Source organism: Heterodontus francisci, unplaced genomic scaffold (genome assembly GCF_036365525.1).
Source record: "Heterodontus francisci isolate sHetFra1 unplaced genomic scaffold, sHetFra1.hap1 HAP1_SCAFFOLD_146, whole genome shotgun sequence".
NCBI classification, from domain to species: Eukaryota; Metazoa; Chordata; class Chondrichthyes; order Heterodontiformes; family Heterodontidae; genus Heterodontus; species Heterodontus francisci.
The window spans coordinates 4,250,831-4,539,188 of record NW_027140336.1 but is presented as its reverse complement, the minus strand read 5'-3'; positions in this window follow the sequence as shown (position 1 = coordinate 4,539,188).

Here is a 288,358-nt window from a genome sequence, read left to right as displayed (position 1 = left end):
CAGATCTAATATCCTGCCTTACTATTGCGTTCATTTACTCTTTAACCAGCAATGCAACTCCACGGGGGTTGGAGATAGGCCGTTTTAGTGATGGTGTGAATATTTGGTAGGAAGCTCATCTCAAGGCATCTCAGGGTTAACTGTATAACCAAGTATGGGAACAGTTTGGCTTCGTCTCAAACATTTACAAAGGAGAGGGATGGAGTGTGTAACTAGGAAATGTTTGGAGCAGAGACAGAAAACAATGGCTTCAATCTTCTCAATATTTAATTGACATTGCAAATGTGTGAGGTAATACATTTTGAAAGGATGAATGAAGGGAGGCAATACAAGTTAAATGGTCCAACTATAAAGGTGGTGAAATAACAGAGACACCTGGGATTTGTACACAAATCTTTGAAGGTGGCAGGAAAGGTTATCTTGACAGTTAGTAAATGTATGGGATCCTAGGGGTTATAAATAGAGGCAAAAAGAACAAAAGCAAGGACATTATGTGAAACATATATAAAATACTAGTTCAGCTGCACCTGGAGTCTTGTGTCGAATACTGGGAACCACACTTCAGGGAGGACATGAAGCCTTCGGAGAGGGTACAGAACTGTTTTACTAGTATTTGTCCAGGCATGAGGGATTACAGTTATGTAGCTGGGGTTGTTCTGCTTAGAGCAGAGAACTTTCAGAGGAGATTTCATTGAGGTGTTTAACATTAGGAAGGATTTAGATAAATTAAATAAAGAGAATCTGTTTCCAATGTCCAAGGGGTCACTAACCAGAGACGCAGATTTAAGGCGATTGGTAAAAGAAGCAGACATGAGGATTTTTGTTTCTGAGTCGTTTGGATTTGGAATGCACTGTCTGATAGGCTGATGGATACAGATTCAATAGTAGATCCCAAAAGGGAATTGGATAAATATCTGAAGGAGAAAAAATGCAAGGATATAGTGAAAGAGCCAGGGAGTGGGACTAATTGGATTGCTCTTTGAAAGGGCCAGCACAGACATGATGGCCGAATGGCCTCATTCAGTTTGTGCTATTCTATGATTCTATGATGGTTCCCACCTGGACTTTCACAATATTCCAATCCTTTCACAAGGCGTTTGAGAAAGTACCACATAAAAGCCGTGTTACCGAATTAGAAACACACGGGATAAAAGGACCAATGTCAGCTGTGGCTCAGTTTGTAGCTCTCTCCCCTTTCAGTGGCAAGCTTCCAGGATCAAGTGTCACTGCAGGACTTGATTACAAGAATCAATGCTGACGTTGCAGTGCAGTAATGAGGGTGTGCTGCACTGTCAGAGGTGCAGTCTATCGAATGAAACTTTAAACCAAGTTGCAGTCTGCCCTCTCAGGTGGATGTTAAAGATCCCATCGCACTATGCAGAAGCAGAGCAGGGGAATTATTCCCGGTGTCCTGGTCAATATTTTTTCCTTCAATCAACATCACAAAAACAGATCTGATCATTCTCACATTACTGCTTGTGGGATCTTGCTGTGCAGAAATTGTCTGCCTGTTTCCTACATTACAAGAATGACTTCGCTTTCAGAAGTATTCATTGGTTGTAAATCACTTTGGGACATGCAGTGGTCATGAAAGGCGTTTCAGAAATGGAAGACTGTTTTTTATTTTCAATGTCAGCATGCGGGAAATTAGCGCAGTGACAGAAAGCAGTGAGTATTGGAGAATGGTTGTTGTTCAGTCTGGAGGGAAGTAGTCAGTGGGGCTCCCCAGGGTCACTGTTGGGATCACAGCTGCTGTATGTTAATACAATGGGCTTGTGTACAGAGGGGATAATGTCAAAGTTTTCAGATGGCAGGAAACTCAGATATGTTAATAAACGGTGAGAAGGATAGTAACAGACTTCAGGAGGACAGAGACTGACCAGTGAAATGAGCAGGAACATGGCAAATATAAATTAACACAGTGAAGTGTGAAGTGAGACATTTGTGTAGGAAGTGTAAGGGAAGGCAACAGAAACAAATGGGTATTGTTTAAATGAGGAGACAGGAACAGAGAGACTTGGTGTGTATTCAGACAGATCTTTGAAGGCCGCACGAAAGGTTGACAAGTTTATGTCTGATATAACAGACATCAGGTAGAAAATACTATTGAGAAGCAGGCTGAATACAGAAGGTCCAGAGGGGAAGTGAAAAAGCAAATAAGAGAAGCAAAGAGTGAGCATGAAAAGAGGCGAGCATTAAAGGAAATCCCAAAGTTTTCTATCGGCATCTAAATAGTAATATGGGAAGTAAAAGGAACAATGCGGCCGACTCAGGACCATAAAAGGGATTTGCACATGGAGGCAGAGGATATAGCTGAGGTTCTGAATGAATAATTTCCACCTGTCTTTACCAAGGAAGAAGATATGGAATCCTTTCCTTTATTAGCTGAGGTATAGAATATACGAGCAGGGAGGTTATGCTGGAATTGTATAACTCATTGGTTAGGACACAACTTGAGTACTGTGTGCAGTTCTGGTCACCTCATTACAGAAAAGATGTAATTGCACAAGAGAGGGTTCACAGGAGATTTATGAGGATGTGGCGAGGACTGGAAAAATGCAGCTATGAGGAAAGATTGGACAGGCTGGGATTGTTCTCCTTGAAATAGAGAAGGCTGAGGGTAAATCTGATTGAAATGTACAAAACTGAGAGTAGAGTGGAGCTGAAGGGTCCAGTCACCTTCGCAAATATGTCAGTGGCGAGGGGGCATGGACTTAAAGTGATTGGTAGAAAGACTAAAAGGGAGCTGCGAATTTTATTTTTCACCCAGCGAGTGGTCAGAGTCTGGAACTCACTGTCCGAAAGGGCAGTTGAGGCAGAAACCAACAACTCATTCAAAAGGTGTCTGGATGTTCACCTCAAGTGCTGTAATCTATCAAATGCTGGAAGTAGGATTAGAATGGATGGATCGTTTTTTGGACAGCATAGACACGATGGGCCAAGTGGTCTCTCTGTGTGCCATAAACTGTCTATGATTCTAAGATGCAACCCAGGCAATGTTGAAAGAGGAGATAAGTCAGACACTAGTGGGGTTTAAAATTGATAAAGAGGAAGTATTAGACAGGCTGTCCGGAATTAAATTGAATAAAGCACCAGGACCAGATGAGATGAATCCAAAGATACTGAGGGAAGTGAGGGTGGAAATCGCAGAGGCACTGGACATAATTGTTCAGTCTTCCTTAGACTCGGGGTGATGCCAGAGGACTGGAGAATTTTAAACGTTACACCCTTGTTCAAAAAAGGGTGTGAAGATCAACCCAGCAACAACAGGCCTGTCAGTTAAACTTCGGTGGTGGGAAAACTTCTGGAAAGAAATAATCTTGGACAAAGCTAATAGTCACATGGACAAATGCGAGTTAATTAAACAAGCCAGCATGGATTTCTTGAGAGAACATCATGTTTAACTAATTTTCTGGAGATGTTTGAGGTGGTATCAGAGAGAGTTGATGAGGGCAATTCTGTTGATGTGGTGTACATTGATTTTCATATAACGGTCTATTCAGTTTCAAATGAACCTGCCTCCACCATTCTCAATCAGTGCATTCCAGACATTTAACTATTCCCTGCATGCAAAAACCTTTTGATACAATGCCACACAACAGACCTGAGCAAACTTGTAGCTCATAGAATAAAAGGGACATTGGCAACATGGATACGAAATTAGCTGAGTGACAGGAAACAAAGAGTAGTGGTTAATGGATGTTTTACAGGCTGGAGGAAGGTTTGTGGTGGAGTTCCCCAGAGATCAGTGTTGGGATCCTTGCTTTTCCTGATATATATTAAGGATCTAAACCTGGGTGTACAGGGCACAATTTCAAAGTTTGCAGCTGATACGAACGTTGGAAGCATTGTGAACTGTGAGGAGGATAGTGTAGAACTTCAAAAGGACACACACAAGTTGCTGGAATGGGCAGACAGGTGGCAGATGAAGTTCAATACAGAGAAATGTGAAGTGATTCATGTTGGTAGGAAGAACATGGGGTGAAAATATACAATTCTATAGGGTGTTCAGGAGCAGAGGGACCTGTGTGTATATGTGCAGAAGTCATTGAAGGCGGCAGAACAGGTTGAGAAAGTGTTTAATAAAGCATGCAGTATCCTGGGCTTTATTAAAATGGGCATAGAGTACAAGAGCAAGGAAGTTATGTTGAACTTATATAAGACACTATTTCAGCTTCAGCTGTGGTATTGCGTCCAGTTCTGGGTGCCACACTTGAGGAAAGACGTGAGGGCATTGGAGAGAGTGCAGAAAAGATTGACCAGAATCATTCCCAGTTTGAGGAATTTTAGTTATGAAGATAGATTGGAGAAGTTAGGACTGTTTTCCTTGGAGACGGCTGAGAGGTGGTTTATTAGAGGTGTCAAAAATCATGAGGTGTCTGCATAGAGTACATAGAGAGAAACATTTCCCACTCGTGAAAGGATCGAGAAAGAGAGGGCACAGATTTAAAGTCATGGGTAAAAGAAGCAAAGACGACCTGAGGAAAATATTTTTTCACACAGTGAGTGGTTAGAGTCTGGAATGCACTGCCTGAGAGTATGGTGGAGGCAGGTTCAATTGAAGCTGAATAGATTGTTATATGAGAAGGAAGAATGTGCAGGGTTACAGGGAGAATGCAGGGAACGGCACTGGGTGAATTGCTCATTCGGAGAGCCTGTGCAGACACGAAAGGCTGAATTGGTCCTTCTGTGCTGTAATAATTCTCTGATGTTTTTATTACAGGATGCTGACCAAGGGGACACTGTGATGGGGCGTCTCAGATGGGTGTAATGGTGGAGAATGGGGAATTCATGGCTGGAAAGGGAAGTTGTCCTATGGGAACTGGAATCTTAGCAGGGACTCTCCGACAGCCTGTCCGGGTCGAAGGCATCCAGGAAATATCTTCCCTCCCACCTCCTCCTGAGGTGGCCTCTGGATTCCTGGTGCCAATGCCTGTGTCCTCATGATGGTGATGATATGAAGGGTGCAGCAGAACACCATGAACTCAGACACCTGCTCCAGTGTGTACTGGAGGGCTCTCCCCGAGTGGTACAGACATCGGAAGCATTGCTTCATCACACCGATGGTCTGTTCCACCATGTTCCTGGCGACTCCATTGCTCACATTATACACATGCTAATTGCGTAACTAACTGTTGATGGTGGGAGGTGGATTGAGGGTGTAGAAGCATGGACTGTGTCTAGAGGGGGTTTCTTTGTCTCCAAGGAGCTACATTCTGGTTCTTCATGGAGCCCCGATGTGTTGGGACCGGCTGACTGCTTCAGAATGAAGGTATGGTGGCTGCTGCAAGGATGGTGGACATTCACCAACATGACGTACTGGCCATGCTCAGACACCAACTGTACATTGATGGAGTGAGAGTTATTTCAGTCCCTGTACGTCAACCCATGGGTTGACATGGGGGCCCCGCAGAGCCACCTACACCATCAGGAATCCCGCTATCCTAACAAAGCCACGGGATCTCTCATCCTGCTTCTCCCTGCTGACGGAGATATTGATGACATAGATGGTCACCCTCACCTCCCAGAATTATCAATGGACAACACACAGGCCTAGTAACTACTGGCCAGTTAGTTTAACATCAGTTGTGAGGAAAGTTTTAGAAACAATAATCAGGGGAAAAGGACAACACACACTTGGAGAGGTTGAGTTAATTAAGGATTGTCAGCACGGATTTCTAAAAGGCAAATCATGCTTGATGAAGTAATTGAATTTATTTAGAAAATCAGAGAAGGTTGATGAAGGGACTGTGGTGGATGTTGTCTACGTGGATTGTATGAAATTATTTGACGAAGAAACACACAGAAGCTTGGCTAACAAAATTGAACCTCATGGAATAGCATCTAATTGGATCAAAAATTGTCCATGGGACAGAAAAAAGAGAAATGTTTTAAATGGTTGTTTTTCAGACTGGAGGATGGTAGACAGTGATGTTCCCCAAGGGTCAATGCTTAGGTCCACTGTTTGTTTTTTTGCTATATATAAGTTACATGGATCTTGGAATACAGAGTAGAATTTCAACATTTTCCGATGATTCCAATCTTGGAGGTGTGGTAAACAGTGATGATGTTGCAAACCACCTGTAGCAGGATATAGATAGGCAAGCAGAATGGACAGAGGAGTGGCAGGTGGAATTTCATACAACGGAGTGTGAGATGATGTATTTTGTCAGAAGGAATAGGAAGGTAATATAGACTTAATGACACAGTTCTAAAGATTGTGCAGGGACAGAGCGACCTGGGGCTGCATATGCATTGATATTTGAAATTGGCAGGACATATTAGGAGAGTGTTTAGCGAAGCATATCAGATCTTGGACTTCATCACTAGAGACAATGAATTCAAAAGGATACTGGATGGACACCCGAAGGAGATGATCTTGCAGGGATACGGGGACTGACTGGGAGAGTGGGACAGACTGGATTGTTCCACAGGGAGCGGGCACCGAGGGGCTGAATGGCCTTCTTCTCTGCCACAAATGTATCTATCACTCTCTATGACTCTTTGTTTGATATGTCTCCTGCTCCTGCCTGGAAATATTCAGATACATGGAACTTCAATGAAACTGTGACCTGAACAGCTACTGACAAATCCGTCCTGACCCTGGTGTGAGGCTCCAGGTCACGTTGCAGGAGGTGACACAGCTCAGTGACCACCTCCTAATTGAATCAGATTTACCTCCCACACTGCTCCTGGGTTAGGAGTGCATAGGAAAAGTGCTCTTGGAAAACGCAGGGTGGGTAAGGCAGAACCCACTCCTCCTCTCACTTTACAGAGCTTCCCCTCTCTGCAGCCTGTGCTCCATTTGTTGGTCGTGTTACAGACCCAGGGACATTGTAACTACAGTCAAGAACAAATAACAAAGAACAGTACAGCACAGGAACAGACCATTCGGCCCTCCAAGCCTGCGCAGATCTTGATGCCTGCCTAAACTAACACCTTCTGCACTTCCGGGGCCCATATCCTTCTATTCCCTTCCTATTCATGTATTTGTCAAGATGTCTCTTAAACGTCGCTGTCGTATCTGCTTCCACCACCTCCCCTGTCAGCAAGTTCCAGGCACTCACCACTCTCTGTGTAAAAGACCTGCCTCGCACATCCCCTCTAAACTTTGCCCCTTGCACCTTAAACCTATGTCCCCTAGTAACTGACTCTTCCACCCAGTTAAAAAACTTCTGACTATCCACTCTGTCCATGCTGCTCATAACTTTGTAAGCCTCTATCATGTCGCCCGTTCCACCTCCGTCGTTCCAGTGAAAACAATCCGAGTTTTTCCAACCTCTCCTGATAGTTAATGCCCTCCAGACCAGACAACATCCCGGTAAACCTCCTCTGTACCCTCTCCAAAGCCTCCACGTCCTTCTGGTAGTTTGGCGACCAGAATTGCACGCAAAATTCGAAGTGTGGCCGAACTGAGGTTCCGTACAGCTGCAACATGACTTGCCAATTTTTATACTCTGTGCCTCGACCGATGAAGGCAAGCATGCTGTATGCCTTCTTGACTAACTTATCCACCTGCGATGCCACTTTCAGTGACCTGTGGACCTGTACGCCCAGATCTCTCTGCCTGTCAATACTCCTAAGGGTTCTGCCATTTACTGTATACCTCCCACCTGCATTAGACCTTCCAAAATGCATTACCTCAAATTTGTCCGGATTAAACTCCATCTGCCATTTCTCCGCCCAAGTCTCCAACCGATCTATATCCTGCTGTATCTTCTGACAATCCTCATCATTATCTGCAACTCCGCCAACCTTTGTGTTGTCCGAAAACTTACTAATCAGACCAGCTACATTTCCCTCCAAATCATTTACATATACTACAAACAGCAAACGTCCCAGCACTGATCCCTGCGGAACACAACTAGTCACATCCCTCCATTCAGAAAAACACCCATCCACTGATACCCTCTGTCTTCTATGACCGAGCCAGTTCTGTATCCATCTTGCCAGCTCACCTCTGATCCCGTGTGACTTCACCTCTTGTACCAGTCTGCCATGCGGGACCTTGTCAGAGGCCTTAATAAAGTCCATATAGATAACATCCACTGCCCTTCCTTCATCATTCATCTTCGTCACTTCCTCAAAAAACTCAATCAAATTAGTAAGACACGGCCTCCCCTTCACAAAACCATGCTGTCTCTCGCTAATAAGTTCATTTGTTTACAAATGGGAGTAAATCCTGTCCTGAAGAATCCTCTCTAATAATTTCCCTACCACTGACGTAAGGCTCACCGGCCTATAATATCCTGGATTATCCTTGCCACCCTTCTTAAACAAAGGAACAACATTGGCTTTTCTCCAGTCCTCTGGGACCTCACCTGTAGACAATGAGGATGCAAAGATTTCTGTCAAGGCCCCAGCAATTTCTTCCCTTCCCTCCCTCAGTATTCTAGGGTAAATCCCATCAGGCCCTGGAGACTTATCTATCTTATTGCTTTGCGAGACACCCAACACCGTCTCCTTATTGATAATGAGATGACTGAGACTATCTGCACTCCCTTCCCTCGGCTCATCATCCACCAAGTCCTTCGCTTTGGTGAATACTGATGCAAAGTACTCATTTAGCACCTCGCCCATTTCCTTTGGCTCCACGCACAGATTCCCATCTCTGTCCTTGAGTGGGCCAACCCTTTCCGTGGTTACCTTCTTGCTCGTTATAAATGCATAAAAGGCCTTGGGATTTTCCTTAATCCTGTTTGCCAATGACTTCTCATCGCCCCTTTTAGCCCTCCTGACTCCTTGCTTAAGTTCCTTCCTACTGTCTTTATATTCCTCAAGTGCTTCGTCTGATCATAGCCATCCAGCCCTTACAAATGCTTCCTTTTTCTTTTTGACGAGGCTCACAATATCCCGTGTTATCCAGACTTCCCGAAACCTGCCAAACTTGTCTTTCTTCCTCACAGGAACATGCTGGTCCTGGATTCTAATCAGCTGACATTTGAAAGACACCCACATGTCAGATGTTGATTTACCCTTAAACAGCCTCCCCCATTCTAAATTCTTCAGATCCTGCCTAATATTGTTATAATTAGCCTTCTCCCAATTTAATACCTTCACCAGAGGAGTACTCTTATCCTTAACCACAAGTACCTTAAAACTTATGGAATTATGGTCACTGTTCCGGGAATGCTCCCCCACTGAAACTTCGACCACCTGGCCGAGCTCATTCCCCAACAACAGGTCCAGAATGGCCCCATCCCTAGTTGGACTATATACATACTGTTTCAAGAAGCCCTCCTGGATGTTACTCACAAATTCTGCCCCATCCAAGCCCCGAGCATTAAGCGAGTCCCAGTCAATATTGTGGAAGTTAAAATCACCCACCACTGCAACCCTGTTACCTTTACATCTTTCCAAAATCTGTCCACATATCAGCTTCTCTACCTCCCGCTGGCTGTTGGCAGGCCTGTAGTAAACACCCAACATCGTGACTGCACCCTTCCTATTCCTGAGCTCCACCCAAATTGCCTCGCTGCATGACCCCTCTGATTTGTCCCCCTGCAGTACAGCTGCGATATTCTCCTTAACCAGTTATGCAACTCCGTCACCCCTTTTACATCCGCCTCAATCCCGCCTGAAGCTTCTAAAGCCTGGAACATTTAGCTGCCAATCCTTCCCTTCCCTCAACCAAGTCTCTGCAATAGCAACAACATCATAATTCCAAGTACTAATCCAAGCTCTAAGTTCATCTGCCTTACCTGTTATACTTCTCGCTTTGAAACAAATGCACTTCAGAACACCAGTCCCGCTGTGCTCAGCAACATCTCCCTGCCTGCTCTTCCTCTTAGTCCTGCTGGCCTTCTTTACTATGTCCTCCTCATTTATTTCACTAGCTCTCCTACTGCTCTGGTTCCCACCCGCCTGCCACACTAGTTTAAACCCTGCCGAGTGATGCTAGCAAATCTTACAGCAAGGATATTTTTGCCCCTCCAGTTCAGATGCAACCCGTCCTTCTTGTACAGGTCCCATCTGTCCCTGAAGAGAGTCCAATGGTCCAGATATCTGAAACCCTCCCTTCTACACCAGCTGCTCAGCCACGTGTATAGCTGCAGTATCTTCCTACTTCTAGCCTCACTGGCACGTAGCACAGGGAGTAATCCAGAGATTACAATCCTCGAAGTCCTGTTTCTTATCTTTCTACCTAACTCCCTAAACTCACCCTGCAGGACCTCATCACTCTTCCTGCCTATGTCATTGGTACCGATGTGTACCACAACCTCTGGCTGTTCACCTTCCCCCCTTCAGAATGCCCCCTGTCCGTTCAGAGACATCCTTGACCCTGGCACCAGGGAGGCAACATACCATCCTGTAGTCTCTTTCACGTCCACAGAAGCGCCTATCTGTGCCCATGACTATAGAGTCCCCTATAACTATTACTCTTCTGCGCTTTGTCCCTCCCTGATGAGCAACAGTGCCAGCCGTGGTGCCACTGCTCTGGCTGCTGCTGTTTTCCCCTGATAGGCCATACCTCGTCCAGAGTTGGGTCACCAAATCCTCTGTCCTCCCTGAATGTCTGCAGCAGCTCGCAACACAACCTCCAACAAACCATCCACAGCACCTCCACTAACGTTACAATAATAGAAGTAAGTCAAACGCCCCTCACCTGTAAGTTGGATGCCTGGTCCTTTTAAATAATACTAGATGGGCTTCCTCATGCTGCTGAATATGTGTTCAAATGAGAGTGACTAACACAGGCAGTCAGTGGACATGTACGGACCAAGTTTCAAAGACGTGCATCAAGGCTGACGGTATGGTACATTGACAACACATTCAAAACCATCCTCAGAGCAACAACACATACATGGTACGATTGAGCTGGAGCCCTGCGCAGCTTGGGGCATTGTGCAGGCCGCAGTAGAAGTGCCTGGCTGTGCAGTTCACATCTCTCTATGGATCCCAGCTTCTGTACCGTCAGCACCAGTAGTGTGTAGAGTCTAAAATAGTGGCTCGGGACAGATACAGTGTGAAAGGAATTCACTTCAGAAGGACTAATGAGAAAAGATTGAAGTCAAAACATTTTCAGGAATATGAGAATGGGCAGGACAATGGGACTAATTGGAGGGGTGAGGCCATGGAGGGATTCAAACACAAGAATGACTATATTAAAATTAAGGTGCTGCCAGACATGGAGCCAATGTAGATCAGTGAGCACAGGGGTGATGGGTGATCGGGATTTGGTGTGAGTTAGAATACAGGCAGCAGAGTTCTGCATGGTCTGTGGTTTATGGAGGTTTATAACTGGGAGGGTGACCAGGATAGAATTGGAATAGTTAAGTGTGGATTTCACAAAGGTACAGGTGAGGGTTGATGCAGCAGATTGGCTGAGACAGAGGTGGAGATGGGGGATATTACAGAGGTTGTCGTAGGCAGGGTTGGCAATGGAGAGATTATGGAGATGGACTCAGCTCAGGTTTAAATAGAACACACCGATTGCAAACAGTCTGGTTCAGCCTCAGATATTGGGCAGGGTGGTGTATTTGTTTCGCAGATAGGGGATGGAGTTTGTGATGGAGACCAATGACACTGGCTTCAGTATTCCCAAAATTTACATAACAGAACAGTATTTCAGTGAAACGGGGTTTTCAATGCACTACCGGGAAATAGAGACAGCAACAGTAGTAAAGATGAGAGAGCAAATGTCAAGACATCCAATAAAGTTGGCAATGGTTTATAGAGCTGATAGCTGGACATATTCACCAGGAATACAACGGCAGTAAAAAGTGCAGAGTAAATTACAGGAGCAGTAATGCTGTGAAACGTGGTTTATAGAATTAATAGCTAGATAGAGAGACTTACCAGGGACACCAATAATAGCCAGGCTGGGATAGTAAATGTATTGAATAATCTTCAGTGCGAGACACATACGAGTGTTTAATGAGTACCGATCATAATATGTAGAAAGGGAGTAAAGATCCGAGGATAAACTCCTGTCCATTGTTGTAACATTCCAATCTATTGTTCTCAGATTCTGACCCATTGTTGTAACATTCCAATCTGTTGTTCTCAGATTCTGACCCATTGTTGTAACATTCCAATCTATTGTTCTCAGATTCTGACCCATTGTTGTAACATTCCAATCTGTTGTTCTCAGATTCTGACCCATTGTTGTAACATTCCAATCTATTGTTCTCAGATTCCGACCAAGTGTTGTTACATTCCAGTCATTTGTTCTCAGATTCTGATCTATCCTTTCTCTCTCTCTGGAGCCGCTGATCTCTGTTTTGCCGGGTTTGATGTTCTGGCTGAAACTGTGGGACAACACATGGGAGCCCCTTATTAATAGAAGATGGAAAACTTCCAGTGACACAATTAGGGTCCATGGAGACTGACATTATTTGCAGTCACTGAACAAACAGATTCAGTTAACCCTTTTCAATACAGCACTTTTTGTACCACAATAAAGGAGATCATTTACCCAGTCTGGATGGGATGCATGTGGGTTGCTGAGGGATGGAATGGTGGAAGTAGCAGAGGCACTGGCCAGCATATTCCAATCACTCTTGGACATGGGAGTGATGACGTAATTTTACTGGCTCACCACTCTCTGGGTGAAGAAATTTCTCCTCATTTCAGTCCTGAAAAGTTTACCCCATATCCTTCGACTATGACCCCTGGTTCTGGACTCCCCCACCATCGGGAGCATCCTTCCTGTTAGAATTTTATAGGTTTCTATGAGATCCCTCTTCACTCTTCCGAACTCCAGCGAATATAATCCTAACTCTCCTCATACATCAGTCCCGCCATCCCAGGAATCAGTCTGATAAACCTTTGTTGCACTCTCTCTAAAGCAGGAACATCCTTTCTCGGAGAAGGAGACCACAACTGCACAAAATATTCCAGGTGCGGCCTCACCAAAGCCCTGTATAATTGCAGCAAGACATCCCTGCTCCTGTACTCGAATCCTGTCTCTATGAAGGCCAACATAACATTCGCCTTTTTCTACCGCCTGTTGCACCTGCATGCTTACCTTCAGTGACTGGTGTACGAGAACACCCAGGTCTCGTTGCATACTCCCCTCTCTCAGTTTATAGCAGTTCACATAATAATCTGCCTTCCTGTTTTTGCTACCAAAGTGGATAACCTCACATTTATTCACATTATACTGCTTCTGCCATGCAATAGCCCACTCACTCAACTTGTCCAAATCACCCTGAAGCCTCTCTGCATCCTCCTCACAACTGACCCTCCCACCCAGTTTTGTGTCTTCTGAAAATTTGGAGATATTACATTTCGTTCCCGCATCTAAATCATTAATATAGAGTTTGAATAGCTGGGGTCCTAGCGCCGGTCCCTGGGGTACGCCACTAATCACTGCCTGCCTTTTGGAAAAAGATCCGTTTATCACTACTCTTTTTTACCATCTGCCAACCAATTTTCTATCTCTCGTAATACACTACCACGAATCCCATGCGCTTTAATTTTACACACTAATCTCTTATGTGGGACTTTGTCGAAAGCCTTCTTAAAGTCCAAATAAACCACATTCTCTGACTTCCCCTCATCCACTCTATTAGTTACATACTCGAATATTCTGATAGATTTATCAAGCATGATTTCCCTTTCGTAAATCCATGCTGACGCTATCCGATTCTAACACTGTTCTCCAAATGCTCTGTCATAAAAACTTTGATAATGGACTCTAGAACTTTCCCCACTACCGACGTCAGGCTGACTTGTCTATAATGCCCTGCTTTATTTCTACCTCCCTTTTTAAATGGTGGGGTTAAATTAGCTGCCCTCCAATCAGCTGGAACTGTTCCAAAGTCTATAGAATCTTGAAAGATGACCACAAAAGCATCCAGTATTTCTAGGTCACTTCTTTAAGTAATCTGGGATGTAGATTTTCAGGCCCTGAGGATTTATCGGCCTTCAATACCATCAACTTCCCCAACACAATTTCTCTTCCAATACTGATTTCCTTCGGTTCCTTCCTCTCACTAAACCCTGTGTTCCCCAACATTTCTGGTAAGATATTTGTGCCATCCTTTGTGAAGACAGAATCAAAGTCTGCATTTAGTTGGTTAGCCATTTCTTTGTTTCCCATAATAAATTCCCATGTTTCTAACTGTAAGGACCTACATTTGTCTTAACCAATCCTTTCCTCTTTACATACCTACATAAACCTTTACAGTCAGGTTGTATGTTCCCCGCAAGCTTACTCGTGTACTTTATTTTCCCCTTCTTAATAAATCCCTTGGTCCTCCTTTGCTGAATTCTAAATTGCTCCCAATCCTCAGGCCTTTCATTGCAGCAGCTTTTTCGGGAGCAGAGTGTGAGCGAGTGAGCAACTGGGAAGGTCAATTTGAAAGTAAATTTAATTTCCTTTTGTTTTTCGGTGGAGGCCGGGGGCTGCTGGGTAAGTAAAACACTATATATTTGGGCGGTTTAAAATAACTTTCCTTTCATTGCAGCAGCTTTTTCGGGAGCAGAGTGTGAGCGAGTGAGCAGCTGGGAAGGTCAGTTTGAAAGTAAATTTAATTTCCTTTTGTTTTTCGGCGGAGGCCAGGGGGCTGCTGGGTAAGTAAAACACTATATATTTGGGCGGTTTAAAATAACTTTCCTTTCATTGCAGCAGCTTTTTCGGGAGCAGAGTGTGAGCGAGTGAGCAGCTGGGAAGGTCAGTTTGAAAGTAAATTTAATTTCCTTTTGTTTTTCGGCGGAGGCCAGGGGGCTGCTGGGTAAGTAAAACACTATATATTTGGGCGGTTTAAAATAACTTTCCTTTCATTGCAGCAGCTTTTTCGGGAGCAGAGTGTGAGCGAGTGAGCAGCTGGGAAGGTCAGTTTGAAAGTAAATTTAATTTCCTTTTGTTTTTCGGCGGAGGCCAGGGGGCTGCTGGGTAAGTAAAACACTATATATTTGGGCGGTTTAAAATAACTATCCTTTCATTGCAGCAGCTTTTTTGGGAGCAGAGTGTGAGCGAGTGAGCAGCTGGGAAGGTCAGTTTGAAAGTAAATTTAATTTCCTTTTGTTTTTCGGCGGAGGCCAGGGGGCTGCTGGGTAAGTGAAACACTATATATTTGGGCGGTTTAAAATAACTTTCCTTTCATTGCAGCAGCTGTTTCGGGAGCAGAGTGTGAGCGAGTGAGCAGCTGGGAAGGTCAGTTTGAAAGTAAATTTAATTTCCTTTTGTTTTTCGGCGGAGGCCAGGGGGCTGCTGGGTAAGTAAAACACTATATATTTGGGCGGTTTCTGAACCCGAGACACCACACTTGTCGTGTCTCCCACCCGCCCTCCTCCTCGAACCAAAAAAAAAGGACTCGGTGGGGTGTTTATAAGGTAAGGCTTTTTCGATTTCTCTGGTTTTATTGTGATTGTTAAAAACTTTACGTTCCTTTTTCATTTAACTAAGTTTAAACTTAAGATTAAAAATGGCAGGAGATCTCAGACCCGTGTCATGCTCCTCTTGCTCAATGTGGGAGCTCAGGGACATGGCTGATGTCCCTGACTCTTTCACGTGCAGGAAGTGTGTCCAGCTGCAGCTCTTGTTGGACCGCATGACGGCTATCGAGCTGCGGATGGACTCACTTTGGAGCATGCGCGATGCTGAGGAGGTCGTGGATAGCACGTTTCGTGAATTGGTCACACCGCAGATTAGGATTGCTGAGGGAGAAAGGGAATGGGTGACCAAAAGGCAGAGAAAGAGCAGGAAGGCAGAGCAGGAGTCCCCTGCGGTCATCTCCCCCCAAAACAAGTATACCGTTTTGGATACTGTTGAGGGAGATGGCTCACCAGGGGAAGGCAGCAGTAGCCAGGTCCATGGCACCGTGGCTGGCTCTGCTGTTCAGAAGGGCGGGAAAAAGAGTGGAAGGGCTATAGTCGTAGGGGATTCGATTGTAAGGGGAGTAGATAGGCGGTTCTGTGGTCGAAAGCGAGGCTCCCGAATGGTATGTTGCCTTCCAGGTGCACGGGTCAGGGATGTCTCAGATCGGCTGCAGAACATTCTAAAGGGGGAGGGTGAACAGCCAGTTGTCATTGTGCACATAGGCACTAATGATATAGGTAAAAAACGGGATGAGGTCCTACAAGCAGAGTTTAGGGAGTTAGGAGCCAAGTTAAAAAGTAGGACCTCAGAGGTAGTAATCTCAGGATTACTACCAGTGCCACGTGATAGTCAGAGTAAAAATGAAAGAATAATCAGGATGAATGCGTGGCTTGAGAGATGGTGCAGGAAGGAGGAGTTCAGATTTTTGGGACATTGGGACCGGTTCTGGGGGAGGTGGGACTATTACAAATTGGACGGTCTACACCTGGGCCGGACTGGAACCAATGTCCTTGGAGGTGCATTTGCTAACGCTGTTGGGGAGGGTTTAAACTAATGTGGCAGGGGGATGGGAACCAATTGAGGTCAGTTGACAGTAAGGAGGTAGTAACAAAAGCCTGTAAGGAACTAGATAATGAAGTCAGTGTGACTAAGGGGAAGAGCAGGAAGGGAGCAGATGATGAATATAAAGGGACTGGTGGTCTGAGGTGCATTTGTTTTAATGCAAGAAGTGTAGTAGGTAAGGCAGATGAACTTAGGGCTTGGATTAGTACCTGGGAGTATGATGTTATTGCTATTACTGAGATTTGGTTGAGGGAAAGGCATGATTGGCAACTAAATATCCCAGGATATCGATGCTTCAGACGGGATAGAGAGGGAGGTAAAAGGGGTGGAGGAGTTGCATTACTGGTCAAAGAGGATATCACAGCTGTGCTGAAGGAGGGCACTATGGAAGACTCGAGCAGTGAGGCAATATGGACAGAACTCAGAAATAGGAAGGGTGCGGTAACAATGCTGAGGCTGTACTACAGGCCTCCCAACAGCGAGCGTGAGATAGAGGTACAAATATGTAAACAGATTATGGAAAGATGTAGGAGCAACAGGGTGGTGGTGATAGGAGATTTTAATTTTCCCAACATTGACTGGGATTCGCTTAGTGTTAGAGGTCCAGATGGAGCAGAATTTGTAAGGAGCATCCAGGAGGGTTTTATAGAGCAGTATGTAAATAGTCCAACTCGGGAAGGGGCCAGATGTTGAAGGATCTGGTGTTGGGGAATTAGCCCGGCCAGGTTGTTGAAGTTTCAGTAGGGGACTACTTTGGGAATAGTGATCACAATTCCGTAAGCTTTAAAATACTCATGGACAAAGACGAGAGTGGTCCTAAAGGAAGAGTGCTAAATTGGGGGAAGGCCAACTATACCAAAATTCGGCAGGAGCTGGGAAATGTAGATTGGGAGCAGCTGTTTGAAGGTAAATCCACATGTGATATGTGGGAGGCTTTTAAAGAGAGGTTGATTAGCGTGCAGGAGAGACATGTTCCTGTGAAAATGAGGGATAGAAATGGCAAGATTAGGGAACCATGGATGACAGGTGAAATTGTGAGACTAGCTAAGAGGAAAAAGGAAGCATACATAAGGTCCAGGCGGCTGATGAAAGACGAAGCTTTGAAAGAATATCGGGAATGTAGGACCAATCTGAAATGAGGAATTAAGAGGGCTAAAAGGGGTCATGAAATATCTTTAGCAAACAGGGTTAAGGAAAATCCCAAAGCCTTTTATTCATATATAAGGAGAAAGAGGGTAACTAGAGAAAGGATTGGCCCACTAAAGGACAAAGGAGGAATGTTATGCTTGGACTCAGAGAAAATGGGTGAGATTCTAAACGAGTACTTTGCATCGGTATTCACCGAGGAGAGGGACATGACGGATGTTTGATTACTCTAGGTCAAGTCGGCATAAGGAGGGAGGAAGTGTTGGGTATTCTAAAGGGCATTAAGGTGGACAAGTCCCCAGGTCCGGATGGGATCTATCCCAGGTTACTGAGGGAAGCGAGAGAGGAAATAGCTGGGGCCTTAACAGATATCTTTGCAGCATCCTTAAACACGGGTGAGGTCCCGGAGGACTGGAGAATTGCTAATGTTGTCCCCTTGTTTAAGAAGGGTAGCAGGGATAATCCAGGTAATTATAGACCGGTGAGCCTGACGTCAGTGGTAGGGAAGCTGCTGGAGAAGATACTGAGGGATAGGATCTATTCCCATTTGGAAGAAAATGGGCTTATCAGTGATAGGCAACATGGTTTTGTGCAGGGAAGGTCATGTCTTACCAACTTAATAGAATTCTTTGAGGAAGTGACAAAGTTGATTGATGAGGGAAGGGCTGTCGATGTCATATACATGGACTTCAGTAAGGCGTTTGATAAGGTTCCCCATGGCAGGCTGATGGAGAAAGTGAAGGCGCTTGGGGTCCAAGGTGTACTAGCTAGATGGATAAAGAACTGGCTGGGCAACAGGAGACAGAGAGTAGCAGTAGAAGGGAGTTTCTCAAAATGGAGACGTGTGACCAGTGGTGTTCCACAGGGATCCGTGCTGGGACCACTGTTGTTTGTGATATACATTAATGATTTGGAGGAAAGTATAGGTGGACTGATTAGCAAGTTTGCAGACGACACTAAGATTGGTGGAGTAGCAGATAGTGAAGGGAACTGTCAGAGAATACAACAGAATATAGATAGATTGGAGAGTTGGGCAGAGAAATTGCAGATGGAGTTCAATCAGGGCAAATGCGAGGTGATGCATTTTGGAAGATCCAATTCAAGAGTGAACTATACAGTAAATGGAAAAGTCCTGGGGAAAATTGATGTCCAGAGAGATTTGGGTGTTCAGGTCCACTGTTCCCTGAAGGTGGCAGCGCAGGTAAATAGAGTGGTCAAGAAGGCATACGGCATGCTTTCCTTCATCGGACGGGGCATTGAGTACATCAGTTGGCAGGTCATGTTACAGTTGTATAGGACTTTGGTTCGGCCACATTTGGAATACTGCGTACAGTTCTGGTCGCCACATTATCAAAAGGATGTGGATGCTTTGGAGAGGGTGCAGAGGATGTTCACAAGGATGTTGCCTGGTATGGAGGGCGCTAGCTATGAAGAGAGGTTGAGTAGATTAGGATTATTTTCATTAGAAAGACGGAGGTTGAGGGGGGACCTGATTGAGGTGTACAAAATCATGAGCGGTATAGACAGGGTGGATAGCAAGAGGCTTTTTCCCGGAGTGGGGGTTTCAATTACTAGAGGACACGAGTTCAAAGTGAAAGGGGAAAAGTTTAGGGGGGATATGCGTGGAAAGTTCTTTACGCAGAGGGTGGTGGGCACCTGGAACGCATTGCCAGCGGAGGTGGTAGATGCGGGCACGTTGGAGTCTTTTAAGATGTATCTAGACAGATACATGAATGGGCAGGAAGAAAAGAGATACAGAACCTTAGAAAACAGGCGACATGTTTAGAGAGAGGATCTGGATCGGCGCAGGCTTGGAGGGCCGAAGGGCCTGTTCCTGTGCTGTAATTATCTTTGTTCTTTGTTCTTTGTTCTCAGTATCTTCTCCAGCAGCTTCCCTACCACTGACGTCAGGCTCACCGGTCGATAATTACCTGGATTTTCCCTGCTACCCTTCTTAAACAAGGGGACAATATTAGCAATTCTCCAGTGCTCCGGGACATCACCCGTTTTTAAGGATTCTAATTGAATGATGGAGTAGGGTCGATGGGCTGAATGGCCTACTCCTGCTCCTATGTTCCTTCAAACACGTGATTGTTTTCCTTCATTAACTCAAACCTCTCCAAGTTTCTGTTGATTTCTTCTCTAATTATTGTTTGTAAAACATTACTGATGTTCAACTAACTGGTCTGTAATTGCTAGGACTGTGCTCACATCATCATGAAGAAGATGCAGGTTTAAGGTAATTGGCAAAGAACCAGAGGCAAAATGAAGAGAATTTTCTTACACAGTGAGTTGCCAAATTTAGAGCCCCCAGTTATCTAGAAACATACATATATCAGATAGAAGAAAACTTATGACAGGCACAAACAAATAATACTTCAGAAAGCTGAGAGGAGTAAAGAAAGTGCAGGGGTGAAGTAAAAAAACGAAAGCAAAGAGAGGGCATGAAAAAATATTGGCAGGTAAAATCAAGGAAAACCCAAAGTTGTTTTATCAGTACATTAAGAATAAAGGGATAACTAAGGAAAGGGGAGGGCCTATCAGAGATGTAAAAGGTAGTTTGTGCGTGGATGCAGAAGATGTTGGCAGGGTCCTTAGTGGATTTTATGTCTCCGTTTTCATAAAAGAGACGGATGATGCAGACATTGTAGTTAAAGAGGAGGAGTGTGAAATATTAGATACAATAAGCATAATGAGAGAGGAAGTACTCGAGGGTTTGAAATCCTTGAACGTGGATAAGTCGCCAGGACCGGATGGATCGTAGCTCAGGCTGTTAAAGGAAGCGAGGGGGGAAATAGCAGATACTCTGAGGATCATCTTCACATTCTCACTAGATACAGGCGAGGCAGTGGACGATTGGAGGTCTGTGAACATAGTGCCAGTGTTTAAAAATGGTGCGAAGGATAGGCCAAATAATTAGAGGCTGGTCAGTCTGACCTAAAGGCCTGTTATCCGACCCAAACCCGACGAGACCCGACGTCATATGTCGGGTTCGGGTCGCTCTTCCGGATCCGGCTTTCGGGCTCGGGTTGGGTCAGACACACACAGTACTACCTTTTGATCGGCTGGGAGGAAAAGGGAAGTTGAGAAAGTAAGCATTATAGTTTGAAAAGTCATCCTCAGCTGAGAGTCCGAGATGTCAAGGAGGGAAACGTGCATCTGGACTCCACAGACTCTGAGTCTGCGCAGTGAGAAAGTGAGTGTTTCTATGATGTCACCACGCTCATGCTGCAGCTTCCTCCCATTCCATCCAAAAGTGCTAAGTCCAGTGAGTGCAATATGGTAGGGTCAGGCTCGGGTCCGATGTTGTTCTGTCAGGATCGGTCGGGTTTTATTTCCAGACCCGAGCAGGCCTTTAGTTGGACATCGGTGGGCAAATTATTGGAATCAATTCTCAGAGCAACGATAAACTGTCACTTACAAAGGCAAAGATTAATCAGGGATAGTCAGCATGGATTTGCTAAGGGAGGGTCTTGTCTTACTAACACAATTAAGTTTTTTGAGGAAGGAGCAAGAAGGATTGATAAAGGTAGTGCAGTGGATGTGGTCCACATGTATTTTAGTAAGGCGTTTGAAAAGGTCCCACATGGCAGACTGATCAGAACAGTGAAAGCTCATGAGATACAGGGGAATGTGGCAAGTTGCTTCCAAAATTGGATCAATGTCAGGAAACAAAGGGTAATGGTCGACAGATGTTTCTTGTGAATGGAAAGCGGTGTCTAGTGGCGTTCCCAGGGTCCCTTGCAATTTGTGATGTATATTAATGCTTTGGACTTAAATGTGGGAGGCATGAGTGGAAATTTGCTGATGGCACAAAAATTGGTCATGTAGTTGATAGTGAAGAGGATAGCTGTGGACTCCAGAATGATATCAATGGTTAAATGGTTTGGTTGAGTGGGCGGAAAAGTGGCAAATGGAAGTCAATCTGGGGAACTGTGAGGTAATGCTGTTGGGAACGGCAAATAAAGTGAAGGAATACACAACAGACAGGAGGATATTGAAAGGGGTAGAAGAAGTTAGAGACCTTGGAGTGTTTGTCCACAGGTCCCGGAAGGTGGCAAGACAGGTAGACAGAGAGGTGAAGAAGGCATATGGAATGCTTTCCTTTACTGGTGGATATATAAAATACAAAAGGAGGGATGTAATGCTGGAATTGTATAAAACACTGGTTAGGCCACAGCTGGAGTATTGTGTACAGTTCTGGTCACCACATTACAGGAAGGACATAATTGCTTTGGAGAGAGTACAGAGAATATTTTCAAGAATGTTACCAGTGATGGAAAATTGCATCCATGATGAAAGATTGGATAGGCTAAGATTGTTTTCTTTAGAACAGAGGAGACTTAGGGGTGACTTGATTGAGGTGTACAATATTATGAGGGGGCCCAGATAGAGTAACCAGGGAGGACCTGTTTCCCCTAGCGGGTAGGTTAATTACCAGAGGGCACAGATTTAATTGATTGGTAGATGGATCAGAGGGGACATGAGGAAAAACCTTTTCACCCAGAGGGTGGTGGGTGTCTGGAATTCACTGCCAGGACGGAGGTGGAGGCAAAAACCATCAATTATTTTAAAAGGTACCTGGATCTACACCTGAAGTGCTGCAACTGGCAAGGCCATGGACCAGCGGCTGGAAGATGGGATGAGATTGGGCGGCTAGTTTTTTCAGCCAGCAGAGACACATTGGGCTGAATAGCCTCCTTTTGAGCGTTAACCCTTCCATGGATATTTGGTCCAATCTGTCTGTGGGTAGGATCTGGAATTCACTGCCTGAAAACATGGTGGAAGCAGATTCAATAATATCTTTCAGAAGGGAATATAACAAAAACTTGACAAGGAAAAAAAAACATTCGGAGTCTGGGGAAAGAGAAGGGAGTGGAACTAATTAGATATCTCTTTCAAAGAGACAGCACTGACCGAATAGCCTCTTTATGTGCTGCATCAATCTCTAATTATATGAACAAGAGACACAGAGAGAGATGGAGAAAGGGTGAAAGAAGGGAAGAAAAATAGAGACAGAGTGAAAGTGAAGCTTGTACCAGTTTTCAGGGGTAGGGATTGTGATTCGTGATCTGCCCGTGCCCATTCCTGTTGAGGCAGGTGACACACAAACTTCCTGCTGCCTCCTCATTTGCATGAATTCTACGTGCTGCCCAGGGTGACACGCACTGCTGTCTGTCTGCAGGCTTAACAGGGACCTAACTGTGTGTGAGACTGGCACGTGCTTCAGCCAGGATTCAGCTCTTAAAGGTAGTCTGTCCCTCTTAAAGGGAAGCTTTACTGAATCACAGGAGGCTGCTGCTGCTGACTGTGAATGCTGCAATTGGAGACAAGGCAAATGGAATACTAGGACAGAGAGAGGTCTCTGCTGTTCACGGATGTGGTGTTGGAGGCCTTAGTCATGGAGGTTGACCAGAGGAGAGTGGCCATGTTTCTGTGGGTTGGGGCGGAGACCCTTAAGGAACGTCTTCCGAAGGGAATGGGAGCAGGTGGTCAGGGAGGTCAAATGCAAGAATCTGGCCCCAAGGACCTGGCAGCACAGCCAGAAGAAGTTTAATGAGCTCACACGGGTCGTCAATGTCAGTGAATTCATCGCCACATGGCATCTCCTACCCCCAACATCACCAACCTCTCACACAGCTCAATGTACCACACCCCCATCACTTAGTTTAAAAGACGTATCGCAAAGCTGCTGGAATGGCTGATTGGTGTCAGATCAGATCCCTCTGCACACTACCAGCACGTACTTGGTGAACAGGGACTAGAGCCCTGTTTAGCATGCAGCACTGAAAGTGACCGGCAGCTCAGCCCATACCATTTTATGGATCCACACTTCCATGGCATTGGGCCCAGTGACACTGCAGAGCTGAGAATACCTGCCATAGACAGAAACAGAGGGAAAGAAGCCTTTTTTAAATGGGAATTGAAGAAAAGACTTGAAGGCAGGAATATGGGAATGGACAGGGGAATGGGACTAATTGAGGGTGAGATTCAAACACATGAATGAAAATATTAAATTTAAGGTGCTGCCGGTCCCGGAGCTAATGTAGATCAGTGAGCACAGGGGTGATGGGTGATCAGGATTTGGGGTGATGGGTGATCAGGATTTGGTGCGAATTAGTTTACAGGCAGCAGAGTTCTGGATGGGCTGTGCTTTATCGAGGTTTATAACTGGGAGGGTGACCAGGATATAATTGGAATAGTCAAGTGTGGATTTAAAAGATTTAAAGATTGATGAAGACAAATGTAGGTCCCTTACCGTCAGAAACAGTGGAATTAATTATGGGGAACAAAGAAATGGCTGACCAACTAAATGCATACTTTGGTTCTGTCTTCACAAAGGAGAACACAATTATCATACCAGGAATGTTGGGGAACATGGGGTTTAGTGAGAGAGAGGAACTTAAGGAAATCAGTATTAGTAGAGAAATGGTGTTGGGGAAATTGATGGTATTGAAGGCCGATAAATTCCCAGGGCCTGTTAATCTACATCTCAGAGTAGTGAAGGAAGTGGTCTGATAAATAATGGATGTATTGGTGGTCATCTTCCAAGATTCTATAGATTCTGGTACATTTCCTACAGATTGGAATGTAGCTAATGCAACTTCAGGGAGGTTGAGAGAAAGCAGGGAATAATAGACCAGTCAGCCTGTCGTCGGTAGTGGGGAAAGTTCTAGAGTCCATTATCAAAGATTTTATAGCAGAGCACTTGTAGAAAAGTGGTAGAATCGGACAGAGTCAGCATGGATTTACGAAAGGGATATCACGCTTGACAAATCTACAAGAATTCTTCGAGGATGTAACTAGTAGAGTTGATGAGGGACAGCCAGTGGATGTGGTTTATTTGGACTTTCTGAAGGCTTTCGACAAAGTCCCACATAACAGATTAGCGTATAAAATTAAAGCGCATGAGATTGGTGCTAGTGTATTGTGATAGATAGAAAATTGGTTGGCAGACAGGAAACTCAAGAGTAGGAATAAATGGGTATTTTATTCCGAATGGCAGGCAGTCACTAGTGGGGTACCATAGGGATTGGTGATAGGACCCCAGCTATTCACAATATATCTTACTGATTTCGATGAGGGAACTAAATGTAATATCTCCAAATTTGCAGATGACACAAAACAGGGTGGGAGGGTGAGTTGTGAGGAGGATGCAGAGAGGGTTCAGGGTGATTTTGACAAATTGAGTGAGTGGGCTAATGCATGGCAGATGCAGCACAATGTGGATAAATGTGAGGTTAATCACTTTGGTAGCAAAAGCAGGAAGGCAGATTATTATCTGAATGGCTATAAACTGAGAGAGGGGAATATACAAGGAGAGCTGGGTGTTCTCGTACACCAGTCACTGAAGGTAAGAATGCAGGTGCAAAGGACAGTAAAGAAGGTAAATGGTATGTTGGCCTTCACAGCGAGCTGATTCGAGTACAGGAGCAGGGATGTCTTGTTGCAATTATACAGGGCCTTGGTGAGGCCACACCTGGAATATTGCGTGCAGTTTTGGTCTCCTTATTTAAGGAAGGATGTTCTTGCTGTAGGTTTACCAGACTGATGCCCTAGATGGCGGGACTGACGTATGAGGAGAGATTGAGTCGGTTAGGATTATGTTCGCTGGAATTCAGAAGAATGATGGGGGATCTCATAGGAACCTATAAAATTCTAACAGGACTTGACAGAACAGATACAGGAACGATGTCCCCGATGGTGGTGGAGTCCAGAACCAGTGGTCATAGTCTAATGATACAGGGTAAAACTTTCAGGACTGAGATGCGAAATCTCTACACCCAGAGAGTGATGAGTCAGTGGAATTCGCTGCCACAGGAAGCAGTTGAGGCCAAAACATTGCATGTTTTCAAGAAGGAGCTAGATATAGTTCTTAGGATGAAAGAGATCAAAGGATCTGGGGGGGAAAGCGGAAACAGGTTGCTGAGTTGGACGATCAGCCATGATCATAATGAATGGCGGGGTAGGCTCGAAGGGCCGAATGGCCTACTCCTGCTCCTATTTTATATGTTTCTATGTTAACAAGGGCACAGATGAGGGTTTATGTCGCAGATGAGCTGAGGCAGACGGATGATATTACAGAGCTGGTAATAGGCAGTGCAGGTGATGGAGAGAATAAGGGGTCAGAACTCAGCACAGGGTTAAATAGAACGCAGAGGATGCAAACTGTCTGGTTCAACCTCAGACATTAGCCAGTTAGGGGTACGTGGTTCATGGATATGGACAGAATTTCTGAAGGAGACCGATTGCACGAGCTCCACTCTTCCCAAAATTAAAATTGTAATAACATTATTTCAGTGAAACGCGGTTTACAGATCACATCGCGGGAAATAGGGACTTAGCAGGGGAAGCAACAGCAGAAAACACGGTAGAGTAAATTACATGAACTCTAATACAAGTAGCAATGGCTTATAGAGCTCATAGCTGGAGATAGAGTTTTGCCAGGGATAACAAAAGTAACAAGGAGGGCAGAGTAAATGACAAGAACAGTAATGTTGCTAAACTTGGTTTATAACATTCATAGCTAGATAGAGAGACTTACCAGGGACACTGATAATAGCAAGGATGGGATAGTAAATGTGTTGCATAATCTTCAATGCGAGATAGATCCGATACTCTAATGGGATCCGATCATAATTGGCAGAAAGACGGTCAAACTCCCAAATGAAACTCCTCCCATTCCAGTCTATTGTTCTCAGATTCTGAACCATTGTTGTAACATTCCAATCTATTGTTCTCAGTGTATGACACATTGTTGTAACATTCCAATCTATTGTCCTCATATTCTGACCCATTGTTGTAACATTCCGATCTATTGTCCTCATATTCTGACCCATTGTTGTAACATTCCAGTCAATTGTTCTCAGATTCTGATCCATTGTTGGAACATTTCAAACTATTGCTCTCAGATTCTGATCTATCCTCTCCCTCTCTCTGGAGCTGCTGATCCCTGTTGGTGCCAGGTCTGATGCTCCCGCCAACACTATGTGATAACGCATTGAAAGCAGTCCCTTATTAATAGCAGCGGGAAACCCTCCAGTGACACAATTAGAGTCCTAGGAGACTGACATTAATTACAGTCTCTAAACAAACAGGTTCAGTTAACCCCTTTCAATCCAACTCTTTTTGTACCACAATAAAATAGAAGATTTACCCAGTAGGGATGGGATGTATAAGGATTGCTGAGGGAAGGAATGGTGGAAATAGTAGAGGCACTTGACAGAATCTTTCATTTCTCCTTGGATATGGGAGTGTGACAGAGGACTGGAGGGTTGTAAATGTTGCACCCTGGTTACAAATGGAGAGATGGAGCAAACCCTGTACTGTCCAGTCCATCTGACGTCAGTGGTGGGGAAATTTCACAACCCAGGACAGAAATATTCGTTGGTTGGAAAAACATAGCATAATAAATTTCAAGCAGCACGGATATGCTAATGACAAATCATGTCTGGAAAACTTCAACAAGAACTTATCCCAAGGTACTTCACAGCAGCATTATGAAACAAAGTATAACACTGAACCACAAATGTAGATATTAGGTTAGGAGACCAAAAGCTTGGTCAAAGAGGTAAGATTTAAAGGACTGTCTTAAAGGATAAAAGTGAGGGGGAGAGGTAGAGCTGTGTAGGGAGGATATTCCCGAGCTCGGGACCAAGGCAACTTAAGGTGCGGCCAGCAATGGGGGAGTAATTAATATCAGGAATGCACAAGAGGCCAGAATTAGTGGAGTAGAGATATCTCAGAGGGTTGTCGGGCAGGAGGAGATTGCAGAGATAGTGAGGGGTGAGACCATGGACGGATTTGAAAATATGATTGAGAATTTTAAAATAAAGGCATTGTTTGACAGTGAGCTGATGTAGGTCAGTGATCGGGGAATGGGACTTGTTGTGAGTTAAGACACAGGCAGCAGAGTTTTAGATTACCTCAAGTTTACAGAGTGTAGAATGTGGGAGAATGACTTGGAATAGTCTAGTTTACAGGTAATGAAAACATGAATGAGAGCTTCATCAGCAGATGAGTTGAGACAGGAGTGAAGTTGGGCGATCTTATTGAGGTGGGAATAGGTGGTCATAGTGATGGCACGAATATGAGGTTGGAAACTCATTTTGTGGTCGAATGCCACAGAGTCACAGAATTGTTACAGCACAGAAGGTGGCCATTCTGTCCATCGTGTCTGCACTGGCTCTCCGAAAGAGCAATTTATCTAGTGCTACTCCCCTGCCTTCTCTCTGTAACTCTGTCCAATCTTCCTTTTCAGATAACTATCCAATTTCCTCCTGAATGCCTCGATTGAATCTGCCTCCACCACACTCTCAGGCAGTGCATTCCAGACCTTAACACTCGCTGTATGAAAATGTTTTCCTCATGTCACTTCTGCTGCTTTTACCAATTACTTTAATTCTTTGTCCTCTCGCTTTCGATCCTTTCAGGAATGGGAACAGTTTTTCCCTTTCCACTCTGTCCAGACACCTCATAATTTTGCAGACCTTTTTCAAATTTCCTCTCAGCCTTCTCCTCTGCAAGGAAAATGTTCCAACTTCTCCAGTCTATCTTCAATACTGATATTCGTCATCTCTGGAACCATTCTTGTGAATGTTTTTTCACACTCTCCAATGTTTCCATGTTATCTAATGTGCCCAGAACTAGACGTAATGCTGCAGCTGAGGCCGAACTAGTGTCTTATACAAGTTCAAAATACCTCCTTGCTCTTGTATTCCATGCTACAGGATACTGTAGGCTTTATTAACTGCTCTCTGATCCTGTCATGCCACCTTCAATGACCGATGCACATATACATCCAGGTCCCTCTGCTCCAGAACCCCTTTTAGAATTGTAACCTTTATTCTATATTATCTCTCCATGTCCTTCCGACGAAATGAATCACTTCACATTTCCCCACATTGAACTTCATCTGTCTGCCCATTCCACCAACTTGTCTGTGTCCTTTTGAAGTTTTACACTATCCTGCCAACAGTTCATAATGCTTCCAAGTTTTGTATCATCTACAAACTTTGAAATTGTGCCCTGTACACCAAGGTCCAGGTCATTAATATATGTCAGGAAGAGAAAGGGTCCAAACACTGATCCCTGTGGACCTCCACTACAAATCTTAAATAAAAAACGAAAAGTGCTGGAAATACTCAGCAGGTCTGGCACCATCTGAGTAGAGAGAGAAGCAGAGTTAATGTTCCAGGTCAGTGACCCTTCATCAGAACTGGAAAAGGTTAGAAATGTAAAAGGTTTTAAGCAAATAAAGCAGGAATGGGGCAAACTGGATCAGAAGGGGTGTTGATAGAACAGAGGGTCAGAGAGATTCACTGACCAGGAGGTCGTGGGGCAAAGGCAAAGAGAGTGTCCTCATGGTGTGGTGAAAGACAAAGCATTAGTGCACAGCAGGTGTTAAATGACAGAATAATGAACAGCCCGAGCTAAAAGCACCAATATAAAAATCCCAGTTTAAGTCTGGCACATGGTAACAAACTGATAAAACAAATAATAAAAATGGACCATTCATGCTCTGAAATTATTGAACTCAATGTTCAGTCTTGAAGTCTGTGGAGTGCCTATTCGGACAATGAGGTGCTGTTCCTCGAGTTGGCATTGATGTTTACTGGAACACCACAGCAGGTCAAACACAGATTGGGTGACTGCTTTGTGGAACACCTCCGCTCAGTCCAAAAGCATGACCCTGAGCTTCCACTCGCTTGTCATTTCAACACACTCTATCCCACACCCCCGCTCTCATGACTACATTTCTGTTCTTGTTTATACACCCTCCACTCCCGCTTCACTTGCTTAAAACCTATTACATTTCTAACCTATTCCAGTTCTGATGAAAGGTCACAAGCCTGGAACATTAACTCTGTTTCTCTCTCCACAAACACTGCTGAGTATTTCCAGCACTTTCTGTTTATATTTCAGATTTCCAGCATCTGCAGTATTTTGTTTTGATTCCACTACAAACTTTTCTCCAACCCGAAAAGCATCCATTAATCACTACTCTCTGTTTCCTGTCACTCAACCAGTTTAGTTTCATGTTGCTACTGTCCTTTATTATTCGATGAACTATAACTTTGCTCACAAGTCTGTTGTGTGACACTTTATCAAATGCTTTTTGGAATTCCATTTAAACCACATCAACAGCATTGTCCTCATCAAGCTTCCTTTTTACCTCTTCAAAAAACTCCAGCCAGGTTGTTAAACACCATTTTCCCTTAACAAATCCGTGCTGGTTTTCCTTAATTAACCCACATTTGTCCATATGCCGATTAATGTTGTCCCGAATATTACACCAAGGTTGCAAACAGACTGTCTGAATCTGAGACTGTTACCAGGGAGAGGGATGGAATCAATAAGAAGGGAACAGATTTGGACTGGGCAGGGAAAACAATGGCCTCAATCTTCACAATATTTAATTGGAGGAAATTTCTGCTCATCCAGTGCTGGATGTCGGATAAGCAGTTGGATAATTTAACAACAGTGGAGGAGAGGAGAGAGGTGGTGGTGAGGTAAACATGATGGAGTTCTTTGATAACACAATGGAGAGGGTTGATGAGGGTGGTGTGATTTAAGTTATATTTATAGACTTTCAAAAGGTGTTTGATAAAGTTACATTCAATAGACTGATTCGGAAAACTGAACCCGATGCAGTGATTGATAAAACAATGGAGACAGTTGCTGAGGGAAGGAATGGTGGAAATAGCAGAGGCACTGGTCAGAATCTTCCAATCCTCCATGGATAGGGGAGTCATGACAGAGGACTGGAGGGCTGTAAATGTTACTCCCTGTTACAAAAGGAGTGATTAGATAAATCCTGTAACTACTGACCAGTCAGTCTAATGTCAGTGGTTGGAAATTACTAGAGGCCAGAACCCAGCACAAAAATATATCTTTCTTGGAAAAACATGGGATAATAAATAACAAACAGCACGGATAGGTTAATGGAAAATCATGTCTGATAATCCTGATCAAGTTCGTTGATGACAGAACTGTGAGTGTTGATGAGGACAACATGTTTTGTGTTATGTGCACAGAATTTCAAAAGGCCGGTGATCAAATGACATTTCATAGACTTGTTATGAAAAATGGAACATATGGACTAATGTGACAGTGATAGTGTGGATATGATACTGACTCAGGGACAGAAAGCAGAGAGAAGTGGTGAACAGACATTGTTCAGACTGGGGGAGGGGGCGTATGCAGTGCTGTTTTGCAGGTTTCAGTATTAGAACCAGTGCCGTTCCTGGCATATAGATAGATATATAAATGACACAAACGTATACTTAAAAAAAAAACATAATTTCAGCTCTTGCAGATGACATGAAACGCATAACTAAAGGTGGGAAAATGCAGACCAGAGGATTATCCAACTTCACAGACGTTTTTCTTTAAAATTTATTTATTCTGGACACTAATCCATCCCTCATTTATTTCTCACTCTAATTTATTTGTGTGTGATTCTCGTGTGAGTGTGTGCGTGAATGTGTTGCGTATATTTTTATTATTTTATTTAGATACAGCTCAGATTGTTAAGTACAATAAACTCATCTCTTGTTTAAACTCAAGAAAACCTGTCCTATTGGCTCTTTCACGATCACAATAAAGATAGAAGGTAAAAAACTCACAGAGGTGGTCAGCACGTCCACTGCTAAAAAGGAATAAACTCTGTTGTGGTGAAATAAGATGTAAGACAAGAGGGGAAACTGGGACCCCTCCTCACCTGGCTGTCACAGAAATCTGGAGGTTCTAGTGATCGTAAACCAACAACAAATGAGAAATTGGAAGTAGGGAAAACAATTGATCCTGAGAAAAAACTTTTTTTTTCAGAATTAGAATTAGAACATTACAGCGCAGTACAGGCCCTTCGGCCCTCGATGTGGCGCCGACCTGTGAAATCATCTGACCTACACTATTCGATTTTCATCCATATGTCTATCCAATGACCATTTAAATGCCCTTGAAGTTGGCGAGTCTACTACTGTTTCAGGCAGGGCGTTCCACGCCCCTACTACACTCTGAGTAAAGAAACTACCTCTAACATCTGTCCTGTATCTATCACCCCTCAACTTGAAGCTATGTCCCCTCGTGTTTGCCATCACCATCCGAGGAAAAAGACTCTCACTATCCACCCTATCTAACCCTCTGATTATCTTATATGTCTCTATTAAGTCACTCTCCTCCTCCTTCTCTCCAACGAAAACAACCACAAGTCCCTCAGCCTTTCCTCGTAAGACCTACCCTCCATACCAGGCAACATCCTAGTAAATCTCCTCTGCACCCTTTCCAAAGCTGCCACATCCTTCCGATAATGCGGTGACCAGAACTGCACGCAATACTCCAGGTGCGGTCTCACCAGAGTTTTGTACAGCTGCAGCATGACCTCGTGGCTCCGAAACACGATCCCCCTACTAATAAAAGCTAACACACCATATGCCTTCTTAACAGCCCTATTAACCTGGGTACCAACTTTCAGGGATTTATGTACCTGGACACCAAGATCTCCCTGCTCATCTACACTACCAAGAATCTTCCCATTAGCCCAGTACTCTGCATTCCTGTTACTCCTTCCAAAGTGAATCACCTCACACTTTTCCGCATTAAACGCCATTTGCCATCTGTCAGCCCAGCTCTGCAGCCTATCTATGTCCCTCTGTACCTTACAACATCCTTCGGCACTATCCACAACTCCACCGACCTTCGTGTCATCCGCAAATTTACGAACCCACCCTTCTACACCCTCTTCCAGGTCATTTATAAAAATGACAAAGAGCAGTGGCCCCAAAACAGATCCTTGCGGTACACCACTAGTAACTGAACTCCAGGATGAACATTTGCCATCCACCACCCTCTGTCTTCTTTCAGCTAGCCAATGTCTGATCCAAAGCTCTAAATCACCTTCAACCCCATACTTCCGTATTTTCTGCAATAGCCTACCGTGGGGAACCTTATCAAGCGCCTTACTGAAATCCATATACACCACATCCACTGCTTTACCCTCATCCACTTGTTTGGTCACCTTCTCGAAAAACTCAATAAGGTTTGTGAGGCACGACCTACCCTTCACAAAACCGTGCTGACTATCGCTAATGAACTTATTCTTTTCAAGATGATTATAAATCCTGTCTCTTATAACCTTTTCCAACATTTTACCCACAACCGAAGTAAGGCTCACAGGTCTATAATTACCAGGGCTGTCTCTACTCCCTTCTTGAACAAGGGGACAACATTTGCTATCCTCCAGTCTTCCGGCACTATTCCTGTCGACAATGACGACATAAAGATCAAGGACAAAGGCTCTGCAATCTCCTCCCTGGCTTCCCAGAGAATCCAAGGATAAATCCCATCTGGCCCAGGGGATTTACCTATTTTCACACATTCCAAAATTGCGAACACCTCCTCCTTGTGAACCTCAATCCCATCTAGCCTAGTAGTCTGAATCTCAGTATTCTCCACGACAACATTTTCTTTCTTTACTGTAAATACTGACGAAAAATATTCATTTTACGCTTCCCCTATCTCCTCTGATTCAACACACAACTTCCCACTACTATCCTTGATTGGCCCTAATCTAACTCTAGTCATTCTTTTATTCCTGATATACCTATAGAAAGCCTTAGGGTTTTCTTTGATCCTATCCGCCAATGACTTCTCGTGTCCTCTCCTTGCTCTTCTTAGCTCTCCCATTAGATCCTTCCTGGCTCGCTTGTAACTCTCAAGCGCCCTAACTGAGCCTTCACGTCTCATCCTAACATAAGCCTTCTTCTTCCTTTTGACAAGCGCTTCAACTTCTTTAGTAAACCACGGCTCCCTCGCTCGACAACTTCCTCCCTGCCTGACAGGTACATACTTATCAAAGACACGCAGTAGCTGCTCCATGAATAAGCGCCACATTTCGATTGTGCCCATCCCCTGCAGTTTCCTTCCCCATCCTACGCATCCTAAATCTTGCCTAATCGCATCATAATTTCCTTTCCCCCAGCTATAATTCTTGCCCTGCGGTATATACCTGTCCCTGCCCATCTCTAAGGTAAACCTAACCGAATTGTGATCACTATCGCCAAAGTGCTCACCTACATCTAAATCTAACACCTGGCCGGGTTCATTACCCAGTACCAAATCCAATGTGGCATCGCCCCTGGTTGGCCTGTCTACATACTGTGTCAGAAAACCCTCCTGTACACACTGGACAAAAACTGACCCATCTAAAGTACTCGAACTATAGTATTTCCAGTCAATATTTGGAAAGTTAAAGTCCCCCATAACAACTACCCTGTTACTCTCGCTCCTGTCAAGAATCATCTTCGCTATCCTTTCCTCTACATCTCTGGCACTATTCGGAGGTCTATAGAAGACTCCCAACAAGGTGACCTCTCCTCTCCTGTTTCTAACCTCGGCCCATACTACCTCAGTAGACGAGTCCTCAAACGTCCTTTCTGCCGCTGTAATACTTTCCTTGATTAACAATGCCACACCCCCTCCTCTTTTACCATCTTCTCTGTTCGTACTGAAACATCTAAATCCCGGAACCTGCAACATCCATTCCTGCCCCTGCTCTACCCATGTCTCCGGAATGGCCACTACATCGAGATCCCAGGTACCAACCCAAGCTGCAAGTTCACCCACCTTATTCCGGATACTCCTGGCGTTGAAGTAGACTAAACTTAAAATGTCAATGCAGGCTTTATTGTTGTTTTCACTGCTGGAACACTGAAATGCCCACTTTCGAAGACAGAGCATACGAACATATGAACATATGAATTAGGAGCAGGTGTAGGCAACTCGGTCCCTCAAGACTGCTCTGCCATTCAGTAAGATCATGACCAATCTGATTGAAACCTCAACTCCACATTACCACCTACCCTCGATAATCTTTCACCCCCTTGCTTATCAAGAATCTATCTATCTCTGCCTTACACGCACTTAAAGAGTCTCTTCCACTGCCTTTTGAGGAAGGGAATTCCAAAGGCTCACAACCCACAGAGAAAAAAAGAAATCTCCTCATCTCTGTTTTAAATGGGCGATCCCTCATTTTTAAATAGTGACCCCAAGTTCTAGATACACCCTGATACACACATCTTTCCACATGCACCCAGTCAAGACCGCTCATGATCTCAGATGTTCAAATCAAGTCGCCACTTACCCTTCTAAATTCCAGTGGATATAAGCCGAGCCTGTCCAATATTCCCTCATAAGACAGCTCACCCATTCCAGGTATTAGTCTGGTAAACCTTTTATGAATTGCTTCCAATGCATTTACGTCCTTCCTTAAATAAGGAGACCAGTAATGTACACAGTACTCCAGATGTGCTCTCACCAATGCCCTCTATAGCTGAAGCATAACATCCCTTCTTTTGTATTCACTTACCCTTACGATAAACGATAACATTCTATTAGCTTTCCTAATTACTTTCTGAACATGCATACTAACCTTTTGTGATTCATGCAAACGGACACCCAGATCCCTCTGCATCTCAGAGCTCTGCAATCTCTCACCATTAGATAATATGCTTCTTTTTAGTATAATTCCTGCCAAAATGGACAATTTCCCAATTTCCCACATTGTACTCCATTTCCCAGGTCTTTATGCACACATTTAACCTATCTATATTCATTTACAGCCTCCTTATGTCCCCGTCACATGTTACTTTCTTACTCATATTTGTGTCATCAGCAAATTTAGCAACCATGCCTTCACTCTCTTCATCCATGTCATTTATATAAACTGTAAAAAGTTGAGGTCCCAGCACTGATCCCTGTGGCACACCACTCGTTACATCTTGCCAACCACAAAATGACCCATTTACGCCTACTGCCTGTTGTCTGTTAGCTAACCAATCTTCTATCCATGCCAACATGTTACCCCTTTCACCATGAGCTTTTATTTTCACAAAACCTTTGATGTGGCACCTTATCTATTGCATCCTGGAAATCTATGTACAGTACATCCACCGGTTCCCCTTTCTCCACAGCACATGTTACCTCTTCAAAGAACTCCAACAAATTGATTAAACATGATTTCCTTTTCATAAAACGATTTTGATTCTGCCTGATTACGTTGAATTTTTCTAAGTGCCAGCCACACTGTCTTTAATAATAGCTTCTAACATTTTACCTCAGACAGATGTGATGCTAACTTGCCTGTAGTTTCTTGTTTCCCTCCCTTTCTTACTAAAGGAGTTACATTCCGAAGAAAGGAGTTGTTTACAGAGTTATGTAACTCGGTACAGGTCAAAACGCCTGTCTGTTGAAAAGTTGAGTAATGTAGCTGGACAGTTAGGGATTACTCTCTGTCCAAAAGGTAGGAAACCCGAAATCCTAAGACTTTTGGCCAACCATATTTCACTTGAAGCTGAAGACTCAAACAGGGTTAGAATCACTAACAGATAGAGTAATGTTAGCTAAGGTAAAACTGGAACAGAATAGACTAGAATTAGAATTCCAGAGAGAGCGAGAAAGAACAGAGTGAGTGTCACGAAAGGGAAAAAGTCAGAGTGTTCCAGAAGGAGAAGGAGGAAAGGGAGTTAAGGCGGCTCAAACAACTAGAGGAAGACCCATACACCCAGTGAAGGCACAGCTAGTGAGGGAGCTACCCCTAGCTCAGGACCATGTAATGAGCTCTTAAAGTTCTCCCAGTTCATGACAAAGTTCAATGAGGAGGATGTGGCAGAATCTTTCGTCACTTTTGAAAAGCTTGTAAAGCAACCAAAATGGCCAGCAGAGAGCTGGACACTGTTTTTACAAAACAAAGTAACAGGAAAATCCCATGAGATTTATTCACTATTGCCAGATGAAAGTTTATCAGATTATGAGATGACTAAAATTGCTATCCTGGGTGTACATGAGATAGTACCAGAAGTGTACCGTCAAACATTCCAAACCCTCCGAAAGCAGCCTGACTAAACTGACACAAAAACAAGAAATGCTGGATTCACTCAGCAGGTCTGGCAGCATCTGTGGAAAGAGAAGCAGAGTTAACGTTTCGGGTCAGTGACCCTTCTTCGGAACTGAAAAATATTAGAAAAGTCACAGATTATAAACAAGTGAGGTGGGGGTTGGGCAAGAGATAACAAAGGAGAAGGTGCAGATTGGACCAGGCCACATAGCTGACCAAAAGTTCACGGAGCAAAGGCAAACAATATGTTAATGGTGTGTTGAAAGACAAAGCATTAGTACCGATTAGGTGTGAATATACTGAATATTGAACATCAGCAAGTGCAAACCTGAAGAAAAACAACCTGAAAAAAACAGTGGGTAAGCAAACTGAACAAACTAAGATGAAATGAAATAAATGCAAAAAAAAGATTGTAAAAAATGTAAAAAGGAATGCAAAAAAAAGGAAGAAAAAATAACTAAAAATGAAAGTAAAGTGGGGGGCTGTCATGCTCTGAAATTATTGAACTCAATGTTCAGTCCGGCAGGCTGTAGTGTGCCTAATCGGTAGATGAGATGCTGTTCCTCGAGCTTGCGTTGATGTTCACTGGAACACTGCAGCAATCCCAGGACAGAGATGTGAGCATGAGAGCAGGGGGGAGTGTTGAAATGGCAAGCAACCGGAAGCTCAGGATCCTGCTTGCGGACTGAGCGGAGATGTTCCGCAAAGCGGTCACCCAGTCTGCGCTTGGTCTCCCCAATGTAGAGGAGACCACACTGTGAGCAGCGAATACAGTATACTACATTGAAAGAAGTACAAGTAAATCGCTGCTTCACCTGAAAGGAGTGTTTGGGGCCTGGGATAGTGAGGAGAGAGGAGGTAAATGGGCAGGTATTACACCTCCTGCGATTGCAAGGGAAGGTGCCCTGGGACGGAGACGAGGTGGTGGGGGTAATGGAGGACTGGACCAGGGTGTCGCGGAGGGAACGATCCCTTCGGAATGCTGACAGGGGAAGGGAGGGGAAGATGCGACTGGTAGTGGCATCACGCTGGAGGTGGCGAAAATGGCGGAGGATGATCCTTTGGATATGGAGGCTGGTGGGATGAAAAGTGAGGACAAGGGGAACCCTGTCACGGTTCTGGGAGGGAGGGGAAGGGGTGAGGGTAGAGGTGCGGGGAATGGGTCGGACACGGTTGAGGGCCCTGTCAACCACAGTGGGGGGAAATCCTCGGTTGAGGAAAAAGGAGGTCATATCAGAAGCACCGTCATGGAAGGTAGCATCATCAGAGCAGATGCGTCGGAGACGGAGAAACTGGGAGAATGGAATGGAGTCCTTACAGGAGGTAGGGTGTGAAGAAGTGTAGTCGAGGTAGCTGTGGGAGTCAGTGGGCTTATAATGGATATTGGTAGACAACCTATCCCCAGAGATGGAGACAGAGAAGTCGAGGAAGGGAAGGGAAGTGTCAGAGATGGACCATGTAAAGGTGAGAGAAGGGTGGAAATTGGAAGCAAAGTTGATAAAGTTTCTAGTTCGGGGCGGGAGCAGGAAACGGCACCGATACAGTCATCAATGTACCGGAAAAAGAGTTGGGGGAGGGGGCCTGAGTAGGACTGGAACAAAGAATGCTCGACATATCCCACAAAAAGACAGGCATAACTGGGACCCATGCGGGTACCCATAGCGACACCTTTTACTTGAAGGAAATGCTTGGAGTTGAAGGAGAAGTTGTTCAATGTGAGAACAAGTTCAGCCAGGCGGAGGAGGGTGTTGGTGGATGGGGACTGGTTGGGCCTCCGTTCCAGGAAGAAGCGGAGAGCCCTCAAACCATCCTGGTGGGGGATGGAGGTGTAGAGCGATTGGACGTCCATAGTGAAGAGGAGGCGGTTGGGACCAGGAAACTGGAAATTGTCAAAATGACGTAGGGCGTCAGAAGAGTCACGGATGTAGGTGGGAAGAGACTGGACCAGCGGAGAAAAGATAGAGTCTAGATAGGAAGAAATAAGTTCAGATGGGCAGGAGCAGGCTGACACAATGGGTCTGCCGGGACAGTCCCGTTTGTGGATTTTGGGAAGGAGGTAGAAGCGGGCTGTCCGGGGTTGCGGGACTATGAGGTTGGAAGCTGTAGAGGGAAGATCTCCAGAGGAGATGAGGTCAGTGACAGTCCTTTGGACGGTGGCTTGATGTTCGGTGGTGGGGTCATGGTCCAGAGGGAGGTAGGAAGAGGTGTCTGTGAGTTGGCGTTGAGCTTCTGCAAGGTAGAGGTCGGTACGCCATACAACAAGAGCACCACCCTTGTCTGCAGGTTTGATGACCATGTCGGGGTTAGACCTGAGAGAACGGAGTGCCTCAAGTTCAGAGGGGGACAGGTTAGAGTGAGTGAGGGGGGCAGAGAAATTGAGACGACCAATGTCTCGCCGACAGTTTTCAATGAAGAGATCAAGAGCGGGTAAGAGGCCAGGGTGAGGGGTCCAGGTAGAGGGAGAATGCTGGAGGCGGGTGGATGGGTCTGCTGGTCGGGGGGAGGACTCCTGGTCGAAGAAGTGAGCCCGGAGGCGGAGGCGACGGAAGAAGAGCTCAACGTCATGCCGAGAGCGAAATTCATTGAGGTGGGGGCGTAAGGGGATAAAACTGAGACCTTTGCTGAGTACAGAACGCTCAGCATCAGAGAGGGGGAGGTCAGAGGGTATAGTGAATACACGGCAAGGGGTCAGATCAGAAGGGGTGGGGTCAGAGGGAAGTGAAGCGGAAGGAGGATCTGGAGGGGCATTAGTCCCCATCAGCTGCTGGAGCTTGCGTTCCTTAACACCTGAAAGGAAGAAAAATTTTTTTTTGTTAATGCGTCGGATGAGACGTAAGATGAGATGAAACTGCGGAGTAGAACAGATTTGAGATAAGGTGAGACGGTGCTGCTGGAGAGAGAGGTCCAGTGTGTGCATATGGCGGCGCATAGCACTGAGTGTGGATCTCAGGATGCGGCGAGAGTAGCAGTCCGAGGAACGTTGTATTTCTCGGAGATACCTGTGATCCTGGGTGGTTTCAAAGCATGATGGGTGAAACTGCAGTTGGAATCCACGTGGAATCAGTCGGAGCCGGAGACAGTCACTGAGGAAGGAGATGTGGCTGTGAAAACGAGTTTTGGTAGATACCTTATCAAACACCAGGAGGGAAATAGAAAGCAATGAAGGTGAACAATGTAAAAGAGACAAACGAAAATCCCGTCGGAGAGAAGAGCAGAACTTCTTCAAGGTAGGCATTCCTGGAAGAGAAGTGGCAGTGAATTAAACACTAAAATAAAAGCAAAATACTGCGGATGCTGGAAATCTGAAGTGGCAGTGAATTAAACTGACCTCGAGTTTGAAAGAGTTAAGCAGCTTCCGAACATAGGGGCATAGGAGCAGGAGTAGGCCATTCAGCCCATCGAGGCTGCTCCACCATTCAATATGACCATGGCTGATCATCCACTTCAATGCCTTTTTCACACATTATCTCCATTTCCCCTTTTTTGTCATTTGCAGTTAGAAATCTGTCAATCTCTACTTTAAATATACTCAACGACTGAGATTCCACATCCGCCTGGGATGCAGAATTCCAAAGATTCAGAAACTTCTGAGTCAAAGTTTTCTCCTCATCTCTGTCCTAAGTGGCTTCCCCCTTATTTTGAAATTGTATCCATTAGTTCTGGACTCCGCAACCAGGGGAATTTTCGTACATGCATCTACGCTGTCTATCCCTTTAATTATTTCGTACGTTTCAATGAGATCACGACACATTCTTTGAAACTCTAGAGAATACCGGCCCAGTTTCCCCAATCTCTCTTCATAGAACAGTCCCGCCATCCCGGGAACAAGTCTGGTGAACCTTCATTGCACTCCCTCTATGGCAATAATATCCTTCCTAAGGTAAGGGGACCCAAACTGCACACAATATTCCAGGTGTGGTCTAAGCAAGGTTCTATACACATGAAGTAAGACTTCACTACTCCTGTACTCAAATCATCTTGTGATCAAGGCTAACAGAACATTAGCCTTCCTAATTGCTTGCTGCACCTGCATGTTAGTTTTCAGAGATTTACTGACACCCGGGTCCGTTTGTACATCTACACTTTCTAATTTTTCACTATTTAAGAAATACTCTGCACATCTGTTCCTCTTACCAAAGTGGATAGCTCATATTTGCCCATATTACATTCCATTTGCCATGTTCTTGCTCAGTCACTATGTCTGTCCAAATCCCCTTGAAGACGCATTGCATCTACCTCACAACATGCATTCCCACCTAGTTTTGTGTCATCTGCGAAATTGGAAATACTACATTTGGTCCCCACATCCAAATCATTGACATATATTGTTAACAGCTGGGGCCCAAGAACTGATCCTTGCGGTACCCAACCAGTCACAGCCTGCCAAAGTGAGAATGACCCGTTTCTTCCTACTCGCTGTTTTCTGCCTGTTAACCAATCTTTAATCCATGCCAGTTTTTACCTCCTATCCCTTGTACTTCAATGTTGCTAACCAACCTCCTGTGGGGGACTTGATCAAAAACCTTCTGAAAATCCAAGTATAACACGTCCACCAACTCCCCTTTATCAATTTTGTTAGTAACCATCCTCAATGTGAGCGAGTGAGCAGCTGGGAAGGTCAGTTTGAAAGTAGACTTAGTTTCCTTTTGTTTTCGGAGGCCAGGGGGCTGCTGGGTAAGTAAAACACTATATATTTGGGCGATTTAAAATAACTTTCCTCTCATTGCAGCAGCTTTGTTGGGAGCAGAGTGTGAGTGAGTGAGCAGCTGGGAAGGTCAGTTTGAAAGTAAACTTAGTTTCCTTTTGTTTTCGGCGGAGGCCAGGGGGCTGCTGGGTAAGTAAAACACTATATATTTGGGCGGTTTAAAATAACTTTCCTTTCATTGCAGCAGCTTTTTCGGGCGCAGAGTGTGAGCGAGTGAGCAGCTGGGAAGGTCAGTTTGAAAGTAAACTTAATTTCCTTTTGTTTTCGGCGGAGGCCAGGGGGCTGCTGGGTAAGTAAAACACTATATATTTGGGCGGTTTAAAATAACTTTCCTTTCATTGCAGCAGCTTTATCGGGAGCAGAGTGTGAGCGAGTGAGCAGCTGGGAAGGTCAGTTTGAAAGTAAACTTAGTTTCCTTTTGTTTTCGGCGGAGGCCAGGGGGCTGCTGGGTAAGTAAAACACTATATATTTGGGCGGTTTAAAATAACTTTCCTTTCATTGCAGCAGCTTTTTCGGGCGCAGAGTGTGAGCGAGTGAGCAGCTGGGAAGGTCAGTTTGAAAGTAAACTTAATTTCCTTTTGTTTTCGGCGGAGGCCAGGGGGCTGCTGGGTAAGTAAAACACTATATATTTGGGCGGTTTAAAATAACTTTCCTTTCATTGCAGCAGCTTTATCGGGAGCAGAGTGTGAGCGAGTGAGCAGCTGGGAAGGTCAGTTTGAAAGTAAACTTAGTTTCCTTTTGTTTTCGGCGGAGGCCAGGGGGCTGCTGGGTAAGTAAAACACTATATATTTGGGCGGTTTCTGAACCCGAGACACCATACTTGTAGTGTCTCCCACCCGCCCTCCTCCTCTAACCAAAAAAAAAGGACTCGGTGGGGTGTTTATAAGGTAAGGCTTTTTCTGTTTCTCTGGTTTTATCGTGATTGGTAAAAACTTTTCGTTCCTTTTTCATTTAACTAAGTTAAGCTTAAGATTAAAAATGGCAGGAGATCTCAGACCCGTGTCATGCTCCTCTTGCTCAATGTGGGAGCTCAGGGACATGGCTGATGTCCCTGACTCCTTCACGTGCAGGAAGTGTGTCCAACTGCAGCTCTTGTTAGACCGCATGACGGCTCTCGAGCTGCGGATGGACTCACTTTGGAGCATGCGCGATGCTGAGGAGGTCGTGGATAGCACGTTTCGTGAATTGGTCACACCGCAGATTAGGATTGCTGAGGGAGAAAGGGAATGGGTGACCAAAAGGCAGAGAAAGAGCAGGAAGGCAGCGCAGGAGTCCCCTGCGGTCATCTCCCTCCAAAACAAGTATACCGTTTTGGATACTGTTGAGGGAGATGGCTCACCAGGGGAAGGCAGCAGTAGCCAGGTCCATGGCACCGTGGCTGGCTCTGCTGTTCAGAAGGGCGGGAAAAAGAGTGGAAGGGCAATAGTCGTAGGGGATTCGATTGTAAGGGGAGTAGATAGGCGGTTCTGTGGTCGAAAACGAGGCTCCCGAATGGTATGTTGCCTCCCAGGTGCATGGGTCAGGGATGTCTCAGATCGGCTGCAGACCATTCTAAAGGGGGAGGGTGAACAGCCAATTGTCATTGTGCACATAGGCACCAATGATATAGGTAAAAAACGGGTTGAGGTCCTACAAGCAGAGTTTAGGGAGTTAGGAGCAAAGTTAAAAAGCAGGACCTCAGAGGTAGTAATCTCAGGATTGCTACCAGTGCCACGTGATAGTCAGAGTAAAAATGAAAGAATAGTCAGGATGAATGCGTGGCTTGAGAGATGGTGCAGGAAGGAGGGGTTCAGATTTTTGGGACATTGGGACCGGTTCTGGGGGAGGTGGGACTATTACAAATTGGACGGTCTACACCTGGGCAGGACTGGAACCAATGTCCTTGGGGGTGCTTTTGCTAACGCTGTTGGGGAGGGTTTAAACTAATGTGGTAGGGGGATGGGAACCAATTGAGGTCAGTTGACAGTAAGGAGGTAGTAACAAAAGCCTGTAAGGAACTAGATAATGAAGTCAGTGTGACTAAGGGGAAGAGCAGGCAGGGAGCAGATGATGAATATAAAGGGACTGGTGGTCTGAGGTGCATTTGTTTTAATGCAAGAAGTGTAGTAGGTAAGGCAGATGAACTTAGGGCTTGGATTAGTACCTGGGAGTATGACGTTATTGCTATTACTGAGACTTGGCTAAGGGAAGGGCATGATTGGCAACTAAATATCCCAGAATATCGATGCTTCAGGCGGGATAGAGAGGGAGGTAAAAGGGGTGGTGGAGTTGCATTACTGGTCAAAGAGGATATCACAGCTGTGCTGAAGGAGGGCACTATGGAGGACTCGAGCAGTGAGGCAATATGGACAGAACTCAGAAATAGGAAGGGTGCGGTAACAATGTTGGGGCTGTACTACAGGCCTCCCAACAGCGAGCGTGAGATAGAGGTACAAATATGTAAACAGATTATGGAAAGATGTAGGAGCAACAGGGTGGTGGTGATAGGAGATTTTAATTTTCCCAACATTGACTGGGATTCACTTAGTGTTAGAGGTCTAGATGGAGCAGAATTTGTAAGGAGCATCCAGGAGGGTTTTCTAGAGCAGTATGTAAATAGTCCAACTCGGGAAGGGGCCATACTGGACCTGGTGTTTGGGAATGAGCCCGGCCAGGTGGTTGACGTTTCAGTAGGGGACTACTTTGGGAATAGTGATCACAATTCCGTAAGCTTTAAAATACTCATGGACAAAGACGAAAGTGGTCCTAAAGGAAGAGTGCTACATTGGGGGAAGGCCAACAATGCCAAAATTCGGCAGGAGCTGGAGAATGTAGATTGGGAGCAGCTGTTTGAAGGTAAATCCACATTTGATATGTGGGAGGCTTTTAAAGAGAGGTTGATTAGCGTGCAGGAGAGACATGTTCCTGTGAAAATGAAGGATAGAAATGGCAAGATTAGGGAACCATGGATGACAGGTGAAATTGTGAGACTAGCTAAGAGGAAAAAGGAAGCATACATAAGGTCTCGGCGGCTGATGAAAGACGAAGCTTTGAAAGAATATCGGGAATGTAGGACCAATCTGAAACGAGGAATTAAGAGGGCTAAAAGGGGTCATGAAATATCTTTAGCAAACAGGGTTAAAGAAAATCCCAAAGCCTTTTATTCATATATAAGGAGAAAGAGGGTAACTAGAGAAAGGATTGGCCCACTAAAGGACAAAGGAGGAATGTTATGCTTGGACTCAGAGAAAATGGGTGAGATTCTAAATGAGTACTTTGCATCGGTATTCACCGAGGAGAGGGACATGACGGATGTTGAGGTTAGGAACAGATGTTTGATTACACTAGGTCAAGTCGGCATAAGGAGGGAGGAAGTGTTGGGTATTCTAAAGGGCATTAAGGTGGACATGTCCCCAGGTCCGGATGGGATCTATCCCAGGTTACTGAGGGAAGCGAGAGAGGAAATAGCTGGAGCCTTAACAGATATCTTTGCAGCATCCTTAAACAGGGGTGAGGTCCCGGAGGATTGGAGAATTGCTAATGTTGTCCCCTTGTTTAAGAAGGGTAGCAGGGATAATCCAGGTAATTATAGACCGGTGAGCCTGACGTCAGTGGTAGGGAAGCTGCTGGAGAAGATACTGAGGGATAGGATCTATTCCCATTTGGAAGAAAATAGGCTTATCAGTGATAGGCAACATGGTTTTGTGCAGGGAAGGTCATGTCTTACCAACTTAATAGAATTCTTTGAGGAAGTGACAAAGTTGATTGATGAGGGAAGGGCTGTCGTTGTCATATACATGGACTTCAGTAAGGCGTTTGATAAGGTTCCCCATGGCAGGCTGATGGAGAAAGTGAAGGCGCATGGGGTCCAAGGTGTACTAGCTAGATGGATAAAGAACTGGCTGGGCAACAGGAGACAGAGAGTAGCAGTAGAAGGGAGTTTCTCAAAATGGAGACGTGTGACCAGTGGTGTTCCACAGGGATCCGTGCTGGGACCACTGTTGTTTGTGATATACATTAATGATTTGGAGGAAAGTATAGGTGGACTGATTAGCAAGTTTGCAGACGACACTAAGATTGGTGGAGTAGCAGATAGTGAAGGGGATTGTCAGAGAATACAGCAGAATATAGATAGATTGAAGAGTTGGGCAGAGAAATGGCAGATGGAGTTCAATCAGGGCAAATGCGAGGTGATGAATTTTGGAAGATCCAATTCAAGAGTGAACTATACAGTAAATGGAAAAGTCCTGGGGAAAATTGATGTCCAGAGAGATTTGGGTGTTCAGGTCCACTGTTCCCTGAAGGTGGCAACGCAGGTAAATAGAGTGGTCAAGAAGGCATACGGCATGCTTTCCTTCATCGGACGGGGTATTGAGTACATGAGTTGGCAGGTCATGTCACAGTTGTATAGGACTTTGGTTCGGACACATTTGGAATACTGCGTACAGTTCTGGTCGCCACATTACCAAAAGGATGTGGATGCTTTGGAGAGGGTGCAGAGGAGGTTCACCAGGATGTTGCCTGGTATGGAGGGCGCTAGCTATGAAGAGAGGTTGAGTAGATTAGGATTATTTTCATTGGAAAGACGGAGGTTGAGGGGGGACCTGATTGAGGTGTACAAAATCATGAGAGGTATAGACAGGGTGGATAGCAAGAGGCTTTTTCCCAGAGTGGGGGATTCAATTACTAGAGGACACGAGTTCAAAGTGAAAGGGGAAAAGTTTAGGGGGGATATGCGTGGTAAGTTCTTTACGCAGAGGGTGGTGGGTGCCTGGAACGCGTTGCCAGCGGAGGTGGTAGATGCGGGCACGATGGTGTCTTTTAAGATGTATCTAGACAGATACGTGAATGGGCAGGAAGAAAAGTGATACAGAACCTTAGAAAATAGGCGACATGTTTAGAGAGAGGATATGGATCGGCGCAGGCTTGGAGGGCCGAAGGGCCTGTTCCTGTGCTGTAATTATCTTCGTTCTTTGTTCTTAATAAAAGTCCAACAGGTTCGTCAATGATGATTTCTCATTCATAAATCCATGTTTACGATGCCCAAACAGATTATTATCCAACTGTCCATTTATCACATCCTCTAGAATAGAGTCCCAGCATTTTGCCAACAACTGGTGGCAATCTGGATCGTGGATGTATTGGTTGGCATCTTTCAATCTTCTATAGATTCTGGGAGAGATCCTAAAGACTGGAAAGTAGCAAATGTAACCTCACTATTTAAGAAGGGTGGGAGATGGTGAATGAGAACTACACACCTGTTAGTTTAACGTCGGTAATAGGAAAAGTCTCAGAATCTATTGTAAAGGATGTGATAACTAGAACTTAGAACATAATGATAAAATTGGCGGAGTCAAAGGGGATTTATGAAAGGGGTATCATGTGTAACAAATCTGTTGAAGTTTTTTGAGGATATTACTTGCAGCATTACTAAAGGAGAACCAGCGGATGTGGTGTATTTGGATTTACAGAAGACTTTTGATAAGATCCCACACAGGAGGTTAGTAAACAAAATTACAGCACATGTGATTGGGGTAATATGCTGGCATGGATTGATTGGTTAACATGCAGAAAAGAGAGAATGGGAATAAACGGGTCATTCTTAGGATGGCAGACTGTTACGAGTGGGGATACCACAAGGATCAGTACTAGGGCCACAGCTGTTCACAATCTATATAGATGATTTGGATGTGGGGACCAAATGTAATATTTACAAATTTGCCGATGATACAAAACTAAGTGGGAAAGTTAGTTGTGAGGAGGATGCAAGGAGGCTTCAAGCGGATTTGGCTGGTGAAGAGAATGGGCAAGAATATGGCAGCTGGAATATAATATGAATAAGTATCAAGTGATCCACTACGGTAAAACAAAAACAGAAAGACAGTATATTTTTTGACCGGTGAGAAGTTGGGAAGTGTTGATTTCCAAAGGGACGTGGGTCTCCTTGTTCATGAGTCACTAAAGGCCAGTGTGCAGGTGCACCAATCAGTTTGGAAGGCAAATGGTATGTTGGCTTCCATCTCAAGCGGTTTTGAGTGCAGGAGTAAAGATGTCTGGCTGCAATTGTATACAACTTTGGTGAGACTGCACCCGGAGTATTGTGTACAGTCTTGGTCTCCTTGTCTCAAGAAGGATATATTTGCCATGCAGGTAGTGAAACTGAGGTTCAGCAGGCAATCCCTGGGATGGCAGCATTGTCGGATGAGAAGAGATTGAGAAAACTGGGCCTGTATTCTCCCGGTTTTCAAAAAATGAGAAGTGATCTCATACAACATTTTTACAGGGGGGGACGGGGTGGATGCAGATCGGATGTTTCCCCTGGGTGGTGAGTCTTGAACCAGGGGACATAATCTCAGAATAAGGGGTAAGCAATTTAAGACTGAGATGAAGAAGAATTTCTTCACTCAGAGGGTGGTAAATCTTTGGAATTCACCACCACAGAGGCTGTGGAAGATCAACACTGAGCATGTTCAAGACTGAAATCAATGGATTTCAGGAGACAAATGGCATCAAGGGATAGCATGGGAAAGTGACATTGTGGTAGATGATCAGACATGATCTAATTGAATGACGGAGCAGGGTCGATGGGCTGAATGGTCTACTCCTGCTCTTATGTTCCTACAAATACGTGCTTGCCATCCATCATTAACTCAAACCCCTCCAAGTTTCTGTTGATTTCTTCTCCAATTATTGTTTGTAAAACATGACCCACGACTGATGTTAAACTAACTGGTCTGTATTTGCTCGGACTGTGCTCACAACATCATGAAAATTATGCAGATTTAAGGTAATTGGCAAAGAATTAGAGGCAAAATGAAAAGAATTGTCTTGCACAGTGTGTTGTCAAATTTAGAGCCCCCGGTTATCTGGAAACATACAGGGTAAGATAAATCAGAATACAGGAAGCTTATGACAGTCACAAACAAACACTACTTTAGAAAGCCGAGAGGAGTAAAGAAAGTGCAGGGGTGAAGTAAAAAAGGTAATTAGAAAAGCAAAGAGAGGACTTCAAAAAATATTGGCAGGTAGAATCAAGGAAAACCCAAAGATGGTTTATCAGTACATTAGGAATAAAAGGATAACTAAGGAAAGGAGAGGGCATATCAGAGATGTACAAGGTAGTTTATGCGTGGATGCAGAAGATGTGGACAGGGTCCTTACTTAGTCTCTGTCTTCACAAAGGAGAGAGATGATGCAGACATTATAGTTAAAGAGGAGGTCTGTGAAATATTAGATATGATAAGCACAATGAGAGAGGAAGTACTAGAGGGTCTGACATCCTTGAAAGTGGATAAATCGCCAGGACCAGATGAATTGTATCCCAGGCAATTAAAGGAAGCCAGGGAGGAAATAGCAGATGCTCCGAGGATCATCTTCAGATTCTCACTAGATACAGGAGCGGTACCAGACCATTGGAGGTCTGTGAACGTAGTACCAATGTTTAAAAATGGTGCCAAGGATAAGCCAAATAATTATAGGCGTTTCAGTCTGAGCTCAAGGCCAGCTACCCGACCCAAACCGGACAAGACCCGACGACATATGTCGGGTTCGGGACGGATCGGATCGCTCTTCCGGATCCGGCTTTCGGACTCGGGTTGGGTCGGACACACACAGTACTACATTTGGATCGGCTGTGAGGAAAAGGGAAGTAGAGTAAGTAAGCAACAAAATTTGAAAAGCCTGCCTGAGCTGGGAGTCTGGGACGTCAAGGAGGGAAACGTGCATCTGGACTCAACAGACTCTGAGTCTGCGCAGTGAGCAAGTGAGTACCTCTATGATGTCACCGCGCTCATGATGCAGCTTCCTTCCATTCCATCCAAAAGTGCTAAGTACAGTGAGTGCAATATGGTCGGGTCAGGCTCGGGCCGGCTCGGACTCGGGTCCGATGTTGTTCTGTCGGGTTCGGTCGGGTTTTATTTCCAGACCCGAGCAGGCCTTTAGTCGGATATAGGTGGGCGAATTATTAGAATCAATTCTCAGAGCTACGATAAACTGTCACTTAGAAAGGCAAAGATTAATCTGGGATAGTCAGCATGGATTTGTTAATGGAAGGTCTTGCCTTACTCACATAATTAAGTTTTGTGAGGAAGTAGCAAGAAGGATTGATAAAGGTAGTGCAATGGATGTGGTCTACATGGATTTTAGTAAAGTCCCACGTGGCAGACTCTTCAGAAAAGTAAAAGCTTACGAGATACAGGGGAATGTGTCAAGTTGGATCCAAAATTGGATCAATGTCAGGAAACAAAAGGTAATGGTCGACAGATGTTTTTTGCGAATGGAAAGCGGTCTCCAGTGGCGTTCCACAGGTCTCAGTGTTGGGTCCATTGCAATTTGTGATGTATATTAATGATTTGGACTTAAATCCGGGAGGTATGATTGGAAAATTTGCTGATGACACAAAAATTGGTCATGTAGTTGATAGTGAAGAAGATAGCTGTAGACTCCAAAATGATATCAATGGTTTAAATGGTTTGGTTGAGTGGATGGAAAAGTGGCAAATGGAAGTCAATCTGGGGAACTGTGAGGTAATGCATTTGGGAAGGGCAAATAAAGCGAGGGAATACACAACAGACAGGAGGATAGTGAAAGGGGTAGAAGAAGTTAGAGACCTTGGAATTTATGTCCACAGGTCCTGGAAGGTGGCAGGACAGGTAGACAGAGAGGTGAAGAAGGCATATGGAATGCTTTCCTTTACTGGCCGATATATAGAATACAAAAGTAGGGATGTAATGCTGGAATTGTATAAAACACTGGTTAGGCCACAGCTGGAGTATTGTGTATTGTTCTGGTCAGCACATTACAGGAAGGACATAATTGCTTTGGAGAGAGTACAGAGAATATTTTCAAGAATGTTGCCAGTGATGGAAAATTGCATCCATGATGAAAGATTGGATAGGCTAAGATTGTTTTCTTTAGAACAAAGGAGACTGAGGGGTGACTTGATTAAGGTGTACAAAATTATGAGGCGCCCAGGTAGAGTAGCCAGAAAGGACCTGTTTCCACTAGCAGAGAGGTCAATTACCAGGGGGCACAGTTTTAAAGTGATTGGTAGACGGATCAGAGGGGACATGAGGTAAAACCTTTTCACCCAGAGGGTGGTGGGTGTCTGAAATTCAATGCCAGGAACGGTGATGGAGCCAGAAGCCATCAAGTATTTTAAAAGGTACCTGGACCTACACCTGAGGTGCTGTAACTGGTAAGGCCATGGACCAGCGGCTGGAAGATGGGATTAGATTGGGCGACTAGTTTTTTCAGCCAGCAGAGACACGATGGGCTGAATAACCTTATTCTGTGCCGTAACTTTTCCATGGATATTTGGGCCTATCGTTCTATGGTTGTGATCTGGATTTGACTGCCTGAAATCATGGTAGAAGCAGATTCAATAATATCTTTCAAAAATGAATTTAACAAAAACTTGACAAGGAAAAAAAACAATCGGAGTCTGGGGAAAGAGGAGGGAGTGGATACTAATTAGATATCTCTTTCAAAGAGACAGCACTGACACAATGGACCGAATAGCCTCCTTCTGTGCTGCATCAATCTCTGATTATATGAACAAGAGACACAGAGAGAGAGGGAGAAAGGGTGAAAGAGGGGAAGGAAAATAGAGACAGAGTGGAAGAGACGTTTGTACCAGTTTTCAGGGGTAGGGATTGTGATTCGTGATCTGCCCGTGCCCGTTCCTGTTCAGGCAGGTGACACACAAGCTTCCTGCTGTCTCCTCATTTTCATGAATTCTACGTGGTGCCCAGGGTGACCCGCACTGCTGTCTATCTGCAAGCTTAACAGGGACCTAACTGTATGTGAGGCTGGCACGTGCTTCAGCCAGGATTCAGCTCTTAAAGGTAGTCTGTCCCTCTTAAAGGGAAGCTGTACTGAATCGCAGAAGGCTGCTGCTGCTGACTGTGAATGCTGCAATTGGAGACGAGGTAAATGGAATACAAGGACAGAAAGAGGGCTCTGCTGTTCACAGCTGTGGTGCTGGAGGCCTTAGTCATGGAGGGTGACCGTAGGAGAGAGGCCCTGTTTCTGTGGGGTGGGGCGGAGACCCTTAAGGAACGTCTTCCGAAGGGAATGGGAGCAGGTGGCCAGGGAGGTCAATGCAAGAGGTCTGGCCCCGAGGACCTGGCAGCAGTGCCAGAAGAAGTTTAATGAGCTCACACTGTTAGTCAATGTCAGTGAAGTCGCCTCCACATGGCATCTCATACACTCAACGCCACCAACCTCTCACACTGCTCAATGTACCCCCCCCCCCCTCCCGCCCCCCCCCCACATCACTTCGTTTCAAAGACGTAGAGCAAAGCTGCTGGAATGGCTGATTGGTGTCAGATCAGATCCCTCTGCACACTACCAGCACATACTTGGTGAACAGGGACAAGAGCCCTGTCCAGCCTGGAGCACTGGAAGTTACCGGCAGCTCAGCTTATACCATTTCATGGATCCAAACGTCCATGGCATTGGGCCCAGTGACACTGCAGAGCTGAGAATACCTGCCATAGACAGAAACAGAGGGAAAGAAGCCTTCTTTTAAATGGGAATTGAAGAAAAGACTTGAAGGCAGGAATATGAGAATGGACAGGGCAATGGGACTAATTGAGGGTGAGATTCAAACACAAGAATGAAAATATTAAATTTAAGGTGCTGCCGGTCCCGGAGCCAAAGTAGATCAGTGAGCACAGGGGTGATGGGTGATCAGGATTTGGGGTGATGGGTGATCAAGATTTGATGTGAATTAGTTTACAGGCAGCAGGTTCTAGATGGGCTGTGCTTTATCAAGGTTTATAACTGGGAGGGTGATCAGGATATAATTGGAATAGTCTAGAGTGCATTTAATAGATTTAAAGATTGGTCAAGACAAATGTAGGTCCCTTACCGTCAGAAACAGGGGAATTAATTATGGGGAACAAAGAAGTGGCTGACCAACTAAATGCATACTTTGGTTCTGTCTTCACAAATAAGTACACAAATATCATATCAGAAATGTTGGGGAACACGGGGTTTAGTGAGAGAGAGTAACTTAAGGAAATCTGTATTAGTAGAGAAATGGTGTTGGAGAAATTGATGGTATTGAAGGCCGATAAATTCTCAGGGCCTGATAATCTACATCCCAGAGTACTGAAGGAAGCGGTCCCAGAAATAATGGATGTATTGGTGGTCATCTTCCAAGATTCTATAGATTCTGGAACATTTCCTACAGATTGGAGGGTAGCTAAAGTAACCCCAGGGAGGTTGAGAGAAAGCAGGGAATTATAGACCAGTCAGCCTGACGTCGGTAGCAGGGAAAGTTCTAGAGTCCATTATCAACGATGTTAGAGCAGAGCACTTGTAGAAAAGTGGTAGAATCGGACAGGGTCAGCATGGATTTACGAAACGGAAATCATGCTTGGCAAATCTACAAGAATTCTTCGAGGATGTAGCCAGTAGAGTTGATGAGGGGGAGCCAGTGGATGTGGTTTATTTGGACTTTCAGAAGGCTTTCGTCAAAGTCCCACATAAGAGATTAGCGTGTAAAATTAAAGCGCATGAGATTGGTGCTAGTGTATTGTGATAGATAGAAAATTGATTGGCAGTCAGGAAACCCGAGAGGAGGAATAAATGGGTCTTTTTTTCCCGAATGGCAGGCAGTGACGAGTTGGGTACCACAGGGATCGGTGCTAGGACCCCAGTTATTCACAATATATATTACTGATTTCGATGAGGGAAATAAATGTAATACCTTCAAATTTGCAGAAGACACAAAACTGGGTGGGATGGTAAGTTGTGAGGAGGATGAAGAGAGGCTTCAGGGCGATTTGGACAAGTTGAGTGAGTGGGCTAATGCATGGCAGATGCAGTACAATGTGGATAAATGTGAGGTTATCCACTTTGGTAGCAAAAACAGGAAGGCAGATTATTATCTGAATGGCTATAAACTGAGAGAGGGGAATATGCAAGGAGAGCTGGGTGTACTTGTACACCAGTCACTGAAGGTAAGCATGCAGGTGCAAAGGACAGTAAAGAAGGCAAATGGTATGTTGGCCTTCACAGCGAGAGGATTCGAGTACAGGAGCAGGGATGCAATTATACAGGGCTTTGGTGAGGCCACACGTGGAATATTGTGTGCAGCTTTGGTCTCCTTATCTAAGGAAGGATGTTCTTGCTGTCGGTTTACCAGATTGATTCCCTGGATGGCGGGACTGACGTATGAGTAGAGATTGAGTCGGTTTGGATTATGTTCGCTGGAGTTCAGAAGAATGATGGGGGGATCTCATAGGAACCTATAAAATTCTAACTGGACTTGACAAAGCAGATACAGGAAGGATGTCCCCGATGGTGGCGGAGTCCAGAACCAGGGGTCATAGTCTAAGGATATGAAGTAAACATTTCAGGGCTGAGATGCGAAATTTCTACACCCAGAGAGTGATGAGCTACCGCAGGAAGCAGTTGAGGACAAAACATTGCATGTTTTCAAGAAGCAGTTAGATATAGCTCTTAGGATGAAAGGGATCAAAGGATATGGGGGGCAAGCGGGAACAAGTCATTGAGTTGGATGATCAGCCATGATCATAATGAATGGCTGGGTAGGCTCGAAGGGCCGAATGGCTTATTCCTGCTCCTATTTTCTACGTGTGTTTCTATGTGTTTCTATCTGTGTTAACAAGGGCACAGATGAGGATTTATGTATCAGATGAGCTGAGGCAGATGGGTGATATTACAGAGCTGGTAGTCGGCAGAGTTTGTTCCTGGAGAGATTAAGGGGTCAGAACTCAGCTCAGGGTTACATAGAACGCAGAGGATGCAAACTGTCTGTTTGAACCTCAGATATTAGCCAGTTAGGGGAACGTGTTAAAGGATATGGACAGAATTTCCTATGGAGACTGATGGCACGAGCTCCACTCTTCCCAAAATTTAAATTGAAAGAACATTATTTCAGTGAAACAGAGTTAACAGATCACTTAGCGGGAAATAGGGACTTAGCAGGGGCAGCAACAGCAGAAAAGATGGTAGAGTAACTTACATGAACTCTAATACAAGTAGCAATGGTTTATAGATCTCATAGCCGGAGATAGAGTTTTTTCAGGGATTACAAATGCAGCAAGGTGGGCAGAGTAAATGACAAGAACATTAATGTTGCTAAACTTAGTTTATAACATTCATAGCTGGATGGAGAGACTTACCAGGGACACCGATAATAGCAAGGATAGGATAGTAAAAGTGTTGCATAATCTTCAATGCGAGAAAAATCCGATAGTCTAATGAGAACCGACCGTAATTTGCAGAAAGAGAGTCAAACTCCCAGATGAAACTCCTTCCCATTGTTGTAACATTCCAGTCAATTGTTCTGAGATTCTGAACCATTGTTGTAACATTCCAGTCAATTGTTCTCAGATTCTGATCCATTGTTGTAACATTTCAATCTATTGTTCTCAGATTCTGATCTATCATCTCCCTCTCTCTAGAGCTATTGATCCCTGTTAGTGCCGGGGCTGATGCTCCCGCTAACACTATGGAATAACACATTGAAAGCAGTCCCTTATTAATAGAAGAGGGAAACCCTCCAGTGGCACAATTAGATTCCATGGAGACTGAGATTAATTACAGTCACTAAACAAACAGTTTCAGTTAATCCCTTTCAATCCAACACCTTTTGTACCAGAATAAAGTAGAACATTTACCCAGTAGGGATGGGATGTATAAGGATTGCTGAAGGAAGGAATGGTGGAACTGGTAGAGGCACATGACATAATCTTTCAATTCTCCTTGGATATGGGAGTGGTGACAGAGGGTTGTAAATGTTACACCCTGATTACAAATGGAGAGATGGAGTAGACCCTGTAGTGTCCAGTCCATCTGACGTCAGTGGTGGGGAAATTTCACAACCCAGAACAGAAATATTCGTTGGTTGGAAAAACATAGCATAATAGATTTCAAGCAGCACGGATATGCTAATGACAAATCATGTCTGGAAAACTTCAAGAACTTATCCCAAGGTACTTCACAGCAGCATTATGAAACAAAGTATAACACTGAACCACAAATGTAGATGTTAGGTTAGGAGACCAAAATCTTGGTCAAAGAGGCAACTTTTAAAGGAGTGTCTGAAAGGATAAAAGTGAGGTGGAGAGGTAGAGCTGTGTAGGGAGGATATTCCCGAGCTCGGGTCCGAGACAACTGAAGGTGCGGCCAGCGATGGTGGAGTAATTAAAATCAGGAATGCACAAGAGGCCAGAATTAGAGGAGCAGAGATATATCAGAGGGTTGTCGGGCAGGAGGAGATTACAGAGATAGTGAGGGATGAGGCAATGGAGGGATTTGAAAACGTGTTGAGAATTTTAAAATAAAGACATTGTTTGACTGTGAGCTCATGTAGGTCAGTGATCGGGGAATGAGACTTGTTGTAAGTTAACACACAGGCAGCAGAGTTTTAGATGACCTCGAGTTTACATATAGTAGAATGTGGGAGAGTGAGTTTGAATTGTCTAGTCTCCAAGTAATGAAAGCATGAATGAGAGCTTCAGAAGCAGATGAGATGAGACAGGAGCGAGGTTGGGCGATGTTATTGAGGTGGGAATAGGTGGTCATAGTGATGGCACAAATATAAGGTTGGAAGCTCATTTTGTGGTCAAATGCCACAGAGTCACAGAATTGTTACAGCACAGAAGTTGGCCATTCTGTCCATCGTGTCTGCACTGGCTCTCCAAAAGAGCAATTCATCACGTGTCACTCCCCTGCCTTCTTCCTGTAACTCTGGACAATCTTCCTTTACAGATAGCTATCCAATTTCCTCCTGAATGCCTCGATTTAATCTGCCTACACCACATTCTCAGGCAGTGCATTCCAGACCTTAACACTGGCTGTATGAAAATGTTTTCCTCATGTCACTTCTGCTGCTTTTACCAATTACTTTAGTTCTTTGTCCTCTCGTTTTCGATCCTTTCAGGTGTGGGAACAGTTTTTCCCTTTCCACTCTGCCCAGACGCATCATAATTTTGCAGACGTTTTTCAAATCTCCTCTCAGCCTTCTCTTCTCCAAGGAAAATGTTCCAACTTCTCCAGTCTATCTTCATAACTGGTATTCTTCATCCCTGGAACTATTCTTGTGAATGTTTTTTCACACTCTCCAATGTCTTCACGTTATCTAATGTGCCCAGAACTATACGCAACGCTGCAGCCGAGGCCGAACTAGTGTCTTATACAAGTTCAAAACAACCCCCTTGCTCTTGTATTCCATGCTACAGGATACTGTAGGCTTTATGAAAAACTCTCTCAACCTGTCCTGCCACCTGCAATGACCGATGCACATATACACCCAGGTCCCTCTGCTCCTGAACCCCCTTTAGAATTGTAACCTTTATTCTATATTTTCCCTCCATGTCCTTCCTACGAAATGAATCACTTCACATTTCTCCACATTGAACTTCATCTGCCACCTGTCTGCCCATTCCACCAATTTGTCTATGTCCTTTTTAAGTTTTATAGTATCCTCCTAACAGTTCACAATGTTTCCAAGTTTTGCATCATCTACAAACTTTGAAATTGTGCCCTGTGCACCAAGGTCCAGGTCATTAATATATGTCAGGAAGAAAAAGGGTCCTAACACTGATCCCCGGGGACCTCCACCACATATCTTAAATAAAAAAACTTAACGTGCTGGAAATACGCAACAGGTCTGGCACCATCTGAGTTGAGAGAGAGAAACAGAGTTAATGTTTCAGATCTGTGATCTTTCATCAGAACTGGAAAAGGTTAGAAATATCAAGTTTGAAGCAGATAAAGCAGGGATGGGGCAAAATGGAGCAAAAGGGGTGTTGATAGAACAGAGGGTCAGAGAGATGAACTGACCAGGAGGTCATGGGGCAAAGGCAAAAAAAGTGTGCTCATGGTGTGGTGAAAGACAAAGCATGAGTGCAGAGCAGGTGCTAAATGACAGAATAATGAACAGCCCGAGCTAAAAGCACCAACATAAAAATCCCAGTTTAAGTCTGGCACATGGTAAAAAAAAAACTGATGAAACAAAATAATAATAAAAATGGACCAGTCATTCTCTGAAATTATTGAACTTAATGTTTACTCCAGAAGTCTGTAGAATGGACAATGAGGTGCTGTTCCTCAAGCTGGCGTTGATGTTCACTGGAACACCACAGCAGGTCAAACGCAGATTGGGTGACCGCTTTGTGGATCAAATCCGCTCAGTCCAAAAGCATGACCCCGAGCTTCCGCTCGCTTGTCATTTCAACACACTCCATCCCCCACCCCCGCTCTCATGACTACATTTGTGTCCTTGTGTTTACACCCTCCACTCCCGCTTCACTTGCTTAAAACCTATTACATTTCTAACCTAAGCCAGTTCTGATGAAAGCTCACAAGCCTGGAACATTAACTCTGCTTCTCTCTCCACAGACACTGCTGAGCATTTCCAGCACTTTCTGATTCTATTTCAGATTTCCAGCATCTGCAGTATTTTGTTTTGATTCCACTACAAACTTTTCTCCAGGCCGAAAAGCATCCATTAATCACTAATCTCTGTTTCCTGTCACTCAACCAGTTTAGTTTCATGTTGCTACTGTCCTTTTTATTAGATGAGCTGTAACTTTGCTCACAAGTCTGTTGTGTGACACTTTATCAAATGCTTTTTGGAATTCCATTTACACCACATCACAGCATTGCCCTCATCAGGCTTTCTTTTTACCTCTTCAAAAAACGCCAGTAAGTTTGTTAAACACCATTTTCCCTTTACAAATCCGTGCTGGTTTTCCTTAATTAACCCACATTTGTCCATGTGCCTATTAATGTTGTCCCGAATATGACACCAAGGTTGCAAACAGACTGTCTGAATCTCAGACGGTTACCAGGGAGAGGGATGGAATCAATAGCAAGGGAACAGAGTTGGAGTAGGCAGTGAAAACAATGGCTTCAATCTTCCAAATATTTAATTGGAGGATATTTCTGCTCATCCAGTACTGGATATCAGATAAGCAGTTTGATAATTTAACAACAGTGGAGGAGAGGAGAGAGGTGGTGGTGAGTTAAACTTGATGGAGTTCTTTGATGAAACAATGGAGAGGGTTGATGAGGGTGGTGTGATTGAAGTTATATTTATAGACTTTCAAAATGTGTTTGATCAAGTGTCATTCAATAGACAGATTAGGAAAACTGAACTTTATGCATTACTTTGATAAAACAATGGAGACGGTTGATGAGGGTGGTGTGATTTAAGCTATATTTATAGACTTTCAAAATGTGTTTGATAAAGTGTCATTCAATAGACAGATTAGGAAAACTGAACTTTATGCAGTTCTTTGATAAAACAATGGAGACGGTTCCTGAGGGAAGGAATGGTGGAAATAGCAGAGGCACTGGTCAGAATCTTCCAATGCTCCTTGGATATGGGAGTCATGACAGAGGACTGGAGGGCTGTAACTGTTGCTCCCTGTTACAAAAAGAGATTAGATAAATCCTGTAACTACTGACCAGTCAGTCTAATGTCGGTGGTTGGAAATTACAAGAGGCCAGAACCCAGCACAAAAATATATCTTTCTTGTGAAAACATGGGATAATAAATGACAAACAGCACGGATAGTTTAATGGAAAATCATGTCTGATAATCTTAATCAAGTTCGTTGATGACATAACTGTGACTGTTGATGAGGACAACATGTTTTGTGTTATGTGTACAGACTTTCAAAAGGCCGGTGATCAAATGCCATTTCATAGACTTGTTATGAAAAATGGAACATATGGATTAATGTGACAGTGACAGTGTGGATATGATACTGACTCAGGGACAGAAAGCAGAGAGAAGTGGTGAACAGACATTGTTCAGACTGGGGGAGGGGGAGTATGCAGTGCTGTTTCGCAGGTTTCGGTATTGGAACCAGTGCTGTTCCTGGCATATAGATAGATATATAAATGACACAAACGAATACGTAAAAAAAAACATAATTTCAACTCTTGCAGATGACATGAAACGCATAACTAAAGGTGGGAAAATGCAGACCAGAGATTTATCCAACTTCACAGACGTTTTTCTTTAAAATTTATTTATTCTGGACACTAATCCATCACAAATTTATTTCTTACTCTAATTTATTTGTGTGTGATTCTCGTGTGAGTGTGTGCGTGAATGTGAAGCGTATATTTTTATTATTTTATTTAGATACAGCTTAGATTGTTAAGTTTAATAAACTCATCTCTTGTTTAAGCTCAGGAAAACCTCTCCTATTGGCTCTTTCACGATCACAACAAAGATAAAAGGTAAAACACTCACTGAGTTGGTCAGCTGGTCCATGGCTAAAAAGGAATAAACTCTGTTGTGGTGAAATAAGATATAAGACAAGAGGGGAGCCTGGGCCCCTCCTCACCTGGCTGTCACAGAAATCTGGAGGTTCGAGAGATCGTAAACCAACAACAAATGAGAAATTGGAAGTAGGGAAAACAATTGATCCTGAGAAAAAACTTAAAATGTCAATGAAGGTTTTATTGTGGCTTTCACTGCTGGAACACTGAAATGCCCACGTTCGAAGACAGAGCATACGAACATATGAACATATGAATTAGGAGCAGGTGTAGGCCACTCGGTCCCTCAAGGCTGCTCTGCCATTCAGTAAGATCATGACCAATCTGATTAAAACCTCAACTCCACTTTACCACATACCCTCGATAATCTTTCACCCCCTTGCTTATCAAGAATCTATCTATTTCTGCCTTAGACGTACGTAAAGTCTCTCTTCCACTGCCTTTTGAGGAAGAGAATTCCAAAGGCTCACAACCCTCAGAGAAAGAAAATTCTCCTCATCTCTGTTTTAAATGGGCGGGCCCTCATTTTTAAATAGTGACCCCTAATTCTAGATACACCAAGATACACACATCTTTCCACATGCACCCTGTCAAGACCGCTCATGATCTTAGATGTTCAAATCAAGTCGCCACTTACCCTTCTAAATTCCAGTGGATATAAGCTGAGCCTGTCCAATATTCCCTCATAAGACAGCTCACCCATTCCAGGTATTAGTCTGGTAAACCTTTTCTGAATTGCTTCCAATGCATTTACGTCCTTCCTTAAATAAGGAGACCAGTAACGTACACAATACTCCAGATGTGGTCTCACCAATGCCCTCTGTAGCTGAAGCATAGCATCCTTACTTTTGTATTCAATTACCCTTGAGATAAACGATAACATTCTATTAGCTTTCCTAATTACTTTCTGAGCATGCATACTAACCTTTTGTGATTCATGCACACGGACACCCAGATCCCTCTGCATCTCAGAGCTCTGCAATCTCTCACCTATAGATAATATGCTTCCTTTTTTATAATTCCTGCCAAAATGGACAATTTCCCATTTTCCCACATTATACTCCATTTCCCAGGTCTTCACGCACACATTTAACCTATCTATATTCATTTGCAGCCTCCTTATGTCCCCGTCACGTGTTACTTTCTTACTCATCTTTGTGTCATCAGCAAATTTAGCAACCATGCCTTCGGTCTCTTCATCCAAGTCATTTATATAAATTGTAAAAAGTTGAGGTCCCAGCACTGATCCCTGTGGTGCACCACTTGTTACATCTTGCCAACCAGAAAGTGAACCATTTATGCCTACTGCCTGTTTTCAGTTCGCTAACCAATCTTCTGTCCATGCCAACATGTTACCCCTTTCACCATGAGCTTTTATTTTCACAAAACCTTTGATGTGGCACCTTATCAATTGCCTCCTGGAAATCTATGTACAGTACATCCACCAGTTCCCCTTTCTCCACAGCACATGGTACATCTTCATTTTGATTCTGCCTGATTACGTTGAATTTTTCTAAGTGCCGGATACACTGTCTTTAATAATAGCTTCTAACATTTTACCTCAGACAGATGTGATGCTAACTTGCCTGTCGTTTCCTGTTTTCTGTTTCCCTCCCTTTCTGACTAAAGGAGTTACATTCCCAACAAAGGAGTTGCATACAGAGTGAAGTAACTTGGTACAGGTTAAAACGCCTGTCTGTTGAAAAGTTGAGTAATGTAGCTGGACAGTTAGGGATTACTATCCGTTCAAAAGGTAGGAAACCCGAAATCCTAAGACTTTTGGCCAACCATATTTCACTTGAAGTTGAAGACTCAAACAGGGTTAGAATCACTAACAGATAAAGTAATGTTAGCTAAGGTAGAACTAGAACAGAATAGACTAGAATTAGAAATCCAGAGAGAGCGAGAAGGAGCTGAGTGTCAAGCAAGGGAAAAAGTAAGAGAGTTCCAGAATGAGAATGAGGAAAGGGAGTTAAGGCAGCTTAAACAACTAGAGGAAGACCCATACACCCAGTGAAGGCACAGCTAGTGTGGGAGCTGCCCCTAGCTCAGGACCATGTGCTGATCTCTTAAAGTTCTCCCAGTTCATGACAAAGTTCAATGAGGAGGATGTGGCAGAATTTTTCGTCAATTGTAAAAAGCTTGTAATGCAACTGAAATGGCCGTCAGAGAGCTGGACACTGTTTTTACAAAACAAAATAACAGGAAAATCCCATGAGATTTATTCACTATTGCCAGATGAAAGTTCATCAGATTATGAGATGACTAAAATTGCTATCCTGGGTGTACATGAAATAGTACCGGAAGTGTACCATCAACCATTCCAAACCCTCAGAAAGCAGCCTGACTAAACTGACCTCGAGTTTGAAAGAGTTAAGCAGCTTCCGAACATAGGGACATAGGAGCAGGAGTAGGCCATTCAGCCCATTGAGGCTGCTCCACCATTCAATATGACCATGGCTGATCATCCACTTCAATGCCTTTTTCACACACAATCTCCATATCCCCATTTTTGCCATTTGTAGTTAGAAATCTGTCAATCTATACTTTAAATATACACAACGACTGAGATTCCACATCCGCCTGTGATGCAGAATTCCAAAGATTCAGAAACCTCTGAGTCAAAGTTTACTCCTCGTCTCTGTCCTAAATGGCTTCCCCCTTATTTTGAAATTGTATCCATTTTTTCCAGACTCCGCATCCAGGGGAATTTTCGTACATACGTCTACGCTGTCCATTCCTTTAATTATTTCATAGGTTTCAATGAGATCCCGACACATTCTTTGAAACTCTAGAGAATACCGACCCAGTTTCCCCAATCTCTCTTCATAGAACAGTCCCGCCATCCCGGGAACAAGTCTGGTGAACCTTCATTGCGCTCCCTCTTTGGCAATAATATCTTTCCTAAAGTAAAGTGACCCAAAATGCACACAATATTCCAGGTGTGGTCGAAGCAAGGTTCTATACACATGCTGCAAGACTTCAGTACTCCTGTACTCAAATCATCTCCTGATAATGGCTAACAGACCATTAGCCTTCCTAATTGCTTGCTGCACCTGCATCTTTTTCAGTGATTAACTGACACCCGGGTCCGTTTTTACATCTACACTTTCTAATTTTTCACTATTTAAGAAATACTCTGCACATCTGTTCCCCTTACCAATGTGGATAACTCATATTTGCCCATATTACATTCCATTTGCCATGTTCTTGCTCAGTCACTATGTCTGTCCAAATCCCCTTGAAGACGCTTTGCATCTTCCTCACAACATGTATTCCCACCTAGTTTTGTGTCATCTGCGATCTTGGAAATACTACATTTGGTCCCCACATCCAAATCATTGACATATATTGTTAACAGCTGGGGCCCAAGTATTGATCCTTGCGGTACCCAAATAGTCACAGCTGCCACAGTGAGAGCGACCCGTTTCTTCCTACTCTCTGTTTTCTGCCTGTTAACCAATCTTTAATCCATGCCAGTATATTACCTCCTATCCAATGTGCTTTAATGTTGCTAACCAACCTCCTGTGGGGTACTTTATCAAAACCCTTCTGAAAATCCAAGTATAACACGTCCACCGACTCCCCTTTATCAATTCTGTTAGTAACATCCCCAATAAAACTCCAACAGGTTCGCCAAACATGATTTCTCATTCATAAATCCATGTTTACGATGCCTGAACAGATTATTATCCAACTGTCCATTTATCACATCCTTTAGAATGAAATCCCAGCATTTTCCCAACGACTGATGTATGAGAGCAGGTCTATAATTCCCTGTTTTCTCTCTCCCTCCCTTCTTAAATAGTGGGGTGACATTTCCTACCTTCCAATCGACATGAACCGGTCCAGAATCTATAGAATTTTTGAAGATGATCACCAATGCAGCCACCATCTCCATAGCTATCTCTTCCCACACCCTGGGATGCAGAATATCAGATCCTGGCGCCTTATCAAACTTCAGCCCCATTAATTTCTCCAATACAACATTCTTACTAATATTAATTTCCTTCACTTCCTCAATCTCCCTAATCCCTTGGATCTCTAATTCTGGAAATTTCCTTGTATCTTCCTCAATGAGGGCAGACACAAAGTAATCATTTAGTTTCACTGCCATTTCTCTATTCACCATTGTACATTCCCCTGACACTGCCTGTATTGGACCCACATTTGTCTTCGCCAAATGTTTCATTTTTAGGTAGCTAAAGAATATTTAAAGTCAGTTTTTGTGTTTACTTTTGACCAGTGGATAGAAACACTCATATTACAGCCCACATATCGAAACCTCAGAGTGGTGATCCATCTCAAGGAGTTCACAAACTCGCTCCCCCTCCCATTAAAACCCACAAAGAGGAACAAAGGGTTCAAAGAGCTGGACAAGTTGCAATTCTGGTGATGAATTTTTCCTTGTACACAAAGCCGTAACCCCAAAGGGAAACACTTCCCTGGTCACCACAAAGACCGGAGAATAAATGATGGGGGGGGGTTATAGAAACCCGAACAGCCAAGGGCAAGGAGGAAATGCTGGACACACGGGGGTCCATCCTCAGGTCAAATAGGACGGTACTGAGAGTAGGAGAAACGGCCGAAGACCTGTGTGTTTCCAGTGTAATAAGGTAGGTCGCCATCGAGCTGAATGATGCAAGTGACGGGGAAAACCTGGAGGATAAATCAGGGTCCACCAGATCATAGCAGGAAAAAGGGCCCTGATGGAAATCACAACAGATCAGGCTGTGCCTCCAACTGTGGAAGTCAGACCCATTAAACCTACCACAGAGAGGGCGGGAAAAATAAACAAAATCCTTGAGAGCTACCAGGAATTTGTATCCTAAGGAAAAGTGAAACCATACCCCTTGAGTGAGGGAAGTAAACCAATAGTCATACTCAAGGATGCAGGGGCCAGCCAATCCTTCTGCTGGGAAAAAGAAAGTGTAGTGAATGCTAGAGCGTTAGTGAATGGTATCGGAAGACAGTATATGTCCATACACTTATATCCGGTGCACTTAGAGTTTGACCCAGTTTCATGACCCTTTACCATGCGGATTGTCCCTAGTTTACTGATTGATGGGTCGAACTGCTCCTGGGTAATGATCTGACAGGGGATAAGGTGGCAGCTTCCCCAGTAGTTCTAGAGAGACCAAAAAAGGTCCGGGAGACAGAGTAGTTACAGCAGAAATCCCTGATTGTGTGGTGACTCGGTCCATGGCCAAACAATCCCCTGAACTGACACTGCAGACGGATGACCCAACTGTCTGGTTGTCTGAAACCTTCGTTGGGAAGTTAGAGGACCCAAAGGATGTGTTAAACAGTTCTTCCTTTTTTGAGGCTCCACAACCCGACCCAACGTTAAAAAATAGCACAGACTGTAAAAACCAAAACTGAAGCAGAGGGAGTTGCAGACTGTTACTATTTAAAGAATGAGGAGCTAATGAGGAAGTGGAGACCTCCTCACAGAACAGCGGATGAAGAGTGGACAGATGTTCACCAGATAGTGGTGCCGCTAAAGTCCCTTAAAGAAATATTAACAATGGCCCACGAACTTCTAATGGATGGACATGTCAGTATATGAAAAATCGAAGACCGCAGAAGACAGCATTTTGACTGGCCACAATTCCACAAAGATGTGGTGGAGTTCGGTAGAATTGGTCTCACGTGCCAGGTTGTGGGAACCCTTCAGCAGAATGCTGGTAGATTGTGTGGGGCCCCTGCTGAAAATATAACGGGACGACCAGTATCTTCTCACCATTATGGATGTGGTGACCCGATTCCCAGAGGCCATTCGCCCGAAGAACTATCTCTGCCAAGGAAGTGGTGAAGGGGCTAACTCAATTCTTTACCCTATATGGGCTTCCTGCTGAGATCCAGTCGGATCAGGGCACACATTTTATGTCCAGTATTTTTGAAAAGGTCATGGGTAATCTGGAGCACCGCAGCCCCACAGCTCCAGCGACCCGGGTTCGATTCTGTGTACTGCCTGTGCGAAGTTTGCGAGTTCTTCCCGTGACCGCATGAGTTTTCACCAGGTGCTCCGGTTTCCTCCCACAGCCAAAGACTTGCAGGTTGATAGGGCCCGAGTATAGGTTGGTGGTAGGGGAGTTGAGGGATGGTGGGGATGTGGTAGGAATATGGGATTAATGTAAGATTAGTATAAATGAGTGGTTGATGGTTGGCACAGACTCGGTGGGCTGAAGGGCCTATTTTAGTGCTGCATCTCTAAATAAATAAAATAAGTAAATAAATAAAGTCCTAAGCCTACTATCCACAGTCACAATGGGCTTTGGAGCAGTACCACCAGACCCTAAAGACAATGATCAGTCCATACTGCAATGAGCAACCCCATGACTGGGACAAAGGGATGGGATTTCTCCTGTTGGTTACCGAGACTTATCTAATGATTCCACTGGGTTTAATCTCTTTGAATTAGTTTATGGACACGAGGTGAGTGGTCCTCTTAAATTAATCAAGAAGACGTTTTTGGGACACAGAGAAGAGTCTTCCATGTTAGACGACATTTCCGTGCTCTGGGAGCGGCTCACGAGGGGCTGTGCAATGGCTCAGTAACAGCAAAAGATCTCACAGGCAGCTATAAAAAGGTAAGCAGCCAGAAATGCCAAGGCTAGAACATGTCATCCCAGAAACCATGTATTGTTAATACTCCCAATGCACTGCGAACCACTTAAAGCCCAGTTCAGTGGTCCATATCGAGTAGCAAAAGGAATAGTCTGGTAAATGATTTAATTGATATCCCAGACTAAAGGAAAAAAAGTAAATGCTGTGGAGGGGACAGACAAGTACAGATCTGTCAGACAGTCAGGAGGGGAGGATTGAAAAGGACAGTGAGGACAGGTTAGAGAAGGGCCAGGAGTATTCCCAACTGGAACCCCCCACTCTCCGATTTGCCAACCCTGAAATGTTAGATAAATTGGACCACACACTCTCCTCATGAAATGCAGGTCAAAGAGGCACCCTAAAAAGGCTGCTAACAGCATTTACAGAAACGTGCAAGGACAAGGAAAGGTCCCAAAAAGGCATGTCAATGGTGAGGGCGATGCCTCGCCTAGTCGAAGTGCCGCTGGAGAGTGCAGTGAAAGCTGGACAGACACCTGCTAGCAGTAATGTCGCAAAAGACATAGGGTAGATAAAAAAGTGCCTTCCCATAGTTAAGGGAAAAGTGAAGGGAAAATACCCTAAAGTAAACAGCACTTGTGCACCTCACCAGAAAGCTAAAAGTAAGGTCAGTGTGGATCTACCCACTGAAGAACCCAATGATTAGGTCCCAAACCCAAAGCGCATCAAACCCAACAATTTCAAAGCCGAACTCAGCAAGAACAAAGGCCCAGAGGAAATCTGAGACACCTCACATGGTCTAAAAAAACAATGTATTACACACTGTCGCTTCAGGGAGAAAGATTATCAAGGTGCATAGTACCTGAGTAGTTAAAACTTCATTAGAGGAGAGAAAAGGAAAACAAGCAATTGGTGATGCATTGTCCAGGGTCGAACCCGACACATAACCATCCCAGACAAAACGCCAAAAAAATTAAATCAGTACAGCTGTAACAGACAATGTCAGCTGCAGTAATTCTAAGATTAATGTGTGAATTTGAGAAGTGATTATTGAGAATGAATGTGTATTTCTTTCGTTTTCTTCCCACAATTCTCTAATGAAATGTTCCTATTATCACATTTCTTTCCATGAACTGTGCCAGTGTCAAGATAACACAATATGCCAAATGAGGATTTTTAATTCATCGATTGGAAACTTACACTAAACTTTTAATAGAAAACATCCGACAGTTAACCTTGAAAAAGCTAGCAGCCAAATGACCACCGCAATTGGTATCTGAAACATCTTTTCACATTCCAAGGCCTACGACAGGAGACACATGTCTGATGAGCCTGGATCATTGGCTTGCTCTAGTGACTGAATTACCGAAGATTACATTCATTAACACGGCATACAAGGCTACCCTGACACATTGAATTTCAAAGAGCAAACTCCTCCAAGTATAAATACTGGCATCCTGAACCCTGGGGAGATAGAAGTTTCTAACTGCTTTCATTAGAAGGGTCCAGAGAATGCACTGAGGCAGTCATGAGACCTTCTGTCCATCTCTGTGAAAGCTGGGAGATTCCCCTGGACAAAGACAGACAAGCCAGTGATTCAAACTGTGCAGAAGCAGAAGGGCTGTGACCACCCCCCCCTCCCCCCACCTCTCTCTCTCCGACTCTCTCTCCACCTAACATCACAAGTTTGAAAACCACATTCGACTGTGGGCCCCTCAAGCCTACAGATTGCTACAGACAGAGGAACCAGGGAAAGAAAGCCACCTACAAGTCTGCCTCAAAGAAAACCCTGAGCAATGTGGACCAGCCACAAACCTCACTTCGCGAAGCAAAAGACGTCAAGAATATAACTTCAGCAGGAAGACCACGGAAGCGCCCAACATCACAGAATGAGTTTTTATTTTTAAATTTAGTCTGGACTCAAATCCAATCACAAATTTATTTCTCACTCTGTAATCTATTTGTTTGTGTGTTTGATTCTCGTGTGACTGTGTGTGTAACTGTGTGTTGTGTTTTTTTAATGATTTTATTTAGATCGGGTTTATATTGTTAAGTATAATAAACTCGACTCTTCCATGTTTAAACTCAAGAGAACCTGTCCAATCAGTTCCTTCACCATCACACCAAAGGTAAAATGTAAAACACTCAATGAGACGTTACTATTGCACTGTTTATAAAGGACAAACACTGTTGCAGTCACATAAAGAAGAGCCACTCTGACCCCTCCTCACCTGTCCATAACAATTGGCCGGGCTGGGGATGGAGCGAATATGGGGATGAACTCAGCTCAGCATTAAATAGATACCAGAGGTTGTAAACTTCCTGCTTCAGCCTCAGACAATGGCCAACGAGGGGGATGCATATCATGGACAGGGAATGGTGCTTGTGACAATCGTCTTCTCACGATTTAAATGACAAGAACACTAAATTAGTGAAATATGGTTTATGGATCTAATAGTTGGATACAGAGACTTACCAGGGACACCAATAGTAGCGGGGTTAGGATAGTAAATAAATTGAATCATCTTCAGAGCATAATAGATCCGCAATTCTAGTGTTATCCAATAATAATCCGCAGTAAGATAGTAAAACCAATAGGATAAACTCCTGTCAATTGTTGTAACATTCCAATCTATTGTTCTCAGATTCTGACCCATTGCTGTAACATTCCAATCTATTGTTCTCAGATTCTGACCCATTGTTGTAACATTCCAATCTATTGTTCTCAGATTCTGACCCATTGTTGTAACATTCCAATCTATTGTTCTCAGATTCTGACCCATTGTTGTAACATTCCAATCTATTGTTCTCAGATGCTGACCCATTGCTGTAACATTCCAATCTATTGTTCTCAGATTCTGACCCATTGTTGTAACATTCCAATCTATTGTTCTCAGATTCTGACCCATTGTTGTAATATTCCAACCTATTGTTCAGATTCTGATCTCTCCTCACCATCTCTCTGCAGCCACCGTTCCCTATGAGTGCCGGAGCTGATGCTCCCGCTGACACTTTCAGAAAACACATTGAAAGGAGTCCTGTATTAATAGAAGAGGGAAACCCTCCAGTGACACCATTAGGGTCCATGGAGACTGGCATTAATTACAGTCACTGAACAAACTGGTTCAGTTAACCCCTTTCAATTCAGCACTTTTTGTACCACAATAAAGTAGAACATTTACCCAGTCTGGATGGGAATTATGAGAGTTACTGAGGGAAGAAATGGTGGAAATGACAGAGGCACTGGCCAAAATCTTTCAGTGCTCCTTGGATATGGGAGTGATGCCAGAGGTCTGGAGGATTGTAGACGTTACACCCTGTTTAAAAAGGAGAGGTTCGGTAAACCCTGTAAGTATCAGTCTAATGTTGGTGGTTGGAAACTTCTAGAGGTCATAACCCAGCACAAAAATATATCTTGCTTGTAATACAACGGTTAATACATGACAAGCAGCACGGAAAGGTTAATGAAATATCATTCCTGATAATCTTCATCAAGTTCGTTGAGGGCGTAACTGTGATTGTCTCATGTAATATAATCATAGAAAGTTTAAGATACAGAAAGAGGCCACTTGGCCATTGTGTCTGCAGCGGCCGAAAAATGATCCACCTATTCTAATCCCATCTTCCAGCATTTGATCCACAGCCCTGCAGATAATGACAGTTGAGGTGAACATCCAGTTTCCTTTTCACTGAGTGGAGGGATTCTGCTTCAACTATCCTTTCAGGCAGTAAGTTCTAGACCCTCACTATAAACAGGGGATGCAATACTGAACCCTGTGGAACGCCACTGTAAACAGTTCTCCGGTCAGTAAAATACCTGTCAACAACTACCCTTTAATAAAAAGAAGAAATGCTGGAAATACTCAGCAGGTCTGGCAGCATCTGTGGAGAGAGAAGCAGAGTTAACGTGACAGGTCCGTGACCATTCATCACTGATCTGAAAACTTAACTCTGCTTCTCCCTCTACAGATGTGGCCAGACCTGCTGAGTATTTCCAGCATTTATTGTTCTTACTTCAGATTTACAGCTTCCGCAGTATTTTGCTTTTATTATAACAATGACCCATTGTTTCCTGCCACTGAGCCAATTTTGTATTTTTGTGTGGACAAGTTTCTCCTCAACTCCCCGCTAATCCTTCTGCCGAGCACTTTAAGTCACTGCCCCCTCGTCACTGATCTCTCTGCTCAGGTGAATAGAGTCGTCACCTCCCCTCTATCCAGGCCCCACAAAATTATGTCCATTTCAATCAGATCTCCCTTCAGCCTTCTCTGTTCCAAGTAGAACAACCCCAGCCTATCTAATCTTGCTTCATAGCTGCATTTTTCCAGTCCTGGCAAATATCCTTGTAAATCTCCTCTGTACCCTCTCGAGTGCAATTACATCCTTTGTGTAATGAGGTGACCAGAACTGCACACAGTACTCAGGTTGTGACCTAACCAATGATTTATACAGTTCCAGCATAACCTATCTGCTCTTGTATTCTATACCTCAGCTAATAAGGGAAAGGATTCCGTATGCCTTCTTAATCACGTATCGACCTGACCTGCTACCTTCAGGACATCAGCGGACATTGACTCCAAGGTCCCTCACTTCCTCTACGCTTCTCAGCATTTTCCTATTAATCGTCTATCCCTTTGCCTTGTTTGACCTCAATTGCATTTTCTCATACTTAACCGGTTGAATTCCATTTGGTGCTTTTCTGCCAACAATATCTTCCTGCAGCCTACAGCTATCCTCCTTGCTATCTACCACATGGCTAATTTGTGTGCCATCTGCTCACATCTTGATCATGCCCCCTACATTTACGTTCAAATCGTTAATATATACTACAAAAAGCAGGGGACCCAGTACTGAGCCCCATGGAACGTCACTGGAAACAGACCACAAGTCAGTAAAACACCCGGCAACAATCACCCTTTGTTTCCTGCCACTGAGCCAATTTTGTATCCAGCTTGCTGCATTTCCCTGGATTCCATGGGATTTTATTTTTTTAACTAGTATGCCTCATGGGACCTTGTCAAAAGCCTTGCCAAAATCCACGGAGACCATATCATCTGCACTACCCTCATCTATCATCCTTGCTACTTCGTTGGAAAATTCAATCAAGTTGTTCAAACAATATCTTCCCTTATCAAATTCATGCTGACTGTCCTTGATTGACCTGAGCCTTTCTAAGTGACAGTTTATCCTGTCTCACAGAATAGATTCCAATAATTTACCCACTACTGAGATTACACTGACTGGCCTGCAATTATTTGGTCTATCCGTTGCTCCAATCCTCTGGCACTACACCTGCATCCAGTGAGGACTGGAAAATGATGGTCAGACCCTTTGCTATTTCCTCTCTCACTTCATTTGACAGCCTGGGATACATTTCATCAGGCCCTGGTGATTTATCAACTTTCAAGGATGCTAATCCCATTAATACTTCCTCTCTCCTATGTATATCACATCCATTAATTCACACTCCTCCTCCTTAACCACAATACCTGCATCGCCCCCACTTTTGTTAAGACAGATACAAAGTACTTATTCAGAACCTTGGCAACATCTTCCGCCCCTACTCATGTATATCCACTTATGTATATAGATTTTCAGAAGGCCTGTGATCAAATGACATTTCATAGACTTGTTATGACATGGCTTAATGTGACAGTGATGGTGTGGATATGACACTGACTCAGGGACAGAAAGCAGCGAGAAGTGGTGAACAGTCATTGTTCAGACTGGAGGTGGAGGGGAGTATACAGTACTGTTTCTTACGGTTCAATTCACTCCGCATGATATCAAGAAACTACTGAAGGCACTGGATACTGCAAAGGCTATGAGCCTTCACAATATTCCGGAATAGTACTGAATACCTGTGCTGCAGAACTTCCATTCCCCATCAAGCTGTTCCAGTACAGCTACAACATTGGCATCTAACCTGCAATGTGGAAAATTGCCCAGGTATGTCTTGTACACAAAAAGCAGGACAAGTACAACCTGGCCAATTGCAGCCCCATCAGCCTCCTCTCAATCATCAGAAAAGTGATGGAAGGTGCCATCGACACTGCCATCAAGCGGCACTTGCTTAGCAATAACCTGCTCAGTGACGCTCAGTTTGCGTTCCGCCAGGGTCACAAAGCTCCTGACCTCATTACAGCCTTGGTTCAAATTTGGACAAAGGAGCGGAACTCAAGAGGTGAGGTATGAGAGACTGCCCAAACATCAAGGCAGCATTTGACGAATCATCTCCGTTGACATTCAATGACATCACCATCGCTGAATCCCCCACTATCAACATCCCAGGGGCTACCATTGACCAGAAACTGAACAGGAATAGCCATATAAATACCATGGCTAAAAGAGCAGGTCATCTGCGAGGAACCCTGAGGCGAGTAACTCACCTCCTGAATCCCCAAAGCCAGTCCACCATCTACAAGGCACAAGTCAGGAGTGTGATGGAATTCTCTCTGCTTGCCTGGATGGCTGCAGCTCCAACAACACTCAAGAAGCTCGGCACCATCCAGGACAAGGCATCACATGATTGGCACCCCATCCACAACATTCACTCCCTCCACCAACAACGCACAGTGCCAGCAGTGTGTACCATCTGCAAGATGCACTGCAGCAACACACTAAGGCTCCTTAGACAGCACCTTCAAAACACATAACCTCTACCACATAGAAGGGCAAGGGCAGCAGATGTATGGAAACACCACCACCTGCAAGTTCCCCTCCAAGCCACACACCATGCTGATTTGAAACTATCTTGCCGTTCCTTCACTGTCGCTGGGTCAAAATACTGGAACTTCCTTCCTAACAGCACTGTGGGTGTACCTACCGCACGTGGACTGCAGTGGTTCAAGAAGGCAGCTCATCACCACCTTCTCAAGGGTAATTAGGGATGGACAACAAATGCTGGCCTGGCCAGCGATGTCCACATCCCATGAATGAATAAAAAAAATGATGCCAGAGAACTGGAGGGCTGTAAATGTTACACCCTGTTTAAAGAAGGGGAGGTTGGATAAGTCCTGTAACTATCAGTCTAATGTTGATTCTTGGAAAATTCTGGAGGCCATAACCCAGCACAAAAATATTTCTTACTTGTAAAATTATATCTTAATAAATGACAAGCAGCACGGATAGCTTCATGGAAAATCATTTCTGATAGTCTTGATAGTTTGTTGACATATTGTGAGTGTTAACGAGGATAGCGTGATTCGTGTTATAGAATCATAGAATCGTTGAAAATTTAAGGCACAGAAAGAGGCCACTTGGCCCATCGTGGCTGTGCCAGCCGAAAAGTTATCCACCTATTCTTATCCCACCTTCCAGCATTTAATCCATAGCCCTGCAGATTATGACATTTGAGGTACACATTCAGACTCTTGTTGAATCAGTAGAGGGCTTCTGCCTCAACCATCCTTTCAGGAACTGAGTTCCAGACCCTCACTAAAAGCAAGGGACCAAGTACCAAGCCCTGTGGAAAACCACGGGAAAGTCCTCCAGTCAAAACCCGTCAACAATTACCCTTTGTTTCCTGTCACTGAGACAATTTTGTATTTCTGTGTGAACATGTTTTTCCTCAACTCCCTTCTGAAAGTTCTACCAATCATTTTAAATCTATGTCCCCTAGTCACTGACCTTTCTGCTAAGGTGAATAGAGCCTTCACCTCCACTCTATCCAGGCTCCACAAAATTTTGTTCAGTTCAATCAGATCTCCCCTCAGCCTTCTCTGTTCCATGGAGAACAACCCCAGCCTATCCAATCTTTCCTCATAGCTGCATTTTTCCAGTCCGAGCAACATCCTCATACATCTCCTGTGTACCCTCTCTCGTGCAGTTACTTCCTTTCTGTAATGTGGTTACCAGAACTGCACAAAGTATTCAAGATGTGGCCCAATCAATGTTTTATACAGTTCCAGCAAAACCTCCCAGCTCTTACATTCTATACCTCAGCTAAAAAGGGAAATGATTCCATATGCATTCTTAACTGCCTTATTGACCAATCCTGCTATCTTCAGGGATACGTGGGCATTCACTCCAAAGTTCCTTACTTGCTCTACACTTCTCAGTATTGTCCTAGTAATCGTGTATTCCTTTGCTTGTTTGAGCTCCTCACACTTATCCGGGTCGAATCCCATTTTGCTGCCCATCTGACCAGACCGTCAATATCTTCCTGCAGCCTTCTCGCTATCGACCACATGGCCAATCTTTGTGTCGTCTGCAAAAGTCTTGATCATACCCCCTACATTTACGTCTAAATCTTTAATATAGACCACAGAAAGCAGGTGACCCATTACTGAGCCCTGTGGAATGACACTGGAAACAGTCCTCCAGTCGCAAAAATACTTGTCAATAATTACCTTTTGTTTCCTGCCACTGAGCCAATTTTGTATCCGACTTGCTGCATTTCCCTGGATGCCATTGGATTTTATTTTTTGAACCAGTCTCTCATGTGGGACCTTGTCAGAAGCCTTGCTCAAATCCATGTAGACCACATCAACTGCACTACCCTTATCTATATTCCTTGTAACATCTTCAAAAAATTCGATCAATTTGGTCAAACAAGAGCGTCCCTTAACAAATCCATGCTGACTATCTTTGATAAACCTGTGCCTCTCTAAGTGACAGTTTATGCCGTCTCTCAGAATGGATTCCAATAATTTGCCCACTACTGAGGTTAGACTGACTGGCGTGTAATTATTCAGACTATCCTTCGCTCCCTTTTTAAACAGAGGTACAATGTTAGCAATTCTCCAATACTCCAGCACCACAACTGTATCTAGTGAGGATTGGAAAATGATGGTGGGCAGACCCTCTGCTATTTCTTCTCTTGCTTCTTCGAACAGCCTGGGGTACATTTCATCCGGCTGTGGTTATTTTTCAACTTTCAAGGATGCTAATCCCATTAATACTCCCTCTCTCCCTATGTTTATCACACGCAATAATTCACACTCCTCCTCCTTAACGACAATATCTAAATCCCCCCTCTTTTCTGAAGACATACGCAAAGTGTTCAATAAAGAACCATACCAATATCTTCCACCCTCATACAAAGGTTACCTTTCTGATCTATTATGGGTCCTACTCTCCCCTCAGTTAGTTATCTTCTTGCTCGTAATGTGTTGAGAAAACATCTTTGGGTTCACCTTGATATTGCTTGCCAATATTCTTTCATTCCCTCTCTTTCCTTTCCTAATTTCCTTTTTGATTTGACCCCTCCATTTTCTAAACTCCTCTCAACTTTCAGTAGTACTGAGTTCTCAGTGTCGGATATATGCTTCCCTTTTATGTCTTATCGTACCCTGTCGGCACCGTGACATCCATGGGACTCGAGATTTGGCCGACTCACCCTTTTTCTTTGTGGGAACATGTTTATCCTGAACCTCTTGAATCTCCCCTTTGAATGCCTCCCACTGCTCTGAGACTGAATTACCTTCAAGCAGCTGTTTCCAGTCCACTTTCGCTCCACAGTTTAGTAATATCAGCCTTGACCCATTGAGAACTCTAACTGCTGATATATCTCTTGTCCTGGTCCATAATTATGTTAAAACTAACTGAATTATGATCATTTCCACCAAAATGCTCTCCCACTTCTACTCCTTCCACCAGCCCATCTTCATTTCCTAAAACAATGTCTAAAACGGCACCCTCTCTTGTTGGACTTGTGACATCCTTGTCAAAAACGTTCTCCTGAATGCACCCCAAGATTTCTGCTCCCTCAATTCTTTTCATACTAAAATTATCCCACTTAATATTGGGGTAATTAAAATCTCCTACTATTACTGCCCTATTGTTTTTGCACTTTTCAGAGAGGTGCCTACATATCTGCTGTTCTATCTCCCCCTGACGATTTGGCTGTCGAGATAACACTCCCAGCAGTGTGATTGTCCCTTTTTGGTTCCTCAGCTCAATCCATATGGTCTTACTTGATGAACCTTCCAACATATCATCCCTCCTCACAGCTGCAATAGATACCTTGACCAAACTTGTCACTCCCCCTCCTTTCTTATCACCTTCCCCATCGCGTCTGAAAACCCGGTAACCAGGAACGTTGAGCTGCCATTCCTGTCCATCCTTAACCAATGTTTCTGTAATAGCTATGATATCATACTACCACGTGTCTATCTGTGCCCTCAGCTCATCTGCTTTATTTGCTATACCCCTTGCATTGAAATAGATACCCTTGAGCACTGCTAAGCTCTTCATCTTTATTTTATAACCTTTGTTTCCTCTGTCTTCCAGACTCATCCATTAATTTTCCGCCTTCCATTTTCATTTCTGATTTTGTCCCAGCTGAGTCTACCCTCAGGTCCCCATCCCCCTACCAAACTATTTTAAACCCTCCCCAACAGTACTAGCAAAACGTTCCACAAGGAACCCAGTCCCGACTCTGTTCAGGTGCAAATCTTCCGGCCTATACAGGACCCATCTCGCCCAGAGCTGGTCCCAGTGTCCCAGAAATATGAAGCCCTCCTTTCTGCATCATATTTCCAGCCAAGCATCCATCTGTCTTATCTTTCTATTTCTGTGCTCAGTTGTGCTTGGCATTGGGAGTAATCCGGAGATTGCTACTTTTGACATCCTGCTTGTCAATTTCTTCCTTTGCTCCCAAATCCTGACCACAGAACAACATTCCTCTTTCTACCTATGTCGTTGGTTCCGATGTGAACCACGACTTCTGGCTGTTCCCCTTCACCTTCAGGATGCTCATTTGTCGCACAGTGACATCCTTGACCCTGGCAACAGGGAGGCAACACACCATCCTGGATTCACGTCCGTGGCCACAGAAACGCCTGTCTGTTCCACTGACTATTGAACCACCGATCACTATGGCTCTTTCAGTCATCCCTGTATCCCACTCTACAGCTGAGCCACCATTGGTGCCATGGACTTGGCTCTGGCTGTACTCCCCAGGTGAAGCATCATTTTCCTCAGTATTCAGAACTGAATACCTGTTGGAGAGTGAGATACACTCAGGGGTCTCCTGCACTACTTGCCTGATTCTTTTTGACTGTCTGGTGATCACCCATTCCCTCTCTCCCTGCATACTCCTAAGCAGAGGGGTGACCACATCTATAAACATGCTAAAGCTGAATAAACTGATATATGAGAAGAAAGAATGTGCAGGGTTACGGGAAGAAGGCAGGGAATGGGATTAGGTGAATTACTCATGCGGAGAGCCGGTGCAGACACGACGGGCTGAATAGTTCCTTTTGTGCGGTAATAACACTTTAATGTGCCGTCTCAGATGGGTGTAATGGTGGAGAATGGGGGATCCATAGTGGGAAAGGGAAGTTGTCCTATGGGAACCGAAATCTTAGCAAGAATTGTCCGGGTCGAGGGCATCCAGGAAATATGCTCTCTGCTTCCTCCAGCTCCTGAAGTGTCCTCCGGATTCCTGGTGCCAATGACTGTGTCCTCATGACGGTAATGGTATGAAGGGTGCAGCAGAACACCATGAACTTGGACACCTGATCCAGTGTGTACTGGAGGGCTCCTCCCGAGCGGTTCAGACATCGTAAGCATTGCTTCATCACACCGATGGTCCATTCCTGGTGACACCATTGCCCACGTTATACACAAGTTAATTGTGTGATGCTGGTTGGCGGTGGGAGGTGGTTTGGGGGAGTAGAAACATGAGCTGTGTCCAGAGGGGGTTTCCTTTGTCTCCGAGGAGCCACATTCTGAATCAGCATGGAGACCGAAGTGTTGGGACCGGCTGACTGCTTCAGAATGAAGGTATGGCGGCTGCATCCAGCATAGTGGACATTCACCAATATGATGTACTGGGCATGCTCTCACACCAACTGTACATTAATGGAGTGAGAGTTCTTCCAGTTCCTATGACTCTCCCTATTGAAATGGGGGCCCGGAAGAGCAACCTACACCATCAGGAATCCCGCTATCCTGACAAAGCCACGGGATCTCTCATCCTGCTTCTCCCTGCTGAGGGAGAAATGATGACATAGATGGTCACCCTCACGTCCCAGAATTATCAATGGACAACACACAGGCCTCGCAACTACTGGTCAGTTAGTGTAACATCAGTGGTGAGTAAGGTTTTAGAAACAATAATAAGGGAAAAAGGGCAACACACACCTGGAGAGGTTTGAGTTATTTAAGGATTGTCAGCACGGATTTCTAAAAGGCAGATTATGCTTGATGAACGAATTGAATTTATTTTGATGATCAGAGAAGGTTGATGAAGGGAATGTGGTGGATGTTTTCCACATGGATTTTATGAAAGTATTTGATAAAGAACCAAACAAAAGCTTGGTTAACAAAATTGAAGCTCATGGAATAGCATCCAATTGGATCAAAAATTGTCCAAAGGACAGCAAAAAGAGAAATGTGTTAAATAGTTGTTTTTCAGACTGGAGGATGGTAGACAGTGATGTTCCCCAAGGGTCAGTGCTAGGAATACTGATTTATTTAATAATTTTTGCTGTATGTAAATGACACAGATCTTGGAATACAGAGTAGAATTTCAAAATTTTCCGAAGATACCAAACTTGGAGGAGTGGTAAACAGTGAGGATGATACAAACCGCCTGCAACAGGATATAGATAGGCTAGCAGAATGGACAGAGAAGTGGCAGGAAAATTTAATAAAGAGGAGTGTGAGCTGATGCATTTGGACAGAAGGGATAGGAAGGCAATATAGACTTAATGGCACAGTTCTAACGTTTATGCAGGAACAGAAGGATCTGGGGCTCCATATGCATTGGTCGAGGCAGGACCTGTTAGGAGAGTGTTTTGCAAAACGTATCGACCACACTTGGAATATTGTGATCAGTTCTGGTCGCCTCATTATAAGAAGGATGTGGAAGCTTTAGAGAGGGTGCAGAGGAGATTTACCGGGATGCTGCCTGGACTGGAGGGCATGTCCTACGAAGAAAGATTGAGGGAGCGAGGTCTTTTCTCATTGGAGCGAAGAAGGATGAGAGGTGACCTGATAGAGGTGTACAAGATGATGAGAGGCATAGATAGAGTGGATAGCCAGAGACTTTTTCCTAGGGTGGAAAGGGCTATCACCAGGGGACATAATTTTAAGGTGATTGGAGGAAGGTTTCGGGGTGATGTCAGAGGTAGGTTTTTTACACAGAGAGTGGTGGGTGTGTGGAATGTGCTGCCAGTGGTGGTAGTAGAAGCAGAAACATTAGGGGCATTTAAGCGACTCTTGGACAGGTACATGGATGATAGTAGAATGACGGGTAGGCAGTTAGTTTGATCTTAGAGTAGGTTAAAGGTTCGGCACAACATCGTGGGCCGAAGGGCCTGTACTGTGTGTACTGTTCTATGTTCTATGTTCTATCTTGGGATTTATCATTAGAGACAAAGATACAAAATAAGTGAAGTTATGCAGAACCTTCATCAAGCTTTGGTTAGGCCCCAACTAGAGAACTGTGTCCAGTTCTGGTCACCACACTTTACGAAGGATGTGAAGGTCCTTGAGAGGGTGCAGAAGAGATTTAACAGAATGGTTCCAGGAATTGGTGGGGGGGGCGGTGGGTGGTGCGGGGTGGGTGGGGGGTGGGGGGGGTGGAGCGGGATGTTTAGTTACAAGGTTAGTTTGGAGAAGATGGAGTTGTTCTCCCTGGAGTAAAGGAGATTGAGAGAGATTTGGTAGAGGTGTTCAAGATTATGATAGGCTTAGATAAGAAAGACACGGAAAAACTGTTCCCATTAACTGATGAAACAAGGATTAGAGGACACAGATGGAAGGTTTGGGTAAGGGATGCTGGGGGAATATGAGGAAGAACTTTTTACACAGTGGATGGTAATGAGCTGGAACTCACTGCCCAGGAGGGTGGTGGAAGCCAAGACAATCAATGATTTCAAAAGGAAACTGGTTGGACACCTGAAGGAAATGAACTTGCAGGGATACGGGGATTGAGCGGGGGAATGGGACTGACTGGATTGTTCCACACAGAGCTGGCATGGAGGGACTGAATGGCCTCCTTCTGTGTTGTAAATGACTCTATGACTGTATGTTGGATATGTCTCCGTCCCCTGCCTGGAAAGATCCAGATACAAAGAGTTTCAATGAAGCTGTGACCTTAACAGCCACAGACAGCTCCGTCCTCACACTGGTGAGAGGCTCCAGGTCGTGTTACAGGAGGTGGCACAGCTCTGTGACCATCTCCTTATTGAATCATTGTCACCTCACACACTGCTCCTGGGTTAGGTGTAGGTAGGGAAATTGCTCTTGGAAAACCCGGGGTGTGTCGGGCAACGCCCCCTCCTCCTCCCTCTTTACAGAGCTTCCCCTCTCTGCAGTCTCTGCTCCATGTGTTGGTCATGTTACAGACCCAGAGACACTGTAACTGCAGTCCCCATACCTCGCCCAGAGTTGGGCCACCAAATCCTCTGCCCTCCCTGAATGTCTGCAGCAGCTCTCAACACAACCTCCAGAAAACCATCCACAGAACCTCCACCAACTTTACAATAGCAGAAGTAAGTCAAAAGCCTCTCACCTGTAAGTTGGATGCTTGGTTCTGCTGAATGAATGTTCAGCTGAGAGTGACTAACACAGGCGGTCAGTGGACATGCACAGACCAAGTTTCAAAGACGGACATCAAAGATCCCGGTATGGTACATTGACATCACTTTCAAATCCATCCTCAAAGGAACAACACATTTCCGGTACGATTGAGCTGGAGCCCCGCCCAGATTGGGACACTGTGCAGGCCACACTAGAAGTGGCCGGCAGTGAAGACCACACGAATAGAACATAGATGATACGAGTTTGCTGGAGCCCTGCCCAGCATGGGGTATTGTGCACTAGCAGTGGTCGGCTCTGCGGTTCTCATCATTTTATGGATCCCAGCTTCTGGACCGTCAGCACCAGTAGTGCTGCAGAGCCTAAAATCGTGGCTCTGGACAGATACAGAGGGAAATAAATTGACTTTAAAAGGAGAACTGAAAAAAGATTGAAGTCAAAAGAGTTGAAGGAATATGGGAAATGGACAGGGAAATGGGACTATCTGGAGGGGTGAGGCCATGGAGAGATTCAAACACAGGAAGGAGAATATTAAAATTAAGGTGCTGCCAGACTGGGAGCCAATGTAGATCAGTGAACACAGGGGTGATGGTTGATCAGGATTTGGTGTGAGTTAGGATACAGGCAGCAGAGTGCTGGATGGACTGTGGTTTATGGAGGTTTATAACTGGGAGGGTGACCAGGATAGAATTGGAATAGTCAAGTGTGGATTTAACAGTGACACTGATGAGGGTTTATGCAGCAGATGGGCTGAGGCAGAAGTGGAGATGGGTGAAATTACAGGGGTGTTAGTAGGCAGGGTTGGTGATGGACAGAATATGGAGATGAACTCAGCTCAGGTTTAAATATAACACAGAAGTTGTAAAATGTCTGGTACAAGCTCAGATATCGGGCAAAGTGGAGTCTGTGCTTCCGAGATAGGGGATGGAGTTTGTGTTGGAGACCAATGACACTCGCTTCAGTCATCCAAAAATTTTCATTACAGAACAGTATTTCATTGAAACAGGGTTTACAGATCTCCTAGCCTGAAATAGAGACAGCAACAGCAGCAACGATGAGAGAGTAAATGACAAGAACTGTAATTCAGTTGAGAATGGTTTATAGAGCTAATAGCTGGAGATATTCACCAGGCAGACAACGGCATCAAGAAGGGCAGAGTAAATTACAGGAGCAGTAATGCAGTTAAACATGGTTTAAAGAATTAATAGCTAGATAGAGAGACTTACCAGGGACACCAATAATAGCCAGGCTGGGGTAATACATATATTGAATAATCTTCAGTGCGAGATAGATACGGAAGTTTAATGACATCCAATCATAATATGTAGAAAGAGAGTAAAGATCCGAGGATAAACTCCTGTCCATTGTTGTAACATTCCAATCTATTGTTCTCAGATTCTGACCCATTGTTGTAACATTCCAGTCTTTTGTTCTCAGATTCTGATCTATCCTCTCTCTATCTCTCTGGAGCAGCTGATCTCTGTAAGTGCCGGGGCTGATGTTCCCACTGACTATGGAATAACATATTGAAAGAAGCCCCTTATTAATAGAAGATGGAAAACACAATTTGGGTCCATGGAGACTGACATTATGTACAGTCACGGAACAAACAGATTCAGTTAACTCTTTTCAATCCAACACCTTTTGCACCACAATGAAGTTGAACATTTACCCAGTCTGGATGGGATGTATGAGGGTTGCTGAGGGAAGGAATGGTGGAAATATCCGAGGCACTGGCCAGAATATTCCAATCCCCCTTGGATATTGGCGGGATGACAGATTTCCACAGGCTCGCCACTCTCTGGGTGGAGAAACGTCTCTTCATCTCAGTCCTGAAAGTTTTACCCTGTATCCTTAGACTATAAGCCCTCGTCCGGGAGTCCCCCACCATCGGGAACATCCTTCCTGCATCTACCCTGTCAAGTCCCGTTAGAATGTTATAGGTTTCGATGAGATCCCTCCTCACTCTTCTGAATTCCAGTGAATATAGTCCTAACCGACTCAATCTCTCCTCGTACGACAGTCCTACCACCCCAGGAATCAATCTGGTAAAACTCTACTGCACTCCCTCTATAGCAAGAGCATCCTTCCTCAGATAAGGAGACCAAAACTGCACACAATATTCCAAGTACAGCCTCACCAGGGCCCTGCATAATTGCAGCAAAACATCCCTGCTCTTGTACTCGAATCCTGTCTCTATGAAGGCCAACATGACATTCGCCTTTCTCTACCACCTCTTGCACCTGCATGCTTACCTTCAGTGACTGGTGTACGAAAACACCCAGGTCTCGCTGCATATTCCCCTCTCTCAGTTTATAGCCTTTAAGATAATATTTTTCCTTCCTGTTTTTGCGAGTAAAGTGGATAACTTCACATTTATCCACATTATACTGCATCTGCCATGCATTTGCCCACTCACTCAACTTGTCCAAATCACCCGGAAGCCTCTCTGCATCCCCCTCACAACTCACCCTCCCACCCAATTTTGTATCATCTGCAAATCTGGAGATATTACATTTAGTTTCCTCATCTAAATCATTAATATATATTGTGAATAACTGGGGTCCTAGCTCCGATCCCTGCGGTACCCCACTAGTCACTGCCTGCCATTCAGAAAAAGATCTGTATGTTCCAATGCTTTGTTTCCTGTCTGCCAACCAATTTTCTATCCATCGCAATACACTACCCCCAATCCCATGCGCGTTAATTTTCCACGATAAACCCTTACGTGGAACTTTGGCGAGAGCCTTCCGAAAGTGCAAATAAACCACATCCACTGGCTCCACCTCATCAACTCTACTAGTTACATCCTCGAAGAATGCTAGTAGATTTATCAAGCATGATTTTCCTTTCATAAATCCATGCTGACTCTATCCGATTCTACCACTGTTCTCCAAGTGCTCTGCTGCAAAATCTTTGATAATGGACTCCAGGATATTTCCCACGACCGATGTCAGGCTGACTGGTGTACAATTTCCTGCTTTTTCTCTACTCCCTTTTTGAATAGTGGGGTAACATTAGCTACCTTCCAATCTGTAGGAACTGTTCCGGAGTCCATGGAATCTTGGAAGATGACGACCGATGCATCCACTATTTCTAGGGCCACTTCCTGAAGTACACTGGGATGTAGATTACTAGGACCTGGGGATTTATCGGCCTTCAATACCATCAACATCACCAACACCATTTCTCTACTAATACTGACATCTTTCAGTTCTTCTCTCTCACTAAACCCTGTATTCACCAACATTTCTGGTATGATATTGGCGTCCTCCTTTGTGAAGACAGAACTAAAGTATGCATTTAGTTGGTCAGCCATTTCTTTGTTTCCCATAATACATTCCCCTGTTTCTGACTGTAACGGGCCTTCATTTGTCTTCGCCAATCTTTTCCTCTTCACATACCTAGAGATTCGTGTACAGTCAGTTTTTATGTTACCCATAAGCTTACTCTCGTACTCCATTTTCCCCTTCTCAATCAATCCCTTGGTGCTCCTTTGCTGAATTTTAAACTGCTCCCAATCCTCAGGTCTGTTGTTGTTCCTGGCAAATTTATATGCCTCTTCCTTGGATCTAATGCTGTCTCCAATCTACCTTGTAAGCCATGATTTGGCAACCTTTTCCGTTTTACTTTTGTGCCAGACAGGGATAAACAATTGTTGCAGTTTATCCATGCGCTCTTTGAATGTTTGCCTTTGCCTATCCAGGGTCATCTCTTTCAGTAACATTTCCCAATGTATCATCAACGACTCATGCCTCATACTTTCGTAGCTTACTTTATTAAGATTCACGACCCTAGTCTCAGAATCAACTAGGACACTCTCCATCGTGATGAAGGATTTTATCATATTATGGTCGCTCATCCCCAAGGGATCTCGCACAACTAGATTGTCAATTATTCCTCTCTCATTACACAATAACTAGTCTAGGATGTCCTGTTCTCCAGTTGGTTCCTCAAAGAATTGGTCCTGAAAACCATCCCGTGTATTCTACAGGAATTCCTCCACAATGTATTGTGACCAATTTGATTTTCCCAATCTATATGCAGATTCAAGAAACTCATTACAGATGTTCCTTTATCGCATGCGTCTCTAATTTCCTGTTCATTGCCATTCCCAAATTCAGTACTACAGTCTGGGGGTCTACATACAAACCCCACTAACGTTTTCTGCCCCTTCGTGTTTCTCAGCTCTACCCATACATATTCGATCTCGTCAGAGCTAATATCCTGCCTCACGATTGCGTTAATTTCCTCTTTAACCAGCAATGCAACTCTACCGGGGTTGGAGATAGGCCGTTTTACTGATAGTGTGAATATTTGGTCAGAAGCTCATCTCAAGACATCTCAGGGTTAACTATGTAACTAAGTCTGTGAACAGTTTGGCTTCGTCCCAAACATTTACAAAGGAGAGGGATGGAGTGTGTAACTAGGAAATGTTTGGAGCAGAGACAGAAAACAATGGCTTCAATCTTCTCAATATTTAATTGACATTGCAGATGTGTGAGATAATACATTTTGAAAGGATGAATGAGGAGAGACAATACAAGTTAAATGGGACAACTATAAAGGTGGCGAAATAACAGAGACACCTGGGGTGTTTGTGTACAAATCTTTGAAGGTGGCAGGAAAGGTTAACTTGACAGTTAATAAACGTACGGGATCCTTGGGTTTATAAATAGAGGCAAAAAGAACAAAAGCAAGGACATTATGTGAAAAATATATAAAAAGCTAGTTCAGCTGCACCTGGAGTCTTGTGTCGAATACTGGGAACCACACTTTCGGCAGGACATGAAGCCTTCGGAGAGGGTACAGAACTGTTTTGCTGGAATTTGTCAGGGAATGTGGGATTACAGTTATGTCGCTGGGGTTGTTCTGCTCAGAGCAAAGAACTTTCAGAGGAGATTTGATTGAGGTGTTTAACATTCGGAAGGATTTAGACAAATTAAATAAAGAGAAACTGTTTCCAATGTCCAAGAGACACAGATTTAAGGCGATTGGTAAAAGAAGCAGACATGAGGGTTTTTGTTTCTGAGTGGTTTGGATTTGGAATGCACTGTCTGATAGGCTGATGGATACAGATTCAATAGTAGATCACAAAAGAGAATTGGATAAATATCTGAAGGAGAAAAAATGCAAGGATATAGTGAAAGAGCCAGGGAGTGGGACTAACTGGATTGCTCTTTGAAAGGGCCAGCACAGACTTGATGGGCCGAATGACCTCATTATGTCTGTGCTATTCTATGAATCTATGATGGTTCCCACCTGGACTTTCACAATATTCCAATCCTTTCACAAGGAGTTTGATAAAGTACCACAAAAAAGCCATGTTACCGAATTAGAAACACATGGGATAAAAGGACCAATATCAGCTGTGACTCAGTTTGTAGCTCTCTCCCCTTTCAGTCACAAGCTTCCAGGATCAAGTGTCACTGCAGGACTTGATCACAAGAATCAATGCTGACATTGCAGTGCAGTACTGAGGGTATGCTGCACTGTCAGAGATGCAGTCTATGGAATGAAACTTTAAACCAAGTTGCAGTCTGTCCTCTCAGGTGGATGTTAAAGATCCCATCGCACTATGTAGAAGCAGGGCAGGGGAATTATTCCCGGTGTCCTGGTCAAAATGTTTCCTTCAATCAACATCACAAAAACAGATCTGATCATTATCACATTGCTGCTTGTGGGATCTTGCTGTGCAGAAATTGTCTGCCTGTTTCCTACATTACAAGAGTGACTTCGCTTTAAGAAGTATTCATTGGAAGTATACATTAAGAAGTATTCACTTTGGAACATGCAGTGGTCATGAAAGGCGTTTCATAAATGGAAGTCTGTTCTTTTATTTTCAATGTCAGCATGTGGGAAATTAGCTCAGTGACAGAAAGTAGAGAATAGTGGAGAATGGTTGTTGTTCAGTCTGGAGGGAAGTAGTCAATGAGGTTCCCCAGGGTCACTGTTGCTGTATGTTAATGCAATGGGCTTGTGTACAGAGGTGATAATGTCAAATATTTCAGATGGCAGGAAAGGCAGAAATGTTGATAAACAATGAGAAGGATAGGAACACACTTCAGGAGGACAGAGACTGACTGGTGAAATTTGCAGGCGGATGGCAAATGCTAGTCAACACAGTGAAGTGTGAAGTGAGACATTTGGGTAGGAAGTGCAAGGGAAGGCAACAGAAACAAATTGGTATTGTTTAAATGAGGAGACAGGAACAGAGAGTCTTGGTGTGTATTCAGACAGATCTTTGAAGGCCGCACGAAAAGTTGACAAGTTTATGCCTGATATAACAGACATCAGGGAGAAAACACTATTGAGAATCAGGCTGAATACAGAACGTCCAGAGGGAAAGTGAAAAAGCAAATAAGAGAAGCAAAGAGTGAGCATGAAATGAGGCGAGCACTGAAGGAAATCCCAAAGTTTTCTACAGGCATCTAAATAGTAAAAGGGTAGTAAAAGGAACAATTGGGTCGACTCAGGACCATAAAGGGGATTTGCACATGGAGGCAGAGGATATAGCTGAGGGACTAAATGAATAATTTCCACCTGTCTTTACCAAGGAAGAAGATATGGAATCCTTTCCTTTATTAGCTGAGGTATAGAATATACGAGCAGGGAGGTCATGCTAGAATTGTGTAACTCATTGGTTGGGACACAACTTGAGTACTGTGTGCAGTTCTGCTCACCTCATTACAGAAAAGATGTAATTGCACTAGAGAGGGTACACAGGAGATTTACGAGGATGTTGCCAGGACTGGAAAAATGCAGCTATGAGGAAAGATTGGATAGGCTGGGGTTGTTCTTCTTGGAACAGAGAAGGCTGAGTGGAAATCTGATTGAAATGTACAAAACCGGGAGGGGTCTGGATAGAGTGGAGGTGAAGGGTCCATTCACCTGAGCAAAGCGGTCAGTGACGAGGGGGCATGGACTTAAAGTGATTGGTAGAAAGATTAAAAGGGAGCTGCGGATTTTATTTTTCACCCAGCGGGTTGTGGGAGCCTGGAACTCACTGTCCGAAAGGGTAGTTGAGGCAGAAACCCACAACTCATTCAAAAGGTGTCTGGATATGCACCTCAAGTGCAGTAATCTATCAAATGCTGGAAGGCAGGATTAGAATGGATGGGTCGTTTTTTGGACAGCATAGACACGATGGGCCAAGTGGCCTCTCTCTGTGCCATAAACTTTCTACGATTCTAAGATGCAACCCAGGCAATGTTGAAAGAGGAGGTAAGTCAGACACTAGTGGGGTTTAAAATTGATAAAGAGGAAGTATTAGATAGGCTGTCTGGACTTAAATTGAATAAAGCACCAGGAACAGATGAGATGCATCCAAGGATACTGAGGGAAGTGAGGGTGGAAATCGCAGAGGCACTGGACATAATTTCTCAATCTTTCTTTGACTTGGGGGTGATGCAAGAGGACTGGAGAATTGCAAACGTTACACCCTTGTTCAAAAAGGGTGTAAAGATAAGGCCAGCAACTACAGGCCTGTCAGTTAAACTTCGGTGGTGGGAAAACTTCCAGAAAGAAATAATCTTGGACAAAGCTAATGGTCACATGGACAAAAGCGAGTTAAGTAAACAAGCCAGCATGGATTTCTTGAGAGAACATCATGTTTAACTAATTTGCTGGAGATGTATGAGGTGGTATCAGAGATAGTTGGTGAGGGCAATTCTGTTGATGTGGTGTACATTGACTTTCTTATAACGGTCTATTCAGTTTCAAATGAACCTGCCTCCACCATTCTCAAGCAGTGCATTCCAGACATTTAACTATTCCCTGCATGCAAAAACCTTTTGATACAATGCCACGCAACAGACCTGTGAGCAAACCTGCAGCTCATGGAATAAAAGGGACATCAGCAACATGGATACGAAATTAGCTGAGTGACAGGAAACAAAGAGTAGTGGTTAATGGATGTTTTACAGGCTGGAGGAAGGTTTGCATTGGAGTCCCCCAGACATCAGTATTGGGATCCTTGCTTTTCCTGATATATATTAAGGACCTAAACCTGGGTGTACAGGGCACAATTTCAACGTTTGCAGCTGATACGAAAGTTGGAAGCATTGTGAACTGTGAGGAGGATAGTGTAGAACTTCAAAAGAACACACACAAGTTGGTGGAATGGGCAGACAGGTGGCAGATGAAGTTCAATACAGAGAAATGTGAAGTGATTCATGTTGATAGGAAGAACACGGGGAGACAATATACAATAAAGTGTACAATTCTATAGGGTATGCAGGAGCAGAGGGACCTGTGTGTATATGTGCATCAGTCATTGAAGGCGGCAGGACAGGTTGAGAAAGTGTTTAATAAAGCATGCAGTATCCTGGGCTTTATTAATAGGGGCATAGAGTACAAGAGCAAGGAAGTTATGTTGAACTTAGATCAGACACTATTTCAGCCTCAGCTGTGGCATTGCATCCAGTTCTGAGTGCCACACTTGAGGAAAGACGTGAGGGTATTGGAGAGAGTACAGAAAATATTCACGTGAATGAGGATTTTCAGTTATGTAGATAGGCTGGAGAATTTAGGACTGTTTTCCTCGGAGAAGGCTGAGAGGTGCTTTCGTAGAGGGTTCAAAAATCATGAGGTGTCTGGATAGAGTAGATAGAGAGAAACAGTTCCCACTCGTGAAAGGATCGAGAATGAAAGGGCACAGATTTAAAGTCATGGGTAAAAGAAGCAAAGACGACCTGAGGAAAATATTTTTTCACACAGCGAGTGGTTAGAGTCTGGAATGCACTGCCTGAGAGTGTGGTGGAGGCAGGTTCAATTGAAGCTGAATAGACTATTATATGAGAAGGAAGAATGTGCAGGGTTACAGGGAGAATGCAGGGAACGGCATTAGGTGAATTGTTCATTCGGAGAGCCACTCCAGACACGAAATGCTGAATCGGTTGGTGATGGAAAGAAAATGGAGATGAACTCAGCTCAGGATTGAATATAAGCGGGCAGAACCCGGTCCTCCTTCCTCTTTACAGAGCTTCCCCTTTCTGCAGCCTCTGCTCCATTTGTTGATCACGTTACAGATCAAGGTACATTGTAACTCCAGTCAAGAACAAAGAACAAAGAACAGTACAGCACAGGAACAGGCCATTCGGCCCTCCAAGCCTGCGCCGATCTTGATGCCTGCCTATACTAACAACTTCTGCACTTACGGGGCCCATATCCCTCTATTCCCTTCCTATTCATGTATTTGTCAAGATGTCTCTTAAACGTCGCTATGGTATCTGCTTCCACCACCTCCCCCGGCAGCAAGTTCTAGGCACTCACCACCCTCTGTGTCAAAAACCTGCCTCGCACATCCCCTCTAAACTTTGTCCCCTAGTAACTGACTCTTCCACCCTGGGAAAAATCTTTTGACTATCCACTCTGTCCATGCCACTCATAACTTTGTAAACCTCTATCATGTCGCCCCACCACCTCCGTCGTTCCAGTGAAAACAATCCGAGTTTATCCAACCTCTCCTCATAGCTAATGCCCTCCAGACCAGGCAACATCCTGGTAAACCTCCTCTGTACCCTCTCCAAAGCCTCCACATCCTTCTGGTAGTGTGGCGACCAGAATTGCACACAATATTCCAAGTGTGGCCTAACTCAGGTTCTGCACAGCTGCAACATGACTTGGCAATTTTTATACTCTGTGCCTCGTCCGATGAAGGCAAGCTTGCCGTATGCCTTCTTGACTACCTTATCCACCTGTGTTGCTACTTTCAGTGACCTGTGGACCTGCACGCCCAGATCCCTCTGCCTGTGAATACTCCTCAGGGTTCTACCATTTACTGTATTCCTCCCACCTGCATTCGACCTTCCAAAATGCATTACCTCACATTTTCCCGGATTAAACTCCATCTGCCATTTCTCTGCCCAAGTCTCCAACTGATCTATATCCTGCTGTATCCTCTGACAATCCTCATCACTGTCCGCAACACCACCAACCTTTGTGTCGTTCGCAAACTTACTAATCAGACCAGCTACATTTTCCTCCAAATCATTTATATATACTACAGACAGCAAAGGTCCCAGCAGTGATCCCTGCGGAACACCACTAGTCACATCCCTCCATTCAGAAAAACGCCCATCCACTGTTGCCCTCTGTCTTCTATGACCAAGCCAGTTCTGTATCCATCTTGCCAGCTCACCTCTGATCCTGTGTGACTTCACCTTTCGTACCAGTCTGACATGCGGGACCTTGTCATAGGCTTTAGTAAAGTCCATACAGATAACATCCCCTGCCCTTCCTTCATCAATCATCTTCGTCACTTCCTCAAAAAACTCAATCAAATTAGTAAGACACGACCTCCCCTTCACAAAACCATGCTGCCTCTCGCTAACAAGTTCGTTTGTTTCCAAATGGGAGTAAATCCTGTCCCGAATAATCCTCTCTAATAGTTTCCCTACCACTGACGTAAGGCTCGCCAGCCTATAATTTCCTGGATTATCCTTGCCACCCTTCTTAAACAAAGGAACAACATTGGCTATTCTCCAGTCCTCTGGGACCTCACCTGTAGCAAATGAGGATGCAAAGATTTCAGTCAAGGCCCCAGCAATTTCTTCCCTTGCCTCCCTCAGTATTCTAGGGTAGATCCCATCAGGCCCTGGAGACTTATCTACCTTAATGCTTTGCAAGACACCCAACACCTCCTCCTTATTGTTAATGAAATGATTGAGACTATCTGCACTCCCTTCCCTCGGCTCATCATCCACCAAGTCCTTCTCCTTAGTGAATACTGATGCAAAGTACTCATTTAGCACCTCGCCCATTTCCTCTGGCTCCACACATAGATTCCCATCTCTATCCTTGAGTGGGCCAACTCTTTCCCTGGTTACACTCTTGCTTTTTATATATGTGTAAAAAGCCTTGGGATTTTCCTTAATCCTGTTTGCCAATGACTTTTCATGACTCCTTTTAGCCCTCCTAACTCCTTGCTTAAGTTCATTCCTACTGGCTTTATATTCCTCAAGTGCTTCGTCTGTTCCTAGCCTTCCAGCCCTTACAAATGCTTCCTTTTTCTTTTTGACTAGGCTCACAATATCCCGTGTTATCCAAGCTTCCCGAAACTTGCCAAACTTGTCTTTCTTCCAGAACATGCTGGCCCTGGATTCTAATCCGCTGACGTTTGAAAGACTCCCACATGTCAGATGTTGATTTACCCTCAAACAGCCGCCCCCAATCTAAATTCTTCAGTTCCTGCCTAATATTGTTATAATTAGCCTTCCCCCAATTTAGCACCTTCACCCGAGGACTACTCTTATCCTTATCCACAAGTACCTTAAAACTTATGGAATTATGGTCACTGCTCCCGAAATGCTCCCCCACGGCACCTTCGACCACCTGGCCGGGCTCATTCCTCAATACCAGGTCCAGAATGGCCCCATCCCTAGTTGGACTATCTACATACTGTTTCCAGAAGCTCGCCTGGATGCTCCTCAGAAAATTCTGCCCCATCCAAGCCGCACAAAGCGAATCCCAGTCAATATTGGGGAAGTTAAAATCACCCACCACCACAACCCTGTTACCTTTACATCTTTTCAAAATCTGTCTACATATCTGCTCCTCTCCCTCCCGCTGGCTGTTGGGAGGCCTGTAGTAAAGCCCCAACCTCGTGACTGCACCCTTCCGATTCCTGAGTTCCACCCATATTGCCTCGCTGCATGACCCCTCTGAGGTGTCCTGAGCAGTACAGCTGTGATATTCTCCTTAACCAGTAATGCAACTCCCCCACCCCTTTTACATCCCCCTCTATCCCGCCTGAAGCTTCTAAAACCTGCATCATTTAGCTGCCAATCCTGCCCTTCCCTCAACCAAGTCCCTGTAATATCATCAACATCATATTTCCAAGTACTAATCCAAGTTCTAAGTTCATCTGCCTTACCTGTTATACTTCTCGCATTGAAACAAATGCACTTCAGACCACCAGTCCCGCTGTGCTCAGAAACATCTCCCTGCCTGCTCTTCCTCTTCGTCCTACTGGCCTTATTTACTATGTCCTCCTCATTTATTTCACTAGCTGTCCTACTGCTGTGGTTCCCACCCCCCTGCCACACTAGTTTAAACCCTCCCAAGTGATGCTAGCAAACCTTGCAGCCAGGATATTAGTGCCCTTCCAGTTTCTATGCAAACCATCCTTCTTGTACAGGTCCCATCTGTCCCTGAAGAGATCCCAATGGTCCAGATATCTGAAACCCTCCCTCCTGCACCAGCTGCTCAGCCACGTGTTTCGCTGCACTATCTTCCTATTTCTCGCCTCACTGGCACGTTGCACAGGGAGGAATCCAGCGATTACAACCCTCGAGGTATTGTTTTGTAACTTACTGCCTAACTTCCTAAACTCCCCCTGCAGGACCTCATCACTCTTCCTGCCTATGCCATTGCAACCGTTGTGTACCACAACCTCTGGCTGTTCACCCTCCCCCTTCAGAATGCCCCCTGTCCGTTCAGAGATATCCTTGACCCTGAAACCAGGGAGGCAACATACCATCCTGAAGTCTCGTTCACGTCCACAGAAGGGCATATCTGTGCCCATGACTATAAAGTCCCCTATAACTATTGCTCTTCTGCGCTTTGTCCCTCCCTGCTGAACAACAGTGCCAGCCGTGGTGCCACTGCTCTGGCTGCTGGTATTTTCCCCTGATAGGCCATACCTCGTGCAGAGTTGGGTCACCAAATCCTCTATCCTCCCTGAATGTCTGCAGCAGCTCACAACACAACCTCCAACAAACCATCCACAGCACCTCCACTAACTTTATAATAATAGAAGTAAGTCAAAAGCCCCTCACCTGTAAGTTGGATGCCTGTTCCTTTTAAATAATACTAGAGAGGGTTCCTCATGTTGCTGAATGTATGTTCAGCTGAGAGTGACTAACACAGGCGGTCAGTGGACATGTACAGACCAAGTTTCAAAGACGTACATCAATGCTGCCGGTATGGTACATTGACATCACATTCAAAACAATCCTCAGAGCAACAAAACATACATGGTACGATTGAGCTGGAGCCCTGCCCAGCATGGGGCACTTTGCAGGCCGCACTAGAAGTGCCTGGCTGTGCAGTTCACATCTCTCTATGGATCCCAGCTTCTGTACCGTCAGCACCAGTAGTGCTGTACAGTCTAAAATAGTGGCTCGGGACAGATACAGTGGGAAAGGGATTCACTTCAGAAGGAGAAATGAGAAAAGATTGAAGTCAAAACATTTTCAGAAATATGAGAATGGGCAGGAGAATGGGACTAACTGGAGGGGTGAGGCCATGGAGAGATTCAAACACAAGAATGACTATATTAAAATTAAGGTGCTGCCAGACCGGGAGCCAATGTAGATCAGTGAGTACAGGGGTGATGGGTTATCGGGATTTGGTGTGAGTTAGAATACAGGCAGCAGAGTTCTGCATGGTCTGTGGTTTATGGAGGTTTATAACTGGGAGGGTGACCAGGATAGAATTGGAATAGTCAAGTGTGGATTTAACAAAGGTACAGGTGAGGGTTTATGCAGCAGATTGGCTGAGACAGAGGTGGAGATGGGGGCTTTGACAGAGGTGGTCGGAGACAGGGTTGGTAATGGAGAGAATATGGAGATGGACTCAGCTCAGGTTTAAATAGAACACACCGATTGCAAACAGTCTGGTTCAGCCTCAGATATTGGGCAGGGTGGTGTATTTGTTTCACAGATAGGTGATGGAGTTTGTGATGGAACCCAATGACACTGGCTTCAGTATTCCCAAAATTTACATAACAGAACAGTATTTCAGTGAAACGGGGTTTTCAATGCCCTACCGGGAAATAGAGACAGCAACAGTAGTAATGATGAGAGAGCAAATGTCAAGAAATCCAATAAAGTTGGCAATGGTTTATAGAGCTGATAGCTGGACATATTCACCAGGAATACAGCGGCAGCAAAAAGTGCAGAGTAAATTACAGGAGCAGTAATGCTGTTAAACGTGGTTCATAGAATTAATAGCTAGATAGAGAGACTTACAAGGGACACCAATAATAGCCAGGCTGGGATAGTAAATGTATTGAATAATCTTCAGTGTGAGACGGATCCGAGTGTTTAATGAGTACCGATCATAATATGTAGAAAGGTAGTAAAGATCCGAGGATAAACTCCTGTCCATTGCTGTAACATTCCAATCTGTTGTTCTCAGATTCTGACCCATTGTTGTAACATTCCAATCTATTGTTCTCAGATTCTGACCCATTGTTGTAACATTCCAATCTATTGTTCTCAGATTCTGACCCATTGTTGTTACATTCCAGTCATTTGTTCTCAGATCCTGATCTATCCTTTCTCTCTCTCTGGAGCCGCTGATCTCTGTTGTGCCGGGGTTGATGTTCCGGCTGAAACTGTGGGACAACACATGGCAGCCCCTTATTAAGAGAAGATGGCAAACCTCCAGTGACACAATTAGGGTCCATGGAGACTGACATTATTTGCAGTCACTGAACAAACAGATTCAGATAACCCTTTTCAATACAGCACTTTTTGTACCACAATAAAGGAGATCATTTACCCAGTCTGGATGGGATGCATGTGGGTTGCTGAGGGATGGAATGGTGGAAGTAGCAGAGGCACTGGCCAGCATATTCCAATCCTTCTTGGACATGGGAGTGATGACGTAATTTTACTGACTCATCACTCTCTGGGTGTTGAAATTTCTCCTCATTTCAGTCCTGAAAAGTTTACCCCATATTCTTCGACTATGACCCCTGGTTCTGGACTCCCCCACCATCGGGAGCATCCTTCCTGTTAGAATTTTATAGGTTTCTATGAGATCCCTCTTCACTCTTCCGAACTCCAGCGAATATAATCCTAACTCTCCTCATACATCAGTCCCGCCATCCCAGGAATCAGTCTGATAAACCTTTGTTGCACTCTCTCTAAAGCAGGAACATCCTTTCTCGGAGAAGGAGACCACAACTGCACAAAATATTCCAGGTGCGGCCTCACCAAGCCCTGTATAATTGCAGAAAGACATCCCTGCTCCTGTACTCGAATCCTGTCTCTATGAAGGCCAACATAACATTCGCCTTTTTCTACCGCCTGTTGCACCTGCATGCTTACCTTCAGTGACTGGTGTACGAGAACACCCAGGTCTCGTTGCATATTCCCCTCTCTCAGTTTATAGCAGTTCACATAATAATCTGCCTTCCTGTTTTTGCTAAGAAAGTGGATAACCTCACATTTATTCACATTATACTGCTTCTGCCATGCAATAGCCCACTCACTCAACTTGTCCAAATCACCCTGAAGCCTCTCTGCATCCTCCTCACAACTCACCCTCCCACCCAGTTTTGTGTCTTCTGAAAATTTGGAGATATTACATTTCGTTCCCGCATCTAAATCATTAATATAGAGTTTGAATAGCTGGGGTCCTAGCGCCGGTACGCCACTAATCACTGCCTGCCTTTTGGAAAAAGATCCGTTTATCCCTACTCTTTTTTCCATCTGCCAACCAATTTTCTATCTATCGTAATACACTACCACTAATCCCATGCGCTTTAATTTTACACACTAATCTCTTATGTGGGACTTTGTCGAAAGCCTTCTGAAAGTCCAAATAAACCACATTCTCTGGCTCCCCCTCATCCAGTCTATTAGTTACATATTCGAATATTCTGATAGATTTATCAAGCATGATTTCCCTTTCGTAAATCCATGCTGACTCTATCCGTTTCTAACACTGTTCTCCAAGTGCTCTGTCACACAAACTTTGATAATGGACTCTAGAACTTTCCCCACTACCGACGTCAGGCTGACTTGTCTATAATGCCCTGCTTTATTTCGACCTCCCTTTTTAAATGGTGGGGTTACATTAGCTGCCCTCCAATCAGCTGGAACTGTTCCAAAGTCGAATGAATCTTGAAAGATGACCACCAAAGCATCCACTATTTCTAGGTCACTTCTTTAAGTAATCTGGGATGGAGATTATCAGGCCCTGAGGATTTATCGGCCTTCAATACCATCAACTTCCCCAACACAATTTCTCTACCAATACTGATTTCCTTCGGTTCCTTCCTCTCACTAAACCCTGTGTTCCCCAACATTTCTGGTAAGATATTTGGGTCATCATTTGTGAAGACAGAATCAGAGTATGCATTTAGTTGGTTAGCCATTTCTTTGTTTCCCATAATAAATTCCCATGTTTCTAACTGTAAGGACCTACATTTGTCTTTACCAATCCTTTCTTCTTTACATCCCTACAGAAACCTTTACAGTCAGGTTGTATGTTCCCTGCAAGCTTACTCGTGTACTTTATTTTCCCCTTCTTAATAAATCCCTTGGTCCTCCTTTGCTGAATTCCAAACTGCTCCCAATCCTCAGGTCTGTTTTTCCTTTCTGGCGAATGTATATGCCTCTTCCGTGGATCTAATATGATCTCTAATTTTCCTTGGAAGCCATGGTTTGGCTACCTTTCCCATTTTACTTTTGCGCCAGACAGGAGTAAACAATTGTTGCAGTTCATCCATGTGCTCTTTGAATATTTGCCATTGCCAATCCACCGTCATCCCTTTAAGTAACGTTTCCCAATCCATCATAGCCAACTGGTGCCTCATACCTTCATACTTTCCTTTATTTAGATTCACGACATTAGTCTCAGAATCAACTACGTCACTCTTCATCTTAGAGTCACAGAGTCGTACAGCATAGAAACAGGCCATTCGGCCCACTGCGTCCATGCCGACCATAATGCCTATCTATACTAATTCCACGTGCTTGCATTAATTCCATATCCGTCTATGCCTTGCTCATTCAAATACCTGTCCAGATGCCTCTTAAATGTTGCTGCTGTTCCTGCCTCCACCTCCTCCTCTGGCAGCTCATTCCAGATACCCACTATTATTTCTGGAAAAATTTACCCCTTTGATCCCCTTTACACCTCCTCTATCTCACCTTTAATTTATGCCCTCCAGTTTTAGTCACCCCTACCATGGGAAACAGACTCTGGCTATCTGCCCATCTATGCCTCTCGTAATTTTATATACCTCTATAATGTCCCCTCTCAGCCGTCTTCGCTCGTGGGAAAACAGACCCAGCCTATCCAATCTCTCTTCATAACTCAAGCCCTCCAAACCAGACAACATCCTTATGAATCTTTTCTACACCCTCTCTAGCTTAATCACATCTTTCCTATAGTGCGGTGACCAGAAATGCACACAGTACTCCAAATGCGGCCTAACCAATGTTATGTACAACTGCAACATGACATCCCAACTCGTGGACACCATGCGCAGCTGATGAAGACAAGCATGCCATACACCTTCTTCACCACTCTGCCGAGCTGTGTTGCCACTTTCATGGTACTATGTACTTGCACCCCAAGGTCTCGCTGCTCAACAACACTCCCCAGGCCCTGTCATTCACTGTATATGTCCTGCCCTGGTTTAACTTCCCAAAATGCATCACTTCACACTTGTCTGCATTAAATTCCATTTGCCAATCCATTGCCCACTTTCCAAGTTTATCGATATCCTGTTGTAACCTTAGATAACCTTCTTCACTTTCTACTATTCCATCAATTTTTGTATCATCTGCAAACTTACCAATCATGCCCCCTACATTCATATCCAAGTCATTAATATATATGACAAACAAGAGAGGACCCAGAACCGATCCCTGCAGCACACCACTGGTCACCGGCCTCCAATCTAAAAAACAACCCTCCAGTTCCACCCTCTGCCTCCTCTTACCAAGCCAATGTTGTATCCAATTGGCTAGCACACCCTGGATCCCATGTGTTCGAACCTTCTGGACCAGCCGACCATGCGGGACCTTGTCAAAGGCCTTGCTAAGTTCCATGTAGACAACGTCCATCGCCCTGCCTTCGTCAATCCTCTTGGTCACCTCCTCAAAAAACTCAATCAAATTCCTGAGACATGATCCCCATGCACAAAGCCATGCTGACTATCCCGAATCAGACGTTGCCTTTCCAGATGCAAATAAATCCTGTCTGTCAGAATCCCTTCCAATAACTTTCCCATCACTCTCATGTAAGGCTCACCAGCCTGTAGTTCCCTGGCGTATCACTGCTGCCCTTCTTAAATAAAGGCACAGCATTAGCTATCCTCCAGTCTTCCGGTATCTCACCCGTGGCTAACGATAATGCAAAAATCTCTGCTCGGGCTCCAGAAATCTCCTCCCTTTCTACCCATATCATTCCAGGATACACCTGGTCAGGCCTTGGGGGATTTGTCCACCTTACTGCGCTTCAAAACCTCCAACACCTCCTCCTTTGTAATGTTGATATGCTCCAGGATATTGCTGTTCCCTCCCTTGAAATCACTAGCTTCCATGTCATCTCCATGGTAAATACAGATGCGAAGTATTCATTTAAGACCTCGCCCATTTCCCGTGGCTCCACACATAGATTACCACACTGTTCCTTCAGGGGACCTACTCTCTCCCGAGCGTTCCTTTTCCTCTCAATATACTTATAGAATATTTTAGGATTCTCCTTTAGCTTATCTGCCAGCGAAATCTTATGGCCCCTTTTCACCCTCCTAATTTCCTTCTTAAGTGTACTCCTACATCCCCTGTACTCCTCGAGGGACCCGTTTGATCCCCGCTGTCTATACCTGACATATGCCTCCTGCTTTGTCCTGACCAGACCCTCAACATCCCTTGTCAACCAAGGTTCCCTCAACTTGCCAGCCTTGCCTTTGCATCTAACAGGAATATGCCAGCCCATAACTATTCCTTTCTCACTTTTAAAAGCCTCCCACTTGCCAGACATCCCTTTACCTGCAAACCGTATCTGCCATTCAACTTTTGCGAGTTCCTGTCTGATGCCATCGAAATTAACCTTCCTCCAATTTGGGACTTCAACCTGAGGACCAGTCCTATCCTCTTCCAAAACTATCTTGAAGCTAATAGAGTTATGGTCACTGGTCCCAAAGTGCTGCCCCACTGACACATCATCTACCTGCCCATCTTCATTTCCTAAGAGGAGGTCGAGTGCAGCCTTTTCTCTCGTAGGGCCATCAACATACTGCTTCAGAAAACTATCCTGGTCACACTTAACAAATTCTTGCCCATCTGATCCCTTAGCACTAAGACAGTCCCAGTCAATATTAGGGAAGTTAAAATCACTTACTATTACAACCTTATAATTCCTAGACCTATCTGTGATTTCCCTACATATATGCTCCTCCAATTCCCTCTGACTATTGGGGGGCCTATAGTATAATCCCATCAAAGTGATCACCGCTTGCTTATTTCGAAGCTCTACTCATATGGCCTCACTGGACGTTCCCCCCGGGATATCCTCTCTAACTACTGCCGTGATGCGCTCCCTAATCAATAGTGCAACTCCCCATCCTCTCTTAACTCCACCTGAAGCATCGGTACCCCGTAACATTGAGCTGCCAGTCTTGCCTATCCCTCAACCACGTTTCTGTAATAGCTACAATATCACAATCCCATCTACTGACCCATGCTCTGAGTTCATCTGCCTTATCTGTAAGGCCTCTTCCATTAAAGTACATGCAGTTTAGCCTACCAGATCTTCCACGCTCCCTGTCCGGCCCCTGCCCGGCCTGCCTACTGGACTTTCTTGCATTAACCTCTACATTTACCTCAACTATCTCATCGGAGAGACTACTACTTTGAGTCCTATCCCCCTGCAAGACTAGTTTAAATCCTCCCGAGTAGTACTAACAAACCTCCCCGCAAGGATATTGGTCCCCTTCCAGTTTCGACGCAACCTGACCCTTTTGTACAGGTCACCTCTGCACCAGAAGAGATCCCAATCATCCAAGTAGCTGAAGCTCTCCCACCTACACCAGCTCTTCACCACACATTCATTTGCCTAATCCTCCTATTCCTACCCTCACTAGCACGTGGCACAGGGAGTAATCCTGAGATTCTTCTTCTTCTTTGGCCTCCTTGTCTCGAGAAACAATGGATAAGCGCCTGGAGGTGGTCAGTGGTGTGTGGAGCAGCGCCTGGAGTGGCGATAAGGGCGTATTCTAGAGGGACAGGCTCTTCCACAGATGCTGCAGAAAAATGTGTTTGTCGGGGCTGTTACACAGTTGGCTCTCCCTTTGTACTTCTGTCTTTTTTCCTGCCAACTGCTAAGTCTCTTCGACTCGCCACACTTTAGCCCTGCCTTAATTCCTGCCCGCCAGCTCAGGCGATCGCTGGCAACTGACTCCCGCAACTTGTGATCTCTGTCAAAGGATTCATGTCGCATTTGCAGACGTCTTTAAAGTGGAGAAATGGACGGCCGGTGGGTCTGATACCAGTGGCGAGCTCGCTGTACAATGTGTCCCTGGGGATCCTGCCAACTTCCATGCGGCTGACATGGCCAAGCCATCTCAAGCGCCATTGACTCAATAGTGTGTATAAGCTGGGGATGTTGGCCGCCTCGAGGACTTCTGTGTTGGAAATACGGTCCTGCCACCTGATACCAAGTATTCTCCGGAGGCAGCGAAGATGGAATGAATTGACACGTCGCTGTTGGCTGATATACGTTGTCCAGGCCTTGCTGCCATTGAGCAAGGTACTGAGGACACAGGCTTGATACACTCGGAGTTTTGTGTTCTTTGTCAGTGCACCTTTTTCAACACTCTCTTGGCCAGTCTGGACATAGCAGTGGCAGCTTTTCCCATGCGTTGTTGATTTTATTTTAGAGATACAGCACTGAAACAGGCCCTTCGGCCCACCGAGTCTGTGCCGACCATCAACCACCCACTGATACCAATCCGACACTAATCCCATATTCCAACCACATCCCCACCTGTCCCTATATTTCCCTACCACCTACCTCCACTAGGGGCAATTTTATAATGGCCAATTTACCTATCAACCTGCAAGTCTTTGGCATGTGGGAGGAAACTCGAGCACCCGGAGGAAACCCACGCAGACACAGGGAGAACTTGCAAACGCCAGACATCTCTGCATCTAGAGACAGGTTACTGGCGATAGTTGAGCCTAGGTTGGTGAACACTTGAACCACTTCCAGAGCGTGGTCGCCAATATTGATGGATGGAGCATTTCTGACGTCCTGTCCCATGATGTTCGTTTTCTTGAGGCTGATGATTAGGCCAAATCCTGAGATTATCCCTAGAGGTTCTACTTTTTAACCTTCTGCCTAACTCCCGATATTCACTGTGCAGGACCTTATCTCTCTTCCTGTGTATATCGTTTGCACCAATATGGGCCACGACCTCTGGCTGCTCACTCTCCCCTTTCAGAATTTTCTGCAGCCACTCCGAGACATCCTTGACCCGAGCAGCAGGGAGGCAACATACCATCCTGGTGTCTCTTTTGCGGCCACAGAAACGCCTACCTGCATCCCCTACGATAGAATCCCCTATCATGATAGCTCTTCCACCCGTTTTCCTCCCCTGCTGTGCAGCAGAGCCCTCTGTGGTCCCACGGGCCAGGCTGTTGCCGCTTTCCCCTGGGAGGTCATCCTCCCACAGTATCCAAAGTGGTCTATCTGGATGAGAGGGGGGTGGCCACAGGGGACTCCTGCACTACCTGCCTGTGCCTACTACTCCGTCTGGTGGTCACCCATCGCTTTTCTGCCTGTGCAGCTATTACCTGCGGTGTGACCACCTCGCTAAACATGTTATCCACGACTTCCTCAGCATTATGGATGCTCCACAGTGATTTCACCTGCAGCTCCATCTCCGTAATGTGGGTAGCCAGCAGCTGCAGATGGATACACTTCCTGCACACATGGTCACCAGGGACACTGGAAGCGTCCCTGATTTCCCACAAAGGGCAGGAGGAGCAGATCACGGGGCTGAGCTCTCCTGTCATGACCTACCCTTAGACTAATTAGTTACACCCTTAATTTAAAAAATACGAATTACATGAGGGGCCTTGTTCTGCCCACTTCAAACCAAGGTTCTTAATAATTAAAAAAAAGAAACACTTCAGTAGTACTCACCTTATCACCAGAGTTTCTTTCCACAAAAATAATCTTTTCACTTTTTTAAAGATATCGACATGCACTAACAGCTGCTACTCACCCAACCAATCAGCTTGCAACTCCCCCCTGCAGACACTCCCCCCAGCTCTCATGGTCATTTCTCTGTCCTGGGATTGCTGCAGTGTTCCAGTGAACATCAACGCAAGCTCGAGGAACAGCATCTCATCTACCGATTAGGCACACTACAGCCTGCCGGACTGAACATTGAGTTCAATAATTTCAGAGCATGACAGCCCCCCACTTTACTTTCATTTTTAGTTATTTTTTCTTCCTTTCTTTACATTCTTTTTTACATTTTTTACAATCTTTTTTTGCATTTATTTCATTTCATCTTAGTTTGTTCAGTTTGCTGACCCACTGTTTTTTTCCAGGTTTTTTTTCAGGTTTGCATTTGCTGCTGTTCAATATTCAGTGTATTTACACCTAATCTGTACTAATGCTTTGTCTTTCAACACACCATTAACATATTGTTTGCCTTTGCTCCGTGACCTTTTGGTCAGCTATGTGGCCTGGTCCAATCTGCACCGACTCCTTTGTTATCTCTTGCCCCACCCCCACCTCACTTGCTTTTAATTTGTGACTTTTCTAATATTTGTCAGTTCCGAAGAAGGGTCACTGACCCGAAACGTTAACTCTGCTTCTCTTTCCACAGATGCTGCCAGACCTGCTGAGTGATTCCAGCATTTCTTGTTTTTATTTCAGATTTCCAGCATCCACAGTATTTTGCTTTTGTTATGGCCTGTTCTCTGGTTGGTTCCTCAACGTATTGGTCCAGAAAACTATCCCATATACATTCCATGAATTCCTCCTTGACGTTATTGTGACAAATTTGACCAATCTATATGCAGATTAAACTCACCCATAATTACAGATGTTGCTTTATCGCATGCATCTCTAATTTCCTGTTTAAGACCATTCCCACATCACCACCACAGTTTGGGGGTCTATATATAACACCCACTAACGTTTTTTGCCCCTTAGTGTTTCTCAGCTCTTCCCATACAGACTCCACATCATCAGAGCTAATATCCTTCCTCACTATTGTGTTAATTCCGTTTTTAACCAGCAATGCAACTCCACCGCGGGTGGAAATAAACCGTTTAACTGATGGTGTGAATATTTGGTCGGAAGCCCATCGCCAGGCATCTCAAGGTTAACTATGTACCCACGTTTCTGAACATTGTGACTTCGTCTCAAGCATTTACAAAGGAGAGGGATGGAGTGTGTAGCTAGGAAATGTTTGGAGCAGAGACAGAAAACAATGGCTTCAATCTTCTCAATATTTAATTGGCATTGCAGATGTGTGAGGTAATACATTTTGAAAGGATGAATGAGGAGAGACAATACAAGTTAAATGGTACAACTATAAAGGTGGTGAAATAACAGAGACACCTGGGGTGTTTGTACACAAATATTTGAAGCTGGCACGAAAAGGCAGCGAAACAGTTAATAAATATATGGGATCCCAGGTTTTCTAAAAAGAGGCAAAATGAACAAAAGTTTTAGTTTTTTTTTTTTAGTTTTTTAGATACAGCACTGAAACAGGCCCTTCGGCCCACCGAGTCTGTGCCGACCAACAACCACCCATTTATACTAATCCTACACTAATCCCATATTCCTACCACATCCCCACCTGTCCCTATATATTTCCCTACCACCTACCTATACTAGGGGCAATTTGTAATGGCCAATTAACCTATCAACCTGCAAGTCTTTGGCGTGTGGGAGGAAACCGGAGCACCCGGAGGAAACCCACGCAGACACAGGGAAAACTTGCAAACTCCGCACAGGCAGTACCCAGAATCGAACCCGGGTCCCTGGAGCTGTGAGGCTGCGGTGCTAACCACTGCGCCACTGTGCCGCCCCAAAAGCAAGGACATCATGTGAAACATTTATAAAATACTAGTTCAGCTGCACCTGGAGTCTTGTGTCGAATACTGGGAACCACACTCTCGGAAGGACATGAAGCCTTTGGCGAGGGTACAGAACTGTTTTACTAGAACCTGTCCAGTCATGAGGGATTACAGTTATGTATTTGGGATTGTTCTGCTTCGAGCAGAGAACTTTCAGAGGAGATTTCATTGAGGTGTTTAACATTAGGAAGGGTTTAGATAAATTAAATAAAGAGAAACTGTTTCCAATGTCCAAGGGACCGCTAACCAGAGACACAGTTTTAAGGTGATTGGTAAAAGAAGCAGACATGAGGATTTTTGTTTCTGAGTGGTTTGGATTTGGAATACAATGTCTGATAGACTGATGGATCCAGATTTAATAGTAGATCCCAAATGGGAATTGGATAAATATCTGAAGCCGAAAAAATGTTAGGATATAGTGAAAGAGTCAGGGAGTGGGAGTAACTGGATTGCTCTTTGAAAGTGCCAGCACTGAATTGATGGGCAGAATAACATCATTCAGGGCTGTGCAATTCTATGATTCTATGATTGTTCCTGTCTGTACTTTCCCAATATTCCTATCCTTTCAACAGGTGTTTGAGAAAGTACCACATAACAGCAGTGTCACCGAATTGGAAACACATGGGTCAATGTCAGCAGTGACTCAGTTTGTAGCTCTCTCCCCTTTCAATCACAAGCTTCAAGGATCAAATGTCACTGCAGGACTTGATCACAAGAATCAAGGCTGACGCTGCAGTGCAGTACTGAGGTCGTGCTGCACTGTCAGAGGTGCCGCCTTATCAAAGAAAAGGTAAAGCCAGGCTCCGTCTGCCCACTCATGGGATGGAAAGATTCCATGGAATTATTTAGAAGGTCAGGGGAATTATTCCCAGTGTCCTGGTCAACATTTACCCCTCAATTCAACATCACAAAAAGAGATCTGATCATGATCACACTGCTACTTGTGGGATCTTGCTGTGCGGAAATTGGCTATGATTTCCTACATTACAAGACTGACTAAACATTAAAAGGTACGCGTTGGTTGTAAATCGCTTTGGGACATGCAGTGGTCATAAAGGCGTTACATAAATGGAAGTGCTTTTTTTTATTTTCAATGCCAGCAAGCAGGAACTTAGCTCCGTGACAGAAAACGGAGAGTATTGGAGAATGGTTGTTGTTCAGTCTGGAGGGAAGTACACAGTGGGGTTCCCCAGGGTTACTGTTGGGATTACTGTTGCTGTATGTTAATGCAATGCGCTTGTGTACAGACAGGATAATGTCAAAGTTTCCAGATGACAGGAAACTCAGAAATGTTAATAAACAGTGTGAAGGATAGTAACAGACTTCAGCAGGACAGAGACTGACTGGTGAAATGTACAGGAACATGGCAGATGTATTTTAACACAGTGAAGTGTGAAGTGAGACATTTGGGTAGGAAATATGAGGAGAAACAATATAAACTCAATGGTACCATTATAAAGTGGGTGCAGGATTAGAGAGAACTGGGGGTGTACACACACAGATCTTTGAATGTAACATGTAGTGTCCTTGGTGTTAGAGAGAGAGGCACAGAGTAATAAAACTCAGGAGGAAATGCTGATTTTTATACATCATTGGTTAGGTCCCAGCTGGAGAATTGTGTCCAATTCTGATCACCACACTTTGGTAAGGATGTCAAGGACTTAGTGAAGATACAGAGGTGATTTACTAGAATGGTACCAGGGACCTGGGAATTCAGTTACGTGGAGAGATTGGAAAAGCTGGGATTGTTCTCTTTAGAGCAGTGAAGGGTAAGGGGAGATTTAATATCGAATTCAAAATCATGAAGGGTTTTGATAGAGTAATTAATGTGAAACTGTTTCCAGTGTCAGAAAGTTCAGTATTAAGAAGACACAGATTGAAGGTAATTGACAAAGAACCAGAGGTGAAATCAGGAGAATTTTCTTACACAGCAAGTTGTTGGGATCTGGAATTCACTGCCTGAAAACATGGTGGAAGCAGATTCAATAATATCTTTCAAAAGAGAATTCAGCAAATACATGAATTGGAATTAAAAAAGCTGGAGTGTGGGGCAAGAGGAGGGGAGAGGAACTAATTTGATATCTCTTTCAAAGAGACTGCACGAACACAATGGGCCGAATATCCTCCTTCTGTGCGTCGGGTTTGTGATTCATGATCTGCCCGTGACACACAAAGCTTCTGCTGTCTCCTCATTTCCATGAATTCTACTTGCTGCCAGGGTGACCCGCACTGCTGTCTGTCTGCACTGTTAACTGGGACAGAACTGTGTGTGAGGCTGGCTCGTGTTTCAGCCAGCATTCAGCTTTTAAAGGCAGTCTGTCCCTCTTAAAGGGAAGCTGCACTGAATCACAGGAGGCTGCGTGTGCTGACTGTGAATTCTGCAATTGGAAACAAGGTAAATGGAACATTAGGGCGGCACAGTGGGGCAGCCTAACAGCTCCAGCGACCCGGGTTCAATTCTGGGTACTGCCTGTATGGAGTTTGCAAGTTCTCCCTGTGTCTGCGTGGGATTCCTCCGGGTGCTGCGGTTTCCTCTCACATGCCAAAGACTTGCAGGTTGATAGGTTAATTGCCAATTATAAATTGCCCCTAGTATAGGTAGGTGGTAGGGAAATATAGGGACAGGTAGGAATATGTGGTAGGAATATGGAATTAGTGTAGGATTAGTATAAATGGCTGGTTGATGATCGGCACAGACTCGGTGGGCCGAAGGCCTGTTTCAGTGCTGTATCTCTAACACTAAAACTAAAAAACTATAGAGGGCTCTGCAGTTCACGGATGTGGTGCTGGAGGCCTTAGTCATGTAGGGTGACATGAGGAAAGAGGCCATGTTTCCATGGCGTGCGGCCGAGGCCCTCAAGTAACGCTCTCTGAAGGGACTGGGAGAAGGTGGCCAGGGATGTCAATGCAAGAGGTGTGGGCCCGAGGACGTGGCAGCAGTGCCAGAAGAAGTTTAATGAGTTCACACAGGTGTTCGATGTTAGTGACTTCATCTCCAAATGGCATCTCCTGCCCCCAACATCACCAACATCTCACACTGCTCAATGTACCACACCCCCATCACTCACCCATCAGGAGCACCTATCACTCAGGACTCACACCGAACATTCACATACTCCACCTCACCCTTACACACCTTCCACTGATACCAGCCTCATACCCACCTCTCACTGCCACCACATACCTCCAGCTATTCAGCTATGGCAGGCACATCACCCAAATACAGTGAAACACAGTTACTGATATTCCATCCCATCTCTTACAGGACAAGGTAGCCCATAATCACAGGCGAAGAAGTGAACCGGCGGGGGCCAGGCAGACCTTCATCCCCTGAGCCTGAGGGAGGAGATGGTTCTCCACATCATGGGACCGGCTGTGACAGAGCCCGTAGCATCCGACATGACCGAGAGCATTCAGGATGATGCTATGCACCTGCCTGATGTCCCTTCGTAACTCCCACCTCCCCCTCATCCTGCTGTCTGGGATGATGTACAAGCTGGAGATGGTGGGACCATGGACCTCCTGCTTTCCATCCCACCCCCAATCCCTCAACCCAACCCTCCCCTTCTGATTTTGTACTTTCCAACGATAACTGAAAACTGCCAGCTTCCCAGTCACAGCAGCTCCAGGAGACAGAGAAAGAGCAGCAGCACAGCACTGATGGTGAAGCCCCATCACTTGCTCTGATACTCACAGCCAACAGCTCAAATACTTACACTGTGTGTGCTGTAGAGGCTGGTATAGAGTCAGAATCTGCACGTGGTGAGTCACCGAGCACGAGTGAGCTGCAGCCAGGCCACGGGGAAAGGATAGTTCATGTGCCAGATCACCGGAGGGCAAGGTCACAAACGAGTTATTATACACAGGACTCAGATGTAAACATTGGTGGAACAGCATACAGGAGAATGCTGATCGACATGTACACTGAGATACTTTGTCCATTGACAGGCCTGTCCGACAGTCTGTTATCACTGTCAAGGAACATGGAGGAGTCCGGCTTCAACATGGCACAGGACATTGCACAGAGCAAGAAGCCTATTCCTTCCCCTGTGGAAGTGGTCACTAACTCTATGACAGCATTAGGGGACCCAGCTGTGATACAGTGTTTGGTGACCATTAGATTAGATTAGAACATTACAGCGCAGTACAGGCCCTTCGGCCCTCGATGTTGCGCCGACCTGTGAAACCATCTGACCTACACAGTTCCATTTTCATCCATATGTCTATCCAATGACCATTTAAATGCCCTTACAGTTGGCGAGTCTACTACTGTTGCAGGCAGGGAGTTCCACACCCCTACTACTCTCTGAGTAAAGAAACTACCTCTAACATCTGTCCTATATCTATCACCCCTGAACTTAAAGCTATGTCCCCTCGTGTTTGCCATTACCGAGGAAAATGACTCTCACTATCCACCCTATCTAACCCTCTGATTATCTTATATGGCTCTATTAAGTCACCTCTCCTCCTCCTTCTCTCCAACGAAAACAATCTCAAGTCCCTCAGCATTTCCTCGTAAGACCTTCCCTCCATACCAGGCAACATCCTAGTAAATCTCCTCTGCACCCTTTCCAAAACTTCCACATACTTCCTAGAATGCGGTGACGCAATACTCCAGGTGCGGTCTCACCAGAATTTTGTACAGTTGCAGCATGAGCTCGTGACTCCGAAACTCGATCCCCCTACTAATAAAAGCTAACACACCATATGCCTTCTTAACAGCCCTATTAACCTGGGTAGCAACTTTCAGGCATTTATGTACCTGGACACCAAGATCACTCTGTTCATCTACACTACCAAGAATCTTCCCATTAGCCCAGTACTCTGCATTCCTGTTACTCCTTCCAAAGTGAATCACCTCACACTTTTCCGCATTAAACTCCATTTGCCATCTCTCAGCCCAGCTCTGCAGCCTATCTATGTCCCTCTGTACCCTACAACATCCTTCGGCACTATCCACAACTCCACCGACCTTCGTGTCATCCGCAAATTTACTAACCCACCCTTCTACACCCTCTTTCAGGTCATTTATAAAAATGACAAACTGCAGTGGCCCCAAAACAGATCCTTGCGGTACACCACTAGTAACTAAACTCCAGGATGAACATTTGCCATCAACCACGACCCTCTGTCTTCTTTCAGCTAGCCAATTTCTGATCCAAAGCTCTAAGTCACCTTCAACCCCATACTTCCGTATTTTCTGCAATAGCCTACCGTGGGGAACCTTATCAAACGCCTTACTGAAATCAATAAACACCACATCCACGGCTTTACCCTCATCCACCTGTTTGGTCACCTTCTCGAAAAACTCAATAAGGTTTGTGACACACGACCTACCCTTCACAAAACCGTGCTGACTATCGCTAATGAACTTATTCTTTTCAAGATGATTATAAATCTTGTCTCTTATAACCTTTTCCAACATTTTACCCACAACCGAAGTAAGGCTCACAGGTCTATAATTACCAGGGCTGTCTCTACTCCCCTTCTTGAACAAGGGGACAACATTTGCTATCCTCCAGTCTTCCAGCACCATTCCTGTCGACAATGACGACATAAAGATCAAGGACAAATGCTCTGCAATCTCCTCCCTGGCTTCCCAGAGAATCCTAGGATAAATCCCATCTGGACCAGGGGACTTACCTATTTTCACACTTTCCAAAATTGCTAACACATCCTCCTTGTGAACCTCAATCCCATCTTGCCTAGTAGTCTGAATCTCAGTATTCTAATCGACAACATTTTCTTTCTCTACTGTCAGTACTGACGAAAAATATTCATTTAACGCTTCCCCTATCTCCTCTCATTCCACACACAACTTCCCACTGCTATCCTTGAGTGGCCCTAATCTAACTCTAGTCATTCTTTTATTCCTGATATACCTATAGAAAGCCTTAGGGTTTTCCTTGATCCTATCCGCCAATGACTTCTCGTGTCCTCTCCTTGCTCTTCTTAGCTCTCCCTTTAGATCCTTCCTGGCTGGCTTGTAACTCTCAAGCGCCCTAACTGAGCCTTCACGTCTCATCCTAACATATGCCTTCTTCTTCCTTTTGACAAGTGCTTCAACTTCTTTAGTAAACCACGGCTCCCTCGCTCGACAACTTCCTCCCTGCCTCACAGGTACATACTTATCAAGGACACGCAGTAGCTGCTCCTTGAATAAGCTCCACATTTCGATTGTGCCCATCCCCTGCAGTTTCCTTCCCCATCCTACGCATCCTAAATCTTGCCTAATCGCATCATAATTTCCTTTCCCCCCAGCTATAATTCTTGCCCTGCGGTATACACCTGTCCCTGCCCATCGCTAAGGTAAACTTAACCGAATTGTGATCACTATCACCAAAGTGCTCACCTACATCTAAATCTAACACCTGGCCGGGTTCATTACCCAGTACCAAATCCAACGTGGCATCGCCCCTGGTTGGCCTGTCTACATACTGTGTCTGAAAACCCTCCTGCACACACGGGACAAAAACAGACCCATCTAAAGTACTCGAACGATAGTATTTCCAGTCAATATTTGGAAAGTTAAAGTCCCCCATAACAACTACCCTGTTCCTCTCGCTCCTGTCGAGAATCATCTTCGCTATCCTTTCCTCTACATCTCTGGAACTATTCGGAGGTCTACAGAAGACTCCCAGCAGGGTGACCTCTCCTCTCCTGTTTCTAACCTCGGTCCATACTACCTCAGTAGACGAGTCCTCAAACGTCCTTTCTGCCACTGTAATACTATCCTTGATTAACAATGCCACACCCCCTCCTATTTTACAATCTTCTCTGTTTTAACTGAAACATCTAAATCCCGGAACCTGCAACATCCATTCCTGCCTCTGCTCTACCCATGTCTCCGAAATGGCCACAACATCGAAATCCCAGGTACCAACCCATGCTGCAAGCTCACCCACCTTATTCCGGATGCTCCTGGCGTTGAAGTTGACACACTTTAAACCAAGTTCTTGCTTGCCTGTGCCCTCTTGCGTCCTTGTAACCTTATCCCTGACCTCACTACTCTCAACATCCTGTACACTGGAACTACAATTTGGGTTCCCATTCCCCTGCTGAATTAGTTTAAATTCCCCCGAAGAGCACTAGCAAATCTCCCCCCCAGAAAATTGGTACCCCTCTGGTTCAGGTGACGACCATCCTGTTTGTAGAGGTCCCACCTACCCCAGAATGAGCCCCATTGTCTCAGCGTCCACAGCAGCACAGACGGCAGACACCCAGTGTCTCAGTGATCCGGTGGATTACATGGATTGCTGAGGTGTCATCAAGTGGGATTTACAGTGGCTCCGTGGAGCATGAACCTGCTGTCCTCTCTCAGGATGACAGTATTTGTTCTCCCTTCACTGTCACTCCACCAATGTCCTTGCTGTTACTCATCAGCCAGCCCAGGCTGCTGCTGCCCATATCGAGGTGGTGCAGTCTGAATCCGAGCCCTCAGTGCCCAGAGCCGCTCGAGGACGTTCTCCAAGGCAATCTGCAGTCACCCCCCAGTGAAAGTCAGCAGCCTTTCACCAGCCATGCTGCAGTCACTAGAGAAACACTGTGTAGGAGCACAAGGCAGGTCGAGGGAACTCATAAGACAGGCACCAAGGGAATACACAAGTGTGAATAGTTCAGTTTTGTTTGTTTAATTGGTGATGGATAGAGATGTTAATGAAAATGTTTTTGTTGGTGGCTTTTATTGCAGGATGGTGACCAAGGGGACGCTGTCACGGGGCGTTCAGATGGGTGTAATGGTGGAGAATGGGGGGGATACATGGTGGGACAGGGAAGTTGTCCTGTGGGATCTGGAATCTTGGCAGGGACTCTCCAACAGCCTGTCCGGGTCGAAGGCAACCAGGAAATATCCTCCCTGCCTCCTCCGCTTCCTCCTGAGGGAGCCTCCGGATTCCTGGTGCCAATGACTGTGTCCTCATTATGGTGATGATATGAAGGGTGCAGCAGAACACCATGAACTTGGACACCTGCTCCAGTGTGTACTGGAGGGCTCCCCCCGAGCGGTTCAGACATTGTAAGAATTGCTTCATCACACCGATGGTCTGTTCCACTGTGTTCCTGCTGGAGTGTTTGTTTGACTGGCAGTGGAAAGTGGGTTTGGGGGTGTAGGAGGTATAGCCATGTCTGGGGTGGGGGGGGGGGGGGGTGTCCATTGTCTCTGAGGAACCGCATTCCGGTTTTCCATGGAGCTCCGAAATATTGGGACCAGCTGACTGTTTCAGAATGAAGGTATCCTGGCTGGTACCAGGATAGTGGACATTCACCAACATGATGTACTGGGCACGCTCACACACCAACTGCACATTAATGTAGTGAGAGTTCCACCAGTTCCTGTATCTCTCCCCGTTGTCAAGGGGACTCCGCAGAGCCACCGACACCATCACGAATCCCGATATCCTGACAAAGCCACAGGACCTTTCATCCTGCTTCTCTCTGCTGAGGATTGGACACAGGGCAGTCTTTGAGGTGGACAGGGATAGACACAGAATGAGGGTCCACTCATACCCCACAAGCCTGAGGATTGGACACCGGGCAGTCTTTATAGATCCAACAGTTGGATACAGAGACTTACCAGGTACACCAATAATAGCGAGGATGGGTTCGTAAATCGTTTCAATCATCTTCAGTGCAAAATAGATCCGCCATTTTAATGTTATCCAAAAATAATCTGCAGTAATTTCGCCAAGCCAATAGGAGAAACTCCTGCTGCCCATTGTTGTAACATTCCAATCTATTGTTCTCAGATTCTGACCCATTGTTGTAACATTCCAATCTATTGTTCTCAGATTCTGACCCATTGTTGCAACGTTCCAATCTATTGTTCTCAGATTCTGACCCATTGTTGCAACGTTCCAATCTATTGTTCTCAGATTCTGACCCATTGTTGTAACATTCCAATCTATTGTTCTCAGATTCTGATCTATCCTCTCCATCTCACTGCAGCCACGGATCCCTGTTCATGTCAGGGTTGATGCTCCAACTGAAACTATGGGATAGCACTTTGAATGGAGCCCATTATTAATAGAAGAGGGAAACCCTCCAGTGACGCAATTAGTGTCCATAGTGACTGACATTAATTACAGTCACTGAACAAACAGGTTCAGTCAACCCCTTTCAATCCAACACTTTTTGTACCACAATAAAGTAAAAGATTTACCCGGTTTAGATAGGATATATGATGTTTGTTGAGGGAAAGAATGGTGGACATAGCAGGGGCACTGGCCAGAATCGTACAATCCTCCTTAGATATGAAAGAGTTGTCAGAGGACTGGAAGGCTATAAATGTCACACCCTGTTTCCAAAAGGAGAGATTCGATAAACCCTATAACTACCGACCAGTCAGTGTATTTTGGTGTTTGGTAATTTCTAGACGCCGTAGCCCAGTGCAAATAGATATCTTGCTTGGGAAAACAGGGTATAATAAATAACACGTGCCAGTGAGGATAGAAATAGGAATATGGTGCAGTTAAACACGTGGCTGAACAGCTGGTGTCGAAGGGAGGGTTTCTGATATCGAGACGATTGGGATCTCTTCTGGGACAGATGGGACCTTTACAAGAAGGACGGGTTGCATCTAAACTGGAGGGGCACAAATATCCTGGCTGCGAGGTTTGCTAGCTTCACTCGGGAGGGTTTAAACTAGTGTGGCAGGGGTTGGGAAGCAGAGCAGAAGGACAGAAAGTGAAATAAATGAGGGGGAACAAGTAAATAAGGCCTGTAAGACGAAGAGGAAGAGCAGGCAGGAAGATGTTGCGGAGCACAGCGGGACTGGCAGTCTGAAGTACATTTGTTTCAATGCAAGAAGTATAACAGGTCAGGCAGATGAACTTCGAGCTTGGATTATTACTTGTAAATCTGATGTTGTTGCTATTACAGAGAATTGGTTGAGGGAAGGGCAGGATTGGCAGCTAAATGTTCCAGGCTTTAGAAGCGTTAGGCGGGATATACGGGGTGTAAAAGGGGTGGGTGAGTTGCATTACTGGTTAAGGAGAAAATCACAGCTGTACTGCGGGAGGACACCTCGGAGGGGGCATGCTGCGAGGCAATATGGGTGGAGCTCAGGAATAAAAAGGGTACAGTCACGATGTTGGAGGTTTACTACAGGCCTCCCAACAGCCAGTTGAAGGTAGAGGAGCAGATATGTAGACAGATTTTGGAAAGATGTAAAGGTTGCAGTGGTGGGTGATTTTAACTTCCCCAATATTGACTGGGACTCACTTAGTGCTCGGGGCTTGGATGGGGCAGAATTTGTGAGGAGCATCCAGGAGGGCTTCTTGAAACAATACGTAGATAGTCCAACTAGGGATGGGGCCGTACTGGACCTGGTATTGGGGAATGAGCCCGGCCAGGTGGTCGAAGTTTCAGTCGGGGAGCATTTCCGGAACAGTGACCATAATTCCATAAGTTTTAAGGTACTTGTGGATCAGGATAAGAGTAGTCCTCGGGTGAAGGTGCTAAATTGGGGGAAGGCTAATTATAACAATATTAGGCAGGAACTGAAGAATTTAGATTGGGGGCGGCTGTTTGAGGGTAAATCAACATCTGACATATGGGAGTCTTCAAGCTTCAGTTGATTTGAATCAAGGACCAGGATGTCCCTGTGAAGAAGAGCGATCAGTTTGGCAAGTTTCTGGAACCTTGGATAACGCGGGATATTGTGAGTCTAGTCAAAAAGTAAGGGCTGGAAGGCTAGGAACAGACGAATCATTTGAGGAATATAAAGACAGTAGGAAAGAACTTAAGCAAGGATTCAGGAGGGCGAAAAGGGTTTATATGAAGTCATTGGCAAACAGGATTAAGGAAAATCCCAAGGCTTTTTATACGTATATAAAGAGCAAGAGGGTAACCAGGGAAAGGGTTGGCCCACTCAAGGACAGAGAAGGGAATTCTACGTATGGAGCCAGAGGAAATGGGCGAGGTACGAAATCAGTACTTTGCATCAGTATTCACCAAGGAGAAGGACTTGCTGGATGATGAGCCTAGGGAAGGGAGTGCAGATAGTCTCAGTCATCTCATTATCAAAAAGGAGGAGGCGTTGGGTGTCTTGCAAAGCATTAAGGTAGATATGTCCCCAGGGCCTGATGGGATCAGGCCCATAATACTGAGGGAGGCAAGGGAAGAAATTGCTGGGGCCTTGACAGTAATCTTTGCATCCTCATTGGTGGCAGGTGAGGTCCCAGAGAACTGGAGAATAGCCACTGTTGTTCCTTTGTTTAAGAAGGGTAGCAAGGATAATCCAGGAAATTATCGGCCGGTGAGCCTTACGTCAGTGGTAGGGAAATTATTAGAGAGGGTCTTCGGGGCAGGATTTACTCCCATTTGGAAACTAATGGACGTGTTAGCGAGAGGCAGCATGGTTCTGTGAAGGGGAGGTCGGATCTCACTAATTTGATTGAGTTTTTGAGGAAGTGACGAAGATATTTGATGAAGGAAGGGCATTGGATGTTATCTATATGGACTTCAGTAAAGCCTTTGACAAGATGGCAGACTGATACAAAATGTGAAGTCACATGGGATCAGAGGGGAGCTGGCAAGATGGATACAGATCTGGCTCAGTCATAGAAGACAGAGGGTAGCAGTGGAAGGGTGCTTTTCTGAATGGAGGGATGTGACTAGTGGTGTTCCACAGGGATCAGTGCTGGGACCTTTGCTCTTTGTAGTATATATAAATGATTTGGAGGAAAATGTAGCTAGTCTGATAAGTGCGACACAAAGGTTTGTGGAGTTGCGGACAGTGATCAGGATTGTCAGAGGATACAACAGGATATAGATCGGTTGGCGACTTGGGTGGCGAAATGACAGATGGAGTTTAATCCGGAAAAATGTGAGGTAATGCATTTTGGAAGGTCTAATGCAGTTGGGAAGTTTACAGTAAATGGCAGAACGCTTAGGAGTATTGACAGGCAGAGAGATCTGGGCGTACAGATCCACAGGTGACTGAAAGTGGCAACGCAGGTGGATAAGGTAGTCAAGAAGGCATACAGCATGCTTGCCTTCATTGGTCGCGGCATAGAGTATAAAAATAGGCAAGTCATGCTGCAGCTGTACAGAAATATAGTTAGGCCACACTTACAATATTGCATGCAATTCTGGTCGCCACACTACCAGAAGCACGTGGAGGCTTTGGAGAGGGTACAGAAGAGGTTTACCAGGATGTTGCCTGGTCTGGAGGGTATTAGCTATGAGAGGAGGTTGGATAAACTTGGAATGTTTTCACTGGAACGAAGGAGGTGGAGGGGCGACATGATAGAGGTTTACAATGTTATGAGCGGCATGGACAGAGTGGATAGTTACAAGCTTTTTCCCAGGGTGGAAGAGTCAGTTTATTGGGGACATAGGTTTAAGGTGAGAGGGGCAACGTTCAGAGGGGATGTGCGAGGCAAGTTCTTTATGTAGAGGGTGGTGACTGCCTGGAACCTGTTGCCGGGGGAGGTGTTGGAAGCAGTTACCGTAGAGACGTTTAAGAGGCATCCAGACAAATACGTGAATAAGATGGGTATAGAGGGATCCGGACCCCGGAAGTGCAGAAGGTTTTAGTTTAGGCAGGCTTGGAGGGTTGAATGGCCTATTCCTGTGCTGTACTGTTATTTGTTTGTTCTTTGACATTCAGCACTGATAGGGTAATGGAAAATCATGTCTGATAATCTTAATCAAGTTAGTTGATGACATAACTGTGAGTATTGATGAGGATAATGTGTTTTGTCTTATGTATATGGACTTTCAAAAGGCCTGTGATCAAATGACATTTCGTTGACTTGTTATGAAAGATGGAAGACATGGATTAATGTGACAGTGATAGTGTGGATATGACACTGACTCATGGACAGAAAGCAGAGAGAAGTGGTGAACAGACATTGTTCAGACTGGGGGAGGGGGAGTATACAGTATTGTGTCTCAGGGGTCCGTATTGGAACTAGCGCTGTTCCTGACATACAAATAGATATATGAATGACATAGACCTTTATGTAAAGAAAAACATCATTTCATGTCTTTCAGATGACATGAAACTCATAACTAAGGGTGGCAAACGCACAGACCACAGAATCATCCAACCTCACAGACCTTGTTTTTGAAAGAATTATTCCGGATTCATATCCAACCACAATTTATTTCTCATTCTAATGTATTTGTGTGTGGTTATCGTGTCAGTGTCTGCGTGAATGCAGTATATTTTAATTATTTTATTTAGATTCAATTAGAATTTTGAAATGTAATAAACTCACTTCCAGTTTAAACTCAAGAAAACCTGTCTGATTGGTTCTTTCACGATCACAACAAACACTCACTGAGGTGTTAAGCACGTCCACTGTTAAAAATAAATAAACCTTGTTGTGATCAAATAAACACGAGGACAAATGGGGAGACTGGGACCCATCCTCATCTGCTTTCGACAGACATCTGGAAGTTCCAGTGACCATAACCCAACAACAAACGAGAAATTGGAGTCACAGGGTTACACATCATAGAAACTGTCCCATTGGCCCACCGTGTCCACGCCCGCCATCAGGCCTATCTATTCTAATCCCATTTTCCAGCACTTGGCCCGTAATCTTGTACGGTATGGCGTTTTAAATGCACATCTAAATACATCTTAAATGTTGTTGTGAGGCTTCCTGACCTTCACCCCTTCAGGCAGTGTGTTCCAGATTCCAACCACCCTCTGGGTGAAAATAATTTTTCCTCAAATTTTCTTTAAACCTCCTGCCCCTTAATTTCAGTCTTTGCCCCCCTAGTTATTGACACTTCTGATAAGGGAAAAGGTTTCTTCCTATCTCAGTCATTATAATGTTGTGCACCTCAGTCAGGTCCCCAGTCAGCCATCTCTGCTCCAAGGAAAACAACTCTAGCCTATCCAGTCTCTCTTCATAGCTGAAATTCTCCAGCCCAGGCAACATCCTGGTGAATCTCCTCTGCAGCCTCCCCAGTGCAATCACATCCTTCCTATAGTGTGGTGACCAGATGTGTACACAGTACTCCAGATGTGCCCTCACTAGCGATTTATCCAGCTCCATCATAGCCTCCCTGCTCTTACATTCTATAACTTGGCCAATCAAGGCACGTGTCCCATATGCCTTCCTAACCACCTTATCTCCTTGTACTGCTGCTTTCAGTAATCTATAGACAAGTACACCATGGTCCTTCTGACCCTCTGCACTTCCACGGGTCCTCCCTTCCATTGTATATTCCCTTGCTCTGTTATTCCTCCCAAAATACATCATCTCACATTTCTCAGGATTAAATTCCATTTGCCACTGTTTGCCCATCTTAATAGCCCATCTATTTCGTCCTGTTATCTAAGGCTTCCCTCCTCACTATTTTCAACACCGTCAATTTTCGTGTCATCTGCGAACTTACTTATCATGCCTCCTATATTCACGTCTAAATCATTGATGCATACTACAAACAGCAAGGGTCCCAGCACCGATCCCGGTGGTACACCACTGATCACAGGCTTCCACTCGCAAAAACAGCGCTCAACCATCACCCTCTGCCTCTAGCCACTAAGCCAATTTTGGATCCAATTTGCCAAATTACCCTGGATCCCATTGTCTCTTACCTTCTTAACCAATCTCCCATGCGGGACGTTATCAAAAGCCTTACTGAGGTTCGTGTAGACTACATGAACTGCTTTACCCTCATTGACACATCTAGTCACCTCCTCGAAAATTCAATCAAGTTTTTAGACACGATCTCCCCCTGACAAAGCCATGCTGACTATCCCTGATTAATCTCTGCCTCTCCAAGTGGAGATTAATCCTGTCCTTCAGATTTTTTTCCAATAGTTTCCCAACAACTGATGTTAGACTCACTGGCCAGTAATTACCTGGTATATCCCTGCTACCCTTCTTGAATATGGTACCACATTCGCTGTCCACCAGTCCTCTGGTACCCCTCCTTTGGCCAGAGAAGTGGCAAAAACAACTGATCCTGAGAAAACAATTACAAATTTCAAAGCAGTTTTATTGTGTTTTCGACTGCTAGAGCACTAAAATATCCACATTCGAAGCCAGTACCCTCCAAAGCCAGCGCAAACGAACACGTGAACATACGAATTAAGAGCAGGAGTAGGCCACTCGGCCCCTCAAGCCTGCCTTGCCATTTAATAAGATCATCGCTAATCTGATTTTAACCTCAACTTTAACTTCTCACCTACCTCCGATAACCTGTTACCCCCTTATTTATCAAAAATCTATCTACCTTGCTTTAAAATATTTAAAGACTCTGCTTCTACTGCCTTTTGAGGAAGATAATTCCAAAATCTCACAACCCTCTGACAGAAAGAAATTCTCCTCTTTCCTGTTTTAAATGGGCGACTCCTTATTTTTAAATAGTGACCCCTAGCTCTAGATTCTCTCACAATGGGTAACATCCTTTTCCACATGCACCCTGTCAAGACCCCTCATGATCGTATATGTTCCAGTCAAGTCGCCTCTTACTCTTCTAAACTGCAGCGGATACAATCCTAGCCTGTCCAATCCTTCCTCCGAAGACAATCCAATCCATTCCAAGTATTAGTCTCGTCAACCTTTTCTGAACTGCTTACAATGCAGTTACATCATTCCTTAAATAAGGAGACCAGTACTGTACACAGTACTCCAGATGTGGTCTCACCGATGCCCTGTACATCTAAAGCATAATCTCCCTACTTTTGTATTCAATTCCCCTCATGATAATCGATAACATTCTATTAGCTTTCCTAATTACGTGCTGTACCTGCATACTAACCTCTTGCGATTCATGCAGATGAACACCCAGATCCCTCTACATCTCTGAGCTCTGCAATCTCTCACCATTTAGATAATATGATTCTTTTTTATTCTTCCTGCCAAAATGGACAAGTTCACATTTTTCCGCATTGTACTCCATTTGCCAGATCTTTGCCCACTGACTTCACCTATCTATATTCCATTTTTAACCTCCTGATGTCCTCTTCACAACTTACTTTACTGCTTAACTAGGTGTCATCAGCAATTTTAGCAACTATACCTTTGGTCCATTCATCCAAGTCATTTCTATAAATTGTAAAAAGTTGAGGCCCCAACATTGATTCCTGTGTCACACCACTCATTTCACCTTGCCAACCAGAAAATGACCCATTTATGCCTACCTTCTGTTTCCTGTGAGCTAGCAAATCTTCTATCCATGCCAATATGTTACCCCCTTTACCATGAGCAATAACGTTTGATGTGACACCTTATCAAATGCATTCTTGAACTCCAAATACAGTACATCCACCTGTTTCCCTTTCTCCACAGCACATGCTACTTCTTCAAAGAAATCGAATAACTTTTGTTAAACATGATTTCCTTTTCAGAAAACCATGTTGACTCTGCCTGATTATCTGATTTTTCTAAGTGTCTGCTATTACGTCTTTAATAATAACGTCTCACATTTTCTGCAGGACAGATATAAAGCTAAATAGCCTGGAGCTTCCTGCTTTCTGTCTCCCTGTCTTTTTGAATAAAGGAGTTCCATTCGCAATAAAGGAGTTACATACAGAGTAAAGTAACTCGGTACAGGTTAACATCCTATCAGTTGAAAAGTTGAGTAACAAATTAAAAGCAAAATACTGCGGATGCTGGAAATCTGAAACAAAAACAAGAAATGCTGGATTCACTCAGCAGGTCTGGCAGCATCTGTGGAAAGTTGAGTAATGTGGCTGGACAGTTAGGGATTACTCTCCGTCCAAAAGCTCGGAAACCCGAAATCCTCAGACCCATGTGCAACCATTTTTCACTTGAAGCTGAAGACTCACACAGGGTTAGAATTACTAACAGATAGAGTAATGTTAGCTGTGGTAAAACTAGAACAGAAGAGACTAGAATTAGAATTCCAGAGAGGGCGAGAAAGAGCAAAGTGAAAGGGAAAAAGTAAGAGTATTCCAGAAGGAGAAGGAAGAAAGGGAGTTGAGGTGGCTCAAACAACTAGAGAAGACCCAATACACCCAGTGAAGGCACAGCTAGTGAGGGAGCTACCACGAGATCAGAACCATGCGCCGAGCTCTTAAAGTTCTCCCAGTTCATGAGAAAGTTCAATGAGGAGGATGGCGGAATATTTTGTCACTTTTGAAAAAACTTGCAAAGCAGCTGAAATAGCCCGCAGAGAGATGGACACTGTTTTTGCAAAATAAAATAACAGGTTTATTCACTGTTGCCAGATGAAAGTTCATCAGATTTATGATGACTAAAAATGCTATCCTGGGTACATACGAGATAGTTCCAGAGGTGTACCAGCAAAAATTCTGAACCCTTCGAAATCGGCTTGACTAAACTTACCTCGAGTTTGAAAGAGGTAAGCAGCTTCGGAACATAAGAGCTGGAGTAGGACATTCAGCCCATCGAGCCTGGCCCGCCATTCAATATCATAATTGCTGATCATCCACTTCAATGCCTTTTTCCCTCACTATCCCCATATCCTATTATGTCACTGGTATTTAGAAAACTGTCAATCTCCACTTTAAACATACACAATGACTGAGATTCCACAGCCCTCTGGGATCGAGAATTCCAAAGATCACAACCTTCTGAGTAAATAAATTTCCCCTCATCTCTGTCCGAACTGGCTTCTCTATTATTTTAAAATTGTATCTGCTGGTTCTAGACTCCCCAACCAGAGGAAACACTTTACCAGCATCTACCCGGTCTAGCCATTTCAGTATTCTGTAGGTTTCAATGAGATCATGGTGGGTGCGTGGAATGCGCTGCCAGCGGTGGTAGTAGAAGCAGATACATTAGGGGCATTTAAGCGACTCTTGGCTAGGTACATGGGCGATAGTAGAATGAAGCATAGGTAGTTACTTAGATCTTGAGTAGGTTAAAGGTTCGGCACAACACCGTGGGTCGAAGGGCCTGTACTGTGCTGTACTGTTCTATGTTCTATGACCTCTCGTTCTTTGAAACTCTGGAGAATACAGGCCCAGTTTCCCCACTCTCTCTTCAAAGGACAGTCCCGCCATCCCAGGAACAAGTCTGGTGAATCTTCGTTGCACTCCCTCTACGGCAATAATATCCTTCCTAAGGTAAGGGGACCAAAACTGCACACAGCACTCCAGGTGTGGTCAAACCAAGGTTCTATACAATTGAAGCAAGACTTCACTACTCTTGTACACAAGTCCTCTTGTGATAAAGGCTAACATACCATTAGCCTTCCTAATTGCTTGCTGCACCTGCATGTTAGCTTTCAGTGACTTATTGACAAGGATACCCAGATCCCTTTGTACATCTACACTTTCTAATCTCTTACCATTTAAGAAATGCTCTGCGCATCTGTTCCTCCTACCAAAGTGGATAACCACACATTTGTCCACTTTATATTGCCTCTGCCATGTTCTTGCCCACTCACTAAGTCTGTCCAAATTCCCTTGAAACCTCTTTGCATATTCCTCACAGCATGCATTCGCACTTATTTTGGTATCATCTGTGAACTTGGAAATATTACGTTTGTCCTCATACCCAAATCATTGATATATGTTGTGAACAGCTTGGGCCCAAGCATTGATCCATGCAGCACCCCACTAGTCGCAGCTGGCTAACGCAAGAATGCGCTATTTATTCCTACTCTCTGCTTTCTGCCTGTTAACCAATCCTTAATGCATACACATATATTATCTCCTATTCCATGTGCTTTAATTTTGTTAACCGATCTCTTGTGGGAGACTTTATCGAAAGACTTCGGAAAATCCAAGCATACCACGTCTACGGACTCCCCTTTACCAATTCGGTTAGTAACATCCTCAATAAAAACTCGAACAGGTTCGTCAAGAATGATTTCCCATTCATAAATCCATGTTGACTATGCCCAAACAGATCATTATTATCCAAGTGTCCATTTATCACATCCTTTGGAATAGATTCCAGCTCTTTGCCAACGACTGATGTAAGGCTAACAGATCCTTAATTTCCGGTTTTCTTTCGCCCTCCCTTCGTAAATAGTGGAGTGACATTTGCTACCTTCCAATCTGCAGGAACCGCTGTGGACTCTAGAATTTTGAAAGATGATCATCAATGAACCCACTATCTCCATAGTTACCTCTTTCAACACTCTGAGATGCAGGATATCAGGTCCTGGGGACTTGTCAACCTTCAGCCCCATTATTTTCTCCAATGCAACTTTCTTCCTAATACTAATTTCCTTCACGTCCTCATTCTCCCGAGTCCCTTGGATCTCTAATTCTGGGAGATTTCTTGTATCTCCCTCAGTTAGGACAGACACAAGATAATCATTTAGCTTCTCTGCCATTTCTCTGTTCCCCATTATAAATTCTCCTGACTTTGCCACAATGGACCCACATTTGTCTTAACCAAACGTTTCCTTTTTATGTATCTATAGAAGATTTTACATTCTGTTTTTATGTTTTCTTTTGACCAGTAGATATTGACAGTCAAGATAGAGCCCACATATGTAAACCTCAGATCGTTCTCGAGGAGTTCAAAAACTCGCTCTCCCTCCCATTAAAACCCACAAAGAGAGGCAAGAGGTTCAAAGAGCCAGGCTGGTTGCTTTGCAGGCTGATGAATTTTCTCTTGTACACAAGGCCTTAACACCAAAGGGAAACACTGCCCTTGTCTCCCCGAAGACCAGAGAATAAAAGGAGGATGATTGGATCCCGGCTAGCCATGGGCTAGAAGGAAAAGCTGGACACACGGGGGCCCATCCTCAAGCCAAATAGGACGATACTGAGAGCAGGAATAATGGCCGACGATCTGTATGTTTCCACTGTAATAAGGCAGATCACCATCGAGCTGAATGATGGAAATGGCGGGGAAAACCTGTAGGATTAATCAGAGTCCACTAGATCAGTGCAGGAAAACGGGCCCCGATGGAAAGCACGGCAGATCAGACTGTGCCTCTAACTGCGGCAGTCAGACCCAGTAAACCTACCACAGAGAGTGCGGGAAAGCTTAACAAAATCACCGAGAGTTACCTGGAATTTGTATCCCAAGAAAAAGTGTTCCCATACTCCTCCAATGAGGCAAGCAAGCCCGTAGTCAGACTGAGGGATAGAAGGGCCACCCAATCCCTTCTGCTGGGAAAAGTCATGACCTTCCTCCGAGCGTGCAGTGAATGCTCGAGTGTTAGTGAATGGTATCGGAAGATGGTATATGTCCATACTTTTATCTCGGGTGCAGTTGGAGTGTGACCTAGTTTCAGGACGGTAACCATGGGGATTGTACCTAGTTTACCGGTGGATGGGTCGACCTAATCCCAGGTAATAATCTGACAGGGGAAAAGGTGCAGCTTCCCCAGTAGTTCTCGAGAAATCAAAAGAGGTCAGGGAGAAAGAGCAGTTACAGGGGAAAGTCCCTGACATTCTCCCTGATTGTGTGGTGACTCGGTCCATGGCCAAACAATCCTTTGAACTGACACTGCAGATGGATGACCCTACTGGCTGGTTGTCTGAAACCTTCTTTCGGAAGGTAATGGACCCAAAGGATGTGTTAAACAGATCTTCCTTAGTTGAGGCTCAGCAACAGGACCCAGTGTTAAAAATATATCACAGACTGTCCAAACAAAAACTGAAGCAGAGGGAGTTTCAGAGTGCTACTATTTAAAGAATGAGGTGCTGATGAAGAAGTGGAGACCTCCTCACAGACCTACATATGAAGAGTGGACAGTGCTTCACCAGATAGTGGTGCCGCTGAGGTCCACTTAAAGAAATATTAAGAATGGCCCACGAACTTCCAATGGCTGGACATGTCGGTGTATGAAAAATCGAAGCCCACATAAGACAGCATTTTCACTGGCCACAACTCCACGAAGATGTGGTAGAGTTCTGTAAAACTGGTCACACGTGCCAGGTTGTGGGGAAGCCTCAATCTGCAGTTAAACCTTCACCCATAATTCCCATACCAGCTTTTGGGGAACCCTTCAGCAGAGTGTTGGTGGATTGTGCGGGACAACCGCTGAAAACAATAGAGGGATTACCAGTATCTTCTCACCATTTTGGATGTGGTGACCCGATTCCCAGAGACCATTCTCCGGAACAACTATCTCTGCCAAGGTAGTTGTGGAGGGGCTAACCCAATTCAATACCCGATATGGGCTGCCTGCTGAGATCCAGATGGACCAGGGTAAGCATTTTATGTCTAATCTTTTTGAAACGGTCATGGGTAATCTGGACATAACCCAAATAAAGTCCAAGGCTTACCAACCACAGTCACAGGGGGCTTTGGAGCGGTACCACCAGACCCTAAAACAATTATCAGGCCATACTGCTATGAGAAACCCCATGACTGGGACATAGGGCTGGGATTTATCCTGTTGCCTATCAGGGACTTAACCAATGATTCCACTGGCTCTCGTCTCTTTGAATTAGTTTTTGGACACGAGGTGAGAGGTTCTCTTTAACTAATCAAGGAGAAGATTTTGGGACAGAGGAATGAGTCTTCCGTGTTAGACTACATTTCCATGCTCTGGGAGCGGCTCAGGGGAGCCTGTGCAATGGCTCAGGAACACCTAAAGATCTCCCAGGCAGCTGTGAAAATGTAAACATAAAGAAATGTCAAGGTTAGAACATTTCAGCCCAGAGACCATGTATTGTTACTACTCCCAATGCAGGGTGAATCCCTGAAATCCCGCTTCAGTGGTCCATATCGAGTGGCAAAAGGAATAGCCCGGTGAATTATTTAATTGACACCCCAGACCAAAGGAAAAAAAAAGTAAAGGCTGTGGAGGGGACAGACAACTACAGATCTGTCAGACAGTCAGGAGGGAAGGATTGAAAAGAATCGTGAGGACAGGTTAGAGGAGGGCCAGGAGGAATACCAACTGGAATTTCCTATTCTCCGATTAGTCAACCCTGAAATGTTAGATAAATTAATCCCCACACTCTCCTCCTTAAATGCAGGTTCAAGAGGCACCCTAAATAGGCTGCAAACAGCATTTATATAAACATGCAATGGCAAGGAAAGGTCCCAAACATGCAAGCCAATGGTGAGGGTGATGCCTTACTTAGTCGAAGTGCCGCAGGAGAGTGCAGTGAAAGCTGGACAGACATCTGCGAACACTAATATCCCAGAGAATATAGGGCAGATTAGAAAAAAGATCCACCACATAGTAAAGGGAAAAGTGAAGGGAAAATACCCTCAAGTAACCAGCACTTGTGTACCTCACCAGAAAGCTAAAAGTGAGCTCAGTGTGGATCTACCCACTGAAGAACCCAATGATCAGATCCCAAACCCAAATCTAATCAAACCCAACAATTTCAAAGCAGAACTCAGTAAGAACAAAGGCCCAGAGGAAATCTCAGCCACCTCACTGGGGTTAAAGAAACAAGTTATCACTTACTGTCGGTTTAGGGAGAAAGATTATCAAGGTGCAGGAACCTGAATGGTTAAAGCTTCATTGCAGGAGAGATAAAAAAAATATATAGTAGCTGTTGATGCAATGTCCAGGGTCGAACCCGACACATAACCATCCCAGAAAAAAACTCCAACACAATTAAATCAGCACAACTGTAACAGAAAATGTCAGCTGCAGTAATTCTAAGGTTAATGTGTGAATTTGAGAAGTGATTATTGGGAATAAATGTGTGTTTCCGTCTATTTCTTCCCACAATTCTGCAATGAAATGCTCCTATTATCACATTTGCAGTGTCAAGATAACACATTATGCCAAATGATGAATTTTAATTCATAGATTGGAAACTTACACTAAATATTTAATGGAAAAATCCGACAGTTAAACTCGAAAAAACAGGCAGCCAAGATGGCCACTGCAATTGGCATCTGAAATACTTTTTCACATTCCAAGGCCTACAACAGGAGACACGTCTGATGAGCCTGGACCCAAATCACTGGCTTGTTCTAGCGATTGAATGACCTAAGCTTACAATCATTAACATGGCATACAAAGCCACCCTGACACACGGACTTTGAAGGAGCAAACTCCTCCAAGTGTAAATACTGGTATCCTGAACCCTGGGGAGATAGAAGTTTCCAACCTTGAATCTCATTATAAGGGTCTAGGGAATACAGTGAGGCTGTCATGAGACCTTCTGCCCATCTCTGTGAAAGCTGTTAGTTTCTGCTGGACAAAGACAGACAAGCCAGTGGTTCAAATTGTGCAGAAGCAGAAGGGTTGTGTCCCTTCTCTCTCTTCAGATAACATCACAAGTTTGAAAACCACATCCGACTGTGGTCCCTCCAGGTCTATAGATTACTACAGACAGAGACATCAGGGAAAGGAAGACACCTACAAGTCTGCCTCCAAGAAATCCCTGAGACATTTGGGACAGCCACAAAGGACACTTCAAATAGCCAAAGACTTCAAGAATACAACTTCAGCCAGAAGACCTCCGAATCGTCCAACCTCACAGAATGGGTATTTTATTTTCATATTTATTCTGGACTCCAATCCAACCAAGAATTTACTTCTCACTCTGTAATCTATTTCTGTGTGATTCTCGTGTGGATGTGTTTTATATTGTTAAATATAATAAACTCACCTCTTTCGTGTTTCAACTTTCTAACCTCCTCTCAACTTTCTGTAGTATTGAGTTCTCAGTGTCGGATATATGCTTTCCTTTTCTGTCTTATCTTACCATATAGGATCCTTGACATCCATGGGACTCTAGATTTGGCCGCCTCACTCTTTTCCTTTGTGGGAACATGTTTACCCTGAACCTCTTGAATCTCCACTTTGAATGCCTCCCAGTGCTCTGAGACTGATTTACCTTCAAGTCGCTGTTTCCAGTCCACTTTCGCTCCTCGGTTTAGTAAAATTGGCCTTGCCCCAATTAGAACTCTAACTCGTATTCTATGTCTGTACGTTTCCATAGTTATGTTATAACTGACTGAATTATGATCACTCCCACCAAAATGCTCTCCCCTGACATTCCATCCACCTGCCCATCGTCATTTCCTAAAACAAAGTCCAAAACTGCACCCTCTCCAGTTGGACTTTCTGCATGCTGGACAAAAATGTTGTCCTGAATGCACCTCAAGAATTCTGCTCCCTCAATTCTTTTCATACTAAAACTATCCTCGTTAACATCGGGGTGATTAAAATACCCTACTATTACTGCCCTATTGTTCTTGCACTTCTCAGAGACTTGCCTACTTATCTGCTCCTCCATCAACCTCTGACTATTTGGCTGTCGAGATCACACTCCCAGCAGTGGTTCCTTAGCTGAATCCATATGGCCTCACTTGATGAACCTTCCAACATATCATCCCTCCTCACAGCTGCAAAAGATTCCTTGACCAGAATTGCCAATCCCCTCCTTTCTTAACCCCCTCCCTATTGCGTCTGAAAACCCGGTAACCAGGAACGTTGAGTTGCCATTCCTGTCCCACCTTAAGCCATGTTTCTGTAATAACTATGATATCATACTGCCACATGTCTATCTTTGCCCTCCGCTCATCTGCTTTATTTGCAGCACTCCATACATTGAAATAGATACTCTTGAGCACTGCCAAACCTTTTTTTCATTTTCTCATCCTCATATCCTCTGTCTTCTAGACTCATCCATTAATTTGCCACCTTCCATTTTCATTTCTGATTTATTCCCAGCTGAGTCTACCCTCAGGTCCCCCACCTCCCTGCTAAACTAGTTTAAACCCTCCCCAACAGTACTCGCAAAACGTTCCGCAAGGAGCCCAGTCCTGGCTCTGTTCACGTGCAACCCATCCGGCCTGTGAAGGTCCCATCTCCCCCAGAGCCGGTCCCAGTGTCCCAGGAATATGAATCCCTCCCTCCTGCATCATCTTTCCAGCCACACATTCGTCTGCCTTATCTTTCCATTTCTATACTAAGTTGCACCTGGCACTGGGAGTAATCTGGAGAATTCTACTTTTTGACTATGTTTGAGGTCCTGCTTGCTAATTTCTTCCCTCGCTCCCTAAATTCTGACTGCAAGACCACATCCCTCTTTCTACCTCTGTCGTTGGTTCCCATGTGGACCACGACTTCTGGCTGTTCCCCTCCTCCTTCAAGATGCCCTGCAGTCGCTGAGTGTCATCCTTGACCCTGGCACCTGGGAGACAACACACCATCCTGGATTCACGTCTGTGGCCACAGAAACGCCAGTCTGTTCCCCTGACTATTGACTCACTGATCACTATGGCTCTTCCAGTCATCCCTGTATCCCGCTCTGCAGCTTAGCCACCCATGTTGACATGGACTTGCTGTGGCTGCACTCCCCAGGAGAAGCATCACTTTCCTCAGTATACAGAACTGAATACCTGTTGGAGAGTGAGATGCACTCAGGGGTCTCCCCCACTACCTGCCTGATAACTTTTGACTGCCTGCTGATCACCCATTCCCTCTCTGCCTGCATGCTCTTCAGCAGTGTGGTGACCACATCTATGAATATGCCAAAGCTGAATAAACTAGTATATGAGAAGGAAGAACGTGTAGGGTTCTGGGAAGAAGGCAGGGAATGGGATTAGGTGAATTGTGCATTCGGAGAGCCGGTGCAGACACGACTGGCTGAATAGTTCCTTCTATGCTGTAATAACATTGTGATGGGGCATCTCAGATGGGTGTAATGGTGGAGAATGGGGGATCCATGGCGGGAAAGACAAGTTGTCCTATGGGAACCGGAATCTTAGCAGGGACTCTCCGACAACCTGTCCGGCTGGAAGGCATACAGGAAATATCCTCCATGTCTCCTCCTCCTGAGGTAGCCTCCGGATTCCTGGTGCCAATGCCTGTGTCCTCATGATGGTAATGATATGAAGGATGCAGCAGAACACCATGAACTTGGACACCTGCTCCAGTGTGTACTGGAGGGCACCCCCGAGCGGTTCAGACATCGGAAGCATTGCTTCATCACACCGATGGTCTGTTCCACCATGTTCCTGGCGATTCCATTGCTCACATTATACACATGGTAATTTTGTGAGGTTGGTTGGTGTGGGATGTGATTTGGGGGTGCAGAAACATGAGCTGTGTCTAGAGGAGTTTCCTTTGCCTCCGAGAAGCCACATTCTGGTTCTGCATGGAGCCCCGGAGTATTGGGACCGGCTGACTGATTCAAGTTGAAGGTATCCTTGCTGCTGCCAGGATAGTGGACTTCACCAACATGATGTACTGGGCATGCTCACACACCAACTGTACATTAACGGAGTGAGAGTGCTTCCAGTTCCTGTACCTCTCCCTGTTGACATGGGGGCCCCGCAGAGCTACCTACACCATTAGGAATCCCGCTATCCTGACAAAGCCACGGGATCACTCATCCTGCTTCTCCCTGCTGAGGAAGAAGATGACGACATATATGGTTACCCTCACCTCCCAGAATTATCAATGGACAACACACAGGCCTCGCAACTACTGTTCAGTTAGTTTAACATCATTGGTGAGTCAGGTTTTAGAAGCAATAATCAGGGAAAAATCAACACACACTTGGAGAGGTTTGAGTTAATTAAGGATTGTCAGCACGGATTTCTAAAAAGGCAGATCATGCTTGACTGAACTAATTGAATTTATTTCGATGATCTGAGAAGGTTGATGAAGGGAATGTGTTGGATGTTGTATGCATGGATTTGATGAAATTGTTTGATGAACAACCACACAAAAGCTTGATTAACAAAATTGAAGCTCAGGAATAGCATCCATTTGGATCAAAAATTGTCCAAATGACAGAAAAAAGAGAAATGTGTTAAATGGTTGTTTTTCAGACTGGAGGATGGTAGACAGTGATGTTTCCCAATGGTCAGTGCGAGGAATACTGTGCTTTTTTTTTGCTACATATAAATGATATGGATCTTGGAAAACAGAGAAGAATTTGCATTTTTTCTGATGATTGCAATCTTGGAGGATGTCACAAACCACCTGCAACATGATATAGATCGGCTAGCAGAATGGACAGAGAAGTGGCAGGTAGAACTTAATAAAGAGGAGTGTGATGTGATGCATTTTGTCAGTTGGAAGAGGAAGGCAATATAGACTTAATGACACAGTTCCAAAGATTGTGCAGGAACAGAGGGACCTGGGGCTCCATATGTATTGATCTTTGAAGGTGCCAGGACATATTAGGAGGGTGCTTAGCAAATCATATCAGATCTTGGGATTCATCATTAGAGGCAAAGATACAAAATAAGGGAAGTTATGCGGAACCTTCATAAAGCTTTGGTTAGACACCAACTAGAGAACTGTGTACAGTTCTGGTCACCACACTGCAGGAAGGATGTGAAAGTCCCTGAAAGGGTGCAGAGGAGATTTACCAGAATAATTCCAGGGATGGGAGTTTAGTTACAAAGTGAGTTTGGAGAAGATGGAGTTGTTCTCCTGGTGTAAAGGAGATTGAGAGAGATTTGATAGAGGTGTACATGATTATGATGGACTTAGATAAGATAGACAAGGAAAAACTGTTCCCATTAACTGATGAAACACAGCCTAGGGGACACAGATGGAAGGTTTCGGGTAAGAGATACAGGGGGAATATGAGGAAGAACCTTTTTACACAGTGGATGGTAATGAGCTGGAACTCACTGCCCATGAGGGTGGTGGAAGCTGAGACAATCAATGATTTCAAAAGGAAACTGGATGGACACCTGAAGGAAATGAACTTGCAGGGATACGGAAATTGAGCGGGGAAGTGGAACTGACTGGATTGTTCCACAGTGAGCCGGCATGCAGGGGCTGAATGGCCTCCTTCTGTGTTGTAAATGACTATCGATTTCTACCACTCTCTGTTGGATATGTCTCCTGCTCCTGCCTGGAACGATCCAGATACATAGCCGTTCAATGAAACTGTGACCTTAACGGCCACTGACAGCTCCGTCCTAACCCTGGTGTGAGGCTCCAGGTTGTGTTACAGGAGGTGACACAGCTCTGTGACCACCTCCTTATTGAATCAGAGTCATCTCACACACTGCTCCTGGGTTAGGTGTAGGTAGGAAAAGTGCTCTTGGAAAACCCGGGGTGGGTAGTGCAGAGCCCCCTCCTCCTCCCTCTTTACAGAGCTTCCCCTCTCTGCAGCCTCTGCTCCATTTGTTGCTCATGTGACAGACCCAGTTTCACTGTAACTACAGTCCCCATACCTCGTCCAGAGTTGGGTCACCAAATCTTCTGTCCTCCTTGCATGTCTGCAGCAGCTCACAACACAACCTCCAGAAAACCATCCACAGCACCTCCATTAACTTTACAATAGCAGAAGTAAGTCAAAAGCCCCTCACCTGTCAGTTGGATGACTGGTCCTTTTAAATTCATCCTTTGAATGTATGTTCAACTGAGAGTGACTAACACAGGCGGTCATTGGACTGACCAAGTTTCAAAGAAGTACATCAAAGCTGCTGCTATGGTACATTGACATCACTTTCAAATCCACCCTCAAAGGAACAACACATACAAGGTACAATTGAGCTAGAGCTCTGCCCAGCTTGGGACAGTGTGCAGGCCACAGTAGAAGTGGCCGGCTGTGAAGACCACGCTAACAGCACATAGATGATACGACTGGGCTGGAGCCCCGCCCAGCATGGGATATTGTGCAGACCGCACTGGAAGTGGCCGGCTGTGCGATTCACATCTCTTTATGAATCCCAGCTTCTGTACCGTCAGCAGCAGTCTTGCTGCAGAGTCTAAAATCCTGTCTCGGGACACATACAGAGGGAAATAAATTCACTTTACAAGGAGAACAGAAAAAAGATTGAAGTCGAAAGATTTGCAGGAATATGTGAAATGGACAGGGGAAAGTGAATAAATGGAAGGGTGAGGCCATGGAGAGATTCAAACACACGAATGAGAATATTAAAATTATGGTGCTGCCAGACCGGGAGCCAATGGAGATCAGTGAGCACAGGGGTGATGGGTGATCGGGATTTGGTGTGAGTTAGGATACAGGCAGCAGAGTTCTGGATGGGCTGTGGTTTATGGAGGTTTATAACTGGGAAGGGTGACCAAGATGGAATTGGAATAGTCAACTGTGTATTTAACTATGATGTGGATGAGGGTTTACGCTGTCGAGGGGCTGAGGCACAGGTGGAGATGGGTGATATTACAGAGATGGTTTTCAGCAGGGTTTGTGATGGAAAGAATATGGAGATGAACTCAGCTCAGGTTTAAATATAACACAGAAGTTGTAAGCTGTCTGGTTGAGCCACAGAAATTGGGCAGAGTGGAGTATGTGCTTCCCAGATAGGGGGTGGAGTTTGAGATGGAGACCAATGACACTGGCTTCAGTCTTCCCAAAATTTACATTCCAGAACAGTATTTCAGTGAAACAGGGTTTGCAGATCTACTAGCCTGAAATAGAGACAGCAACAGCAGCAAAGGTGAGAGAGTAAATGACAAGAACTGTAATACAGTTGACAATGGTTTATAGAGCTAATAGCTGGAGATATTCACCAGGCATAACAACGGCAGCAAGAAGGGCAGAGTAAATTACAGGAGCAGTAATGCAGTTAAACATGGTTTAAATAATTAATAGCTAGATAGAGAGACTTACCAGGGACACCAATAATAGCCAGGATGGGACAGTAAATATATTGAATAATCTTCAGTGCGAGATAGATGCGAGAGTTTAATGAGAACCGATCATAATATGGAGAAAGAGAGTAAAGATCCGAGGATAAACTCCTGTCCATTGTTGTAACATTCCAATCTATTGTTCTCAGATTCTGACCCATTGTTGTAACATTCCAATCTATTGTTCTCAGATTCTGACCCATTGTTGTAACATTCCAATCTATTGTTCTCAGATTCTGACCCATTGTTGTAACATTCCAGTCTTTTGTTCTCAGATTCTAACCTATCCTCTCTCTATCTCTTTGGAGCAGCTGATCTCTGTAAGTGCCGGGGCTGATGTTCCCACTGACACTATGGAATAACACATTGAAAGAAGCCCCTTATTAATAGGAGATGGAAACGTCCAGTGACACAATTCGGGTCCAGTGAACATCAACGCAAGCTCGAGGAACAGCATCTCATCTACCGATTAGGCACACTACAGCCTGCCGGACTGAACATTGAGTTCAATAATTTCAGAGCATGACAGCCCCCCACTTTACTTTCATTTTTAGTCTTTTTTAGTTATTTTTTCTTCCTTTTTTTTACATTCCTTTTTACATTTTTTACAATTTTTTTTTGCATTTATTTCATTTCATCTTAGTTTGTTCAGTTTGCTTACCCACTGTTTTTTTCAGGTTGTTTTTCTTCAGGTTTGCACTTGCTGCTGTTCAATATTCAGTATATTCACACCTAATCTGTACTCATGATTTGTCTTTCAACACACCATTAACATATTGTTTGCCTTCGCTCCGTGACCTTTTGGTCAGCTATGTGGCCTAGTCCAATCTGCACCTTCTCCTTTGTTATCTCTTGCCCAACCCCCACCTCACTTGTTTATAACCTGTAACTTTTCTAATATTTGTCAGTTCCGAAGAAGGGTCGCTGACCCGAAACGTTAACTCTGCTTCTCTTTCCACAGATGCTGCCAGACCTGCTGAGTGATTCCAGCATTTCTTGTTTTTGTTTCAGATTTCCAGCATCCGCAGTATTTTGCTTTTATTTTAGCGTTTAATTCACTGCCACTTCTCTTCCAGGAATGCCTACCTTGAAGAAGTTCTGCTCTTCTCTCCGACGGGATTTTCGTTTGTCTCTTTTACCTTGTTCACCTTCATTGCTTTCTATTTCCCTCCTGGTGTTTGATAAGGTATCTACCAAAACTCGTTTTCACAGCCACATCTCCTTCCTCAGTGACTGTCTCCAGCTCCGACTGATTCCACGTGGATTCCAACTGCAGTTTCACCCATCATGCTTTGAAACCACCCAGGATCACAGGTATCTCCGAGAAATACAACGTTCCTCGGACTGCTACTCTCGCCGCATCCTGAGATCCACACTCAGTGCTATGCGCCGCCATATGCACACACTGGACCTCTCTCTCCAGCAGCACCGTCTCACCTTATCTCAAATCTGTTCTACTCCGCAGTTTCATCTCATCTTACGTCTCATCCGACGCATTAACAAAAAACTTTTTTTCTTCCTTTCAGGTGTTAAGGAACGCAAGCTCCAGCAGCTGATGGGGACTGATGCCCCTCCAGATCCTTCTTCCGCTTCACTTCCCTCTGACCCCATCCCTTCTGATCTGACACCTTGCCGTGTATTCACTATACCCTCTGACCTCCCCCTCTCTGATGCTGAACGTTCTGTACTCAGCAAAGGTCTCAGTTTTTTCCCCTTACACCCCCACCTCAATGAATTTCGCGCCCGGCATGACGTTGAGCTCTTCCTCCGTCGCCTCCGCCTCCGGGCTCACTTCTTCGACCAGGAGTCCTCCCCCCGACCAGCAGACCCATTCACCCGCCTCCAGCATTCTCCCTCTACCTGGACCCCTCCCCCTGGCCTCTTACCCGCTCTTGATCTCTTCATTGAAAACTGTCGGCGAGACATTGGTCGTCTCAATTTCTCTGCCCCCCTCACTCACTCTAACCTGTCCCCCTCTGAACTTGAGGCACTCCGTTCTCTCAGGTCTAACCCCGACATGGTCATCAAACCTGCAGACAAGGGTGGTGCTGTTGTTGGATGGCGTACCGACCTCTACCTTGCAGAAGCTCAATGCCAACTCACAGACACCTCTTCCTACCTCCCTCTGGACCATGACCCCACCACCGAACATCAAGCCACCGTCCAAAGGACTGTCACTGACCTCATCCCCTCTGGAGATCTTCCCTCTACAGCTTCCAACCTCATAGTCCCGCAACCCCGGACAGTCCGCTTCTACCTCCTTCCCAAAATCCACAAACGGGACTGTCCCGGCAGACCCATTGTGTCAGCCTGCTCCTGCCCCACTGAACTTATTTCTTCCTATCTCGACTCAATCTTTTCTCCGCTGGTCCAGTCTCTTCCCACCTACATCCGTGACTCTTTTGACGCCCTTCGTCATTTTGACAATTTCCAGTTTCCTGGTCCCAACCGCCTCCTCTTCACTATGGACGTCCACTCGCTCTACACCTCCATCCCCCACCAGGATGGTTTGAGGGCTCTCCGATTCTTCCTGGAACAGAGGCCCAACCAGTCCCCTTCCACCACCACCCTCCTCCGCCTGGCTGAACTTGTTCTCACATTGAACAACTTCTCCTTCAACTCCATGCATTTCCTTCAAGTAAAAGGTGTCGCTATGGGTACCCGCATGGGTCCTAGTTATGCCTGTCTTTTTGTGGGATATGTCGAGTATTCTTTGTTCCAGTCCTACTCAGGCCCCCTCCCCCAACTCTTTTTCCGGTACATTGATGACTGCATCGGTGCCGTTTCCTGCTCCCGCCCCGAACTAGAAAACTTTATCAACTTTGCTTCCAATTTCCACCCTTCTCTCACCTTTACATGGTCCATCTCTGACACTTCCCTTCCCTTCCTCGACTTCTCTGTCTCCATCTCTGGGGATAGGTTGTCTACCAATATCCATTATAGGCCCACTGACTCCCACAGCTACCTCGACTACACTTCTTCACACCCTACCTCTTGTAAGGACTCCATTCCATTCTCCCAGTTTCTCCGTCTCCGACGCATCTGCTCTGATCATGCTACCTTCCATGACGGTGCTTCTGATATGACCTCCTTTTTCCTCAACCGAGGATTTCCCCCCACTGTGGTTGACAGGGCCCTCAACCGTGTCCGACCCATTCCCCGCACCTCTACCCTCACCCCTTCCCCTCCCTCCCAGAACCGTGACAGGGTTCCCCTTGTCCTCACTTTTCATCCCACCAGCCTCCATATCCAAAGGATCATCCTCCGCCATTTTCGCCACCTCCAGCGTGATGCCACTACCAGTCGCATCTTCCCCTCCCTTCCCCTGTCAGCATTCCGAAGGGATCGTTCCCTCCGCGACACCCTGGTCCACTCCTCCATTACCCCCACTACCTCGTCCCCGTCCCAGGGCACCTTCCCTTGCAATCGCAGGAGATGTAATACCTGCCCATTTACCTCCTCGCTCCTCACTATCCCAGGCCCCAAACACTCCTTTCAGGTGAAGCAGCGATTTACTTGTACTTCTTTCAATGTAGTATACTGTATTCGCTGCTCACAGTGTGGTCTCCTCTTCATTGGGGAGACCAAGCGCAGACTGGGTGACCGCTTTGCGGAACATCTCCGCTCAGACCGCAAGCAGGACCCTGAGCTTCCGGTTACTTGCCATTTCAACACTCCCCCCTGCTCTCATGCTCACATCTCTGTCCTGGGATTGCTGCAGTGTTCCAGTGAACATCAACGCAAGCTCGAGGAACAGCATCTCATTTACCGATTAGGCACACTACAGCCTGCCGGACTGAACATTGAGTTCAATAATTTCAGAGCATGACAGCCCCCCACTTTACTTTCATTTTTAGTCATTTTTAGTTATTTTTTCTTCCTTTTCTTTTACATACCTTTTTACATTTTTTACAATATTTTTTTGCATTTATTTCATTTCATCTTACTTTGTTCAGTTTGCTTACCCACTGTTTTTTAAAGGTTGTTGTTCTTCAGGTTTGCACTTGCTGCTGTTCAATATTCAGTATATTCATACCTAATCTGTACTCATGCTTTGTCTTTCAACACACCATTTACATATTGTTTGCCTTTGCTCCGTGACCTTTTGGTCAGCTATGTGGCCTGGTCCAATCTGCACCTTCTCCTTTGTTATCTCTTGCCCCACCCCCACCTCACTTGTTTATAATCTGTGACTGTTCTAATATTTGTCAGTTGCGAAGAAGGGTCGCTGACCCAAAACGTTAACTCTGCTTCTCTTTCCACAGATGCTGCCAGACCTGCTGGGTGAATCCAGCATTTCTTGTTTTTGTTTCAGATTTCCAGCATCCACAGTATTTTGCTTTTATTTTAGGGTCCATGGAGACTGACATTAATTACAGTCACGGAACAAACAGATTCAATTAACCCTTTTCAATCCAACACTTTTGTACCACAATAAAGTTGAACATTTATCCAGTCTGGATGGGATGTATGGGGGTTGCTGAGGGAAGCAATGGTGGAAATAGCGGAGGCGCTGACCAGAACCTTCCAATCTCCCTTGGACATGGGCGTGATGAGAGGTTTCCACAGGCTCGCCACTCTTTGGGTGAAGAAATGTCTCCTCATCTCAGTCCTGAAGGTTTTACCCCATATCCTTAGACTATAACCGTGGTTCGGGAGTCCCCCACCATCGGGAACATCCTTCCTGCATCTACCCTGTCAAGTCATGTTGGAATTTTATAGGTTTCGATGAGATCCCTCCTCACTCTTCTGAATTCCAGTGAATACAGTCCTAACCGACCCAATCTCTCCTCATACGACAGTCCTCCCACCCCAGGAATCAGTCTGGTAAAACTCTACTGCACTCCCTCGATGGCAAGAACATCCTTCCTCAGATAAGGAGACCAAAACTGCACACAATATTCCAAGCGTGGCCTCACCAAGGCCCTGTATAATTGCAGCAAAACATCCCTGCTCCTGTACTCGAATCCTGTCTCTATGAAGGCCAACATACATTCTCCTTTTTCTACCGCCTGTTGCACCTGCATGCTCACCTTCAGTGACTGGTGTACGAGAACACCCAGGTCTCGCTGCGTATTCCCCTCTCTCAGTTTATAGCCGTTCAGATAGTAATCTGCCTTCCTGTTTTTGCTAGTAAAGTGAATAACTTCACATTTATCCGCATTGTACTGCATCTGCCGTGCATTTGCCCACTCACTCAACTTGTCCAAATCACCCTGAAGCCTCTCTGCATCCTCCTTACAATTCACCCTCACACTCAATTTTGTATCATCTGCAAATTTGGAGATATTACATTTAGTTTCCTCATCTAAATCATTAATATATATTGTGAATAGTTGGGGTCCTAGCTCCGATCCCTGCGATACCCCACTAATCACTGTCTGACATTGAGAAAAAGATCCGTATGTTCCAATGCTTTGTTTCCTGTCTGCCAACCAATTTTCTATCCATCGCAATATACTACCCCCAGTCTCGTCCACTTTAATTTTACATGCTAATCCCTTCCGTGGAACTTTGTCGAGAGCCTTCTGAAAGTGCAAATAAACCACATCCACTGGCTCCCCTTCATCAACTCTACTCGTTACATCCTCGAAGAATTCTAGTAGATTTATCAAGCATGATTTCCCTTTCATAAATCCATGCTGACTCTGTCCGATTCTACTGTTCTCTAAGTGCTCTGCTGCAAAATATTGAATAATGGACTCCAGGATTTTCCCCACGACCGATGTCAGGCTGACTGGTCTATAATTCCCTGCTTTCTCTCTCCCTCCCTTTTTTAATAGTGGGATAACATTAGCTACCTTCCAATCTGTAGGAACTGTTCCAGAGTCCATAGAATCTTGGAGGATGACCACCAATGCATCCACTATTTCTAGGGCCACTTCTTTAAGTACTCTGGGATGTAGATTATCAGGCCCTGGGGATTTATCGGCCTTCAATACCATCTCCTTCCCCAACACCATTTCTCCACTAATACTGATTTCTTTCAGTTCCTCTCTCTCACTAAACCCTGTATTTACCAACATTTCAGGGATTATATTGGTGTCCTCCTTTGTGAAGACAGAACTAAAGTATGCATTTAGTTGGTCAGCCATTTCTTTGTTTCCCAGAATACATTCCCCTGTTTCTGAATGTAACGGACCTACATTTGTCTTCGCCAATATTTTCCGCTTCACATACCATTACAGTCAGTTTTTATGTTCCCGTAAGCTTACTCTCATACTCCATTTTCCCCTTCTTAATCAATCCCTTGGTGCTCCTTTGCTGAATTTTAAACTGCTCCCAATCCTCAGGTCTGTTGTTTTTTCCTGGAAAATTTATATGCCACTTCCTTGGATCGAATGCTATCTCTACTTCTCCTTGTCAGCCATGATTTGTCTCCCTTTTTCGTTTTACTTTTTCGCCAGGCAGGAGTAAACAATTGTTGCAGTTTATCCATGCGCTCTTTGAATGTTTGCCTTTGCCTATCCAGGGTCATCTCTTTAAGTAACGTTTCCCAATGTATCATCGACAGCTCATGCCTCATACTTTCGTAGCTTACTTTATTAAGATTCACGACCCTAGTCTCAGAATCAACTAGGTCACTCTCCATCGTGATGAAGGATTTTATCATATTATGGTCGTTCATCCCCAAGGGATCTCGCACATCTAGATTGTTAATTATTCCTCTCTCATTACACAATAACCAGTCTAGGATGGCCTGTTCTCCAGTTGGTTGCTCAAAGGATTGGTCCTGAAAACCATCCCGTATATTCTCCAGCAATTCCTCCACAATGTATTGTGACCAATTTGATTTGCCCAATCTATATGCAGATTCAAGAAACCTATAATTGCAGATGTTCCTTTATCGCATGTGTCTCTAATTTCCTGTTCAATGCCATTCCCAAATTCAGCACTACAGTCTGGGGGTCTATATGGTTTTTTGCCCCTTAGTGTTTGTCAACTCCACCCATACATATTCGACATCGTCAGAGCTAATATCCTGCCTCACTATTGCATTCATTTCCTCTTTAACCAGCATGCAACTCCACCAAGGGTGGAGATAGGCCGTTTTAGTGATGGTGTGAATATTTGGTAGGAAACTCATCTCAAGGCATCTCAAGGTGAACTATGTAACCAAGTATGTGAACAGTTTCGGTTAGTCTCAAACAATTACAAAGGAGAGGAATGAAGTGTGTAACAAGAAAATGTTTGGAGCAGAGACAGAAAACAATGACTTCAATCTTCTCAATATTTAATTGGAATTGCAGATGTGTGAGGTAATACATTTTGAAAGGATGATTGAAGAGAGACAATACAAGTTAAATGGTACAACTATAAAGATGGTGAAATAACAGAGACACTTGGGGTGTGTGTACACAAATCTTTGAAGGTGGCAGGAAAGTTTAACTTGACAGTTAATAAATGTATGGGATCCTAGGGTTTATAAATAGAGGCAAAAAGAACAAAAGCAAGGACATTATGTAAAACATATATAAAATACTAGTTCAGCTGCACCTGGAGTCTTGTGTCGAATACTGGGAACCACACTTTAGGAAGGACATGAAGCCTTCGGAGAGGGTACAGAACTGTTTTACTAGAATTTGTCCAGGCATGAGGGATTACAGTTATGCAGCTGGGGTTGTTCTGCTTAGAGCAGGGAACTTTCAGAGGATATTTGACTGAGGTGTTTAACATTAGGAAGGGTTCAGATAAATTAAATAAAGAGAAACTGTTTCCACTTTCCAAGGGGCCGTTAACCAGAGACACAGAATTAAGGCGATTGGGAAAAGAAGCAGATATGAGGATTTTTGTTTCTGAGTGGTTTGGATTTGGAATGCACTGTCTGATAGGCTGATGGATACAGATTCAATAGTATATCCCAAAAGGGAATTGGATAAATATCCGAAGCAGAAACAAATTCAAGAATATAGTGAATGAGCCAGGGGGTGGGACTAATTGGAATGCTCTTTGAAAGGGTCAGCATAGACTTGATGGGCCGAATGACCTCATTCAGTCTAATCGATTCTATGATTCTATGATTGCTCCTGCCTGTACTTTCACAATATTCCGATCCTTTCAACATGCGTTTGAGAAAGTACCACATAACAACGACATAGGTAGGAAGAGAGTTGGGGATTTAAGACAGAAATTCAGGGAGCTGGGGTGGAAGCTGAGAGCGAGAACAAACAGAGTTGTTATCTCTGGGTTGTTGCCCGTGCCACGTGATAGCGAAGCGAGGAATAGGGAGAGAGAGGAGTTGAACACGTGGCTGCAGGGATGGTGTAGGAGGGATGGTTTTGGTTTCCTGGATAATTGGGGCTTTTCTGGAGTAGGTGGGACCTCTACAAACAGGATGGTCTTCACCTGAACCAGAGGGGTACCAATATCCTGGGGGGGAGATTTGCTAGTGCTCTTCGGGGGGGTTTAAACTAATTCAGCAGGGGAATGGGAACCTAAATTGTAGTTCCAGTGTGCAGGATGTTGAGAGTAGTGAGGTCAGGGATAAGGTTATAAGGACACAAGAGGGTACTGGCAAGCAAGAACCTGGTTTAACGTGTGTCTACTTCAACGCCAGGAGCATCCAGAATAAGGTGGGTGAGCTTGCAGCATGGGTTGGTACCTGGGATCTCGATGTAGTGGCCATTTCGGAGACATGGGTAGAGCAGGGGCAGGAATGGATGTTGCAGGTTCCGGGATTGTGATGTTTCAGGAAGAACAGAGAAGATGGTAAAAGAGGTGGGGGGGGGGGTGGGTGTGGCATTGTTAATCAAGGAGAGTATTACAGCGGCAGAAAGGACGTTTGAGGACTCGTCTACTGAGGTAGTATGGGCCGAGATTAGAAACAGGTGAGAGGTCACCCTGTTGGGAGTCTTCTATTGACCTCCGAATAGTTCCAGAGATGTAGAGGAAAGGATAGCGAAGATGATTCTAGACAGGAGCGAGTGTGACAGGGTAGTTGTTATGGGGGACTTTAACTTTCCAAATATTGACTGGAAATACTATAGTTCGAGTACTTTAGATGGGTCAGTTTTTGTCCAGTGTGTGCAGGAGGGTTTTCTGACACAGTATGTAGACAGGCCAACCAGGGGCGATGCCACATTGGATTTGGTACTAGGTAATGAACCCGGCCAGGTGTTAGATGTAGATGTAGGTGAGCACTTTGGTGACAGTGATCACAATTCGGTTAGGTTTACCTTAGTGATGGGCAGGGACAGGTATATACCGCAGGGCAAGAATTATAGCTGGGGGGAAAGGAAATTATGATGCGATTAGGCAAGATTTAGGATGCGTAGGATGGGGAAGGAAACTGCAGGGGATGGGCACAATAGAAATGTTGAGCTTATTCAAGGAGCAGCTACTGGGTGTCCTTGATAAGTCTGTACCTGTCAGGCAGGGAGGGAGTTGTCGAGCGAGGGAGCCGCGGTTCAATAAAGAAGTTGAAGACGCTTGTCAAAAGGAAGAAGAAGGCTTATGTGAGGATGAGGCGTGAAGGCTCAGTTCGGGCGCTTGAGAGTTACAAGCGAGCAAGGAAGGATCTAAAGGGAGGGCTAAGAAGAGCAAGCGGAGGACACGAGAAGTCATTGGCGGATAGGATCAAGGAAAACCCTAAGGCTTTCTATAGGTATATCAGGAATAAAAGAATGACTAGAGTTAGATTAGGGCCAATCAAGGATAGTAGTGGGAAGTTGTGTGTGGAATCAGAGGAGATAGGGGTAGCGTTAAATGAATATTTTTCGTCAGTATTTACAGTAGAGAAAGAAAATGTTGTCGAGGTGAATACTGAGATTCAGACTACTAGGCTAGATGGGTTTGAGGTTCACAAGGAGGAGGTGTTAGCAATTTTGGAAAGTAGGAAAATAGATAAGTCCCCTGGGCCAGATGGGATTTATTCTAGGATTCTCTGGGAAGCCAGGGAGGAGATTGCAGAGCCTTTGTCCTAAATCTGTATGTCGTCATTGTCGACAGGAACAGTGCCGGAAGACTGGAGGATAGAAAATGTTGTCCCCTTGTTCAAGACGGGGAGTAGAGACAGCCCTGGTAATTATAGACCTGTGAGCCTTACTTCGGCTGTGGGTAAAATGTTGGAGAAGGTTATAAGAGACAGGATTTATAATCATCTTGAAAAGAATAAGTACATTAGAGATAGTCAGCACGGTTTTGTGAAGGGTATTTCGTGCCTCACAAACCTTTTTGAGTTTTTCGAGATGGTGACCAAACTGGTGGATGAGGGTAAAGCCGTGGATGTGGTGTATATGGATTTCAGTAAGGCGTTCGATAAGGTTCCCCACGGTAGGCTATTGCAGAAAATACACAAGTATGGGGTTGAAGGTGATTTAGAGCTTTGGATCAGAAATTGACTAGATGAGAGAAGACAGAGGGTGGTGGTTGATGGCAAATGTTCATTCTGGAGTTTAGTTACCAGTGGTGTACCGCAAGGTTCTGTTTTGGGGCCACTGCTGTTTGTCATTTTTATAAATGACCTGGATGAGGGTGTAGAAGGGTGGGTTAGTAAATTTGCGGATGACACGAAGGTCGGTGGAGTTGTGGATAGTGCTGAAGGATGTTGTGGGGCACAGAGGGACATAGATAGGCTGCAGAGCTGGGCTGAGAGATGGCAAATTGAGTTTAATGCGGAAAAGTGTGAGGTGATTCACTTTGGAAGGAGTAACAGGAATGCAGAGTACTGGGCTAATGGGAAGATTCTTGGTAATGCAGATGAACAGAGAGATCTTGGTGTCCAGGGACATAAATCCCTGAAAGTTGCCACCCAGGTTAATAGGGCTGTTAAGAAGGCATATGGTGTGTTAGCTTTTATTAATAGGGGGATCGAGTTTCGGAGCCACGAGGTCATGCTGCAGCTTTACAAAACTCTGGTGAGACCGCACCTGAAGTATTGCGTGCTGTTCTGGTCACCACATTATAGGAAGCATGTGCAAGCTTTGGAAAGGGTGCAGAGGAGATTTACTAGGATGTTGCCTGGTATGGAGGGAAGGTCTTACGAGGAAAGGCTGAGGGACTTGAGGTTGTTTTCGTTGGAGAGAAGGAGGAGGAGAGGTGACTTAATAGAGACATATAAGATAATCAGAGGGTTAGATAGGGTGGATAGTGAGAGTCTTTTTCCTCGGATGGTGATGGCAAACACGAGGGGACATAGCTTTAAGTTGGGGGGTGATAGATAGAGGACAGATGTTCGAGGTAGTTTCTTTACTCCGAGAGTAGTAGGGGCGTGGAACGCCCTGCCTGCAACAGTAGTAGTCTCGCCAACTTTAAGGGCATTTAAGTGGTCAAAGGATCGACATATGGATGAAAATGGAATAGTTTAGGTCAGATGGTTTCACAGGTCGGCGCATCATCGAGGGCCGAAGGGCCTGTACTGCGCTGTAATATTCTATTTCTAATTCTAATAACAGCCATGTTGCCAAATTAGATTCACATGCGATTAAAGGACCAATATCAGCCGTGACTCAGTTTGTATCTCTCTCCTCTTTCAGTCACAAGCTTCCAGGATCAAGTGTCACTGCAGGACTTGATCACAAGAATCAATGCTGACATTACAGTGCAGTCCTGAGGGTGTGTTGCACTGTCAGAGGTGCAGTCTATCGAATGAAACTTTGAACAAAGTTGCAGTCTGTCCTCTCAGGTGGATGTTAAAGATCCCACCGCACTATGTAGAAGCAGAGCAAGGGAATTATTCCCGTTGTCCTGGTCAATATTTCTCCTTCAATCAACATCACAAAAACAGATCTGATCATGATCACATTGCTGCTTGTGGGATCTTGCTGAGCGGAAATTGTCTGCCCTGTTTCCTACATTACAAGTATGACTGCACTTTAGAAAGTCCTCATTTGTTGTAAATCACTTTGGGACATGCAGTCGTCATTCAAGGCGCTATATCAATGAAAGTCTTTTATTTTCAATGGCAGCATGCAGGAAATTAGCTCAGTGAGAGAAAGCAGGCAGTATTGGAGAATGGTTATTGTTCAGTCTGGAGGGAAGTACACAGTGGGGTTCCCCACGGTCAGTGTTGGGATTACTGTTGCTGTATGTTAATGCAATGGGCTTGTGTACAGAGGGGATAATGTCAAAGTTTCCAGATGACAGGAAAGTTGGAAATGTTAATACACAGTGAGAAGGATAGTAACAGACTTCAGGATGATGGAGACTGACTGGTGAAATGGGGAGGAACATGGCAGATGTAATTTCACACTGTGAAGTGTGAAGTGATATGTTTTTGCAGGAAGCGTAAGGGAAGGCAATATAAACAAATGGGTACTGTTTAAATGAGGAGACAGGAACAGAACAACTTGGAGTGTATTCACACAGATCTTTGAAGGTCGCACGAAAAGTTGAGAAAGTTATTCACCGATGTTCAAACTTATGACAGAGGCCAGGTGGAAAATTCTATTGAGAACCAGGCTGAATATAGCGGGTCCAGAGGGGAAGTGAAAAAGCAAGTAACAGAAGCAAAGAGAGAGCATGAAAAGAGACTGGCAGCTAGCATAAAAGAAAATTCCAATGTTTTATGCAAACATATAAATAGTAAAAAGGGTAGTAAAAGGAGGAATGGGGCTGACTCAGCACCAGAAATGGGATTTACACATGGAGGCAGAGGGCATAGCTGAGGTACTAAATAAATACATTGCATCTGTCTTTAACAAGGAAGAAGATACGGAATCCTTTTCTTTATTAGCCGAGGTATAGAATATAAGAGTAGGGAGGTTATGCTGGAACAGTAATACTCATTGCTTAGGCCACAACTTGAGTACTGTGTGCAGTTCTGCTCACCTCATTACAGAAAGGATGTAATTGTACTAGAGAGGGTACTGAGGAGATTTATGAGGATGTTGCCAGGACTGGAAAAGTGCAGCCATGAGGAAAGATTGGATAGGCTGAGCTTGTTCTCCTTGGAACAGAGAAGGCTGAGGGGAAATCTGATTGAAATGTACAAAATGTTGAGGGGCCTGGTGAGAGTGGAGGTGAAGGGTCTATTCCCCTTAGCAAAAAGGTCAGTGACAAGGGGGAATAGATTTAAAGTGATTGGTAGGAAGATTATAAGTGAGCTGCGGATTTTATTTTTCACCCAGCGGGTAGTGGGAGCCTGGAACTCACTGTCCGAAAGGGTAGTTGAGGCAGAAACCCACAACTCATTCAAAAGGTGTCTGGATATGCACCTCAAGTGCTGTAATCTATCAAATGCTGGAAGTTTGGATCGGAATGGATGGATCGTTTTTCAGACAGCATAGACACGATGGGCCGTGGTCTCTCTCTGTGCCATAAACTTTCTATGGTTCTAAGATGCAACCCAGGCAATGTTGAAAGAGGAGGTAAGTCAGACACGAGTGGGGTTTAAATTGATAAAGAGGAAGTATTAGATAGGCTGTCTGTACTTAAAGTGGATAAAACACCAGGACCAGTTGGGATGTATCCAAGGATACTGAGGGAGGTGAGGGTGGAAATCACAGAGGCACTGGACATAAATTTTCAGTCTTCCTTGGACTCGGGGTAATGCCAGAGGACTGGAGAATTGTAAACGTTACACCCTTGATCAAAAAAGGGTGTAAAGATCAACCCAGCAACAACAGGCCAGTCAGTTTAACTACAGTGGTGGGAAAACTTCTAGAAAGAATAATTTTGGGCAAAATCAATAATCACATGGACATATGGGCGGCACAGTGGTGTAGTGGTTAGCACCGCAGCCTCACAGCTCCAGTGACCCGGGTTCAATTCTGGGTACTGCCTGTGTGGAGTTTGCAAGTTCTCCCTGTGTCTGCGTGGGTTTTCTCCGGGTGCTCCGGTTTCCTCCCACAGCCAAAAGACTTGCAGGTTGGTAGGTAAATTGGCCATTATAAATTGCCCCTAGTATAGGTAGGTGGTAGGGAAATGTGAGGATGTGGTAGGAATATGGGATTAGTGCAGGATTGGTATAAAATGGGTGGTTGATGGTCGGCACAGACTCGGTGTGCTGAAGGGCCTGTTTCAGTGCTGTATCCCTCTAAATATGCGAGTTAATTAAGCAAGCCAGCATGGATTTCTTAAGGGAAAATCATGTTTAACTAACTTGCTGGAGATTTTTGAGGTGGTAACAGAGAGAGTTGATAAGGGTGATGCTGTTGATGTGGTAAACATGGATTTTCATATAACAGTCTACTCAGTTTCAATGGAACCTGCCTCCACCACACTCAGGCAGTGCATTCCAGACATTTAACCACTCTCTGCGTGCAAAAACATTTTAACACAGCGCCACACAACAGACCTGTGAGCAAACTTGCAGCTCATGGAATAAAAGGGACGGGGGTTGCAACATGGATCCGAAATTAGCTGAGTGACAGGAAACAAAGAGTAGTGGTTAATAGATGTGTTTCAGGCTGGAGGAACGTTTGTAGTGGAGTTCCCCAGGGATCAGTGTTCGGATCCTTTGTTTTCCTGATATATATTAATGACCTAGACCTTGGTGTACAGGCAAAGTTTACAGATGATATGAAACTGGAAGCATTGTGAACTGTGAGGAGGATAGTGAAGAACTTCAAAAGGACATTGAAATGTTGCTGGAATGGGCAGACAGGTGGCAGGTGAAGTTCAATGCAGAGAAACGTGAAGTGATTCATTTTGGTAGGAAGAACATGGAGAGACAATGTAAAATAAAGGTTACAATTCTAAAGGGGGTGAAGGAGCAGATCGACCTGGGTGTATATGTGCATAGGTCATTGAAGGTGGCAGGACAGGTTGAGTGAGCATTTAATAAATCATATAATCCCCTAGGCTTTATTAATAGGGACATAGAGTACAAGAGCAAGGATGCTATATTGAACTTGCATAAGACGCTACTTCGGCCTCAGCTGGAGTATTGCATCCAGTTCTGTACACCACACTTGAGGAAAGACGTGAGGGCATTGGAGAGAGTGCAGAAAAGATTCACGAGAATGATTCCCAGGATGAGGAATTTCAGTTATGAAGATAGATTGGAGAAGTTAGGACTGTTTTCCTTGGAGAAGGCTGAGAGTTGATTTATTAGAGGTTTCAAAAATCATGATGTGTCTGGACAGAGTAGACAGAGAGAAACTGTTCTCACTCGTGAAAGGATCAAGAACGAGAGGGCACAGAGTTAAAGTAATGGGTAAAAGGTGCAAAGACGACATGAGGAAAAGCTTTTTTCACACAGTGAAACAGGGTCTGGAATGCACTGCCTGAGAGTGTGGTGGAGGCAGGTTCAACTGAAGCGGACTAGACTTTAATCTGAGAAGGAAGAGTGTGCAGGTTACATGGAGAATGCAGGGAACGGCATTCAGTGAATTGTTCATTCAGAGAGCCAGTGCAGACACGAAAGGCTGAATTGGTCCTTCTGTAATATATTAATTCTGATTGTTTCATAGCAGGATGGTGACCAAGGGGACGCTGTGATGAGGCGTCTCAGATGGGTGTAATGGTGGAGAATGGGGGATCCATGGAGGGAAAGGGAAGTTGTCCTATGGGAGCTCGAATCTTAGCAGGGTCTCTACGACAGCCTGTCCAGCTGGAAGGCATCCAGGAAATATCCTTCCTGCCTCCTCCTCCTGCTCCTGAGGTAGCCTCCGAATTCCTGATGCCAATGCCTGTGCCCTCATGATGGTGATGATGTGAATGGTGCAGCAGAACACCATGAACTCAGACACCTGCTCCAGTGTGTACTGGAGGGCTCTCCCCGTGCGGTTCAGACATTGGAAGCATTGCTTCATCACACCGATGGCCTGTCCCACCATGTTCCTGGTGACTCCATTGCTCACATTATACACATGTTAATTGTGTGAGGATGGTTGGCGGTGGGGGTGGTTTGAGGATGTAGAAACATGAGCCGTGTCTAGAGGGGGGTTTATTTATCTCCGGTGAACCACATTCTGGTTCTGCATGGAGCCCCGAAGTGTTGGGACCGGCTGACTGCTTCAGAATGGAGTTATGGTGGCTGCTGCGAGGTTAGTGGACATGCTTACACACCAACTGTACATGAATGGAGTGAGAGTTCTTTCAGTCCCTGTACCTCTCCCTGTTGATATGGGGGCCCGGCAGAGCCACCTACACCATCAGGAATCCCGCTATCCTGACAAAGCCACTGGATCTCTCATCCAGCTTCTCCCTGATGAGGGAGAAAATGATGAGATAGATGGTCACCCTCACCTCACTGAATTATCAATGGACAACACACAGGCCTCGTAACTACTGATCAGTTAGTTTAACATCAGTGGTGAGTAAGGTTTTAGAAACAATAATCAAGGGAAGACACTATCAACACACACTTATAGAGGTTTGAGTTAATTAAGGATTGTCAGCATGGATTTTTTTAATAGGAAGATCATGCTTTACTAATCTAATAGAATTGCTGATGATTTATCAGATAACAATGATGAAGGGAATGTGGTGGATGCTGTTTATAAAGGTTTTTTAAAAAGCGTTTGATAAGGTGCCACATAAAAGGCTGGTGAACAAAACTGAGCTTCATGAAATTGAAGGGTCGGTGTCCAATTGAATCAAAAATTGGCTTCAGGACAGAAAACAGAGAATTGTTTGAAATGTTTGTTTTTCAGACTGGAGAATGGTAGATAATGGGTGTTCCCCGAGGATCAGTGCTAGGACCTCTGCTTTTTTTTGCTATACATAAATGACTTCGATCTTGGAATTCAGAGTGGAGTCTCACAATTTGCCGATTATACCAAATTTGGAGGACAGGCAAACAGTGAGGATGATACAAACTGCCTGCAACAGGACACGGATAGAAAGGCAGAATGGGCAGAGAAGTGGCAGATCGAATTTAATACACAGGAGTGTGAGGTGATGAATTTTGGCAGAAGGGATAGTGTCAGGCGATGCAGACAGAATGGTACAGTTCTTCAGTATGTGCAGGAACAGACGGACCTGTGTGTGGATGTGTATAAACCTTTGAAGGTGGCAGGACATATTGACAGAGTGATGACAAAGCATATGAGACCTCGGGATTCATAAATAGAGGCATAGGGTACAAAAGCAGGGAAGTTATGCTTAAAATGTATACAGCTCTGGTTAGGCCCCAAGTGGGGTACTGTGACCAGTTCTGTTCACCACACTTTCGGAAGGATGTGAGGGCCATTGAGAGGGTGCACTGGAGATTTACCTGAATGGTTCCAGGGATGGGGGATTTTAGCAACAAGGTTAATCTGGAAAAAACTGGGATTGTTCTCCCTGGAGCAAAGGAGATTGCGGGAATATTTACTAGAAGTGTGCAAGATTGTGACAGAATCACAGAAAATCACAGATTTATTGCAGCACAAAAGGAGGCCATTCGGCCCATCATATCTGCACCGGCTCACTGAGTGAGCAATTCACTTAGTGCCTATTTCCCATAACCCTGTACATTATTCCTTTTCAGGTCACTATATAATTCCCTTTCCAATGCCTGAAGTGAACCTGCCTCCATCGCACTCTCAGATAGTGCAATCCAGAACCTAACCACTCACTGTACAAAAATGTTTTCCTCATGTTCGCATTCTTTTCTTTAAACAAGTACATTAATTCTGTGCCCATCCATTTTTGATCCTTTGACAAGTGGGAACAGTTTCTCCCCACCTACTCTGTCCAGACCCCTCATGATTTTGACAGGTTTAGATAAGATAGACAAAGAAAAACTGTTCCCATTAACTGATGAAGCACAGACTAGGGGACACAGATGGAAGGTTTTGGGTAGGAGATACAGGGGGAATATGAGGAAGAACTTTTTTACACAGTGGATGGTAATGAGCTGGAACTTACTGCCCATGAGGGTGGTGGAAGCCGAGACAATCAATGATTTCAAAAGGAAACTGGATGGACACCTGAAGGAAATGAACTTGAAGGGATATGGGGATTGAGCGGAAGAGTGGGAATGACTGGATTGTTCCACAGAGATCTGGCATGGAGGGGGCGAATGGCCTCCTTCTGTGTTGTGAATGACTCCATCACTCTCTATGAATCTATGTTTGATATGTCTCCTGATCCTGCCTGGAAAGATCCAGGTACATAGAAGTTCAATAAAACTGTGACCTGAACAGCCACTGACAACTTCGTCCTCACACCTGGTGTGAGGCTCCAGGTCGTGTTGCAGGAGGTGAAACAGCACTGTGACCATCTCCTTATTGAATCAGAGTCACCGACACACTGCTCCTGGGTTAGGTGTAGGTCGGAAAAGTGCCTCTTGGAAAACCCGGGGAGGGTAGGGCAGAGCCCCCTCCTCCTCCCTCTTTACAGAGCTTCCCCTCTCTGCAGCCTCTGCTCCATTTGTTATTCATGTTACAGACCCAGAGACACTGTAACTACAGTCCACATTCCTCGTCCAGTGTTGGGTCACCAAATCCTCTGTCCTCCCTGAATGCCTGCAGCAGCTCACAACACAACCTCCAGAAAACCATCCACAGCACCTCCACTAACTTTACAATAGCAGAAGTAAGTCAAAAGCCCCTCACCTGTAAGTCGGATTCCTGGTCCTTTTCAATAACACTAGAGGGGTTGCTCCTGCTGCTGAATGTGTGTTCAGCTGAGAATGACTAACACAGGTGGTCAGTGGACCAAGTTTCAAAGGCGTACATCAAAGCTGCCTGAATGGCTGATTGACCTCACATTCAATTCCCTCCTCACGCGACAGACACACACATGTTACACCCACTCGAGCACCCCGGTCAGCCTGGGTGTCCTGTACAATGTGTTGGATGTGACCGGCCGTGCAGCTCACACCTTTTTATGGATCCAAACCTCCACAGCACCAGTGGAGCTGGAGAGATGAAATGTGCGGTCAGGCAGATAGACAGATAGAAAGAAACTCACTTTAAGAAGGGAATTCGAAAAAGACTTTAAGATGAACAAGATTCACGAATATTGGAAATGGAAAGGGGATTGGGATAATCAGAGGGGTGAGGACATGGAGGGATTTGATCACATGAGTGAGAATATTAAAATTGAGGTGTTACTGGACCAAGAGCCAATGTAGGTCACTGAGCACAGGGATGTTGGGTGAATTGAATTTGGTGTAAATTAGAAGATGGCACCAGAGTTTTGGATGACCACAAGGTTACAGAGAGTAGAATGTGGGAGAGCAGCCAGGAGTGTATTAGAATAGTCAAGTCTCGAGTTAACAGACAAGTCTTCCAGCCAAAATGGACAATTTCACCTCTTCTCACATTCTACTCCATTTGTTATATCTTTGCTCACACACTTAACCTATCTATATCCCTTTGTCGCCGCCTTATGTCCTCTTCAGAACTTACCATCATACCTATCTTTGAGTCATTTGCAAATTTTACAACCATACCTTCGTTCCAGTCATCAAAATCATTTATATAAATTGTAAAAAGTTCAGGCCCCAGCAATAATCCCTGTGACACACCACTCGTTGTATCTTGCCAATCAGAAAATGACCCATGTATGCCTGCTCTCTGTTCCCTGTTAGCTAGCCAATCTTCTATCTATGTCAATATGTTAACCCCCTACACCATTGGTTTTTATTTTCCACAATGACGTTTGATGTGGTACCTTATCAAATGCCTTCTGGTAATCTATGTCCAGTGCATCCATCAGTTCCACTTTATCCACACTGCATGTTACTTCTTCAAAGAACTCCAATACATTGGTTAAACATCATTTCCCTTTCACAAAACCATGTTGACTCTGCCTGATTACCTTGAATTTTTCTACGTGCCCTGCTATAGAGTCTTTAATAATAGCTTCTAACATCTGATCCATTGCCAGAAAGCCTTTCTCATCTGCCACAGGTCGTATGTCTACTATGTTTATTCTGATGTTGTGCTGTATTTGAACTGTTACTCCTCAATAGAGTCATACAGATGTAGAGAAATGCAGCAGAGAAACAGGCCCTTTGGCCTACTATGTCTGTTCTGGCCATCAAACACCTAACTATTCTAATCCCAGTTCCAGCACTGGGCCTGTAGCCTTGTATGCTGTGGCGTTTCAAGTGCTCATCTAGATACTTCTTAAATGTAGTAAGGTTTCCTGCCTCCACCACCTCTTCAGGCAGTGGGTTCCAGAAGCGAACCACCCTCTGGGTGAAAATTCGTTTCCTCAAATCCACTCTAAACCTCCTGCCCCTAACCTTAAATCAATGTCCCCTGGTTATTGACCTCTCAGCTAAGAAGAAAGAAAAGGTTTCTTCCTATATAACCTATCGAAGCCCCTCAGAATTTTGTCTATCTCAATTAAGTCCCCCTCAGCCTTCTCTGCTCTAAGGAAAATAACCCTCGCCTTTTCAGTCTCTCTTCATAGCTGAAATGCTCCAGCCCAGGCAACATCCTGGTGAATCTATTCTGCACCCTCTCAGTGCAATCGCATCCTTCCTATAGTGCGGCAAACAGAACTGTACACAGTACTCCAGATGTGGCCTAAATAGCGTTTTATACAGCTTCATAGCTTCATCATAACCTCCCTGCTCTTAAAGTCTATGCCTCAGCTGGTACAGGAAAGTATCCCACATGCCTTCCTAACCACCTTATCTGCCTGTGCTGCTGCCTTCAGTGATCTCGGGACAAGTACACCAAGGTCCCTCTGTCCCTCTGTACTTCCTCGGGTCCTACCAGCCATTGTATATTTCCTTGCCTTGTTAGTCCTCCCAAAGGAGATCACCTCAGACTTCTCAGGATTAAACTCAATTTGCCACTGCGCCACCCATCTTACTAGACCAGCTATATCATTCTGTAATCTAAGGCTTTACTCCTCACGATTTACAACCCAACCAATTTTAGTGTCATCTGCGAACTTACTGATCATACCTGCTATATTCACGTCTAAATCATTAATGCACTCTACAATCAGTAAGGGTCCCAGCACCGATCCCGGTGGTACACCAGTGATCACAGGCTTCCACTCACAAAAACATTAAACCAATTTTGGATGCAATTTGCCAAATTGCCCTGGATCTCATGGGCAATTCTTCTTAACCAATCTCCCATGCAGGACCAGATCAAAGCCTTACAAAAGTCAATGTAGACTACATCAACTGCTTTACCCTCATCTACACATCAAGTCACTGCTTCGAAAAGAATTAATCAAGTTAGTTGGACAGCATCACCCCCTGACAAAGCCCTGCTGACGATCTCTAATTAATCCGTGCCTCTCCAAGTGGACATTAATCCTGCCCCTCCGATTTGTTTTTCCAATAGTTTCCTTGCAATAAACTGCTTGCGACTGTTCGACCAACTTTTGGTTAAACTGTGACCCGAGATCAGATCTTACAGTGGTATAGGAGAGGGAACAGAGTTCATTTCAAAGTCCTGACTCCCTTTTATATGATCCTGCACAATGGACAGGGACTACTGGGCAGTAATGTGCTCAAAGATTATCAGCAGTAATTGATTATCCCTATATTTGTATATTGTAGAACATTAAAACATACCCCTACTCTGGTGTCCAGTGCACCCTCAATATTCATAAATAAAATATCAGAGGACTGGGAACCAGAAACCTCTGATCACCCCGAGGTACAGGCGATTCTCGAGTCGGTGTCGAGTGTATCCACAACCCATAAAGATGACTGTGGAAACATGAGCAGAGTTGAAGAAATTAACTGACCATTGCATGCTCCATGAAAAAGTATTCTTACCGAGTTAAGATTATATCTTATATTCCAGCCACCATCAGGTCACTGTTATACCAGGGTGTAGTTCACAAAGAGATATTTACTACTAACTGCCCGATTTGGCCGGTTAGAAAACCGGATGGCAGCTGGTGACTGACTATTGACCACCACAAACTCAACTCAGTCATCTCTGTGTGAACCTGGTTGTCTGAGAGACACCAACCCTACTCTCCCAGATTCCCAGCGGCAGGGCTGTCTTCTCCACCCTGGATGTCTCTCATGGTTATTGGAGTATCCCAGTAAAACTCGAGAAACAATTTAAATTCACATTCACTTCTGAGGACCAGAGATACCCCTGGACATGTCTGTCACAAGGGGTTCCACAATAACCCCACTATTTTCCCCAAACGTATGGCCGGGGCCCTTATGAGCCTTTCACAGTCTTTCTGCTTGCTGCAATATGTCGCTGATCTCCTCCTCATCACCACAGACCATGTCTATACATTTAACCCTTTTAAAGGAACTACTCCAGTTACTTTGTGAGCTGGACTAAAAGACCATCCACGAAGGCCCAGCTGGTGTACAAAGAACATAGAACATGACAGCGCAGTACAGGCCCTTCGGCCCTCGATGTTGCGCCGACCTGTGAAACCATCTGACCTACACTATTCCATTTTCATCCATATGTCTATCCAATGACCACTTAAATGCCCTTAAAGTTGGCGAGTCTACTACTGCTGCAGGCAGGGCGTTCCACGCCCTTACTACTCTCTGAGTAAAGAAACTACCTCTCACATCTGTCCTATATCTATCACCCCTCAACTTAAAGCTATGTCCCCTCGTGTTTGCCATCACCATCCGAGGAAAAAGGATCTCACTATCCACCCTGTCCAACCCTCTGATTATCTTATATGTCTCCATTAAGTCACCTCTTCTCCTCCTTCTCTCTAACGAAAACAACCTCAAGTCCCTCAGCCTTTCCTCATAAGACCTTCCCTCCATACCAGGCAACATCCTAGGAAATATCCTCTGCACCTTTTCCAAAGCTTCCACATCCTTCCTATAATGCGGTGACCAGAACTGCACGCAATACTCCAGGTGCGGCCGCACCAGAGTTCTGTACAGCTGCAGCATGACCTCGTGGCTCCTAAACTCGATCCCCCAACTAATAAAAGCTAACACACCATATGCCTTCTTAACAGCTCTATTAACCTGGGTGGCAACCTTCAGGGATTTATGTACCTGGACACCAAGATCTCTCTGCTCATCTACACTACCAAGTATCTTCCCATGAGCCCAGTATTCTGCAATCCTGTTACTCCTTCCGAAGTGAATCACCTCACACTTTTCCGCATTAAACTCCATTTGCCACATCTCAGCCCAGCTCTGCAGCCTATCTATGTCCCTCTGTAACCGACAACATCCTTCGGCACTATCCACAACTCCACCGACCTTCGTGTCATCCGCAAATTTACTAACCCACCCTTCTACACCCTCATCCAGGTCATTTATAAAAATGACAAACAGCAGTGGCCCCAAAACAGAACCTTGCGGTACACCACTAGATACTATACTCCAGGATGAACATTTGCCATCAACCACCACCCTCTGTCTTCTTTCAGCTAGCCAATTTCTGATCCAAAGCACTAATTCACCTTCAATCCCATACTTCTGTATTTTCTGCAATAGCCTACCGTGGGGAACTTTATCAAACGCCTTACTGAAATCCATATAGACCACATCCACGGCTTTACCCTCATCCACCTGTGTGTTCACCTTGTCAAAAAACTCAATAAGGTTTGTGAGGCACAACCTACCCTTCACAAAACCGTGCTGACTATCTCTAATGAACTTAATCTTTTCAAGATGATTATAAATCCTGTCTCTTATAACCTTTTCCAACATTTTACCCACAACCAAAGTAAGGCTCACAGGTCTATAATTACCAGGGCTGTCTCTACTCCCCTTCTTGAACAAGGGGACAACATTTGCTATCCTCCAGTCTTCCGGCACTATTCCTGTCGACAATGACGACATAAAAATCAAGGACAAAGGTTCTACAATCTCCTCCCTGGCTTCCCAGAGAATCCTAGGATAAATCCCATCTGGCCCAGGGGACTTATCTATTCTCACACTTTCCAAAATTGCTAACACCTCCTCCTTGTGAACCTCAATCCCATCTAGCCTAGTAGTCTTATCTCAGTATTCTCCTCGACAACATTTTCTTTCTCCACTGTAAATACTGACGAAAAATATTCATTTAACACTTCCCCTATCTCCTCCGATTCCACACACAACTTCCCACTACTGTCCTTGATTGGCCCTAACCTATCTCGAGTCATCCTTTTATTCCTGATATACCTATAGAAAGCCTTAGGGTTTTCCCTGATCCTATCCACCAATGACTTCTCGTGTCCTCTCCTTGCTCTTCTTATCTCTCCCTTTAGATCCTTCCTGGCTAGCTTGTAACTCTCAAGCGCCCTAACTGAGCCTTCACGTCTCATCCAAACATAAGCCTTCTTCTTCCTCTTGACAAGCTCTTCAACTTCTTTAGTAAACCACGGCTCCCTCGCTCGACAACTTCCTCCCTGCCTGACAGGTACATACTTATCAAGGACACGCAGTAGCTGCTCCTTGAATAAGCTCCACATTTCGATTGTACCCATCCCCTGCAGTTTCCTTCCCCATCCTCCGCATCCTAAATCTTGCCTAATCGCATCATAATTTCCTTTCCCCCAGCTATAATTCTTGCCCTGCTGTATATACCTGTCCCTGCCCATCGCTAAGGTAAACCTAACCGAATTGTGATCACGATCACCGAAGTGCTCACCAACTTCTAAATCTAACACCTGACCGGGTTCATTACCCAGTTCCAAATCCAATGTGGCATCGCCCCTGGTTGGCCTGTCTGCACACTGTGTCAGAAAACCCTCCTGCACACACTGGACAAAAACAGACCCATCCAAAGTACTCGAACTATAGTATTTCCAGTCAATATTTGGAAAGTTCAAGTCCCCCATAACCACTACCCTGTTGCTCTCGCTCCTGTCAAGAATCATCTTTGCTATCCTTTCCTCTGCATCTCTGGAACTATTTGGAGGTCTATAGAAAACTCCCAACAGGGTGATCTCTCCTCTCCTGTTTCCAACCTCGGCCCAGACTACCTCAGTCCTCAAACGTCCTTTCTGCCGCTGTAATTCTTTCCTTGATTAACAATGCCACACACCCCCCCCCCCCCCCACTTTTACCATCTTCTCTGTTCTTAGTGAAACATCTAAATCCCGGAACCCGCAACATCCATTCCTGTCCCTGCTCTACCCATGTCTCCGAAATGGCCACAACATCGAGATCCCAGGCACCAACCCATGCTGCAAGCTCACCCACCTTATTCTGGATACTCCTGGCGTTGAAGTAGACACATTTTAACATCGTGTTACCGTTCCAGCTGTCCAGATTGCATCATCCAGCATCAGCCCAGACCAACACCAGGTCGAGTCCATCCAGTGTCTACCCGTGTCCACCTCAAAGACTGCTCTGTGTCCTATCCTCAAGCGGGTGGGGTATCAGTGGACCCTATTCCAGTGTCTACCCCAGTACACCACAAAGACTTCCCTGTGTCCTATCTTCAGACTGGTGGGGTATCAGTGGACCCTCATCCAGTGTCTACCCCTGTCCACCTCAAAGACTGCTCAGTGTCCTATCCTCAGGCTAGTGGGTATCAATGGATCCTCATCCAGTGTCTACCCCAGTACACCACAAAGACTGCCCTGTGTCCTATCCTCAGGCTGGTGGGGTTTCAGTGGACCCTCATCCAGTGTCTACCCCTGTCCACCTCAAAGACCGCCCTGTGTCCTATCCTCAGGCTGTTGGGGTATCAGCGGACCCTCATCCAGTGTCTACCCCTGTCCACCACAAAGACTGCCCTGTGTCCTATCCTCAGGCTGGTGGGGTTTCAGTGGAACCTCATCCAGTGTCTACCCCTGTCCACCTCAAAGACTGCTCTGTGTCCTATCCTCAGGCTGGTGGGGTTTCAGTGGACCCTCATTCAGTGTCTAGCCCTGTCCACCTCAAAGACTGCTCTGTGTCCTATCCTCAGGCTGGTGGGGTTTCAGTGGACCCTCATCCAGTGTCTACCCCTGTCCACCTCAATGATTGCCCTGTGTCCTATCCTCGGGCTGGTGGGGTTTCAGTGGACCCTTATCCAGTGTCTACCCCTGTCCACCTCAAAGACAGCCCTGTGTCCTATCCTCAGGCTGGTGGGGTATCAGCGGACCCTCATCCAGGTTCTACCCCTGTCCACCTCAAAGACTGCTCTGTGTCCTATCCTCAGGCTGGTGGGGTATCAGTGGACCCTCATCCAGTGTCTACCCCTGTCCACCACAACGACTGCCCTGTGTCCTATCCTCAGGCTGGTGGGGTTTCAGTGGAACCTCATCCAGTGTCTACCCCTGTCCACCTCAAAGACTGCTCTGTGTCCTATCCTCAGGCTGGTGGGGTTTCAGTGGACCCTCATTCAGTGTCTAGCCCTGTCCACCTCAAAGACTGCTCTGTGTCCTATCCTCAGGCTGGTGGGTATCAGTGGACCCTCATCCAGTGTCTACCCCTGTCCACCTCAAAGACTGCTCTGTGTCCTTTCCTCAGGCTGGTGGGGTTTCAGTGGACCCTCATCCAGTGTCTACCCCTGTCCACCTCAAAGACTGCTCTGTGTCCTATCTTCAGACCGGTGGGGTATCAGTGGACCCTCATCCAGTGTCTACCCCTGTCCATCTCAAAGACTGCTCTGTTTCCTATCCTCAGGCTGGTGGGGTTTCAGTGGACCCTCATCCAGTGTCTACCCCTGTCCACCTCAAAGACTGCTCTGTGTCCTATCCTCAGGCTGGTGGGGTTTCAGTGGACCCTCATCCAGTGTCTAGCCCTGTCCACCTCAAAGACTGCTCTGTGTCCTAACCTCAGGCTGGTGGTGTTTCAGTGGACCCTCATCCAGTGTCTAGCCCTGTCCACCTCAAAGATTGCCCTGTGTCCTAAATTCAGGCTGGTGGGGTTTCAGTGGACCCTCATCCAGTGTCTAGCCCTGTCCACCTCAAAGACTGCCCTGTGTCCTATCCTCAGACTGATGGGGTATCAGTGGACCCTCATCCCTCGATTTGCAGAGACTGTGACTCCTCTTTATGAACCACCTAATGATGGTGATGACCAGATTTAACCCGGTTGGACTGAAGTGAGCACAGAAGCAGTAACACAATTGAAGAAATCTGTCGCCCAGGCAACGTGTCTTATCTCACCTAACCCTGACAAGCCTTTCCACATGGAGGTGGGGGACACAGTGAAAAGCCTGGATGCTGTCCTATGTAGTAAAAACCAGGAGAAACTACTCCCCATTGTGAATGACTCCAGAATTGTGAGTGGGGCTGAACTGATTTACTCTGTTTGTGAAGGACATTTGTTAACCATCTTCTGGGGCATCAAACATTTCACTTACATCACGGGGTTTAATAGGGTGATACTGCCCAGTCCTTTATAAACTTTCCCAGTATAGGAAAGTTGTTGTAATAGAATACCCATGTCATAGAGTCATCGAGGCATAATCAATTCTGGCACAGAATGGGACATTTCAACTCATCGAGTCCGTGCCAGCGGTTTGCAGATGAATCAAGTCAGTCTCATTCCCCAGCTCCATGGATGTCAAGGAGCCTACAGGGTAAGATACAGCAAGAATGGTAAGCTTATGTCCCACACCGAGAACTCAATACAACAGAAAAACAAGAGGAGTATAGAAAGTGGAAGGCTGATATCAAAAAGGAATTTACGACATAAAGGACAGATCATTAAAAAAATATTGGCAAGCAAAATCAAGGTGAACCCATGTATGTTTTTTCTTTCAATACATTAAGGCTAAGAGACAACTGAGGAGAGAGTAGAGCCCATTAATGACCGAAAAGGTAACCTATGTGTAGGGACAGTAGTTACTGATATGGTTCTTAATGAATACTTTGTACCTGTCTTCACAAAAGAGGGGAACGGTGCAGATATTTCAGTTAAGGAGGAGGTGTGTGAATTATTGGATGTGATAAACATAGGCAGAGAGGAATTACTAATGGAATTAGCCTCATTGAAAGTTGATACATCACCATGGCGTGATGAAATGTACCCCAGGTTGTTAAAAGAAGCAACAGAAGGAATAACCAAAGGTATGTCCATGATTTTCCAGTTCTCACTGGATACAGGTGTGGTGATGGAGAATTGGAGAACTGCTAACATTGAACCACTGTTTAAAAAGGGAGCGAAGGATAGACCGAATAACTACAGGCCAGTCAGTCTAACCTCAGAGTGGGAAAATTATTGTAATCTATTCTGAGAGACAGGATAAACTGTCACTTAGAAAGGCACAGGTTTATCAGGGATAATCACCATAGATGTGTTAAGGCAAGATTGTGTCTGACTAACTTGCAAGATTATTTTGATGAAGTAACAAGGACGATAGATGAGGTTAATGTAGTTGATGCGGTCTACTTGGATTTTAGCATGACTTTTAGGCAAGGGCGCACATAGCAGACTTGTTAAAAATAAAATTCTAGGGGATCCAGGAAAATGCAGCAAGGCGGATGCAAAATTAGCTCAGTGACAGGAAAGAAAGAGTTATTGTTGACAGGCGTTTTCGCGACTGGACGGATGTTTCCAGCAGCATTTAGTGGAGGCAGTGGTGTAGTGGCAATGTCACTGCACTTGTAAATCCAGCAAACCCAGGTTAACACTCTGGGGACGTGGATTCGAATCCCACCATGACACATAATGAAATTTGAAATCAATTAATAGTTCTGGAATTAAACAGCGACTCGAATGTGACCATGAAACCATTGTCGATTGTTTGAAAAGCCCATCTGGTTTACTAATGTCCTTTAGGGAAGGAGATCTGCTGTCCTTACCGGGTCTGGCCACATGTGACTCCAGACCCACAACAATGTGATGGACTATTAAATGGCCTCACAAGCCACTCAGTTCAAGGGCAATGAGGGATGTGCAATAAATACAGGCCCAGGCAGTGACGCCCAAATCCCACGAATGAATAAAAAAAAGCAAATTCCACACAGCTCAGTACTGGGATCCCTGCTTTATGTCGCATACATTAACGATTTGGAAGTAAAGGTAGGGGCATAATCAAGAAGTTTGCAGACGATACAAAGATTGACCGTGTGGTAGATTGCAAGGAGGATAGCTGTACACTGCAGGAAGTTATTGATGGACTGGTCAGATGGGCAGAGAAGTGGCAAATTGAATTCAGGCTGGATGAGTGCGATATGATGCATTTGGGGAGGTCAAATAAGGCAAAGGAATGCACGATTAATGGGAGAATACTGAGAAGTGTAGAGGAAGTGACAGACCTTAGAGTGAATGCCCACAGATAGCTGAATGTAGCAGGACAGCTCGATAAGGTGGTTAAGAGGTCATATGGAATCCTTTCCCTTATTAGCCGAGGTATTGAATATACGAGCAGGGAGGTTCTGCTGGAACTGCATAAATCATTGGTTAGGCCACAACTTGAGTAATGTGTGCAGTTCTGGTCACCTCATTACAGAAAGGATGTAACTGCACGAGAGAGGGTACAGAGGAGATTTACAAACATGTTGCTGGGACTGGGAAAATGCAGCTTTGAGGAAAGATTGGATAGGCTGGGGTTGTTCTCCTTGCAACAGAGAAGGCTGAGGGCAGATCTGATTGAAATGTACATAATTTTGAGGGGCTCTGGATAGAGTGGGGTTGAAGCGTCTGTTCACCTTAGCAAAGAGATCAGTGACAAGAGGGCATTGATTTAAATGATTGGTAGAAAAAGTAGAGGGGAGATGCGGAAAAAAATCACCCAGAGTGTGGTGGGGCGGGGTCTGGAACTCACTTTCTGAAAGGGTAGATTTTAAATGTACCTGCTACACCTCAAGTGATTTAATCTGCAGAGCAAGGGACCAAATGCTGCAAGGTGGGATTCGGCTGGGGAGGTCATTTTTTGGGCAGCAGAGACACAATGGGCTAAGTGGCCTCTTTCTGTGTTGTCAGCATTCTATGATTTTTTAAATGACTTTTCCATGATTTTCTAGGTGCAGATAGGCTGTTTTAGTGAAGGTGTGTAGATGTGGTCAGAAGGTCATCTCGGGGTCAAATATGACACCAAGGTGTGAACAGTCTGGTTTAGTGTCACACAATTGCCAGGGAGAGGGATGAAGTCGGTAGCTAGGGAATGAAGTTTGGAGCAAGGACTGAAAACAATGTCTTCAATCTTCTCAAATTTGAATTGTCACAGCAGAGATGTGAGGTAATACATTTTAGAAGGATGTATGTGGAGAGACAACACAAGTTACATGTTACAACTGTAAAGGGAGTGCAAGAACAGAGAGACCTGGGGAGTTTATGTGTAAATCCTTGAAGGTCACAGGAGGGGTTAACAAAGCAGTTAATAAAGCATATGAGATCCTGGGCGTTATAAATAGAGGCACAGAAAACAAAACTGGGAAGTTATGTTAAATATATATAAAACACTACAGCATATCCCAGTACATGACACATGGAATAGCAGAATTTGAAACATATTGTACCAGGGATCTGGGAATTCAGTTACGTGGAGAGATTGGAAAAGCTGGGATTGTACTCTTTAGAGCAGTGAAGGGTAAGGGGAGATATAATCTAGAATTCAAAATCATGAAGGGTTTTGATAGGGTAATTAATGTGAAACTGTTTCCTGTGTCAGAAAGTTCAGTATTAAGAAGACACAGGTTGAAGGTAATTGACAAAGAACCAGAGGTGAAATGAGGAGAATTTTCCTTCACAGCGAGTTGTTGGGATCTGGAATTCACTGCCTGAAAACATGATGGAAGCAGATTCAATAATATCTTTCAAAAGAGAATTTAGTCTGGGGAAAAAGGAGGAGAGTAGTAATAATTAGACAGCTCTTTCAAAGAGACAGCACTAACACAAAGGGCCGAACAGCCTCCTTCTGTGCTGCATCTGTCTCTAATTCTGTGAGCAGGAGACAGAGTAAAGGGAGAGAGAGTGAGAAAGGGGGAAAGGAAAATAGAAAGAGAGAGAAAACCGGGTTTGCATCGGTTTTTGGGCAGAAGGGTCATGAGCTGCCCATGCCCATTCCTGTTGAGGCAGGTGACGCAAAATTCCTGCGGCCTCCTCATTTCCATTAATTCTACGGGCCGCCCAGTGTGACCCGCACTGCTGTCTGTCTGCACACTGAACAGGAGACCTAACTGGGTCTGAGTCTAGCACATGTTTCAGACAGGATTGAGCCCTTAAAGGCAGTCTGTCCCCCTTAAAGGGTAGCTGCACTAAATCACAGTAGTCTGCTGCTGCTGACTGTGAATGCTGCAATTGGAGAAAAGGTAGATGGAATACTAAGACAGAGAAAGGACTCTGTGGTTCACGGATGTGGTGCTGGAGGCCTTAGTCATGGTGGGTGACAGGAGAAGAGAGGCCATGTTTCTGTGGGGTGGGGTGGAGACCCTCAAGAAACGCACTCCGCAGGGAATGGGAGCAGGTGGCCAGGGAGGTCAATGCAAGATGTCTGGCCCTGAGGACCTGGCAGCGGTGCCAGAGAAGTTTAATGAGCTCACACGGGTGGTCAACGTCAGTGAATTCATCTCCACATGGCGTCTCCTACCCCCAAAACCACCAACCTCTCACACTGCTCAATGTATCACAACCCCATCACTCACCCATCAACAGTCCCGAACACTCAGGACTCACACCTAACATTCACATACTCCACCTCACCCTCACACACCTTCCACTGATACCAGCCTCACATCCACCTCTCACTGCCTTCGCATACCACCAGCTATCCAGTTATGACAGGCACATCACCCAAACACATTGCAAAACAATCACTGACTTTCTGCCCTCTCTCTTACAGGACAAGGTGGCCGATAATCACAGGGAGCAGCATTGAACCAGCGGGGACCAGGCTTACCTTCATCCCCTGAGCCTGAGGGAGGAGATGGTTCTCCCCCTCATGGGAACAATTGTGACAGAGCTCGTAGCATCCGGCATCACCGAGAGAATTCAGGAAGGTGCTATGTTCCTGCCTTATGTCCCTGCTGAGCTCACACCTCTCCCTCATCCTGCTGTCTGTGGGGATGTACAAGCTGCAGATGGTGGGACCATGGATGTCACTGTGGAGTATACATGAGTTTGAGTGATTTGTGGAGAGCACGTTTCTAGATGTGGTCACCCCACAGCATAAGGGCATGCAGGGAGAGAGGGAATGGGTGATCACCAGACAGTCAAGACGAATCAGAGAGGGAGCACAGGAGACCCCAGAGTGCATCTCACACTCCAACCAGTATTCAATACTGAGGAAAGTGATGTTTTATCAGCGGACTTCAGCCAGAGACAAGGCCATGGTACCAGGGCTGTCTCAGCTGTAAGGGGGGTGGGGGGGGGGAGGTACAGGGAAGAGTAGAATGTACAATGTTGACAGTGACAGGAGATTCGATAGTCACGGGATCAGACCAGCGTTTCTGAGGTCGCAGACATGTATCCAGGATGATGTGTTTCCTCCCTGGTGTCAGGGTCAAGGATATCACTGAGCAGCTGCAGAGCATCCTGAACGTGGCGTGGGGGGGGGGGGGCGGGGTGGGGGGAGTGGGGAGGGGGTGTTGGTGAACAGCCAGCTGTGATCGTCCACATCGGTACGAATGAACTGGGCAGAAAGAGGGAGGTGGTCCTGCAGTCAGAATTCCGTGCGCTGGGAAAGAAGTTAGCCTCTCAAAGTAGTAATCTCCGGATTACTCCCAGTACACCGTGCGAATGAGTATAGAAATAGAAGGATAGTACAGATGGATGTGTGGCTGGGAGGTTGCTGCAGAAGTGGTGAGGTTTAGATTTCTGGACTCTGAGACCAGTTCTGGAGAATGGGGATCTGTACCGGCCGGACGGTTGCACCTGAACAGAGCTGGACTAATTTCCTTGCAGGGTGATATGTTAGTGCTATTGGAGAGGGTTAACACTAAATGGCATGGGTGTGGAAACCAGGAGTAAACATCAGAAAGGAATTCTAAAGTGCACAGAATACTGGGAGAGATGGATAACACTATAGTAGGGTTTAGAAAGTTATTAGTTGGGGTCTGAGTAGGGGAGGAAGTAATAAAGTTTACATCAGGGTTGATGTGCATGTATGTGAATATGGAGTGTGGTTAATAAGACTGGTGAGGTACAGGTGCAGATTGCCATGTGGAAATATGATGTTGTGGCTATAACAGAGATCTGGCTCAAAGAAGGGCAGAACTGGGTGTTAAATATTCCTGGATACAAGGTGTTCAGGAAAAATAAGAAAGGGAGAAAAGGAGTAAGAGTGGTGGTATTGGTTAAGGAGAACATTATAGTGCTGGAGAGAGTGAAAGTCCCGGGGACGTGTATGGGGAGGTGGGAGTGGGGGAGGGTGGGTGCGTAGGTGGGTGAAGGGCAGAATCTATTTGGATAGAGCAAAAGAACAAAAAAAGGTGCATTTACATAGCTCGGTGTTGTCTATAGGCCATCAGCTAATGGGAAGGATGTGGAGGAACAAATCTGCAAGAAAATTACTGAAAGATGCAAGAATTATAGAGTAGTTACAATGGGGGAACATTCATTATCCTAATATGGACTGGGATAGTAGCAATGTAAAGGGTGGAGCGAGGCAGGAGTTACTACAGTGTGTGCAGGAAACTTTTAAACGACAATATGTTCCTAGTCCAACGAGAAAGGAGGCACTGCTAGACCTGGTTCTTGCGAATGAGCTGGACCCAAGTGGATTAAGTATCAGTAGGAGAACATTTAGGGGACAGTGATCATTGTATCATAAGGTTTTTGTTGACTATGGGAAAGGACAAAGAGCAATCCAGAGTAAGAATAATTAACTGTGAGAATGTCAACTTCAATAAGTCATCCGGTGTAAAAATGGAGCTGCGGCGAATAAATTAGAGTCAACGTTTGGCAGGAAAACAGGAGCTGAACAATGGGCTACCTTCAAAGAAGAGATAGTTCGGGCAGAGTGCTGGTGAACGGTTATTTTTCACACTGGAGGATGGTAGACAGTGATGTTTTCCAAGGGTCAGTGCGAGGACCAACTGCTTTTTTTTTTGCTATATATATACAAGATGGATCTTGGAATTCAGATTAGAATTTCAAAATTTTCCGATGATACCATACTTGGAGATGTGTTAAACAGTGAGGATGATGCAAACTGCCTACAACAGGATATAGATAGGCTAGCAGAATGGACGGAGAAGTGGCAGGTGGAATTTAATACAGAGGAGTGTGAGATGATGCATTTTATCAGATGGAATAGGAAAGCAATATAGACTTAATGGGACAGTTCTAAAGATTGTGCAGGAGCAGAGGGACCTGGGGCTCTATATGCATTGATCATTAAAGGTGGAATGACATATCAGGAGAGTGTTAAGCAAAGCTTATAAGATCTTGGGCTTAATGATCAGAGGCAAAGATACAAAAGCAGGGAAGTTGTACTGAAATTTTATAAAGCATTGGTTAGGCCCCAACTAGAGAACTGTATCCAGTTCTGGTCAGCACATTTTAGGAAGGATGTGAAGGTCCGTGAGAGGGTGCAGAGGAGATTTACCAGAATGGTTCCAGGGATTGGGGGGAGGGGGTTGGTGGGGGGTGGGGCGGGGGAGCGGGATGGTTAGTTCCAAGGTTAGTTTGGAGAAGATGGAGTTGTTCTCCTGGAGTAAAGGAGGATGAGAGAGGTATGATAAAGGTGTACAAGATTATGATAGGCTTAGGTAAGATTAGATAAGCCAACTGTGGGACAGACCCAACAACCAATGTTATCTGCAGCACCTGTGAAAGAGTCTGTCACTCTCGAATTGGCCTTCACAAGCCACTCCAGGCACTGCTTCACAAGCCACTGACCACCTCCAGGCGCTTACCCATTGTGTGCCGAGACAAGGAGGCCAAAGAAGAAGAAGATAAAATAGACAAGGAAAAGCTGTTCCCATTAACTGATGAAACACGGACTCCGGGACAGAGATGGATGGTTTTGGGTAAGAGATGCAGTGGGAATATGAGGAAGAGCTTTTTTGCACAGTGGATGTTAATGAGCTGGAACTCACTGCCCATGAGGGTGGTGGAAGCCGAGACAATCAATGATTTCAAAAGGAAACTGGATGGGCACCTGAAGGAAATGAACTTGCAGGGATAGGGGGTTGAGTGGGAGAGTGGGACTGACTGAATGGTTCCACACAGAGATGGCACGGAGGGGCCGAATGGCCTCCTCCTGTGTCGTAGATGTCTCTATCACTCTCTGTGACTCTATGTTAGATATGTCTCCTGCTCCTGCCTGGAAAGATCCAGATGCATAGAAGTTCAATGAAACTGTGATCTTAACAGCCACTGACAGCTACGTCCTCACCCTGGTCTGAGGCTCCAGGTCGTCTTACAGGACGTGACACAGCTCTGTGACCACATCATTACTGAATCAGAGTCACCTCACACACTGCTCCTGGGTTAGGAGTAGGTAGGAAAAGTGCTCTTCGAAAACCCGGAGTGGGTAGGGCAGATTCACCTTCCTCCTTACTCTTTACAGAGCTTCCCCTATCTGCAGCCTCTGCCACATTTGTTGTTCGTGCTACAGACCAAGAGACACTCTAACTACAGTCCACATATCTCGTCCAGAGTTGAGTCACCAAATCCTTTGTCCTCCCTGAATGTCTGCAGCAGCTCACAACACAACCTCCAGAAAACCATCCACAGCACCTCCACTAACGTAACAATAGCAGAAGTAAGTCAAAAGCCCCTCACCTGTAAGCTGGATGCCTGGTCCTTTTAAATAACACAAGAGGGGGTTCCTCGTGCTGCTGAATGTATGTTCAGCGGAGAGTGACTAACACAGGTGGTCAGTGGACATGCACAGACCAAGTTTCAAAGACGTACATCAAAGCTGTCAGAATCGCTCACTGACGTCACATTCAAACCCTCCTCATATGAGCATCACATGCATGTTACAACAGGACTAGACCCTTGCCCAGCATGGGGCACTGTGCTGACCACACTAGAGCGTTGCCAGAATGGGGCACTGTACTGACCACACTAGCGCCCTGTCCATCATGGGGCACTGCGCTGCCCTCACTAGAGCCCTGTCCAGCATGGGACACTGTGCTGACCACACGAGAGCCCTGTCCAGCATGGGGCACTGTGCTGACCACGCTAGAAGTAGCCGGCTGTGCAATTCACGTCATTTTATGAAACCAGGTTACCATAGCGTTGGCACCAGCGGGGCCATAGATAGAAAATCGCAGCAGGGGAAGATAGGGATTTAAAACAACTCACTTTATGAAGGAAATTGGACATAAAGATTTTCAAGAATATGGAATATGGACAGGGGAATGGGATTAATTGGAGGGGCGAGCCATGGAGAGATTCATACACAAAAATGAGAATATTACAAATAAGGTGCTGTCAGACCGGGAGTCAATGTAGATCAGTGAGCACAGAGATGGTGGGTGATCGGGATTTGGTGTGAGTTAGGATACAGGCAGCAGAGTTCTGGATGATCTGTGGTTTATGGAGTTTTATAACTGGGAGGTGACCAGGATAGAGTTGGAATAGTCAAATGTGGATTTAACAAAGGTACAGATGAGGGTTTATGCAGCAGGTGGTCTGAGGCAGAGCTGGAGACATGTGATATTACAGAGGTGGGAGTCGGGACGGTTAATGATGGAGAGAATATGGAGATGAACTCATCTCAGGTTTATTTCGAACACAGAGGTTGTATACAGTCTGGTTCAGCCTCAGACATTAGCCAGGGTGGGGGATGAGTTTGACAGATAGGGGATGGAGTTTGTATGGAAACCAATGACACCGGCTTCCGGCTTCCCGAAGGTACATTACAGAACCGTATTTCAGAGATCTCCTGGCTGGAAATAGAAACAGCAGCAGAAGCAAAGATGAGACAGTAAATGACAAAAACTGAAAGACTATTTGCAATGGTTTATAGAGCTAATAGTTGGAGATATTCACCAAGAATAATAACAGCAGCAAGCAGGGTAGAGTAAATGACAGGAGCAGTAATGCAGTTAAAAACCATTTATAGAATTAATAGCTGGACAGAGAGAGAGAGCGAGACTTACCAGGGACACCAACAATAGCGAGAATGGGATAGTAAATGTATTGAATAATCTTAAGTGCGTGATGGAATCGCGAGTTTAATGAGAACCAATCATAATATGTAGAAAGAATGTAGATATCCCAGGATAGACCCCTGTCCATTGTTGTAGCATTCCAATCTATTGTTCCCAGATTCTGATCCATTGTTGTAACATTCCAATCTATTGTTCCCAGATTCTGATCCATCCTCTCCATCTCTCTGGAGCCGCTGACCAATGTTAGTGCCCGGGTTATGCTCCAGTTCACAGTATGGGATCACACATTGAAAGGAGTCCCATTTTAATAGAAGATGGAAACCCGCCAGTGACACAATTAGGATCCATGGAGACTGACATTAATTACAGTCACTGAACAAACAGGTTCAGTTAACCACTTTCAATCCAGGCACTTTCTGTATCACAATAAAGTTGAACATTTACCCAGTCTGGATGGGATGTATGAGGGTTGCTGAGGGAAGGAATGGTGGCAATAGCAGAGGAACTGGCCAGAATCATTCAATTCTCCTTGGATATGGGAGTGGTGACAGAGGACTTGACGGTTGCAAATGTTGCAACCTGTTTAAAAAAGGAGAGATAGCAGAAACCCTACAATTATTAACCAAACATACTAGTGTCACCACTGGGGGAAAATGTAGAGGTGACAACCCAGGAGAAAAATATTTGTTACTTGGAAAAACAGTGGATACTAACTGGCTAGCAACATGGATATGCTCATGAAAAATCATGTCTGACAAAATTCAACAACAACAACTTATATTTATATAATGCCTTTAACATTGTAAAACATCCCAAGGTGCTTCACAGGAGCATTAAGAAGCAAAGTATAACGCTGAGACACTACAGGAGATATTAGGTCAGATGACCAACAGCTTAGTCAAAGAGGTAGGGTTTAAGGAGTGTCTAAAAGGAGGAAAGCGATGTGGAGAGGTGAAGAGGTGTAGGGAAGATATTACACAGCTTAGGGCCCCGGCAGCTGAAGGCACGGCCGCCAGTGGTGCAGTGATTAAAATCAGGGATGCACAAGAGACCAGAATTAGAGGAGCACGGATATCTCAGTGGGTTGTGGTGATGGAGGAGATACCAGAGGTAGGGAGGGTTGAGGCCATTGAGGGATATGGAAACAAGGTGGAGAATTTTAAAATCAAGACATTGCTTAACCGGGAGACAATGTCAGTCAGTGATAGACGAAACTGACTTGGTGTGAACTAAGGCATGAGCAGCAGAGTTGTGGATGACCTCAGGTTTACAGAGAGTAGAATGTGGGAGATCAGCCAGGAGTGAGTAAGAATAATCACATCGAGAGGTGACGAAGGCATGAATGAGGTTTCAGCTGCAGATGGACTGAGACAGGGGTGAAGTCGGGTGATGTTACTAAGGTGGAAATAGGCGGCTGTAATGATATCCAGAAAATGAGGTTAACGATCATTTTGTGGTGAAATGTGACACCAAGGTTGCAAACAGACTGTCTTAATCTCAAACTGTTGGCAGGGAGAGGAATGGAATCAATAGCAAGGGAACAAAGTTGGAGTGGGGAGTGAAAGCAATGATTTCAGTCTTCCAAATATTTAATACTGGCTAAAGAACAGAAAACAGAGTGAAGTGGTGAAAGGTTGTTGTTCAGACTCGATGGGAGTATACAGTGGTGTTCCCCAGGGCTTTGTATTAGGACCACTGCTCTTTTTGTTCTTGGAAAACCTGGGGTGGGTAGGGCAGATACCCCTCCTTCTCCCTCTTTACAGAGCATCCCCTCTCTGCAGCCTCTGCTCCATTTGTTGATCATGTTACAGTCCCCATACCTCGTCCAGAGTTGGGTCACCAAATCCTCTGGCCTCCCTGAATGTCTGCAGCAGCTCACTACACAACCTTCAGAAAACTGTACACAGCATCTCCACTAACCTTAGAATAGCAGAAGTAAGTCAAAGGCCCCTCACCTGTAAGCTGGATGCTTGGTTCTTTTAAATAACACTAGAGGGGGTTCCTCGTGCTGCTGAATGTATGTTCAGCTGAGAGTGACTAACACAGATGGTCAGTGGACATGCACAGACCAAGTTTCAAAGACGTACATCAAAGCTGTCGGAATATCTGCTTGACACCATATTCAGACCCTCCTCACGTTACAGACACATACACGTTACACCCACGCTATCACCCCGGCCAGCCTGGGTGTCCTGTACAATGTGCTGATGTGACTGGCAGTGCAGCTCACACACTTTTATGGATCCAAACTTCCGCAGCACCTTTGGAGCTGGAGAGATGAAATGTGTGGTCAGGGAGAGACACAGAGGGGTGAGGCCATGGAGATATTGATCACACGAGTGAGAATATTAACATTGAGGCGTTGCTGGACATAGGAACATGGGACTCTGAAACACGAGTAACCAATTCGGCTCTTTGAGCCTGCTCCAACATTCGATAAGAGCATGGCTTAACATGGCTGAACTCTTATTTTTATATTGCATCCCATGGTTCCAGTCTCCCCACACGAGGAAACATCTTCCCGGTATCGGCTCGATCAAGTCCACTCAGGATCTTCCATGTTTCACTCTGATCACCTCTTGTTCTTTCATAATACAATGGCTATAGCACAACCTTTTCAACCTTTCTTCATAAAATCAGCCCTCCACTCGCTGAATGATTCGAGTGAACGTTGCCTTACCTGCCTCGAATGCAATTATATTATTTTTATCAAATAAGAAGACTAAAACTGTACACAGTACACCTGATGAATTCTCGCCAAAGCCCTGCGCAGCTGCAGTAAAACTTCCCACTTTTATACACGATTCCCTTTGAAATAAACACTAACATTCCATTTGCCTTTCTAATCACTTGCTGTCCCTGTATACTAACTCTTTCTGATTTATGTACCAGGACACTCAGATCCCTCTGTACCACCGAGCTCTGCACGCTTTCTACATTTAAATAGTATACTGCTTTTTTATTATTCCTGCCAAAGTAGACAACGTCACATTTTATCACATTATACCCCATCTGCCAGGTTTTTGCCGATCTCACTTAACCTATTTATATGCCTTTGTAAACTATTTGCCCCCTCTTGACGACTTACTTTCCTTCCCATCTTGCTGTCATCGGCACATTTAGCGACCACACATCCTATCCCTGCACCCAAGTCATTGATACGGACTGTAAATAGTTGAGGCCCCAGCACTGATCCCTGTAGTACTTCACCAGTTACTGTTTTCCAACGCAAAAAGACCCATTTATCCCTCGTCTCTGTTTCCTGTTAGCTAACCAATCCTTTATCCATGCCAATATGTTACCCCCTATCCCGTGCCTTTTGGAAATCCAAATGCACCACATCTACAGATGCCCCTTTATTCACCTTGTTTGTCACTTCCTCAAAAGCTTAAATATATTAGTTATATATGATTACCCTTTCACAAAACCATGTTGATTCTGTCTGATCCCGTGATGATTTTCTCGGTATGCTGCTATAACCTCCTTTTCAATGGATTCCAGCAATTCCCTATGACTGATTTTAGGCTAACTGGCCTATAGATTCCTGTTTTTTGTTTCCCTCCTTTCTTGAACAAATGTGTTACATTTTCTATTTTCGAATCCGCTGGGATCCATCCAGAATCTAAGGAATTTTGGAAGATTATAATCAATGCCTACACTATCTCTGCAGCTACATACTTTAAGGCCCTAGTATGCAGGCCATCTAATCCTGGGGACTTGTCATACGAACATAAAACATACCAATTAGGAGCAGGAGTAGGCCACTTGGCCCTTCGAGCCTGCTCCACCATTCAATAAGATCATAGCTGGTTTGATTGTAACCTCAATCCACATTCCCGCCTACCCCCAATAACCAGTCACCCACTTGCATATCAAGCATCTATCTACCTCTGCTTTAAAAAATATTCAAAGTCACTGTTTCCACTGCCTTTTGAGGAAAAGAGTTTCAAAGACTCACGACCCTCAGAGAAAAAAAAAATTCTCCTCATCTCTGTCTTTAATGGGCGACCCCTTATTTTTTAACAGTGACCCTTAGTTCTGGATTCTCCCACAAGGGGAAACATCCTTTCCACATCCACCCTGTTAAGAACCCTCAGTATCATATATGTTTCAATCAAGTCGCCTCTTGCTCTTATATCCAGTGGATATAAGCCGAGCCTTTCCAACCTTTTCTCCTGAGACATCCTGCCCATTCAAGGTATTAGTCTGGTCAACCTTCTCTGAATGCTTCAAATACATTTACATCCTTCCTTAAATAAGGAGACCAATACTGTACACAGTACTACAGACATGGTCTCACCAATTTCCAGTATAACTGTAGCATAAACCTCCCTACTTTTATGTTCAATTTCCCATAAATGATATCATTCTATTAGCTTTCCTAATAACTTGCTGAAACTGCATACTAACCTTTTGATATTCATGCACAAGGGTACCCAGATCCCCCTCTATCTTAGAGTTCTGCAATCTCTCACCATTTAGATGATATGCTTCTCTTCTACCTGCCAAAATGGAAAATTTCACATTTTCTCACATAATACTCCATTTGTTTCCCACTTACTTAACCTATCTATATCCCTCAGCATCCTCCTTATGTCTTCTTCACATGTCACTTTCCTATCTATCGTTGTATCATCATCAAATTTAGCAACCATACCTTCAGTCCCTTCATCCAAGTCATTTATATAAAGTGTAAAAAGTTGAGACCCCAGCACATATTACTGTGGCAGACCACTCGTCACATCTTGCCAAGCAGAAAATGGCCCATTTCTGCCTACTCTCTGTTTCCTGTTAGCTAGTCAATCCTCTATCCATGCCAATATTATTCCCCCTGCACCATGAGCTTTTATTTTGCGCAATAACCTTTGACGTGGCACCTTATTAATGGCCTTCTGAAAATCTAAGTACATTACATCCATCAATTGCCCCTTATCCACAGCACATGTTACTTCTTCAAAGACCTGCAATAAATTGTTTAAACATGATTTCCCTTTCACAAACTCATGTTGATTCTGCCGGATTACCTTGACCTTTTTAAAAGCCCTGCTACATCATCTTTAATAATTGCTTCTAACATTTTACCTAAGAGAGATGTTAAACTAACTGGCCTGTAGTTTCATGCTTTCTGTTTCCCTTACTTTTTGAATAAAGCAGTTACATTCACTATTTTCCAATCTAACTGAACCTTCCCCGAATCTAGAGAATTTTGGAAAATTAAAACTAATGCATCAACTATCTCACTAGCCACTATCTTTTAACACCCTGCAATCAAGTCTATCAGGACCTGGGAACTTGACAGCCCGCAGCTCCATCTACTTGCTCAGTACCACTTCCCTGGTTGTTGGGATTTTCTTGAGTTCCTTCCCCCCCTCTTCCATTTCCTGGCTTACTGCTAATACTGGGATGTTACTTGTATCCTCCATAGTGAAGACTGAAGCAAAATTCATGTTCAATTCACCTGTTATCTCCTTATTATTCATCATTAATTACCCAGACTTACTTTCTATAGGACCAACGCTCACGTTGTTAACTCTTCTTTAAATATTTAGAACCTCTTACTATCTGTCTTTTTTATTTCTTGTCTGTTTTCGCTCGTATTCTAATTTTTACCTCCTTATTAATCTTTAACTGTTCTTTGCTGCTGTTTATAATCTGTCAAATCTTCTGACCTGCCACTCATCTTTGCATAATTATATGCTTTTTCTTTAAGTTTAATTCTATATTTAACAATTTCAGTTCACCACTGATGGCGGATCCTGTCAGACTTTAGGTGTAATAGTTCCCTGGTGAGGGTGATTATTTGAATTTCCTCTCTCCCTTTTTGCCTCTTGATTTTGTATCTTTGGAACGTTTTCTAAATTTTCTACAGTGAAAGCAGACAAAAAATATCTGTTTAACCACTCCTCCATGTCCTTGCTTCTTATGATTAATTCCCCAAACTCACTCCCGAGAGGACTAACAATAACTTTAGTTACTCTTTTCCGTTTTAAATTTTGTAGAAACTCATACTCTCTGTTTATCTTGCCAGCTAGCTTTCTCCCACACTGTACTTTTTCACGCTTATTTTCTTTTGTCATTCATTGCTGGTTCTTAAAATCTGTCCAAGCTTTTCACCTACCATTAATCTTTGCAGATTTGTACAGTGTTTCTTACAATTTAATATTATCCTTATATTCCCTATTTAACCTTCTCCAAGAGTCTTTCTTTCTCAGAGATAAACCTTTGCTGAGAGTTGTTAAGTATCTCCTTAAAAGTCAGCCACTGCATCTCGGCTGTTCTAACTTTTAATCTAGTTTCCCAGTTTACTTTAGTTGAATATGCCTTCATATCCTTATAATTACCTTAATTTGGGTTAAAAGAAAACACACTCTTAGACCACAGTTTTCCCTTCAATCTGAACGTTGAAATTCTATCATGTTATGATCATTGTCGCCTAGAAGCTCCTTTACCATGAGGTTCTTGATTAATACTGTCTCACTGCACATTACCAGTTCCAGAACAGCCTGCTCCTGGTTGGCTCCAGAACGTGTTGCTCTGAGGAATTTTCACGAATAAACTTTATGAACTAATTTCCCAGGCGACCTTTGCCAATCTGATTTGCCCAATCTAAATGTAGATTAATGTCACCCATGATTATTGTGGTACCTTTCTTGCACACCCCATTTATTTCTTCGGGTATACTCTGTTCTACAGAAAACAATGTAGGTCACTGAGCACAGGGATGTTGGGTGAACGAGACTTTGTGCGATTTTGGATATGGATAGCAGAGTTTTGGATAGACTGTTGTTTAAGGCAGTTCGTAACAGGGATGGTAACCAGGACAGCATTGATATAGTAGATTTGACAAAGGCACAGACCAGTGTTTATGCAGCAAATGGGCTTACATGAAGGACGATATTATGTTCGTTGTTAAGAACAGTAAAACAGTTAATCATAGAAGTAATAGCTGGATAGAGAGACTTACCAGGGACACCAATAGCAGCGAGGATGGGAGAATAAATGTATTGAGTTATCCTCAGTGTGAAATAGATCCGATCCGCTAATGTCATCCAAGAATAATCCACAGTAAGATAGTCAAACCAAAAGGATAAACTCCTGCCCATTGTTGTAACATTCCAATCTATTGTTCCGAGATTCTGACCCATTGTTGTAACATTCCAATCTATTGTTCTGACCCATTGCTCTAACATTCCAATCTGTTGTTCTCAGATTCTGACCTACGGTTGTAACATTCCAATCTATTGTTCTCAGATTCTCAGATTCTCATCTATCCTCTCCCTCTCTCTCGCTGGAGCTGCTTTTCCCTGTTCCCGCCGGCAGTGATGCTGCTGCTGACACTCAGGGATTACACATTGAAAGGAACCTCTTATTAATAGAAGAGGGAAACCCTGCAGTGACACAATTAAGGTCCATAGAGAACGACATTAATTACAGTCACTGAACAAACAGGTTCAATTAACCCCTTTCAATCCAACACCTTTTGTACCACAATAAAGTAGAATATGTACCCGGTCTGGATGGGATGCATAAGACTTGCTGAGGGAAGGAATGGTGGAAACAGCAGAGGCACTGGCCAGAATCTTCCAATCCTCCTTGGATATGAGAGTGGCGACAAGGGACTAGAGGGTTGTACGTATGACACCCAGCCATATATGGAGATATTGGGTCAGATGACCAACAGCTTGGTGAAAGAGTATCTTAAATAAGGAAAGTTAGTGGAGAGGCAGAGAGGCAGAGAGGTGGAGCTCTGTTGTGCTCATCACTAAGAGTGGGGTGGCCGCGGCGGGGGTGGGGGGCGGGAGCTTTAAGAGAGTTTGAATAAGTAAAACCAGGAATACAATGTCATTAGCAGATCACAGGAAATCGTCAATTGGTAACCTGGCGGGGAACAATACAGGCACACCTGGGGAGACGGACATCCTAAGGATTATCGAGCAGTATGATGTCTCTTCAGACGACAAGAAAAGATTGGATGCCCACCAAAGCTACTAAGTATCATCACCTCGTGCCATGACAATATGAAAGGCACAATTCAACATGGTGGCTCTTCATCAGAGTCCTTTCCTATCCTGAGTGGTGTGAAACAGGGCTGTGTTCTCGCACCCACTCTTCTTGGGATTTTCTTCTCCCTGCTGCTTTCACATGCGTTCAAGTCCTCTTAAGAAGTAACTTTCCTCCACACAAGATGAGGGGGCAGGTTGTTCAACCTTGCCCGTCTAAGAGCGAAGTCCAAAGTCTGGAAAGTCCTCATCAGGGAACTGCTCTTTGCTGACGATGCTGCTTTAACATCTCACACTGAAGAGTGCCTGCAGAGTCTCATCGACAGGTTTGCGGCTGCCTGCAATGAATTTGGCCCAACCATCAGCCTCAAGAAAACGTACATCATGGGGCAGGACGTCAGAAATGTTCCATCCATCAATATTGGCGACCACGCTCTGGAAGTGGTTCAAGAGTTCACCTACCTAGGCTCAACTATCACCAGTAACCTGTCTGTCGATGCAGAAATCAACAAGCGCATGGGAAAGGCTTCCACTGCTATGTCCAAACTGGCTAAGAGATTGTGGGAAAATGGCGCACTGACACGGAACACAAAAGTCCGAGTGTATCAGGTCTGTGTCCTCAGTACCTTGCTCTGTGGCAGCGAGGCCTGGACAACGTATGTCAGCCAAGAGCGATGTCTCAATTCATTCCATCTTCGCTGCCTCCGGAGAATACTTGGCATCAGGTGGCAGGACCGTATCTCCAACACAGAAGTCCTTGAGGCGGCCAACATCCCCAGCTTGTGCACACGACTGAGTCAGCGGCGCCTGTGATGGCTTGGCCATGTGAGCCGCATGGAAGATGGCAGGATCCCCAAAGACACATTGTACAGCGAGCTCGCCACTGGTATCAGACCCACCGGCCATCCATGTCTCCGTTATAAAGACGTCTGCAAACGCGACATGAAATCCTGTGACATTGATCACAAGTCGTGGGAGTCAGTTGCCAGCACTTTTCAGAGCTGGCAGGCAGCCATAAAGACGGGGCTAAAATGTGGCGAGTCGAAGAGACTTAGTAGTTGGCAGGAAAAAAGACAGAGGCGCAAGGGGAGAGCCAACTGTGTAACAGCCCCGATAAACAAATTTCTCTGCAGCACCTGTGGAAGAGCCTGTCACTCTAGAATTGGCCTTTATAGCCACTCCACGCGCTGCTTCACAAACCACTGACCACCTCCAGGCGCGTATCCATCGTCTCTCGAGATAAGGAGACCAAAGAGAATGATGGGGATTTCGATTTAATTCTCAATAGAATATCTGAGGATGTCCAGAAATACAAATTTAAGATAAAAAAGGGTTGCGACAAGTTGGTTAATGGGGCACATCTCTGCACCTGACGGTTAAATAAAAGACACAAAAAATTGAAGGAAGCGATGGACAATTTACAGAAGGAAAATTCAGGTTGGTAGGAGAACATTGGCATCCTGTACAATCAGTTACTCTGGGATCAGGAGCCACATGATGGAGTATATTATCCACAGAGAAAATTATAACAAATACTGGACCAAAACACTGAGTTACAGGCAGACCCTCCCAGACTAGGTGAGGAGTTAGAAGAAGTGAGGAGGGGCTATGAGGGAATTAGACCCGTGTTAAAGCTCTGCCTCCCCTGAAGCTGACCATACCCTGTGTTGAGATAAAATCTGACAGCTTCAGACAAAGTCAGACATCAGTGGGCAGTGGTGGCTGCTGTCTCCAAACACAAATCCAGATATCCCGGTTCTTCTTAGGACAACATATTTGTGAGCCTCACAGTCTCTGCTCAACCTCCTCCATAAAAGGATGACAAGATAACTGGAAATTACCAGGGTGTGTGGTCACCTGGGCCTAAACTGCAGACCAGTCTAAGAACAAGAGTGATATAGATGGGGTCAGTGAGCAACTAACCACAGTCACTGACAGTGAGAGAGATGTCACCACCACAACCACACAGAGGCTCCTTACAGCCGTTGAGTCTATGGCTCTAAAGCAGGAACTGGGAATGGTGGATATGAGCAGAAGCTCCCTCGATCTGAGTGTTCTGTGTTCCAATATCCAAATTATTTATATATATCAGAAAAGTATCAGTGGTCCAATCACTGCCCCTTGGGGAAACACCACTGTCTACCTTCCTCCAGTCTGAAAAAAGCAACTGTTTACCACAACTCACTGTTTTCTCTCATTAAGCCAGTTTGTTTTTTTATCCAAACTGACACTGACACTCCTATTCCATGAGAATCAATGAACTGTCGAGCTGTCACAAACAGACTGTAAAAGAAACTACATGTTCAGCTTAAAATCAAGTGTAATGCTAAATGCAATAGTTAACTAACTTTTGGAAGGAGATCAACTCTTCGATCTCTTAAAATTCAGTCACTCATTAACTGTATTGTGTTTAGTACTCTGTACAAGTATTAGTCCCTAAAACTGGACTCTGTGCAACTTACTGTATTTAGGGTTTTGGAAGAGAATTCCAGAGCTAAGGGTAGAGAACAGAAAGTGCTGGAAATACTCAGCTGGTCTGGCAGCATCGGTGTAGAGAGAAACACTGTTAATGTTTCAGATCTGTGACCCTTCATCAGAACTGGTAAACGTCATAAATGATGATGTATAAGCTTGAGATGGTGAGACCATGGACGTCCTTCTTTCCACCACCCCCAATCCCTCACCCAATCCTCCCCTTCGTATTTTATACTTTCCAATGACACCCCAAAACTGCCAGCTTCCCAGTCACAGCAGCTCCAGGAGACTGAGAGAGAGCAGCAGCACAGCACTGATGGTGATTCCCCATCACTCCGTCTGATACTCACAGTCACCAGATCAAATACTTCCACTGTGTGTACCTTAGAGGGTGGTATAGAGTCGGAATCAGCACGGGGTGAGTCACCGAGCACGAGTGAGCTGCAGCCAGGCCACGGGTAAGGGATAGTTTATGTGTCAGGTCACCGGAGGGCGAGGTCACGAACGAGTTATAATACACAGGACTCAGATGTGAACATTGCTGGAGCTGCTGCCCATGTCGATGTTGTGCAGTCTGAATCTGAGTCCTCAAACCCAGAGCTGCTCGAGGAGGTCCTGCAAGGCCATCTACAGACTCCCTCAGTGAAAGTCAACAGCCTTCCACCAGCCATGCTGCAGCCACTGGGGAAACACTATGTAGGAGAACTAGGCAAGATGAGGTAATCCATCAGACAGGCACTAAGTGAATACACAAGGGTGAATAATTCAGTTTTGTTTGTATAATTGGATGTGTTGTTGGATGACGATGTTAATGAAAAGGTTCTTGTTGGTGTTTTTTATTGCAGGATGGTGACCGAGGGGTCACTGTGATGGGGCGTCTCAGATGGGTGTAATGGTGGAGAATAGGGGATCCATGGTGGGAAAGGGAAGTTGTCCGATGAGAGCTGGAGTCATAGCAAACACTCCCCAACAGCCTTTCCGGGTCGAAGGCATCTAGGAAATATCCTCCTTACCTCCTCCTCCTTCTGAGTTGGCCTCCATATTCCTGGTGCCAATGCCTGTGTCCTCATGATGGTGATGATCTGAAGGGTGCAGCAGAACACCATGAATTTGGACACCTGCTCCAGTGTGTACTGGAGGGCTCCCCCTGAGCGGTTCAGACATCAGAAGCATTGCTTCATCTGGTGGTTTTGTGTGGCGGAGGGGAGTGTCCAGAGTTTGGAGGTCATGAGCCACATTCTGGTTCTGCATGGAGGCCCGAAGTGTTGGCACCAGCTGACTGCTTCAGAATGAAGGTATGGTGGCTGCTGCCAGGATAGTGGACATTCACCAACCTGATGTTCTGGGCATGCTCACACACCAACTGTACATTAATAGAGTGAGAGTTATTTCAGTTCTTGTCCCTCTCCCCGTTGACATGGGGACCCCGCAGAGACATCTACACCATCAGGAATCCCGCTATCCTGACAAAGCCACGGAACCTCTCATCCTGCATCTCCCTGCTGAGGTAGCAGACAGTATAATTCAACTCACCCGACATAGATGGCCTCCGTCACACAGCAGATACATCAACAGACAACATAGAGAGAGATAATAGATATGTCACCCGCTCTTTCCTGGACAGATCCACATAAGAACATAGAAACTAGGAGCACGAGTAGGCAATTCCACCCCTCCAGCCTGCCCCACCATTCAATACGATCATTGCTGATCTCATCTCGGCCTCAACACCACTTTTCTGCCAATTCTCCATCACCCTTCAACCCATTTCTAATTAAAAATCTGTCTATCTCCTCCTTAAGGTTACTTAATGTCCCGGCATCCACCACACTCTGGAGTAGTGAATTCCACAGACTTACGACTGATTGAGAGAAGAAATTTCTCTTCATATCTGTTTTAAATCTGGTACGCCTTATCTTAAAACTATGACCTCTCGTTCTAGATTGCCCCACAAGAGGAAACATCTTCTCTCCGTCTACTTTATCAATCCCTTAATCATCGTATATACCTCTATTAGATTTCCTCTTATTGTTCTAAACTCTGGAGAGTAAATGCATAAACTGCTCAATCTCTCTCCATAAGAAAAACCCCTCATCCCTGGAATCAATCTAGTGACCCTCCTATGAACTGCCTCCAATGCAACTACATCGATCCTCAAGTAAGGAGACTAAAACTATACGCAGTACTCCAGGTGCGGTCTCATTAATGCCTTGTACAGTTGCAGCAACACTTCCCTACTTTTATATTATATTCCTTTAGCAATAAATGCCAAAATTCAATTTGCCTTCCTTTTCACCTGCTGTACCTGCAAACAGGCTTTCTGTGATTCATGCACGAGGACACCCAGATCCCTCAGCACCGAAGTACTCTGAAGTTTCTCTCCATTTAGATAATAATTTACCTTTCTATTTTTCTGACCAATATTGATAACCTCACACTTAACCACGTTAAACTCCATCTGCCAAATTTTGGCCCATTCACCTAATCTATCCATTTCAATTTGTAAATTTCTTATGTATTTATTGCAACTTACTATCCAATCTATTTTAGTGTCATCTTCAAATGTGGCTATAGTACCTTCTATCCCTTCATCCAAGTCATTAATATAGATTGTAAATAGTTGGGGCCCAAGGACGAACCTTCTGACACCCCAGTAATACATCTTGCCAACCAGAAAAAGATCCATTAATCCCGACTCTCGGTTTTCTGTTGCTTCGCCAATCCTCTATCCAAGCTAATAAATTGCCCCTAATCCCATGTGACCTTACCTTGTGTATTAACCTTTCGTGTGGCACCTTATCAAATGCCTTCTGGAAGTCCAGATATACTACATCTGCAGGATCCCTATTTTCCACATTTCTTGTCAAAGCTTCGAAGCACTCTAGCAAATTCGTCAAATAGGATTTACCCTTCATAAAACCATGCTGACTCTGATGGGTTGCGTTTTGACTTTCTTAAAGTCCTGTTATTACTTCCTTAACAGTGGATTCTAACAATTTCCCAACAATAGATGTTAAACTAATTGGACTAGTATTTCCTACTTTCTGTCTCCCTCCCTTTTTGAATAAGGGTGTTATACTGTTTTTTTTCCAATCCACTGGAACCTTTCCTGCATCCAGAGAATTTTGGAATATTGTAACCAATGGATCCACTATCTCCGCTGCCATATCCTTTAAGATCCAAGGATGTAGGCCATCAGGCTCTGGGGATTTGTCTGCCTTCAATCCCAATAGTTTGTTCAGTACTTCTTCTGTAGTGATTTTCTTTTATTCATTCATGGGATGTTGGGTCGCTGACCAGGCCAACATTTATTGCCCATCCCTAATTGCTCTTGGGAAGGTGGTGGTGAACTGCCTTCTTGAACCACGCCAGCCCATGTGGCGTAGGTACACCCACAGTGCTGTTAGGAAGGATCTTCCAGGATTTTGACCCAGCGACAGTGAAGGAACGGCGATACAGCTCTAAGTCAGGATGGTGCGTGACTTGGAGAGGAACTTGCAGGTGGTGATGTTCCCATGTATTTGCTGCCCTTGTCCTTCTAGTTGGTAGAGGTCGCGGGTTTGGAAGGTGCTGTCGAAGGAGCCTTGGTGCATTGCTGCAGTGCATCTTGTAGATGGTACACACTGCTGCCACTTGGCGTTGGTGGTGAATGGAGTGAATGTTTGTGGATGACGTGCCAGTCAAGCGGGCTACTTTGTTCTGGATGGTGTCGAACATCTTGCGTATTGTTGGAGCTGCACCCATCCAGGCAAGTGGAGAGTATTCCATCACACTCCTGACTTGTGCCTTGTAGATGGTGGACTGGCATTGGGGAGTCAGGAGGTGAGTTACTCGCCTCGGGATTCCGAGCCTTTGACCTGCTCTTGTAGCCACGGTATTTATATGGCTACTCCAGTTCAATTTCTGGTCAATGGTAACCCCTAGGACGTTGATAGTGGGGGATTCAGCGATGGTAATGCCGTTGAATGTCAAGGGGAGATGGTTAGATTCTCTCTTTTTGGAGATAGCCATTGCCTGGCACTTATGTGGCGCGAATGTGACTTGCCACTTATCAGCCCAAGCCTGGATATTGTCCAGGTCTTGCTGCATATCTACACAGACTGCTTCAGTATCTGAGGAGTCACGAATGTTGCTGAACATTATACAATCATCAGCGAACATCCCCACTTCTGACCTTATGATTGAAGGAAGGTCATTGATGAAGCAGCTGAAGATGGTTGGGCCGAGGACACTACACTGAGGAACTCCTGCAGTGATGTCTTGGAGCTCAGATGAATGACCTCCAACAACCACAACCATCTTGCTTTGCACTAGGTATGACTCCAGCCAGCAGAGAAGTTTCCCCTGATTCCCATTGACCTCAGTTTTACCAGGGCTCCTTGATGCCATACTCTGCCAAATGCTGCCCTAGAGTCACTCTCACCTCACCTCTTGAGTTCTACTCTTTTGTCCATGTTTGAACCAAAGCTGTAATGAGGTCAGGAGCTGAGTGGCCCTGGTGGAAACCAAACTGAGCGTCACTGATAAGTTGTTGCTAAGCAAGTGCTGCTTGATGGCACTGTTGATGACACCTTCCATCACTTTACTGATGATTGAGAGGAGGCTGATAGGGCGGTAATTGGCCGGGTTGGACTTGTCCTGCCTTTTGTGTACAGGACATACCTGGGCAATTTTCCACATTGCAGGGTAGATGCCAGTGTTGTTGCTGCACTGGAACAGCTTGGCTCGGGGCGTGGCAAGTTCTGGAGCACAGGTCTTCAGTACTATTGCCGGAATATTGTCAGGGCCCATAGCTTTTGCAGTATCCGCTGCCTTCAGTCGTTTCTTTACATCACGCAGTGTGAATCGAATTGGCTGAAGTTTGGCATCTGTGAGGCTGGGGAGTTCAGGAGGAGGCCGAGATGGATCATCAACTTGGCACTTCTGGCTGAACATTGTTGCAAATGCTTCAGCCTTATCTTTCACACTGATGTGCTGGGATCCCCCATCAATGAGGATGGGGATATTTGTGGAGCCACCTCCTCCAGTGAGTTGTTTAATTGTCCACCACCATTCTCGACTGGATGTGGCAGGACTGCAGAGCTTCGATCTGATCCGTTGATTATGAGATCGCTTTGCTCTGTCTATCTCATGCTGCTGATGCATTTTGGCATGCAAGTAGACCTGTGTTGTAGCTTCACCAGGTTGACACCTCATTTTGAGGTATGCCTGGTGCTGCTCCTGGCATGCCCTCCTGCACTCTTCACTGAACCAAGGTTGGTCTCCTGGCTTGACGGTAATGGTAGAGTGGGGGATATGCCGGGCCATGAGGTTACAGATTGTGGTTGAGTACAATTCTGCTGCTGCTGATGGTCCACAGCGCCTGATGTATGCCCAGTTTTGCATTGCTAGATCTGTTCGAAATCTATCCCATTCAGCACGGTGATAGTGCCACACAACACGATTGACGGTATCCTCAATGTGCAGGCGGGACTTCGTCTCCACAAGGACTGTGCGGTGGTCACTCCTACCAATACTGTCATGGACAGATGCTTCTGCGGCAGGCAGATTGGTGAGGATGAGGTCAATATGTTCTTCCCTCGTGTTGGTTCCCCCACCACCAGCCGCAGACCCAGTCTTGCAGCTATGTCCTTTAGGACTCGGAGAGCTCGGTACGTAGTGGTGCTGCCGAGCCACTCTTGGTGATGGACATTGAAGTCCCCCACCCAGAGTACATTTTGTGCCCTTGCCACCCTCAGAGTTTCCTCCAAGTGGTGTTCAACAGGCAGGACTACTGACTCATCAGCTGAGGGAGTGCGGTGGGTGATAATCAGTAGGAGGTTACCTTGCCCATGTTTGACCTGATGTCATGAGACTTCATGGAGTCTGGAGTCGAATTTGCGGATTCCCAGGGCAACTCCATCCCTACTGTATACCACTGTGCCACCACCTCTGCTGGGTCTGTCCTGCCGGTGGGACAGGACGTACCCGGGGATGGTGATGGCAGTGTCTGGGACATTGTCTGGAAGGTATGATTCCATGAGAATGACTCTGTCAGGCTCTTGCTTGACTAGTCGATAAGACAGCTCTCCCAACTTTGGCACAAGCCCCCAGATGTTAGTAAGGAGGACTTTTCAGGGTCGACAGGGCTGTGTTTGCCGTTGTCGTTTCCGGTGCCTCGGTTGATGCCGGGTGGTCTGTCTGGTTTCATTCCTTAGCATAGACTTTGTAGCGGTTAGGGATAACGGAAGGGCTTGCTGGGACATTTCAAAGCGCATCTCTTATTTTGAAATTGTGTCTGCTTGTTCTGCACTCTCCAACCAGGGGATACATGTTAGTTTCATCTACCCTGTCTATCCCTTTAAGTATTTTGTAGGATTCAATGAGATCACCTCTCATTCTTCGAAAACCGAGAGAATACATGTCCAGTTTCCACAATCTCTCTTTATAGGACAGTCCCACCAGCCCGGGAACAAGTCTGGTGACCCTTCTTTGCACTCCCTCTGTGGTCATAACATCCTGCCTCAGGTAAGGGGACCTTACTGCACACAGTACTCCAAGTGCAGTCTCACCAATGTTCTATACAATTGCAGCAAGACTTCACTACTCCTGTAAACAAATGGTCTTGTGATAAATGCTGACATACCATTAGCCTTCCTAAGTGCGTGCTGCACCTTCATGTTCGCTTTCAGCGACCTATTGATGAGGACACCCAGGTCCCTTTGTGCATCTGCACTTTCTAATCTCTCACCATTTAAAAAAAATACTCTGCACATCTATTCATTCTATCAAAGTGGCTAACCTCACATTTTTCCACATTATATTCCATCTGCCACATTCTTGCCCGCTCAGTCTGTCCAAATCCCTTGAAGCCGCTTTGCATATTCCTCACAACACACATTCCCACCTAGTTTTGTGTCATCTGCAAAGTTGAAAATATTACGTTGGTCCCCATACCCAAATCATTGATATATATTGTGAAGAGCTGGGGCCCAAGTACTCATCCCTGCGGTACTCCAGTTTTCACAGCCTGCCAATGCAAGAATATCCCGTTTATTCCTATTCTCTGTTTCCTGCCTGTTAACCAATCCTTATTGCATGTCAGTACATTACCTTCTATCCCATGTTCTTTAATTTTGCTTACCAACCTCCTGTTGGGCACTTTATCAAAAGCCTTCTAAAAGTCCACCGGCTCCCCTTTCCTATACTGATAGTAACATCCTAAAAAAAACTCCAACATGTTCATCAAGCATGAATTCCCATTCATAAATCCATATAGCCTCTGCCCAATCAGATCCATTTATCGCATACTCTAAAATAGATTCTAGCATGTTCCCTAGTACTGATGTAAGGCTAACAGGTCTGTAGTTCCCACTTTTCTCTTTCCCTCACTTCCTAAATAGTGGGATGACATTTGCTACCTTCCAATCTGCAGGAAGCGTTCCAGAATAGATAGAATTTTTCAGGATGATCACCAATGCATGAACAATCTCCATTGCTACTTCCGGCAACACTCTGGGATATAAACTTTCAGATCCTGGGTAACTGACAAACAACAGTCCTATTAATGTCTCCAATACAAACTTCTTACGAATACTAATTTCTTTCAATTCCTCATTCTCCCAATCCCTTGGATCTCTAATTCTGGGAGATTTCTTGTATCTTCCTCAGTGAAGACAGACACAAAATAATCAATTAAGTTCTCTGTCATTTCTCTATTCCCCATTATACATTCTCCTGACTCTGCCTGTAATGGACCCACATTTGTCTTAGCTAAACGTTACCTTTAAAAGTATCTATAGAAGATTGTACAGTCTGTTTTGGTGTTTACTTTTGACCTGTGGATACAAACACTCAAGATACAGCCCACATATATAAATCTCAGAGTGGTGATCCTTCTCGAGGAGTTCGGAAACTCGCTCCTCCTTCTATTAAAACCCAGATAGAGGAACAAAAGGTTCAAGGAGCCAGGCAGGTTGCAATGCTAACTGATGAATTTTCCCTTGTACATAAGGCCTTACCCCAAAGGGAAGACCTTCCCTAGTCACCCCAAAGACTCGAGGTGAAAAGACAGAAGGGTAATTGGAGTCCGAACAGACATGAGCAAGAAGGAAAAGCTGGACACAGAGGGGGCCTCCTCAGGCTAAATAGGACGGTACTGAGAGCAGGAGTAACGGCCGAAGATCTGTGTGTTTACACTAATTATACAGTTGAATGATGGAAGTGACGGGGAAAACCTGTAGGATTAATCAGGGTCCACCAGATCAGTGCAGGAAAAGGTGCCCGAATGGAAAGCACAGCAGATCAGGCTGTGCCTTTAACTGTGGTAGTCAGAGCCAGTAAATCTACCGCAAAGAGTGCAGGAAAACTTAGCAAAATCCCTGAGAGTTACCAAGAATTTGTATCCATAGGAAAAGTGACCCCATCCCCCTCGACTGAGGCAAGTAAGCCCATAGTCATACTGAGGGATACAGGGGCCACCCAATCCCTGATGCTGGGCAAAGGTATCACCTTTCTCCGAGCATGCAGTGAATGCGAGAGTGTTAGTGACTGGTTTTGGAAGACTGTAAATGTCCATACCTTTATATCGGCTGCTCTTGGTGAGTGACTCAGTTTCAGGAATGGTCACCATGGGGATTGTACCTAGTTTACCAGTTGATGGGTCGACCTGCTCCTGGGTAATGATGTGACAGGGGACAAGGTGGCAGCTTCCCTAGTAGTGCCAGAGAGACCACAATAGGTATGGGAGAGAGAGCAGTTACAGGAGAAGGTCACTGGCATTCTCCCTGGTTATATGGTAACTCGGTCCATGGCCAATCTCCTGAACTGACACTGCAGACGGATGATCCTACTGTCTGGTTGCATAAAGCCATCTTTGGGAAGTTAGAGGACCAAAAGGATTTGTTCAACAGATCTTCATTAGTTGAGACTCAACAACCTGACCCAGTATTAACTATTTCGCACAGTCTGTCCAAACCAAAACTGAAGCAGAGTGAGTTGCAGAGTGCCGAGTTGCGGAGTTCCGAAGAAGGGACACTGACCCAAAACGTTAACTCTGCTTCTCTTTCCGCAGATGCTGCCAGACCTGCTGAGTGATACCAGCATTTCTTGTTTTTGTTTCAGATTTCCAGCATCCGCAGTATTTTGCTTTTATTTGAGTTGCAGAGTGCTACTATTTAAAGGATGAGGTGCTGATGAGGAAGTGCAGACCTCCTCACAGACCTGCGGATGAAGAGTGGACATTGGTTCATCAGATAGTGGGACTGCTGAGGTCCCTTAAAGAACTATTAAGAATGCCCCACGAGATTCCAATGAATCGACATGGCAGTGTATGAAAAATCGAAGCCCGCATACGACAGCATTTTGACTGGGCACAACTCCACAAAGATGTGGTGGAGTTCTGTAAAACTGGTCACATGTGCCAGATTGTGGGGAAGCCCCAACCTGCAATACAACCTGCACCCTAATTCCCATAGCTGCTCTTTGGGAACCCTTCAGCACAGTGCTGGTGGATTGTGTGGGACACCTGCTGAAAACAAGTGAAAAACAAGTGAAAACCAGTATTTTCTCACCGTGATGGATGTGGTGACCCGATTCCCAGAGGCCATTCTCCTGAAGAACTATCTCTGCCAAGGTAGTTGTGGAGGGGCTAACCCAATTCTTTACCCGATATGGGCTGCCTGCTGAGATCAAGATGGACCAGGGCACACATTTTATGTCCAGTATTTTTGAAAAGTTCATGGGTAATCTGGACATAACCCAGCTAAAGTCATCAGCCTACCACCCACAGTCACAAGGGGCTTTGTAGCGGTCTCACCAGGCCCTCAAGACAATGATCAGGCCGTACTGCTATGAATAACTCCATGACTGGGACAAAGGGATGGGATTTCTCCTGGTGGTTACCAGGGACTTATCCAATGATTCCACTGGCTTTAGTCTCTTTGAATTATTTCATGGACATGGGGTGAGAGTTCTTCTTAAACTAATCAAGGAGCGGTTTTTGAGACACAGGGATGTGTCTTCCATGTTGGACCACATTTCCATGCTCGGGGATCGGCTCACGAGAGTCTGCGCAATGGCTCAGGAACACCTAAAGACCTCCCAGGCAGCTATGAAAATGTAATCAGGCAAACAGGCCAAGGTTAGAAAATTTCAGGACAGAGACCAGGTGTTGTTACTACTCCCAATGCAGGGTGAACCCCTGAAAGCCCGGTTCAGTGGTCCACATCGAATAGCGGGTAAATTATTTAATTGACATCCAGACAAAAGAAAAAAAGTAAAGGTTGTGGGGTGCGGGGGAGCGGGGGCGGGTGGGGAGGTTACAGACAAGTACAGATCTGTCAGACAGTCAGAATGGGAGGATTGAAAAGGACAGTGAGGACAGGTTAGAGGAGGGCCAGGAGGATTCCCAACTAGAATCCCCTACTCTCCGAATAGCCAACCCTGAAATGTTTGATAAATTAGACCACACGCCCTCCTCTTTAAATGCAGGTCAAAGAGGCACCCTAAAAAGGCTGATAATAGCATTTGCAGAAAGCTGCAAGGCCAAGGACAGTTCCCACAAATGCATGCCAATGGTGAGGAAGATGCCTCATGTAGTCGAAGTGCCGCAGGAGAGTGCAGTCAAAGCTGGACAGACAATTACGAGCAGTAATGTCCCACAGGACATAGTCCAGATTAGGGAAAATATCCTCCCCATAGTAAAGAGAAAAGTGAAGGGAACGTCCCCTAAAGTAAACAGCACTTGTGTACCTCACCACAAAGCTAAAAGTAAGGTCAATGTGGATCTACCCACTGAAGAACACAATGATCAGGTCCCAAACCCAAAGCTAATCAAACCTAACAATTTCAAAGCAGAACTCAGCAAGAACAAAGGCCCAAAGGAAATCCCAGACACCTCACAGGGGTTAAAGACACAATTTATTGCACACTGTCGGTTTAGGGAGAAAGATTATCAAGGTGCAGGAACCTGAATAGCTAAAGCTTCATTGCAGGAGAGGAAAAAAAAACAATTCAATCGCTGATGCAATGTCCAGGGTAGAACCCAACACATAATCATCCCAGACAAAACTCCAAAACATTAAATCAGTATAACTGCAACAGACAATGTCAGCTGCAGTAATTCTACGGTTATTGAGTGAATTTGAGAAGTGATTATTGAGAATGCATGTGTGTTTCCTTCTATTTCTTCCCACAATTCTGTAATGAAATGTTCCTATTATCACATGTCTTTCCCGAGTGCTGCAGCGGTGTCAAGATAACACAATATGTCAAATGAGGAATTTAATTCATCGATTAGAAACTTACACTTAACGTTTAGTGGAAAAAAATCCTACAGTTAACCTTGATAAAACTGGCAGCCAACATGGCCACCGCAATTGGGATCTGAAACACCTTTTCACATTCCAAGGCCTCCAACATGTCTGATGAGCCTGGACTCAAATCATTGGCTTGCTCCAGTGATTGAATTACCGAACATTACATTCATTAACACGGCATACAGGGCCCTCCTGACACGTTGACTTTGAAAGAGCAAACACCTCCAAGTGTGAATACTGGTTTCCTGAACCCTGGGGAGATAGAAGTTTCTAACCTTGAATCTCATTATAGGGTCCAGAGAATACAGTGAGGCAGTCATGAGACCCTCTGCCCATCTCTGTGAAAGCTGGGAGCTTCCCCTGGACAAAGACAGAAAAGTCAGTGAATCAAACTGTGGAGAAGCTGAAGGGCTGTGTCTCCATCTCCCTCTCTCCGTCTCTCTCTCCAGATAACATCACAAGTTAGAAAACCACATGCGACTGTGGGCCCTCCAAGCCTACAGATTGATACAAGCAGAGACATCAGGGAAAGGAAGGCAGCTCCAAGTCTTCCTCCCAGAAATCCCTGAGCCATGTGGGCCAGCCACAAAGGACACTTCCAACAGCCAAAGACTTCAAGAATACAACTTCGGCCAGACGACCTCCGAATCGTCCAACGTCACAGAATGAGTATTTTATTTTTATATTTATTCTGGACTCCAATCTACACAAAAATTTACTTCTCACTCTGTAATCTATTTGTGTATGATTCTTGTGTGAGTGTGTGCGTTAATGTGTGGTGTATTTTTTATGATTTTATTCAGATCGGGATTATATTGTTAAGTATAATAAACTCATCTCTTTCGTGTTTAAATTCAAGAGAACCTGTCCGATCAGTTCCTTCACCATCACACCAAAGGTAAAAGGTAAAATACTCACTGAGATGGTTAGCACATTCACTGTTTAAAAAGAACAAACAGTGTTGTGGTCAAATAAGAGGAAGGACAAGAGGAGCGAATGTTCCCCCTCCCTACCTGGCCATAACAACAGGCAGGGCTGGGGATGGAGAGAATATTGGAATGAACTCAGCTCAGGAATAAATAGATATCAGAGGTTGTAAACTTCCTGGTTCAGTCTCAGGCAACGGCCAGCGAGGGGGATGTAGATGGTGGATAGGGAATAGAGTTTGTGACAGAAACTGAAGCAAATGGCTTCTGTCTTCTCAGGATTTAAATGACAAGAACAGTAAATCAGTGAAATATGATTTATGAATCGAATAGTTGGATGCAGAGACTTACCAGGGACACCAATAATAGCGAGGATGGGATAGTACATACATTGAATCATCCTCAGAGCATAATAGATCCGCAATTCTAATGTCATCCAATAATAATCTGCAGTAACCAGGTCAAACAAAGAGGAGAAACTCCTGCTGCCCATTGTTGTAACATTCCAATCTATTGTTCTCAGATTCTGATCCATTGTTGTAACATTCCAATCTATTGTTCTCAGATTCTGACCCATTGTTGTAACATTCCAATCTATTGTTCTCGGATTCTGATCTATCCTCTCCCTCTGTCTGAAGCCGCTGATCTCTGTTAGTGCCGTAAGGTGATGCTCCCGCTGATACCATGGAATAACACATTGAAAGGAGCCCCTTATTTATAGAAGTTGGAAACACTCCAGTGACACAATTCGGGTCCATGGAGACTGACATTAATTACAGTCACTGAACAAACAGGTTTTGTTAACCCCTTTCAATTAAATACTTTTTGTACAATAGCAAAGTTGAACATTTACCTGGTCTGGAATGAATGCATGAGGCCTGTTGAGGGAAGCTATGGTGGAAAAAGCAGAGGCACTGGCCAGAATCTTTCAGGCATCCTTCGATATGGGAGTGATCGAATTTGGAAACTCTCCAGTGACCCAAAAGGCTCACGAATGTTCTTTTTGGAAGGAAATCTGTTGCCCTTACCTGGTGGCCTACATGTGACTCCAGACCAACTCAATGTGGTTGGCTTTTACATGCCTTCTGAAATGGGGTAGCAAGCCACTCAGTTGCATCAAACCACTACGAAGTCAATAAAGAGGATTAAAACCGGATGGACTACACTGCATCGACCGAAGCACCGGAAACGACACCGGCAAACACAGCCCTGTCGACACTGCAAAGTCCTTACTTACTTCTGGGGGCTTGTGCCAAAGTTGGGAGAGCTGCCCCACGGACTAGTCAAGCAACAGCCTGATATAAAAATATATCTTGCTTGTAAAATCATGGGATAATAAATGACAAGCAGCACGGATCGGTTAATGGAAAATCATTTCTGATAATCTTGATAGGGTTTGTTGATATAACTGTGAGTGTTAATGAGGATAGCGTGTTTCATGTTCTAGAATCATAGACTCGTAGAAACCTTAAGGGACAGAAAGAGGCCACTTGGCCCATAGTGTCTGTACCAGCCGAAAAATGATCCACCTATTCGAATCCCACCTTCCAGCATTTGATCCAAAGCGCTACAGATTATAACACTTGAGGTGCCCATTCAGACATCTTTTGAATGAGTAGAGGGTTTCTGCCTCAAACATCCTTTGAGGCAGTGGGTTCCAGACCGTCACTGAAAGCAGGGGACCCAGTACTGAGCCCCGTAGAACACCGCTGGAAACAGTGCTCCAGTCACTAAAATGCCCGACAACAATTACCCTTTGTTTCCCACCACTGAGCCAATTTTGTATTTTTGTTGGACAAGTTTTTCCTCATCTCCCCTCTGATCTTTCTACCAATCACTGACCTCTCTGCTTAGGTGAATAGACTCTTCACCCCCACTCTATCCAGGCCACTCACAATTTTGTACATTTCAATCAGATCTCCCCTCAGCCTTCTCTGATCCAAGGAGAACAACCCCAGCTTATCAACGCTTTACTCATAGCTGCATTATTTCAGTTCTGGCAACATCCTCGTAAATCTACTATGTACCCTCTCTAGTACAATTACATCCTTTCTGTAATGTGGTTACCAGAACTGAACACAGTACTCAAGTAGTGGTCTAACCAATGATTTATTCAGTTCCAGCATAACCTCCCTGCTCTTAGATTCTGTACCTTGGCTAATAAGGGAAAGGATTCCATATGCCTTCTTCACCACCTTATTGACTTGTCCTGCTATTTTCAGGGATCTGTGGACATTGACTCCAAGGTCCTTTACTTCCTCCACACTTCTCAGCATTTTCCCAATAATTGTGTATTCCTTTACCTTGTTTCAGCTCCCCAATTGCATCACCTCACACTTCCCCAAGTTGAATTCCATTTGCCACTTTTCTGCCCATCTGACCAGACCGCCAATATCTTCCTGCGGTCTACAGATATCCTTCTTGCTATCTACCACACGGAAAATCTTTGTGTCATCCGTGAATTTCTTGGTCATGCCCCTTACATTTACGTCGAAATCGTTAATATACACCACAAAAAGCGGGAGACCCAGTACTCAGCCCTCTGGAATACCAATGGCAACAGCACTCCAGTTGCAAAAACGCCCGTCAACAATTACCCGTCGTTTCCTGCCACTGAACCAATTTTTTATCCACCTCGCTGCATTTCCATGGATCCCATGGAATTTTATTTTTGAACCAGTCTGTCATGTGGGACCTTGTCAAAAGCCTTGCTAAAATCCATGTGGACCACATCAACTGCACTATCCTCGTCGATATTCCTTGCTACATCTTCAAAAATTTCGATCAAGTTGGTCAAACAAGCTCTTCCCTTAACAAATCCATGCTGACTATCCTTGATTAACCTGTGCCTGTCTCAGTGACAGTTTACCCCGTCTCTCAGAATAGATTCCAATAATTCGCCCACTACTGAGGTTAGACTGACTGGCCTGTAATTATTCAGACTATCCTTCACTCCCTTTTTAAACAGAGGTCCAACGTTAGCAATTCTCCAATACTCCAGCACCATTCCCCTCATTTCTTAACCGTCTCCTTATTGCGTCTGAAAACCCTGTAACCAGGAACGTTGAGCTGCCATTCCTGTCCCTCCTTAAGCCATGTTTCTGTAATAACTAAGATATCATACTACCACATGTCTATCTTTGCCCTCAGCTCATCTGCTTTATTTGCTGCACTCCTGAAATAGATACGACTGAGCACTGCCATACCTTTTTTATTTTCTCACCCTCATTTCCTCTGTCTTCCAGACTCATCCATTAATTTTCCACCTTCCATTTTCATTTCTGATTTTGTCCCAGCTGAGTCGATCCTCAGGTCCTCATCCCCACTGGTAAACTAGTTTAAACCCTTCCAACAGTACTAGCAGTGTGGCCATTACAGAGACGTGGATATCACAGGGGCAGGAATGGATGTTGGATGTCACGGGGTTTAGATGTTTGAAAAGGAATAGGGAGGGAGGTAAAAGAGGTGGGGGAGTGGCATTGCTAATCAGGGATAGTATCACAGTTGCAGAAAGGGAGGTCGTCGAGGAGGGTCTGTCTACTGAGTCATTATGGTTGGAAGTCAGAAACAGGAAAGGAGCAGTCACTTTGTTGGGAGTTTTCTGTCGACCCCCCAGTAGCAACAGACACACGGAGGAACAGATTGGGAAGCAGATTTTGGAAAGGTGCAGAAGTAACAGGGCTGTTGTCATGGGTGACTTCAACTTCCCTAATATTGATTGGAACCTACTTAGTGCAAATAGTTTGGATGGAGCAGTTTTTATCAGGTGTGTCCAGGAAGGTTTCCTGACTCAATATGTAGATAGGCCGACTAGAGGGGAGACTATGTTGGACTTGGTGCTTGGCAATGAACCAGGCCAGGTGGCGGATCTCTCGGTGGGAGAGCATTTCGGTGATAGTGATCACAACTCCCTGACCATAGTCATGGAGAGGGACAGGAGCAGACGGGATGGGAAAATATATAATTGGGGGAAGGAAAATTACAAGGCTATTAGGCAGGAACTGGGGAGCATAAACTGGGAAAAGATGTTTTCAGGCAAATGCACAACAGAAATGTGGAGGTTGTTTAGGGAGCACTTGCTGCGACTGCTGGGTAGGTTTGTCCCGATGAGGCAGGGAAGGGATGGTAGGGTGAAGAAGCCTTGGATGACGAGAGATGGGGAACAGCTAGTCAGGCGGAAGAAGAAAGCTTACTTAAGGCTGAGGAAGCAAGGATCAGACAGGGCTCTAGAGGGTTGCAAGGTAGCCAGGAAGGAACTGAACAATGGACTTAGGAGAGCTAGAAGGGGACATGAAAAAGTATTGGCGGGTAGGATTAAGGAAACTCCCAAGGCCTTCTACACTTATGTGAGGAACAAGAGGATGGCGAGAGTGAGGGTAGGGCCGATCAGGGATAGTGGAGGAAACTTGTGCCTGGAGTTGTAGGAGGTAGGGGAGGTCCTAAATGAATACTTTGCTTCAGTATTCACTCGTGAGCGGAGGATGGTCGTTTGTGAGGACAGCGTGGAACAGGCTGATATGCTAGAACAGGTTGAGGTTAAGAGGGAGGATGTACTGGAAATTCTGAATGCTATGAGGACAGATAAATCCCCGGGGCCGGACGGGATATACCCAAGGATATTACGGGAAGCGAGGGAAGAAATTGCGCGCCTTTGGCGATGATCTTTGCGTCCTCAGTGTCCACTGGAGTAGTACCGGATGATTGGAGGGTGGCAACTGTTGTTCCCTTATTCAAGAAAGGGAATAGGGATAACCCTGGGAATTTTAAACCAGTCAGTCTTACGTCGGTAGTGGACAAATTATTGGAGAGGATTCTGAGAGACAGGATTTATGATTATTTGGAAAAGCATGGTTTGATTGGAGACAGTCAGCATGGCTTTGTGAGGGGCAGGTCATGCCTCAAAAGCCTTATTGAATTCTTTGAAGATGTGACAAAACACATTGATGAAGGAGGAGCAGTGGATGTGGTGTATATGGATTTTAGCAAGGCGTTTGATAAGTTTCCCCATGGTAGGCTCATTCAGAAAGTGAGGAGGCATGGGATACAGGGGAAGTTGGCTGTCTGGATACAAAATTGGCTGGCCCATAGAAGACAGAGGGTGGTAGTATTCAGCATGGAGCTCGGTGACCAGTGTTCTTCCGCAGGGATCTGTTCTGGGACCTCTGCCATTTGTGATTTTTATAAATGACTTGGATGAAGAAGTGGAAGGCTGGGTTAGCAAGTTTGCAGATGACACGAAGGTTGCAGGAGTTGTGGATAGTGTGGAAGGTTGTTGTAGGTTGCAACTGGACATTGACAGGATGCAGAGCTGGGCTGAGAAGTGGCAGATGGAGTTCAACCTGGAAAAGTGTGAAGTGATTCATTTTGGAAGGTTGAATTTGAATGCAGAATACAGGCATAAAGGCAGGATTCTTGGTAGTGTGGAGGAACAGAGGGATCTTGGGCTCCACGTCCATAGATCGCTCAAAGTTGCCACCCAAGTTGATTGGGTTGTTAAGAAGGCGTATGGTGTGTTGGCTTTCATTAACAGGGGGATTGAGTTTAAGAGCTGCGAGGTTATGCTGCAGCTCTATAAAGCCCTGGTTCGAACACACTTGGAATATTGTGTTCAGTTCTGGTCGCCTCATTATAGGAAGGATGTGGAAGCTTTAGAGAGGGTGCAGAGGAGGTTTACCAGGATGCTGCCTGGACTGGAGGGTATGTCTTACGAAGATAGATTGAGGGAGCTAGGGCTTTTCTCATTGGAGCGAAGAAGGATGAGAGGTGAATTGATAGAGGGGTACAAGATGCTGAGAGGCATAGATAGAGTTGATAGCCAGAGACTTTTTCCCAGGGTGGAAAGGGCTATCACCAGGGGGCATAATTTTAAGATGATTGGAGGAAGGTTTCGGGGAGATGTCAGAGGTAGGTTCTTTACACAGAGAGTGGTGGGTGCGTGTAATGCGTTGCCAGCGGTGGTAGTAGAAGCAGATACATTAGGGACATTTAAGCGACTCTTGGATAGGTGCATGGATGATCGTAGAATGAAGAGTAGGTAGTTAGTTTGATCTCAGAGTCGGTTAAAGTTTCGGCACAATATCGAGGGCCGAAGGGCCTGTACTGTGCTGTACTGTTATATGTTCTATTTTCTAAAACGTTCCGCAAGGAATCCAGTCCTGGCTCTGTTCATGTGCAACCCGTTCGGCCTGTAAAAGTCCCATCTCCCCCAGAGCCTGTCCCAGTGTCCCAGGAATATGAATCCCTCCCTCCTGCAGAAACTTTCCAGCCAGGTATTCATCTGCCTTATCTTTCCATTTCTGTACTAAGTTGCACCTGGCACTGCAAGTAATCTGGAGAATTCCACTTTTTGACTATGTTTGAGGTCCTGCCTGCTAATTTCTTCCCCACCTCCCTAAATTTTGACTGCAAGATCACATCCCTCTTTCTACCTATGTCATTGGTTCCCATGTGGTCCACGACGTCTGGCTGTTCCCCTCCTGCTTCAAGATGTTCTGCCGTTGCTGACTGAGGTCCTTGACCCTGGTACCATTGAGGCAGCACACCATCCTGTATTCACGTCTGTGGCCACAGAAACGCCTGTCTGTTCCCATGACTATTGACTCACCTACCACTATGGCTCTTCCATTCATCCCTGTATCCCACTCTGCAGCTGAGCCACCCGTGGCGCCATGGGCTTGGCTCTGGCTGTACTCCCGAGGTGAAGCATCACTTTCCTCAGCATTCGGAACTGAATTCCTGTTAGAGTGAGATGTACTCAGGGGTCTCCTACACTAACTGACTGTTTTTTTTTACTGCCTGCTGATCACCCATTCCCTCTCTCCCTGCATACTCGAAAGCTGTGGGGTGACCGCATCTCTAACCATGCTGAAACTGTACAAACTGGTATATGAGAAGGAAGAATATGTAGGGTTATGGGAAAAAGGCAGAGGATGGGATTAGGTGAATTGCTCATTCAGAGAGCCACAGCAGACACGAAGGGCTGAATAGCTCCTCTTTGCTGTAATAATTCTGATTGTTTTATTGCAGGATGATGCCCACGGGGACGCTGTGATGGGGCGTCTCAGATGGGTGTAATGGTGGAGAATGGGGGATCCATGGTGGGAAAGGGAAGTCGTCCTATGGGAACCGGTATCTTAGCAAGGACTCTCCGACAGCCTATCCGGGTGGAAGGCATCCAGGAAATATCCTCCCTGCCTCCTTCTCCTCCACCTCCTGAGGTAGCCTCCGGATTTCTGATGCCAATGCCTGTGTCCTCATGATGCTGTTGATATGAAGGGTGCAGCAGAACACCATGAACTTGGACACCTGCTCCAGTGTGTACTGGAGGGCTACCGCCGAGCGGTTCAGACATCAGAAACATTGCTTCATCACACCGATGGTCTGTCCCACCATGTTCCTGGTGACTCCATTGCTCACGTTATACACATGTTAATTGTGTGAGATTGGTTGACGGTCGGAGGTGGTTTGGGGGTGTAGAAACATGAGCGGTGTCTAGAGGGGAATTGTCTTTGTTGCGATTAGCCACATTATTGTTTTCCATGGTGCCCCGAAGTGTTGGGACCGGCTGACTGCTTCAGAATGAAGGTCTGGAGGCTGCTGACAGGATAGTGGACATTCACCAACATGATGTACTGGGCATGCTCACACACCAACTGTACATTAATGGAGTGAGAGTTCTTCCAGTTCCTGTACCTCATCCCCGTTGACATGGGGGCCCCGCAGAGCCACCTACACCATCAGGAATCCCGCTATCCTGACAAAGCCACGGGATCTCTCATCCTGCTTCTCCCTGCTGAGGGAGTAAATGATGACATCGATGGTCACCCTCACCTCCCAGAATTATCAATGGACAACAGACAGGCCTAGTAACTACTGGTCAGTTCGTGTAACATCAGTGGCAGGTAAGGTTTTAGAAATAATAATCGGGGAAAAAGGACAACACACACTTGGAGAGGTTTGAGTTAATTAAGGATTGTCAGCACGGATTTCCAAAAGGCAGATTATGCTTGATGAACGAATTGAATTTATTTTGATGATCAGAGAAGGTTGATGAAGGGAATGTGGTGGATGTTGTCTACCTGGATTTTATGAAATTATTTGATGAAGAACCAAACAAAAGCTTGATTAACAAAATTGACGCTCAGGGAATAGCATCCAATTGGATCAAAAATTGTCCATAGGACAGCAAAAAGAGAAATGTGTGAAATGGTTGTTTTTCAGACTGGAGGATGGTAGACAGTGATGTTCCCCAAGGATCAGTGCTCGGAACGCTGATCTTTTTTTCCCTTGATATATAAAAATGAGTTGTACCTTGGAATGCAGAGCAGAGTTTCAAAATTTTCCGATGATACCAATGTTGTAGGTCTGGTAAACAGGGAGGATGATACAAACCTTCTGCAACAGGACATAGATAGGCTAGCAGAATGGACAGAAAAGTGGCAGGTGGAATTTAATACAGAGGAGTGTGAGGTGATGTATTTCGTCAGAAGGAATAGGAAGGCAATATAGACTCAATGACACAGTTCTGAACGTTATAGTAACAAAAGCCTGTAAGGAACTAGATAATGAAGTCAGTGTGACTAAGGGGAAGAGCAGGCAGGGAGCAGATGATGAATATAAAGGGACTGGTGGTCTGAGATGCATTTGTTTTAATGCAAGAAGTGTAGTAGGTAAGGCAGATGAACTTAGGGGTTGGATTAGTACCTGGGAGTATGATGTTATTGCTATTACTGAGACTTGGTTGAGGGAAGGGCATGATTGGCAACTAAATATCCCAGGATATCGATGCTTCCGGCGGGATAGAGAGGGAGGTAAAAGGGGTGGAGGAGTTGCATTACTGGTCAAAGAGGATATCACAGCTGTGCTGAAGGAGGGCACTATAGAGGACTCGAGCAGTGAGGCAATATGGACAGAACTCAGAAATAGGAAGGGTGCGGTAACAATGTTGGGGCTGTACTACAGGCCTCCCAACAGCGAGCGTGAGATAGAGGTACAAATATGTAAACAGATTATGGAAAGATGTAGGAGCAACAGGGTGGTGGTGATAGGAGATTTTAATTTTCCCGACATTGACTGGGATTCACTTAGTGTTAGAGGTCTAGATGGAGCAGAATTTGTAAGGAGCATCCAGGAGGGTTTTCTAGAGCAATATGTAAATAGTCCAACTCGGGAAGGGGCCATACTGGACCTGGTGTTGGGGAATGAGCCCGGCCAGGTGGTTGAAGTTTCAGTAGGGGACTACTTTGGGAATAGTGATCACAATTCCGTAAGCTTTAAAATACTCATGGACAAAGACGAGAGTGGTCCTAAAGGAAGAGTGATAAATTGGGGGAAGGCCAACTATACCAAAATTCGGCAGGAGCTGGGGAATGTAGATTGGGAGCAGCTGTTTGAAGGTAAATCCACATGTGATATGTGGGAGGCTTTTAAAGAGAGGTTGATTAGCGTGCAGGAGAGACATGTTCCTGTGAAAATGAGGGATAGAAATGGCAAGATTAGGGAACCATGGATGACAGGTGAAATTGTGAGACTGGCTAAGAGGAAAAAGGAAGCATACATAAGGTCTAGGCGGCTGATGAAAGACGAAGCTTTGAAAGAATATCGGGAATGTCGGACCAATCTGAAACGAGGAATTAAGAGGGCTAAAAGGGGTCATGAAATATCTTTAGCAAACAGGGTTAAAGAAAATCCCAAAGCCTTTTGTTCATATATAAGGAGAAAGAGGGTAACTAGAGAAAGGATTGGCCCACTAAAGGACAAAGGAGGAATGTTATGCTTGGACTCAGAGAAAATGGGTGAGATTCTAAACGAGTACTTTGCATCGGTATTCACCGAGGAGAGGGACATGACGGATGTTGAGGTTAGGAACAGATGTTTGATTACTCTAGTTCAAGTCGGCATAAGGAGGGAGGAAGTGTTGGGTATTCTAAAGGGCATTAAGGTGGACAAGTCCCCAGGTCCGGATGGGATCTATCCCAGGTTACTGAGGGAAGCGAGAGAGGAAATAGCTGGGGCCTTAACAGATATCTTTGCAGCATCCTTAAACACGGGTGAGGTCCCGGAGGACTGGAGAATTGCTAATGTTGTCCCCTTGTTTAAGAAAGCTAGCAGGGGTAATCCAGGTAATTATAGACCGGTGAGCCTGACGTCAGTGGTAGGGAAGCTGCTGGAGAAGATACTGAGGGATAGGATCTATTCCCATTTGGAAGAGAATGGGCTTATCAGTGATAGGTAACATGGTTTTGTGCAGGGAAGGTCATGTCTTACCAACTTAATAGAATTCTCTGAGGAAGTGACAAAGTTGATTGATGAGGGAAGGGCTGTCGATGTCATATACATGGACTTCAGTAAGGCGTTTGATAAGGTTCCCCATGGCAGGCTGATGGAGAAAGTGAAGGCGCTTGGGGTCCAAGGTGTACTAGCTAGATGGATAAAGAACTGGCTGGGCAACAGGAGACAGAGAGTAGCAGTAGAAGGGAGTTTCTCAAAATGGAGACGTGTGACCAGTGGTGTACCACAGGGATCCGTGCTGGGACCACTGTTGTTTGTGATATGCATTAATGTATATTAATGATTTGAAGGAAAGTATAGGTGGACTGATTAGCAAGTTTGCAGACGACACTAAGATTGGTGGAGTAGCAGATAGTGAAGTGTACTGTCAGAGAATACAGCAGAATATGGATAGATTGGAGAGTTGGGCAGAGAAATGGCAGATGGAGTTCAATCAGGGCAAATGCGAGGTGATGCATTTTGGAAGATCCAATTCAAGAGTGAACTATACAGTAAATGGAAAAGTCCTGGGGAAAATTGATGTCCAGAGAGATTTGGGTGTTCAGGTCCACTGTTCCCTGAAGGTGGCAACGCAGGTAAATAGAGTGGTCAAGAAGGCATACGGCATGCTTTCCTTCATCGGACGGGGTATTGAGTACAAGAGTTGGCAGGTCATGTTACAGTTGTATAGGACTTTGGTTCGGCCACATTTGGAATACTGCGTACAGTTCTGGTCGCCACATTATCCAAAGGATGTGGATGCTTTGGAGAGGGTGCAGAGGAGGTTCACCAGGATGTTGCCTGGTATGGAGGGCACTAGATATGAAGAGAGGTTGAGTAGATTAGGATTATTTTCATTAGAAAGACGGAGGTTGAGGGGGGATCTGATTGAGGTGTACAAAATCATGAGAGGTATAGACAGGGTGGATAGCAAGAGGCTTTTTCCCAGAGTGGGGGATTCAATTACTAGAGGACACGAGTTCAAAGTGAAAGGGGAAAAGTTTAGGGGGGATATGCGTGGAAAGTTCTTTACGCAGAGGGTGGTGGGTGCCTGGAACGCGTTGCCAGCGGAGGTGGTAAATGCGGGCACGATGGAGTCTTTTAAGATGTATCTAGACAGATACATGAATGGGCAGGAAGAAAAGAGATACAGAACCTTAGAAAATTGGCGACATGTTTAGAGAGAGGATCTGGATCGGCGCAGGCTTGGAGGGCCGAAGGGCCTGTTCCTGTGCTGTAATAATCTTTGTTCTTTGTTCTTTGTTATGCAGGAATAGAGGGACCTGGGCCTCCATATGCATTCGTCTTTGAAGGTACCAGGAAATATCAGGAGGGTGTTCAGCAAAGCATATCAGATCTTGGGCTTCATCATTAGAGGCAAAGATACAAAAGCAGGGAAGTCATGCTGAAACGTTATAAAGCTTTGGTTAGGCCCCAACTGGAGACCTTTGTCCAGTTCTGGTCACCACACGTTACGAAGGACGTGCAGGTCCCTGAGAGGGTGCAGAGGAGATTTAATAGAATGGTTCCAGGGACGGCGGGGCTTTAGCTACAAGGTTTGAGAAAGGACATTTGAGGACTCGTCTACTGAGGTAGTATGGGCCGAGGTTAGAAACATGAGAGGTGAGGTCATCCTGTTGGGAGTCTATTATAGACCTTCAAATAGTTCCAGAGATGTAGAGGAAAGGATAGCGAAGATGATTCTCGACAGGGGTGAGAGTAACAGGGTAGTTGTTATGGGGGAATTTAACTTTCCAAATATCGACTGGAAATACTATAGTTCGAGTATTTTCGATGGGTCAGTTTTTGTCCAGTTTGTACAGGAGGGTTTTCTGACACAGTATGTAGACAGGCCAACCAGGGGCGATGCCACATTGGATTTGGTACTGGGTAATGAACCCGGCCAGGTGTTAGATTTAGATGTAGGTGAGCACTTTGGTGATAGTGATCACAATTCGGTTAGGTTTACTTTCGCGAAAGGCAGGGACAGGTATATACCGTAGGGCAAAAATTATAGCTGGGGGAAAGGAAATTATGACGCGATTAGGCAAGATTTAGGATGCGTAGGATGGGGAAGGAAACTGCAGGGGATGGGAACAATCGAAATGTGGAGCTTATTCAAGGAGCAGCTACTGCGTGTCCTTGATAAGTATGTACCTGTGAGGCAGGGAGGAAGTTGTCGAGTGAGGGAGCCGTGGTTTACTAAAGAAGTTGAAGCGCTTGTCAAGAGGAAGAAGAAGGCTTATGTGAGGATGAGACGTGAAGGCTCAGTTAGGGCGCTTGAGAGTTACAAGCTAGCCAGGAAGGATCTAAAGGGAGAGCTAAGCAGAGCAAGGAGAGGACACGAGAAGTCATTGGCGGATAGGATCAGGGAAAATCCTAAGGCTTTCGCTAGCTATATCAGGAATAAAAGAATGACTAGAGTTAGATTAGGGCCAATCAAGGATAGTAGTGGGAAGTTGTGTGCGGAATCAGAGGAGGTGGGGAAGTGTTAAGTGAATATTTTGCGTCAGTATTTACAGTAGAGAAAGAAAATGTTGTCGAGGAGAATACTGAGATTCAGGCTACTAGGCTCGATGGGATTGAGGTTCACAAGGAGGAGGTGTTAGCAATTTTGGAAAGTGTGAAAATAGATAAATCCCCTGGGCCAGATGGGATTTATCCTAGGATTCTCTGGGAAGCTAGGGAGGAGATTGCAGAGCCTTTGTCCTTGATCTTTATGTCGTCATTGTCGACAGGAATAGTGCCGGAAGACTGGAGGATAGCAAATGTTGTCCCCTTGTTCAAGAAGGGGAGTAGAGACAGCCCTGGTAATTATAGACCTGTGAGCCTTATTTCGGTTGTAGGTAAAATGTTGGAAAAGGTTATAAGAGACAGGATTTATAATCATCTTGAAAAGAATAAGTTCATTAGAGATAGTCAGCACGGCTTTGTGAAGGGACGGTCGTGCCTCACAAAACTTATTGAGTTTTTCGAGAAGGTGACCAAACAGGTGGATGAGGGTAAAGCAGTGGAAGCGGTGTATATGGATTTCAGTAAAGCGTTTGATAAGGTTCCCCATGGTAGGCTATTGCAGAAAATACGGAAGTATGGGGTTGAAGGTGATTTAGAGTTTTGGATCAGAAATTGGCTAGCTGAAAGAAGACAGAGGGTGGTGGTTGATGGCAAATGTTCATCCTGGAGTTTAGTAACGAGTGGTGTACCGCAAGGATCTGTTTTGGGGCCACTGCTGTTTGTCATTTTTATAAATGACCTGGAAGAGGGTGTAGAAGGGTGGGTTAGTAAATGTGCGGATGACACGAAGGTCAGTGGAGTTGTGGATAGTGCCGAAGGATGTTGTAGGTTACAGAGGGGCATAGATAGGCTGCAGAGCTGGGCTGAGAGATGGCAAATGGAGTTTAATGCGGAAAGGTGCGAGGTGATTCACTTTGGAAGGAGTAACAGGAATGCAGAGTACTGGGCTAATGGGAAGATTCTTGGTAGTGTAGATGAACAGAGAGATCTTGGTGTCCAGGTACATAAATCCCTGAAGGTTGCTACCCAGGTTAATAGGACTGTTAAGAAGGCATATGGTATGTTAGCTTTTATTAGTAGGGGGATCGAGTTTCGGAGCCACGAGGTCATGCTGCAGCTGTACAAAACTCTGGTGAGACCGCACCTGGAGTATTGCGTGCAGTTCTGGTCACTGCATTATAGGAAGGATGTGGAAGCTATGGAAAGGGTGCAGAGGAGATCTACTAGGATGTTGCCTGGTATGGAGGGAAGGTCTTACGAGGAAAGTCTGAGGGACTTGAGGTTGTTTTCGTTGGAGAGAAGGAGGAGGAGAGGTGACTTAATAGAGACATGTAAGATAATCAGAGGGTTAGATAGTGTGGGTAGTGAGAGTCTTTTTCCTCGGATGGTGATGGCAAACACGAGGGGACATCGCTTTAAGTTGAGGGGTGATAGATATAGGACAGATGTTAGAGGTAGTTTTTTTACTCAGAGAGTAGTAGGGGCGTGGAACGCCCTGCCTGCAACAGTAGTAGACTCGCCAACTTTAAGGGCATTTAAGTGGTCATTGGATAGACATATGGATGAAAATGGAATAGTGTAGGTCAGGTGGTTTCACAGGTCGGCGCAACATCGAGGGCCGAAGTGCCTGTACTCCGCTGTAATGTTCTAATTCTAATTCTAAAGGTTAGTTTGGAGAAGATGGAGTTGGTCTCCCTGGAGTTAAGGAGACTGAGAGAGATTTGATAGAGGTGTACAAGATTTTGATAGGCTTAGATACGATTGACAAGGAAAAACAGTTCCCATTAACTGATGAAACACAGACTGGGAGACACAGATGGAAGGTTTTGGGTAAGAGATGCAGGGGGAATATGAGGAAGAACATTTTTACACAGTGGATGGTAATGAGCTGGAACTCACTGCCCATGAGGGTGGCCGAGACAATCAATGATTTCAAAAGGAATCTGGATGGACACCTGAAGGAAATGAACTTGCAGGGATACGGGGATTGAGCCGGGGATTGGGGCTGACTGGATCGTTCCAGAGAGAGCTGGCATGGTGGGGCCGACTTTCCACCTTCTGTGTCGTAAATATCTCTATCAATCTCTGTGACTCTATGTTGGATATGTCTCCTGCTACTGTCTGGAAAGATCCAGAAACATAGAAGTTCAATGAAACTGTGACCTTAACGGTCACTGACAGCTCTGTCCTCACCCAGGTGTGAGGCTCCAGGTCATGTTACAGGAGGTGACACAGCTCTCTGACCACCTCCTTATTGAATCAGAGTCACCTCATACATTGCTCCTGGGTCAGGTGTAGGTTGGAAAATTGCTCTTGGAAAACCAGGGGTGAGTAGGGCAGAGCCCCCAACTCCTCCCTTTTTACAGAGCCTCCCCTCTCTGCAGCCTCTGCTCCATTTGTTGTTCATGTTACAGACCCAGAGACACTGTAACTACAGTCCCCATTGCTTGTCAAGACCTGGGTCACCAAATCCTCTGTCCTCCCTGCATGTCTGCAGCAGCTCACAACACAATCTCCAGAAAACCATCCACAGAACCGCCACTAACATTACAATAGCAGAAGTAAGTCAAAAGCCCCTCACCTGTAAGTTGGACGCCTGGTCCTTTTAAATAACACGAGAGGGGGTTCCTCGTGCTGCTAAATGTATGTTCAGCTGAGAGTGACTAACACAGGTGGTCAGAGAACATGCACAGACCACGTTTCAAAGAAGTACATCAAAGCTGTCGGAATGGCTGATCTACGTCAATGCAAACCCTTCCTCACACTAACAGCACATGCATGGTATACCCAGGCAAGGTCCCTGCCCAGCACGGGGCACCACCAGGGAGAGATAGAGAGGGAAGGAAATTCACTTTAAAGGGGGACATGGAAACAGATTTGAAGGCAAAGGTTTTTCTAGAATATGGCAATGTACAGGGGAATTGGACTAATGGAGGGGTGAGGCCATGGAGGGAGTTCAAACACAAGAATGAGAATATTAAATTTAAGGTGCTGCCAGACCTGGAGCCAATGTAGATCAGTGAGCACAGGGGTGATTGGTGATCGGGATTTGGTGTGATTTAGAATACAGGCAGTGGAGTTCTGGATGGGCTGTGGTTTACATATATTTATAACTGGGAGGGTGACCAGGATAGAATTGGAATAGTCAAGTATGGATTTAACAATGACAGGGATGAGGGTTTATGCAGCAAATGGGCTGAGGCAGAGGTGGTGATGGGTGATATTACAGAGGTGGTAGTAGGTAGGGTTGGTGATGGAGAGAACACGGAGATGAACTCAGCTCAGGTTTAAATATAACAGATGTTGTAATCAGTCTGGTTTGCCTCAGATATTGTGCAGGCTGGGGTATGCTGTTGACAGATAGGAGATGGACTTCGTGATGGAGACCAATTACATTTCCTTCAGTATTCCCAAACTTTGCATTGCAGAACAACATTTCAGTGAAATAGGGTTTACAGATCTCCCAGCCTGAAATATAGACAGCAACAGCAGCAAAGATGAGAGAGTAAATGACAAGAACTGTAATACAGTGAGAAATGGTGTATCGAGCTCATAGCTGGAGATATTCACCAGGAATACAACGGCAGCAAGAAGGGCAGAGTAAATTACAGGAGCAGTAATGCACTTAAACAGGGCTTATAGAATTAATAGCTTGATAGAGGGACTTACCAGGGACACCAATAGCAGCCAGGATGGGATAATAAATGTATTGAATAATCCTCAGTACACGATAGATACGAGTGTTTAATGAGTACCGATCATAATTTGTAGAAAGATAGTAAAGCTCCGAGGATAAACTCCTGTCCATTGTTGTAACATTCCAATCTATTGTTCTCAGATTCTGATCCATTGTTTTAACATTCCGATCTATTCTCCTCAGATTCGAATCTATCCTCTCTCTTTCTCTCGCTCTCTGAAGCTGCTGATCTCTGTGAGTGCTAATTTTCCCGCTGACACTATGAGATAACACATTGAAAGGAGTCCTGTATTAATAGAAGATGGAAAACTTCCAGTGACACAATTAGGGTCCATGGAGACTGACATTAATTACAGTCACTGACCAAACAGATTCAGTGAACCCTTTTCAATCCAATAATTTTTGTACCACAATAAACCCGACCATTTACCCAGTCTGGATGGGAAGAATGATGGTTGCTGTGGGAAGGATTGCTGCTAATAGCAGAGGCATTGGCCAGAATCTTCCAATCCCCCTTAGATATGGGCGTGATGACAGAATTCCACAGGCTCACCACTCTCTGGGTGAAAACACTCTCCTCATCTCAGTCCTGAAAGTTTTATCCTTAGACTATGACCCTGGATCTGGACTCCCCCACCATCGGGAACATCCTTCCTTCATTTGCCCTGTCAAGCCCTGTTAGAATTTTATATATTTCGATGAGATCCCTCCTCACTCTTCTGAACTCCAGCGACTTTAATGCGAACTGACTCAATCTCTCCTCATACGTCAGTCCCGCCATCACAGGAATCAGTCTGGTTTTCCTTCGCTGCACTCCCTCAATAGCAAGAACATCCTTCCTCAGATAAGGAGACCAAAACTGCACACAATATTGCCGCTGTGGCCTCACCTTGGCCCTGTATAATTGCAGCAAGACATCCCTGCTCCTGCACTCGAATCCTCTCGCTATGAAGGCCAACATAACATTTGCCTTTTTTACTGCCTGTTGCACCTGCATACTAACTTACAGCGACTTATGTACGAGAACACCCAGGTCTCGTTGCATGTTCCCCTCTCTTTGTTTATAGCCGTTCAGATAATAATCTGCCTTCCTGCTTTTGCTACGAAAGTAGATAACCTCACATTTATCCACATTATACTGCATCTGCCATGCATTTGCCCACTCACTCAAGCTGTCCCTATCACCCTGAAGCCTCTCTGCATCCTCCTCAAAACTCACCCTCCCACACAGTTTTGTAGATTCAGGACCCTCGTCTCAGAATCAACTTGGTCACTCTCCACTTTGATGAAGAATTCTGTCATATTATGGTCGCTCAACCCCAAGGGATGTCGCACAACTAGATTGTCAATTATTCCTCTCTTATACCTAGTCGAGGATGGCCTGTTCTCTAGTTGGTTCCTCAATGTATTGGTCCAGAAAACCATCCCGTATACATTCCATGAATTCCTCCTCTACGGTATTGTGACCAATTTGATTTACCCAATCTGTCTGCAGATCATAATAACCCATAATTACAGATGTTCCTTTATCGCATGCATCTCTAATTTCCTGTTTAATGCCATTTCCAAGATCATCACTATGGTTTGGGAGGCGGTGGCACATTGGTATTGTCACTGGACTCGTAACCCACAGAACCAGGTTATTGCTCTGGGGGGCATGGGTTCAAATCCCAACACAGCAGAAGGTGGAATTTGAATTCAATTAATAAAATTCTGGAATTAAAAAGCTAGTCTAATGATGGCCATGAAACCATTGCTGATTGCTGTAAAAACCCATCTGGTTCACTCATGTCCTTCAGGGAAGGAAATCTGCTGTCCTTACCTGGTCTGGCCGACATGTGACTCCAGACTAACAGCAATGTGGTTAACTCTTACATGCCCTCTGAAATGGCCTAGCAAGCCACACAGTTGTATCTAACTGCTACGAAGTCAATAAAAAGGAATGAAAAACTCCCTTCCCAACAGCACAGTGGGTGTATTTACCCCACATGGTCTACAGCGGTTCAAGAAGGCAGCTCACCACCACCTTCTCAAGGGCAATTAGGGATGGGAAATAAATGCAGGCCGGGCCAGTGACGCCCACATCCCATGAATGAATAAAAAAACATATACTACCCCCACTAACGTTTGTTGCCCCTTAGTGTTTCTCAGCTCTTCCTATACAGATTCAGCATTGTCAGAGCTAATATCTTTCCTCACTATTGCGTTAATTTCCTCTTTAACCAGCAAGGCAACTCCACCGGGGATTGGAAATATGCCGTTTTACTGATGGTGTGAATATTTGGTAGGAAGCTCATCCCAAGACATCTCAAAGTTAACTATGTAACCAAGTGTGTGAACAGTTTGGCTTGCAGTTAAACATTTACAAAGGAGAGGGATGTAGGGTGTAGTTAGGAAATCTTTGGAACAGAGACAGAAAATAATGACTTCGGTCTTCTCAATATTTAATTGGCATTGCAGATGTGTGATGCAATACAATTTCGAAGGATAAATGAGGAGAGACAATGCAAGGTAAATGGTACAACGATAAAGGTGGTGAAAGAACAGACACCTGGGATGGTTGTACACAAATCGTTGAAGGTGGCAGGAAATTTTAACTAAATAGTTAATAAATATATGGGATCCTAGGTTTTATAAATAGAGGCAAAAAGAACAAAAGCAAGGACATTATGTGAAACATATAAAATACTAGTTCAGCTGCACCTGGAGTCTTGTGTCGAATACTGGGAACCACACTTTAGGAAGGAAATGAAGCCTTCGGAGAGGGGACAGAACTGTTTTACTAGAATTTGTCCAGGCATGAGGGATTACAGTTATGTAGCTGGGGTTGTTCTCCTTAGAACAGAGAACTTTCAGAGGAGATTTGATTGAGGTGTTTAACATTAGGAAGGATTTATATAAATTAAATAAAGATAAACTGTTTCCAATGTCCAAGGGACCGGTAATCAGAGACACAGATTTAAGGCGATTGGGAAAAGAAGCAGACATGAGGATTTTGCTTCTGAATGGTCTGGATTTGGAATGAACTGTCTGATAGGCTAATGGATACAGATTCAATAGTAGCTCCCAAAAGGGAATTGGATAAATATCTGATGCAGAAAAAATGTTAGGAGTTAGTGAAAGAGTCAGGGAGTGGGAGTAACTGGATTGCTCTTTGAAAGGGCCAGCACAGACTTGATGGGCAGAATGACATCATTCAGGTTGTGCTATTCTATCATTCTGTGATGGTTCCCACCTGGACTTTCACAATTTTCCTATCCTTTCAACAGGTGTTTGATAAAGTACCACATAACAACCGTGTTACCGAATTAGAAACACATGGGATTAAAGGACCAATGTCAGCCGTGGCTCAGTTTGTATCTCTCTCCCCTTTCAGATTCGAGGATCAAGTGTCACTGCAGGACTTGATCACAAGGATCAAGGCTGACAGTGCAGTGCAGTACTGAGTGAGTGTTTCACTGCAAGAGGTGCCGTCTTTTGAACAAAAAGTTAAGCCAACGCCCCACCTGCACTAAAATAAAAGCAAAAGGACTCTCAGGTGGAAGTTAAAGATCCCATTGGATTATTTCGGAGAAGCAGAGGGGAATTATCCCCAGTGCCCTGGTCAAGATTTACCATTCAATCAACATCACAAAAACAGATCTGATCATCATCACATTGCTACTTGTGGGATCTCACAGTGCAGAAATTGTCTGCCTGTTTCCCACATTACAAGAGTGACTACGCTTTAAAAAGTTCTCATTGTGTGTAAGGTGCTTTGTGACGTCTGACGGCCATGAAAAGCACTATATAAATGCAGCTTTTTAAAAAAATCAATGCCAGCATGCAGGAAATTATCTCAGTGACAGAAAGCATCGAGTAGTGGAGAATAGTTATTGTTCAGTCTGGAGGGAAGTACACAGTGGGGTTCCCCAGTGTCACAGTCGGGATCACTGTTGCTGTATGTTATTGCCGTTGGGTTGTGTACAGGGGGGATAATGTCAACGTTTTCAGATGGACGGAAACTCAGAAATGTTAATAAACAGTGAGAAGGAGAGTAAGAGACATCAGGAAGACAGAAACTGACCGGTGAAATGGACAGGAACATGACAGATATAATTTAACACAGTGAAATGTGAAGTGAGACATTTGGGTAGGAATTATGAGGAAAAACAATATAAACTAAATGGTACCATTATAAAGTGGGTGGAGGATTAGAGAGACTGGGGGTGTACACACACAGATCATTGAAGGTAACGTGTAGTGTCCTCGGTGTTAGAGAGAGAGATACAGAGTAATAAAATTCAGGAGGAAATGCTGATCTTTATACATCATTGATTAGGTCCCAGCTGGAGAATTGTGTCTAATCCTGATCACCATACTTTGATAAGGATGTCAAGGACTTAGTGAAGATACAGAGGTGATTTACTGGAATGGTACCAGGGATCTGGGAATTCAGTTATGTGGAGAGATTGGAAAATCTGGGATTGTTCTCTTTAGAGCAGTGAAGGGTAAGAGGAGATTTAATATAGAATTCAAAATCATGAGGGGTTTCGATAGAGTATTTAATGTGAAACTGTTTCCAGTGTCAGAAAGTTCAGTATTAAGAAGACACAGATTGAAGGTAATTGACAAAGAAGCAGAGGTGAATTGATTAGAATTTTCTTACACAGAAACTTGTTGGGATCTGGAATTCACTGCCTAAAAACATGGTGGAAGCAGATTCAATAATATTTTCAGAAAGGAATTTAACAAATACACGAAAAGAAAAAATAAACAGGAGTCTGTGGAAAGAGGATGGGAGAGGAACTAATTAAACAGCTCTCTCACAGAGACAGCACTGACACAATGGGGTGAATATCCTCCTTCTGTGCTACATAAATCTCTGATTCTGAGAGTAAGAGACAGAGAATGAAGAGAAAGGGAGAGAGAGAGTGAGAGGGAGGGTGAAAAGGGGAAAGGGAAATAGAGACAGAGTGAAAGAAAACTTTGCACCCGTTTTCGGGCGTAGGGATTGTGATTCGTGATCTTCCCATGCCCGTTCCTGTTGAGGCAGGTGACACACAAACTTCATTCTGCTGCCTCCTCATTTCCATGAATTCTACGTGACCCCAGGGTGAACTACCCTGCTCACTGTCTGCACATTTAACAGGAACCTAACTGAATGTGAGGCTGGCATGTGTTTCAGCCAGGATTCAGCTCTTAAAGGCAGTCTATCCCTCTTAAAGATAAGCTGCATAGATTCACAGGAGGCTGCTGCTGCTGACTGTGAATGCTGCAATTGGAGACAAGGTAAATGGAACACTAGGACAGAGAGAGGTCTCTGCGGTTCATGGCTGAGGTGCCAGATGCCTTAGTCATGACGGGTGACAGGAGAAGAGAGCCCATGTTTCTGTGGGGTTGGTTGGAGACCCTCAAGCAACGCCCTCATCAGGGAATGGGAGCAGGTGGCCAGGGAGGTCAATGCAATAGGTCTGGCCCCGAGGACCTGGCAGCAGAGCCAGAAGATGTTTAATGAGCTCACAAGGGTGGTCAATGTCACTGAATTCATCACCACATGACATCTCCTACCCCCAACACCACCAAGCTCTCACACTGCTCAATTTACCACACCCCCACCACTCACCCATCAGTAGTCCCTAAACTCAGTACTCACACTCAACATTCACATACTCCACCTCACTCTCACACACCTTCCACTGATACCAGCCTCACACCCACCAATCACTGTTTCCGCATACCTCCAGCTATTCAGCTATGGTAGGCACATCATCCAAACACAGAGCAACATAATCACCGACATTCTGCTCTCTCTCTCACAGGAGAAGGCGGCCCATAATCACAGGGATCAGCAGTGAACCGACAAGGGGCCTGGCATACCTTAATCCCCTGAGCCTGAGGGAGGAGATGGTTCTCCATATCATGGGACCGGCTGTGACAGAGCCCGTAGCATCCGGCATCACCGACAGCATTCAGCATGATGCTATGTTCATGCCTTATGTCCCTTCTTAACTCCCACCTCCCCTCATCCTGCTTTCTGGAATGACCTACAAGTTGTAGACATTGATAGAGTCATAAAGTCATGTAGTTATTTAGAGCACAGAAGGAGGCCATTCGGCTGATCGTGTCCATGCTAACGCACCACGGAACTGTCCAGTGGGTGCCACACCCCCCGCCCCCCCACAGCCCCCCCCCCCCGCCCCCTGCATGATCCCCGTATCTCTGCAAGTCTATTTCACTCAGATGGCCAAACACTTTCCTCTTGAATTCATTTTTTTGTCTCCTCATCCACCACCCTTGTGGGCAGCGAGTTCCAGGTGATTAATACCAACTGTGTAAAAAGGTTTTTCCTCATATTCCCCCTTCATCTTCAGACCAAAACCTTCAATTTGTATCCCCTAGTCTTTGTATCATTTGTTAATCGGAACATTCTTTCCTTGTCTAACTGATCTAAGTGAGATTAACAGCCTGAGTAACAGGAAACAGAGAGTAGTGATGAACAGTTATTTCTCAGATTGGAGGAAGGTTTATAGTGGGGTTCCCCAGGGGTCGGTGATAGGGCCACTGTTTTTCTTGATCTATATTAATGACCTGTACTTTGGTCTACAGGGCACAATTTCAAAATTTGCAGCCGACAGAATACTTGGCATTATTGTGAACAGGGAGGAGGACAGTGATGGACTTCAAGAGGACAGAGATAGGCAGGTGGAATGGGAGGACACGTGGCAAATGAAATTTAATGTAGATACGTGTGAAGTGATTCATTTTGGCGGCAAGACCGCGAAGAAGCAATAGAAGATAAAGGATACAATTCTAAAGGGTATGCAGGAGCAGAGAGACCTGGGGGCTATATATGATCCTATTGTTGGAGGTGGCAGGCAGGTTTAGAAAGCAGTCAGTAAGGCATTCAGAATCCTGGGTTTAATAAATAGAGAGAGAGAGTACAATAGCAAGGAAGCTTTGATGAAACTTTATAAAACACTGCCTCAGTCTCAACTGGAATATTGTGTCCAGTCCTGGGCATCACAGTTCAGGAAGGTTGTGAAGGCATTAGAGAAAGCGCAGCAAAGATTTATGGGAATAGATTCAGGAATGAGGAATTCTGTTCTATGGATAGATTGGGGATGCTGGGGCTGTTCTGCTTGAAGAAAAAGTGAAGAGGACATTTGACAGAAGTGTTCAAAGTTATAAGGGATCTGGAATGGGTGGAAAGGGAGAAACTGTTGCCATTGGCGGATGCATCAAGATCAGATGACACTGATTTAAGGTGATTGGTTGAAGAACTAAAGGTGACATGAGGATAAACACAATGAGTGGTTAGAATCTGGAATGAACTGCCTGAGAGTGCGGTGGAGGCAAATTCAAACGTAATTTTCAAAAGGTAATTGGATAATTATCTGAAGATTTAAAAAATGCAGGTCTTTGGGAAGAGGCAGGGGCAGTGGGAGGAGCTGCGTGACTTTCACAGAGATCCAACATGGACATAAAGGGGCGAATGGACTCCTACTGTGCTGAAACAATCCTATGAGACTGTGACTCGCTACGTGCAGATTCCGGCTCTACACCAGCCTCGAAGGTACACGCAGTGTAAATATTTGAGCTGGTGACTGTGAGTATCAGACCACGTGATGGGGATTCACCATCAGTGCTGTGCTGCTGCTCTCTCTCTGTCTCCTGGAGCTGCTGTGACTGGGAAGCTGGTAGTTTTGGGTGATCATTGGAAAGTATGAAACCATCTGCTTCACGAATGTCCTTTAGGGAAAGAAATCTGCTGTCCTTACCTGGTCTGGCCGACATGTGACTCCGGACACACAGCAATGTGCTTGACTTTTAACTGCCCTCTGAAATGGCCTAGTAAGCCACTCAGTTCAAAGGCAAATCGGGATGGGCAGCAAATGCTATTCTTGACAGTGACACACAAATTCATGGAAGAATTAAAAAAAAAGATCATAAGGTTTGGGGTGAGGAATTGTGGTGGGATGGAAAGCAGGACGGCCATGGTTCCATGACTGGAGTCTCAAAATTTCCGATGACACAAAATTTGGAGGAGGGCAAAGAATCAGGATGATATGAAGCACCTGCAACAGGACACAGACACGCAAGCGGACTGGACAGACTACTGGCAGATGGAATTTAATAGAGAGGAGTGTGAGGTGATGCATTTTGGCAGTAGGAATAGAGAGAGGTTACATAGACTAATAGTACAGTTCTAAAGAGTGTGCATGAGCAGATAAACCTGCTGGTGAAGGTAACAGGGCATATTGAGAATGGTCAGCAAAGTATATGGGATTTGGGTTTAAAACAGAGGCATTGAGGACAAAAGCAGGGACGTATGCAGAACATTTACAGAACATTGGTTAGGCTCCAACTGGAATATACTGTCCAGTTCTGGTCACCACACATGGGGAAGGGTGTGAGTGCCCTTGAGAGGGGGAGCGGAGGTTAGATACAAAGTTAGTTTAGAAAATGTGCCTTTGTTTGCCTTCGAACAAAAGAGTGGAGATTTTATCGAGGTGTATGAGATTATGACAGGCTTAGATAAGTTAGACAAGGAAAACTGTCCCTATTAACTAATAGTACAAGGACTAGGGACATAGATTGAACGTTCTGGTAAGAAATTCAGGGAGAATATGAGGAAGAACTTTTTTGTTTTACACAGCGAGTGGTAATGATCTGGAACTCACTACCCACAATGGTGGTGGAAGTGGAGATGATCAATGATTTCCAGAAGAAACCGGATGGACAGTTGAAGGAAAGAAACTTGCTGAAACACGGGGATTGAATGGGGGAATGGGACTGACTGGATTATTCTGCAGAGAACCAGCATGGTCTCAATCTGTACCATAAATGACTCCATGACTCCAGCACCAGTCAGAGTGACATCAGTGTGTACAATCTACACTATGTCCAGCAACAACTCATCAAGCCTCCTTAGACAGTACCTTCCAAATCCCCGACCTCTACCACCTGGAAGGACAAGTGCAGCAAATGCTGCACCACCACCAGCTGCACGTTCCCCTTCAAGTCACACACCATCCCGACTTGGAACTATATCGCCGTTCCTTCACTGTCGCTGGGTCAAATTCCTGGAACTCCCTTCCTAACAGCACTGTGGGTATACCTACCCCACATGGACTGCAGCGGTTCAGAAGGCAGCTCACCACCACCTTCTCAAGGGTAACTAGGGATGGGCAACAAATACTGGCCGAGGCAGCGACGCCCACATCACATGAATGAATAACAAATGCTGCAACCACTGGGGTAGCACTGTATAGAAGCACTAGGCAAGACTGGCTGGAAGGCATCCAGGAAATATCCTCCCTGCCTCCTCCTCCTCTTCCTCCTGAGGTAACTTCCGGATTCCTGGTCCCAATGCCCGTGTCCTCATGATGGTGATGATATGAAGGGTGCAGCAGAACACCATGAACTTGGACACCTGCTCCAGTGAGTACTGGAGGGCTCTGTCCGAACGGTTCAGACATCGGAAACATTGCTTCATCACACCGTGGATCTGTTCCACCATGTTCTTGCTGGCTGGCAGTGGAAAGTGGGGTTTGGGGTTTGGAATCTTGAGCCATATATGGGGGCGGGGGGTACTAATTGTCTCTGAGGAGCCACATTCTGATTCTCCTTGAAGGCCTGAAGACGTTGGGAATGGCTGACTACTTCAGAATGAAGGTATGGTGGCTGCTGCCAGGATAGTGGACATACACCAACATGATGTACTGGGCATGCTCACACACCAACCTGTATATTAATGGAGTGAGAGTTCTTCCAGTTCCTGTACCTCTACCCGCTGATATGGGGGCCCCGCAGAGCCACTTACACCATCAGGAATCCCGCTGTCCTGACAAAGCCACGGGATCTCTCATCCGACGTCTCTCTGCTGAGGGAGCAGACAGTATAATTCACCTCACCCGGCCTCTGTCACACAATAGATACACCAATGGACAACCTAAAGAGAGATAATGGAGACGTCACCCGCTCCTGCCTGGAAAGATCCAGATCCATAGAAGTTCGATGAAACTGTGAACTTAACCATCGCTGACAGATCCGTCCTCACCCTGGTGTGAGGCTTTAGGTCATGTTACAGGAGGTGACACAGCTCTGTGACCACCTTATTGAATCAGAGACACCTCACACAATGCTCCTGGGTTAGGTACCGGTAGGAACAGTGCTCTTGGAAAACCCGGGGTGGTTAGGGCAGAGCCTCATCCTCCTCCCTCCTTACAGAGCATCCCCTCTCTGCAACCTCTGCTCCATTTGTTGGTCACGTTAGAGACCCACAGACACTGTAACTACAGTCCCCATACCTCGTTTCGATTTGGACCACGAAATCCTCTTTCCTTCCTCTTGCGGATGACACGAAGGTCGGTGGAGTTGTGGATAGTGCCGAAGGATGTTGTAGGGTACAGAGGGACATAGATAGGCTGCAGAGCTGGGCTGAGGGATGGCAAATGGAGTTTAATGCGGAAAAGTGTGAGGTGATTTACTTGGAAGGAGTAACAGGAATGCAGAATACTGGGCTAATGGAAAGATTCTTGGTCGTGTGGATGAGCGTCAAGGTACATAAATCCCTGAAAGTTGCTACCCAGGTTAATCGAGCTGTTAAGAAGGCATATGGTGTGTTAGCTTTTATTAGTAGGGGGATCGAGTTTCGGAGCCACGAGGTCATGCTGCAGCTGGACAAAACTCTGGTGACGTCGCACCTGGAGTATTGCGTGCAGTTCTGGTCACCGCATTATAGGAAGGATGTGGAAGCTTTGGAAAGGGTGCAGAGGGGATTTACTAGGATGTTGCCAGGTATGGAGGGAAGGTCTTACGAGGAAAGGCTGAGGGACTTGAGGTTGTTTTCGTTGGAGAGATGGAGGAGGAGAGGTGACTTAATAGAGACATATAAGATAATCAGAGGGTTAGATAGGGTGGATAGTGAGAGTCTTTTTCCTCGGATGGTGATGGCAAACACGACGGGACATGGCTTTAAGTTGAGGGGTGATAGATATAGGACAGATGTTAGAGGTTGTTTCTTTACTCAGAGAGTAGTAGGGGTGTGGAACGCCCTGCCTGCAACAGTATTAGTCACGCCAACTTTAAGGGCATTTAAGTGGTCATTGGATAGACATATGGATGAAAATCGAATCGTGTAGGTCAGATGGTTTCACAGGTCGGCGCAACATCGAGGGCCGTAGGGCCTGTACTGCGCTGTAATGTTCTGATTCTAATTCTAATTCTTCCTAAATGTCTGCAGCAGCTCACAACACAACCGCCAGAAAAAACATCCACAGCACCTCCGCTAACTTTATAATCGCAGATGTAAGTCGAAAGCCCCTCGCCTGTAAATTGGATGCCTGGGCATTTTAAATAACACTAGAGGGGGTTGCTCGTGCTGCTGAATGCATGTTCAGCTGAAAGTGACTAATACAGGCGGTCAGTGGACATGTGCAGACCAAGCTGCAAAGTCAAAGAACAAGAACAAAGAACAAAGAACAGTACAGCACAGGAACAGGCCATTCGGCCTGCCAAGCCTGCGCCGATCTTGATGCCTGCCTAAACTAACACCTTCTGCACTTCTGGGCCATTATCCCTCTATTCCCTTCCTATTCATGTATTTGTCAACGTGTCTCCTATACGTCGCTATCGTATCTGCTTCCACCACCTCCCCTGGCAGCAAGTTCCAGGCACTCACCACCCTCTATATAAAAAACGTGCCTCGCACATCCCCTCTAAACGTTGCCCCTTGCACCTTAAACCTATGTCCCCTAGTAACTGACACTTCCACCCCGGGGAAAAGCTTCTGACTATCCACTCTGTCCATGCCGCTCATAACTTTGTAAACCTCTATCATGTTGCCCCTCCACCTCCGTCATTCCAGTGAAAACAATCCGAGTTTTTCCAACCTTTCCTCATGGCTCTTGCCCTCCACACCGGGCAACATCCTGGTAAACCTCCTCTGTAACCTCTCCAAAGCCTCCACGTCCTTCTGATAGTGTGGTGACCAGAATTACAGACAATATTCTAAGTGTGGCCTAACTAAGGTTCTGTACAGCTGCAACATGACTTGCCAATTTTTATACTCTATGCCCCGACCGATGAAGGCAAGCATGCCGTATGCCTGTTTGACTATCGTATCCACCTGCGTTGGCACTTTCAGTGACCTGTGGACCTGTACCCCTAGATCTTTATGCCTGTCAAAACTCCTAAGGGTACTGCCATTTGCTGTCTACCTTCCACTTGCAGTAGACCTTCCAAAATGCATTACCTCACATTTGTCTGGATTGAACTCCATGTACCATTTCTTCACCCAAGTCTCCAACCGATCTTATTCCTGCTGTATCCTCTGACAATCCTCATCATTATCCGCAACTCCACCAACCTTTTTTCATCCACAAACTTACTAATCAGACCAGCTGCATTTTCTTCCAAATCATTTATATATACTACAAACAGAAAAGGTCCCAGCACTGATCCCTGCGGAGCACCACTAGTCACATTCCTCCATTCGGAAAAACACCCATCCACTGAAGCCCTCTGTCTTCTGTGACCGAGCCAGTTCTGTATCCATCTTGCCAGCTCACCTTTGATCCCGTGTGACTTCACCTTTTGTACCAGTCTGCCATGCGGGACCCTGTCAAAGGCTTTACTAAAGTCCATATATACAACATCCACTGCATTTCCTTCATCAATCATCTTCGTCACTTCCTCAAAAAACTCAATCAAATTCGTTGGACATGACCTCCCCTTCACAAAACCATGCGTTTTAGTACCACAATAAATTGGACCCGGTCTACATGGGATATATGAGGGTTGTTGAGGGAAGGAGAGGTAGAAATAGCTGAGACACTGGCCAGAAGCTTGCAATCCTCCTTGGATATGAAAGTGTTATCAAAGGACTGGAGTGTTGTAAATGTTACACCCTGTTTACAAAAGGAGACATTAGATCAACCCAGTAACCAGTCCCTCTAAAGTCGATGGTTGGAAATTTGCAGAGGCCGTAACCGAGTACAAAAATATATCTTTCTTGGATAACATGGGATAATAAATGACAACCAGCACAATAGGTTAATGCAAAATCGCGTCTGACAATCTTGATCAAGTTCATTGATGACTTAACTGTGAGTGTTGATGAGGATAGCGTAGTTCGTGTTATGTATGTGAACTTTCAAAAGGCTTGTGATCAAATGACATTTCATACACTTGTTATGAAAAGTGGAACATATGGATTAATGTGACAGTGATAGTGTGGATATGACACTGACTCAGGGACAGAAAGCAGAGAGAAGTGGTGAACAGACACTGTTCAGACTGGGGGAGGGGGAGTATACAGTGCTGTTTCTCAGAGGTCGGTATTGGAAACAGTGCTTCTCCTGACATATCGATCGATGTATAAATGACAGAGACGTTTATGTAAAAATAAAACAATTTCAACTTTTGCAGATGATATGAAACTCATAACTAAGGGTGGGAAAAATACAGACCACAGAATTATCCAACCTCACAGTACTTTTATTTATTTATTTTGGACTCAATCCAACACAAATTTATTTCTCACTCTGTAATTTATTTGTGTGAGATTTTCGTGCGAATGGGTGCGTGAATGTGGAGCGTATATTTTTACGAATTTATTCAGATCCAGTTTAGATTGTTAAGTATAATAAACTCAACTCTTGTTTAAACATGAGAGAACCTGTCTGATTGGTTCTTTCACGATCACAATAAAGGTAAAAGGTAAAAAACGCACTGAGGTGGTCAGCATGTCCACTGCTAAAATGGAATAAACCTAGTTGTGATCAAATAAAAGATAGGACAAGAAGAGAGCCTGGGACCCCTCCTTACCTGGCTATATCAGAAATGTGGAGGTTCCAGGGATTGTAACGCAATGACAAACGAGACATTAGTTGTGGTAAAAATAATTGATCCTGAGAATAAAAATTTAAAATTTCAATGCAGATTTTATTGTGGTTTTCACTGCTAGAGCACCAAAATGTCCACATTCGAATACAGTACCTTCTGAAGCCAGAGTATACGAATATATGAACATACGAATTAGGAGCAGGAGTAGGACACTCGGACATTAAATAACATCATGACTAATCTGATTGTAACCGCGACTCCACATTCCCACCTATCCCCGATAACCATGCAATCCCTTGCTTATCAAGAATCTATCTACCTCTGCCTTACAAATATTTAAAGACTCTGCTTTCACTGCCTTTTGAGGAAGAGAATTCCAAAGACTCAAAATATTCTCCTGAACTCTATTTTAAATGGGCGACCCATTATTTTTAAATAGTGACCCTTATTTCTAGATTCTCCCAGAACGGGAAACATCCTTTCCACATCCAACCTGTCAAGACCCCTCAGGATCATATATGTTTCAATCAATTCGTCTCTGTCATTTGTAAATTTCGGTGGATATAAGTCTCAAATGGCTGTAACAGAAATGTGGAGGTTCTAGAGATCGTAACCCAATGACAAACGAGAAATTGGAAGTGTCAGAGTCACCGAGTTAAACAGCACAGAAACAGTCCCTTTGGCCTACTGTATTTGTGTCGGCTATCAAGCCTATCCATTCTAATCCCATTTTCCATCACTTCGCCTATAACCTTGCATGCTATGGCGTTTTATGTGCTCATCTAAATATTTCTTCAATTTTGTGAGTGTTCCTGCATCTACCACCCCTTCCGACAGTGTATTCCAGATTCCAACCACCCTCTGGGTGATTTACTTTTCCTCAAATCCCCTCTAAACCTCGTGCCCCTTAGCTTAAATCAACTCTCTGGGTTACTGACACCGCCGCTATGGGAAAAACGTTTCTTCCTATCTACCCTATCAATGTCCCTCATAATTTTGTTTACCTCAATCATGTCCTCCCCGCCCCCCCCGCTCCCTCAGCCTTCTCTGCTCTAAGGAAAACAACCCGAGCCTATCCTGTCTCTCTTCATAGCTGAAATACTCCAGCCCAGGCAACATCCTGGTGAATCTCCTCTGCACCCTCTCCAGTGCAATCACATCCTTCTTATCGCGTGGTGCCCAGAACTATACACAGTACTCCAGCTGTGGCCTTACTAGCGTTTTATACAGCTCCATCAAAACCTCCCCACTCTTATATTCTATGCGTCAGCTAATAAAGGCAAGCATGACATATGCCTTCCAAACCACCTGTGCTGCTGCCTTCGGTGATCTCTGGACAAGTCCACCAATATCCCTTTGACATTCTGTACTTCCCAGCGTGCGACCATCCATTGTATATTCCCTTGCCTTGGTAGTCCTCCTAAAACGCATCACGTCACATTTCTCAGGATTAAATTCCATTTGCCGCTTCTCTGCCCATCTTGCCAGCCCATCTATATCGTCCTGTAATCTAAGGCTTTCCTCCTCACTATTTATGACACCACCAATTTTTGTGTCATCTGTGAACTTACTTCTACATTCACGTCTAAATTATAGATGTATACTACAAACAGCAATGGTCCCAGCACCGATCTCTGTGGTACACCACTGGTCACAGGCTTCCAATCACAAAAACAACCCTCGACCATCACCCTCTGCCTCATGCTAGTAAGCCAATTTTGGATCCAATTTGCCAAATTGCGCTGGATCCCATGGGCCCCTACCTTCGAAACATAGAATATAGGAGCAGGAACAGGCAATTCGGCATTTCGAGCCTGCTCTACCATTCATTATGATCATGGCTGATCATCCAACTCAGTCACCTGTTCCTGCTTCTCCCCATCGCCCCCCTCCCATATCCTTTGATCCTTTTCAACCCAAAAGCTCTATCTGACTCCTTCTTGAAAACATACAATGTTTTGGCCTCAACCGCTTTCTGTGGTAGCGAATTCCACTGGCTCACCACTCTCTGTGTGATGACATGTCTCCTCATCTCAGTCCTGAAAGGATAACCCCGTATCTTTAGTCTGTGATCCCTGGTTCTGGATTCCCCCACCATCGGGAGCATTCATCCTGCATCTACCCTTTCAAGTCCTTTTCGAAATTTATAGGTTTCAATGAGATTCCCCCTCACTCTACTGAACTCTTGTTAAATCCTAACTGACTCAATCTCTTCTCAGACGTCAGTCCCACCATCCCAGGGATCAGTCTGGTAAACCTCCGCTGCACTCCGTCGATAGCAAGAACATCCTTCCTCAGACAAGGAGAACAAAATTTCACACAATATTCCAGGTGTGGCCTCACCGAGGCTCTGTAGAATTGCAGCAAGACATCCCTGCTTCTGTACTCGAATCCTCTCGCTATGAAGGCCAACATACCATTTGCCTTTTTTACCGCCTGTTGCACCTAAAAGCTTACCTTCAGCGACTGATGTACGAGAACACCCAGGTCTCGTTCCATATTCCCCTCTCTCAGTTTATAGCCGTTCCATATTCCCCTCTCTCAGTTTATAGCCGTTCCATATTCCCCTCTCTTGCTTTATCGCCGTTCAGATAATAATCTGCTTTCCTGTTTTAGTTACCGAAGTGGATAACCTCACATTTATCCATATTATACTGCATCTGCCATGCATTTGCCAACTCACTCAACTTTTCCAAATCACCCTGAAGCCACTCTGCATCCTCCTCACAACTCATCCTCCCACTTAGTTGTGTGTCATCTGCAAATTTGTACATATTACATTTAGTTCCCTCATCTAAATCATCAATATACATTGTGAATAGCTGGGTTGCCAGCACCAATCCCTGCGGTACCCAACTAGTCACTGCCTGTCATTCAGAAAGAGACCCGTTTATTCCTACTCTTTGTTTCCTGTCTGACAACCAATTTTCTATCCATCGCAATACACTACCTCCAATCCCATGTGCTTTAATTTTAGACGCTGCACTCTTATGTGGGACTTTGTCGAAAGCCTTCTGAACGTCCAAATAAACCATATCCACTGGCTCCCTCTCATCAACTCTACTAGTTATATCCTCGAAGAATTCTAGTAAATATGTCAAGCATGATTTCCCTTTCGTAAATCCGTGCTGCCACTGTCCGATTCCACCACTGTTCTGAAAGTGCTGTACTATAAAACCTTTGAGAATGTGCTATAGATTTTTCCCCACTACCAACGTCAGGCTGCCTGGTACATAATTCCATGTTTTCTCTCTACCTCCCTTTTTAAAATAGTGGGGTTACATTATCTATCCTCCAATCTGTAGGAACTGCTTCAGAGTCTATAGAATCTTGGAAGATGACCACCAATGCATCCACTATTTCTAGGGACACTTCCTTAAGTACTCTGGGACTTCTTAAGTACTTCTTAACCCTAGTCCCATGCGGGACCTTATCAAAAATCCTCATCTACACATCTAGTCACCTGCTTGAAAGATTCAGTCAAATTTTGAGATATGATCTCCCTCTGACAAAGCCTGACTATCCTTGATTAATCCCTGCCTCTTCATGTGGAGATTAATCCTGTCTGTCTGATTTTTTCTCCAGTAGTTTCCCTACCAATAATGTTAGACTCACTGGCCTGTAATTACATGATTTATCCCTGCTTCTTGAATAATGGTAACACATTCACTATTCGCCAGTCCTCTGGCACCTCTCCTGTGGCCAGAGAAGTGGTAAAAACAATTGACTCTGAGAAAAATAAATCATTTCATTGCAGATTTTAATGTGGCTTTCACTGCTAGAACACTAAAATGTCCACATTCGAAGCCAGTACCTTCTGAACCCAGAGCATACGAACATATGAACATAGGAATTAAGAGCAGGAGTAGGCCACTCGGCCCCTCGAGCCTTCTCTGCCATTCAATAAGATCAGGGCTAATCTGACTGCAAACTCGACTCCACAATCCCACTTACCCCGATATCTTTTCACCCTCTTTCTTATCAAGAATCTATCTACCTCTGCCTTAAAAAATATTGAAAGATCCTGCTTCCACTTCCTTTTGAGGAAGAGAGTTCCAAAGACCCACGACCCTCTGAGAGAAAGCAATTCTCCTCTTTCCTGTTTTAAAAGGGCGACCCCTTATTGTTAAATAGTAACCCCGAATTCTAGATTCTCTCTCAAGAGGAAACATCCTTTCCACATCCACCCTGTCAAGATCCCTCAGGATCATAAATGTTTCAATCAAGTCGCCTCATACTCTTCTATACTGCAGCGGATACAAGCCTAGCCTGCCCATTCTTTCTTCATAAGGGAATCCATCCATTTCAGGTATTAGTCTAGTAAACCTTTCCTGAACTGATTCCAATGCATTTGCATCCTTCCTTACATAAGGTGACAAATATTGTACACAGTCCTCCAGTTGTGATCTCACCAATGCCCTGTATAGCTGAAGCATAATCTCCTTACTTTTGTATTCACTTCCCCTCACAATCAACAACATTGCATTAGCTTTCCGAAGGAATTGCTGTACCTGCATACTAGCCTTGCGCGATTCGTGCACTAGGACGCCCAGATCCCTCTGCATCTCAGAGCTCTGCAATCTCTCTCCATTTAGATAATATGCTTCTTTTCACTCTTTCTGTCAAAATGAACAATTTCCCACTTTCCCACATTGTACTCCATTTGCCCACCCACTTAACCTATCTATATTCCTTTGTAGCCTCCTTATGTCCTCTTCACAACTTACTTCCCTATCTATCTTTGTGTCATCAGCAAATTTAGAAACCATACCTTCGGTTCCTTCATCCAAATCATTTATATAAATTGTAAAAAGTTGAGGCCCCAGCACAGATCCCTGTGGCAAACCACTCGTTACATCTTGCCAACCAGAAAATGACCCATTTTTGCCTACTTTGTTTCCTGTTTGCCAGCAGGACTCGGAGGGCGGAGTTCTGGAGCAGTGAGTATATAAAAAAACTTATCTCGGGGATTCTCGGAGCAGACTCGGAGGGCGAAGTTCCAGAGAGGTGAGGATATAAAAAAACTTATCTCGGGGATTCTCGGAGCAGACTCGGAGGGCGGAGTTCCGGAGCGGTGAGAATATAAAAAAACTTATCTCGGGGATTCTCGGAGCAGACTCGGAGGGCGAAGTTCCAGAGCGGTGAGTCAATAAAAAAACCTATCTCGGGGATTCTCGGAGCAGACTCAGAGGGCGGAGTTCCAGAGCGGTGAGTACAGAAAAAAACCTATCTCGGGGATTCTCGGAGCAGACTCGGAGGGCGAGTGCCAGAGCGGTGAGTATATAAAAAAACCTATCTCGGGGATTCTCGGAGCAGACTCAGAGGGCGGAGTTCCAGAGCGGTGAGTATATAAAAAAACCTATCTCGGGGATTCTCGGAGCAGACTCGGAGGGCGGAGTTCCAGAGCGGTGAGTACAGAAAAAAACCTATCTTGGGGATTCTCGGAGCAGACTCGGAGGGCGGAGTTCCAGAGCGGTGAGTGGAGAAAAAAACCTATCTCGGGGATGAGCAGACTCGGAGGGCGAAGGTCCAGAGCGGTGAGTATATAGAAAAACCTATCTCGGGGATTCGCGGAGCAGACTCGGTGGGCGGAGTTCCAGTGCGGTGAGTATATAAAAAAACTTATCTCGGGGATTCTCGGAGCAGACTCGGAGGGCGGAGTTCCAGAGCGGTGAGTGGAGAAAAAAACCTATCTCGGGGATGAGCAGACTCGGAGGGCGAAGGTCCAGAGCGGTGAGTATATAGAAAAACCTATCTCGGGGATTCGCGGAGCAATCTCGGTGGGCGGTGTTCCAGAGCAGTGAGTATATAAAAAAACTTATCTCGGGGATTCTCGGAGCAGACTCGGAGGGCGGAGTTCCATAGCGGTGAGTAGATAAAAAAACTTATCTCGGGGATTTGCGGAGCAGACTCGGAGGGCGGGGTTCCGGAGCGGTGAGTATATAAAAAAACCTATCTCGGGGATTCGTGGAGCAGACTCGGAGGGCGGAGTTCCATAGCGGTGAGTAGATAAAAAAACTTATCTCGGGGATTCGCGGAGCAGACTCGGAGGGCGGAGTTCTGGAGCAGTGGATTCACAGAGTCCGTTCGCTCGGGTGGGAATAAAAAACTGAAAAAGTGAAGTCACAGGAAAGCTGTGAACTAATTGGCTGGTAGGGAATCTGCACCGAATTTGAAATTAAAACTAATAAAAATTGATTAAAACACTGATTAACTCATGAATAAGTAGAGTAACTAAACCAGAGGGAAGAGATTACTGTATTTAGACAGCATTTAATATTTAATGTTAGAAATTTAGCACCAGGGACCACATAGTGAAGTGTATCATAATTTAGGAAGGATTTAATAAGTATTTATTTATTTTACATCAATTAACTAATTAGTGATAGAAATGTCAGTTAGAGGGGTGAAGTGCTTCACCTGTGAGATGTGGGAAGTCCGTGAAGCTTCCAGCGTTCCGGACGACTACATCTGCAGGAAGTGGACCCAGTTGCAGCTCCTCACAGATGCATGGATCGGTTGGAGCGGCAACTGGATGCAATTAGGAGCATGCAGGTGGCTGAACGTCATAGACAGGAGTTTTAGAGAAGTGGTGACACCCAAGGTGCAGGCAGATAGATGGGTGAACGTCAGCAGGGGCAGGCAGTCAGTGCAGGATTCCCCTGTGGCTATCCCCCTCTCTAACAGGTATACCGTTTTGGATACTGTTCAGGGGGATGGCCTATCAGGCGAAAACAGCAGCAGCCAGAGCAGTGGCACCACGGCTGGCACTGTTGTTCAGCAGGGAGGGACAAAGCACAGAAGAGCAATCGTTATAGGGGACTCTATAGTCAGGGGCACAGATAGGCGCTTCTGTGGACGTGAAAGAGACTCCAGGATGGTATGTTTCCTCCCTGGTGCCAGGGTCAAGGATGTATCTGAACAGATAGGGGGCATTCTGAAGGGGGAGGGTGAACAGCCAGAGGTTGTGGTACACATCGGTACCAACGACATAGGCAGGAAGAGTGATGAGGTCCTGCAGTGGGAGTTTAGGGAGTTAGGTAGTAAGTTAAAAAACAGGACCTCTAGGGTTGTAATCTCTGGATTACTCCCTGTGCCACGTGCCAGTGAGGCTACAAATAGGAAGATAGTGCCGCTAAACACGTGGCTGAGCAGCTGGTGTAGAAGGGAGGGTTTCAGCTATCTGCACCATTGGGCTCTCTTCAGGGACAGATGGGACCTGTACAAGAAGGACGGGTTGCATCTAACCTGGAGGGGCACAAATATCCTGGCTGCAAGATTTGCTGGCGTCACTCGGGAGGGTCTAAACTAGTGTGGCAGGCAGGTGGGAACCAGAGCAGTAGGACAGCTAGTGAAGTAAATGAGGAGGACATAGTAAATAAGGCCAGTAGGACTTAGAGGAAGAACAGGCAGGGAGATGTGACTGTGCACAGCGGGACTGGTGGTCTGAAGTGCATTTGTTTCAACGCGAGAAGTATAACAGGTAAGGCAGATGAAATTAGAGTTAAGACTAGTACCTGGAAATATGATGTTGTTGCTGTTACAGAGACATGGTTAAGGGTGGGGCAGGATTGCCAGCTAAATGTTCCAGGCTTAAGAAGCTTCAGGCGGGTTTGAGGGGGATGTAAAAGGGGTGTGGGAGTTGCATTGCTGGTTAAGGAGAATATCACAGCTGTACTGTGGGAGGACACCTCAGAGAGGTCATGCAGCGAGGCAATATGGGTGGAGCTCAGGAATAGGAAGGGTGCAGTCACGATGTTGGGGGTTTACTACAGGCCTCCCAACAGCCAGCGGGAGGTAGAGAAGCAGATATGTGGACAGATTTTGGAAAGATGTAATGGTAACAGGGTTGTAGTGGTGGGTGACTTTAACTTCCCCAATATTGACTGGGACTCACTTAGTGCTAGGGGCTTGGATGGGGCAGAATCTGTGAGGAGCATCCAGGAAGGCTTCTTGAAACGGTATGTGGATAGTCCAACCAGGGATGGGGCCATTCTGGACCTGGTATTGGGGAATGAGCCCGGCCAGGTGGTCGAGGTTTCAGTGGGGGATCATTTCGGGAGCAGTGACGATAATTCCATAAGTTTTAAGGTACATGTGGATAAGGATAAGAGTAGTCCTCGGGTGAAGGTGCTAAATTTGGGGAAGGCTAATTATAACAATATTAGGCAGGAACTGAAGAATTTAGATTGGGGGTGGCTGTTTGAGGGTAAATCAACATCTGACATGTGGGACAAAAACAAGAAATGCTGGATTCACTCAGCAGGTCTGGCAGCATCTGTGGAAAGAGAAGCAGAGTTAACGTTTCGGGTCAGTGACCCTTCTTCGGAACTGACAAATATTAGAAAAGTCACAGATTATAAACAAGTGAGGTGGGGGTTGGGCAAGAGATAACAAAGGAGAAGGTGCAGATTGGACCAGGCCACATAGCTGACCAAAAGGTCACGGAGCAAAGGCAAACAATATGTTAATGGTGTGTTGAAAGACAAAGCATTAGTACAGATAGGGTGTGAATATTAAACAGCAGCAAGTGCAAACCTGAAGAAAAACAACCTGAAAAAAACAGTGGGTAAGCAAACTGAACAAACTAAGATGAAATTAAATAAATGCAAAAAAAAATTGTAAAAAATGTAAAAAGGAATGTAAAAAAAAGGAAGAAAAAATAACTAAAAATGACTAAAAATGAAAGTAAAGTGGGGGGCTGTCATGCTCTGAAATGATTGAACTCAATGTTCAGTCCGGCAGGCTGTAGTGTGCCTAATCGGTAGATGAGATGCTGTTCCTCGAGCTTGCGTTGATGTTCACTGGAACACTGCAGCAATCCCAGGACAGAGATGTGAGCATGAGAGCAGGGGGGAGTGTTGAAATGGCAAGCAACCGGAAGCTCAGGGTCCTGCTTGCGGACTGAGCGCAGATGTTCCGCAAAGCGGTCACCCAGTCTGCGCAGACTGGGTGACAGCTTTGCGGAACATCTCCGCCCCAAGCGCAGACTGGGTGACCGCTTTGTGGAACATCTCCACTCAGTCCGCAAGCAGGACCCTGAGCTTCCAGTTGCTTGCCATTTCAACACTCCCCCCTGCTCTCATGCTCACATCTCTGTCCTGGGATTGCTGCAGTGTTCCAGTGAACATCAACACAAGCTCGAGGAACAGCATCTCATCTACCGATTAGGCACACTACAGCCTGCCGGACTGAACATTGAGTTCAATAATTTCAGAACATGACAGCCCCCCACTTTACTTTCATTTTTAATCATTTTTAGTTATTTTTTCTTCCTTTTTTTTTACATTCCTTTTTACATTTTTGACAATCTTTTTTTGCATTTATTTCATTTCATCTTAGTTTGTTCAGTTTGCTTACCCACTGTTTTTTTCAGGTTGTTTTTCTTCAGGTTTGCACTTGCTGCTGTTCAATATTCAGTATATTCACACCTAATCTGTACTAATGCTTTGTCTTTCAACACACCATTAACATATTGTTTGCCTTTGCTCCGTGACCTTTTGGTCAGCTATGTGGCCTGGTCCAATCTGCACCTTCTCATTTGTTATCTCTTGCCCAACCCCCACCTCACTTGTTTACAATCTGTGACTTTTCTAATATTTGTCAGTTCCGAAGAAGGGTCACTGACCCGAAACGTTAACTCTGCTTCTCTTTCCACAGATGCTGCCAGACCTGCTGAGTGAATCCAGCATTTCTTGTTTTTGTTTCAGATTTCCAGCATCCGCAGTATTTTGCTTTTATTCTGACATGTGGGAGCCTTTCAAGCGTCAGTTGATTAGAATCCAGGACCAGCATGTTCCTGTAAGGAAGAAAGAGAAGTTTGGCAAGTTTTGGGAAGCTTGGATAACACGGGATATTGTGAGCCTTGTCAAAAAGAAAAAGGAAGCATTTGTAAGGGCTGGAAGGCAAGGAACAGCTGAAGCACTTGAGGAATATAAGGATAGTAGGAAGGAACTTAAGCAAGGAGTTAGGAGGGCTAAAAGGGGTCATGAAAAGTAATTGGTGAAAAGGATTAAGGAAAATCCCAAGGCTTTTTATACATATATAATGAGCAAGAGGGTAACCAGGGAAAGGGTTGGCCAACTCAATGGCAACGATGGGAATCTATGCGTGGAGCCAGAGGAAGTGGGTGAGGTGCGAAATGAGTACTTTGCATCAGTATTCACCAAGGAGAAGGAGTGGATGATAAGCCGAGGGAAGGGAGTGCAGATAGTCTCAGTCATCTCATTATCAAAAAGGAGGAGGTGATGGGTGTCTTGCAAAGTATTAAGGTAGATAAGTCCCCAGGACATGATGGGAACTACCCCAGAATACTGAGGGAGGCAAGGGAAGAAATTGCTGGGGCCTTGACAGAAATCTTTGCATCCTCACTGGCAACAGGGGAGGTCGCAAAGGGCTGAAGAATAGTCAATGCTGTTCCTTTTTTTAAGAAGAGGGTTTAAGGATAATCCAGGAAATTATAGGCCGGTGAGCCTTATGTCAGTGGTAGGGAAACTATTAGAGAGGATTCTTCGGGACAGGATTTACTCCCATTTGGAAACAAACGAACTTATTAGCGAGAGACAGCATGGTTTTGTGAGGGGGAGGTCGTGTCTTACTAATTTGATTGAGTTTTTTGAGAAAATGACGAAGATGATTGATGAGGGAAGGACGGTGGATGTTGTCTGTATGGACTTTAGTAAAGCCTTTGACAAGGTCCTGCATGGCAGACTGGTGCAGAAGGTGAAGTCAAACGGGATCAGAGGTGAGCTGGCAAGATGGATACAGAACTGGCTTGGTCACAGAAGACAGAGGGTAACAGTGGATGAGTGTTTTTTTGAATGGAGGGATGTGACTAGCGGTGTTCCGCTGGGATCAGTGCTGGGACCTTTGCTGTTTGTAGTACATATAAATGACTTGGAGGAAAATGTAGCTGGTCTGATTGGTAAGTTTGCAGATGACACAAAAGTTTGTGGAGTTGCAGATAATGATGAGGATTGTCAGAGGATACAGCAGGATATAGATCGGTTGGAGACTTGGGCAGAGAAATTGTACATGGAGTTTAATCGAAACAAATGTGAGGTAATGCATTTTGGAAGGTCTAATGCAAATGGGAGGTATTCAGCAAATGGCAGAACCCTTAGGAGTATTGATAGGCAGAAAGATCTGGGCGTACAGTTCGACTGGTCACTGAAAGTGGCAACGCAGGTGGATAAGCTAGTCAAGAAGGCATACGGCATGCTTGCCTTCATTGGTCGGGGCACAGAGTATAAAAATTGGCAAGTCATGTTGCAGCTGTCCAGAACCTTAGTTAGGCCACACTTAGAATATTGTGTGCAATTCTGGTCGCCACACTACCCGAAGGACGTGGAGACTTTGGACAGGGTACAGAGGAGGTCTACCAGGATGTTGCCTGGTCTGAAGGGCATTAGCTATGAGGAGAGGTTGGAAAAACTCAGATTGTTTTCACTGGAACGACGGAGGTGGAGGGGCGACATGATAGAGGTTTACAAAGTTATGAGTGGCATGGACAGAGTGGATAGTCAGAAGTTTTTTCCCAGGGTGAAAGAGTCAGTTACTCGGGGACATAGGTTTAAAGTGCGAGGGGCAAAGTTTAGAGTGGATGTGCGAGGCAAGTTTTTTACACAGAGGGTGGTGAGTGCCTGGAACTTGCTGCCGGTGGAGGTGGTGGAAGCAGATATGATAACGACGATTAAGAGACATCCTAACAAATATATGACTAGGAAGGGAATAGAGGGATATGGGCCCCGTAAGTGCAGAAGGTGTTAGTTTCGGCAGGCATCAAGATCGGCGCAGGCTTGGAGGGCCGAATGGCCTGTTCCTTTGCTGTACTGTTCTTTGTTCATTGTTCTTGTTCAATCCTCTATCAATGCCAGTGTGTTACCCCCTACACTATAAGCTTTTAATTTCCACATTAACCTTTGATCTGGCACCTGATCAAATGCTTTCTGGAAATCTAAGTACAGTACATCCACTGGTTCCCCTTTCTCCACAGTACATGTTATTACTTCGAAGAACTCCAACAAATTGAATGAACATGATTCCCCTTTCAGAAGACCATGCTGACTCTGCCTGATTACTTTGATTTTTTTTCTAACTGTCTGCGAATACGTTTTTAATAATTACGTCTCACATTTCCCGCAAGAGAGATTTGAAGCAAACTGGCCTGTAGTTTCTGTCTCCCTCCCTTTTTGAGTAAAGGAGTTACATTGGCAAAAAGGAGTGACATACAGAGTGAAGTAACTCGGGACATGTTAAAAGCTCTCTCTGTTGAAAAGTTGAGTAATGTAGCTGGACAGTTAGGGATTACTCTCTGTCCAAAAGCTAGGAAACCCGAAATCCTAAGACTTGTGGCCAACCATTTTTCACTTGAAGCTGAATACTCAAACAGGTTTAGATCACTAACAGGTTGGGTATTGTTCGCTAAGGTAAAATTAGAACAGAATAGACTAGAATTAGAATTCCAGAGAGAGCAAGAAAGAGCAGAGTGATTGTCAAGAAAGGGAAAAAATAAGATTGTTCCAGAAGGAGAAGGAGGAAAGGGAGTTAAGGCGGCTCAAACAACTAGAGGAAGACCCAGTACACCTAGTGAAGACACAGCTAGTGAGGGAGCTGCCCCTCGCCCAGGACAATGTGCTGAGCTCTTAAAGTTCACCCAGTTCATTCGAAAGTTGAATGAGGAGGATGTGGCAGAATTTTTCATCACTTTTGAAAAGCTTGCAAAGCAGCTGAAATGGCTGGCAGAGAACTAGATACTGTTTTTACAAAACAAAGTAACAGGAAAAGCCCATGAGGTTTATTCATTGTTGTCAGATGAAAGTTCATCAGATTATGCGATAACTAAAAATTCTATCTTGGGCGCATATGAGATAGTACCACAGGTGTACCAGCAAAAATTCCAAACCCTCTGAAAGCAGCCTGACTAAACCGCCTCGAGTCTGAATGAGTTAAGCAGCTTAGGAACATAGGAGCAGAAGTAGGCCATTCAGCCCATCAAGCCTGCTCTGCCATTCAATATGATAGTGGCTGATCATCCACTTCAATGCCTTTTTCCCATATTATCCCCATATCCCTCTCTGTCAGTGGTACTTCGAAATCTGTCAATCTCTACTTTAAGCAGACTCAATCACTGAGCTTCCACAACTCTCTGGAGCAGAGAATTCCGAAAGTTCACAATCCTCTGAGTAAAGAAATGTCTCCTCAGCTCAGTCCTAAGTGGCTTCTGTCTTATTTTGAAAGTGTGTCTGCTGATTCTAGTCTCCCCAACAATGGGGAACATATTACCGACATCTGCCCTGTCTATCCCTTTAAATATTTTGTAGGTTTCAAAGAGATACCCTCTCATTCTTCGAAACTCTAGAGACTACACGCCCAGTTTGCCCAATCACTCTTCATAGGACAGTCCTTCCATCCCAGGAACAAGTCTGGTGAACCTTTCTTGCATTCCCTCGATGGCAATAATATCCTTCCTAGGGTAAAGGGACCAAAACTGCACACAGTACCCCAGGTGAGGTCTGACCAAGGTTCTGTACAATTGAAGTAAGCCTTCACTACTTCTGTACTCAAATATTCTTGCAATAAAGGCGGACATACCATTAGCCCTCTTATTGCTTGCTGAACCTGCTTGTTTGTCTTTAGTGACTTATTGACGACGAAACTGTATACCCAGTAAAAGCACATAAGAACTTAGTTGAGACACAGGGCTAGTCAGACAACAATACACAGTGTTTTCAAACTTAGGGGGGCTTGGTGAAAGGAGGAAGAGCACACAAATGACACAGAGAATTTCAAACAGTCCAGAAAACAGACTGAAACAGAATGAGATGCTTCCAGAGAGTGCCTTGCACCAACCAGATAAAGGAGTTGCTGTGGACACGAGATATGATTAGACTCACAGTAGACAATGGGAGAGTGTGAGAAATGAAAGTGCTGACCAGTCTCTTACTGAACCCAATATGGAATTGTCATTATGTCATTACACCAGAACCCTATGAGTAATTAAGAGGGAAGGGTCTTGGAAACAAGAGTTAACCCCTGACTGAAACTGGGAACGGCACAAGAACCCCGGGTAAGAACACTCGAGAAGACACCCTGAGTTTAGGACTCCAGGATCAGAAGAGCAAACGCAAGTTTGAGACTGGTCACCTTGTGTCCTGATAGGTAATATAACGTGCAAGTAGGGAGAGCTTGTACTTTGATGATTTACTGTGTGACTAAAACATTTATATACTTCTGCCAGTCCGCTTTTGTGAATTCTTTAAGAGTAAGTGCAGATTATGCACAACATGATTGGCGATCCCAGATGGGACTGGGTTGCAATACTATTTATGGCTCTTTTAAATAGTCTTGGTAAGTTCGAACTAATTTAAGAATTCAATGGATTGCTGAACGGTTGAGTAATTATGGTCAAGCCAGATTGGGAGTTGGGATTCCGAAAATAATTGAAGGGCAAGTGGCCCTCGTGGATAGGTTTTGCAGTTAAACAGTGCACGGGCCAGGGGTCTGTCTTAAGCCAATTCCAGACTCAAGCTGACAATTTTGAATACAGACTCGGTCAGACTGAGAGGGAAGCGGAGAGAGTGAAGGAACAGCTCACAAGAGTGGAACAGAAATGCTCTGACTTTCAGACCGCATTGACGGTTCTGCTCTGTTCGCAGAAGGAGCGGGTCTACCAGTCAGCGGATCATACCAAATGTCAGCAGGAGGTAAGTAAATAACAGTCTTAATTCTCAGCGCAATGAGATATAATATGCGCGTTTGCAGCGAAGGATGATGATGACAATGACGGCTTTAATCAGGCCGACTTGACAGATAAGGCCACTAAGTACCATGATGATGGTTACAGTCCTTGGGATGACCATCCCCCGAACCCCCAATCGAGACTTAGACCCCCCGCAACCCTGGCCTTATGTATGAATCATTATTTACGGGGGGGGGGGGGAGGGGGGGCGGGGTCAGAGGGCTCCATGACGAAGTTTATTGCAGAGTGATATAAAAAGAAAATGATTTAGTGAAATTTCAAATGAGTAAAATCAAGTGACTGTGGCTTATGATTCAAATGTGTGAATGTTGGAAGCTTCCACGAATGAAATATTATAACAATATTAGGCAGGAACTGAAAAATTGAGATTGGGGGCGGCTGTTTGAGGGTAAATCAACATCTGACATGTGGGAGTCTTCCAAACGTCAGTTGATTAGTATCCAGGACCGGCATGTTCCAGTGAGGAAGAAGGATACGTTTGGCAAAATTCGAGAACTTTGAATAAGGAAGGATAGTGTGAGCATAGTCAAAAAAGGAAAAGGAAGCATTCGTCAGGGCTATAAGACTGGGAATGGACGAAGCCCTTGAGGAATATAAAGAAAGGAGGAAGGAACTTAAGCAAAGATTCAGGAGGGCTAAAAGCGGTTATGAAAAGTCATTGGCATGCAGGATTAAGGAGAATCCCAAGGCTTTTTTATGCGTATATAAAGAACAAGAGGGTAACCAGGGAAAGGGTGGGACAGAGGATGGAATCTATGTGTGCAGCCAGAGGAAATGGATGAGGTACTAAATGGCAACTTTACATCAGTATTCACCAAAGAGAAGGACTTGGTGGATGATGTCTCTAGAGAAGGGAGTGCAGATCGTCTCGGTCAGGTCGTTATCAACAAGGAGGAGGTGTCGGGCGTATTGCAAAGCATTAAGCTAGATTAGTCCCGAGGGCCTGATGGGATCTAACGCAGAATACTGAGGCAGGCAGGGGAAGAAATTGCTGGGGCCTTGACAGAAATCTTTGCATCCTCATTGACTGCAGGTGAGGTTCCAGAGGACTGGAGAATAGCCAATGTTGTTCCTTTGTTTAAGAAGGGTAGCAAAGATAATCCAGGAAATTATAGGCTGGTGAGCCTTACGTCAGTGGTAGGGAAATTATTAGAGAGGATTCTTCGGGACAGGATTTACTCCCAATTGGAAACAAATGAACTTATTAGTGGCGAGAGGCAGCATGGTTTTGTGAAGGAGAGGTCTTGTCTCACTAACTTGATTGAATTTTTTGAGGAAGTGACGAAGATGATTGATGAAGGAAGGGCAATGAATGTTATCTATATGGACTTCTGTAAAGCCTTTGACAAGGTCCCTCATGGCAGACTGATACAAAAGGTGAAGTCACACAGGATCAGAGGTGAGCTGGCAAGATGGATACAGAACTGGCTCGGTCATAGAAGACAGAGAGTATCAGTGGAAGGGCGCTTTTCTGAATGGAGGGCTGTGACTAGTGGTGTTCCGCAGGGATCAGTGCTGGGACCTTTGCTGTTTGTAGTATATATAAATGATTTGGAGGAAAATGTAGCTGGATACAGCAGGATATATTTCGGTTGGAGACTTGGACGGAGAAATGGCAAATGGAGTTTTATCCGGACTCTCGCTGGCATGAGAGTGTCAATATAAATTTGTGTTTACATTCCCGGACAACTGTACACCTGGATGTGTCTCCCCCATGGATTACATGATAGTCCATCAACATTCCACCAGTGGTTGGCACAGGGGACAGGCACAGTCCTTTCTCCCGATCAGAATGTTTGATACAATATGCAGATGAGCTACTGCTCCAAACGGAGAGTAAGGAGGAGCAGCTAGAGCTACTGGAGGAGTTCCTTCATCTCCTCTGGAAGGTCGGAGTGAAAGTTACACCTAAAAAGGCACAGCTAATGAAAGAAAAGATTTCCTCTTTGGGAATAGTGATAACACAGAGAAAGCATGAGATAGACCAGATACGAGTACAGACATTCCTCAAACTCCACCTACCACGAGATATTAAGGGTCTGAGATCAATTTTGGGTTGCGTTGGTTATTGCAGGAACCATATTGATTCCTGGTGTCAGCGTAAGTCAGCGGTTACGGAATTAAAACAGGTGCTGGCCATAGTTCAGGTGTTACAGGTGCCAGACCCACCCCTACCCTTTTCTCTCTATGTCGCTTCCACAGATACCACCTTATCTTTGGTATTGCTGCAGGAAAAGAAACATGGCTCATTCTGCCCAGCGGCGTACACATCTCACTTGTTAACGTCAGTAGAAAGGGCCTTCACAGTGTGTGAAAAAACATTTGCTGGCCGTCTTGTGGGCGATTCAAAATTGTACTTATATCGTCAGCCTCAGCCCCGTTACTATCCTAACTGAATGCACACCCTTCCAGTTGTTACTGGATGGACGAATGAAGGACGGTAATGTTATATTGTCAGCCTCAGCCCAGTTACTATCCTAACTGAACACACGTCCCTCCAGTTGTTACTAGATGGAGGACTGAAGGTTGGTAATGTTAGTCAGAATCGTATTGCTCGGTGGACCTTGCGCTTGCAAGTTTGAGATATTTCAGTAAAAAAGGAGAAGACTTTGACATGCTTGGCAGACAATTTAATCTACCAGGCTGAACCCCATGTGTGAAAGGTTTTGACAGTAAAGACCCTCAAGGGACATTTTGTGTCAAAATCACCTGGGCGGGGGTGGGGGTGGGGCGGGGGGGGCGGGGTGGGGGGTGGTTGGGGGAGCGGCGTGTAGAAAGCAAGGAACCAGAAATCAAACAAGCACTCAAAATTGTTGTTGATGGTTCCTCTACAGTGGAAAATGGGATTAGGCAGGCAGAGAGCGGATTACATGTACAGTATCATAATGGAAAACCTATCAAAGACATTGCCTTACAGTTACTGGCGAGTTGAACTGTGCAGCGTGCCGAACGAGCTGCAGTCACTTTGTGCTGACACAACCACATGTTTCCCCCACTGATTGATATAAATTCTGACAGTATGTACGTGTGTAACAGTTTAACCGAGTACCTACCTCTGTGGGAAGCCAGAGGTTTTGTGTCAGCAGATGGCAAACCTCTTCCATCTGCCCCATTACTGCAGAGAATAGTAGATGGAGCGAGGAAAGGGGAAAGGATTACAGAAAATACTATGATATATTGACCTATGTTGTGAAAATTGGTAAGGAGATAATTGGGACAACTTTGTCTAAGTTTAGTCTGGAAAACCAGGTGGTCATATGTCCTCACCCTATATATATATATATATATACATATAAAACAGCAGAATAAAAATGTGGATTTAATACCACTGTAGGAAACTAGGAAGGCATTATCAGGGTTAACCCATGTGGCCGATAAGGCAAAGGGGAGATATTGCTTAACCACCACAATGAAGGAGTACCAGTATGGACATAACCGGATTTGTCTGGTGAGGAACAGTACGTTTCTTTTATACCCACAAATACCAACTAGGGTAGAGAAGATGGATTTGTAGAATACATAAAAGAAAGACAGAAACGATAACTGTGACACAAAGTGTTAAGGACGACTTGATAAATTACCTCCGGGAATATGAATATACTATTCAGCCATTGCCCATACGTTGGGTTCAAGAGAGGCAGCAACTAGAATCCATTGCTGTCGTGTACTACAATCTGGAACAGGAGTGGAAGATAATACAAGTTGAGATTGACGAGATAAATGATTCGACTTGGTGGCAGGGCTAATGGAACTTGGGGTCAAACGTGCAGATACACCACTGGTTTAGAATTATCTCCCATGTCCTGATAGTTGTTTCGGGTATCATGGTGATATATGTGACATACTTAATTCGGAAACTTAAGAAATTGATTAAGGAATATGCGAGGATGTATGAATGCAGGTTGGACAGCTACCTTAAAGGCAATCAGTATTCAAACTTGTTCTTTAAAAAGATAGACAATTAAATATGTAACACGAGGGTAGTTGTATAACTATTGGTAGATACTTAAAATGAATTAATGAATGACAAATGTATTCTACAAATTAAATTGCGACTGTATTATGATCACACAAGTGATTAATTATGTAACAATGATGTTTAAATTGTGCTTTCTTTAACATTACACTCCTTAGGATATTGCGTTAACAATTAAATTGTAATTGCACAAGTGTACGACCGAAGAGACAGGAGAGTGTGATCCCTTGTGCATAGCCCTGCAGGATCAAAGGAGGGCGGGGAGGGCCGTAGACTCAGTAAAAGCGCATAAGAACTTAGTTGAAACAAGGGGACTCGTCACACAACAATACACAACGTTTTGAAACATAGTGGGGGCTGGATAGAAAGGACCACAGCAAACAGATGGCCAAGGAATTGTAGACAGTACAGAAAAACAGGCTGAAACAAGAGAGAGATTCTACCAGACAATATCCATGCACAAACCAGATAAAAGAGTTGCTATGGACACGAGATATGATTAGACTCACAGTAGACAATGGCTGAAACTGGTGACGGCACGAGAACCCCAGGGAAGAACAGTCAAGAAGGTTCCCTGAGTCAATGACTCAGAGAACAAAAGGGCAGCCGCTAGTCTGAGACTGATCACCTCGTGACTTGACGGGTAGTATAACGTGCAAGTATTTAGTGCTTGTACCTGATGATTTAATGTGTGAATAAACATTGATATACCTTCCACCAGTCCGCTTCTGTGAATTCGTTAAGAGAAAGTGCAGATTAGGCACAACAACGATCTGCTAGCTCTATATAGGGTCTTACCAGGAACATTAAAAGAAGCAACACCAAGAGAGAAAATTACACAACCAGTAACAAAATTAGCAATGCTTCGTAGAGTTTACAGCCTTTATCAAAGACTCACCAGGAGTAACAACAACAGCAAAGAGGGATGAGAAAATGTCAGGTGCAGTAATGCAGTTAAACACGGTTTATAGAATTAATAGCTGGATAAAGAGTCTTACCAGGAACACCAACAATAGCGAGGATGGGATAGTAAATATATTGAATAATCTGAAGAGCAAAATAGATACGATCATCTAATGAGTACCAGTCATAATATGTGGAAAGAGCGTCAAATTGCCAGATGAAACTCCTGTCCATTGTTGTCACATTACAATCTATTGTTCTCAGATTCTGATCTATCCTCTCCCTCTGTCTGGAGTTGTTGGTCCCTCTTACTGCCGGGTTTGATGCTCCTGTTGACACTATGTGATAATACATTGAAATGACTCCCATATTAATAGAAGATGGAAACCCTCCAGTGAAACAATTAGGGTCCGTGGAGACTGACATTAATTCCAGTCACTGAACAAACAGGTTCAGTTAACCTCTTTCAGTCCAGCACTGTTTGTACAACAATAAAGTACAACATTTATCTGGTCTGGATGGGATGTATGAGAGATGCTGAGGGAAGGAAAGGTGGGAATAGCGGAGGCACTGGACAGAATCATTCAATCCTCCTTGGATATAGGAGTTGTGACAGAGGGCTGGAGGGTTGTAAATGTTACACCCTATTTGAAAAATAGGAGAGATGGGGTAGACACTGTATTTACTGACCAGACAGTTCAATGTCACTGATGGGAAAATTTCATAACCCAGGACAAATATATTCATTGCTTTGAAAAACATGGAATAATAAATAGACAGCAGGAGGGATATGGTGATGACAAAGCATGCCTGGCAAACCTCAACAACAACTTATATTTATATAGTGCTTTTAATGTTATAAAACATCCCAAAGTACTTCACAGGATCATTATGAAGCAAAGTATGACACTGAGACACAACAGGAGATATTAGATCAGATGGCCAACAGCTTGAAGAAAGAGATAGGTTTTAAGGAGTACTTGAAAGGAGGAAAGCGAGACGGAAAGGTGATGACCGTAGCGTCGTGGTAATATTACTAAAATGGTAATACCGAGGATCAGGCTGATTCCCTGAGGACACGGGTTCAAACCCCACCGTGGCAACTGGTGCAATTTAAATTTCAATAAGTTATAAAATTCAATTAATTAATACAAATCTGCATTTGAAAGCTATTCTCAGCAATGCTGCCATGAAACTATCATTGATCATCGTTAAAAAACAACAGCCTGGATTATTGATGTTCTTTTGCAATGGAAATCTGCCATCCTTATATGGTCTGCCTCCATGTGACTCCAGACCCACAACAATGTGGTTGACTCTCAACTGACTTCTGAAATGTCCAGCAAACCACTCAGTTATCAAGGGCAATTGGGGATGGGAAACAAATGCTGGTCTTGTCAGTGACACCCACATCGCATGAAAGAATGAAAAAAGAAAACTGTGCAGTGAGGATATTCCAGAACTTTGGGCCTTGGCAGCTGAAAGCCCGGACGCCAGTGGTGTCGGAATTAAAATCAGGGCTGCACAAGAGGCTGAAATTAGAGGAGCACATGTACCGCAGTGGGTTGTGGAGTTGGAGGAGATTACAGATATATGGGGGTGGGGTGGGGGAGAGACCATGGCGGCATCTGAAAACGAGGATGAGAATTTTAAAATCAAGACATTGCTTGACTGGGAGCCAATGTCGGTCAGTGATAGATGAACGGGACTTGATGTGAGCTAAGGCATGGGCAGCAGAGTTTTGGATGACCTCAATTTTACAGAGAGTAGAATGTTGGAGATCAGCCAGGAGTGAGTTGGAATAATCACATCTAGAGGTGACAAAGGCATCAATGCGGTTTCAGCAGCAGATGGGCTGAGACAGAGGTGAAGTCGGGCGATGTTACTGAGGTGGAAATAGGCGGTTGTAATGATATCCTGAAATGAGGTTCAAGCTCATTTTGTGGTCAAATGTGACACCAAGGTTGTAAACATACTGTCTGAATCTCAGACTGTTACCAGGGAGAGGGATGGGATCAATAGCAAGGGAACAGAGTTGACGTGGGGTGTGAAAACAATGTCTTCAGTCTTCCCAATATTTAATTGGAGGAAATTTCTGCTCATCCAGTACTGGATGTCGGATAAGCAATCTGATAATTTAACAACAGTGGAGGAGTGGAGAGAGGTGGTGGTGAGGTAAACATGATGGAGTTATTTGATAAAACAATGGAGAGGGTTGATGAGGGTGATGTGATTGAAGTTATATATATGGAATTTCAAAAGGTGTTTCATTAAGTGACATTCAATAGACAGGTTAGGAAAACTGAACCCTATGGATTAAAGGGACAGTGACAGTGTGGATATAATATTGACTAAGGAACAGTAAACAGAGAGAAGTGGTGAAAGGTTGCTGTTCAGACTCAATGACAGTAGACAGTGGTGTTCCCTAGGGCTCGGTATTAGGACCACTGCTCTTTTTTCTCTTGGAAAAGACGAGCTATGTAAGGCAGAGCTGAAACGTTAACTCTGTTTCTCTCTACACAGATGGTGCCAGACCTGCTGACTATTTCTGACAATTTCTGTTCTCATTGCAGAGTTCCAGCAGCCGCAGTATTTTGCTTTCATTTTAGTATTTCATTCACAGTCACTTCTCTTCCAGGAATGCCTACCTTGAAGAAGTTCTGCTCTTCTCTGGAAGAGCTTAGGGCCTCGGCAGCTGAAGTCACGGCCGCCAATGGTAGAGTAATTAAACTCGGGATGTTCAAGAGACCAGAATTATATGACGTCTCAGTGCTGCAGTGGAAGCTCAGATTGAGGTCATGAGATCCATGCTTGCTGCCATGCAGGATCAGACTGCTGCCATCATGGCTGTGGATCTCAGTGTTCAAAGGGGTTTGCAGGATCTCACAGCAGTCCAGCAATCTGTGATCCAGTAGATTACTAGGATTGCTGCGGTGTCGCCCCGTGGGAATTACAGTGTCTCCGTGGAGCAGGAACCTGTTGTCTTCTCTCAGGATGACAGTATTTGTTCTCCATTCACTGTCACTCCACCAGTGTGCTTGCTGTTACCCATCAGCCAGCCCAGGCTGCTGCTGCCCATGTCGAGGTGGTGCAGTCCGATTCCGAGTCCTCAAGTCACAGAGCTGCTCGAGGACATCCTGCAAGGCCATCTGCAGTCTCCCCAGTGAAAGTCAGCAGACTTCCACCAGCCATGCTGCAGTCACTGGAGAAACACTGTATCGGAGCACTAGGCAAGTCGAGGGAACCCACAAGACAGGCACTAAGGGAATACACAAGGGTGAATAGTTCAGTTTTGTTTGTATAATTGGATGTGTTGTTGGATAAAGATGTTAATGAAAAGATTGTTGTTGGTGTTTTTTATTGCAGGATGATGACGAAGGGGACACTGTGATGGGGCGTCTCAGATGGGTGCAATGGTGGAGAATGGGGGATCCATGGTGGGGAAGGGAAGTTGTCCTATGGGAAACAGAATATAAGCAGAGACTCTCTGACGGTCTTTCTGGGTCAAAGGCATCCAGGAAATATTCTCATTGCCTCCTCCTCCTCCACCTGAGTTTTCCTCCGGATTCCTGGTGCCAATGCCTGTGTCCTCATGATGGTGATGATATGAAGGGTGCAGCAGAACACCATGAACTTGGACACCTGCTCCAGTGTGTACGGGAGGGCTCCCCGCGAGAGGTTCGGACAGTGGAAGCATTTCTTCATCACACTGGTGGTCTGTTCCACCATGTTCCTGGTGACTTCATTGTTCACGTTATACACATATTAATTGTGTGAGCTTGGTTGGCGGTGGGAGGAAGTTTGGGGGTGTAGTACCATGAGCTGTGTCTGGAGAGGGCGGGGTGGTTACATTTTTCTCCGTGGAGCCACATTCTGGTTCTGCATGGGAGCCTGATGTGTTGGGACTGGCTGACTGCTTCAGAATGAAGTTAATGTGGCTGCTGCCAGGATAGAGGGACATTCACCAACATGATGTACTGGGCATGCTTACACACCAACTGTACATTAATGGAGTGAGATTTTAGTCAGTTCCTGTACCTCTCCCCGTTGACATGGGGACACCGTAGAGACACCTCGACCATCAGGAATGTGGCTCTCCTGACAAAGCCACGGGACCTCATCCTGCTTATCCCCGCTGAGGGTGAAAATGATGTATTAACTTTACCCAACATAGATGGCCTCTCTCACCTAGCGGATACATCAATGGACAGCACACATTCCTCACAACTACAGGCCAGTTAGTCCAACATCAGTGGTGGGAAAAGTTTTAGAACAATAATCAGGGATAAAACAGCAGGCATGTTGAGAGGTTTGAGTTAATTCAGGATAGCCAGCATAGATTTACAAAAGGAAAGTCATGCTTGACTAATCTAATTGCACTTTTGATGTTGTAACAGAGAAGGTTGTTGAAGGGAATGTGATGGATGTTGTCTAGATTGGTTTGAAGAATGTGTTTGATAAAATACCACAAAAAAGTTTAATTACCAACATTGAATCAAATGGAATGGGAGGGTCAGTGTCCAATTGGATAAAAACAAAGGTTTACATAGAGAAAACAGTGTGTCAAAGTAAATGGCAGTTTTTCAGACTGCAAGATGTTAGACAGTGAGTGTTCCCCCAGGGTCAGTGCTCGGGCCACTGTTTAATTTTGCTGTGTATAAATGACTTGGATCTTGGAATACAGAGTAGAATTTCAAAATCCGCCTCTGATACCAAACTTGGAGCTGTGACAAACAGTGAGTATGTTCAGAACCACCTGTGACAGGACATAGATACTAAGTAGATTGAGCTGACAAGTGGCAGATGAAAGTGTGAGACAAGTCTGAGGTGAGGCATTTTGACAGAGAGGATAGGAAGGCAATATAGACTTAATAACACAGTTCTAAACAGTGTGCAGGAACAGAGAGACCTGTGCGTGCATGTGTATCCATCTTTAAAGGTGACAGGACATATTGAGAGATTGGTTAGTAAAATACATATAATCTTGGATTTCATAATGAGAGGTATTGAGTTCAAAAGCAGAGAAGTTATGATGAATGTTTAAAAATCTCTGGTTAGGTCTCAGCTGGACTAGTTTGTCCAATTATGGTCATCACACTTCAGAAAGATTGTGAAGGTCTTTGAAATGGTGCTGAAGAGATTTAACAGAATGGTTCCAGGGATGGTGGATTTTAGTTCCAAGGTTAGGTTACAAGATTATGACAGGTCTGGATAATTTAGACAATGAAAAAGTGTTCCCATTAACTGATGGAAGAAGGACTAGGAGCACGGATGGAATGTTTTGGACAAGAGATGCAGGGGGAATATGAGGAAGAACATTTTTCTTTATGCAGCGGGTGTTAATGATCTGGAACTCACTGCCCACAAGTGTGTTGGAAGCAGAGACAATCATTGATTTCAAATGAAAGCTGGTGGGCACCTGAATGAAATGAATTTGCTACAGGGATTGAGCGGGCGAGTGGGACTGAATGGATTGCTCCATGGAGAGCCAGCATGTACATGATGGGATGAATGACCTCCTTCTATGTCGTAAATGGCTCTATCAGTCTCTGTGACTCGATGTTGGATACTTCTCCTGCTCCTGACTGGAAAGATCCAGATACATAGAAGTTCAATTAAACTGTGACCTTAACGGGCATTGACAGCTCCGTCCTCACACTGGTGTGAGGCTCCAGGTCGTGTTACAGGAGGTGACACAGCTCTGTGACCACCTCTTTATTGAATCAGAGTCACCTCACGCACTGCTCCTGGGTTAGGTGTAGGTAGCAAAAGTGTTCTTGGAAAACCGGAGGTGCGTAGGGCAGAGCCCCCTCTTCCTCCCACTTTCCAGAACTTCCCCTCTATGCAGCCTCTGCTCCATTTGTTACAGACCCAGAGACACTGTAACTACAGTCCCCATACCTTGTCCAAATTTGCGTCACCAAATCCTCTGTCCTCCCTGAATGTTGGCAGCAGCTCACAACACAACCTCCAGCGAACCATCACAGCACCTCCACTAACTTTACAATAGCAGAAGTAAGTCAAAAACCCCTCACCTGTAAGTTGGATGCCTGTTCCTTTTTAAATAACACTAGAGGGGCTTCCTCGTGCTGCTTAATGGATGTTCAGCTGAGAGTGACTAGCACAGGCGTTCCGTGGACAGTCGAAGTTTCAAAGACGTACATCACAGCTGCTGGAATGGCTGATAGAAGAGATATACAGACCCCTCCTCACGCTACCAGCACATGCCTGGTGAACGGGGACTCGAGCCCTCTCCAGCATGGAACACTTGAAGTGACCGGCAGCTCAGCTCGTATTATTTTAAGGATCCAAACTTACGTGGCGTTCGGCCCAGTGGCGCTGTGGAGCTGAAAATCATTGCCAGAGTAGATAAACAGAGAGAACGACTATAGGATCATATGAATTAGGGGCAGAAGTAGGCCATTCAGCCCGTCAAGCCTGCTCTACCATCTAATAAGATCATGGCTGATCTGTTTGCGTTTCGAATTCCACACCCCCATCTACCCCCGATAAACTTAGGTTCTCTTGCCTAACAAAAATCTATCTACCTCTGCGTTAAAAATATACAATGACTCCCCCACCCCCCCTCCACCACCTTCTAAGGCAGAGATTTCCAAAATCACACAATCATCTGAGGAAAAGAAAAGTCTCCGCATCTCTGTCTGAAAAGGGCGACCCATAATTTTCAAACAGTGCCTTTTCAAACAGTTACATTTAAAAGGGAATTGAAGAAAAGACTTTCAGGCAAAAGAGTTGTAGGAATATGGGAATGGAGAGGGGAATGGGATTAATTGGAGGGGTGAGGCCATGGAGAGATTCAACCACAATAATGAGAATATTAAAATTAAGGTGCTGCCAGACCGGGAGCTAATGTAGATCAGTGAGCACAGGGGTGATGGGTGATCGGGATTTGGTGTGAGTTAGAATACAGGCAGCATAGTTATGGATGGGCTGTGGTTTCTGGAGGTTTATAACTGGGAGGGTGTGTATTTAACAAAGGCACAGATGAGTGTTTATGCAGCAGATGGGCTGAGGCAGAGGTGGAGACGTGTGTTAGTACAGAGGTGGTAGGAGGCAGGGTTGGTGAGAATATGGAGATGAACTCAGCTTAGATTTAAATAGAACACAGAGGTTGCAAACTGTCTGGTTCAGCCTCAGATATTTGGCAATGAGGAGATCGTGGTTCATGGATAGTGGATGGAATTTCTTATGGAGACCAATGACAACTGCACTCTTCCCAAATTTAAATAGCAAGAACATTATTTCAATGAAACAAATTTTACATATGTCACAGCGGTAAGTACAGACTTACCAGGGACAGCAACAGCAGCAAAGATGGGAGAGTAAATTACAGGCACTCTAATGCACTTGGCAATGGTTTATAGAGCTAATACCTGGAGACATATATTTGCCAGGAATAACAACAGCAGCAAGGAGGGCAGAGGAAATGACAAGAATGGGAATGCAGTTAAACATGGTTTATCGAATTAATAGTTAGATACAGAGACTTACTAGGGACACCAATAATAGCCAGGAAGGGGTAGTGAATGTATTGAATATTCCTCAGTGCGGAATAGATCAGACTGTTTAATGAGAACTGATCATAATCTGCAGAAAGAAAGTTAAACTCCCAGATGAAACTCCTGTTCATTGTTGTAACATTACAATCTATTGTTCTCTGATTCTGATCTATCCTCTTCCTCTCTCCAGAGCCGCTGATCCCTATTAGTGCCGGGAGTGATGTGATACTCCCACTGACACTATGCAAAGGCACAGATGAGGGGTAGTGCAGCAGATGGGCTGAGGCAGAGGTGGAGATGGGTGATATTACAGAGGTGGTAGTAGGCAGGGTTTGTGAAGGAGAGAATATGGAGATGAACACAGCTCAGGTTTAAATAGAACACAGAGGTTGCAAACAGTCTGGTTCAGTCTCAGACATTGGACTTGGAGTATGTCGTTCACAGATCGGGGACATGATTTCTTATGGAGACCAATAACACTGGTTTCGGGCTTCAGAGAAAAAAAATTACTTGAACAGTATTTCAGTGAACCAGGGTTTACAGATCGTATTTGTGGAAATGATGACTTACCAGGGCAGTAACAGCAGGAAAGATGAGAATAAATTACAAGAACTATAATACTATTAGCAATGGTTGTAGAGCTAATAGCTGGAGACAGAGATTCACCAGGACTAACAACAGCAGTAAGGAGGGCAGAGTAAATTCCAGGAACATTATTGCAGTTAAATATGGTTTATAATATTCATAGCTGTATTGACAAACTTACCAGGGACACCAACAATAGCAAGGATGGGATAGTAAATGTGTTGTATAATCAACAGTGCGTAATAGATCCGGGATGTTAAAGAGAGCGAATCGTCTGTATAAAGCATGTAAAGAGGCCATGATAATCCTCTGCCCACTTTTGTAACATTCCATTCCACTGTTCTCAGATTCTGACCCATTGTTGTAACATTCCAATCTATTGTTCTCAGGTTCCGATCTATCCTCTCCCTTTCTCTGGTGCAGCTGATGCCTGTAAGTAGTGAAGCTGACGATCGACTTTCACAATGGTATTAAACCTTGAAAGGAATCCCTTATTAATAGAAGATGGAAAACCTTCAGTGACACAATTTGGGTCCATGGAGACTGACATTAACTACAGTCACTGAACAAACAGGTTCTGTTAACCACTTTCCATCCAAACACTTTTTGTACCTCAAAGAAGTAGAACATTTACCTGGTCTGTATGGGATGCATGAGGCTACTGAGGAAAGGAAATGTGGAAATAACAGAGGCCCTGGACAGAATCTTTCAATCGTCCTTGGATATGGGAGTGATAACAGAGAACTGGAGGGTTGTAAATGTTACTCCCTGTTTAAAAAAGGAGAGAGGGGGTAAAACCTGTATTAATGACCAGTCAGTCTAATGTCGGTGGTTGGAAATTTCTAAAGGTCACAAGCAGGATATAAGTATTCCTTACTCATAAAAGGGATAAAATTTGAGAAGCAGCACGCAAATGCGAATTCAAAATCATGTATGGCAAACGACAGCAACAACTTATTTTATATAGTGTCTTTAATGTAATAAAACATCCCATGATGCTTCCTCATAAAACAAAACATGACACCGAGAGATATAAGAAATTATTAGGTCAGAGGACCAAAAGCGTGGTCAAAGATGTAGGTTTTAATGGGTGTCTTAAAAGAGGAATGGGTGGTGGAGAGGTGGCGGGATGGAGAGGCGGAGAGGTGTAAGGAGGGTATTCTAGAGCTTGGAGCTGAGGCAACTGAAGGTGTGGTCACCAATGGTGGAACAGTTAAAATCCGGGATGCACAAGAGGCCAGAATTAGAGGAGCACAGATATATACAGGACGGGGGCGAGGTCATGGAGGAAAAATAAGTTGAGAATTTAAATAAAGAGATTACTTGATCAGGAGTCAAATTCGGTCAGTGATATGTGCACGGGACGTGGCACGATTTAGGACATGGCAGCAGAGTTCTGGAGGACATCAAGTTTACAGAGAGTAGCAGGTGGGAAATCAGAGAAAAGTGTGCTGGAGTAGTCATTTCTAGGGATAAGGAAGGCATGAATGAATTTCAGCAGCTGATGGGCTGAGACAGGGGTGAAGTCGGGCGCTGTTACTCAGGTGGAAGTAGGCGGTTGTAATGATATCCTGAAAATGAGGTTAAAGCTCATTTTGTAATCAAATGTGATACTGAGGCTGCAAACAAACTGTATGAATCTCAGACTGATACAGGGAGAGGGATGGAATCAATAGCAAGGGAACAGAGTTAGAGAGGGGAGTGAAAACAAGGGCTTCAGTCTTCCCAATATTTAATTGGAGGAAATTTCTGCTCATCCAGTACTGGGTGTTGGATAAGCAGTCTGATAATTTAACAACAGTGGAGAGAGGTGGTGGTGAGGTAAACTTGATGGAGTTCTTTGATAAAACAATGGAGAGGGTTCATGAGGGTGGTGTGATTGAAGTTATATATATGGACTTTCAAAAGGTGTTTGACCAAATCACATTCAATAGACAGGTTAGGAAAACAGAACCCTATGGATTAAAGGGACAGTGACAGTGTGAATATAACATTGGCTAAGGAACAGTAAACAGAGAGAAGTGCTGAAAGGTTGTTGTTCAGACTCGATGGGAGTATACAGTGGTGTTTTCCAGGGCTCGTTATTCGGATCACTGCTCTATTTGCTCTTGGAAAACCCGGGGTGGGTAGGGCAGAGCCCCCTCCTCCGCCCTCTTTGCACAGCTTCCCCTCCCTGCAGCCTCTGCTCCATTTGTTGGTCATGTTACAGACCCAGAGACACTGTAACTACAGTCCCTATAACTTGACCAGAGTTGGGTCAACAAATCCTCTGTCCTCCCTGAATGTCTGCAGCAGCTCACAACACAACCTCCGGAAAACCATCCACAGCACCTCCACTAATTTTACAATGGCAGAAGTCAGTAAAAAGCCCGACACCTGTAAGGTGGATACCGGGTCTACTTAAATAACACTAGAGGAGGTTCCTCGTGCTGCTGAATGTATGTTCAGCTGAGAGTGACTGACACAGACGGTCAGTGGACATGCAAAGACCAAGTTTTAAAGTCGTACATCAAAGCTGCCGGAATGGCTGATTGACACCATATTCAGACCTTCCTCACACGACAGACACAAACACATTACACCGACACCAGCACCCCGGCCAGCCTGGGTGTCCTGTACAATGTACTGGATGTGACCGGCAGTGCAGCGCACACCAATTTATGGATCCAATCTTCCACAGCACCAGTGGAGCTGGGGAGATGAAATTTGTGGTCAGGGATAGAGACAGAGGGAAAGAAACTCACTTCAAAAAGGGAGTTAGTAAAATACTTTAAGATGAACAAGCTTCAGGAATATTGGAAATGAACAGGGGATTGGGATAATCAGAGGGGTGAGGACATGAGGGATTTGATCATACGAGTGAGAATATTAAAATTGAGGTGTTACTGGACCAAGAGCCAATGTAGATCAGTGAGCACAGGGATGTTGGGTGAACAGAATTTAGTGTAAATTAGAAGGTGGCAGCAGAGTTTTGGATGACCACAAGGTTACAGAGAATAGAATGTGGGAGAGCAGCCAGGAGTGTGTTGGAATAGTTACGTCTCGAGGTAACAGTCAGGTCTTCCAGCCAAAATGGACAGTTTGACCTTTTCTCACATTTTCCTCCATTTGCCAGTTCTTTGACCTCTCAGTTAACCTATCTGTATCCCTTTCTAACCTCCTTATGTCCTCTTGAGAACTTACCTTCTTACCAATCTTGGAGTCATTAGCAAATTACGCAAGCATACCTTCGGTCCATTCATCAAAATCATTTATATCAATTGTAAAAAGTTGAGGCCCCAGCACTGATCGCGGTGGCACACCACTCGTCGCAGCTTGCCAACCAGAAAATAACCCATTTATGCCTACATTGTTTCCTGTTAGCTAGACAATCCTCTATCCATGTCAATTATGTTACCCCCTACACTATGAGCTTTTATTTTCCACAATGACGTTTGATGTGGTCTGTAAATCTCAGTACAGTAAATCCACCAGTTCCCCTTTATCCACAGTACATGTTACTACTTCAAAGAACTCCAATATATTGGTTAAACATGATTTCCCTTTCACAAAACCATGTTGACTCTCCCTGATCACCTTGATTTTTTCGACGTGCTTTAACGTCTTTCTAACGTCTTTAATAATAGCTTCTAACATCTGATCCATAGCTGAAAGCCATTCTCACCTGCCACAGGTCCTATGTACACTATGTCTCTTCTGATGTTATGCTCTATTTGAACTGTTACTCCTCAAAGAGTCATAGAATTATAGAGATATACAGCACAGAAACAGGACCTTCAGCCCACTGTGTCTGTGCCGGCCATCAAGCACCGAACTATTCTAATCCCAATTCCCAGCACTTGACCTGTAGCCTTGTATGCTATGGCGTTTCAAGTGCTCATCTAAATACTTCTGAAATGTTGTGAGGGTTCCTGCCCGGGCCATCTCTTAAGGCAGTGCGTTCCAGATTCCAACCACCCTCTGGGTGAAAATTATTTTCCTCAAATCCCTTCTAAACCTCCTGCCAATTACCTTAAGTCTATGCCCCCTGGTTATTGACCCTCCGCTAAGGGAAAAAAGATTCTTCATATCTAACCTATCAATGCCCCTCATTATTTTGTATAGCTCAATCATGACACCCCTCATCCTTTTCTGCTCTAAGGAAAACGACCCGAGCCTTTTATGTCGCTCTTCATAGCTGAAATGCTCCAGCCCAGGCAACATCCTGGTGAATCTATTCTGCACCCTCTCCATTGCAATCACATCCTTTCGATAGTGCGGCAACCAGAACTATACACAGTCCTCCAGTTTTGGCCTAACTGGAGTTGTATGCTCCATCATAACCTCCCTGCTATTATATTCTATGCCTCGGCTAATAAAGGCAGGTGTCCCATACGTCTTCCTGACCGCATTGTCTGCCTGTGCTGCTGCCTTCAGTGATCAATGGACAAGTACACCTAGGTCCCTCTAACCTTCTGTACTTCCTAGGGTGCTACCATCCATTGTATATTTCCTTGCCTTGTTCGCCCTCCCAAATTGCATCACCTCACACTTCTCAGGATTAAATTCCATTTGCCACTCCTCTGCCTATCTTACCAGCCCATCTATATCATCCTGTAATCTGAGGCTTTCCTCCTCACTATTTACAACACCACCAATTTTCGTGTCAGCTGTGAACTTACTGATGAGACCTCCTATATTCACGTCTAAATCATTAATGTACACTACAGACAGCAAGAGTCCCACCACCGATCCCTGCAGTACACCACGGGTCACAGGCTTCCACTTGCAAAAATAACCCTTGCCCATCACCCTCTGCCTCCTGCCGCGAAGCCAATTTTGGATCCAATTTGCCAAATTGCCCTGGATCCCATGGGCTCTTACCTTCTCAACAAATCTCCCATGCGGGACCCCATCAAAAGCCTTACTGAAGTCCATGCAGACTACTGCTTTACCCTCATTTACACCCCTAGTCACCGCCTCGAAAATAATCAATCAATTTAGTTAGACACGAACTCCCCTTGACAAAGCCATGCTGACTATCCCTGATTAATCCCAGCCTCTCCACGTGGAGATTAATCCGCTCCCCCCGAATTTTTTCCAATGGTTTCCCTGCAATAAATTGCTTGTGACCCTTCGACCTCCTTTCTGTTAAGCTGTGACACTCTATCAGATCTTACAGTGGTGTAGGAGTTTCAACAGAGTTCCTGCCTCCCTTTTATATGATTTTGCAGGGTGGAAGATGAAGAGATGAAATGTGTGGTCAGGGATAGAGACAGAGTGAAAGAAACCCACCTTTAAAAAGGGAATTAGCAAAAGACTTTAAGATGAACAAGTTTCAGGAATATTGGAAATGGACAGGGGATTGGGATAATCAGAAGGACGAGGACATGGAGGGATTTGATCTCACGGTTGGAATATTAAAATTGTGGTGTTACTGGACCAAGAGCCAATGTCGGTCAGTGAGCACAGGGATGTTGGGTGAACAGAATTTGGTGTAAATTAGAAGATGGCAGCAGAGTTTTGGATGATCACAAGGTTACAGAGAGTAGAATGTGGGAAACAAGCCAGCAGTGTGTTAGAATAGTCAAATCTCGAGGTAACAAAGGCATGGATGAGGGTTTCAGCAGTCGATGAGCTCAGCTCTCTCTTTCTCTCTTTCTCCATCTCCCCCGCTCTCTCTCTGCCGCCCTCACTTGCTCTATCCCACGCTCAGAATCTTCAATGTTTCAATCAAGTCGCCCCTTACTCTTCTAAACAACAGCTGATATAAGCCTAGCCTGTCCAGCCTTTCCTCATAAGATAGTCCGCCCATATTATTCTAATAAACCTTCTCTGAACTGCTTGCAACGCATTTACATGTTTCCTTAAATAAGGAGACCAGTACTGAACACAGAATTCCAGATAATGTCTCACCAATGCCCTCCCTACCTTTGTATTCAATTCCACTCACAATAAGTGATAACATTATATTAGCTTTCCTAACTACTTTCTGAACCGACATACTAACCTAATGCAATTCATGCACCAGGACAGCCAGATACTCCTGCATCTCAGAGTTCTGCAATCCCTCACCATTCAGATAATATGCTTAGTTTAATTTCATTTTTACTACCAATATGGACAATTTCACATTGCCCCACATTCCACTCCATTTCCCAGATCTTTGCCTTCTCACTCAATCTATCCATGTCCGTTTGTAGCCTCCTGTGTCCTCTTCAGAACTTTGTTACGTCAACAGATTTAACAACCACATCTTCGGTCCTTTCATCTAATTCATTTAAATAAACTGTAAAAAGTTGAGGCCCCAGCACTGATGCCTATGGCACACCTCTCGTTACATCCTGCCAACCAGAAATGTACCCATTTATGCCTGCTCTCTGTTTCCTGTTAGCTAACCAAACGTCTATCCATGGCAATGTCTTACCCCCTACACCATGAGCTTTTATTTTTCGCAATGACCTTTGATGTGGCACTTTATCAAATGCCTTCTGGAAATCTATGTACAGTACATCCACCAGTTCCCCTTTATCCACAGCACATGTTACTTCTTCAAAGAACTCCAGTTAATTCATTAAACGTAATTTCCCTTTCAAAAAACCATGTTGACTCTGCCTAATCACCTTGAATTTTTCTACCTGCCCTGTTATATCATCTTTAATAATAGCTTCTAAAAAATCTAATCCACAGCCAGAAAGCCTTTCTCAAATGTCACAGATCGTTTCTCTACTGTGTTTATTCTGATTTTGTGCTGTATTTGAACCGCCACTCCTCAATAAACTGATTGTGACCCTTTGACCTCCTTTTGGGTAATCTCTGACCCTTGATCAGACCTTACCGTGGTTAGGAGAGGGAAGACAGACATCGAGATGATAGGCTTGGTTTACTTGGTTTGTGAGAAATAGTAAACTCAGTTGAGTGATGAATGAGAAGGAGATTTGGCAACAAAAAGAGTTTACACTCAATCAAACGTGTGTGTTCATCAATAAGAGCGTGGGTGGGGGGGGGGGCGGTTCTTTCAGAGAGTTTTGAATAAGTAAAGCCAGAAATACAATCTCACTAGCATATCACAGGAAATAGTCAATTGATAACCTGGCAGAGAAGAAAAACAGGCACACCTGGGGAGACGGACATCCTAAGGATTTTCGAGGTGTATGATTGTAATTACGATTTTATTCTCAATGGAATATTTGCGTATGTTCAGAAATGCAAATTTAAGCTAAAATAAAAGGGCTGAGATAAGTTGGTCAATGGGGCACATCTGTGTACCTGAACAGAAAGTGCTGGAAATACTCAGTGGGTCTGGCAGCATCGGTGTAGAGAGAAACAGAGTTAATGTTTCAGATCTGTGACCCTTCATCAGAACTGGTAAACGTTAGAAATGTTGATGTACAAGCTGGAGATGGTGAGACCATGGACCTCCTGCTTTCCATTCCACCCCCAATCCTTCACCCCAAACCTCCCCTTCTGATTTTATACTTTCCAATTATAACCCAATACTGCCAGCTTCCCAGTCACAGCAGCTTCAGGAGACAGAAAGAGAGCAGCAAAAGAGCAATAAAGCCCCATCACTAGGTCTGACTCTCACAGCCACCAGATCAAATACTTATAGTGCGTGTCCCTTAGAGGCTGGTATAGAGTCAGAATCTGAACGTGGTGAGTCACCGAGTACGAGTGAGCTGCAGCCAGTCCAGGGGGAAAGGATAGTCCATGTGACAGATCACCAGAGGTTGTGGTTACAAACGAGTTATAATACACAGGACTCAGAAGTGAACATTGCTGGAGCTGCTGCCCATGTCGAGATGGTGCAGTCTGAATCCGAGTCATCAAGACCCATAGTTGTTCGAGGACGTCATGCAAGGGCATCTGCAGTCTCTCTCAGTGAAAGACAGCAGCCTTCCACCAGCCATGCTGCAGGCACTGGGAAACACTGTGTAGGAGCACTAGGCAAGTTGAGGGAACCCATAAGACAGGGACTAAGGGAATACACAAGGGTGAATAGTTCAGTTTTGTTTGTATAATTGCATGTGTTGTTGGATAAAGATGATCATGAAAAACATTTTGTTGGTGTTTCTATTGCAGAATGCCTACCTCGAGGACGCTGTGATGGGGCATCTCAGATGGGTGTAATGGTGGAGAAGAGGGGGATCCATGGTGGGAAAGGGAAGTTGTCCTATGGGAACTGGAATCTTAGCAGCGTCTCTACGACAGCCTGTCCAGTTTGAAATCATCCAGGAAATATCCTCCCTGCCTCCTCCTCCTACTGAGGTTGCCTGCGGATTCCTGGTGCCAGTGCCTGTGTCCACATGATGGTGATGATGTGAAGGGTGCAGCAGAACACCATGAACTTGGACACCTGTTCCAGTATGTACTGGAGGGCTCCCCCCGAGCGGTTCAGACATCGGAAGCATTACTTCATCTGGTGGTTTTGTGTGGGGGAGGATAGTGTCTAGGGTTTAGAGGTCATGAACCACATTCTGGTTCTGCATGGGTTCCCGATGTGTTGGGACCGGCTGACTGCTTCAGAATGAAGGTATGGTGGCTGTTGCCAGGATAGTGGACATTTACCAACATGATGTACTGGGCATGCTCACACACTAAATGTACATTGATGGAGTGAGAGTTCTATCAGTTCCTGTACCTCTTCCCGTTGCCATGGGGATCCCGCAGAGAAACCTAGACCATCAGGAATCCCGCTATCATGACAAAGCCACGGGATCTCTCACCTGCTTCTCCCTGATGATGGAGCAGACAGTATAATTCACCTCACCCGACATAGATGACCTCCGTCGCACAGCAGATACATCAATGGACAACATAGAGAGAGATAATGGATACGTCACCCACTCTTGATGGAAAGATCCAGATAAGAACATAATAACATAAGAACTAGGAGCTGGAGTAGGCAATTCAGCCCCTCAAGCCTGCTTTGCCATTCAATATGATCATGGCTGATCTCATCTCGGCCTCAACTCCACTTTCCTGCCCGTTCTCCATAACTCTTCAACCCATTACTAATTAAAAATTTGTCTATCTCCTCCTTAAATTTACTCAATGTCCCGGCATCTATTGCACTCCGGGTAGTGAATCCCACAGACTCACGACCCTTTGAGAGAAGAAATTTCTCTTCATCTCTATTTTAAATCCTTATCCCTTATCCTAAAACAATGACCTCTCAAACTAGGTTGCCCCACAAGAGGAAACGTCTTATCTCTGTCTACTTTGTCAATCCCCTTAATCATCTTATATACCTCAATTCGATCGACTCTCATTCTTCTAAACTCTAGAGAGTAAAGGCATAAAGAGCTCAATCTCTCTTCATAAGACAAACCCCTCATCCATGGAATCAATCTAGTGACCCTCCTCTGATCTGCCTCCAATGCAACTACATCCATCCTCGAGTCAGGAGACTAAAACTATACACAATACTCCAGGTGCGGTTTCATTAAGGCCTTGTACATTTGCAGCAACACTTTCCTACTTTTATATTCTACTCCTTCAGCAAGAAATACCAAAATTCCATTTGCCTTCCTTTTCACCTGCTGTACCTGCAAACTAGCTTTCTGCGATTCATGCACGAGGACACCCAGATCCTTCTGCACCGAAGCACTCTGAAGTTTCTCTCCATTTAGATAATAATTTGCCTTTCTATTCTTCCGACCAAAATGGATAACCTTACACTTATCCACATTAAACTCCATCTGCCAAATTTTGGATCATTCACCTAACCTATCCATATCAATTTGTAAATTTCTTATTTAATTATTGCAATTTACTATCCCACCTATTTTAGTGTCATCTCCAACTTTGGCAACAGTAATTTCTATCCCTGCATCCAAATCATAAATATATATTGTAAATAGCTGGGGCCAAGGACCAAACCCTGTGGTACCCCACTAGTTACATATTGCCAACCAGAAAAAGACCCATTTATGCCGACTCTCTGTTTTCTGTTGGTTCGCCAATCCTCTATCAAAGTTAATAAATTGCCCCTAACCCCATGTGATCTTACCTTGTGTATTAACCTTTTGAGCAGCACCTTATCAAATGTCTTCTGGAAGTCCAGATATACATCTGCAGGATCCCCATTTTCCACTTTTCTTGTCACAGCTTCGAAGAACTCCAGCAAATTCGTCAAATAGGATTTACCCTTCATAAAACCATGCTGACTCTGATGGATTGCGTTTTGACTTTCTAAATATCCAGTTATTACTTCCTTAATAATGGGTTCTAACAATTTCCCAACGATAGATGTTTCCTACTTTCTGCCTCCCTCCCTTTCACCCAGTTCATTTCAAAGTTCAATGAGGAGGATGTGGCAGAATTTTCCGTCACTTTTGAAAAGCTTGTAAAGCAACTGAAATGTCCGGCGGAGAGCTGGACACTGTTCTGACAAAACAAAGTAACAGGAAATTCCCATGAGATTTATTCACTATTGCCAGATGAAAGTTCATCAGATTATGAGATGACTAAAAATGCAATGCTGGGCGTACATGAGATAGTACCGGAAGTGTACCGTCAAACATTCCAAACCCTCCGAAAGCAGCCTGACTAAAGTGATCTCGAGTTTGAAAGAGTTAAGCAGCTTCCGAACACAGGGACACAGGAGCAGGAGTAGGCCATTCAGCCCATCGAGGCTGCTCCACCACTCAATATGACCATGGCTGATCATCCACTTCAATGCCTTTTTCACACATTATCTCCATATTCCCTTTTTGTCATTTGTAGTTAGAAATCTGTCAATCTATAGTTTAAACATACTCACCGACTGAGATTCCACATCCGCCTGGGATGCAGAATTCCAAAGATTCAGAAATCTCTGAGTCAAGAAATTTCTCCTCATCTCTGTCCGAAGTGGCTTCCCCCTTATTTTGAAATTGTATCCATTAGTTCTAGACTCCGCAACCAGGGGAAATATCGTACACGCATTTACGCTGTTTATCTCTTTAATTATTTCGTTGGTTTCAATGAGATCCCGACACATTCTTTGAAACTCTAGAGAATACAAGCCCAGTTTCTCTCTTCATAGAACAGTCTCGCTATCCCGGGAACAAGTCTGGTGAACCTTCATTGCACTCCGTCTATGGCTATAATATCCTTCCTAAGGTAAGGGGACCCAAACTGCACACAATATTCCAGGTGTGGTCTAAGCAAGGTTCTATACACATGAAGTAAGACTTCACTACTCCTGTACTCAAATCATCTTGTGATAAAGGCTAACAGACCATTAGCATTCCGAATTGCTTGCTGGACTGCATGTTAGTTTTCAGTGACTTGCTGACACACGGGTCCCTCTGTACATCGACACTTTCTAGTCTCTTACTATTTAAGAAATACTCTGAACATCTGTTCCTCCTACCAAAATGGATAACGTCACATCTGTCCATATTATATTCCATCTGCCATGTTCTTGCCCAGTCACAATGTCTGTCCAAATCCCCTTGAAGACGCTTTGCATCTTCCTCACAACATACATTCCCACCTAGTTTTGTGTCATGTGCGAACTTGGAAATATTACATTTGGTCCCCACATCCAAATCATTGACATATATTGTTAACAGCTGGGGCCCAAGTACTGATCCTTGCGGTACACAACCAGTCACAGCCTGCCAAAGTGAGAATGACCCGTTTCTTCCTACTCTCTGTCTTCTGCCTGTTAACCAATCTTTAATCCATGCCAGTATTTACCTCCTATCCCATGTGCTTTAATGTTGCTAACCAACCTCCTGTGGGGTACTTTATCAAAATCCTTCTGAAAATCCAAGTATAACACGTCCACCGACTCCCCTTTATCAATTCTGTTAGTAACATCACCAATAAAAAACTCCAACAGGTTCGTCAAACATGATTTCTCATTCATAAATCCATGTTTGCGATGCCCAAACAGATTATTATCCAACTGTCCATTTATCACATCCTTTAGAATACAGTCCCAGCATTTTCCCAACGTCTGATGCACGAAAGCAGGTCTACAATTCCCTGGTTTTACTCTTCCTCCCTGCTTAAATAGTGGGGTGACATTTGCTACCTTCCAATCTGCAGGAACCGCTCCAGAATCTATAGAATTTTTGAAGATAGTCACCAATGCAGCCACCATCTCCATAGCTATCTCTTCCCACACCCTGGAATGCAGAATATCAGATCCTGGGGCCTCATCAAACTTCAGCCACATTAATGTCTCCAATGCAACATTCTTACTAATATTAATTTCCTTCATGTCCTCATTCACGCTAATCCCTTGGATCTCTAATCCTGGAACCTTCCTTGCATCTTCCTCAATGAGGATAGACACAAAGTAATCATTTAGCTTCACTGCCATTTCTCTGTTCACCATTATAAATTCCCCTGAGTCTGCCTGTATTGGACCCACATTTGTCTTCGCCAAACGTTTCATTTTTAGATAGCTATAGAAGATTTAAAGTTAGTTTTTGTGTTTACATTTGACCAGTGGATACAAACACTCAAATTACAGCCCACAAATCTGAACCTTAGAGTGGTGATCTATCTCAAGGAGTTCAAAAACTCGCTCTCCCGACCATTAAAACCCACAAAGAGGAACGAAAGGTTCAAAGAGCCAGGCAGGTTGCAATTCTGGCTGATGAATTTTCCCTTGTACACAAAGCCTTAACCCCAAAGGGAAACCCTTCCCTAGTCACCACAAAGACCCGAGAATAAAAGGTGGGAAGGTTATAGGAGCCCGATCAGCCTTGGGCAAGGAGGAAAAGCTTGACACCCAGGGGACCATCCTCAGGCCAAATAGGACGGCACTGAGAGCAGGAGTAATGGCCGAAGACCTGTGCGTTTCCATTGGAATAAGGCAGATCACCATCGAGCTGAATGCTGCAAGTTATGGGAAAACCTGTAGCATTAATCAGGGACCACCAGATCAGTGCAGGATAATGGGACCTGATGGAAAGCACAACAGATCAGGCTGTGCCTCCAACTGCGGCAGTCAGACCCAGTAAACCCACCACAGAGAGTGTGGGAAAAATAAACAAAATCCCTGAGAGGTACCAGGAATTTGTATCATAATGAAAAGTGACCACATACCCCTTGAGTGAGGCAAGTAAAACAATAGTCATACTCAAGGATACAGGGGCCACCCAATCCCTTCTGCTGGGAAAAAGAAAGTGCAGTGAATGCTAGAGCGTTAGTGAATGGTATCGGAAGACAGTATCTGTCCATACCCTTATATCCGGTGCACTTGGAGTGTGACCCAGTTTCATGACCCTTTACCATGGGGATTGTACCTAGTTTACCGGGTGATGGGTCGAACTGCTCCTGGGTAATATTCTGACAGGGGAAAAGGTGGCAGCTTCCCCAGTAGTTCAAGAGAGACCAAAAGAGGTCCGGGAGACAGAGTAGTTACAGGAGAAGGTCCCGGACATTCTCCCTGATTGTGTGGTGACTCGGTCCATGGCCAAACAATCCCCTGAACTGACACTGCAGACGGATTACCCTACATTCGGGTTGTCTGACACCTTCTTCGGGAAGTTAGAGGAGACAAAGAATGTACTAAACAGTTCTTCCTTATTTGAGGTTCAACAACCCGACCCAGTGTGAAAAAATAGCACAGACTGTCCAAACCAAAACTGAAGCAGAGGGAGTTGCAGAGTGTTACTATTTAAATAATGAGGTGCTGATGAGGAAGTGGCGACCTCCTCACAGAGCAGAGGATGAAGAGTGGACAGTGGTTCACCAGATAGTGGTGCCGCTGAGGTCCCTTAAAGAAATATTAAGAATGACCCACGACCTTCTAATGGATGGACATTTCGGTGTATGAAAAATCAAAGCCCGCAGAAGACACTATTTTGACTGGCCACAACTTCACAAAGATGTGGTGACGTTTTGTAAAACTAGTCACATGTGCTAAGTTGTGGGGAAGCCCCAACCTGCAATAAAGCCTGCACCCTAATTCACATACCAGCTTTTGGGGACCTCTTCAGCAGAGTGATGGTGGATTGTGGGGTCACCTGCTGAAAACAAAACGGGATACCAGTATCTTCTCACCATTATGGATGTGGTGACCCGATTCCCAGAGGCCTTTCACCCGAAGAACTATCCCTGCCAAGGCTGTGGTGAAGGGGCTAACCCAATTCTTTACCCTATATGGGCTGCCTGCTGAGATCCAGTCGGATCAGGACAAACATTTTATGTCCATTTTTTTTATAAGGTCATAGGTAATCTGGAGCACCGCAGCCTCACAGCTCCAGCGACCCGGGTTCGATTATGTTTACTGCTTTTGCGGAATTTGCAAGTTCTCCCTGTGACCGCGTGGGTTTTCACCAAATGATCCGGTTTCCTCCCACAGCCAAAGACTTGCAGGCTGATAGGTAAATTGGCCATTATAAATTGCCCCTAGTATAGGTTGGTGGGAGGGGAGTTGAGGGATGGTGGGGATGTGGTAGGAATATGTGATTAATGTAGGATTAGTATAAATGGGTGGTTGATGGTCGGCACAGACTCGGTGGGCCGAAGGGCCTGTTTCAGTGCTGTATCTCTAAATAAATAAAATAAGTAAATAAATAAAGTTCTCAGCCTACCATCCATAGTCACAAGGGGCTTTGGAGCGGTACTATCAGACCCTAAAGACAATGATCAGGCCATACTGCTATGAGCAACCCCATGACTGGGACAAATGGCTGGGATTTCTCCTGTTGGTTTCCAGGGACTTATCCAATGATTCCACTGGCTTTAGTCTCTTTGAATTAGTTTATGGACACGAGGTGAGGGGTTCCCTTAAACTAATCAAGGAGAGGTCTTTGGGACACAGGGATGAGTCGTCCATGTTAGACTACATTTCTATGCTTTGGGAGCACCGAAAGACCTCCCAGGCAGCTATGGAAAGGTAAGGAGACAGAAATGCCAAGGCTAAAACATTTCAGGACAGAGACCATGTATTGTTACTATTCCCACTGCAGGGTGAACCCCTGAAATCCCGGTTCAGTGGTCCATATCGAGTGGCAAAAGGAATAGTCAGGTACATTATTTAATTGACACTCCAGACCAAAGGCAAAAAGCAAAGGCTGTGGAGGGAACAGCCAAGTACAGATCTGTCAGGCAGTCAGGAGGGAAGGATTGGAAAGGGCGGTGAGGACAGGTTAGAGGAGGGCCAGGAGGATTCCAACTGGAACCCCCTACTCTCCGAATAGCCAACCCTGAAATGTGGGATCCATCAGACCCTACGCTCTCCTCCTTAAATGCAGGTCAAAGAGGCAGCCTAAAAAGGCTTCTAACAGCATTTACAGAAACGTGCAAGGACAAGGAAAGGTCCCAAAAAGGCATGTCAATGGTGAGGGAGATGCCTCACCTAGTCGAAGTGCCGCTGCAGAGTGCAGCGAAAGCTGGACAAAGACCTGCGAGCAGTAATGTCCCAGAGGACATAGGGTAGATAAAAAAAATGACTCTTCCCATAGTAAAGGGAAAAGTGAAGGGAACGTACCCTAAAGTAAACAGCACTTGGGTACCTCACCAGAAAGCTAAAAGTAAGGTCAGTGTGGATCTACCCACTGAAGAACCCAATGATCAGGTCCAAAACCCAAAGCTAATCAAACACAACAATTTCAAAGGCAAACTCAGCAAGAACAAAGGCCAAGAGGAAATCTCAGACACCTCACAGGGTCTCAAAAAACAATTTATTACACACTGTCTGTTTAGGGAGAAAGATTGTTAAGGTGCAGGAACCTGAGTAGTTAAAACTTCATTAGAGGAGAGAAAAGGTAAACAATGCAATCGTTGATGCATTGTCCAGCATCGAACCCGACACATAACCATCCCAGACAAAACGCCAAAAAAGTTAAATCAGTACAGCTGTAACAGACAATGTCAGCTGCAATAATTCTAAGATTAATGTGTGAATTTGAGAAGTGATTATTGAGAATGCATGTATATTTCTTTCTTTTTCTTCCCACAGTTCTGAAATGAAATGTTCCCGTTATCACATTTCTTTCCATGTGCTGCGCTGGTGATAAGATAACACAACATGCCAAATGAGGAATTTTAATTCATCGTTTGGAAACTTACACTAACCTTTTAATATAAAAAATCCTATAGTTAACCTTGAAAAAACTGGCAGCCAAGATGGCCACCGTAATTGGCATCTGAAACACATTTTCACATTCTAAGGCCTACAACAGGAGACACATGTCTGATGAGCCTGGACCAATATCATTGGCTTGCTCTAGTGATTGAATTATCTAAGATTACATTCATTAACACCGCATGCAAGACTACCCTGACACATTGACTTTGAAAGAGCAAACTCCTCCATGTATAAATACTGGTATCCTGAGCCCTGGGGAGATAGAAGTTTCTAACCTTGAATCTCATTAGAAGGGTCCAGAGAATACACCGAGGCAGTCAGGAGACCTTCTGTCCATCTCTGTGAAAGCTGGGAGTTTCCCCTGGACAAAGACAGGCAAGCCAATGATTCAAACTGTGAAGAAGCAGAAGGGCTGTGACCCCTCTCTCTCTCTCCATCTCTCTCTCCACCTAACATCACAAGTTTGAAAGCCACATGTGACTGCGGGCCCCTCAAGCCTACTTATTGCTGCAGACAGAGTAACCAGGGGAAGAAAGCCTCAAAGAAAATCCTGAGCAATGTGGACCAGCCACATACTGCACTTCGACAAGCAAAAGACTTCAAGAATATTACTTCAGCTGGAAGACCACGGAATCGCCCAACATTACAGAATGAGTTTTTTGAAATTTATTCAGGACTCAAATCCAACCACAAATTTACTTCTCACTCTGTAATCTATTTGAGTGTGTGTGATTCTCGTGTGACTGTGTGTGTAACTGTGTGTTCCGTTTTTTTATGATTTTATTCAGATCGGGTTTCTCTTGTTAAGTTTAATAAACTCACCTCTTTCATGTTTAAACTCAAGAGAACTTGTCCAATCGGTTTCTTCACCATCACACCAAAGGTAAGATGTAAAAGACTCACTGAGACGTTAAGCATATTCATTGTTTATAAAGGACAAACACTGTTGTGGTCAAATAAAGAAGAGCCACTCTGACCCCTCCTCACATGGCCATAACAATTGGCCGGGCTGGGGATGGAGAGAATATGGGGATGAACTCAGCTCAGCATTAAGTAGATACCAGAGGTTGTAAATTTCCTGATTCAGCCTGAGACAATGGCCAGCGAGGGGGATGCAGATCATGGACAGGGAATGGAGTTGTGACAGAAACGGAAGATAATGGTTTCAGTCTTCTCACGATTTAAATGGCAAGAACACTAAATCAGTGAAATATGGTTTATGAATCTAATAGTTGGATACAGAGACTTACCAGGGACACCAATAGTAGCGAGGATGGGATAGTAAATAAATTGAATCATCTTCAGAGCAAAATAGAGCCGCTGTTCTAATGTTATCCAATAATAATCTGCAGTAAGATAGTCAAACCAATAGGATAAACTCCTGTCACTTGTTGTAACATTCCAATCTATTGTTCTCAGATTCTGACCCATTGTTGTAACATTCCAATCTATTGTTCTCAGATTCTGACCCATTGCTGTAACATTCCAATCTATTGTTCTCAGATTCTGATCCATTGCTGTAACATTCCAATCTATTGTTCAGATTCTGATCTCTCCTCTCCCTCTCTCTGCAGCCCACGGATCCCTTTTAGTGCCGGAGCTGATGGTCCCGCTAACACTTTCGGAAAGCACATTGAAAGGAGTCCTGCATTAATAGAAGAGGGAAACCCTCCAGTGACACCATTAGGGTCCATGGAGACTGACAGTAATTACAGTCAATGAACAAACAGGTTCAGTTAACCCCTTTCAATTCAACACTTTTTGTACCACAATAAAGTAGAACATTTACCCAGTCTGCATGGGTTTTGTGAGGGTTACTGAAGGAAGGAATGGTGGAAATGACAGAAGCACTGGACAAAATCTTTCAGTCATCCTTGGATATGGGAGTGATGCCAGAGGTCTGGAGGATTGTCAATGTTACACCCTGTTTAAAATGGAGAGGTTGGGTAAACCCTGTAACTATCAGTTTAATGTTGGTGGTTGGAAAATTCTAGAGGTCATAACCCAACACATAAATATATCCTGTTTGTAAAACACGGGATAATAAATGACAAGCAGCACGGAAAGGTTAATGAAATATCATTCCTGAAAATCTTGATCAAGTTCGTTGAGGACGTAACTGTGATTGTTTCATGTAATATAATCATAGAAAGTTTAAGATACAGAAAGAGGTCATTTGGCCCATTGTGTCTGCACCGGCCGAAAAATGATCCACCTATTCTAATCCCATCTTCCAGCAATTGATCCACAGCCCTGCAGTTAATGACAGTTGAGGTGAACATCCAGATTCCTTTTCACTGAGTGGAGGGATTCTGCTTCAACTATCCTTTCAGGCAGTAAGTTCTAGACCCTCACTATAAACAGGGGATGCAATACTGAACCCTGTGGAACGCCACTGTAAACAGTCCTCAGGTCAGTAAAATATCCGGCAACAACTACACTTTAATAAAAACAAGACATGCTGGAAATACTCAGCAGGTTTGGCAGCATCTGTGGAGAGAGAAGCAGAGTTAACGTTACAGGTCAGTGACCCTTCATCATTGACCTGAAACGTTAACTCTGCTTCTCCCTCCACAGATGTTGCCAGACCTGCTGAGTATTTCCAGCATTTCGTGTTTTTACTTCAGATTTCCAGCTTCTGCAGTATTTTGCTTTTATTATAACAATTACCCTTTGTTTCCTGCCACTGAGCCCATTTTGTATTTTTGGGTGGACAAGTTGCTCCTCAACTCCCGGCTAATTCTTCTACCAAGCACTTTAAGTTACTGCCCCCTAGTCACGGATCTCTCTGCTAAGGTGAATAGACTCTTCACCTCCACTCTATCCAGACCCCACAAAATTATGTCCATTTCAATCAGATCTCCCTTCAGCCTTCTCTGTTCCAAGTGGAACAACCCCAACCTGTCTAATCTTTCTTCATAGCTGCATTTTTCCAGTCCTGGCAAACATCCTTGTAAATCTCCTCTGTACCCTCTCCAGCGCAATTCCATCCTTTGTGTAATTAGGTGACCAGAACTGCAGAGGACTCAGGTTGTGACCTAACCAATGATTTATACAGTTCCAGCATAACCTCACTGCTCTTGTATTCTATACCTCAGCTAATAAAGGAAAGGATTCCATATGCCTTCTTAACAACCTTATCGACCTGACCTGCTACATTCAGGACATCAGTGGACATTCTCTCCAAGGTCCCTCACTTCCTCTACACTTCTCAGTATTTTCCGATTGATCGTCTATCCCTTTGCCTTGTTTGACCTCCTCAATTGCATCGTCTGATACTTAACCAGGCTGAATTCTATTTGTCACTTTTCTGCCATCAATATTTTCCTGCAGCCTAGCTATCCTCCTCGCTACCTACCGCACGGCCAATCTGTGTTCCATCTGCACACATCTTGATCATGCCCCCTACATTTACGTTCAAATCGTTAATATATACTACAAAAAGCAGGGGACCCATTACTGAGCCCTGTGGAACGCCACTGGAAACAGACCTCAAGTCAGAAAGTCACCCGTCAACAATTACCCTTTGTTTCCTGTCACTGAGCCAATTTTGTATCCAGCTTTCTGCATTTCCCTGGATTCCATGGGACTTTATTTGTTTTACCTAGTATGCCACATGGGACCTTGTCAAAAGCCTTGCCAAAATCCACGGAGACCATATCATCTGCACTACCCTCATCTATCATCCTTGCGACTTCTTCGAAAAATTCAATCAAGTTGGTCAAACAATATCTTCCCTTATCAAATCCATGCTGACTGTCCTTGATTGACCTGAGCCTTTCTAAGTGACAGTTTATCCTGTCTCTCAGAATACATTCCAATAATTGGCCCACTACTGAGGTTACACTGATTGGCCTGCAATTATTCGGTCTATCTCTTGCTCCATTTTTAAAGAGGTACAATGTTAACACTTCACCAATCCTCTGGCACTACACCTGTATCCAGTGAGGATTGGAAAATGATGGTCAGACCCTCTGCTATTTCCTCTCTCACTTCTTTTGACAGCCTGGAATACATTTCATCTGGCCCTGGTGATTTATCAACTTTCAAAGATGCTAATCCCATTAATACTTCCTCTCTCCCTATGTATATCACATCCAATAATTCACACTCCTCCTCCTTAACCACAGTATCTGCATCGTTCCCCTCTTTTGTTAAGAGAGATACAAAGTGCTCATTAAGAACCTTATCAACATCTTCCGCCCCTACTCATGTATATCCACTTATGAATATAGATTTTCAAACGGCCTGTGATCAACTGACATTTCATAGACTTGTCATGACATGGATTAATGTGACAGTGATAGTGTGGATATTTCATAGACTTGTCATGACATGGATTTATGTGACAGTGATAGTGTGGATGTGACACTGACTCAGGGACAGAAAGCAGAGAGAAGTGGTGAACAGTCATTGTTCAGACTGGAGGTGGAGGGGAGTATACAGTACTGCTTCTCAGGGTTGGATTCACTCAGCGTGATATCAAGAAACGATTGAAGGCACGGGATACTGCAAAGGCTATGGGTCCTGACAATATTCCTGAAATAGTACTGAATACCTGTGCTCCAGAACTTCCGTTCCCCCATCAAACTGTTCAAGTACAGCTGCAACATTGGCATCTACCCGTCAATGTGCAAAATTGCCCAGCTATTTCCTGTACACAAAAAGCAGGACAAGTCCAACCCGGCCAATTACCGCCCCATCAGCCTATTCTCAATCATCAGTAAAGTGATGGAAGGTGTCATCGACAATGCTATCAAACAGCACTTGCTTAGCAATAACCTACTTAGTGACGTTCAGTTTGGGTTCCGCCAGGGTCACACAGCTCCTGACCTCATTACAGCCTTGGTTCAAACATGGACAAAGGGGCTGAATTCAAGAGGTGACTGCCTTGACATCAAGGCAGCATTTGACTGAGTATGGCATCAAGGAGCCAGAGCAAAAATGGAGTCAGTGGGAATCAGCGGGAAATCTCTCTGCTGGTTGGAGTCATACCGAACGCAAAGGAAGATGGTTGTGGTTGTTGCAGGTCAATCATCTCAACTCCAGGACATCACTGCAGGAGTTCCTCAGGGTAGTGTCTGAGACCCAACCATCTTCAGCTGCTTCATCAATGACCTTCCTTCAATCACCAGACCAGAAGTGGGGATGTTGGCTGATGATTGCACAATTTTCAGCACCATTCGTGACTCCTCAAATACTGAAGCAGTCTGTGTAGAAATGCAACAAGACCTGGACAATATCAAGGCTTGGGCTGCTAATTGGCAAGTATCATTCGCACTGCACTAGTGCCAGGCAATGACCATCTTCCACAAGAGAGAATCTAATCATCTCCCTTGACATTCAATGACATTACCAAAGCTGAATCCAACACTATCAACATCCTAGGGGCTACCATTGACCAGAAACTGAACAGGAGTAGCCATATAAATACCATGGCTCAAAGAGCAGGCCATAGGCGAGGAAGGCTGAGGCGATTAACTCACCTCCTGACTCCCCAAAGCCAGTCCACCATCTTTAAGGCACAAGTCAGGAGTGTGATGGAATACTCTCCGCTTGTCTGGATGGTGCAGCTCCAACAACACTCAATAAGCTCGGCACCATCCAGTACAAAGCAGCCCGCTTGATTGGCACCCCATCCACGACATTCACTCCCTCCACCACCGAAGCACAGTGGCAGCAGTGTGTACCATCTACAAGATGCACTGAAGCAACACACCAAGGCTCCTTAGACAGCACCTTCCAAACACACAACCTCTACCACATAGAAGGGCAAGGGCAGCAGATGTATGGAAACACCACCACCTGCAAGTTCCCCTCCAAGCCACACACCATGCTGATTTGACACTATCTTGCCGTTCTTTCACTGTCGCTGGGTTAAAATACTGCAACTTCCTTCCTAACAGCACTGTGGGTGTACCTACCCCACATGGACTGCAGTGGCTCAAGAAGGCAGCTCACCACCACCTTCGCATGGTCAATTAGAGATGGGCAATAAATGCTGGCCTGGCCAGCGGTGTCCACATCCCATGAATGAATTTTTAAAAATGATGCCAGCGAAGTAAAGGGCTGTAAATGTTACACCCTGTTTAAAGAAGGAGAGGTTTCATAAGCCCTGTAACTATCAGTCTGATGTTGATTCATGGAAAATTCTGGAGGCCATAACCCAGCACAAAAATATTTCTTACTTGTAAAATCATGTCTTAATAAATGACAAGCAGCAGGATAGCTTCATGGAAAATCATTTCTGATAACCTTGATAGTTTGTTGACAGAATTGTGAGTGTTAACGAGGATAGCGTGTTTCGTGTTGTAGAATCATAGAATCGTAGACAATTTAAGGCACAGAAAGAGGCAACTTGGCCCATCGTGTCTGTGCCAGCCGAAATGTTATCCACCTATTCTAATCCCACATTCCAGCACTTGATCCGCAGCCCTGCAGATTATGACACTTGAGGTGCACATCCAGACTCCTTTTGAATGAGTAGAGGGTTTCTGCCTCAACCATCCTTTCATGAAGTGAGATACAGACCCTCACTAAAAGCATGGCACCCAGTACCGAGCCCTCTGGAACACGACTGGAAACAGTCCTCCAGTCAATACCCGTCAACAATTACCCTTTGCTTCCTGTCACCGACGCAATTTTTTATTTCTGGGTGAGCATGTTTTTCCTCAACTCCCTTCTGAAAGTTCTACCAATCACTTTAAATCTATATCCCCTAGTCACTGACATTTCCGCTAACGTGAATAGACCCTTCACCTCCACTCAATCCAGGCCCCACAAAATGTTGTTCATTTCAATCAGATCTCCCCTCAAGCCTTCTCTGTTCCATGAAGAACAACCCCAGCCTATCCAATCTTTCCTCATAGCTGCATTTCTCCAGTCCTGGCAATATCCTCGTAAATCTCCGGTGTACCCTTTCTAGTGCAATTGCATCCTTTCTGTTACCAGAACTGCACACAGTATTCAAGTTGTGCCCTAACCAATGATTAAGACAGTTCCAGCATAACCTCCCAGCTCTTTCATTCTATACCTCAGCTAAAAAGGGAAATGATTCCATATGCCTTCTTAACTGCCTTATTGACCTGTCCCGCTATCTTCAGGGATCTGTGGGCATTCACTCCAAAGTCCCTTACTTCCTCTACACTTCTCAGTATTGTCCTAGTAATTGTGTATTACTTTGCTTGTTTGAGCTCCCCAATAGCATCACCTCACACTTATCCAGGTCGATTCCCATTTTTCTGCCCATCTCACCAGAACGTCAATATCTTCCTGCAGCCTACAGCTATCCTTCTCGTTATCCGCCACATGGCCAATCTTTGTGTCGTCTGCAAAAGTCTTGATCATACCCCCTAAATTTACGTCTAAATCTTTAATATAGACCAGAGAAAGCAGGGGACCCATTACTGAGTCCTGTGGAATGACAATGGAGACAGTCCTCCAGTCGCAAAAATACTTGTCAATAATTACCCTGTGTTTCCTGCCACTGAGCCAATTGTGTATCCGCCTTGCTGCATTTCTCTGGATGCCATGGGATTTTATTTTTTGAACCAGTCTATCATGTGGGACCTTGTCAGAAACCTTACTAAAATCCATGTAGACCACATCAACTGCACTACCCTCATCTATATTCCTTGTAACAGCTTCAAAAAATTCGATCAATTTGGTCAAACAAGAGAGTCACTTAACAAATCCATGCTGACTATCCTTGATAAACCTGTGCCTTTCTAAGTGACAGTTTATCCCGTCTCTCAGAATAGATTCCAATAATTTGCCCACTACTGAGGTTAGACTGAGTGGCCTGACATTATTCAGACAATCCTTCTCTGCATTTTTAAACAGAGGTACAACGTTAGCAATTCTCCAATACTCCAGGAGCACAACTGTATATAGTGAGATTGGAAAATGATGGTAGGCAGACCCTCTGCTATTTGCTCTCTTGCTTCTTTGAACAGCCTGGGGTACATTTCATCCGGCTCTGGTGATGTTTCAACTTTCAAGGATGCTAGTCCCATTAATATTTCCTCTCTCCCTATGTTTATCATATCCAATAATTCACACTTTTCCTCCTTAACGACAATATCTAAATCCCCCCTATTTTCTGAAGACATACGCAAAGTGCTCAATAAGAACCATACCAATATCTTCCACATTTATACAAAGGTTACCTTTCTGATCTACTATGGGTCCTACTCTCCCCTTAGTTATCCTCTTCCTCTTAATGTATTAAGAAAACATCTTTGAGTTCACCTTGATTTTGCTTGCCAATATTCTTTCATGCCCTCACTTTCCTTTCCTAACTTCCTTTTTGATTTGACCCCTCCACGTTCTATACTCCTCTCGGCTTTCTGCAGTATTAAGTTCTCAGTGTCGGACAGAAGCTTTGCTTTTCTGCGTTATCCTACCCTGTCGGCTCCTTGACATCCATGGGACTCGAGATTTGGCCGCCTCACCCTTTTTCCTTGTGGGAACATGTTTATCCTGAACCTTTTGAATCTCCCCTTTGAATGCCTCCCACTGCTCTGAGACTGAATTACCTTCAAACAGCTGTTTCCAGTCCACTTTCGCTCCTCAGTTTAGTAATATTCGCCTTTCCCCATTGAGAACTCGAACTGCTGATATATCTCTTGTCCTGCTCCATAATTAAGTTAAAACTAACTGAATTATGATCACTCCCACCAAAATGCTCTTCCCTGCCACTCCTTCCACCTGCCCATCTTCATTTCCTAAAACAATGTCTAAAACTGCACCCTCTGTTGTTGGACTTGCTACATCCTGGCCAAAAACGTTCTCCTGAATGCACCTCAAGATTTCTGTTCCCTTAATTCTTTTCATACTAAAATTATCCCAGTTAATATTGGGGTAATGAAAATCCCCTACTATTACTGCCCTATTGTTCTTGCACTGCTCAGAGACTTGCCTTCATATCTGCTCTTCTATCTCCCTCGGACTGTTTGGCTGATGGGATCACACTCCCAGCAGTGAGATTGCCCCTTTTTGGTTCCTTAGCTTAATCCATATCGCCTCAGTTGATGAACCTTCCAACATATCATCCCTCCTCACAGCTGTAATAGATTTCTTGACCGAAATTGCCACTTCCCCTCCTTTCTTATCCCCCTCCCTATCGTGTCTGAAAACCCTGTAACCAGGAACGTTGAGCTGCCATTCCTGTCCCTCCTTCAGCTATGCTTCTGTGATAGCTATGATATCATACTGCCACCTGTCCACCTTGCCCTCAGCTCATCTACTTTATTTGCTATACTCCTTGCATTGAAATAGATACCCTTGAGCACAGCCAAACACTTAAAAAAAATTCTAACCCTCTTTTCCTCTGTTTTCTAGACTCATCCATTAATTTTCTGCCTTCTATTTTCATTTCAGGTTTTGTCCCAACTGAGTCTACCCTCAGGTCCCCACCTCCCTGCAAAACTAGTTTATACCCTCCCCGACAGCACTAGCAAAACATTCTGCAAGTAACTCAGTCCCGGCTCCAATCAGGTGCAACCAGTCAGGCCTGTGCAGGTCCCATCTCCTCCAGAGCCGGTCCCAATATCCAGGAATCTGAAGCCCTCCCTCCTGCACCGTCTTCCCAGCCACGCATTCATCTGTTTTAGTTTTCTATTTCTATACTCAGCTGTGCATGGCACTGGGACTAATCGAGAAGTTACTACTTTGAGGTCCTGCTGGCTAATTTCTTCCCTAGCTCCATAAATTCTGACTGCAGGACGACATTCCTCTTTCTACCTCTGCTGCTGGTTCCAATGTGGACCATGACTGCTGGTTGTTCCCCTTCTCCTTCAGGATGCTCTGCAGTCGCTCAGTAACATCCTTGACCCTGGCACCAGGGAAGCAGCACACCATCCTCGATTCGCGTCTGTGGCCACATAAACGCCTGCCTGTTCCCCTGACTACTGATCACTTTGGCTCTTCCAGTCATCCCTCTACCCCGATCCGCAGCTCTGCCACCCGTGTTGACATTTTCTTCAGTATTCTGAACTGAATACCTGTTGGAGAGTGAGATGCACTCAAGGCTTTGCAGCACTACCTGCCTGATTCTTTTTGACTGTCTGGGGATCACCAATTCCTTCTCTCCCTGCATAATCTTCAGCTGTTGGGTGACCACATCTATAAACATGCTAAAGCTGAATAATTTGGTGTATTAGAAGGAAGAATGTGCAGGATTATGGGAAGAAGGCAGGGAATGGGATTAGGTGAATTGCTCATTCGGAAAGGCGACACAGACACGTCGGACTGAATAGTTCCTTTTGTGCTGTAATAACACTGTGATGGGGCGTCTCAGATGGGTGTAATGGTGGAGAATGGGGGATTCATTGTGGGAAAGGGAAGTTGTCCTCTAGGAAACTGAATCTTAGCAGGGACTCTCCGACAGCCTGTCCTGGTGGAAGGCATCCAGAAAATATACCCTGCCTCCTCCTCATTCTCCTGAGGTGGCCTCCGGATTCCTGCTGCCAATGCCTGTGTCCTCGTGATGGTGATGATATGAAGGGTGCAGCAGAACACCATGAACTTGGGCACCTGCTCCAGTGTGTACTGGAGGACTCCCCCCGAGCGGTTCAGACATCGGAAGTAAAGCTTCATCACACCGATGGTCAGTTCCACCATGTTCCTGGTGACTCCATTGCATACATTTTGCACATGTTAATTGTGTGCGTTTGGTTGGTGGTGGGAGATGATTTGGGGTTGTAGAAACATGAGTTGGGTCTAGAGGGGGTTTTCCTTTGTCTCCGAGGAGCCGCATTCTTGTTCTGCATGGAGACCCACAGTGTTGGGACCGGTTGACTGCTTCAGAATGAAGGTATGGTGGCTGCTGCCACGATAGTGGACATTCACCAACATGATTTACTGGGCATGCTCACACACCAACTGTACATTAATGGAGTGAGAGTTCTTTCAGTTCCTGTACCTCTCCCCGTTGACATGGAGACCCCGCAGAGCCACCTACACCATCAGGAATCCCGCTATCCTGACAAAGCCACGGGATCTCTCATCCTGCTTCTCACTGCTGAGGGAGAAAATGATGACATAGATGGTCATCCTCACCTCCCAGAATTATCAATGTACAACACACAGGCCTAGTAACTACTGGTCAGTTAGTGTAACATCAGTGGTGAGTAAGGTTTTAGAAACAATGATCAGGGAAAAAGGACAACACACACTTGGAGAGGTTTGAGTTAATTATGGAGTGTCAGCACGGATTTCTAAAAGGCAGATTATGCTTGATGGGCTAATTGAATTTATTTCGATGATCAGAGAAGGTTGATGCAGGGGATGTGGTGGATGGTGCCTACCTGGATTTTATGAAAGTATTTGATTAAGAACCACACACAAGTTTGGTTAACAAAATTGAAGCTCATGGAATAGCATCTAATTGGATCAAAAACTGTCCAAAGGACAGCAAAAAGAGAAATGTGTTAAATGGTTATTTTTCAGACTGGAGGATGGTCGACATTGATGTTACACAATGGTCAGTGCTAGGACCACAGTTGTTTTTTTTTTTGCCGTATAAAAATGACACGGATCTTGGAATACGGAGTAGAATTTATATTTTTTCTGATGATTGCAACCTTGGAGGAGTGGAGAACAGTGAGGGTGATACAAACCACCTACAACATGATATAGATAGGCTAGCAGAATCGACATAGAAGTGGCAGGTAGAATTTAATAAAGAGTAGTGTGAGGTAATGTATTTTGTCAGAAAGAATAGGAAGACAACATAGACTTAATGACACAGTTCAAAAGATTGTGCAGGAACAGAAGGACCTGGGGCTCCATATGCATTGATCTTTGAAGGTGGCAGGACATATTAGCAGAGTGTTTCGCAAAACATATCAGATCTTGGGCTTCATCATTAGAGGCAAATATACAAAAACAGGGCGGCTTAGCTGAAACTTTACAAAGCTTTGGTGAGACCCCAACAAGAGAACTGTGCCTTGTTCTGTTCACCAGACTGTAGGAAGGATGTGAAAGTCCTTGACAGGGTGCGGAGGAGATTTACCAGAATGATTCCAGGGATGGGAGTTTAGTTACAAAGTGAGTTTGGAGAAGATGGAGTTGTTCTCCTGGTGTAAAGGAGATTGAGAGAGATTTGATAGAGGTGTACATGATTATGATAGACTTAGATAACATAGACAAGGAAAAACTGTTCCCATTAACTGATGCAACGCGGACTAGGGGGCACAGATGGAAGGTTTTGGTTAACATAAGCAGGGGAATATGAGGAGGAACTTTTTTACTCAGTGGATGGTAATGAGCTGAAACTCACTGCCCATGAGGATGCTGGAAGCCGAGACAATCAAAGATTTCAAAAGGAAACTGGATGGAAACCTGAAGGAAATGAACTTGCAGGGATACGGGGATTGAGCGGGGGAGTGGGGCTGACTGGATTGTTGCACAGAAAGCCGGCAGTGAGGGGCTGAATGGCCTCTTTCTGTGTTGTAAATGACTCCATCAATTCCTACCACTCTATGTTGGATATGTCAACTGCTCCTGCCTGTAAATATCCAGATACATAGAAGTTCAATGAAACTGTGAGCTTAACAACCACTGACAGCTCCGTCCTCACCCTGGTGAGAGGCTCCAGGTTGTGTTACATGAGGCGACACAGCTCTGTGACCACCTCCTTATTGAATCAGAGTCACCTCACACATTGCTCCTGGGTTAGGTGTAGGTAGGAGAAGTGCTCTTGGAGCACCCGGGATGGGCAGGGAAGAGCCCTCTCCTCCTCTCTCTTTACAGAGCTTCCCCTCTCCGCAGCATCTGCTCCATTTGTTGGTCATGTTACAGACCCAGAGACACTGTAACTACAGTCCCCATACGTCGTCCAGAGTTGGGTCACCAAATCCTCTCTACACAAAGAACTAAGAACAAAGAAAATTACAGCACAGGAACAGGCCCTTCGGCCCTCCAAGCCTGTGCAGATCCAGATCCTCTATCTAAACATGTCGTCTATTTTCTAAGGCTCTGTATTTCTTTACTTCCTGCCCATTCATGTATCTGTCCAGATACATATTAAAAGACGCTATCGTTCCCGCGTCTACCACCTCCGCTGACAACGCGTTCCAGGCACCCACCACCCTCTGCGTAAAGAACTTTCCACGCATATCCCCCCTGAAATTTTCCCCTCTCACTTTGAACTCGTGACCCCTAGTAAAACTTTTCCCCTCTCACTTTGAACTCGTGACCCCTAGTAATTGAATCCCCCACTCTGGGAAAAAGCTTCTTCCTATCCAACCTGTCTATTCCTCTCATGATTTTGTACACCTCAATCAGGTCCCCCCTCAACCACTGTCTTTCTAATGAAAATAATCCTAATCTACTCAACCTCTCTTCATATCTAGTGCCCTCCATACCAGGCAACATCCTGGTGAACCTCCTCTGCACCCTCTCCAAAGCATCTACATACATTTGGTAATGTGGCGACCAGAACTGCATGCAGTATTCCAAATGTGGCCGAACCAAAGTCCTATACAACTGTAACATGACCTGCCAACTCTTGTACTCAATACCCCGTCCGATGAAGGAAAGCATGCCGTATGCCTTCTTGACCACTCTATTGACCTGCGTTGCCTCCTTCAGGGAACAATGGACCTGAAAACCCAAATCTCTCTGTACATCAATTTTCCCCAGGACTTTTCCATTTACTGTATAGTTCACAAATGTCCCTGAATGTCTGCAGCAGCTCACAACACAACCTCCAGAAAAACATCCACAACACCTCCACTAACTTTACAATAGCAGAAGTAAGTCAAAAGCCTGTAAACTAGATGCCTGGTCCTTTTAAATAACACCGGAGGGGTTTCCTTTTGCTACTGAATGTATGTTCAGCGGTCAGTGGACATGCACAGAAAAAGTTTAAAGAAGTACATCAAAGCTGCTGGTATGGTACATTGACATCACTTTCAAATCCACCCTCAAAGGAACAACACATACAAGGTACAATTGAGCTAGAGCCCTGCGCAGCTTGGGACACTGTGCAGGGCATAGTAGAGGTGGCCGGCTGTGAAGACCACGCTGACAGCACATAGATGATGTGACTGGGCTGGAGCCCCACCCAGCATGGGATATTGTGCAGACCGCACTGGAAGTGGCCGGCTGTACGATTCACATCTCTTTTTGGATCCCAATTCTGTACCGTCAGCAGCAGTCTTGCTGCAGAGTCTAAAATCGTGGCTCGGAACAGATACAGAGGGAAAGAAATTCACTTTACAAGGAGAACTGAAAAAAGATTGAAGTCGAAAGATTTGCAGGAATATATGAATTGGAGAGGGGAAAGTGAATAAATGGAAGGGTGAGCCATGGAGAGATTCAAACACAAGAATGAGAATGTTAAAATTAAGGTGCTGCCAGACCGGGAGCCAATGGAGATCAGTGAGCACAGGGGTGATGGTTGATCGGGATTTGGTGTGAGTTCGAATACAGGCAGCAGAGTTCTGGATGGGCTGTGGTTTATGGAGGTTTAGAACTGTGAGGGTGAACAAGGTGGAATTGGAAAAGTCAACTGTGTATTTAACAATGATGCGGATGAGGGTTTATGCAGCAGATGGGCTGAGGCAGAGGTGGAGTTGGGTGATATCATCGAGGTGATATTAGGCATGGTTAGTGATGGAAAGAATATGGAGATGAACTCAGCTCAGGTTCAAATATAACAAAGAAGTTGTAGACTGTCTTGTTGAGCCTCAGATATTGGGCAGGGTGGAATATGTGCCTCCCAGATAGGTGATGGAGTTTGTGATGGAGACCAATGACACTGGCTTCAGTCTTCCCAAAATGTACATAACAGAACAGTTTTTCAGTGAAACAGGGTTTACTGATCTTCTGGCCTGAAATAGAGACAGCAACAGCAGCAAAGATGAGAGAGTAAATGACAAGAACTGTAATACAGTTGACAATGGTTTATAGAGCTAATAACTGAAGATATTCACCAGGCATAACAACGGCAGCAAGAAGGGCAGAGTGAATTACAGGAGCAGTAATACAGTCAAACATGGTTTAAAGAATTAATAGCTAGATAGAGAGACTTCCCAGGGACACCAATAATAGCCAGGATGGGTTGGTAAATATATTGAATAATCTTCAGTGCGAGATAGATACGAGTGTTTAATGAGAACCGATCATAATATGTAGAAAGAGAGTAAAGATCCGAGGATAAACTCCTGTCCATTGTTGTAACATTCCAATCTATTGTTCTCAGATTCTGACCCATTATTGTAACATTCCAGTCTTTTGTTCTCAGATTCTGATCTATCCTCTCTCTATCTCTCTGGAGCAGCTGATCTCTGTAAGTGCCGGGGCTGATGTTCCCACTGACATATGGAATAACACATTGAAAGAAGCCCCTTATTAATAGAAGATGGAAAACGTCCAGTGACACAATTAGGGTCCATGGAGACTGACATTAATTACAGTCACGGAACAAACATATTCAGTTAACCCTTTTCAATCCAACACTTTTTGTACCACAATAAGTTGAACATTTATCCAGTCTGGATGGGATGTATGAGGGTTGCTGAGGGAAGCAATGCTGGAAATAGCAGAAGCACTGGCCAGAATCTTCCAATCCCCCTTGGATATGGGCGGGATGACAGATTTCCACAGGCTCACCACCCTCTGGGTGGAGAAACGTCTCTTCATCTCAGTCCTGAAAATTTTACCCCATATACTTAGATTATGACACCTGGTTCGGGAGTCTCCACCATCGGGAACATCCTTCCTGCATATACCCTGTCAAGCCATGTTAGAATTTTATAGGTTTCGATGAGATCCCTCCTCACTCTTCTGAATTCCAGTGAATATAGTCCTAACCGACTCAATCTCTCCTCATACGACAGTCCTACCACCCCAGGAATCAGTCTGGTAAAACTCTACTGCACTCCCTCTATAGCAAGGACATCCTTCCTCAGATAAGGAGACCAAAACTGCACACAATATTCCAAGTGCAGCCTCACCAAGGCCCTGTATAATTGCAGCACAACATCCCTGCTCCTGTACTCGAATCCTGTCTCTATAAAGGCCAACATAACATTCGCCTTTTTCTACCGCCTGTTGCACCTGCATGTTTACCTTCAGTGACTAGTGTACGAGAACACCCAGGTCTCGTTGCATATTCCCCTCTCTCAGTTTATAGCCGTTCAGATAATAATATGCCTTCCTGTTTTTGCTAGTAAAGTGGATAACTTCACATTTATCCACATTATACTGCATCTGCCATGCATTTGCCCACTCACTCAAATTGTCCAAATCACCCGGAAGCCTCTTTGCATTCTACTCACCACTCACCCTCACAACCAATTTTGTATCAGCTGCAAATCTGGAGATATTACATTTAGTTTCCTCATCTAAATCATTAATATATATTGTGAATAGCTAGGGTCCCAGCTCCGATCCCTGCGGTACCCCACTAGTCACTGCCTGCCATTCAGAAAAAGATCCGTATGTTCCAATGCTTTGTTTCCTGTCTCCCAAACAATTTTCTATCTATCGCAATACACTACCCCCAATCCCATGTGCTTTAATTTTACACGCTAAACCCTTACGTGGAACTTTGTCAAAAGCCTTCCGAAAGTGCAAATAAATCACATCCACTGGCTCCCCCTCATCAACTCTACTCGTGACATCCTCGAAGAATGCTAGTGGATTTATCAAGCATGATTTCCCTTTCATAAATCCATGCTGACTCTGTCCGACTCTACCACTGTTCTCCAAGTGCTCTGCTGCAAAATCTTTGATAATGGACTCCAGGATTTTCCCCACGACCGATATCAGGCTGACTGGTCTACAATTTCCAACTTTCTCTCTACCTTCCTTTTTTAACAGTGGGGTAACATTAGCTACCTTCCAATCTGTAGGAACTGTTCCAGAGTCCATAGAATCTTGGAAGATGACCACCAATGCATCCACTATTTCTCGGGCCACTTCCTAAGTACTCTGGGATGTAGATTACTAGGCCCTGGGGATTTATCTGCCTTCAATACCATCAACTTCTCCAACACCATTTCTCTACTAATACTGATTTCTTTCAGTTCCTCTCTCTCACTAAACCCTGTATTCACCAACATTTCTGGTATGATATTGGCGTCCTCATTTGTGAAGACAGAACTAAAGTATGCATTTAGGTGGTCAGCCATTTCTTTGTTTCCCAGAATAAATCCCCCTGTTTCTGACTGTAACGGACCTGCATTTGTCTTCGCCAATCTTTTCCGCTTCACATACCTATAGATTCGTTTACAGTCAGCTATTATGTTCCCCGCAAGCTTAATCTTGTACTCCATTTTCCCCTTCTCAATGAATCCCTTGGTGCTCCTTTGCTGAATTTTAAACTGCTCCCAATCCTCAGGTCTGTTGTTGTTTTCCTGGCAAATTTATATGCCTCTTCCTTGGATCTAACGCTATCTCTAATTTGCCTTGCAAGCCATGATTTGGCTACCTTTTCTATTTTACTTTTGCGCCAGACAGGGATAAACAATTGTTGCAGTTCATCCATGCGCTCTTTGAATGTTTGCCATTGCCTTTCCAGCGTTATCTCTTTAAGTAACGTTTCCCAATGTATCATCAACGACTCATGCCTCATACCTTCGTAGCTTACTTTATTAAGATTCACGACCCTATTCTCAGAATCAACTAGGACACTCTCCATCATGATGAAGAATTCTATCATATTATGGTCGCTCATCCCAGAGGGATCTCGCACAACTAGATTGTCAATTATTCCTCTCTCATTATACAATAACCAGTCTAGGATAGCCTGTTCTCCAGTTGGTTCCTCAAAGAATTGGTCCTGAAAACCATCCCGTATATTCTCCAGGAATTCCTCCACAATGTATTGCGACCAATTTAATTTGCCCAATCTATATGCAGATTCAAGAAACCCATAATTACAGATGTTCCTTTATCGCATGCGTCTCTAATTTCCTGTCCAATGCCATTCCCAAATTCAGCACTACAGTCTGGGGGTCTATATACAACCCCCACTACCGTTTTCTGCCCCTTAGTGTTTCTCAGCTCTACCCATACATATTCGACATCGTCAGAGCTAATATTCTGCCTCACTATTGCGTTTATTTACTCTTTAACCAGCAATGAAACTCCACCGGGGTTGGAGGTAGGCCGTTTTGGTGATGGTGTGAATATTTGGTAGGAAGCTGATCTCAAGGCATCTCAGGGTTAACTATGTAACTAAGTCTGTGAGCAGTTTGGCTTAGTCTCAAACATTTACAAAGGAGAGGGATGGAGTGTGTAACTAGGAAATGTTTGGAGCTGAGACAGAAAACAATGGCTTCAATCTTCTCAATATTTAATTAGCATTGCAGATGTGTGAGGTAATACATTTTGAAAAGATGAATGAAGAGAGACAATACAAGTTAAATGGTACAACTATAAAGATGGTGAAATAACAGAGACACCTGGGATTTGTACACAAATCTTTGAAGGTGGCAGGAAAGGTTAACTTGACAGTTAATAAATGTATGGGATCCTTGGGTTTATAAATAGAGGCAAAAAGAACAAAAGCAAGGACATTATGTGAAACATATATAAAATACTATTTCAGCTCCACCTGGAGTCTTGTGTCGAATACTGGGAACCACACTTTAGGGAGGACATGAAGCCTTCGGAGTGGGTACAGAACTGTTTTACTAGTATTTGTCCAGGCATGAGGAATGACAGTTATGTATTTGGGGTTGTTCTGCATAGAGCAAAGAACTTTCAGAGGAGATTTGATTGAGGTGTTTAACATTAGGAAGGATTTAGATAAATTAACTAAAGGTAAACTATTTCCAATGTCCAAGAGACACAGATTTAAGGCGATTGGTAAAAGAAGCAGACATGAGGATATTTGTTTCTGAGTGGTTTGGATTTGGAATGCACTGTCTGATAGGCTGATGGATACAGATTCAATAGTAGATCCCAAAAGGGAATTGGATAAATATCTGAAGGAGAAAAAATGCAAGGATATAGTGAAAGAGCCAGGGAATGGGACTAACTGGATTGCTCTTTGAAAGGGCCAGCACAGACTTGATGGGCCGAATGGCCTCATTCAGTTTGTGCTATTCTATGATTCTATGATGGTTCCCACCTGGACTTTCACAATATTCCAATCCTTTCACAAGGCGTTTGAGAAAGTACCACATAACAGCCGTGTTACCGAATTAGAAACACATGGGATAAAAGGACCAATGTCAGCTGTGGCTCAGTTTGTAGCTCTCTCCCCTTTCAGTCGCAAGCTTCCAGGATCAAGTGTCACTGCAGGACTTGATTACAAGAATCAATGCTGACATTGCAGTGCAGTACTGACGGTGTGCTGCACTGTCAGAGGTGCAGTCTATCGAATGAAACTTTAAACCAAGTTGCAGTCTGCCCTCTCAGGTGGATGTTAAAGATCGCATCGCACTATGCAGAAGCAGAGCAGGGGAATTATTTCCGGTGTCCTGGTCAATATTTTTTCCTTCAATCAACATCACAAAAACCCATCTGATCATTCTCACATTGCTGCTTGGGGGATCTTGCTGTGCAGAAATTGTCTGCCTGTTTCTTACATTACAAGAGTGACTTCACTTTAAGAAGTATACATTGGTTGTAAATCACTTTGGGACATGCAGTGGTCATGAAAGGCGTTTCATAAATGGAAGTCTGTTTTTTATTTTCAATGTCAGCATGCGGGAAATTAGCGCAGTGACAGAAAGTAGAGTGTAGTGGAGAATGTTATTCTTCAGCCTGGAGGGAAGTACACAGTGGGGTTCCCCAGGGTCACTGTTGGGATCACAGTTCTTTTTTAAGAGATACAGCACTGAAACAGGCCCTTCGGCCCACCGAGTCTGTGCCAACCATCAACCACCCATTTATACTAATCCTATACTAATTCCATATTCCTACCACATCCCCACCTGTCCCTATATTTCCCTGCCACATACCTATACTCGGGGCAATTTATAACATCCAATTAACCTATCAACCTGCAAGTCTTTGGCATGTGGGAGGAAACCGGAGCACCCGGAGGAAACCGACGCAGACACAGGGAGAACTTGCAAACTCCACACAGGCAGTACCCAGAATTGAAACCAGGTCGCTGGAGCTGTGAGGCTGCGGTGCTAACCACTGCGCCACTGTGCCGCCCCAGTTGCTGTATGTTAATACAATGGGCTTGTGTACAGAGGGGATAATGTCAAAGTTGGCAGGAAACTCAGAAATGTTAATAAACGGTGAGAAGGATAGTAACAGACTTCAGGACGACAGCGACTGACCAGTGAAATGAGCAGGAACATGGCAAATATAAATGAACACAGTGAAGTGTGAAGTGAGACATTTGGGTAGGAAGTGTAAGGGAAGGCAACAGAAACAAAGGGGTATTGTTTAAATGAGGAGACAGGAACAGAGAGACTCGTAACGTTAACTCTGCTTCTCTTTCCACAGATGCTGCCAGACCTGCTGAGTGACTCCAGCATTTCTGGTTTTTGTTACAGAGAGACTTGGTGTGTATTCAGACAGATCTTTGAAGTCCGCACGAAAGGTTGACAAGTTTATGTCTGATATAACAGACATCAGGTAGAAAATACTATTGAGAAACAGGCTGAATATTGAAAGTCCAGAGGGGAAGTGAAAAAGCAAATAAGGGAAGCAAAGAGAGAGCATGAAAAGAGGCGAACATTAAAGGAAATCCCTAAGTTTTCTATCGGCATCTAAATAGTAAAAGGGTAGTAAAAGGAACAATGGGGCCGACTCAGGACCATAAAGGGGATTTGCACATGGAGGCAGAGGATATAGCTGAGGTACTAAATGAATAATTTCCACCTGTCTTTACCAAGGAAGAAGATATGAAATCCTTTCCTTTATTAGCCGAGGTATAGAATATACGAGCAGGGAGGTTATGCCAGAATTGTATAACTCATTGGTTAGGACACAACTTGAGTACTGTGTGCAGTTCTGGTCACCTCATTACAGAAAGGATGTAATTGCACTAGAGAGGGTACACAGAAGATTTACGAGGATGTTGCCAGGACTGGAAAAATGCAGCTCTGAGGAAAGATTGGACAGGCTGGGACTGTTCTCCTTGAAATAGAGAAGGCTGAGGGTAAATCTGATTGAAATGTACAAAACTGAGAGTAGAGTGGAGCTGAAGGGTCCATTCACCTGAGAAAAGAGGTCAGTGGCGAGGGGGCATGGACTTAAAGTGATTGGCAGAAAGACTAAAAGGGAGCTGCGGATTTTATTTTTCACCCAGCGGGTGGTCAGAGTCTGGAACTCACTGT